This window comes from Phaenicophaeus curvirostris, chromosome Z (genome assembly GCF_032191515.1).
Source record: "Phaenicophaeus curvirostris isolate KB17595 chromosome Z, BPBGC_Pcur_1.0, whole genome shotgun sequence".
NCBI classification, from domain to species: domain Eukaryota; kingdom Metazoa; phylum Chordata; class Aves; order Cuculiformes; family Cuculidae; genus Phaenicophaeus; species Phaenicophaeus curvirostris.
In genome coordinates this window covers 38,712,568-38,965,378 of record NC_091431.1, presented here as the reverse complement: position 1 = coordinate 38,965,378, position 252,811 = coordinate 38,712,568, and the positions used below count along the sequence as shown (strand labels likewise).

The 252,811-nt window shown below is 38.7% G+C and overlaps 1 protein-coding gene across 2 annotated transcripts; it reads right to left on the bottom strand.

Annotated features, from left to right (window-relative positions):
- Positions 1–31,704: 31,704 nt before the first annotated feature.
- On the bottom strand, positions 31,705–172,485 carry RORB (RAR related orphan receptor B). 2 transcript variants are annotated; one of them, XM_069879882.1, is made up of 10 exons: positions 172,470–172,485; positions 69,068–69,153; positions 64,496–64,637; positions 61,040–61,441; positions 43,766–43,887; positions 42,370–42,502; positions 40,334–40,441; positions 39,145–39,255; positions 33,427–33,539; positions 31,705–32,982 (listed from the first exon to the last, which is right to left on the bottom strand). In XM_069879882.1, exons 1-10 carry the CDS (start codon positions 172,474–172,476, stop codon positions 32,827–32,829), a joined length of 1,380 nt encoding a protein of 459 aa, XP_069735983.1. In that variant the 5' UTR covers positions 172,477–172,485; the 3' UTR covers positions 31,705–32,826. The 2 variants fall into 2 exon arrangements, with proteins under 2 accessions (XP_069735983.1, XP_069735982.1); XM_069879881.1 differs by lacking the exon at positions 172,470–172,485 and adding an exon at positions 80,266–80,320.
- Positions 172,486–252,811: the final 80,326 nt, after the last annotated feature.

The following is a 252,811-nucleotide window of genomic DNA, read 5'->3' as shown; positions in this document are numbered from 1 at the left end:
CGCAGCATCTGCATCTGTTTCCATTGATGTCATCTGATTTCAGTAGAAGTTCACAAAACACAAAAATCAATTATGTGCAATATGATTTTTTTCTAGAATAAAGATTGAAATGGAATATCTCTGATACAAATAATTTTGTATTTAGATCACACCTGTCATTAAAGCAATTTTGTACTTTTTTATTGAGTAGAAATACCTAATGTTGAAATGTAAGTTAAACAGAAAACTTCATGCTTGAATAAGAAACAAAATCATACTTTCACCACTGGCGATAATAAACTTTAATGTGTAAGGGGGCTATTTGTTATGATCTCTCATTCATTTGGTATATTTACAAAATGTCTGTGTATGCATAGGAATTAGAAGTTATATGTTTCTGTGTTTTGTATTGTTTATTATATTGATGATATCATTGAAGTAATCACCTACACTATGTCAACTGAGATACCTTCAGTACTTGAGAGAACCTGAAGAGATCCTTTTTGCTTCTTATCTTTTTAAACGTAGTTTTATAAGCATATTTCTGTGGAAACTCCCCACCTTCCTCCCTATTAGATCGTACTATTCATTTTGCAAAAAATGTACTTCCCTTTGACATTTTCTTTGGAAGCAATTCAATGTATGAGAAAGGTTAATTTGTCTATGAAAGAGATGTTTAATTGCACATCTACAGAATGATGGTGGATTTTGGTCCCTTTGCTGGTAAGGTAGTAGTTTTGCATCCAACTGTCTTAAAATTAGGCTTTGCTTACATGCATATACTTTAAAGATAGAACCTTCTCTAAATGATTGCTAAGTGTTAGTATGCCTTTAAATTCAGTTAAGTTAAATGACATGCGTTTGTCTTTAAAGCCAAGGACAATTCGAGTCCAACTCTAATTGTGTTGTTTTCCTCAGTTGTCATAAATTCTGAACAGATAGATACCAGACATGAAAATTAAACACGGACTGGGCCACACCAGGCTAGGCCCGAGTACCTTTTGTTTCTTTTTAAGTTTTGAAGAAATGCACAAGTCATCCTTCAGAAGATCTTTTCTTGAATACCCACCTGTTGCCTCAAGAATGAGTGGCTTCTGCATTCATAGCAATACTTGTGAGAATTCTTATGATATAGAGTTCTGTGTAGATTCATCTCACTCCTTCTTGTTATATACCCATTAAGGTACATACTACCTTCCCGTCAATCAGAGATCCTTGCAAGATACTAATCTATGTTAAAATATAGTTGATAAAAATGTGTTTATATTTTTCCAGTGTGAAGTATTAATGTGGTGAAACAAGAAAATAGGCATCTGAAGATGCAAAAAAAAGAGGCATACTTCTATCCTAGAACTAATTTTTACTTGCATGGAGGCACTAAGTTGAAAACTTCCAGTGACTCTTCTGGTTAGTTAATTTAGCCTTGCCTTTCTTTATGAACAGTATGGGGATGGCTGATTCACATTTCACTAAACCATAAATTTGGGTAAAGATATACCCCCTCAAACTCTGTCATAGTTCTGTAATAAATTATAATGAAAATAATTTGAAAAAGTTTTCCTTTAATTTCTTTTGAGTCCTCAGTGTCTTTCTTATTACAAATTCTTTACATTCTGTACATTCATTGTCTTTTGATGTCTAAATACCTCAGATTGAAGCCCCTGTCCCCTGAATATATATAAAATACCCAGCAGCCTTTAGTAGAAGCAGCAGTAAACCCCGTACTGAAACTGTGGCACATCTTTCCATCATCAGTCTTGGAAGACTGGGGAAGTTCCACTGGACTGGAGGCTGGCTGATGTTGTGCCCATCTATGAGAAGGGTCACAGGGAGGATCCAGGGAACTACAGGCATGTCAGTCTGACCTCAGTGCCAGGGAAAGTCATGGAACAGGTGATCTTGAGTGCTATCATGAAGCACGTGCAAGAGAACCGGGTGATCATGCCCAGTCAACACAGGTTCATGAAAGGCAGATCTTGCCAAACAAACCTAACATCCTATGATAAAATGACTCTGGTACTGGACGAGGGAAAGGCTGTGGATGCAGTCTTCTTGGATTTCAGTAAAGCCTTTGACACAGTTTCTCACAGCATTCTGCTTAGGAAACTGTCAGCCTCTGGACTGGACAGGCAAACGCTCTGCTGAGTGGAAAACTGGTTGGATGGCCGGGCCCAGAGCGTGGTGGGAAATGGCATTAAATCCAGCTGAAGGCCAGTCACAAGTGGTGTCCCCAGGGCTCAGTGCTGGGTCCAGCCCTGTTGAATGTCTATCAATGACCTGGATGAAGGCATTGAGTGCACCCTTAGCAAGTTTGCAGACGATGCTAAGCTGGGTGGAAGTGTTGATCTGCTGGAGGGTAGGGAGGCTCTGCAAAGGGATCTGAACAGGCTGGACCGCTGGGCAGAGACCAATGGGATGAGGTTTAACAAGGCCAAATGCCGCGTCCTGCACTTGTGGCCCAACAACCCTGTGCAGTGCTACAGACTAGGAGAAGTCAGGCTGGAAAGCTGCCTGGAGGAGAGGGACCTGGGGGTGTTGGTTGACAGCCAAGTGAACATGAGCCAGCAGTGTGCTCAGGTGGCCAAGAAGGCCAATAGCATCTTGGCTTGTATCAGAAACGGCGTGACCAGCAGGTCCAGGGAGGTTATTCTCCCTGTGTACTTGGCACTGGTGAGACCGCTCCTTAAATCCTGTGTTCAGTTCTGGGCCCCTCACCACAAGAAGGATGTTGAGGCTCTGGAATGAGTCCAGAGAAGAGCAACCAAGCTGGTGAAGGGGCTGGAGAACAGGCCTTATGAGGAGCAGCTGAGAGAGCTGGGGTTGTTTAGCCTGGAGAAGAGGAGGCTGAGGGGAGACCTTATTGCTTTCTACAACTACCTATAAGGAAGTTGTGGAGAGGAGAGTGCTGGCCTCTTCTCCCAAGTGACAGGGGACAGGACAAGAGGGAATGGGCTTAAGCTCCACCAGGAGAGATTCAGGCTGAACATTAGGAAAAATTTTTTCACGGGAAGTGTCATTGGGAACTGGAACAGGCTACCCAGGGAGGTGGTTGAGTCCCCTTCGCTGGAGGTGTTTAAGGGACGGGTGGACAAAGCACCGAGGGGCATGGTTTAGTATTTGATAGGAATGGTTGGACTCGATGATCCAGTGGGTCTTTTCCAGCCTGGTGATTCTATGATTCTATGATATGGAATGAATTATGTGCAGGAAAGGGTTCTTTCTCTAGCTGCTTGACAGCTACTGTGGAAGAGGAAATCTTGCGTGTCATAGCGTAAGGTTTTCAGATTATTAGTTTCAATGTTTGTTTTTGCTTAAAAGTGCACTCAGGAATTTATTTTGTATTTCTTGTGGGTTCAAGGATAAAAGTCCTGCTTAATTTGCTCAAATAAGTCAGGTAGTAAAGTTCTGGAAAATAAAAAAGTTGAAACCGAAGTATTTATACACTCACATTTTAATATGAGCTTAGAAGAAGCTTATTTAGGAATTTAGTTGAGATTACTTGAAGCAAAATGTGTTTCTGACAGCTACTGCATTGGAGAAGTAGTTTAAATATAAGAAAAATATTCAGAAATTTCAAACCTTGTTCTCAGTAAGGCTTTTTTCCCATTTATTTTATTCATAGTTGTGGTGTATGTGGGGTTAATAATTTATTGTTAGAGCAATAAAGACAGAAGTTATGTCTATGAATTTGTATTTGTTGTGGTTTTGTCAACCTGTTTCATACTGTTTCAAAAGAATAAACACGGGTTTTCAAAATGTTTCTGTTCTTGAGAGGTGTAGAATGAAATAATAGTTTCCAAGTGTTAAGGAAAATAGGTGAAAGAAGCCTACAGAAAATAACACAGGTTTTTTTTTTAATCTCAAGGTAAGAAACAGGTATTAATTCTATATTTATTATGTGGTTTCCAGCTCCTGGTATTTTTTAATGGTGTAGTAGCATTAGTTTCTATTCTTCTAGTCAATATGCGTGCAAAGAATATTTCTACACCTGTCCCGTAAGTAAAAATTTCTTTTTACAGAAGAAGGAAGTACATAATTATGAGATATTTTGTTTATCTGTTAGACTGTAATTTATTATTCAATAATCTTCTGATTTTTTGAGTTGAGATGCTTGCTCTATTCCTAGAAAAATTGATAGTTAGTAATCCAAGTCACTGTTTCAGATTTGAGCAAAATAAACTTCACCACTTCAGTATGACAATATTATTTTTTACTATATTTCTAGATCTTTGATGTACAGCCACTAGTGTAAACAAGAAGCTTATATAAATGAATGGCATACCATTGACTTCATTAGCAAATGTGTCATTTTTTATCAGCTACTTTTTATATCTATTCTCCATTCTTACGATGTTGATGCCAGCCACTTTTTGCTTGAAGAAGTGATCTCAGAAATAAAGAAAAGCCCGTCTTGGTGTGACCTTCACATCACCTGTGATCGTACCAGAATTGTCAGCTCATTTATTCTTGCCAGACCTTTTGCAAGGTCTCTTATTGCTTTTCAGCTTTTCTTTACTGTATTTGTTACATCTTGGTCTATTCTGTAAGACTGATTGATCCCCTAATTAATAGTAACTCTTGCTGTGGAAGAAAAATTTCTCATTAAAACCAAACCAAAGCTGTTTTCCTCTTCACTATTGAAGAGTGTGTGAACACCTGCAATGCTGTGTTTGTGTGCCTACCTGGGACACGAGTAGTCTATTCACAGGGACAGAGCAAATAAACTAGTGTTTTAAAATATCCTGTGAGGAACCTTAGCACAGCATAAAGGCAGAATGGCCATAAAACAGTGAAGAGACAAGAAGCCTAAGATAGATCTCAGATATCTCATATGTATCAGATTAAAAGACTGGGAAGAAAGAGCATAAATTTAGAGATCCCTGTTGCATAACAACTGATCGAGGAGAGCAAGGGAGGTCCAGAGTGGTTTTCAAAGACCCTGTAACAGCAAATGAAAACTAGAGATGACCGCAAATTACATCTGTTCTTCTGACTGGATTTAAGGTTGGTCTGAAGGAATCCTAAGGAATTGTGATCCAGCGTAACTTCAGATGACCTCTTGGCACCAAAGGAGGTGCCAAGGCTGACCTCAGATGATCATTTGGGATAAATAATTGTAATTAAGGTTGATCTCAGATGATTCCCATACAGGTTAATTTGTTCTGAATTTTGACTTCAAATAGCTCATGGAATGAAAACAAGGGCCAGGGTGACCCTGGGCAATTTATTGGGTTTTAAGATTACTTTAAATGACCCCCAGACATCAAATGAGACCAGCATTGATCTCAGATGACCCTCAAACAGATCATTGTATATCATGTTGCCCTCAGGAGATCCCTTTTAGCTAATTTGCTAGCACGCTGACCTTGGGTAAACCTTGCGGCTCCAACAAGGATCAAACAGACCTCAAGTGACCCCCATAAGGAATTGGAACTCATGTTTACCTAAAATGACCTCTGCCATAGCTGTATGGGTTGACTTAGTGAGAGCTGCATCTCAGAATGAACTCAGATGACCTCAGACAGGAAAAATTGACCTCTAATGATGCCTTGGCACCAAATGGAGGCCAAGTTGACCTCAAATGACAAACCAAGCAATTAGATGGATCTCAGGTTTACCTTAAATAACCTCTGGGTTAACCTCTGAACAACGTCCTCAGTGTCCTCACATGAACCCAAACAGGCTCTCTGGCTGACCTCAAATGAGCCATTCTGCTTAAATGGATCTCAAGTTGACCTCAAATGATTGCCCCTCCTCCAAGTGAGGAAACTGTTGACCTTAAAGGACCCCTGTAGAGGTACTAGGATCTCATGTTCACCTCAGATGACACTCAGAGGCTCTAGCTGTATCTGAAGTTGACTTCAAATAACCCCTAAGAAGGAAATAGGGGATGATGACTGACCTCAAGTGATCCCTAAATATCTAAGTGGCTTTCATGTTGATGTCAAATGAACCCAGGTTGCAAAAGCAGACCCATTTGTCCTGAAATGACTTCTAGGCAGCTAAATGGATCTCAAGTTTACTTCAAATGACTCCTAGGCCAGACACATGGAAGTTTCTGATCTCACATGATCTGTGTGTTAACTGGTTGCATCTCAAATTAACCTCAGATGACCTTCATACAAAATATGAGGGCTGTTGAATTGGTACTAAGGTAAGCCTCAGATTACCTTGTAAAATTCACTGGATTTAATTTAGACTTAAAATGACTTGCTAGGCAGGAAAAAAGGGCTGTGATTGTCCTTACATAACTCACTGCATAGATAATTGCGTCTGAGATTGACTTGAGATGACCCTTGTTCAGGCAATGAGAGCTGGTTGACCTTGAATGACCTCTGTGCAGCTAATTGCATCTCACATTGATCTCAGGTGATCTCTGTAGAGCAAATGATGGCCAGAACTGTCCTCAACTCATATAAACATAGATGGGCTCAGTTTGTATCCACTGAGGTTCATCTAGTCCAACTCTCTGTACAAGGTAGTTACAATTGTATCATGCCGCTCATGTATTTTCCCAGGTAAGTTTTGCAAATTATGAGATTTCAAAATTTTTCTTGCCTATCTATTCTTGTATTTGATCACTCCTGCTTTTTGCCTTAAAAAGGTTTACATGTATCTAACTGTAATTTCCTTTGTTTCAGCCTGTTTCCACTTTACTTGTTGTGGGGCTTCTAGAAGACCTCAGCTACATTTTTGGTTGGCTTCACTCTTGTCTGTTAACATGTTTCTTGCTGCTGATAGCTCTGTATGCCAGGCAATGCTGCAGTGATAAGACAGATGTGATTTCAAGCCATGAAGAAGAAGCTGCAGGTCTGGGTCTAGCAGACCTGCAAATGCAGATAAATAGCAAGCTTGAAAGCCTCAGCTCCCAAGAGAAGAGACAGGGAACCACAAAAAGTCCTTTGTTACATCACTCTTTTTCACAGTGATCCAAGCCCAGGTTACAGCTGCGTGGTGCCAGATGCAGTGTAAATACTTCCAGTAGTGAGGGAAAGAGATCACAGAGCCTACTGGTGCACTGAGAAACCTGATACCTCTTTTAAAACAAACACACTCTGCTAACTGCTTTTAGCTTTTTTGTTCACTAAAGTTGTAGAATCATAGATACATTTTTCACTGAAAACATCAGGTTCTTTTCTCCAGAGCTGCTTCTCCTCCGGCCTGTACAACTTCATGGAGTTAGTCCATTCCATGTGCAGGATTTTACATTTGCTTTTAATGCTTCACAATATTTCTGCTGACCCACTTTTTTTCCCAGCCTATCTATGTCTGTCAAATAGCTGATACATCAAATACTTATCTCAATTTGTTGTCCTACATTAACTTGCTAAAAGCACACTGTCCAATCACATTGTTTGTCTATGTGTAATTTTAATTAATTTTTGTTGGACTTCTTAACAATTCTTGATCCCAACATACCTGTTTCCCTAGTGATGTGAGCCGAGACCATGTGGCTGGGCCTGGGACCCGTGGATGAGAGGCAAACTACAGCTATGACTGACTTCCAACCAACTGAATGGCAAAAAAAGGAGAGCTGTTTTGTGCAAAGCACCACAGTGCATCAAACTGAGGACAATAGTTTACTTCTGGCGATGTCTGAGCAACAAAACATACACAGCACGTAAGAAACTCTGACTGATAAATTGACGTAGTATTTGAGCTCTTCCGCGTAGTCTTTCAAAGAGAAGAATAGAAAGAGAGAACTCATGCTGGCCATGATTCCCAGGCTGCACTGAATCTCAGGTAACGATTTCATCCAAAAAAGGCAAGGTCTTTCCATTTTCATGGTCCTTGTTCAAGACAATGTGGTTGTACTTGACTGCAGTAAACTGCTCTGATGCAAACGTGGCAGGTACTGATCTCCATTAAACCCAAACAGGAAACTGTATCTCACAGCAGCTGCTGTTTACTGATAGGTGTATAGAGAACTGTATCTGTATGTTACTTCAGAGAATCAGAGATCAAAGAATTTGTCAGTGTTTGATCTCCACTGATCTTAGCAGAAAACTGAGGTTGCATTTGACCTGAATGTATCTTTAAGCGTGAACATTTTCATTTGCTTAACTTCATTTACTCAATTGTTGACCTCAGATAAGCCCTCAGCAGCGTCTGTAGTAAATAGATTGATTTCTGTTGCATCTGACCACCAACCTGGAACAGCAGTAAATTATGCTAATCTAGTTATAAATTTTGTGCAGGGGGTTTAATGGTATGTCTATATATAAAAACAGGGCAGCAATTGTCCCTATTTGGCCCCTACAGAATTTTTTTTGAATCATTAACATTTGGACATCCTGGTTCAGAGAACTGGGTCAGCAATTGATATTTGATGATCTTTGAGCCTTAAACTAGGGCAGGTGTAGACCTCCAGCTACACGGAACTGGACACAGGTGACTCAGAAGGTGCACTGAGTAAAAGTCTATGGGACTTCATGTTGTTGGTTAGTGACAGTTCATGTCAGATAAACTCAATGTAACTGCTAATTTTCACCAGTATTTCTTGAGTAGCAAATTTGACAGAAATTGAACTTGGTATTTATGACACCTGAGCCCGAATATGGGGCTTAGAGTAGTATGTAATTTCACATTGCCCTCAATAATTAACTGAAGGAGTTCATAACCTCATATGAGACTTTGAATGGGAGAAGTAAATGACCATGTTGCATCCTATGCAGCAAGACAGTGCAGTGACTCAGCTGTAGTCTGCACCCATAGCTAACCTCACTTGACTCCATTATAGGAGGTAGTGGTGGGATGTGTTTTCACTTAATGCCCTCTCTTCTTATACTGGAATTTTGAGATTTAAATTGGACCAAGATGTTGCATGTTAGTGACACCTGAGCAGCAAATAGAAGCTCACAGTTACCTTGGGAGTATGTTGGAACTTTAACTTGGATTTCTGCATCCTATGAGAAATAGTCTCCAAGTGAATTCTTATGAACGTGAATAGGAAGCCAGACCAGAGAGTTTCAATTCCTGAGGTCACCCTTCACCAGCTCTGTGGTGGGCTGCCTGATGAAAGGTACGTGGAATTCCTGTTCTAATCTAGCATTTCACTGTAGCTGCAAACTCAAGATTTCAACTGAAGACTCTCAGTCCTACACTAACCTTTAAAAACATTACCTTTACGCAATTATCTGTAAAAATCAGACTTAATGAAAACTCAGAGCTTTGCTCAGGATTTAAACTTAGACTTCAGCATCCAAGTAAAATGTCTGTCTACCTAGCCATCTAACCCTCTACTGCTGTTTTCCTCTCCCCTAAGACTCCCTTAGATCCATAGCTTTTGACTACTATCTGAACTTTCAAAATACAAGATACTCTTCACTCAGAAGAAAGAATTCCCAGTGACGATGCAATAACACTTAAGCCACTGTATTTTATTCTGTCAGTCCTACAATGTAAGAGTATCAGAATTATGTATGTATTAAAAATCACTCTAACAGTTGGTGTCTAATATAGCCTTCAGAATCCAGATTAAATATTAATGTATTAATATCATATTAGGTTTTCTACCAAGCCAGACATGAAATTGAGGCATGAAATTAACTTAATATTTGAATGATGGAAGCATTTGCTGTCAAGGTCTGCACCTTCTACTTAGAGCATTGAATTGCTTGTCATCAGGCAGATTCCTCAGATGTATATACAAAATGGGTGTTTCTAGTAGGATCTAGTAGGATCACTTCTTGGCCTCCTAATTACACAGTGGGTCTAGCGTGCCATTGGTTATCTTTTATCAGCTGATATTGACCCACCTGGCTTGTGCTGACCTGCAAGATTCTCTGGATTGTTTTGATATCAAGATTAACCAGCGTAATAAAACTGGTCTGATCACTGCATATTCTGCATGAGTGTAAATGGCCTTACAGTAATAGACCTGAGCCACCTGATGCTAGCTGAGAAAATCTCATTCAGTATCAGACAAAGATATAGTCCTTTGCGGCTCCTTCATCATTAGTCTACGGAAACTGCACATTCCTGGTCTAGGAACCAACTAGAAATGATGTTTACAATACAGTCGCAATATACAAAATGATAAAATATTCTCTGTTTCAAAGAACACAAGCTCCAGTTTCATCCTAACTTGTATTTGTTACTTTGCTTTGTATCAGGTATGGAAATGCTTTTCTCTCCTATATTCCACAATGTGTCAAATACTTTCTAGATGTCTTGCTTTGTGTAATATGCTTCCACCTGGAGAGACTGAAAGGTTTCTCCTTCAAGTCCCCTTAGATACTCAAACTCGTGTGTATTATGTAGTTGGCTAATCCATACTCAGGTGTTTAATATTTTCTTTGCTTATTATAAACTTTGAACTGAGGGAACACTAACAATGTTTCCTTGGTGATTGAAGTGTACTCTGATAAAATACAAGCATTTAGTCAGTCTAGATGACTAAGGTCCAAATTGGAAATATGTGCCTCTCCCCAAGTCAGATAATTATCCCTCCACACACACATCATCAACTCCTATAGTTACTTTACTACTACAAGAATACTATAATCATTGGGCATAATCAAATCACTCTAACTGCAAATGCACCTGTGCAGAAAGACCTGCTACTGTGCACTATGTGTACGGCAGTGTGTGAAGGAAGAGTGTGGTAAGGGGTGGGATAGAAGACAGATATTCCCTTGGTGGGCAGAGCTCAGGTGATGGAGTTTGACTGGAAGCATGCCAGCTTGCTCTCTTCATTTAGTGAAATTCTAGCATGGAATAGATATTGATCTAAAATTAATAGACTTTCTGGAAAGCTACGTAGAACTCTGATGTTCAAATTAAATTTCTGTAGACACATCTATATTACTATCCTTTAAGTACATAATAGAACATTATGAAACAAATTGGATAGGCTAAGTATCAGCACAGAATGGATTTACTGTCTTTTTCCTCTGCATGAATTGTACACTAATTGGAAACCTTAGAGATCCCAAGAGAGAAGTCAGACAGCTGGTGGTTTACCCTCTGTGTACCAGCAAGTTTCAGATAATTACTTTCACCTACCTACATTCTTGTTTCCATTTAATTAATGCAACACAATTATTTATGTGAATAAGGATGAAATTGTGCTGTTTGTGGCCTTTAAATGCAACAGTGTTGGTCCAGATCTGTGGCAACACTGAAGGCACTAACACAGGAATAGTTTAAAGTTTTGTATTTTTGTCCCTCAACTGTGGTTGATTGCTAGGAGGAAGAGCTGGAGAACTGTGATCAGGGATGCACAATTTCAATTACAAGACAGCCACTGAAGATTTTGATTTGCTACCACTGACTGCGATTAGGTGGACATCACGCCTTAGTTTCATTAGTGCATGGGAAAATGTCAGAATAAAAGGCTTATTTTTGGATGACTTCATAGTTAATCGGATGCATTTTTCAAGCCTGTCCTAGTCTCAAGTCCTTCAGCCTCCATTAGCAAGCACTGAAATTCAACACTGGTCTCCTTCACATCACCATCAGACTACTAATCTTATTGTGATCTTCATTTTACATGGTTCATACAACCATTCCTCATCTACTCTTCTGTCACACGCTCCTATCTTGGTCTTCTGGAGCATAATTTAACTGAAGGCCTCCTTTTAGCAGTCTTCCCTATACATCACACTCCTTTTACATACTTAAGCAATTGTGACCTCATTCTCAAACTTCTGCCCACATGCTTTCATTTCCTTATCTATCTCTCTACCTCCTTGCCATAGGATTCAGTCCTGGCTCCTATCATTTTTTTTTGTCTGGGCCTACATACTTTTATCCATGAGCTGAAACGTCTATGGCCCTTTTGTGAAGCAAGTTGAAACTTTTTACCACTATGATGACATATTAGCTCTTCTCTCAACAGACTGCTTTTCTAGAAAGCCAGATGAAAGCTTTTGTAGCCAGAAATGGGCCACCATGTTGTACAGGACTGAAAAAAAAGGAATGGCAGTCTTAGCAGGCAGCATGATTTTCTTTATTTCTTCTGAGCCCTCCTTTGAGATTCTTTTCTCAGCTGTTTCACTGGGTTTGCCATCCTCTAGTCAATAACTGCTTTACAACTCTCACTAGAACAACATTATTACTGTCTCCTTGAACAAACAAAATCTGAACTTTCTGTCAGAAGTGGTGGCAGAATAACCCACAGGCTCCTGTGAAACAGAAAATTATTTAATATAGGAAAAAACCTCAAACTCTATTCAGTGTTCCAATTGTGACTAAAATATGAAACAACACAGGTGTGTATCAGTTTGTTAAACATCAAGAATCATGTCAGCAGCCTTCATGGAATCACACATCTCAGTCCATACCGCAGGTAGGTTGGCCTACATGACCTTCTCTGTGTTCAACACCTTAAACCTGAAAAGAACAGCGCATAGTTTCTAGAGCATAAAGGAAATCTTCACTCCCTTGGAAACCTTCTTTAGTTAGTTAAGCCAACACCTTAGTAATACAGAGTAAAGCATCTATACATCACATCTTTTCATGAACTCTCCATGTACTTGTTTGCCATATCTCATTGCTTCTTTCTTTCTTTGTCATCTTTCTTATTCTAGAATTGTTGTAAATAAGACTCAAGGACCCAGCTGGGCTCTTCGTGCATGTAAAGCAGGAGTAATACGTGGTACTGCTTTTTTCCTGTTGAAAACTAGTGAAAACCTGATGTGCTCTTCAACACAGATTGCATTTCAATACTGGGAGAGATAATTCCTACACTTTCTCAGACATCTACGGTAGTATAAAGTGACTACATTGTTTTCTCTCAGTCTCTTTTCTTTGAGAAAAGGCAAACTAAGCAGCTGCCTGTTTGTTGAAATAATACAAAGGGGAAAATCCCCACATTTTTCAAACAGAAACACATACTATTATCTGACAATGACTAACCTTTTAGTTTGCTCTGGATTTACTTTGGCACTAAAACTTTTCATTCTGTTCTTTAGGGCCAGGCATATCATTTTAACAGCAGTTGCACCTAACTTCCCTGTACTGTGCTTATGTGAGGTCTGGCTTGGACTATGAGAAACTTGCATTAATTTTTTCGTAAAGTTTATACCCTGTAGCTTCTTGTTAGCACTGTTTACATAATCAATTATTCCAACAGAATGAATTTGAATTTTTGTTGTTCTTTTCTTATAAATAAGTAGACTCAATGGTGCACACACATACATGGAGAAGAAAAAGAAAATGAAAAAAAAAAACCAACAGAAAAGCTTTGTCACAAATCGGTTTGGAGATTGTCATACTTATTTTTAAGGAATCAGATTATAAATTGCAAGATCTGCACTTGTGTTTTGGAGCATTTACTTTGGGTACACATCCGTTCCTCACAACTTGCTCCACCTACCTCTTTGCGCAGCAAGGGAGTCTGAGGTAGAAGACCTTATGATGTTTACTATCCAATTCAGGAAAAGACAAATATATATAAAACCAAAATAATAAATAATAAGAAACCAAAGTAAATAGGAAAGGGAAAGGAAAATATCTTTTATTTCCAGCTATACAATATTAGGAAGTGCAGCCTTGCAGTTAGTTCCCTCCACCTGAACCCAAAGCATTGTTCTGCAAGCCTGATTTTTCATTCAGGGGCATGCTATGGGAAGTATTCTGAAGCAGAGATATAATTACTGTGAAAACGTGAGGAATCAGGTACTTGTATTTTCAGCTGAATTTGCTGCAGCAAGTCTCAGTATGGGAGTTCAGGGTTTTGGGTTTTTTTTTTTTGGAGCAACTGAAGCTTATTTCTTGGCTAATTAGCTCTGAAATGTTATGCATAATACATAAAACACATAGATCACTTCTAAAGAGCAACAGGTGGTGAGAAAAATATTTTTTACCTTCCAGACCTACATCTCATACAGCTTACCTAAAGTGGGGTATTCAGACAGTAGTTACAGCAAGTTTAGGTGCCCTGAAATGACAGACCTGTAGCTTTAATCTAATCTCAGGTCTCAGATGGACTGAGTTTTTGACAGGCTTCTTGATTTAGATAGCATCTTCAGGGCCTTCTGATTGTCATAGCTTAGCAGCTGCCCCCCACTAATTCTTGGTATTTGGACTTACTACATTCCATTCCTCTCCTTGGAACAGTACAAGTGGCGTTCCCTTCACTCATAGACTGCAAAATGGCTTATAGAGCTGCAGGAAGCCTGTTCTAAATGTTGTCACTCACTTCAATTTTCGAAGCTCAGACTCGTGAAAATGTTTTCTGTGCGTGATGCTCTCTGTACCAGCCTAATGAGTACAGACAGAACTTTGTATGCCCACTTCTTGCTATAAATATCTGCTGTTTATTAGATACTGTGTTCTATTTTGTTTTCTCTATTGAATTTGAAATTGCATGCATTTTACTTCATTACCTAGTGGAAAGTCCAAAAATGCAGACACTAACTGGTTATTTCTGTCAGTATGCCCTCTGCTCAAATGATAAGGCACAAGGAATAACATCTTTTCATCATCTTTTGCTGTTCTAGGCGATAATAAATTGCAACATCCCAGTGAAATAAGGAATCCTTCTCCTCCATCTCAATCCTGAATTCCAGTCCCCACCTAAACGTTCAACTCAGATTAGTAAAAAGGATGGATTAAGGCACTGAGCCCCCATGCTGACTCCATGAATGCTTTTCTTTGAACTTCTCCATTATCTGAACAGCTCTGTTAACCAAATCTATTATCCTTCCCCCTGGTTTTCAAGTTGAGAAAGGAAAAGCAACTTCTTTAATGGCCCACAGATTGATGATTAGCATTTTACATGTCCCTGCTGGTAAGTAAAAGAACTGCTTTGTGGACAGTGAAAATGCCAGAGAGAAGGAAGCAGGAGTCAACTTATATTATTAAGTTGTACTGCTTCATTAATCACCATCTTTCTTTATTGCATTGCTCAAAGCCAAATCCATTCTACTTCTCCAGAATGGGTTAGATCAGAACCAAGTGCTCTTAATGCACCTTTGACATCTGGCCTAGCAGCTGGCTGTCTGCTAATATTGCTCTTAAGAAATGTCAGGAGCCACATTTTCTGTGACCATTCTAGCCCTTCTGATTTAAGCTTCTGTAGAGGGCAATGAATTACCTTAAAGGGGCTCCTCTGGAAAGCCGTAAGTTTTATTCTGGACCCCTGCCAGCCTTACTACTTCATGAGTGTGAACTATCAGACAATTGAACTGATTTGACTTTGCCACTCCTGGAGTTTCATTGCGTTTAACCTTGGAATGTAATGATGGTAATGCCATGCTAAGTGCCTCTCCTGCCAGGGGGAATAGGGTTTTTTGGCTCAAGTAGGGCACCCATTCTTGTTAGCTGAAAACTGCACTGATTTGCAGTGAGAGGGGAAATAGATTGAGCATGATTAATGCCACTGTGAATGCAGCTTATTTTCTTTCAAGGCTTTTGAAGGTGGGAAGCTCCCAGATGTATTTATTTCTTTTTTAATTGTAAGCACATTACTAAACAAGGCTGGGCTTAGCCTTTTTTTTCCCCCTTGAGAAATTCTTTGATGTATACTAAAGACTCAGTAACATTAGTCTAAAAACCTTGTACCATCCTGTTTCTAGGCAGAGAAGTGATGACTTCGTTTGATTATGGGCTATATTAAATATGGTGGCAATTGTTCCTCTTTGATGAAGGTGCTGTGAGGGGAGAGTTTTCATCTCCTTGCAGTGGAAGCTAAAGTAGTAACAGCTGGTCAGTGGAACTTTCCATTCCGTATCAGGGAGGAATATACTGCAGACTCCTCTGCTTTCCAGATGCTATGTTGCTCACTTTCTTTCCTAATCATCTTCTCATATTGTCAGCTGCTTCTGACTCTCTGACTTTGAAAGAAGTTGGGAGATGCAATGAATCCAAAACTCGTCAGAGGTGTAATAGTCTTGACGATAATTTGGCCATTCTCAGACTGAGCACTCTTGACAGAAGCATCAGCTTCCTTCAGAGATGCTGAGGTTAGAAGACGTTGATGTATTAATTTCTGGCCAACAAGAGCCAGAGGCTCATGTCCAACATCGCCCAGGTTATTGAGCAAGAACTTCTGTGCTCATTGGGTCCTCTACAAGGACCCTGTGTGCTCTAGAAGTAGCCTTTCTTGTCATACTGCAATGTAAAAACTCTGACTGATGTTTCCTAGTAAACCTCAGTGTGAGAGATAATGGGGGCTTTGGTTCAAGTATCTGCCTGTAAACCATATGGTGTGGGGACCAGCATGCATTCACTACTGATATTCCCACAATCAATAACACCCAGCAAAGCAGCAGAGTGGATGCTGGTGACCTATGAGACGTTAAATGCCTGCAGCTTTCTTCACTGAAGTTTAAGACCAGAGATATAATTCTTACGTTACATTTAAAGAGGACAATGAAAGACCCTGTGGGACAAACTGTTCCAAAAAGCATGGTCCATCTTAGCCCATCGAGAGAGCAGAGAAAACTGGGGAACATTTCTGAGGGCTGAGTCTTGCCAGGGGGAAAGAGAGAGATGCTGCTCCCTCTGTAAGCTGTATGCAAATCCAGAAGTTGAGTAGCTCTGAGAACACAGTGATGTGTTCTAGTTAGGAGTCCTGTGTGACAGTGGCATGTACTGTGTCACAGAGTTGTAGTAGGTCAATGGGCGGTAGGTGGCTTTTGTTGAGAACAAGGGAGAAACTTCTACAGAAAAGCTACACCTCTCAGACTCCACTCTGCTACACAAATACACAAATAACACCTCTCAAAAACTTACTGCCTCTTAATAAATAGCAGTGCTTGTTGCAGGCCTTTTTATAGTACAAGTGGGATCTCAACTTTGCAATTACTCACCTGTATCTACTCCCCCTTAGCAACTACTCAGATGAGTCTCAAGTCACTCAGAAAAAGACCCTCAGGGCAGTTGGAAATGGGATGGGAGTTTGATGAGGACATGGAAGTTATCTGCTCCTGTTGCAATTAAATTGGCAGAATTCACTGTTTCAAGGAGGTTGCAACTCAGATTGAAGAATCACAGAGAGTTAAACCAGATTCACTGAGAGGGAAAAATGGGGGACTCTTATAAAGTATTTGGACTGCTGTAGTGTCTGAGCTGGAGTGCAGGCTCCATTTCCTTACTAAAATTAATTTTGTTCCATTAGATCAAGAATCCTGTTTGCCATTGACACCTTCACACTGCTCCACTGCTTCACCTCTTCCATATTCTCCTACACTTTACTCACTCTCTATGTCAAACATTTAAAGAAACTTGGTATTTTCATTGCATCCTCTATTTCTCATTAACATATTTCAGCAGAGTAGCTCTCCAAATGACAACTCTGCATGTAGAAATGAGCTCAGTCACACACAGGATTTTACAGGAACACAGGCTGTAATTAGTTTTACACATATTCATTTGGTTAGCATCATGATTACCCAAAAAGAGGACATGAAAAACACAAGGAAGGAAGAAAACTGTTGTAACTTATTTAGGAATGTTGCAGTGGCTTCCAGTTGCATTGATGAGCCAAGCATGGTGCCGAGTTACATGGCACACTCAAAATACTGGGTTCTGAGATCAAAGTGTTAATTCTGGAACTTAATCAGATGTCTTCATGGGGATCTACACATGCTACCTAGTTGTTGTGGCTGCAGCATGTGCATGGAGTTATTCTGCTAGCTGTAATGGAGAGAATGTTTCTTCTGATGTTTTAATTTCAGATGAGTGGTGCTCTACAACCGATCCCTGTCTTTATGGGTCATTAGGGCTACAATTAGAAGTAGGTGACTGAAAATTACTTCATGATGTCATTTAAATTTCATAAGGAGCAGAATTTAACTCAGCTATTTCAAAGTCTTCTGTTTACAGCTCCTCTGCAAGGCTAAAAAACACTGCCACAGAGGCAAAAACACAGACCAACACATTAAATGTGTTGTGTTTGACCTCTGGGCTGGGAATCCCTGCTTACACTAGAGTTCTCAATAACTAAGATCAGTGACTAGAGACCCACATAAGAGATGATATACAGATAAAAAATTTCCTACCTGCTCTGAATGTTTCCTTGGCATAACACCAATCTGCAAGCTCTTTGGCCAAAGGCAGAGGAGAAACAAAATTCAGCAGACAATCTTCATAAGACAGGAGTGTTATTTTCTTCACTCTGTGGGTTTGTGCAGCTACTGTCTGGAGTCTAGACCTCAGTGGGAGTTTTTTTTAGTGTAAACGAACAGAATTTATGCAGAAAATCTAGTGTTTAGTAGTAGCTATAAGCATTTCTATCCCACCATTATTTTATTTTATATGTAAAGATACATAGATTTTGTATGATTTTGCTCATGTAAGTTATGATTTTGTGCCCTCAGATCCTCCACTTTCAAGTAGTGCTGATTTCAGTGTAACGATGGGTTAATACTCCTATAAAAGGACTGCTCTTGAGTGTATAATACATCAATCCTCCCTTCTTTCACTTGCTGTTATTTTTCCGCAGTTTACTTACACGTGTTTTCTAAGGAAATCCTTGTCACCAGTAAATAAAGGATTATTTTAACAACTGTATTTAAAAGTATCAAGATTGTGTAGCTACTTTGTTTACTTAATACTGGAAAACTAGACTTTCTAACAGAATGATACAGGCTGGTCCACTGTGAAGCACTATTGCCTCCACCTCTTTGCTGGAGACAGATGAAACAGGTATTTTAACGTAAGTTGATCTTTCCAACAGAGGACGATGTGTCAGTGACTCTTTATATTGCAATGCTGCTCCATATTGGAAAGAATATTACAGGAGCTCAAACACACATCCAAATACAACACAGCATTGGAAAGAGAATCCCTTTTTAAACAGCCTAAAATGTTACCTGCAAAAGCTTTTAATGCTCCAAACTCAGAAAGAAAAGACGAGCAAGTAGCTCAAAGTGAATCAAGTCTGTAAATTTAAAATAAAAGACTCAGAGTTATTCACTGTGCTTTGATGTAGGCACGTGGTGGACACATTTTTGGTCATATCTGATAATTAATGAGTTGCATACAGCCACTAAATGATTGAAGTTTAAATGGAACTTCAGTTATTGGTCTTCTGTGGTGTTTCTGATTCCTAGTCTCCTTACAGAATACCATAAAAAGACATACTGTTTTCTTTTAAACTTAATGAAAATATGCATCAAGATTTTGTAATTTCTACTACCTTTCAATGCAGTATTCCTCACAGAAAAACTGTGCCCACAGGAGAATTTTTATTTTTTCACTGAAAACACTAGATCTAATACTAATTGCATTTATTTTTCAACTCTTTTGATTGTATAGGCCTTTATTAGCATAGGTCACAAATGCCCTCAAACAGTTTTTGGTGGGTAACACCTCTGCCCAGGGGCTAAAGGTTCAACAACTTCAAAACTACAAAGCATATTTTGATCGTACTCACAGAATGTTTTAAAACTAAAAGAAAACTATAAAAAATCGATATCCTATTTCATATAAAGATTTATGAAGACTATTGTTTTGGCTCAGTGATATGTAAAAGGCATGCTAGCTATGCTTTGCTAGTGTTTGGAGAAGGTGTAAATGGTGCACATTTTAGTAGAACTGGATATCCTTTAGCATGCAGCATTGGAGGTTAGGAGCAATAACTTTAAATCCTGATTTGCAAACAGCCACATTTTCTCAGCATGCTGCTTCAGTGAGATGACAGAATCAAAGGATTTTCCCTTAAGGACAAAAATATTGTTACAGGTCAGACTAACTTGCACAGAATAAGTCATTCTGAGATAATGGAATTATAACTCACCTTGGAGAGACGCAGAGTGAATTTCATTAGTAAAACAGATGGCAGCAAGAAAAGGTAGTCATTGCCAAGACAGTATGGGTTTATTTGATAACATCTGGAAACTTTACAGTAAAGATGTCAGTGTTTATACCCTAAAAGTACTGAGAAATAGAGAAATTCATATACAGATGCTAAATAATCTGCTTGCCTAAAATGACAGCAGCCAATGATCAGAGCCAGCATCCCTCAAATAATGTTTAAACTTCGTGCTGTTCTTATTTTCCAGTAGGACTCTCAATTAGCTATATAATGGTATAACAATTTTGTTTGTGGACAGAATATATTAATTTGTTAAAGCAGCATTTTGCTGGTAAAGCATTCCATAATCCCTGAAGCTGCAAGGATAGATACATTGAGACACTTACTTAAGCACATATAGCTTTAATCCCCTGGGTTACGAGCTTAAAAAGCACACACAAGCTAACACCACTAACTCTTCAGGGACTCCTGAAGTCTTTGACTTCCCCTCTGTTATGAGGCAGGGAAGGTAGAGAAGAAAATGAATAATACGGTGATAAAAGACCTTTAGCAGAGACAGAAATAGGGGAGTGCCCCTGACATGTACTTCCCTCATTTAAATTACCCTGAAGTGCAAGCCATTGCACTTCAGCATTCACTGTAGGCAACTACAATGGCTGAGGAACAATGGGGAGCAACCTTCTATTCCCCTCCACAAGTGCTACAAGTGTCTCCAGAAACATCTAGTTTGAAGCACTGTGCTCAACTATGTTGTAACCTGAAAAAAGAAAATTAAATTTCCTCTTCCTTTTGTAGCAAGAAGATGGTCATGTTGATTAGAGCAGTGTGGTCTTTCAAAGAACATGAAGGTAGGATGAGCTGTCTCCTAACCTCAATTCCCTGCCAGCCCACTTACCTTCCATTTGTATTTCCCACAGTGAGTGTACTGCCTCAAGAAAAAATTGTAATTACTTCTCATTTAGCCCAGCAAATGAGAAATCTACCTTCTAAGCCAACGGGAAATTTTTATTGGTAAGAGAGTGATACGAACATATATTTGCTGCAACTTCATAGTGTTTGGTCATCAGCTGTCACAAGGAAGCAAACGTTATGCTAAACCTTGACTACATCAGTCACTGACTATTTGGAGGAGTGTCGCAAAGCCTATTAACCAGTACCTCAATTATAGTGATGCTGTCTTTGTAACTGAACGCATTGTTGAGTGCCAAATGCAACAAAAACAGGCGAACAGAGAATGCAATTTTCAAGTCTCTCTGATAAAGGCTTTTATTAATTGGAAGAAATTCCCAGCAAGCTCAGCATTTGCTCAAAATTACTACTATTTGTTAGTTGAAATGAAAGCATCTTATACACCAACTTTATTAACACTGGCTGAATCCGCTTATCATGGAAGTAGTCTCTAGAGCTCCATACTGCATTTACTGCTGTGGGCAATCACCACTATTTCTAAATCACTGATGGCACTTAATCTATTTACCTTCATGCATGCAAAATTCTAGGCTTTCATATGAACTTGAAATGACCTGAGGGTGTTGATTGACCCAGCAGTTTGTCCAGGTGGCCAAGAAGGCCAATAGCATCTTGGCTTGTATCAGAAACGGCGTGACCAGCAGGTCCAGGGAGGTTATTCTCCCTGTGTACTTGGCACTGGTGAGACTGCTCCTTGAATACTGTGTTCAGTTCTGGGCTCCTCACCACAAGAAGGATGTTGAGGCTCTGGAATGAGTCCAGAGAAGAGCAACAAAGCTGGTGAAGGGGCTGGAGAACAAGTCTTACGAGGAGCGGCTGAGAGAGCTGGGGTTGTTTAGCCTGGAGAAGAGGAGGCTGAGAGGAGATCTTATTGCTTTCTACTATTACCTGAAAGGAGGTTGCAGGGAGGAGGGATCTGGCCTCTTCTCCCAAGTGACAGGGGACAGGTCAAGAGGGAATGGCCTCAAGCTCTGGCAGGGGAGGTTCATACTGGCTATCAGGAAAAAAATTTCACGGAAAGGGTCATTGGGCACTGGGACAGGCTGCCCAGGGAGGTGGTTGAGTCACCATCCCTGGAGGTAGATGGGTAGACAAGGTGCTCAGGAACATGGTTTAGTGGCAGATAGGAATGGCTGGACTCGATGATTCAAGAGGTCTTTTCCAACCTGGAGATTCTTTCATTCCATGATTCACACCATGTTGATCATTGTGCTGTTTTCCAGGCAGAACCTATGAATGTTTGTTTCTGTCTTTCCAGAAAAGTGGATGCTTGGCTAAAATTTTTTTTACCAGACAGACTAGAAAGATAAGGCCATCTTAAAAATTTGAAACACAACAAACCAGTAAGAAAACATGAACTACCACTGCTTCTGATTTTCTAAGTGAAAAAAAACCCAGATTAATACAAAATGAGTACCTCTGATAGTGTGAAAATAAATATTTAAATTCCAAGAGTGTATTTGCAGGGTTACCTGTTTTACAACATGTAAATACAATACTCCATAGACGTAATATGGCTAGTTAACTGTTCAGCTTTGTGATATCTAAAATAGAAATCTTCATATATGAACTCCTAATTACTAATATTTCAGATGGATGTGAAATCTCCAAGTCAATCTTAAATATCTAAGACTTGAAAATCTAATCATGCCGAGCTGCACTTGCTACACCTCATAACCCAAAATTGTGATGCAAGAAATGTTTAAACATGTAACTGGTTTCAGGTGCATGCATTAATCCTGCTCAAGTCAGGAACACTATAAACATGTGCTTAACAGTTTGCAAAATGAGGCCTTTATATATTGTCTTTTAAAATTTACTCCTGCTTTAAATTTATAGCCCTACAAAAAAAAAGATAATATGTTTGAAAGGTACTATCTTCAGTTTTGACAGCTAGCATTTTCTATTCCATACATCATTATTAATTGTTACTAGACATATACAAACTTGAAAAATATTTGATATATTTATAGTTTATTTCAAACTCATCTTCTTTTAAATGAGATAACCATCTGTTACAATACCGTGCAGTGTGCCTTCATGGAACTGTTTCTTCTGTTCTTTTGCTTTTCTACTAGCTGAGGCTTCCCCCCCCCCAAACAAACAAATAGAATAATCTGCATATTCAAAAGTTGCAGCTCTGATCTAAATTGCAAACCATAGCCACTTTTGGTGCATTGATGGAGAAACATGGTGTACTTAAGACCTGAAAATAAACACAGACTCCTGATGTTAAGGTTTTAGTTATTACTCTTCTCTTTTTGAAATATGCATTCCCTGTCTTTTCCTTACAGATGCAGGTAGTTTGAAGGGAAGGGAAAAAATTTCACACAACAGAATTTATTTTCTTATACTTTTTTTTTTTAATTTTGCATTAAAGAAAGGAACTTCATCAACATTGATTGTCATTTACAGAAAACATTCAAAAATCATGTGAGCATTATTATGAAATGCTAAGAGTATGGAACTAATAAATTACAGGACATAAGAAAAAAATCTATTACATTCTAAAATAATATAGAACCTTTTCATTTGACAGGGATGCTGGTCCTACAAAATTAACAATAAAAAATAAAACCCTCAACAGTCACTTTCTAAATGAATCAGGCTGTATTTTTATTCACATACACATAAATTAGGTCAGTTATATTAAACAAGGGAGAGAGATCAGAAGAAAACTGCAGATGTAAAAATGCTGGATGAATTCCTGGCTCCATGGAAATCAGTGAGAGGTCTTACCACTGGTTTCAATTGAGCCAGATTTTTACCCAGCATACTGTGATTCATTTGTGGTTTTACTTTTTGCTTCTACAAGCCAGTAAAGATACATCATAATTATTATACAATTAAGCTCAAAAAGACCAAACAAACCACTGTTGACTCTATGAGGCATTTGATTTTAAAAAGGAATTTTTATTCGGCTTTTGAGAGTGACTCATTTTGACTGTTATTTGGATTGTATTTGATTGCTTTTTTATCATGCTTCTTGACAGGCAATGCAACTTGTCTGTATTACCAACAGTGGTAAGTCTGCTTACCAAGTAGAAAACACACCCTCAAAATTAAAATCAAATTGATTTACACAATATAGCTACAGCCAAGCATCAAACAGCTCAGGGCTTGGAGATCTGGGTCTTAATATCTCATTTCACTCTCACAAAGTGAACTGGAAATAAGATAAAAACATTAGATATTTGAAAGTGGGAACTATATGAAAAATCAGTTTCTCTCATAATCCTAAAAGCAAGGAAGCTTTTTCAGGGATATTTAAAAAATATTAGAAAGCTTCATTTAAATCTAAATATCTATTTTAATTATGTTTTTCTTTTTTATAAATTGGTAATCATAAAATACTAGCCATTAAAGTCATATTGGAAAAGCATCCAAATACTTTACCTGTTATCCATGCTCTTGCCTTTGTTATAAAGGTGTTGATAAACTGGACATAATTTCTTTTTCTAGTATGATCTTTAAAACATGTATTTGGTGAAGGTAGTTATGGCTTCGGATTATAGCTAATGAGAGATCTAACCTCAAATTTGAATAAGAAATTAAAGGCATACAAAAATATTTAGCTCATTGGAAAGAAAGAAATATTTCTATTAATATAATTCATGCCTGAAGGATTCATAAAAGCCAAATGCTGTAAGGAAACACTATTTGCTTGAGCAACCTTTCTTCAAATTATGTAAGTCAAATGCAGTCTGCAGGTATTAATACAATACTCACAGTACAGACTCACTGGGATCATGTTTCATTGACAGTCCCATGGTTTTTTTTCCTCATTACAAACAGAAGTATACACTAAACATCAATGGCTGTTCAAAAGGCTTTATCTATTACAATCAGTTTCCATAAAAACTGAAGAGTACATTACATTTACAGGAAGCAAGTACATAATTGGCTCTTTGATGTTTTTCCTTTTTAAAAAAAATCATTACAAAGTCTTATGCTTAAACAGAGACATAGAAAAAATCAGTGTATTCACTGTCCCAAGTTATTTACAGCAAAAATTGCAGAGACAGCATACATAGTATCAGACCTTCCACAAGCATATATTAAAAGTAATTACATTTGAAAAAATATTTTATTTGTCTTCTACATTTCTACAATACATACTCAGGTTTCTTTCGCCTGTTTTGTTTGTTTAGTTTTTAAGTAACTTTCTTTAGTGTTAATCAAATGAGGCAGAGAGTGCAGAAGTAAAATATGGGATTTTGTTGCTATTCTGATTCCTAATTTATTTATTCCATCCACTCATTACAACCAAAGTAATTAGTTTAACATGGGAATTATCTCACAGCGATTAGCATAAATCTCAAAATACCCCATGCATTTGATTTAGTTGGGTGTTGATAACAGCTTAGAGTTCAGTTGTGCTTTATTTGTGGCCACAAGTACAATAACAGAGCCGCTCCCTGTAGCCTGCCAGAGGTCACATTGCAATCACGCAAAAGGCAAAGAATATCTCGGCTAGTTCACTTGGTATGCTACTCAGTGGCTTTTTTATGAATAAGTGCACGAATAAATCCCCATCTACTGCACGAGAATGTGTGGTCTACACTCTGTAGGGTTAAATGATTATTAGTATTTCTTACTACTAACAACAAAACACCTTCTTTTTTGCCTGATTCTGACACTGAAGTGACACATTAAAAAAACACAAATGTAGTGCATCTGAATCTGAATCCCCAAAGTCGACAGCCTAATGTAGTTACTTTGACTTATTAAGCTGTGTGTCTAATCAAGACAAGTATAAGTGCTTTTTTTTACACATTTTTTTTTTTTTTTTTAAAATAAGCTGGTTTTATCTGGAACAGTCTTCAAGGTAAAGCCTGTTCTTTCCTGTCCTTTGTGGCTGACCATCTGGCCCTGCTTTCTTTTCAATGCAGTCGCATTTTTGTTGTCCAAATACGGGACCAATGTGATCAGAATATTGAAAAATAGGAGACTTTTTAAAAACTCTATCCAGACAAATATTATATTTAACATACTTTACTGCTGCCAATGTATAGCCATAAACTAGGACCTCGGCCTTTTCTTGAAGCACATACATTTTTCTTAACAGCAGTATCTTTGATCACAAATTAGCAGCTCCACCCAACAAATCCAACAACTATGTAAGAACACTGTGATATCTAAATTAGATGAAGTTTTTTCTTTATGTTATCATACAGAAGACCACATGCAAAGCAAACAATTTCTGCAAGTACAGTTACAAAGAAACATTTATAATTTATTTATTGCTGCTGTATCCAATGATGTCTTCTTTCAACTTTCCCTATGTGCTGCGCTTAAACTGTGAGGATGATGAAATTATGTAAATGTAGTACATTATCTACTGAACTCGCTGTAAGCAGCATCATCCTTGCTGTCTGCAGTAACCACCCAGAAAATATCTATCCTTTCCAAAAGCACTTTGTGCATTGTCTTGTTCTCTCGGCACAAATAAAATGCAAGGATCACTTGAAGGACACCAACATATTGATCATGTCAGGCTGTCTTTTTAGGAGAGTTACTGACTTGTGAGCCACCACTGTAGAAATGTTAGGTCTCTTCACAATGGCTTTTGCCTGTAGATTGCATGCACAAGTGGCTTTTGTAGTAAAGTGATCCACTAAAAACCACTTCTGGGACGGTAAATTACTGAGGTGATGGGCTTGTTGTCACACAGCCTTACTTGCAGGGACAACACATGCAAGGACAATACAGCTAAGTGATGACACAGAGGCTTGGAGGAAGAGCAGAAATGAAACTGCTTCCTTACTCTTGGGTAGAGCCTCCCTTGTGGGCTGCAGGTAAGGATCAGCTTTGAGAAAGAGCAAAGATGAATTATTTATCCCTCCAGGCCTCATTCATTAGGAGCTAGGAGTAAGAGAAAAAGGAAAGAGAGGAAACACCCTCTGGCCAGAATAATATTTCATGGGCTGGTATCATGCTAACAAGAGTTTCAGTCATTTGGACATGGCTTCCAGCAACCTGAAAGACTAAAATTCAAATTGCAATGGGACAGTTGATGAAGAATATAGTTATGAAATCCTTGATACATAGGGATGTTAGCCTTTCCTTTTCATCACTTTAAGTTGCCAACCATCTTCTAGGTGCAGGGAATTCAGAAGACAGAGGGAATCAAAACCTGTATATACTCATTGTGGGAATAGGAGCAATTATCAAGCTGAGGACAGCCTTTTGATTGGAGACCTGGACTTAATTCAATGACTGACAATACAATGCCCTGCAATTTGGCTTCTTGTGTGTGTTCTTGTAATAACAGGTCTATAAAAAACATGTAGTGTAAAGCTAAGGATAAGTAAGTGCATTTCAAAATTCTAGGAAATGGTCATATTTTTCACTAGAACAGTAGAAAATGGGATCATATATGCTTGAGGTGAGAAAAGAACTGATAATACCATGGAGAAACATTGCTACAGAGGACTGGGGGTAGCTCTGATTTAGTGCATTCCTGAGAAGAAAGGGTCGCTTGAGCCACTTTATACTACTTGCTCTTTACAGTAATTTTTCCACGTGGTAGCTTGGCATTACTGTTGCTGCCATACTATCATACATTACATGTCTTTACTTTTCTTCTTTCATGTCTGCAGCAATTCTGAATATGAGCTCACATTGCTGGTACCTAAACTCAGTGCCTTCAAACTGCATTTTCTTTTGTCAGTTATCTAAATTCAGTAATTCATAAAAAGCTCAATTGCATTTTGTTTCCAAAAGGACTTTAGCATCAAGAACTGATAGCTCAGTAGGGCTCCACTGACTGTGAAACAATGGGTGAAGTGAGTCCTGCATCAAGCTGAGGAAACGCTGACAGTGAATTCAGTTCATACCAATGTTACTTGTAATCACTGGCTTAAAGCCTTGTCTGGCTTGCATTCATTTGTGTAGTTCAACCCATGCCCTTCAAAGCCTCTAACATTCTCTTCCTTATTATCACTGTTATATTTATATAGCTATTTTTAGTAATGAAATATCCCTGAGTGGCATACAGTGCAACATCTGCATCAAGCAGTGATTGTCATTTACAAATTGTGAAACGTAAAAAGGAAAGAGGGCTGGGTCTCCAACACATGGGTCCTATTGGATGTCAGAGATAGGAGCTAGTTTCTAGAGTAGAGGCAGAAAGTGCTGGGACAGGCTGGTTAGTGTAAATACATTATTATGTTATTTCCATTGAAAAACAAGCTGTTCTGTCTCAGAATTCCATTTTAAATGTGCTTAGAAATACCATATTTTGACAAAAACTCTTTCCTTTTTCAGTCTGATTTCATTGCCCAGTGCTATATTCCTGAGACATCCAACAGACAATGACTCAAAATATGAACCAACTTCCAAGTTGGACCTTGGCTCTTCTAGAAATAGCACAATCAATGTGGAGCAAGGAGGATGGGGGAAGCTTGAACATCTTTCACATGTGCTTCGTAGCACAGCTTTTGAAGGGGTGAAAAAGACAACAGGGAAAGGATCCACCAGCTGCACAGCTCTAACTGACCAATTACTGAAACTGCTGCAGCCTTGGTTGTGCTACCACAGCCTGGTGGTGGAAGGTTGAGAGGCAGGTGCACAAGAGTAGCTTTGCACTCTCTTTGCGTAAAAGTTGTTATCTTACAAATTTCTGCAAACTATTCCAAAAGGCAATGTACACTCACACAAGCCACCACCATGAAAACAACAAAAAAAGCACCTAATAAAGCTCATCTTCATGGACAAGTTGCATACTTGCTCCACCTGGAGCATCATAAACTGGCAGAGGCAACGAGACAGCATTGGTGTGAAATGGAGCTGAAATGAACTATGGGAAGCATGAAGTAAAAGCATTAAAACACAGGTATGAAAATGATATCTGATTTGTGCTCTGCAAAGCACTAAGGTGACCTCAACATTAAAGGCCTCTAACTTTATGAGGAGTTGAACACCTTCTGTGTGATGCTGAGATGTGTCCATTTCTAGTGGATCTAATTAAAGGTAAGGGAGCCTGACAACTTGCAGAATCAATTCCTAAACACTGCCTATGACAAACCAATCAAAAAATATACACTGCTTTTGGAAACAAGCTGGCTTAACTGAGTGCTTTCTATTACCCTGTTCTTTTCATAGCAACCACTAAAGCAAACTTTCCATTAGAAGGAAAAATGACTCTTGGAATGAATTCTTTATACAAAGAGTTGGCAAGAGTGATATTTACACCAAAACTAAGTCTCTGTGGTAGCGTAACAAAGACCCTACATCTGCTTCCTTGATGCCAAAGGTAATTTAGATCAATGTGTTTGAATTATCTGAGAGCAATGCTTGAAGAAGAAGATTCAACATATACTTTAAGTATCCTTTTGTTAAAGATCCTGGGTTAATCAATCATTAAAAAATGTGTCCCACTTGAAAAGCTTGTCACTAAAAAAATTAATGAACATAATCAATTACTACAGAGAGCAGATGTGACAAATCCTAGTTTTAGAGATTTAATTAAAAGGATTCAAATACTACTGTGGACTAATGAAAGCCAAGAAGAAATAAAGTTCAGCACCAATATTTCTGAAAACCGCACTGTTGGTGGATTACGCAGTTACTCAAATTCATGTTATTTTATTTTTTAAAGTCTATGGATAACTTTAACATATGAAACTGACTGCTAAGAGTTTCAAATTTTGAGTATAAGCATATATCAAAACCAACAACAAAAATGCAGCCTGTAGCATGTGATCATTATTTGTTGTTCTAAACATAGTCAATGAAGGGCAAAAGAGATACTACTTTACCTATGTATCCAATCCCAAATCACAGAAAATTAAATAATATTTATCACCCTTAGTTACTACAAATAAATAATGCGTGAGAATGAATTTTTATTTTCCAAATAAACAACAAGGTTACTCGCTCAAATTCTGTAAAAGTAGTAACAAAAGTAGAGTGAGGTGCTGATAACTGACTTCATGTGAAGATAATAATTGTCTGGCAATACTTGTAATTGATTATGAAGGCTATTGTCTATTAATGGCAACGAAGATTTTGTATACCAGGATCTTAATATTTTTAGGACAAAAGACAAGAAGCCATTTTCATTTGAGGACTGGATTGTACTACCTTTGTAGTCTCTGGTAAGTCATTTAACTTCTTTTCCTTCATTTCTGCACCTTTTAAAAGTTGCAGTAATCCCTACTGATTGAAAAGGTCATGAGGTTGCAGTGATTTAAGAATAGCGCTTTAAGGATTAAAAGCTCTGTGGATAATGATTAAATAATGTCTTTTTCACTGGTGATTTCCATTTGGTTGTCTTGCCTAAGACATAAGTAAAAAATACCAAGGACCGATTAGCTTATTTGAAAAGGAAAAAAACCATTTTCAAGATGCATTCATTATGAAGGACTATTTATAAACATGACAAACCTTTTTACTTAACAGCACTAAGAACAGTAATATTTATCACACATTCTGTACATCTGTGGGTTGGCTAAATATGTTACTTTTGAAACACTGAAAACAAGTTTATAAAGGATTTCAAACAAATGTGTATGAGGTGTTCTTGTGTTGGAAAAGACAAGGAAAACATGAAACCCCTGCTGTTTAAACTGAGGACTTCCAGAGTTCAGTCTGACTTCAGATTTTTCCCAAATTAATTCACATAAGTGGTACACAAACAAGGTTAATTTTTTTTTTATATTATAAAGATTTGGATTTGCATGGGTTTCCCATATAAAAGGGGCTGCTACATATAAGGGAATGCCAGTCTTGGAGTTTAAATGGTATAAGGAAGCATCAGGAGCAATGATTTATTATGATAATTGAAGACATTGCAATGTGATCAGCAGAGATCAGAAAATGTGCAATGAATTTGGAGAAAAAGGGTATTTAGAAACTGTTCTAGAGACTAAGTAATTTTGAATAGTATGTCATCTTTGCAAAAAAATTCTAAGCACAAGTAACTTCGCTGTGTAGGTTTTTTTTTTTTCTTTTTGAAGATGTAAAGGACCTACAGATAAAGACTTACAAGCTGAGTGTTTGTAATTGCTTCTGTATCTGGTCCAGCATTACTAAAAGAAAGCAAAGAACTGTATATGTTGTCTAGACTGAATTTTGCTATGAAAGATGTATATAAACTTGCAACACTGCTGATGGGAGGCAAGGGAAAACTCCACAAAGTACTCGGAATAGCCTGTGCATTATTTGGTCAGGCAGAAAAGGGAACAGAAGATTGAGACCACAATTGTGTGGGTGTTTTGGAAAAGCTGCAGGTATTAAGTTATCATGGCAACAAACCAAGTTTCTGCACCCACCCTGAAGCCCAGTTGTGTCCCTATGGGCTCCTGACACTGCTCTGCCAAGCAGCCTGGCAGGTGGTGGGTGCTTCGGCCTCCCTGCCAGTGTGCTCCTCCTTGCCTTGCCTCGCCTCAGGTTTAATTGATTTCTATGTGATTTGAAATAAAGAAATAAGTCTGCTTGCAATCTTGCCTTCACTTAATTTCTGCTCTACTGCCTGATTCCTCTTAATACTGTTGTAGAGAGTTTTGAGATTCTCTCTGAAAATGCTCACTATGGGTAAAAGTGATGATAAGGACCAAGACATAGCAGAAGCTGAATTTCTCTTCCATAGCTAAAAAGTGTATGTTTTGTACCTCTGGCAGAATCCAAACACATTAATCACGACTGCTAATTAAATTTAATTAATCCACAAGATTAAGTCCGTGGCAGTATTCCATTCTCCTCTCTGTTTGCCTTTGGTTTTGCAAGCAAATACATATAAAGTCAATTCAGAGACAGTCAAAAAGAAAGCCCCAAGCCCTTGCTCCCCACCTGAAGTGCATCTAAATTCAACACTATATATGTATAGAGTTATATACATGCATATATATATATACACACACACGCATTATGCATGTGTATGTAACATACATGTATGCATGTGTGTAATGGAAACCATCAGTCCTATTCAGATGATGGCTATGTCAGAAACAGTGCTAGCTGTATTTGCCTTTGTAACCATGGACATTGCTTGTTTTGACTTCCCTTCTCTTTCCCTCCCTTCCTCCCTCTGCTTCTACTCTTTAGAGCTACATTTTAGGCTTCCTATAGTTTTCACTGAGTTCACTACATGTCTTTCCATTGTGTCTGGCAAAAAACAAACCAAGCCTTGCAATTAATTTTCACAGCAGTATATATATATATATATATATATAATAAAACCATGTGCGGAATTAGGTAGAAGTATGTGTGGGATACCCTACATTTTCACTCCATGTTTCAGATACTTTACTGACATCAGGTCCTACATTGTTCACTTTTATATATGCTCTATCCCTGTAACAGGGAGAAAGTTCTAAAAAACTTGTTCCTCTCTCCACTAAAATAATCCAGACAAGGCTTCTGCACCATTGATACATTCCTAATGTTTCATTTACAGACTGCACACATGCACTACATTACACAAATCTCAGATGTGATCCTGTCATCACACATTGGCAGCTGATAATTTAACTGACTGGCAAAACAAATCTTGATTGCTCAAAGTAAATGTAATACATTACTTGGAGAGTAAGAAATGCATGGCAGCCAGTCTGAGCATCCTTTTAAAGTAGGCATGGGATTTTTAAGCTACAGCATGTATGCATATAATACCTACATATATATATATATAAAAGTATATAGCACATATATATATATGTGTATTCCATACATGCACCATAATTTCCAAGACAGCTACAAATTTCCACATGCATTAAACTATCTAAAAACATAGAAATAGGCAAGTCCAGTAAGTGGAATTTTCTTAAATTATATTTGAACAATAAACAACAAGAGTAATACTGCAAAGTACTGCTCTATTCTCAGGTATATCTACAATAAAATTCTAGGAACAACTGTCTCCCAAAACATCCTCCAATAAAATAAACTTTAAAAAAAAAGGTAACACCCAGTGTCCTATATTTGTATATTCATTGTCAGTTAAAAAAAAAAAAAAAAGGTAAACAAAGAATAGAGAAAAAAGACATCCCCACTCAGAGTTGCATATTTACATTCTTCAAACTGTAGCGGTGAAAAATAATTCTATTAAGTGCAGGACATTCCTAGTGTTGCAGTAGTGACATTTTTAATAAGTTCTTCATGAAAACATTTCTTTTTGTCTTACTAGTGACGCATTCCATGACTATGTGAAAATTCTACTATCCCCTTCACTTGCAGCCAGTTGTTGAGTCTGGATTGAAAAGCTCCTTGTATAGTGGAGGAAACAGTGTGTTCACTATATCTGGGTGAGATTGCTTAAATACCTGTAGTTTCTCTCCGTGCAAGTTGCAAAGTGCAGTAATGGTTGGTATCTTGGCTACTAACTGTGCAACATTAAAATAAAAAGAAAAGGAAGAAGGACAAGGCAGATTTAGTACAAATTACAGTTTCCAAAAATGAACTACATTAACACCTTGATCGAAACAACCCATCCAAGGACCAGACATTGTTCTTATTGTCAGAGGCTAAAAACAACTGTCCTGAAAATTTTAGCCAAGTGCCAAAAATACATCTAATGAGGAACTGCCTCCAGGTGTATTGTTAAAGGTAGTCTTGCTAAGGTACCAATTAAAAAGATTAGTGGATTGAAAAATATATGGAGTAAAAGGAACCATGGATAAGAATAAAACAATTCTTACTTTTCTTATACCTTGCAAGTACACAGTGTGCTGCTTTTAACTTGCATTAATGCAGCAATATATGGAGAAATAGCTACGAAATAGGAGTTGCTATCAAGGATTGTTCAGTTCTTTGTTTTGACAGTTTACCTTTGCCAGCGTCTCATTGTCAAGATGGTTCTTCTGGATCACATGTTGAAGTGCAAAGTAAATCTTTTCCTGAAGCTTCTGGACCTTCCTTGGCTCTATTAACCAGGCTCGATCTGAGAAAATGGAAAGCAAGAATGTACAAATATGGGGCGTGCTCAAAGATGAACACAGTGTCTGATGCTGGCGAGCATTCACAGCAATCATAACTACCATGAGAAAGGACTGCATGATAATTAAGACTGTTTCAGACACAAAGCATCTTAATCCATTAAAGGATCACCTGAAAGTTTAACTAATAGAGAAGAGTGTACAGCAACACAATGTTGCCTCTGCATCTCTTTGTTTAAACAACGATGTTAGAGATAAAGATGGGAGTAGGGATGAAACAAGGCCCAACCATTTTATTATTCTCTGTTGGTATAATCAGTGTTCTTCTAGCTTTTTACCGGATAGGTGAAAAACATATCATGATATCTCAGTGTCTTAATACATAAATAATAAATATGTTGATCAAAACAATTCTTTGAAAATGATAGACTATAATTATTTAAAAATCAAAATAAAATAGATACCATTATTTACTAGCCTAAAATTTTGCTAACAAAAATTACATTGTGAATAAAAAGAAATGGCTTCCTTCAAAAGTATTTCTTTAATAATTCAAAAGAATTATGAGTTGTTGCAATGTCTTGAAGTGCAGATTTCTCATTATTTAAAAATGTTGTCTTTTTAAACAACACAAAATAAAAGATTATCTGGGAGAATAATAGTTACATACAGAATTGTTTGGAAACCTATATGACTTCTTCTGAACTCAAACCCCAAGTGTAGGAGGTCTTCCTTTAAGATCTATATTCTCACAAGTCATAGCTTGTGGAGACAAACACAGAGAAAGAGGAGCAGCAGCCCCCAAGCTAACCCCCAAAGCATTAATACAGCATGTTTACAGCACCATTAAATCTGCTGTTTTCCTATGCTGCAAACTTGTTTCTTTCTCCTTCTCTCCCTCAATCCAGACCAATTCTTGGGTATAGACTTAAGCTTTCAAACAGGAACGAAATCAGAGCATCCATTTTATTACAGGGCGTGAATTTTCATGTACAAATTGAAAAGTGCAGGAAAATCTCCTTAACTTTCACAACTGTTTCACCATTTCCCAGTCACTAAAATAATCCATAAAATAATACAAGTCAAACATTTCAGTGAGAACACATGCTGCACAGGCTGGAACTGAACAGTATTTCATCACAGGAGAATAATTCTGTCAGTTGTCTGTGCAGTGGGGTACATGAAGAGTCCATCACCAGCAGAGTGAAAAGAGACAAAACCAAACCTTTAGCTACTTAACATATGATCAGGAAAATATAATAATCTTTTTATAAAGCTTAGAGAATCCTTCCCCCAGAAAGTAAGCCAGTGGATCCTGTGCCACCAGTGGCCATAGAAACAGAATTCGCTGAAAGCACATGCACCATCTACACAAAAAAGCACACAGTAATTTAAGACTTCATGGGTTAGGTGCCAAATTTTATGTTATTGGAAAAACATATCTTTCAGCAATGTAAAATCAAGGCCTATTGTGGCAGATTGGAACTAAAAATATTTATCATAGAGAGCAATCCTTAAAGATCTATCTAAGAACAAGGATAAAGATTTTTATTTAAGAATAAGCTTAAAAATAGACTGAGGCTGTTGGATGTCAGATTTAATCACTTCTCTGTCATGAAGCATGCTGTATATAACACTAGAGTTCTTAAATTCATGACAAGAGCTAGGTGAAACTATTATAATGGATATTAAGTTCACCTCCCAAAACATAGTTTCTACTACCTGAAAACCACGTGCAAATTTGGCTGAAATTCCCCATGTCCTTCTAGTTATATTTACAAAAGTGCAAGACAAAGTCAAGAGATCAGTGCCTACCCATACAGGACCTAGGTACTAGAGAACCTATGTATTAGAGACCCCATCTGAAGTACTGCATTCATGTCTGGAGTTCTCAGCAGAGGAAAGACATGAACTTATTGGAGCAAGTCCAGAGGAGGTCCACAAAAATGATCAGAGGGATAGAATAACTCCCCTGTAAAGAAGGACTGAGAGAGTTGAGCTTGTTCAGCCTGGCGAAGAGAAGGCTCTGGGGAGACATTATTGTGGCCTTTCAGTCCTTAAAGGGGGCGCATAAGAATGATGGGGATAAAAATTTTAACAGGGCCTGTTGTGACAGGAGAAATTATTTTAAACTTAAACAAGGTATATTTAGACGAGATATAAGTATGAGATTTTTTAAAATAAGGGGCTGAAACACTGGAACTGGTTTTCCAGAGAGGTGGTAGATGGCCCATCCCCGGAAACAATCAAGGTCAGGATGGACAGGGCTCTGAGCAGCCTTGACGATGTCCCTATTCACTGCAGGGGGAAGTTGAACTAGAAGACCTTTAAGGGCCCCTTCCAATCCAAACTATTTTATAGTTCTATGATTCTATGATAAGAAGCAATGGTTCAATTCTGTAGTTTTCCTTTTGGGTTTTGACCTAGTGTAACTTTAAAGAGTGAACAGGCCACTAGGCTAGAGAACAGTGCAGGAAAGAAGACGAGGAACATCTTACAAGATCTGCTTTTGCAATTTCAGAAGAGGCACTGGCACACATATGGCAGTTTAGTGTCTTGCCACCTACCTCTGGCATGTTTGCTCACAGAGATTCTTCTAAAACCTTTACTGGACTCCTTCTACAATGTTTTAACTTTTGAAATCAGAAATCAAGGCAAAGAATCACCTCCAAGCAGAGTGGTTAGGTCCACTCTAAAGTGGAAAATCTAGATTTATGCTCTGAATCAGATGGAAAATGGGTGTGACACTGGGCTTTGCAACCTTAGCAACTGAAATAATTGATGTTTTTAAGTTCTGTTGCTCCTGATAGGACTGCTTTGTTTCCAGCAGACTGGATCAAAGGCCCAAGAATTGCCTTTCAGGATGGTGCCTTCTGTATAGAAGAAACTTGAATGCATTTCTCAGAGGGAATCTCTGTGTACTTATATTGTTGGATGGAAGGACTGGTGCAGGTACTTCTGTGAAGCAGTGATTTATTTTTTGATTTTTACATATGTTACTAAGATGAAACATTTTATTGTGAAGAAATCGGAACATCTAGTGTGGAAGGCAATTATTTATTCCTCTATTGTTCATTTTTGTAAGAAAATAAATAGTAAATATCAATGTCAGTTCAATCTGCACTGGCTTTCTCTGCCTTCCTACTCCCATACTTAGCATACCAGCTGAAATGGGGCTTATCTGCAGAACACAAATTTGAAATCTTTTTAAGGAAGAGAGATTGCCTTCACTTAGGTACATGTTGCTGCAACCCACCATTTCTCTCTTATTGCGTCTTCTATGACAAAAGATACACATGCTTACAGACTTTAGAAATAAGTAGTCAACATGGATCAACTACCTTAATTTATTTTTTTTTTTGTTGTTACTAAAAGATTAGGAGACACTGTATGTTTCCTCTTGCAAGTAAGAAAAAGCTACCTTGGATGTGAAATTGGGACCTGTGGCTTATTGAAATATTTAATCTTGTAGCACCACATTAAATCCTGGACCTTGACTATAGTGAAAAAACCCCTCAGAATTGCCTCTACTAACCTGTGCTACTTAGCAGAAACAAAAACTACTATTCAGGAGACACGCAGCTCTAAATGGCTGTATCAGGACTGATGTATATAAGGGCTGAAATGCATTATTAGAGTTAATATGGTTTTTTTTACAACACATGCCTGTAAAACAGCTGCTCAAAGCCAGTGCTGAGTTGCTAGCTTTTTCAAGTACTTAGTATAGCTGGAAGAAGTAGAAGTGAGTGTGGATACTCAGGGAACTTGAACTGCTAGGAGAATACAAGAGATTTTGGTGCTCCAAAAACTAAAGAGCTGCACGCAGAATTGCAGAGCTGAACCAGAATTTTGATGTCCACCCAATGCCTACCTGCAACTAAGCACATTTCATAAATTACTTGATCCAAAATCCATTAAAATCAATGGGAAAATTTCCATTACGTAGATTGGTTTTGCCCAGGCCTAAGGCACAGGACAATCTGAAATGCTAGAAGCTTTCTGCGATTTTCTGGAATAAGACTGTAAGTTGTTTTCCTTTCCAAGATCATGTGGGAGACAAATATAACTTACACCCCGTTTGGCTAAAAATTCCTAACTGAATTCTCTTTCTTCCTATAGATTAGATGCCCCTCATCTAATCCAAAGTGCTCTGAAGTCAGCTTCAAAATGATCTTATTGTTTCTGTCTGTTCAGCTAACTCCTATTCTTCCTGTTCCTAGCTCTAAGAAAACAAGCTGAGGAGTAAAACAACTCTATCTGTTACAAAAGAGAAATATAGATCCTGCTTACAATGATCCTGCCACCCTCCTTCTGCTTCCTTTGGCTTGCTAACGTGGAGTCAATTGGAAATGCCAAAACCATTTCTGCAGTCTCTGTTAACATCTTACTGATGAACTTCACAGCCCAGACCTCAAACAAATTTCCAGGTTGTCTTCAGTTTTGCACAAAGTCAGTCTGCTGAATAGCCTACTTATGCTAACCAGGAACAGGCACTGGCTGCACATCTCTGTCATACTTGTAGCTTTGTTTTTTAAGATTGAAGGAGAGCTGATGGACAAGGAACCATCAGGACACTGCAAGTCCCCTCCCAGAGGATCCCAGGGCATCTGGGGGACAATCCACAAGCAACTCTCACTCCTGAATGAAGCTGGGACATCTCTGAAGAGGAAATGGTGGCTGTTCGCAAGCTCCTCTCAGGAACACTCTAGCCAAACATCATGTAGAACCACCAGTTCAACTATTTCCACTCCAGGTAGATGACTGCAAGAATTGCTTAAAGGGAAAATAAAAGGAACAGAGTCCTTTCAGTAGGTGTCATTAATGATGACATGTTGACACCATCTGCGTTGGTCTAATTCTGCCTAACATAATCTCCACCACAGATGTGCAAAAGGGCAAAGTGACCTAGAGGAAGCCTTTAGCAGAACAGGCTGGAAAAACAATTAATGGTGGGATTTTTTGCCAAGGCCTTTCAAGAGGTTACTCTTTGTGGGAACTCAAAGTGTACTAGATCCAGCTTTTGAGTCAATTCAATCACAAAACCCTCTTCTTTGTGTTCGGAGAGCCAGCACTCACTGAACGCATGCTTGCCTGTGCACAGTTATGATATACGAATACACAAAAAAAATGAGTTGTCCCTGGAATCACCACCTCTCACCTAGAGCTAAATTCAGAGAGGATGTCATCCAGCTTTTTACTGCTCCTGTTCTTATACACATAGAAAAGGCCCCTCATAGTTAGGAACTGTATAAGCATCCCAGGGTTTTGAAGACTGAGCTCCCTGAGAATGCCAGGAGGAACATGGACCTCCTGAGTTCTATGCTTCTCTGTACGCGGCCTGGAGGAATACCAGCTTCCACTGCTTGTCCACACAATCCTGCTCCATATCTGTTATGCCCACATTTTTGGATCTTTCTCCAGCATGTGTAATTGCTGACAATTTACCAAAAAGAGAGTGAGGTATATTTGACTAATTCAGGTACCCTTCCATTGCTTAATACATTGTTCAATATTGCTTAATATAGCTTAAACAGCTGGCCATGTAAATAGAAACAGAAGTGGACAAGGATGGAAAAAAAAATTATTGTGGTGTTTGGAATGAAAAACTACCTGGGGATATCAGAACAGCAGATGAAAACAAGGCAATCTCCTCCTCAGTAAGCTGTAAGGAACATAAATTCTTTGCAAAGTCAAATGCTTCATTCACCAGATCATCAGAACCTGCAGAACACAGAGGACAAAATCAGTGCTAGAAATTTGTCAGCTCTTTAACCTGCCACAAAAAGTGGATAGTTTTGGTGTCAAAAAAAGTTTTGAGTGAATATCTGTACTTCTAAAACAAGTGTCTTTCATCAACTATTAAAATTCCACCTACCCCCCAAAAATATCACTAAAACACCCACTGAAGGACAAAAAATATTAAGAGTTAGGGGCATGACCTCTACAAAAATTGAAAAGACATCTTAGAAGAGGGTTTCATTTTCCCAGTGGTGAAAGAAATGCTATTTCTAAACAGATATTAAGTCTAAGAGGTATGAAGGATCAGTCTTAACAGTACAAATATTTATGAAAACTTGTGAAAACGTCATAAACACGAAAATAAATCAACTACTGCACATTAATAAATGCTTTAAGCTTGCAAAGTAGTGTTATAATTATCCATATACAAATAAGACAAATGTATACCTACATGATGAACATACACATTTGAAGTAAATATCTCTCTGAGTTTGGTCTTGAACAAATTTCTGATAATGTATCAGTCTTAGAGATGGGCAAAAGCCATCCACTTAGCTATTAATATTTCAGGTGGCACTCAATATCATGTTGAGAAATGAAGTAATTGTTTCAGTACATGAATCTAAATGAGCGTAAGCTTTAAGCAAAACAGTATTTTAGGTTAAGTCATCCATATTTTGAGTAGTTCATCATTTTAGTCCCTTTGTTGCTGGGGCTATAATTGCCTTCCACAGGACACAATTAGTGGGAGTAATCTGATATATCAAGCATAAATGAACTGTGAAGATAAACTGCTTGGTCCTGCCATAAACTCACATTTTCTGAAAACTTCAGACGAAATACCCTCATGTGTTTTTCTCATACAAGAGAAAAACACCTATTACTGCTACCAGCTAGTGGGGCAATCTTTTTTTTCTTTCTCAGTTCCAGCCTAGACATGTGGAGGTTTGGAGATTAAACATTTACTAGAGATTTTCATTGTGGGGCAATATTTTCAGGAAGAAAAGTCTGTCACTATGTGGCGGAATGTAACTGGTTGAAAAGAAGAACACCAACATACCCAAGGCTTTAAACATTTGCATCCCTCCATACTTCCCTTCAAACAGAACAGTATTATTGAGTGGGTTGAAGGCACGGCACATTCTCACCAAAACCACTTCCAAGCAGCCTATCAGAGATGAAAAAGAGCAGAAGTACCACACATTACTGCAAAACATCAGACTAAAAAAAGCTCAGGAAAATATTTAGGTCACTGGTCACTGCATTGGTCACTGGAAACATCAGCAGGAGTAGATGCTCTCTTAAGGCATCTAGATGATATATCTCTGAATGAAACAAATAAATTTCAGTCTACTTTGGTTACAGAAAGGGCTAATTTCTGGTCCAGCCTAACCATCTTTTCTTTAGGTTGATTCCTCCCTCTGCCCACCATCACCCCCCCACCCCACCCCTCCATAGCAGCAAACTGGCAGCCTGGACTTAATCTGAATTTAGACACGAGCAAATATTTTCAAATTGAAATATTTAATTGTGAAAATCTGGCACTTACTGAAACAACTTCTCAGTAACTAAACCTTTTTATACAAAAATAGCAGCTTCATTCAATGCATACATAAATCCACTTTAATTTGGCTGGAAGAGGATAACATTGCAAACTGGTTTTAGAGAGAAAATAATAGTCAAAATATTGTCAAGAACACCCGTAAACTGAGTTTTATTATTCTTTCAGGTTTGGGAATAGCCAAAGGAAGCATTAGGGTTTTTTTTTGGTTTTTTTCCTTTCCTCCTCATCTTTCCCTTTTATTTCCTAACTGCGAAAATGAAGGGAAAATACTTTAAACACCCCTTAACTAAATATAAATCTCCTGTAAGAGGAACTCTAAATCTGAGGATCCTTTTGCAGGCATGTTTTGGAGTGAAAACTCTTGATTTTCTAACTCCTGCTCAGCATTAACAGCAGACCAGAAAATAAAACCTGAATACATGCTGAAGCTAAACACAGTCATCTGACAGTGCAGTCCTGAAGGTGCAGCTGTATTGTTGGATTGGCCAGTCAAATCAAGGAAGTTGCTTAGGGTACACTGGCATCTGCAGAATTTTCAAAATTAGTATGAGCTTTAAAAAAATAGTTCTCATGCTATGACTCCATTTTCCCAGGACGTTGCCTACATGTTCCCAGGGTCTCTGTCTCCCTTCCCTCTGCACCTATGCTCACCACCTCAGTCCAGCCTGCGTCAAGCCACAGCCCTCTAGGTGGAGAATGCTGATTCACATTGGCTTTCAGCCTTCATAAAGACCACTTTCTTGAAATAGGAACCACTTCTTATCCTTTAATGAGACACCTTCCAGCCTTTTACATGTGGAGGGAGCAAGAAACTGATATGACAGGGTGAACGCAGTTAATTACCAGTCATGATTCACTTGGTCATACCATTTTGTTCTCCTGAGTTTGATCGTGTTACTACATCATCACGACAAACCTTGTCGTGATTACTCCACAGGACAGAAATTACTGAGTCCCATGACAAGGAAGTAACCCTTTTCCCCCCTTGTCCTTATGCACACATGTGCACACCTAGGCATGCAGAGAGAGCATGGCCGGAGCACACTGCCATAATCCGCTTTCATTTATTCTGAAACCAACTGGCGCCAGCAGGGATTTTCCCTCCTGTGCACTGGCTGGAGGGTATTTCTGTAGTCTCATTAAAAAGATTAGAGATTACCACAGAGGCAGGCCTCAGAGAGCCTGTGTTCATTTCACTAATGACAAGTAGGGATTTTACAGGGTGGCAGATGACTGATTCGACCAGCTCAATTTGCAGGGTCCTTCCACCACATGTCAGGTTGGAGATTCCAGTTTCTGCAACAGTTGTGTGTGTACGTTTCCTTAACAACCACAACTGACTGTAGACAGAGGGGGTTCAGAAGGCAGTAACATGATTAATGTGGAAAAATACAGAAGGGTTAACATAGCTAATGAAACTGACTGAAATTAGGGCTCCATTAAAATTAAATTGATTTGTAGAACAAGACAGCAAAGCACATGTTTAATGTGCTGGGTGCTAAACCAGTCTCAAGCCTCCAGCATTTACCCACCTGACTTAAGGAGGAGAATTTGGTCGTTCTGGCAGAGTTCCATGAAGCCTGTTATGCGCTTCGCAAACTCCACTACGTACTGGATAGCATGGGTGATCTGAATGGCACATTGCTGCCACAAAGCTTCTCTGGTCTTCCAGGAAAACACACATGGAAAAGCAAAGCAGTGAGCAAGCTGGGTTCAACAGTGCATTAAGTGCTTCAGGTGGCCTTGTAGAAAGGCACACTCCTCAGACTCCACCCTCATCCCCAGGCAGAGCTGGCAGCACCTCTGCTTTTCTGGGTACCAAACAATTTGCATTAGAAGGCTGTTTTCACAAGTTGATTGCCCCAGTGATCTGAACACTGTCACTGCCCCTTCAAAGCAGAAGAATGCATTGTTCAATGTTAAAATGTGATTCTGGCTTTTATGCAAGATCAACAAACAGCAGCACAAACAATGTAAACATCCCAGAGTACTCTTAGGGGAGAAGTAGCCCAGTGCTATTAAGTCATCCACAGAATATTTTTGCTATTTTTAAACTTAAAATAATATACAGTCAAAGTATCATTGCGATCTAAACACTGATTGCCTCAAAATTTTGTCTTCTTGATAGTAGTTTTCCTTGCACACACAAGTGTGCAAAGGTAAACAGATACTCTTGATTTGAATGCCACAGCTCAGCAAGCTGTGTGATGTTTTTATTCGTGCTAGTACTGCACAGCGCCTTGGCTTTTAAAGAACAAGCTGGGGTCACCTCAGTCTCTGGAATTATCAGCTAATGTGCCAACTGAAGTCTGACCGAAGAATCATTGTTAGTGATGCTGGTGCAAGGGCATCTGAAGAGGTGCCAGTAGGAAATAGTCTGAACTTGACCTAGGCACCAGAGAGGTAGAACAAATATGTGGTGTAATTCGATAATTTTTCCACACAGTTTTAAACAGCTTCAGTTTAAAGAGTACTTTCAGTTTGTCATTATATATTGTCTCTAAGTGACAGATACTTGTTATTCACATAAAAAGGGGATGTATTTTTAAAATTATAAGGAAACAAAGTTAGGCTGTCTTATTTTCTTAAATTTCTTACAATAGAGGATCCAACCTTGATTGCATTAAAATCAAGTACATTTCTGCATGATATTTAGAATTGTTATAACAAACAAAGCATGGAAAGCTGGATTCCATAATCAAGCCTAAGCTTTGACAGTAGCAAATATCTCAACATGCTGGAAAGCTGATGCTTCTTTTTATGAAGTGTCACTCCTTTGCTTTCAGCAACCTGCTCCTCAAAGATATGTGAAAGCCAGTTTTGACCTGTTTGAAACTAACTCATCAGCATATGCTTGCTAAACCCATTACTCACTTAACAACTTCAAACAATACAAAGCAGAAGAAAAAGCATATTACAGGATCGTACCTTGCTCTGGTAAACCTTAATTTCTTCATATGTGTGGGTCTGCCACGCCAGCTGATGTAGTTCTTCCATTGTATATTGACATGTCTCCAAATGAGATTTAATGATATTCTGTGCAATTCGATCTGCAAAGAGAAGAATAAAAACCAGCTTGCATGAAACAGCAAACAGGGATTTGCAACAGCAAAATGTTGAAAACATTAAAGTTGCTGGAAAATGCAGATTTTTAAAAAAATATACTTTCTTTTCTGATGCTATCCTTCTGGTTTTTTTTAATCCCTGAATACTACTTTTGCAAAATGTTTCAGTATTTAACCCAAGGCCAAATAATGCTTGATAAATAGTGAATCTGCACAAGAAAGTAACACTGAATCTTGTGGAACTATTCAGACTTTCATTCGGGAACTGTTTTTTGGTATTTTTGTTTGTTTAATTTTTTTTGTTGTTTAAATAAATGTCATTTGGAGATCTGAGTTACCTGATCACTTCTGCGTGCCCCAAGCCTGTACAGCTGCCAAGCCCTTACTGCTCAGTCCTAATATGGACATTTCACAGAACGACAGAATCACAGAATGACCTGAGTTGGAAGGGACCCACAAGGACTCATCAAGTCCAACTCCTGTACCTGTACAGGACAACCCCAAATTTCACACCATATGTCTCAAGTTTACACCATGTGTCTGAGGTACATTATCTTGGAGTGAAAAAAGAGGAAATAGGTGTCTTTGCTTTTTTCGAAAGTTAGTTTTCAGTTGGATTAATATCTGGCTTAGCTAGACAAGCATGAACATGGAGACTGGTGCTAGGAAGGGGTGAAAGCTAGATCTAGCACCCTGGGTTTTAGAAAGAGATAGGGAGGATAGAGCTCATGTGTGGGATTAAGTTACTTTAAAGTTATTCTGAAATTGCAGTCTTAGATACTGCAGCATAACATGGAATGCAGGATGCAAAGTGAAAGGGAAGTATTCAGTGTCACCTTGAGGCCCCACTGAAACTAAGTATAAACTTCTCAGGGAAGTATTTTAAATAGTTTTGGCCTTTAAGCCACTTGAAAAGACTTCCACAAAAACTTCCAGCATGAATTCATTAGCACTAGGAGTTGAAATGTATTGATAAAACATTCCATAGAAATATGACGATTTCTTATTTTGCTGTTTTGAGATCTGTATGTCTAATGAAGTTCAGTGATTCAGTCTGAAGGTATCGCTTAAGCTGAATACTTTTTAAACAATGGCACAAAGTTGAAGTCACAGAACTGAACTGAAGCCCTTGTGGCAGAACTCGTATTTTACAGAAAACGTTGGTCAAAAAAGGAATGGACATTGACAATGCATTAGCCAAACCTAAGCATGTAGGAAGAACTAGGAATGTCATCATTTACTCATTCACATCCTCAACAGCTTTCATACAGTAGGTGGATCTAGTGCTTGGAGTCCTAAAATAAGACTATTTCTTTGGCCAAATGTTGACTGAATTTAAAAACACCAGCAAGAAGGAAAACTGAAAAAGGAATGTAAATGTGCATACGCTCCCTGCAATCAGTGCTACAGGAGTGTTATTTAAAGGAGAAAAGACTGTGCTACTGTCACATGTTAATAAGCTGCGACTCAGTGAAAGAAAACATAAAAAAAAGTTCTGAGTTTTTGTAGAAACAACAAAAACTGCTCACTGCAATCTTTACAGGTACCCCCTCAAAGTCCAACATCATCTTTAGGTTTTCTGATGGAAGAACTGACTTGGCATAAAAATAACTAAATCAGTATTTAAGTAAGTACAGGGATCTATCCATTGTTCTTTTATGGAAGGTTGGATGCAAGCGTAGTCCACGATGGCAAGCTGTTGCATTTTAGAGTAAAAACATTATAGATAAATGGGCTTGTTGGAACAAAGGGTTTATGAATTCTAATAGACTTTTTAATAAGAAAGGTTTATTGGCATTTCTTTAACCAAGAAAGGCAAACAAACTCTGCCTCTTTTTGAAAGGCCAAACTTGTGATATTATTCTCATATCGTTCGATTTGAAGCACATTTTTAACAAAATTACCTTTCTATGAACATGCTTAGGCACAGAAAAACTGACTGCAGGTTTTAACCTGGAAGGATTTAACAGACAGAACTGAGGCAGGGTCAAAGGAACATTTAGGCCTTGTATCTAAAACACCCATGAGAGAAGTATGATTTCAACATGCATTACAATTCTGCAGCCTGAATGGTGAAGGATTTTGCTCTCTGCACCCATTGGATGGTCTTTTTCTCTCTTGCTTTTCCTAGTTCAGCTCTCCTAGCCTCATCATTTGTTACAGAAGCTGGAACTACTTCACACTCTTGACATGAAGAAAATACCCCAAATATTTCAATATTATTGCATAGAGAGATTTTGAAACAGATAGGGTGACCTGCTGCCAATAATCTGAAAATAAGACTTTTCATTTCACTGACCTCATAATATAATTGACATTACTGTGAAGATACTCATCTCCCCTCCTTTTCCTATTATTGATCTATTTACTATAGAACTGAATTGCAGACAAACTCTTCAGGGCTTTGTAGGGATGGTATCCTGTATTTTACCTCCATACATCTCTTTGTTACTTATGTTTAAGTGACCTTAAAACCCATTTAGATGTGCAAAGGCCTAGGGCAATTGCAGTAAGCAGCAGCTGCAACTTCTGACGTTCAAAGAGGAATCAGCTCTTGCACTGCAGTCTAGGTAAGGCTTAGTGTGAGATGGAGAGGGTACAGTGGGTCTCAGGGGAGGAGGGGACTGCTCATTCATCGTAACTGGAAGAGGAGACTGCTTGCTTGCTGTCAACGCTAGAGACCCTGGAAGGAGCTGTATGTAAATATAGCACACGCTGAGCCTGCAGAGCTGACATGATGCAAAAAGCATGAGATTGTCTTGGCTTCTTAAATGGACCAGTAAGAGAAGATCTAGTGCAGGCAGAGCAAAGATCATCACTCTTAAAGAGTTTAAAAAATTGTAGCCTTTTTTTTGACATTTTTATATTTAAGCACCTTTTCACTAATGAAGCTGGAATCAGTACGTGTCTCAGCAAATCCCATGTAGAAGGAAGCTCCTATACAGCTGGGAATAATGTACTGACATTTAATGCAAACCTGTCCCATCACATGGCACAGATATTGTGTTGTACCCGAAATATGATACTTTCCTGTGAAACCTGGCAGCTCTAAAGCTTTACTAGCAACCGAGTCAAAAAAATTAATTCTTTTATTAAAACCATAATGAAAGGAATAATGAGGAAAGAGAGCAAAGAGCTTCATACAGCAGGAGGAGAGCTATAGTCTTGATGCAGAGGCTATGGCCTCAATCCTATGGAGGTACCCTACTGGGGTGATGCTCAACAGCTATGTCTCTCCCATTCTCCAGGCTAGAAGAGTCCACTGCAGTTACTATATGCATCGAGTCTTGACTCTGTTAATTTTGTTTTCAAAAGTCTTAAGCCAGGGACTTCAAGGGTCCCCACACGGGAGCTGCAAGGACTCAACTAGGAATCCCGTTTAGATGGGCTGCAAGGACTATGAAAGACAATTTCAGTTTGCGACCTCAATGTGAATTGCATTTCTACTTGAAATGTTGTTAGCCTCCCTTTTACATTACTTACAGGAAGTTTGCTATGGTTGCTTTATGAAAAGAAAAGCAAAAGAGATGATGCTGGCTACTCAATTGTGAGAATGGAAGTCTGCAACATTGACTTTGTCTGGGAAACCTGGTTCACAGAAAATAACATGTTCCCAGTGTCTGAACTCCAGCATGGACTGTGACATGGTAACATTTACATTAGATAGCTTAGTTTTAAATCTGAAGATTTCTTAATATTGGTGTCTTGAAATGTTTCCTGGAAAGTAGATACTTTTTTTACAAGTACTACGTTTCATTTAAAACAACAATAATAAAAAACAAAGCAAGAAAAAGTATTTTCTTCCAGAGAGATGAGTCAGAAACAACACACTTAATCAAGAAAGAGTCAATTGTTTTAACCAATATGAGGTCTAGAAAAATCAGAAATACTCAAAATTCTTTAGGATTTCACTCATCCTGGAAGGACCACATATTACATTTCTGTTCTGCATATATCTGACTGGTTTTCCATAATGTCCCACTATTCTAGCTGAAAAGACTTGCTAATTTTTAAGTTGACAAGGAAACCAAGATATAGTTGGTTGGCAGAGCCAGAAAACAGAAACCTGAGAGTTCAGGCTGGCTTCTGTGCCCTGCAGCAAGTGAGAATGCTGCTTTTCTTGTCACAGCAGCTCAGGTACTGCTGGTGAGGCCCTGAAAGATGCCAGCTGGATGGGGAGATAAATTAATTGGGATTTTGCCATGCATCAGTGTGAAAAAAAAAGTCAAATGCATAGTAGGAGAGGTCCAGAAGCAGCTGAAAATTGTACCTCAGGAAGCTTAAGCATTTCCTGTCAAAAAGATTCATTCTCATTCCTAGAAAAAATTGCGAGTTTCTTGAAAGAAATACTGTATGCATGTATGTAATCTTAGGGTTTGTGATATGCAACTTGTCAGACAAGATGGCCTCAATGCCTATAACTAGATGAAGCAACAAAAATGTAACAGGAAGATGTACACATACTGTCACACATACAGAAACAAAGGCTATACAACATGCAAAGAGCATGGGAACAGAGTAAGTATTTATGGAACGTGGTCTTGGATTTGTGGCTCAGTGGTCACGGATTAGAATGTTGAGGCCAACATCTGAAAGAGGTCATCTGCAAATATTGATGGGAACTGTCCTGAAGAATAGTGAGGAACCTTACTGGTGCTAACAGAATTAAGTGAAACTATCAGGGAAAAGCAGCATCTGGAGAGTGAGATGTGGAATATAGGGCATAGACAAGACAGGGATGAGAAGGATCAGGAGAGATTAATACTGTTTAGCAAAAGAAATGGTTTTTAATTTTGGCCTGGCCTACCTAAAAGTGCAGAGGGAACAAGAATGACTTGATTCTGTGAGGATGGCCCAGTGGACAGTGAAGTAAGCTGTACCACAATTACAGCAACAAACCCACTTCGTAGACACATCAAAAATTGCTTGTCATTCCCTCTCTATCTCTCATCCACTGTGTTTGGCTGGGTAAGAGGCATCATGAATGTGTATGAGGGGCCAGTCTGCTCTGGCCAATTGGCCAGCAGACACTACATTTTGGGGTGAACATGGGCCTGGGTCACAGCTTCTGCCTTTCTGGAAGTACCTGGATGGTACTGACAGAACGAGTGGACAGACAGCAAGACTGCAAAAGCCCTACTCCATCAGCAAAACAGGCCAAAAGCATATGTTGTAAGGGAAGAGCAATGATGTACAGGCTACAGACCTCTCTTACATAATTTGGACTACTGCTCACAACTTCCAGAACAGCAAATGACCTTTTCTGTTTCCAGTTGCGGATACCCTGCTGGCTCTTCCCCTCCACTTATTTTTCTTTCTTTCCCCCCACCCCCAACTGTATCTTCTTACAGACTTTAGTGGAAACCTCACAAAAGGCACTCTCCAAAGGTTACGATAGCTCAAACATCTATTGCACCAGTGGCTTAGGAACTGCTTAAATCTGAAGTACATACAAAAAACCTGAACATTGCAACCTAGATAATATATATCAGCATAGTACTGACCTGCAGGGGTCTATCATCAGCTGATGAGTCAGTCCTGCCTTTTCCAGACATTTCCTTGTAATATTTTGAGACCTCAATCTGCAATGCTGAGGAAAGACTCCAACTTGGGGTCAAGTACAATGCGAATGGGAATGGGCATAGTAACTCATGGACAAAACATTCATCAGCTGTGAATTTGGCCTGCTAAGTGGAAATTATCCACAGTACTCAGCAGTGTCTGTTTCCTACAGGCTCTTTAGCTCTTTCATTTGTCTCTGTTTTCTCAAGAGAGACTCTAGTTTTTCTCAGCGTTCCCTTGTTTTGCACTGGGAAATGAAGAACTTTGAAGTGTGCCTCCTAAAACACTGATAATCATCCTCAATTAAAATGAATAATGAATTTTTAATTTGCCACTTACCCTTAGGATCCAGTTGAGTAGCTAAGAGCTCATCTCAGCTTATATTCTAAGTTGAGCTCTCGCAGGGATCCACTTTGAATTAATGTGGCAATAACATAGCCTTGCCTGGCTGCTGTAATCATGCATATAAGTTTATAAACTATCAAAACTTCAGCTAGACATTATAAATAAAATCACCACTCTAGGACCCCAAATAATGCCAAACTACTATCAGATCAATGGTCTTCTATACAATAATTTAAGCGTATTATGATAGTAAAATGAAAAGTTTTGTGAACTGTTTTCACTACAAAGATTAGCTTCAGAAATTCTTAGGCAGAAGTAGAGGCAGGGAGAGAGGGAAGAAAGCAAAAGTATGTCTTATGGTTGCTGTCAAATATGAATAATGCTTCCCAATATTTTAAGGGAACTGGCTGAAAGTTTGAACTTTTTTCCACAGAAAAGCAGAAACACTGCTTCCTAAAAGGGGTTGCAAATAGGTGATCCCATTTTTCATCTGTTCCTGGCATTCTCAAAGTCACAATACACAAAACATTTCTCTTTCATAAACTGTTACAGATAGACTAGTAAGTTCCATAATCCCCATTTTTAACATAAATTTTTAGCATAATACAACATGCAGCACAGGAAGAGGGTAAGAAACAGTAAAGCACTTACATGAGTCTGGAAGTTCTTGAATTTAGTTCAGGATTAACCCTTCCTTGTATTCAAGTTATTGAATGTTTACTGTCAGGAACCGATTGTGTATTGGGGCAATGTTATATGTGTGAATTCTATATTTCCACTCTCTCCCTTTGAAATAAATCAGTGTTTCATTTGCCTTTAAAAAAAATGCTAATAAATTACACGAAATGACAAGAAATGAGAATACAATGGAATGAAGTCCTAATCTGGAGGAACCTAGAGGGTGGACCCAGAATTCTATTAAATCCTAGAGGATCTTTATAAATGCTTAAAGGTCTCCACTTAATAATACTTTTCCTGGGTCTCAGCCAATTTAGTAAAAAACCGTATATTTTGTACTAATTAGAAATAATTTAGCTGGCAGCAAAAGCACTAACAAAGGCAATCGCTAGAACTTATGGGACATGGACTCTACAGGCACTGTATGATTATAACAAATATATTGAGATGAGCTGTTTCCTAAATTCTTCCAGTATGGCTTACACAAAGAAATATTTATACTGAAATTAATACTTCACTGAAAAACTAATGCTGTTTCATTTATTACAATGAACCAAACATTGGCTGGAGTGGGTATTGTTCACTATGAAACCTAGAAATATACATGAGACATTTGGAACACTAAGGCTTTTAAACTACTATTGTTAAGAGTTTGCCTTGTCATACTCTACAAAAGGCTGGGAGAGACTAGATGTATGTTTTAGCAATTCTTCACAGTCACAGATATACATTTAGATTTTTATAAAGATTTTAAGCAATCTAGGCATGCAAGTACTTTAAAAAGTGAAGAGAAAACATTCTACAATGGTTCTATTTTCTTGTAGCATGGCAGCTGAGTTGGATCAAAGTGGTATCAATGTATAGTGTCAGAAAGTGAAACAATTTTGTTTATCATAAGCAATGCTAGGGATATCATTGGTCAAGAGAAAATATGCCCATGCAGTCAAATAGGAACAAACGACAGTGCTCCATGCCTTAATATCTTGTTTTAATTATTCTGATTTAGATACAACTTTCATCCCTGCAAGACTACTGCACTACAAAAACTGTGTCTGTTAATCAGTTTCTGCATTTGTCTGAGCTGTATGAGTTGTTGCATCGCATTTTTTCACAAAACACATCCATGTTCTTCTCCTGTGTGTTTTGCTCCAACTTTTTGTCATATCTTTTCACCCTTGTATTAAAGAAATGTCATTGTTCTGTGAAATAAAGTATCAAAACTGAATGGACCGAGGGAAGGACATCATTACCAATAGAGCTGGAAACATCATCACAAGCTGCATAACAAGCAGAATGGCATTATTCTTAAAAATAAGGTGTAAGCAGTGAAAAACATGAAGTGAGGGATGAGATCTGCCAGGCAGACGGCATGCAGCACAAAAAAGTGAACTATAGCCTCAAGAAGTCAATCTTAAGATGTTGCATGTGTACTGGGAAAGAAAAAAAATAACTGTAAACCTAAACTTCTGTTGACTTGCTTGTATTTGAGGGTTAAAGAATGATTGAAAAGTGTTGTCCAGGATGACAAAGAAAAACAGCACGGACCACAAGTTAAGTTCTCAGAAAGCACAAGGTAAGTATGCATATTGTCAGTACTGACTCCCCAGAAACAACATATACAACCATTATGGACTGGGAGCATTGACACTGTGCTAAAGGGGTCACTTCGATAAGGAAGTAAGCAACTTATCACTACTAATTCAAACTACAGAAATTTTTGCAAATAGTACACCACTTCCTTATACTACATTGATTCCTAAATAATCTCTGCCTTACTATATTGATTCTTATCTGTACTGCTATGTCTGCCTCCTTGTGTGTTTTGTGTGAGATGCAACCCTGCAAGACAATGTCCTTCACATGTCCCAGGCCCTCTGTGTTCTGGCATTTGCTCTAGTCTACTGTTTCTGAGGGTTTCTTGCAGAAAGACAGTTACCATTTCTTTTGCTATTGGCATTTGCATATGATAGGAAATTACCCCAACAGCTATTTCTACAAGTGGCAGCAACAGCCTTAGTACTCATTATACCATTTGCTTTACATTGATCTTTTTGTGTGATTTTTAATCTGACAATATTCACAGCACAGTGCTCTTCCTGGAAAGACTGTCGTGATATATGGTAATATATGGGATTTATGATGCAGTATTTTACATATTTTGACTGCTACAAATGGTTTCTTTCTAATTGCTTTTTGGATTCTCAATAGAATGAACATATTTTGTCAAGTTTCATTATGCAAGAAAATATTCACAACTTTTGAGAAAAGGAAGAATTTTATATACTTGTTTTAATGGATTAGAAATATGCCTGCTTTAAAGAACTATGTTATTATGCTTTAGAAATGTAAGCTATAGATAAGGTTGTTTTTAATACTGTTTAAAGCATCTTTTAAAATAATTTGTAAAACAATCTGAAAAGTAAGAAAAACAGAATGAAAGATCACAAAATGTTCCTCATCTTGTTTAAAATATGTCACTGATTTACTAATTTCATTGCTTAATCCAGCTGTTTATATTGTTTAAATTGTCATAACCACACTTAAGATGGGATCTCATTTTCTTGTGTGCTGCATAAAACCACAGTCGGTAGAAATGTTTCATTTCTTGCAAATACGCATCATATGCCAGAAGCAATTTATCTTCACCTCTTTGTGAATTCTTGAATTTTATTCCCACTTGCAACACTTATCCTCATAATAAACAGAAAGTCAATACTTAAAATGGTATTTTCTGCAGCATCTATATTGTGTGGGCTGTAGTGTGATCAAACTCCAGCTAGGAATGCTGCCAATGGTCATCATTGCTAAAATTATTGTGATGTTACTACTTTGCCTACATTCGTCATATGAATTGACTTAATAGAAAGAGAAGTCAAATTGCTTCAAAAAATAGCCAAGAAGCTTTAAAATTTGGAGGAAACCCCAGCCTGAGGTATAGTTTTAGGCTATCTATTGCATTTCAAATAGTTTTAGATTAATCACTCTACTGTGTAAGTCTGATCTAGAGTTAATAAAAAGGTACACTGCACCGTGCTTAAACTGCTGTAATTTTTGTTGAGTGTAGTCAAGCAGAACTGCCAGAACCAACAAAAAACTCACACAAAGTCCACTGCAGTTGCTGTGATTTGAAAACTGCAGGGTGAAAAAGCTGGTGCTTAAATATAGTGTCTTGTAGAAAGTAGTCCTTATTTTCAAAATCAAGAGTTATAACACAAATTCTGCTTTCTGTAAGTTGTCTTAAATCAGTAAGTGCTAAAATATGCAGTTAGTAAAAGATAATGACATCAGTTTTTATGAACATTTGGATCATTTAAACTATTGGGCTGGGCAATATAAACTCCTATGAGCCTTTATGTAAGTCTGTAATGAGGCTGGTTTTGATCTGAATTTACAAATAAAGTGAAATTACTAATTTGGAGACGGGAAAAGATTTAAATAGAAAATTTTAGAAAAGCTGAAAAGTATTACATTTTCCCGAACATTTCTACAAAATTATTTATTGATTGTATTGGTTAAATTTGTTTCTAAATAGACGCTTAAAAAAATCAGTACCTACAACTATAAGAAAACACGCTTCTCTCCAGCACCAGTTCAGCTAGAATACTTCAGCATCATAATGCTCTAACTATTTCTTCTGCTTCTTTGTCTGTTTTTTAACGAAGTTGAATTGTTCTGTAGCAGAACAATACTGTCAAATAAGTTTTAAATCTTACCATTCTCTGTCGTCTTCTTGAGTGTATGAAAAGCAGGAAAAAATAATTAGTTAAAAAATTGCATAAGTTCTATGTTTTGTCACATGAACTGAAATGAGTACAGAACTGAAATATTAATTTATTCTGTCACCATTAAGTAGGTAATGACGGTAAGATACAGTGCCCCTAGGGTAATTGTGCAGAAGTGCTCACGCTGCACATTTTTAATTGCTCACTAGATGGCAACGTTGCTCTGCTGAAATACAGCTGTAAGGTAGACACCTGCCTATCACCTTTGTAGGAGGGATACTAAACTACAGTTGAGAAAAAGAGATAAAGAAACATTGCACAGCTCTGCAGTCATAAACCCATAATTTCTGATTCACTGTGTGATGAGCAATGGCCTTGTAAAGGGAACATCAACACAGACTTTGTTAAAGTCACTTTAGGTATAGGTTTTACTCAGAGAGTTCATTGCATTTAGAGTATGCTGGTTCCTATAGCGTCCCTTTAAATAACACATAACTGACTGGTAGATGTTCATTAAGCTGTCCATTAACACTTGATTTGGCACAGGGAACTAATCCTGGAGATACAGAGGAAGGAGTTAAAAAAAAGCAATAAAAAATGCTTACCACATTTGCGGAAGTGTGATATATTGTATATACGTGTATATATATGCTGATATATATATGTATATATATGCTTACATATTGCATATATATACCTGTATATTGCACATGCAACATACAGTGTTGTGGACATCCATGAACACTATAGGCATGGAGGAATAAACTGAATTCTTGTGAAGTGAATGGGAAGATTCCTACTGAAAGGAGAAAGGTGCAGGACTGGCTTTCAAATACATCCTCAGCAAAGGAGTTGAGATGGTTCCAGGTGAAGATCTCCTCTCAGGGTGGGACCTAAGATCCTGCTTGCATGATACGGCAGCAATGGAAATCTAATAACTTCGCAGCATAGAAGTTGTTCACTGTAGGTCCTGAGATGAATGTACAAACCCAGCTAAAGTAAGGCCTACATATGCACAGGGTGTCATGTTACATGTCATGGCAGTTACTAAGGGGGCTTTTCTTCTACATACCCATCCTCAGCCAGTCTTTAAAACATTTAAACATGTTTTAAAACATACCTTCAAAGACGAATGATGTTGAAGAAGTGCCATGTGTATATAAATAAGCAACACTTTTTCTTCTGAAATTATAGAGGCAGGACTATGAGACACTCATGTACACTCTAAAGGTGCCTTTTTGACTGCCTAAATACACAGTCACAAGGCGCTCTTCGATTTGATCTGCACCGAACCCTTAAACAACAGGTTTTCTCCACAACAACACTTGCTAGTAACCTTTTCTCAAAAACTGAGCAAAATTGGTAATCTCAACTGCAGTCAAGGTATGGAAACCTTTCCATTAACTTTTACAGACCAAGATCTGAGCCATGTATTTTGTGAGGAAAATGCAACGCTCAGCTCAGTGACAGATAATAATATGCACATATATTTAAACAAGATGGTCTTTAATTTGACCAAGTCTAAAAATAAGCCTTTTATACCTGCTAATTTAAAATCTCACTTGAGGGCAAGCATTGCCATCCCTCTATCAGGCTACCAGGGTCAGGAAACTGAGCTCCCACCTCCCTTTAGGATTTTGCATGCACCAGCTGACCTCTGCACCTCTCTCTGTGAGTAAAAAGCTGTTCTGCAAATAACTAAATTCTCTCTTTCAACACCATGAGCAGATTTTGCCCCATGCTTTGAGCTCCCACTGTGGCATAAGAAATTTCTGTCTTCCCAGATAAGCAGATGGCATAGTGGTCAGGAAGAAACAGGACCGTGATGTGGGCTCCCTGGCAGCATACAACTTCAAGCCATGTGTGTCTCCTCTGCTGGCAGCATCACTGGCTGGCAGGAAACATCTGGGTCTTTTCACTCACAGACAGCAAGACAGATAGAGAAAGAGCTTGCTTGACTCCTCCTAGTAACGGATGAAAATACCTCCCTCAAAAGAAAAAGGAGCTGGCCTTGGAAATGCAGCTCATGCCACGCTGAGACTTTGTGCCTGTATGCTTATTACAAAGTTTAGACTGATCCCTTCATGCTTGGAGTTTCTTTTTGTAATGAGAATTGGAATACTGACCAGGGCTGAGCCTAAGGCACAGTTCTGCCTAATAGGGGACTACTTGATTTCATCCAACTCTTCTCCATTGTAAGCTTTGTCAGTTACATAAATTTGGGTTTGTATCTGAAACTGCTCCTTCTAATACTTAGCCCATTCTTCTATAGAAGATACTGCCTACCTTGCTTCTCATAGTGATGAGACAATGTGCAGTTGTACCCTGGACTATTCGACTCATTTGGAGAAATATATTACTACTAAAGACATGTGAAAGAGCCCTACTAACTATAATTTGTCAGCATCTCTATCTCTTAAATGTATTACCTGATACAGTATTTAGAGATACCAGTAAGCATTCATTGCAAGATAAGCTATATATTCTTGCCACACCTTTCTGAAACTATGAGTTGAAACATTTGTCTGTGTAAGAATTTTGGATTTCAAAACCATTATGTTGAACAATTTCCCTTCCCACTATGAAGTCTACTGTAGAGGCTGGTATGTACAGGGAAAAAAGCACTTTCAGATTCAAATTAAAGTACAGAACTGTTAGAGATCAAAGTAGGCCTGACCATTTTGATCCTTTTCCAGAATCAGAAAATTAATGTGAACCAAATAATGTAAATGATGTGTAATAATGTCATATAACATCTTAGAAAATATTACTTTTATAAATGAATGTAACAGACAGAGAAATTAAGTCTTGTTATTGGGATTTTTCAGAGAACCTTACTGTTGGATACCAAGCAGAAAGAAAATACTAAAGTAATTTATGCAATTGCAGCAAGTTGTTTAGTATAGTGCAGCAGGGACCATTGTTAGAACTTGTTTTACAAGCATTTAACATTTTTATTAATAATCTGAAAGAGAGGGTTCACAGCATGCTAATTAAATGCAGAGAATTCTAAATTAAAAGAAGCCACAAAGATGAGGCCTGAGACAATGTCACACGACTGAAAAAAGTAGAAAAACAAGAAAGGGAAAATGAGATTCAGACTTGGAAATATGCAGTCAGAAGTATCTTAACAAAAACTGCCCTACAGAGTAAAGAAGTGAGTGAGAAGCAAGTGAAACGATAGTACTGAAGGAACAAGTGAACTGCATACTGGTTAGCATGTGATGCATAAGCTGCAAAGACTACTTCGATTCTGGGCTGCCTGTGAAGAAGTTGGTCACTTGGAGAACTTACAGCAGCTTCCATGGGCTCAAGTATGGAAGGAGTCTCATGCATTCATTCATGACTTAAAAATTAAGAGGGTTGCACTCAAAACCAGGCAAATGGCAAGACAGGTTGTGGTTAAAAAATACATGTATTTGAAGAGTATAAAGACCAGAAGAAAACTACGACTGGAAATCTACATCTGGTAGAAGACCTTCAGAGAGGAAAAGAACTAATGTGATCTGGGATACTTAAAGCAATGGATAAGTGCGTCACTAGACATTTCTACCAGGCATGAGGATCAATGTAGGGTAGGTTTTCAGCCTCCTATATATTCTCTATGATTTCTGTAATTTCTATTTAATATGAATGCAGTTTACTCCTAAATCTCACTGGAGTAAGATACAGTGATGTGAAATTTGAGCACATTGTAACATGAAATTAATGCAACCCAGTGCTTAGAGTTTTGACTGCAGCTTTACAGATGGTCCAACAACCCACCACAGCATTAGGAGACATGTTCTTTTTGTATTTAAACACAGAAACTATCATTCACTAACCTCAATATTTTACAGTGCATCTCTTCCTTTTTTTTCAGTTACGTCAGCCTATCTATTACACTACATACCTCTCACTAACACATTAACTTATCTGCTGTAGGCACCACAAATGACATATAGCAGTAGTTGGTTAAAATTCTAGCAATTTAGGTGCTCCAGCTCCAGTTTCAAAAGGAAGAGAGGTAAATCCCAGCATCTCAACTTTGCTGTCAATTCAGAGACAAGCCCTTTGCTACATCCTGCTCCCTGTGCTCCGGGATTTTCCCTGCTTTGTGTGCTCTAGAAGGGAAATGATGGCCAGTTGACAGTGAATGAAAGACTGGAAAATGTGGTGTGGGTTTAAGGCTGGTTGACTTACGGCTCAGAGAGAAAAAAATGGGTGAAATTATAAGAATGAGGCATTATTTCTAAGTGATCCAGCAAGAGAGAAAAGTTAAATGATTTTCTAAAGCTCCACTGACTTCAGTGGGATCTTTTTAGCAATGAAGGATATAGTCCTTTGGCCATATTCTCTCTGACTTCTGTAACTGAGCACAAAAGCTAATTCACTGATTATCAGAATTGTCATATTTCTGGTACTCCCTCTGAGCGTCTCTGGGAACATTTCCATTCAGTACAGTGTGCTGCAGGAAATCAGCTTCTATGACTATTTAAATTGTCTCTCAGCTGGTTTGGAGCACTTCAAACCCCTGTTGCAGGGCTGAGGTTTGCAGAAGCCATGTATGAGTAATATTCATATGGCCACAAGAGCTGACAGGGAAGCTGGAGCAGGTTTTCCTCACTTATCCTTTGCACCTCCATGCTGTGTGTGTAGGACTTCACTGCACAGCAGCCCAGGCCAAATGTGACAGTAAAACATGCCTCACTAAACAAAGTGGCCGAAAAGCATGATTTATTACTGTGCAATTCACAACTAAAGCACACAATTTGCTACACAGCTTCCTGCACATAAGCATACATAGGAAGAAAATATACTTCAGATTCTTGTTGCATCTTCATTTTTTTTAATCAGACAGTAACTACTATATGCACCTTTTCTGCAATATATATTGAGTAATTGCCACATCTCCAGGGCTCTCAGCAGGTCTGAGTACACACATAGATTTAGATATCTCTGTCTACATCCATGAGGCAGCAAGGCCAGGCCAGAACTATAGAGGGTTATTTTATGAGGTGACATTAATTAATTTGTTATGCATGCTCTTGAATGCCATTATTTTCTTCTTTCTTTTTAATTAAATTCCATTCACAAAGTGTTACTGTTTGATTATATTCTCAAGCACAACTGACTCAGCATACTTCACTTGTTGAGGTGGGAAATAACTAATTAGGATGCCAATCTTACATGTCATTTCTTTATAATAATAGTACTTTCAGTTGCACTGAAAAGCTACAACTACAGGCATCAGATGAACAGAAGTCTTTCTTATGGAAGAATCACTGTTAGCTGTTGCCTTTCAAAGTGTCTCAACTCTGTGGAAGACTCTCAAGGCTGTGCAAGTGGTCTTCTTGGACTTTAGTAAAGCCTTTGACACAGTTTCTCACAGCATTCTGCTTAGGGAACTGTCAGCCTCTAGCCTGGACAGGTGAACACTCTCCTGGGTGGAAAACTGGTTGGCTGGCCGGGCCCAGAGAGTGGTGGGAAACTGAGTTAACTCCAGCTGGAGACCAGTTACAAGTAGTGTCTCCAGAGCTCAGCGCTGGGTCCAGCCCTGCTCGAAGTCTTTATCAATGACCTGGATGAAGGCATTGAGTGCACTCTCAGCAAGTTTGCAGATGACACTAAGCTGGGTGTCTTGACACTTGACTGGCACCTTGGCTTGTATGAGAAACAGCATGACCAGCAGGTCCAGGGAGGTTATTCTCCCTCTGTACTCAGCACTGGTGAGACTGCAGCTCAAGTACTGTATTCAGTTCTGGGCCCCTCACCACATGAAGGATGTTGAGGCTCTGGAGCGAGTCCAGAGAAGAGCAACAAAGCTGGTGAGGGAGCTGGAGAACAAGTCTCACGAGGAGTGGCTGAGGGAATTGGGGTTGTTTAGCCTTGAGAAAAGGAGGCTGAGGGGAGACCTCATTGCTCTCTACAACTACCTGAAAGGAGGTTGTGGAGAGCAGGGAGCTAGCCTTTTCTCCCAAGTGACAGGGGACAGGTCAAGAGGGAATGGCCTCAAGCTCTACCAGGGGAGGTTCATACTGGCTATCAGAAAAAAAACTTTCCACAGAAAGGGTCATTGGGCACTGGAACAGTCTGCCCAGGGAGGTGGTTGAGTCACCTTTCCTGGAGGTGTTTAAAAGGCAGGTGGATGAGGTGCTAAGGGGCATGGTTTAGTGATTGATAGGAATGATTTGACCTGATGATCCTGTGGGTCTTTTCTGTGAAGAGAGAGGTCTCTTTGGTACTTTTCAAAGAAAAAATCAAGGGACAGGTTCTCCAAGGCATTCAAGCAGAGGAGCAGGGATATATACACAACTACATTTAGAGTTTTTTTCACCTCATGAATTCAGGGAACTTGCTCTGCATGTACTTCCATGCACCAGAAGTAGGGAGCTGGGGTTTTTTTTGACAATAAATACCCTAGAATTAGCTGACATGAGGATTCTGGGTGTTGACAAGAATACGGCTGCCTGGCTGAAGAGATCATTTAACCCTGAAAGTAATGAGCTCATTTGAAACAAGCTTCCTGCTACTAATTATCATTTGGTTCTGATTGATTCATCACCTGCTTTGGTGCTCCTATTTTATAAAACGAATATGAACTGCCAAGCTTAAGAAACTGCATAATTTGCAGATTTTGGTAAGAACAGAACCACCTTAACATTGTGTCAGCTACTGCCAGACTGATTTTCTTTCCTTTGGTCCTTGTATGTGCATAGATACATGTGTGAACATGCAAATATTGTATACTTGTGTATGGAATACCTAAATAATATTTTAATAAACACATTATTGCAATATAGGTTATATATATACACACACTATAGTAGAGGAATAAGAATTTTCCTTACCTATTTCAGTCATGGATATCCCCGGAGCTAATTGCCCATTGTTGAAAGAGCTATAGGTAAACAGGTTTGGTACAGAGGTGAGGTCATAGATAGGTTCCTGCTTTATCTGTTTAATTCCAGTCATGTCTAATCCAGACTGGTCTGGGGAAGGTTGGGCAGAATCTACGTTATAATAACCCTCAGACTTCGGCAGGTCAATGATGTGCCCATTTGAGTAGGTGCTGCCAGTTTCATTATTCAGGCTGCTCAAACCATTGCTGATGCTGTTGCTGTAAACCCTGGCAAGGGCTTCTGCCTCACCGCTCTGCTGCTGCCGTTGTTCCTGCAGTCGCTGCTGGTGCTTCTGCACTTCAGCATACAAGCTATCCCTCTGCTTTTTGGACATTCTTCCAAACTTCACAGCTGAAAAGCAAAGCAAAATGCAAACCATTGTAGTTTTTAATTTTCCTTGATTCCCCTTAACCCCAACACTCTTTTAATATTTACTTTCAGCATGCCTTTTTCTGTGCAAACTTGTCTTTTTCTGTGGTAACAAGAGAGGATGAAAAGCTTTACACTGTATGTGTCTGACAAAGGAAAAAGTACTGTGTGCTTGAATTTACAAAGCAACAATAGTGACTCCTATTTGATAGGAGGGCCTCAGTCAAATAACTCACTTCTGACTGTGACCGCTAAAAAGTCCATGCATCCTTTTAGATCTCTGTGTTCACCAAACAACAACCCAAAGCTGTATGAAATATACAAGTCTGTAGACTCATATCCCATGTGATTTACCAACTTTCCACAAACCTTTAAACAGTCTACTAACAGGATTAATACTCTGCATGAAAACAAGCCCTAAGGCCATATTATTGCATCCTTTCAATGGAATATTATCCTTGCACTCAACAAAAAATAATCTTACAGGTTAGAGTTACAATCTAGAGGAAAATAACAGTTTTGAAGGTAAACAGCAGAAATGAATGTCATCTTTTCCACAGAGGAAAGTCTCAGGGATTTACACGATCAATTTACATAATCTCTATGCACAAATCCACGCATTACTTCTGATGAGAAAGGGAGGAATACATCACAGTGCAAACTACTCTCCTCAGGAACAGGGTTCATTACACTGAGGCTGAAATTTTCCAAAATGACAGGCTGATTGCTATGGAACTAGGAGGAGTAAATCCACAACCTGCATATACAGTGGGTCATAGCCAATTATCTTCCCTCGCCCTTCGAACCCCACCTCCCTGTAAATTCTGGCTGTCAATTGGGATAGATCTTGGGATCGCAGACAGAGTAGTTGTGTGCTCTAAAACAAATCACGGATATATTCAGCAGAATCTATCAAGCAACAGATAAGAGACCATTTCTCTGGAAATACTAATTTGTATGTATCATGAGATATGTTTTCCAATGTTGAGTATTTCCAGTAAAACTGTAATTGCAATCAGTTGAGAATCATAACATTTATTAGCACATTTATTAGTATGTGCTTGGCTTCCATTATTTGCTACCCCATATAGCCTTTGAGAAGAGTCCAAGACTAGACATACGTGGATGAATGTAAAAATCTTCAGTCAGGAGAAGAACATAAAAAGAAAGACCCTAATGTGAAAAGCCAGCACCAGAACACCAAGGAAATGGCAGCCTCTTCAATTTATTTTCACTGTTTCACACTATGAGTTTTTTTTGCTGGATGTCAAACTCAGATTACTTGCAGCCTTTCACACAGGCTACAAGCTACTTCACACGAAGACATCCCCTGGAAACAGTCCTCAGTGCACTGCACATCCTTACGGACAATATACAACGACTGTGTTTTGAAAAATGTGACTGTGTATTTCCTTCAAATTTAGGGCCTCAGTAATAAAAACAAACACCCACTGCTTATTCTCATTATATATTCATTCATTAGATTCTCCAGCTGCTGTCAATTAGCATCCTGACTTTGCATGATAAAAATGAATCTGTTACATGGCACAGGTAAAAATCACATGCGATTTCTCTGCTAAAAAAATCCATATAGCCTGTTTTAAACTTCCAGGAACTCTTAATATCATTAAGTATAAACACTCTTACATAGGCAATAAGAGAAGAAAGCAGTACTGTTGTAAGAATCACTCCCTTTGTCTGTACGCAGTGGTCCCTGAATTATAGGTTGGGAAGACAGTGCTGTCAGTCACATTAAAATGCCTCCGTGATACCTCAAATCATTGCAGGATATTACTTTAAGGAGGAAAGCACATGCTGTTAAATTACTGAAATGTTACTACTTTAATCTCCTCCGTAAAGAATCAGGAGCTATGGCATCAAGTAAGCTGCATGCTAGGATGAAAAAGAGTTCACGGATTAAAGGCTAGATTGCAAGACCCCTCCCAGACTGGTAAGACTGGTGAGCATGTTGTTTCAGTAAGATGTATGACACACTGAGGTAGGAAAAGACCTATTACAGCCCAAGTGTAAAACGAGTTTATAATCTGTGGACAATGTGCAGAAATAGCTCCTTTAGAAACTTCCACCAATGACTGTTGATTTCAAATGGCAGATTTTGTGTAATTTCTTTAAGACAGAAAACTGCTGCCAGGTAATCTAAATTAACATATCCCACCTTCAAAACCAGAACATTTTCTTCTCATGCACTCTGACAATTTAAAACATGTCTACAAGCTGGAAATCCCCTGCACGAGCAGTGGTGGCTGGGGCAGGCTGGCTGTGGGCAGTCCTGCCCCAGCCTCTCACTGCCCGCAGCTCTGGTGTGGTGCATGTTCTCACCTGCCCATCATAGCTTGTCACACCACAGTTTGGAAGGTAGACCAGAGCTCTGCAAGGACAAAAGCACCCTCTTGATGGATGAACTGCAGAGCTTTCCTGTGTCAGAGTGTCCATTTCCGCTGCTGAACTATGAAACATTTCTTCTATAGACCCAGACAGGAACAGAGGCCAATATACAGGTAAAGAAAATGTTTTTTTAGGAAGCAAAATGCTTGGCCAAGTGCTCTGAAAAAAACAAACTGAACCCCCTAACGTTATCAAGGTGCAAATTTCCTCTTAACTGCCTATTTACTGTCACAGACCTTTAGAGATCTCAGGGTAAGGGATGCTTCCTCGTATCAATATTTAATGGTAAAATAAATGTTAATGTTTAATATAAGGGGTTATCTAAACCAGAATATAAATCCACCTCTCTGGAAGTGACCTTTTTATGCTTTTGATCAGAACAACACATTTCACTTCTGACTCTTTGTGTTCCAAACTAATACTGCTCTCCATTTTGTGATTTCCCCACCCTCCTCATGAAAATAGCCTCTTTTGTTAACTGAATGGCAAAGATCCATGTCTCACACTGCGTGCATTACAAAGCAAGGAGCTTTTCCTCTCTTTCCAGAAATCTACAGGGAGTTTAAATAAGTCAGCAGTGAAGAAGAGTTTCAAAGGGTTTAGGCATGAAGCAGGAATCTGACTCCTTACCATCTCGAGACATTCCTAGGGCAAGACATTTCTGCAGTCGGCAGTGTTGGCAACGATTCCTGTTGGTTCTGTCAATTAAACAGTTTCTCTGCCTTGGGCAGGAGTAGGAGGCATTGTTCTGCTGACTCCTCCGAAAGAATCCCTAGAGGGAAGAAAGCAAGAGAGACAAGAGTATTACGATGTGCGTATATATGCACACACAGACAGACAGACCATACAAATGACTACAATAAGTTGTTATTTAGTGCAATGCTACTTATGCCATGGATTTGCAGATATGTTGGCCTTGTATAGTGAAATAAAAGAACATTTACTAATAATGAGAACTGTGTTTTGTTCTGTAATGAGTGTAATTCTGCTTCATTAAAATACAAACAATAATGTTATATGTATATTCTTATTGTGCAATAACCACCATGTATCATCTAACATTTGCTCGTAATAGAGGAAAAGCTTGTCAGTATTTGTAAACAGATGACTTAAAAGTACTTCTTGTGTCTATTTTCTTCCTTTAATGAAAGAGGCTGGTAATAACCAGCACTGGCTATGCATAGCATTAGAAGCTGAAGTCTGCTGTTCAGTTTAACCTGGCACATGTTGATCTGATCTGGAGGGACCACACACTTAAGAAGTGAAAAGTAATTCAAATTCAAGCATCACAAAAGCACTAGGATTTAATGACTGTATCAAATAAAGCCAATGCACAAAGGAGAAAGCAACACCTTTAGACACTACCATGAGAAAGTAATGACATTTTCTGTTTGAATGGAATATAACATTATTTATTTATCTATGTAAAAATTTGCAGTTATTCTTCTCCTAGAAGGTTTTTCTGGCCAGTTGTTGGCTATTCCACTGAAGAACAGAGGACAAGAAGGGAAGAATTAATCCATATCTAAAGCTTACAAGCTCCTAGCTTCTATGAAAAACACTGAGAAGTACTGTTGTGGAAGAAGTGACATGAACTGGCAGAAGTGACAAGAGAAATGAAACAAAGGGGTGACGATTAGAGAGAGAAAGAGAGAAATATTTTATGAAAGACAGGCATTTTATGATATTCTTTTCTCTGCCATAAAATAAAGGGCGGGTGGGACAGCAAGTCCAGAGAGAGAAAAACAAAGAAGAGAAGTTTCTTGGCCACTTTGGCATCTTTACATGCAGGCAGCTGCAGTGTTGTGTGGTGGGAAAGCAGCAGGATGGGATAGTAGGATAGCCCAGCCACTACAGGAAGCCATGAAGAGAACAAGGGCAGAAAGCATCATTAATGCAGTTACACTAGTCACCAGAAGTGATGTGAAAGTGGTTGTGTCTTTCTGGGCTGGTTTGCAAATGACTCTGAATGGAGACAGAAAGCAAGAGCTAACTTTGTTTATCAGGCAAAACCAGTCCTATCTTTGCACAGGCTGACAGACTGTAATACTGAGCATGGGAACTGCAGCAGCTGTGCAGGAATGAGAGCGGGTAAGCAACAGGTGACAGCGTCACATGTCCCAGTTTGTTTGCTACAGGTAGTGCCTGAATTCTCACTCATGTCATGATGAACTCAATGAAGATGGTGTGGGGTGTCAGTAACCAGAGGCAACAAGCATGGTGCCCTACCACGGACACTGTTAGTGCTAGTTCCTGAAGTTAAGCATAAAAAAGAGTCACTTCATCTGGCCCATGCTGGCTTTATCAGTGATTATAGTACATCTAAAAATCAAATTAACTTATATGATTTGTATTTTTGAGAACATGCATGTCCTTTAGGGAAACTTGCAGAAAAAAAAATCTGGTGGAGATGTATCTGTTCCTGGCTCAGAAAAACATTTCCGAAACTCTGAAGGTGAGTTTAATTTAAGGTTAAAATGGGCACTAACTGCAGATATTTCTACTCTAACTACTGAAATTTACAGCCAGTTTCGGTTTTGACATGTGAAGGATTTTCTAGTTTAAAGCAGCTCCTATGCAGATGTGGATTTGGGAGAACAGATTAATTAAACAACATTAACATCCCCAACTATCCAGCATTCGTGCTTTATCCTGTAGTGCTGTTTTTTTCCCATTAAAGTTGATCTCACCTTAAGAGACTTTGTTCCTTCTTTGTACCTCTTACAAAAAAAAAAAAATCAAGAGTTACATAATAAAACTAATCTACTGCAGGTAACTTATTTTTCCGGAAAGACTCTTGTACTCTTTCCCACATATATCTAAATGTTGTCTTACAAGGTACAGATAAACCTTTCACTTAATTTTTAGGGAATCATTATATTGGCTATATTTATTGATATTACTTCCATTTGGGGGAAGGATTTATTTACTGAGGAGTTAAGGACTCAAAAACAGGTTTCCCAATATTCCCAGCACTGAAAACAAGTCTTTCTACATCTTGAACAAGTCACTTTATCCATCACTGACAGTGAGTCTGACAAGGGAAACAGTCACATGAACTACTGCCTAAATCACAACAAAAGAGTAGTAGCTAATTCTTTGCTCTGAGAGTAGGCAGGATTTAAGATAAAAGTCTTCTCAGCAAAAAAAGGAGCCACAGAGACAGATGGGATGGAAAGGAAACCATCTTCAGGCTTCACCCTTTCAGTGACAGTGACACCCTTCCAGTGACAGTGGCAAAGCCATAATTTCTTCAATTAATCCGGTAGGCTATTCAGCATGCGCAGGCATGCATATGAAACAGCAATTGAACATTTATGATGCCTTGTAAGCACTTACAATATTCAACTGCAGTGGTGTAGCTAATGTAGGGACAGATTGTTAAAGGATTTTCTGTCCCACGAAGTTTGTAGCACTGCCACTGGCAACATAATTTTCAGATGCTGTGTCCTGAACTGCTGTGGCTGCCTGGTGCCTGGCTCAATAACCCTGCATGCTTGTGGAGCAGTTCTCACTTCTTCCCTCTTCACATGTTCTCCTTCTTAGTTATTTCAGATTTTTAACTCAGTCAGACTCCAGAGCCAGAAATGATCAGTTATTAGTATGCTGGCTAAGCAAATAGTTATTTAACTGCTGGGCAATGAAGAACAGAGTTGCACTGCTGGAGACAGTGCTTGCCTTAAAAGTAAGCCCTGACAGACGGAGATACCTCCTATTGGACTTGATGAGAAAACTGACATCTTTTTTTCACAACAGGCTCACAAAACAAGATTAGACTAATTGATCTGATACTGCAAAACTTGCACAAAACCAACACGGCCAAAACTGTCATAACTGGAAAAGAACCTCCTTATCTCAATAAGCAGCCTACAGAGAGCTGGGGGCTATCATGTCCTCGAGGCACTCATAAAGGCCAGAATTAACCCTAATTATATCCACAGGAGACTCTACCCCTAAGTGCTCTCTGGCCTCTGAGTACTGAGACAAGACACTATTTTTCTACTTAAAGCATTTTCTCCTAAAGCATTTGTACCAATTTTAAAGTATTAGATATATTAGTCTAATCCTATTTCATGTGCTCATCATAAGAACATGCTTATTTCTAGTCCAGTGTCACAATAAGGCAGTGACACACCGTGGCTTGTTCCATTTACAATTTTTATTGTTTCTGAAGTAAATCTGATCTCTGATAATCTGTTGCTTCTCAATGTGTGGGCATTAGAAGCTTTTCTTTTGGGAATGGGTGCACAGAAATTTTCAGCTGTTTCAGATGTTCTAAAATTTTGTAAAGCATTAGGTGAATATAGACATGTCACTTCACTCTACAAATAAGTGCCCCCTTTCACATGTACCAGTTTGTATGTTTCCACATAGAAGAAATCAGAGATGCTGTCTCTCCATCTTTGCAATTCCATATTTACAATCAAAGCTGAAATACCAAGATGTAGAATGAAATTCTAGTATTCCATCAGTAATTACATAATTCCTTAGATAATAAAATCACTGAGTATTTTTGAAGCTTAAAACTGAAGCCTTTCTTCTCTTGGCTTGGGGTCTGAATTGTGTTTTTTGAACTAATGCCTAGAATAATATGTTAATATAACTAAGCAGTATGGAAGGTGTGTGAGACCCATTGTATCCCATTCCCTCCCTCTCAATCGTTTTTCTTTAACCTCTACTTGCCAGCAACTGCCCTGTTTTAGAGCCTATAAGGAAGTCAAAGGATCCCTTTACACAACTAATAATGTAAGGCATTTTTTCTTTTGGAGATTACAATTTGACCTGTAGAGAACAGAAAGAGGATAAAACAGGACCAAAGTGACACCTGTAATCTTCTAAGATGTTGAATTTAGATACTGCACAACTTTTAATGCTACACAGATTGTACAGGGAACAAGATAAGAAATCCACGACTCAAGCTGATTTAAGGCAGAACAGGTGTGATGCCAGCCTTTGTATCAGCACTTATACTGCACTGGATGCCATTAATTCATGTTTCAAATGAGGAAGTAACTCTGAAGAAGCAAAAAGATGAAAATGAAAAGCAACAAGTAAAATTAGACATGAAACTCATCTATATCAGCAGCAGGCTTTACAGCCTTTGGCACCGCTTGCCTGAAAGCATGTAAGAGTGTATTATTGCACACAGATGACTGAGGCTAATACAGATTCTGATGATTATACTGTATTAAAATCCCATACCTTGCAGCCTTCACATGTGATGACTCCATAGTGTATTCCAGAGGACTTATCACCACAAATTTTGCATGGTATCACTTCAATTTGTGCTGAAAAAGAAATCAAGACAAATATTTTGAGTACATAATTCTATTTAATTTCTTTCTTTCTCAAGTGAAGATCTTCAAAACTAGAGTTAGAGAAAAGATAAGCCCCATGGCAATATAAAACTGCTTTGAACTGTGCTGTGTGTTTCTGAATGCTTTGCCAAATTCTAACTGCTTCACATTATCTAGTTTCTACCATACCCCAGAAAACTCATCAAGATCTCTCATGATTAGAATGGTTTTCCTTCATCAAATCCTTGGATGACAAAGCTGAGAGCTCTTGTAGTACAGCTGCCCTAGGCACAAGGATTACTAACCACTAGTACTTTAACTGGATACATTCAATTCCAAAATGTATTGGGACATAGGGAAACAAGATTATTGTCTAGATGCTTATCCAAATAAAAATGTTGCATTTCAAACCTGTGGCCAAAAAAATTATAAATACTGGAAAAAACATACTTAAAAATTACTGCACACCGTAAGCTAAGCACCAAGCACATTTGTACAGTGGAGTCTTTGGCTCTGTAATGATATAGTCTGTTTTTCTGTCCCATTCTCAGCTATGGTTATCATTTAGCACTCCTTGCAGAAGCCAAGAATTTTCCTAAGAGTTATTTTCCTACCATCACATAGCTAAACAACCAAAACTCAAAACTGTCCCACAGAGACACCACACTTTTCACTGAAAGGTGCATTGCATCTCCTACTCCCCCCAGCCCCCTACTTAGGACTGAGGCTTATCAAGCTACATTCCACTAGGTGAATGCTAGCAGGCTCTCTTCTCTACAAAGGAACTATTCCCTTAGGACACTGTATCCTAAAGGAACGAGGGAAGAGGGACATTCATGGATTTTTAAAGAGACTTTGGTTTTCCACAGTGAGTTCGGTTTCCTGAGATGGTGCTTCTGATCAAGCACATTTTTAGGGAAGCATAGGCAAGCAAACCAGTTTTTAAACTGCACCCAGTCCAGGATGGATAGAAATCACAGAATCATAGAATCACCTGGTTGGAAAAGACCCATGGGATCATCGAGTCCAACCATTCCTATCAATGACTAACCCATGTCCCTCAGCACCTCATCCACCCATCCCTTAAACCCCTCCAGGGAAGGGGACTCAATCCCCTCCCTGGGCAGCCACTGCCAGGGACCAATCATCCTTTCCGGGAAATATTTCATCCTGATGTCCAGCCTGACCCTCCCCTGGTGGAGCTTGAGGCCATTCCCTCTCATCTTGTCCCCTGTCCCTTGGGAGAAGAGCCCAGCTCCCTCCTCTCCACAACCTCCTTTCAGGGCGTTGGAGAGAGCAATGAGGAGATAGCTGTTTACTGTTAATATATTCAGGCTGGAGATAATCCAGGACTAAATCCTTGCCCATCTTTGTACTTAAGAAAGTTGATATCTAGAAATAAAATTTCCTATATCATCCACATTTTTTTAAGTTAGCTTCTCCATTCTGTTTCATTTTCAAGAACTAGGTGCTGGTACTTTCCCTTCATAAGAAACTAATATACATTAGCTGTCCTAATATGACAGTTGCATAAAATACAAGGCAATTCCTTACAGAAAAGTATCTGCAGTTTCTTGGCAATTTTGCCAGGTTGATCCTGCTCTAGTATGCTTTATCCCCACTGAGATAATTAAAAAAATTAAACACACACCTCCAGGTACTGCTATTTGAGAGGCTAGTTTGAGTAATGTATCACAGATCTCTGTTTTAAGAATTATGTAGAGGGAGTAAGGCTCAGCTCTGGGACCACACACTGCTACATGGTGACATACCTCAATGTCAGAAGCAGGATCTGCAGTGGGTATGTGAAAAGATCTTCAGGCAAAGATAAGACAAAGGAAGGAAAAACCCCAAATAATATGAAGGTACTTTTAATGTGACTCGCATACAGTTTGTACAGTGATAGAAACAGAGACAGAAGAATTGTTCCTGTGACCCTTGTTGCATTTAGCATGGTATTAATTACCGTGAGCAATCAATAATTCCATGCATGACTTGCAATTACAAGTACCATGTTTAGTGTATATATCTGTGGATTAAGTCATTGAATGCTAAGGTTGTGATTAATATAAAATAAATAATTTAGACTTGACACTAATCAGTTTAACTCAAACTCTTATTCATAAATAACCCTTCTATAAATTAATAAATACAAGATGTCTAGGAAATTGCTACCATGGCTCCTTAGAGACCTCACAGAAAAGACAGCATCTTTAGGACACAGAAGGCATTTGAAGAAATCTGGAAAAGTAGACCATGCTATTGTCTCCTAGGCATTTCTTTTTGTTCATAAGACATCAGAACACTTTTAAGGATTCATAACAAAAAAGTCATTAATTGTACAGGCCAGATGAAAAAAAGTGACTGTATTCCCAGAAACCTCTTGAATTACTGTAATTAACACCCACTGTACCAGGTTTATTTTGCAGATTTAATGATTGTCAGAGGCTACTACACCTTTTTTACATTGTATCTTTGTTCAGCCACATACAATTTTATGTTCTTCCCTTCTCCTCTTGAACCAAAAAGTAGTTTAGAGACCTTTTAATCTTACTTCTCTTTATAGCTGTTATAAAGTAAACAGCTTCCTTCTGAATTACTTACAAACATAAAATGCATTGATTCAGTACCAGTCCCTAAATATTGAGGCAAAAATGGAATGAATTAATAACACAAGAGGTGCCACAATGATAAATTCAACAGCACAGGAATTGAACTGATTTTCTGCCAATGTAGTAAACGTGAGGAAGGAATAAGAGCAAAATTACTTATCTCCACTTTTAAAGTCCTTCCACTTGCCTTCTTACCCATCAACTTTAGCAATATGAATAAGAATAATGGCCTCTGCCTCTTTCCAAGCAATAACACAAGTCACAACTGTACACATGTCCAATTTTTCAGCAAGCACATTCAGAGACAGATCACTCGATGAAAACCTGTAAAACCACCACCACCTTGATGTCTAACATTTATGTCTGGATACATGCTGCATTGTGATTTCCCCTTGTTGCAAACTGTAACTTTTCTCATCAGCATCACAGGGTAATCCTGTCTCTTTGTGGTATTCATGTCTTATTTTATACTTACATTTAAAGTTCTTTGGGGCTGGGAACTGCCTCTAATTTCATATAGTTCCCTACAAATTAGAAGGCTGCAATGGAAATTTATTAATTCTACATGACTAGTAAAAATAATCCACAGATTCTGGCTTTACCACCTGGAACCAAATTCATTTTCTTAGGACAACAGCAAGACAGGTGGGATGCTATTAAGGAAGCAAATACAAAATCATCTCACACATTTGAAATGAACATCAGGATAAAAATAAATATGCACTTAAAACCATTTTGAAATCAACCATTAGCTATTTTTTCAAATGCTGACCCAAAAGAAATAAAAAAGTACACTGCATTGCTTTTTTCCCCATTTTGTTCCCAACAAAAAATTCAGTCATGGGCACAAAATTCATTATCGTAAAAATAGGGCAATAATCAGGTTTCAAAAATTGTTATATTGGTGAAATTAGGAAAAAATATGGAAGGAGATACACAGGATTTGCTGAATTCCTCTTGAAAGAAAGATAGAAGTGAACAAGGCAGCTAACATGTCCATTGTGTATTTGTGAGGACTGCCACTCACATGCACATGTTGACAAGAAAAAATCAAGGTTTATGTTTTATATAATCTCTGTTTAACATCTGAGGAACTTCACTTGGGAGAGACAGGACTATAATCTCCCAGACCTGTAGCTTTGGTTCCAAGGGGGAAAAAAAGACTCAAGTGTTGAATATTTAGTTCTTGATCAAAAGAGAATACTAAAGCATGCTGGGCATGAACTTTGAAGAGGAAGTCCTCTTTCTAATTTGTTGATCCAAAAGAGATTGCACTTAGAAACATCAAGGCTAATCAAAGAACCAATAGAAGAAAAAGCAGCTCCTTCACCTTCCAAGAATTCTCATCATCCTTAAGCTGGAGTTCTTTGAAAAATGCTGGTAGATTGGCCCAGTTCACTTTCATGTTTGTATCCCTGAGTGATTTCAAATTAAGTATACTCAGCATTTTTATCTAGTTGCCAATTCTGCTGTTTTTCATCCTGACCTCTGTGAGTGAGACAGGCTTTTCCCCTTGCATGTTACCATCAACAGAAGTTCCCACTATAAGGCTGCCAGACAGACCTTGCTAACACCTTTGCCACTGGATTGGGCATTCTGTGGATTCACAGAAAAACTTAAGGTGCTTTGCATTTTCATTAATAATCTGAAAATATACAGCTGAGTTTCCAGCTGAGTTATGTTTCCAGCCTCTGTTGTACCTCATTCAGTGAGAGCTACACAGTTAGCAATATCTCAGCAAGCTAATTAATGCCAGCTTATGCTAATAAAATGTGTCTGTAGATATATTTGCTGTCAGCCATACAAATGAGACAGAGTAGGCAGATAGGATTGAATTGGCCAGAAAAATTTTCATAATATCTTAGCATTTTTGCACCATGATTTGTGCACTTCTGACTGTGAATCTGGACCCAAGACTTTGTTAGAGCTACAAAGATTGTCAGGTCCACTCTGCCCAGAGCCATCTCTGCATTTGCAGTAAGGTGGATGATTCCCAAATATGCCAGTCCTACAGTTCATGTGAAAGACACACAAATTCACTGGAGGCAGAAGTTCTTCTATATCTATATATCTCACTGGGCACATTCAGCAGATTTGATCTGTACATGATCTCTAAAAACTCATCATGTATTTCAATGTTAGTGGTAGTCCCAGAAGTTTGATATTGAGAAATCTAATAGATCATTGCTCAAAATAATAGTGATAGATTGCTGCTAAAAAGATAATTTTCCCCATACATCCATATATCCATACAGTTGTCAGGTCTGATTTCTTTCATGGTCTCATACTCTCAGTGAAAGTTTTTTTTTTTCTGGCCTATAATCAATCTTCCTTGGAAGTTTTTTTTTGTGACACTTTTTTTTATCCCATCCTCTTTTATGGTTTCCAGTGGGGAAAAAAGAAAAATCACTGAATAGTACATCAGCTCTTCTTACAGATCAACTCTGCCCTTTATGGCATAGATGTTCTAAAGACTATTGGAAAAGAATCTTCTAAAATGTCAAGTTTTTTCCATGAAAAAATCTTTGTGTAGTTATGCTGTGCACCCTTGTTGATATTTAAAATTTATTTTTTAAAACAAAACCTAAGATCAAACCTTCGAAATGCTTATTGCAATGTCTGTAGACTGAAGAAAATTTTCAAAACTGCATGCTATATATTACACTTCAGGATTTTGCACATGAAGGAAATATGTTTGTATCTGCACTGTAGGTATATACTTTAGAAGACTTTCTGTATCTGTTTCATGGCCATAATAATGTTTACAGACCATTGTCAAATGCTTTGAAACAGGTGGATGAAGTAATACGAGTTCAAACGATTATGGCTGCTCCGGAGCTAAAGGTAACCTTCATTCCACTCATACTATCTATTCTTTTTGTATCTTATTGTTACATACTTATTTTGGAATCAGCCTGGAAAGAATGATCTGCACAGATAGCTTGTCTTTACATTCAGCAAAAAAGGTGAAAATACTGGAGAAAAATAAGCACAATAGAACAACTATTTCCTATTACAATAAGAACAGAAATAAGAAAAAATGTTTTTGTTCAAATGCTCTTTCTTTCTTTTGCAGACTGTAATTACAATGGATCTAGCAGTGTTATTTAACAATTCATGAGTAGTAAAAAGTTGCTATTCTTGTGATGGTTCAAGGATATATCTGAGCAGAGATTTTCAGACAGATGTTATATCTTTTATTAGACCAAGAAATACATTATTTTAAAAAGAAATGCTTCTGGACTCATAGCTTTCTACCACACCTTAGGTAGGAGCTAAGGACTTTAAGCTTAAAACAGGACAAGGATAATTGCTCAGAGCTGAATTTCATTATGCTTATCAATTAGAAAAACTGCAAGATTTCCAAGGTTGAATGATCGTGGAGCAAAAGTAGTTGTGAGCAACAGAACTACAAGTCCTAGGAGCCATGACGTGATGCTGTGAGATAATTGATATTCACTTATTTTGGATTACAAGTCTTTTTTTCTGCAGAAACCATGATTTTTTTTTTATTTTTTTTTCCCAAGAATGGCAGCCCGACTCTCGATGAAATAGCAAAAGTCTAGGAAAATGCCAGACTCAGAAATTGCTACCTAGCAGCTTGGTTATTACTTTATTTTGGGCAAGACAGAGTGGCTAAAGTGCATAAGAAGCACAAGCCTCTAAGGCCATCCCAGACTTTTCTGTCAATGTCCACAGGCAGGGAAGGCAGGAGAACGGAAGCAGAACAGCCTGTATTCTCTGCAGAATGGTGCTGGCTAACACAGACATTCTCAAGAACAGCTCAATGTCCAGATCCAAAAAGATGAGTATCATGGCCCTTGTGAGAAGCTCCGGCTTGAAGCTTGGTCCCTGAAAGACTGCTCAGAGAGGCCAGAAGGGGTTGAAGGACTGGTAAACACTGACAATTCACCTAGCACTATGTAATCTGTACAGAAGCATTTTCACGCCTCTCAACATGGACTCCTCTACCTTAATCTGTGAAGTCTTTTCCCTAACAGCAGTAAGTCATATGCATGGATATTACGTACATAATTTCAATGGACGGTGCATCAGTAGAATAAGTTACCACACAACAAAAACAAGTTGGCAAAATGAAAATTTGGGCTCCATAGGTGAGTTCAAATCAGAGGTATTTAATTAAATTCTCAAAGCCTTATCCTGGTCTCCATAATGAGCTCAGACACTTGCCTTATTCACAGGGAAAGATTTAAGTGTATAATAAATGCAGAACTATTACTGTATGGTCTCTACTTCCCTCAAAGACTCAGGCAATAGTTCTGCTGATACTATACACTTTCCCTAAAGAGATTATTGTGGTAATCCCAAATATTATACTACCCAAGCTACCTTACATTTGAGCTCATCAGATCCAATATTCTGCAAATAATCTCTAGCAGCTTTAGTTACTGTTTATATAAGCTGGTCAGGTTGGCTACTAGAGCAGTGATGACTATGTTTTCTATGCAATTCTCCACACAATGAATGTGCACTTGCCCAAAAAAATCACAGCCTATACAGAAAATGTGGCACTTGTAAAGTTCTTTCCTATGAGATAGTCACTTAGTATTTACTCTGCCAACCTATTTATCATAATTTGTGCATGTTTCACTTAAATGGTTTACAATATAGCAGGCATTTAGCAGGACAAATTAATTTTCCTCCTTATTTGCCTTTACTCAGAAAGCTACTCAGTGTGCTGCGTTTCTGAATTACTGATTCCTGATAGACAGCAATCCATGGCTATTTTTTTTTTTTCACTTCCGGATAAATAGACTAATGAACTTTGCAAGTGACGAGTCAATTTTGCCCATTGAGAGCCGTCGGAAATTGTCATGTAATTCTCAGCACCTCATTGGGAATTCCTCATGTTAGACACAATAGATTGCTGCTGTACAGTTACAAAGCCTAGGATCACAAAGAGAGATGCTGCAGGAACAGGCTCTGACGATCTTCTGTTTTCAAGGCTGTGGGATCACACATGACCTTATCTTTCCTCAAACCCAGTTAGCGTCACTGCTTGTTGAAGTGCGGTGAAAATAAAACTTACTTAAGCTTGCAGTGAAAGGAAGTTGTAGTGCTTATTCTTAGCTCTGTCTGTGGTAGCCTCCTCCATCTCTTTGCTACTGGACTGCAGCTGTACCACACTCACAATTCTCACACACCCTCCCCTCCTGCCTTGCTTCTCCCCCTCTACCTGCATTGTTTTGTATGAATGATCTCTATACTTCCTATACTTCTAGTAACATTCAAATGCAGAATTTGATGCCATGCAAAATCGTCAAGGGAAATGAGGACTCTTGCACAGAACCAGCTGACAGTCAGCAATTTGAGTGCTCGTGACTCAGTTGCAACAAAACAGAGCTTGAAGCCAGCCTCTGTATAACTGGAGGCTTCAAGTATAATCCTATTTAACTTCTCTTTTACAACTGTTTAACTTCCAAACTGCTTCTCAAGCACTTGCTCTGATAAAGGGAAGAAAGGCAGTGCTAACACTTGGGATGGACTAAGGAAAAAATAGTAAGGTCACGTGTGATCAGTGTTAGTAGTACAATCTTACAGTTCACTGTGAATGATAAAGGATTTAGGTTTGCTCAATCTGTGGATACACTCAAAATAGAGTTACCAGACCTACAAATAATGCAGCTTCAGAGAAACTAAAAACTGGGTTAGAACCTTCTTCTATTGTCCCACCTTTCAAATGCTCATATTTATCAATATTTATAATTCATGCAAAAGTTGCCTGCAAATTATGAAATACTCAAAGAATTTAAAGTGCTTTCTTCTTTTGGAAACATGTAAGACAACAGTAAAGAAACAAGCCATCTAAATATTCACCTCTGAAAATTAGCAAGTTAAACACTGCTACAGATCAATACAAATAAAAATATGATAAAAAAATCACTAAGCAATACTTGGAATGGAAAAGTACTTTGTCTTAAGTAACTGAGTAAATGCTTTGAGTAGTGAGCTCACCATTGAAATAACTAGATATTTATGTTTTATAATCTTCCATTTCTGTGGATTATTTCTGTGGAAATCCGTACCGATTTTTTATTGATGTCTCAACATATTCTACTTTTTATAAATAAAATATTGGAAAAGGAAAGAGGAAAGGCTGAGATCTGAGTAAGTCCAAGCCTAATACACACCCCACATGAATAACTGGTGACATTTTTAAGATTTCATTGGAAAAAAACATGTTTAAAATGCCAGCCTCAGTAGGAACAAAAAAGCACTTAAAAGTCCCGAAATCACCACATATGGTAATATACTTAAAACATCTAATAACTTTGTATCCTGTGTGTACCTTTAAAAACAAATTAGATATTCTTTTGTAACCACTGTTACAGCTACATTAAACATTACTTTTCAGGATACTGCACTGAAAGCTGGCATTTTACTTTTTACAAGTTACGAAAATGTGACTTAAAATGACTTAAACAATGTTAAAGCATACTTAATGGTTACTAATCACTTTTTCAAACAACCACTATCTTCCAACTGTCCTCTCTCCCACATCTACTATGTTGTCGAAAAGATACAGAAAAAAGCTTTCGCATTCAACAAAGATGTGTATCACATGTGTGTTTCATATGGTAAATATTCTGCTGTTGAATTCACAGTTAAAATGAAATAAAATGAAATAAAATGAAATAAAATAAAATAAAATAAAATAAAATAAAATAAAATAAAATAAAATAAAATAAAATAAAATAAAATAAAATAAAATAATGTTTCTTGTACTTCATCAATTAGGCCAATGCCTTATTTCTCAGACTAAAATAATTGATTGCCTATAAAACATCGCTGTTATTAACAAAACATCTGTCTTTATTTGAATACGCACGCCTGCAAGACTGTTTCAACATTTAATTACATTAATTGGCCATGTCCCTGGTTCCTCCCAAACATTACACCTCCAGTATGAATTTTTATAGCTTTTATAATTACTGTAGCAAGAAAATGTCACAACAGTACATTTCTGGAAATTTAGACCAGGGAGTTTTCATTTGCCTAATACTGAAAATTAAGAACAAAAGGTGGCCTAGCACTAACTAGTGAGGAAGTATACACACTGATTCATCTGAACATGTACATTTAATTATGGGAAAGCCAATACACTTTTGGAAGTGTTGCACACAGAATATCAACGACTACAGAGTGGACCATAAACAAAGGTGTGGGAAAGTACAAAGGCTTATTTTGCACATTGATAAGCAAAACTCTTGTCAACATCCCTGTTTCTCACCTGTCTCCCCTCCCCCCAACCCTCAACATTGGTATTTTGTGGAACGTTTCTCATTGCTGGAACCTATGCAAACCTATTTGTCCCTTACAATTAAAAATGCTTAATTACAACTGTTTTCTGACTACCTTATGCAAGACACCTTCATGAAAATTTTAGCCGATTCTATTATTACAGTCATATGTTTTGACTTTGTTTTGATTTTGTCATATTTTGTTTTGGTTCAACAATATTTTGGTGAACCACAGAATTTGATGCAACTTACAAACCCAAAGCATTTTAACATTTAGTAAGCTAAATATATTGTATATTTGCAGTCCTGATAAAGCACTAATTAATGGAGCTTTCAAGGCTAAATGTTTTACAGCTTAAAGCTTCTTACCAAAATAGCTAACTGTCATGCTCAAGGAAAAGTTGAGAGGCAAGAATACATAAACATGGTTTATGTCTTTATTTTTGTTAATGAGTATGATTCACCAGCAAAAGCCTTCTTAAAAATGGGAGCCGCTTTTTTTTTCTTCTTTTTCCTTTTAAGACAGAAAATCATCAAGCTGGCTGCTCAAGGGAAAGAAAGGATGGTGAAATGTGTTTCTGCAAGTACAGATTTCAGTTTTGAACTGCACTAAGTAAGTCAACACTCTCAAGTAGAATTATAGAGTGCAGCAAAAAAAAGAGCATCTGACTTGCATTGCCTGATACTTTATGTAACTGCCATCATAGTCAATGGAATAACTTCCTATCCACTGTCCTGGATTACTTTCCTTGCAATACCTTCCCCTGTACATTAGGCTCCTACAAGACAAAATGACAAGAGATATAGGCAACAACGAATAAATAATAAAAGTAATTTCAGTCTGAAATTACTCTGAAATTCCTCTTATGTTTCCTTCTTAGAGCTTTTTGAATTTGATCATATTTTTTGATCATCACTATGAGTTTTCACTTTTGCACATTTTTATTTAAAATCTTTGCCCCATCTTTTGAAAAGCAATCAAATCAGCTGGAGATATTCTCGGGCTTGCATCTGTTGCTGTCTGAAAAATGTTACACTTCCCAAATGTCTACTTACCAATATAATCTGCCGTCTTTTAACACAGTAGGAAGAATTAATCTTTAGTACAACTCCAAGCGCAGTTGTTGCAAGGCTAGATTTGGTACAGCTTGATTACTGTGTCCCTATTTATTCTTCGTTGGAATACCTCGTATTGTTAAGGAATTGAAGAAGAAAAATATTCAACTCACCAGTTGCATCAGTTTTTATTCTGGGTTGCATATCACACATTTTGTTGTAAATAAGTAAGACTCCTAAGAGCAGAACAGTATTCTGCCTACTACCCTGCTAATTCACAGTTGTACCTGCGTTGTTGCAAAAGTAGAGTCTTAAGAGGCTGCATTAACAAGATTAAATGGAAGAAGTGATACAGGCACAGACTGTTCCATTTCAGTAAGGAAGGGAGGAACTAAGTAATGAAGCATTTTCTTTTGATATGAACTTCATGTAGACATGCATTTCTTATTACAGCCCAATTATTCAAAAATAATACTTATTTTATGGAAATTCTGAAAACATTTCTCAGCTTTCCTCTACAATCAGTTGGTTTTGTTTCAAACATACATAAGAAATGGAGGATTAGAATGGCCGGTGAAATAACATCTATATCCTACCTACCTACATCCCAAGCTAAAAAGTTAATTTGTTTGCAGTGTTTTCAGATCGCATGATGTGATTGAACTGTCCTGTTGGACACCCATTGCATTAAAGGAATACCAGCTGAATCCCTGTTGACCTTAGTTTGTACAGCCAGGGATAATATAGGGGTATACTCTCAGTATGAATCTCTTAACAGAGTTGCTTAGAACCTGGGAGTACTATTTTTTTCTTTCCTATACTCCCACATTGGTGGAATTGCATACTAGTTCACAGGTTATACTTGCAAGGGCATGCAGTGACTGTCACTCACCAGACAGGGTATAGACACACACAAAGCAAGATTCATACCAGCTTTCTGTTAAAAACAATACAAAACTTAGGAAGACAGCACTTTTACAGGACAGCTAATACATTACATACAGTACTTCTTGTTAATTTGCTTTCCCCTTGGGAGTATTTGTGGGTTTTCTGTGCTTGGAAAGATTTCCCCTTACCTTGCTATAATATATTCCCAGGCTTTTTTTTTTTTCTGGAAGAGCTCTGCAAAGTTACTTCATTTCCAAGTAACCTTTCCTGTTAAACCGTTTTCTCATGTCCTAACCTTTCAGAAAAATGTTCTTGTTGGAATAAGAGATGATTCAGATTTTAACAGTTCTGTCCTGCTAACTCTACATATTAATTCCCTTGGAATTTGTGCCAAAGATAAAACAGGGAGGACTTTATTTTCACAATTCAATAAGACCGATACATACAGAAGACTGTTAATCCTACATACTATTGAAAAAATAGGATTTTAAAAATTACCACCATCTGATCCACTTTGCTTTGAAACCTTGTTCTGGTTAGGTACAACAGTTGAGGAATTTTTGAAATAAGAAACTAATGCACAAGGAAATATTATGAGAGAGTTCCAAAGTTTATGAAAATAAGGAGAATTATTGAGGATTAGGAAAAGCACAGAAAACAAACAAATACATGAACTGGGAATATACAGCCTGAAAAAATATTTCTCCAACAATGAGGGAAATATTATTTGAAGTAATAAGAAACAGGATGAGTTAATTACTTATAATAACTCATTTAAATCTACATAAACATTACACAGCTATTTTCTTAATAACTGTTCCTAGAACCAGTCACGTAGGCCACATGTGAAGCTGTGGGATTATAATTTTAAGGTCCTGAACATTTGGCCTGCTGCATTTCAGTTGAATAAAAATTCCCTGGCTTGCTGAAAGAATAAGAATTGCCCTCTTTCTATTATTTCATACATGGAAGTCTTTGATGTTATGGGGCATAATTTTTCTTGACTAGATAAATAATTGGTGTATAATTTTCCTCCTGTTGCAACAGCACTTCATTCTGCTGAAGCACTGACTGCCTAACAAGATTCTTAAGTCTCACTGTTTCATAATATATTACAGTTCTCTATTAGACACACCATTTCCCTCTCAGATAAAAAACACGGATCAAAGACATGGCCAAAAGAAATGAACATTTAAGGGTTTCCCCCCCACCCCCTTTTCTCCCTCTCTGATTCATGTAACTGAAAATTAGTTCTGCATGCATCAGAAAGAAATCAATAGATTGTCGCCAAATATTACAGACTCTCCTGATGCAGGAATTAGTATAAAACTGGCACTGAGCAACGATTCCAGACATGCTGGCTCTCAAATCAAGAATTATCACTTGACTAGCAGCCTAATAAATCACCCTATATGACCTGTTGGGTGTATTCTGCCTTTACAGACATCAGGGCAAGCAGAATTTGGATGCAGAAGTCCTAGGGAATATTTTAGTTTTGTAATGAGAACTGAATTCCAGAAAAAAAAAATGGCAGTATTTAAATTCTTACAAAAATATAACCAGAGGCCATAGTTTTCAATTCTAAGTTAATATTTCTAGAAGTATATCTCACTGAGCATCATCTGAAAAAGCTTATATAGAGGAACAATTAGAAGAGCTGAAGAAATACAAAATGATAGCTCATCTATAGGATAAAGTAAAGCAAATTCTGACAGCCAGGCATTGCTAGCTGCCTTTTGACCAAGAAGCCCTTTTATGAGATGGCTTAATAGCCTGAACCAATGGACAATCTGAATAAAAGCGGTTCTCATGCACTTACCTTTCTTTTTAGCTGTTTCAATGTAAAGGGATCATAGAATATTTTAGGTTGGAAAAGACCTTTAAAGGTCATCTAGTCCAACCCTCCTGCAATAAGCATGAAAAGATCCTACTTGCATGTTCTTGAAAAAACGTTGCCTGTGTTCACTACTGCCTGATGATGTTCGACAGAGAAGGTTTTTTTTAAAATATAATAACTGTTTTTAAGACCAGGAAAGGGAGGAATTTGACTTCAATGAATGTTACGGAATATAGCCTTATTCCTGAATGTCCTGACAATCAGTTCTCACACCATTCTCATTTGCTCAGCAGTTTATAGCATCTTGTAACACAGACAGTTACAGGATTAATTATGGAAATGCAGAATTTAAACAGTTTATCCCAGTAATTTAGAAAAAAAATAAACTATAGAAGTTGTTGCACACAACATTACTATTGCGCTACAATCAAAACAGCCCAAACAAACAACAAAATCCACCTTCCCAACAGACAAAGGTATTCAAATTCAGAAAGCTAATCTATTAGATATTACACTTTTTGGTAGAAGCTACAAGTAGTCAAGCACATGGTCTGCTTGAGCCACCTGTGCACTTCGACAGTTAAGAGTCTTTTAGCTGTTGTAGGAAAAATCTGTTCTACGTGATAGCTCTGGTAAATAATGATTTGGCTAAAACAAGGACAAACTGGCCACTGCTTTAGAGACCAACAACTACGGAGATTACGAAGGAGGCACAATGAGATTCACTTCTATCCATCCACCTTGCTTGTGATAACAGCAGGTACCAGATACATTCACAGACAGGAACGTCTTTTTTCTTGGAGTTCTTGCTGTTTTATCAACAAGCACCCATCTGCCTGGGGAGTAAGAGAAATGAAAAAGTGTGTGTGTGTGTGTGTGTGTGCGCGTGTGTGTGCGCACAGGCAAGACTGCACTAGTTCAGAACCTCATTTGGTCTGGACCGGCGCAAGGCTGCTGTAGTCAGTGCAGATGTTCCAAATTATTTAACTGTGGGTCAGGGCTTCTTCTCATTTATTTGTACATTACACAGCAGTTGAAAAATAAAGAAAAAGAGTGCTATTAAAGAGGCTAAAGGTAACTATATCACTCTTTTCCTGAAGGCTGCATAGGATACCTCCCGCTGGTCTTAACCACCAGAACTACAGGAAATTTAGCAGTAGCTTCTAGGCTGTGGCCCTGCACATGTTCAAAGAAGGTGCTTCTTTTTTTTCATTTTAGGAAGTAGGCATTGTCCTTAGGGAATGTGATGAGATGAACCTTGCTCTCTTTTGCTTTGCGTATTCTTCAACCATGCAAGCTCTGAACCATCTTGCAAATATCCTTTTGGGTGTTGGCCTTCCTCTCTTGTGGATACAAAACAGAAGAAAAGCCTTGCTGCATCCTGAAATCTTGTGATCTCTAAATCTAAGTTTCTGCAGCCCTGGGGACATTTCAGTGTGAATCAAGTTCTATTCCACTTGCAGGCTCAATATACAAAAATGGTGATGCTCCCTCCTGGCTTGAAGAAAAATCAGTACAAATGTATGGAGAATCCAGGTGCTTTAATTACAGATGCTACACATGGGGGAATCACAACAGAAGAATTAGCACAAGAAATTGGTAACAGGGCTTTCTATCAGTTCTTTTGGTGTTCAATTTTTTTTTTCTTTTGGTGAAAAGTAACTCTACTAGACTTGGTGAAGGGGAGCCATGAATGAGAGGCAGAGCATGTTCTAAGGGACTATTAGTCCATTGGGCAGCGTATTTTAAGTTTAAAGACTTCAGAAATTATAAGAGAGGCTGTATCTTTACAAGCAGAAAAGAAGGATCTTTGGAGAACCTTGTAACATAAAGGTGACAGGCTTCCTCTGTTGGTACGACCCCTGATGGCTTTGAAAAACACTCAATGAGTTTTAAGAGCGAAGGACTCTTCAAGAGTGAAAGAATGGTTATACATAGAAAATTTGAAGAAAATCATGAGCGTGTAAGAAGCAGTATCTTTGAACTAAACTGAAAGTGCTGACCTCAGATTTTTATCTGGTCTGTTATTATACTTCCCTGTGGAAACTTGCAGCATCTGGGTGACTCGTTCTGAGTGATTCTTTGTCTCACCACTTCTTGCTTCATCTCCTGAGGAGTGACAGACCTTCCTTGATAAAAGAGTCTTTTCCCTAAAATGGATGCTGCATCTCCTTGGCACAAGTAAAGAGAAATTCACAGCTAAATCCATTCACAAGTGAATCAGGTATGATAGACTTTTACAGGTCAGATGTTCACATGCCACTTTATCAGACTGCTAAACTTTTGCTGTAGGAAACAAAGGATTTTCCAGAACAATTATCACTGTTTTCATGATTTCAAACCGCATGAGTCATATTTTGTGGGTCACATGTCTCATGTGTTAACCTCTTGCTATTGGATTTTAGCAGTGGAAAAAAAAGTTTGTCTTCAGCTACTGCCCGTGGAACCACTTACTATTTCCACAGGCTCATATACTTCTTCTAGTGCGTCTGCAACTATCAGTACCATGATGATCTATCTAACAGTGCTATTCTGGAAGCAGAGTTGCAACCTGTAACAGTAGAGCAATTAGGCATGTTTTGTACCAAAATTCACATTAGGTTGGACATAAACAGAGCACTCTCTTACACCCTACATCCAATATATATAATAACTTGCAGCACATCTGTACAAGGAGCTAACTCACTCTGTGTTCACACTTCCAAAGTTCTGAAGGACTGGACAGTCTCAGTCAACATGCCAACATGCTGTGCTCCAATCTTTGTTGGTTGCCCAATTTATTACTATTTTTACTGTGATTAAAGTAGCCAACAAATGTCCTCTTAATTGGGAGTAATCTTCTGAGAAGCAGGAAAACTTTGACGGCTGCATTCAGGTTGAACGCATTGGTCTATGTTATTCACTTTTTGCTTGATAGTCTGAATATGTATTACAGTTTGACTATTTAAAAGCAGATCTGCCTGCATAGGATAAATATTTACATACACTAAATTTTGGCCAATTACAGAAATGATTTTATTAATACAGAATCACAGAATCGCTAGGTTGGAAAAGACCTATGAGATTGCTGAGTCCAACCATATGTCTTGCAGTGAGGGGCCCAAAACTGACCACAGTATTACAGGCGGAGCCTACCAGTGCTGAGTACAGAGACACAATAACTTACCTGGTCCTGCTGGCCACACTTGTTTCTGATACAAGCCAAGATGCTATTGGCCTTCTTGGCCACCTGAGCACACTGGTGGCTCATGTTCAGACAGCAAATGATGGCTGCATAAAAAGCCTTGTAGTGCTTCCTCCCATGACACAAAGCCTAATTCTTTATTTAAGTGTATAAATCATTGTCCTTCCTTTGCCATCCACTGTCACTCTAAACTGTCAGCTGTTTGCCTGTATCTCTTCTTTCCCCAGTCTGACATACCAGACAGACTTCAGCCTTCCTCAGGATCCTGAGGGGGCTGACGAGTATCATAAAGGAGAAGTCCAGGGTCCTCTCGACTCTTCTTAGAATAAGAAAAAGAAATGCATGAAAACTTCAGAAGGAAGTTGTCAGTTGAACTGCAATATAAACACAGGATGAAGGGAGGGAAAATAAGATTTTTACAATTTTTTGTGGCTTTGCTGCTGAAGATCAATAAACTTGACAAGAATCAAAGGTTGTTTCTTTGTGGGTCTCCTAAGCTTATGAAGCCTCATTCTCTTCTCTAGGTTTTGTGCCTCCACAATAAATTCCAGCTTTCTGAAGGAACATAAGCATTGTCTCCTGAGAACTCAGTTTAATCTGTTAAGGAAAGCTGTGGTTTACACAGGCGTGTGTCTCACAAGCAAAGCTGAAATAAATCTAAGGTGGTATTTTGTTTTTTTTTTCTTTAAGAATGAGTAAATTGGTTTCTACAGTTCTTTATAAACCAAAAGAACCAGTTCCCCAAATATATTTTTGGTAATTACTGAAGTGAAGAGAAGTAGGAAGAGTAGACCCTGTATCTTGAAAATAAAAAAGAAAGCAGGATGATTCAAGCAATTTTGTAATTACAGAGATCATATTGAAATGAAACATTTTCTAAGAGTTTTCTAGAATCTGATGCAAGCCCTAGTCTTCAATATTTAAGCAAAGTATGAACCAAATCCTGTTTATTTTACTCCCATAAACGACTGTGACTGCATTCTACTCCCTATAATGTAGTCCGCTCTAAGCTCTCCGGATTACATTAATTAGCTATAATGTTTAGTTGGAAACTTAGTAAAATGGGACAATTTACCTACCAATGACCACGAACACATTCAGTAAGTTAGTAAGGCCACTGTAACTGTACATAGTCCTCTGTATTTCCACTGTAATGTGAAACAATATCCCCCCCACCCTGCTATGGATTATGTATATCAGCAAACGGTATTTGATTGGCAGCAATGGTGCTTCTGAACTGTGCTTGTATCATGTCCCTACAGTTTGCCAAGCACAAATATTGCTAAGAGTGGGGTGAAATGGCAAACACAGCAGAAATATCTCAGCGGGGATTTTGAACCTCTTGTGAATTTGTGCTACATCCAGCTGGGGAAGAATAGGGATTTTGTTTCTTACATTAAACTCAAACAAGCTTTCACAAACGAGAACACTGGCTGCCACGTGATAAGGTCAGCCACAAAGAAAGCATCACTGCTGGGTTTCTAATCTTGAATCTCATGCTCATTAATAATACACAACAGAACATCAAACCCTCCTAAAACAACAAGCCCAGAACTTTGCTTTAATACCTCTGTCAGCACTTCTCCTTTGCATTCCTTAAGAGGCACATTATGCTTTTGACAAAAAGAATGAGTGCTTTTAAGTCACTCTACTAAAAACTACCACAGGATTCTGTTTCCAAGTGCAGCATGTGAATAACAGATGCAGAGGTCAACAAATTGAAAAACTATGAAAAAACTAATTACTAACTGAGGATCACATCTGTTGCAGGCAGAAGATATGTTACTGAGAGTAAGCAAGAACCACCCAATGTAGTGTGCTACTAGTTTAGCTGTTGTGTTCAATAGGACCTCCAAGCATATGACAAAGCTCGTGACACTGTCCTTGAATGTCACTCAGGAAGACACGAAATATAGTGGAAAGAAACTGCTATCAGTATGACAGTTTCATTCAACACTGGTGACATGAATAAGATATTCATCCGCACTGAGATACATTAGGGCCAGATCAAAAAATCCAAAGAACAGGGACTCCTAAGAATTTGGTGCTCATACATATGTCTTTTGAGATCAGTTTGATACCGAGTGAGATGAGCAAACCTGTATGAGCTGCCTAAACACTTCTACAGGGTACAGACATTGCAGTGATTTGCCACTGGATCTGGCCATTTGTGGACTGGTCACATACAAAAGCTGAAGAAAAGAAAGTATCTTAAATGCCTTGGGTAACCTATTAAGGGAGGTTTTAACTTTGAAAAATTACCTAAATTCCTTCTCAACAGCACCAACCAATAAAATTGTACCAGTGGCCTCAGAATATATGGGAAGTAGTGATTAAGTTGTTCTTATACAATCATAAATACAACAAATGTAAGCGTCTGCTTACAGTGATGGTTTCGCTCCTCTGCCTAAAGTATCTAACTTTTTTTCCCACAAACCCTTAGTATGTATATCTGTAACTTCATTAAGGCTAAACAGAATACAGCTTTGTCATCCTAGCTGTATAAAACAGAGAGGGGCAGGGAGAGGGGGAGGGAAAGGTTCTGGTTTTTTTGGTAAAGCTACAAGGTAAAGAAGAACTTGTTCTCAAGTCCATGCCTAACAGTTAGTAACTGGGATGTGACCACATTTGAAAGAAAATACAATAACCTGTAGGCCTCAAACAACAGTACAGACCAAGAAATGCAAAATGTTCTAGCCACATAAGCTTTTGGAACATTTAGTTAATAAGGCAAATATGGCTGGTATACTAGAAACAATGTGTCAGAACACTTTCACAAGATACACTGAGAGCCCTTAGTAAGAGCTCCTCACCCCTTTCAGCAACTGATAAAGTCTATCAGCATTTATGCAATAAAAGGAAAACAATATCAAATGGATCACAAGTACAGCTTCCTGCCATGCTAGTGAAATAATAGATCCTCGTCAGAAGCCTTTCCCATGGCAAAAGAAACAAGAAAAAGCTTTATGGAGAGAAGAGACCACCAGAAGAACAGTGGTGTTACTGTCATTTTTTACCACTGTTGCAGTGCTCTGTCATAATGTTGGGTGTGCTTTTCTGGCTTCCCTTCCAGGACCTGCCAATGAATTAGAGAAATAAAATACAAACTGTTACCATCCACTTCAGACTAAAAAATCCCCTCAAAATAAAAAAACCCTAGCAATAAAAAATGTATCCATTGTTAGTCAGTTTCATAAAAATAAAAAATGTATGGAAAGGGGATTCTGCTTTCTTGGGCCAATAAATAAAACCGTTCTTCACCAGCACATTTTGATTGTTCTTGGAAACACTAAAATATCTAACCTTTGACGAAGACACTGAAATCATTAGATGAAAATTGGTATCTCCTAGTGAGGTAGGACAGATGATGAAATCTAACAATTCAGTAAGAAAAAAATTAACATTTTTGTTTCTTGTAATTTTTAATTCTGTTACTTATCTGTACATGTCTACTTGTCTAACTGAAAGGGAAAGATTTCCCAAACCCGGTGCTGAGGCTGAGAACATAATTTACTTTAAAAAGTTGTACAAAGGTTATGGCAGAACAACCATATATAGAAAGGCTAAGGGCTAGATACCGTCTATTGTATTCTTAAACACGAAACTACAGTCATATTAAAGATGTCAGAAACGGCATTGCTATTAAAAATGTTTTAATGGTACGGTATACTCAGGTCTGCTTATAATGACCTTTTTATCCATTTTTCTTGTTTCTACAAATGCTCCTTCTGAGGGGGGAAAGTGTGTATCATCTTCCCCTTTGCACAGTTCTCATGCATAATGCAATTACTATGATTTTCTGCACCTCAAAAGTACAGCCATTTCCCATAACTACACAGAAAGGACCCGACAGAAAAGACAGACGAAAAGAAAGAAAATTACCTGAATTCAAATTACTGTACAAGAGACAGACCTTACTAACACAGCTCTTATTACTTTAGATGACAGTGAATAACCACAGATAGCGTTAGTATTTTGAGTTCAGGTGGTTCTACGTTCAATTATTAACCAGCACTACCTCATGCTCCCTTGGACACTAATGACTTCTGAACATGTCACTCAGGAGATCTGAACAACTATATCACTGGTCCCACTAAGAAGTATGTACCTAGGTAAGGGGAAAACAATATGCCAGGAATATATGCTGTAACTGCAGTCCATGTTAACACCTTCTTTATCAGTGCAGTTTTAGCTGTCAGAGCCAAGAAAGCAAAAGAAACATAAAATCCTGCAGTATTTGGAGTTTTTCCTCTTCCTCTTTTAGCCTTTATTTTGAAGAAAATCTGCCATTAAGATATAAATGTTTTGCTTTGCAATAAAATTCTGGAAAAAAAACACTACTAAAAATGTCAGAAAAGTTGTCATATCTGGTAAAAATTACAGACATTAAAAAAGGTAAGAAAAATGATTCAAAGCAGATGTTTTCAATATGTCTACCTGAAACCTTTTATAATAAAGTTCTCTCCCCACATCATCGATCTAAACCTTTAATTGGCAGACAGTAAAGTCTGATGGGAAAATAATGGTCTTTTAATACCTGGGAATGAAAAGCAAATTGAGTTTGCACAGTCTAAGAGGAAAGTAATTACATAATGTCAATCCTGTTTTATACAGCTCAGTCTTTAAACAGAACACAAAAAAAAAGACATGTCTGGGAGAAAATATGAATCTCCTTACTTCAAGTGACTCGTGCTCTTTTCCCAGTAGAAATTACGGCTATTACATATAGAAGCAGGCTCTTTGCTTAAGGATTTCTCAAATGTGGCCACTGCTAGCACTGTTAGTTTGTGACTATTTAAAATGCCCTCCCTCTTGTCAAATCCAAATATCAGTCACTGGCTATGAGAGTGCAAGTTGTCATTGGGCACCTTGCAAAATAATCTCTCAGAAAGAATTTCCAGAATCACAGACAAAAACCTCACAAAAAGCCAAGTTAAAAGACCAACTGAAATCTCAAGAGTATGTACTACGCAACCAAATATTTTCATTGACATAGTATTTAATAATTAGATGAAATGTAAGTAAATCACTAAAAACAAACCCCACAACAGGGAGTTTTTAGATGTTTTATATAGCTTGTGCCTTAGTTCTTCACCGATTCCACTTCCCAGTTTCCTGTGTCTGCTGTGTTTGTACCATGACTTCTCCTTAAGCCACATATATTGCATCAGTGGGATTTTGCCTAACAGATTCAACATCAGAGAAGTCATCTAGAAAAGGGGCAAGAAATTAGAGTAAGCCAGAATGCAATACCAGATGTCAGCTAATTTTTCTAAGCAAGATGGTCCTGTACCATAAATTTTCCAGAAAATATCACCTCTTAGTTGTCCTTTAATTGTCCCAGATGCAAGGACTACTGAAGACCAATCACTCACCTCCGTTATATATAGGAAAGATAAGAAGGACCTGCTTCACAGTACTATACATACTTGAGGGAATTCTGATTATTTGTGAAGGTACGATTTCAGAATCCTTTGTGTAAGAAATGCACCTAAATAAATTCTCAATAGGATAACAGACACTGAGGTTGTAAAGAAGGAATTGAGACAAGCTAGTATGATCCTAATTTTCTTTTATTATAGGCCTCCACTCTTACTCTTCCAGGGTGTACGCAATTAAGCTATGGTATAATGCTGGGTTTCTCAAGATTGTAACATCTGACTACTTGGCTTCCTCCAAAAAAAGGGATTGAGTACATGTTTCTCTAGTTTAGGTCCACTGATCACAGAATTATACAATGGTAAGGGCTTCTGATGATCATCTAATTCAACCCCACTGATAAGGCAGGTTCACCTAGAACAGGTTGTACACAAATGCGTCCAGGAAGGTTTTGGTTCTAGTGCTCTGTCACACTCAAAGCACAGAAGTTTCTCCTCATGTTCAGACAGAATTTCCTGTGTTCCAGTTTGTATCCGTTGCCCCTTGTCCTGTCACTGGATATTACTGAGGGAAAAAACCAAAACAAAACTCTTTGCTTTGTTACTGCCACTTCTGTGCAACTTTGAAACTGAGTGGTAGGTTTTTGCCACAGGGATCATCTGCCTGCCTGTAAACAAACCACTGTAGCAATGACTCATGAGTGTTCACCTGCCCTATATACTAGTCACTCATTGCAAGTATGCTACACTGCACTCTGGGAATTTTCCTGCAATTTTTTTCAGACTATTCAAAAACTTTGACAAATTGCAATTCTTTTCTTGTTCACAGCAGTTAACCCCATTCACAGTTCAGCTCTTGCCACACGGTATTGTTACAGACACAGTCTTGGTAAATATATTTAAATGAAATTTGAAAAATAACAATGCCCTACTGGAAGATGTCAGAATTGCAAGACCATTAGCATCCAACCACTGTGATTTAGCAGTCAAAATGTATGGCAGAGGCTTGTGATGTAGCTCTCTCTGTAACAGAAATCCTTTAGATTCCCAACATAACTTGTTTTCAATTAAAACTATTAATGAAAATTGCATATAAATTGAGCAATAAAGACTTAGATATCAAACGTTGTGAAAGACAGTCTTCACCAATCACCTGAAAAGAGTATCTGTTACACAGACTTAAATGAAGAGTTAACTAGGGATTTTAAAGTAACAATCATCCTACATTTCCTAACTATGTTTCTGTTGATCTTAAGTACCTAAAAGGGTTTCTTTTTCAAAGCTAATGCATTAGTTCAGCCTTTTCTTCATAGCAACTTCAAAACACTGTGAAACAATCAGCTGAATTATTTTTCTAGAACAGAACTATGTGCTATTTAAGTAGCAGTTACTGACATATTCAAGAAAAATATCCTGACTGATAAACAGCTGAAACTGCTATGTAATGACTCAAGGTATTTCAACTCTGTAGCTCTCCAGAGTTTTTTAAGTGTGTTCACATAATATGAAACGTGCATATGTTTCTTCCTATACAGACATTTGGATGGCAGGCAAACAAACACACTAAGAGCTTTCTCATGGCTGGAAAATCAGAATTGTTAAGCTGTGCACAGCTCAAACTGAATGCCCACTTTTTTTTTTTTCCTAGCTATTGATATCTCCTCATCCTATCACAGAATTCTTTGTGCCTTGACTAACTGATACAAAACACACTTAATTCTTAGTAGTTACTATATTAACTTTTTATTTCCAAGGCTGCTTAGTTCCTTGTTACTCAAATGTGCAGATAAAACAACAAATTTCCAAGGCATGACAGAGGGTTTAAAAACCTCTTTGTAATTTTAGGAGCTTCACTTACAAGTTTTCATTTCAGTGAGCACTAGTTAATGAAGCCCTGGCAGTAACATGTAGCTTAGCTGTTTCTGGAAGCTGATTATATTTAAAGCCTCAAGTTTCCTGAATCAGTTTTGAAAATGGCACCCAGAGCCCGAAGATCTTCATCACCTACCTGCTTGAAAATTATGCCTATAAAGACAAACCCTTTCTACTATTATATCTGCATTTGTCTATTTCAAATGGAAGAGAATTGAGATCTAAGCAAACAGTTAGAATGCCTGCAGACATAAAGATAACTTTCCTTGATATATATTCAAAATTATATTATTAGTAATATTAGCATTAGTCTTTTAGGGAAATAAACAAAATTTAATATCCCCTACTCCAGGGTTTTTGTTTACTAGGCATTTGTTTACTATATGGATCCTATTCTGGAATCAGAAAAAAAAATTCCTTAAGAAAAAGATCAAATGTTTTTGGATCTGAACGCAGAATCAGCAAGGAAATAGAGATGCTGACAGTCTCTTTTACCTAACAGATTGGTTAATGATTGTGGCATACTTGCAGAATAAGTATTTCTTGATGCCTAAGGGATTTAGAGGTATATCTCTTTTGTAAATTACTTAATATGCTCTAGCAAAGTCTAAAACGGGCTTTCCATATCACTAAGAAATGAACTACCTAAGTTCTGGAGCTGGAAAATCTTTCTTCTTCCAGGACATGGGAATTTTACTGTTAAAAGATGTTTTGTGTGCCTGCAAACACTTGATGCAGGAGCACAACCATCTGGTTTGAGCAACCAGCATGTCACATCAGGAGAATTCACTTCAGACGGTACAAGTAAAGACTCCATGATGGATCTTACTGACTCTGTCCAGAAGGTCTTTATAAGCCATCTAGTGTGAGTAGAGGAGGAATCATGTGCCACTCCTACTCCCACCCCACAGGTTACAAGAAAGTTGCAATTTGAATTCAGACAGTGCTTCTCAGTTTTCAATGTTTAGCAAAATAACCTTTTTTTGAAAAATGATAGATAAGTTTGGCTATTTTGAGGTTAACAAAGAACTAGCTCATTCAGAGATTTAAGCAAATAACTGTAAGGATACAAACTGCCCGTTGTTATTAAGCAGGGAGTCAGATAAAGCTGAGAAGGCTTTGAGCTATTTTTGACATGAGTATTCAGAAAAAGGTATGAGGGATAAGTTCCAGCCAAGTAGAAAGATGGTAGTTGGTAGATGGAGGACTAATTTTTTTTCTTAGGGATGGTGGTGATGCAAAAGAATAAAGATTTTACTCTAGATCTCTCCTAAGAAAATATCTTAAGAGTATTTTTCCATTTAATCCTTCTGGATTATATTTCCGTCAATCTCCAGATGAAGCCTTGGGTTCAGAAGTTTTTTTAACATGCACTCCATAAACAGAGGCATCTTTGAGTTTTTTGATTTACAGGGAAGCTTATCAGCTGCTGTAGCTCTATGTAAGCTGCATTCATCCTTTGCTGGCCAGGTGTTCATAGCTAAATTGGAAGGTTTAGCACAGCCGGTAGAAACAACCATGAGAAATCCTTCTGTGAGATACGCAGAACAATCTTATTTGTGGCCGCAAATCTATGGTAGCTTACGTGTACAGGTCCTGCCAGAAAGCTAACACTTTATGTCTTTTGCTGCTATTTGTATTTATTTTTCCACAGAAAATGATTTGAGAAAGACAAGAAATTTGTGAAATATTAAGGGGCAGACAAAACACCAGAAACAGTGCAATGTACCAAGACATGTCCCATCCAACTGAATGCAGGACAGAGCCTTATTTAAACTTAGTACTGTCTATATCCATTGAAAGGGCTCTGAAAAACTGCAGATAAAAACCTGCATTAAAAATTCCATCTTTGCTTTTTCAGTACCTTTTTTTTTTAACAGAAGATTTTAGCTTCACTACTAATTGCAGGCATTGAAAACTCAGTGTGGGGCCAAAGAATCAAATAGATTCTTTCTTGTTCTATAAATAAGGGCAGTAAGAGTTTTCTAGAAAAATAACCTTCATTTCTGACTCCACTGTCTCATGGTTAGCCTTCAATGACACACAAGGTGCAAATTCCTTACCTGAGTGGCTATAACTACCTGAAATTTAACAATCAACCCACCGATGCACAAAACCAAGCAGAAGGCAGTTGTCCCTCTCTCAGCTGGTCTGGATCTTACAAGTGCAGTAACAGTATAACAAATAAAAATAAATCCAATTATATCTTCCCCTTTGACTAAAGTTACTATAAAATTTGAATGTACAAATTTCATTCAGAAAGTTTCATTACAGAAGTTCAAATGTAAAAGTATTTTAAACAAACAGAAAAATAAGAGTGAAGAATTTAGTAAAAGAATGCAAAATGAAAACTCAGAACAAAACCAGGCATATCTTAAGACCTTAAAAAGTTTACCTAGCTACATACATATCGAGATAAATTTTCTTGAACCTGTGCTAGTCTGTTTTTATCTACAACAAACCTGGAGATTTTTTTCCCCCCCCTGCATTTGCCTGCTGAGTAAATTAATCTTCTGTGTTACTCTTGATGCAGCTAGAAAATAATTTATATAACCACAATTTTAAAAGTGTAGTTTCCATTTCAGGACCAAGCTGATTTTTTTAAAATGCACTGTATTAAAGTACTGAAACCCTGCTAAACGTCATCAATTATATGTCGACCTTAATACTATGATTAACAGTGTAGAAAACTATTGATGGTTATTGATCACTAGTGGCTGATGTCAGTCATCCAGTGGGCTTTCTGCATTTTTAGTACGTTCTGCTCCCTTGAGGAGGATTCAAGATGTGTTTAAGTTCCCGAATCACACATTAGGTATCAGGCCCAAGCTTAATTTAAGCAATGCAACCCTGTTAAGAGTTTACCCACTATCATTTTGGGCAGTACAACTGAAAACTGTTATTAGCTGATTGGAAATAAATGATTTGCAAGCCTGGACAGTCCTCATGACAGGTCAGTTTTACACCACTGTTTCCTCTTCTCCTGTTTCTAGAGTTTCAGATCCAAAAGCTATTTTAGGGTGCTATTACATATGGGGACATAACACTGGGACAGTTAAGCTTGTGACAATATTAGCACACAACTAACGTGTCAGCATGGATATACACCTCTTCTATTTCCTAATAATTTCTCAAAACCACATTTCTGTGCTTGTGTACTTCAAATAAATGTATCCAAAGTGGCTACTTCTTCAAATGAATTGCTAAGGCATAATACCAGCTTCTGAGTGTCCAAAGTACTTTGGATCCCTAAGTGAATTAAGGCCTTACATCCACATCTACGAACAGTTTATCATTGATTATAGATATAATATAGGCAACTTTAAAGAGGTAATTTAACTAACGTGCACTGTAAGTAACTTATGTAAATGAGGCATATTATGCCTTGCTAGCCTAGCACAGAAGCAATTTCAGCTTCTGATGTACCTTAACTCTTTATCAAGGGGTACACCTCATGTCTCACTGGCAACCCTTAGTGTAAAATTCTCAATTACATAAGCATCAAACTTAACACACAGTAATTAGTGGGTACAGAACTCATGAAAGGAACACAAGCAGTGGCATATACTGTGCATGACCTGGGAATGCATTATTTATTTCTACTTAACTATCCATTTTGCTGACCGAAGATTTATCAGGTCTGTATTACAGGATGAACTGAGAACTGGCAAAGGACAGCTATGTTCATAGCCATAATCTTACATCCAGATGCACCAGAACAAAGTAGTAAATACATTTTTTTCAAACATCTTGAAGTAGATACTTACTGCATTTGGACAATAACTTGCTAACAATATCATTAAAGGATGAGGCAAATTTATCATCAAACATGGCACTGGATGATAAACATAAGCATGCCACGCAAAAAAAAAAAAATACTATGTCTTGTCGAATTAACTTTTTTTTAAAAAGCACAGACTATGATATAAGCTTGGCAGTGAGCAGTGACCAAGAAAAAAAAAAACAGAAGGAAGAGCACTGTGTAAATGTTTCAGCCATTTACATTTCTCTTAGCCAGAACAACAGGGTAAAAGGAAATTGTAATTGTAATTGTAAATAAAAACTGAATTGTGCTGGAGTGGTCTGCTCAGCACTAGGATGCTAAGTATAAATAACCAGCTTTGTCACAAGGAATGAGTGCCCAGTGTTTACTATAAGTTACCTGGCATTGGACCAATATGGGAAATTGACCCTGAGGGAACAAATCCATGGAGACACTTAATTTATCTCAGACACGATTGCATAACTGTGGTTGATGTTACCCTAAGCTAGCAAGAGAAATTTTTAGAAATATATATATAGCTACCAATAGAAAGACAGCTGGCATGAAATCAGTTTGGCTGCAGTTTCATACACCATCAATGCTTTCTGCAGTGTCAGTTGCTTACTTGGTCCTGCATGGCTTACTACAATCCCCACCCTTAAAGACAGAGTATATAAGTAAATTATTTTCCCAATGAACTAGTGACTAATGACAAAACTTGATTTGAAGGGAATATGTACTCAACTTGAGTAAGATGGCACAACAGACCTTGACCAGTAGTGAGTGTGTACAGCCATTTTGTCTTTCCCCCTCCAGTGTTCCAAAGTAGTTGCCTTTGCTTAGCTTTGCTTTTTGTTCAAAAAAATAGCAAAAGAAACAATAGCATTCTTAATGATAAAACCAGAACAAAGGGAAAACAGAACAAAAATCCTACAGAACATTTATACTTAGCAGTAATAGTAACTGCCAAAACATTCATCAATAGAACCTGGCCAAAAGGGAAGTTGATCTGAAGGAGCTAATAGGTGAAAAAAGGTAGCTAATATCATCACTGCATAGAATCAATTCACAGGTTATAAACTGATTGATAGGTTCATGAAAATGGTGAACCAAACATTGGCCTCAGTTTGTTGATATGGTGTTAGGAAAAGGCTTAAGTGAGATACATTAATTTTTCATTTTCCCTATAGCTAGAATAAGGGCAAGAAAATCTCCTTGCTGGTATTTAGGCATTCTGTTTAAAAACTTGAAAAAACCAAGAAGTTCATAGAGGCTGAACAGGAGGAAACATGTAAAATGTTCTTCTATACAATTTTTTATACAGTCTTTTTCAAAGAATCTCTTAAAATTCAGCTCATTTACAGCAGATGCTTCTTCAGCATAAGCCATCTATTGTAAATTGCTTTGCAAATCTATCTCAATAAAATCATCATTTAATTTCATGTGATTTTTGTTTCAAATATAATTTTGAATAAAATATATATTCCATGCAGAAATACCCTTATGAAAAGGAACTTAAAAGAGTCTTTAAAAAATTATGAACTGTAATTTGCACAAGAAAATTATAGAGAAAGTTATTTTAGGTGTTTTTGAAAAACACTTGTGAGGCAACACAGTCACTGGTCACGGCCAGCATGGGTTTCCCCCCGGGAGAGTCCTGCTTAGCTAACTTAATGTCCTTTCTGACAAGGTCACCCATCTAGTTGACTACGGGAAGCCAGTATAAGCGGAGATTTTTTTACTTTAGCAAACTTTTGATACCATTTCTTACAGTATCCTTTTGGACAAAATGTCCAGCACACAGCTAGGCAAGTCCATAATACATGAACAATTGGGCGTGCAGGTGGCTAAGATTCAGGCTCAGAGATGCATACTAAATGTGGTTACATCAGGCTGGTGGCCAGTCACCAGTGGGGTTCCGCAGGGTTAAATTTTAGGGCTAACTATCTTCAGTGATGTGATAAATGATCTAGATGCACAAACTGAATGCACATTAAGTAAGTTTGCTGATAATTCTAAACTAGGAGGAGCTGTGAACTCCCTCAAGGGGAGAGAGGCCTTAAAGAGATTGGGATAGACTGTAGAGCTGTGCAATCACCAATGGTGTTAAATTTAACAAGAGCAAGTGCAGGATTTTCCACCTGGGACATGGTAATTGTGGTTATACATACAAAGAGGAGAACAAGAGGTTAAAGGAAAGGGGTCCAGAGGTTTGGGTTGATATCAAGTTGAATATGAGTCAGCAGTGTGTCCCGGTAGCCAAAAAGGCCAACTGTTTTATGGGGTGCATCAAGTGCAGCACCACCAGCAGGTTGAGGGAGGCAACTGGCCCACTCTACGCTGCGTTAGTGCACTCCCACCTTGAATCCTGTGCAGTTTTGAACACCTCAGTATAAGAAGGGCATCAAACTATTGGAGTGCATCCAGAGGAGAGTGACCCAGATAGTGAAACGTCTCAAGGACAAGGCTTCCAAGGACTGGCTGAGGTCACCTGGCTTGTTGAGCTCAGAGAGAGAAGTCTACAACTTCCTCACAGAGAAGGTGGGGAGCAGTGGAGGGGGATGTCTGATCTCCTCTCTGCTGACCAGCAATAGGACACAAGGCAATGGAATGAACCTGCATCACAAGTTGTTCAGACTGTATGTCAGGAAAAGGATCTTCACTGAGAGGGTGGTCAGTCACTGGAATAGGATCCCCAGGGAAGTGGTCATGGCACCAAGCCTGTGAGAGTTCAGGGAATATCTGGATGATACTCTGAGTCATATGGCTTAGGTCTAGGTAGTCTTGTGAGAGGCACAGAGTTGGACTTGATGATCCCTCCCGATTTGAAATATTCTATGATTCTGTGACTCTGTTTCAATACAATGTTAATGTTTAGCTCTGACAGCCTAAAAACATAGCTAAGACAAGGTTTACTGTTTAATACATTTATAAATGAGAGAAGCAGACAAACTTAAGGTACATACACTCTCCCCCAGACTTCAACATTCAAAGCTTCAGATTTGAAGTCCAGAGTCAAAGCTGTGCTTTTAATTTATTTTATTGTTTAATAGTATTCAAATTACACATATATGTTTAAAAGTATATGCTAAAGAAAATTCTTATTGACTGAGAACAGCATGGCCTGGGAGCACATTAATTTCTCGTGGTACTTATTTACCTCCATGTAAAATCAGACTGGTGACAGAAGTTAAACACAGGACACAAGTGAGCTTGATTGAACAACCTTGTGCATTTTAAAATTTTCTTGGAAGTGCCAGAACTCTAGGGAGTTCATTCACAGCAAATGTGAACAAAATGATAATAACAGTGAGATATATTCTTGACTAGCCTTGTACTTTGACAAATTTAGACAACCTTATATGATTGCATTGATCAAATGGTCTCTGTTAAAGTACAAAGTACTGTGTTCATTAATGTTCAGACTTTGACAATGTGTACACTGTCCCATTGCTGTAGTGACTTTCAAGGTGATCTTTATGAGGTATGTAGCTGCCATTCTCCGGAAAGTTTTAGCAACTGTATGCACATTTAAGAATAAACACAAATCCTAGTCACATCAAGGACTTTTTAAAAGAGTATAATTCTGTCTGTCCTCAGAGACATGTCATAGAAATAAATCAAGTAATTACAAATTTAGTGGACTGATCTGGATAATTCTTCTGTGTCTTGTTTTCACTTCCAGAGTTTCAAGCTGGGAGAAAGGACAGAAAAGTAGGGCCTGAGAGCAGGGTGATGACTCATACAACACCTGCAGTGAGTGCTTACCTGGACTTTCTTAAGGCTGTCCTCTAGCTTTTCTCTGCTGGGCAGAGAAACAGAGCTCTAATTAATGCTTGACCGTAATACAATTAAATACCTATAGGGTCAACTGAAATTTATGTAACACATTCTGTTCTTTGACAATCGTATCAATGTGCTGCAAAAGGATGAGCAATTTACAAACAATTCACTTAATAAAGGTTACATAAAAAAAGACAAGAAAGTAAATTTAATCGTCTAATCACACAAATACTCACACATAAATATATATAAAAATACATATACTTTACAAAAGGTGCTCAGTCTTTTGACTCAATCATATCAAGACACCTCCCTGTGGATAGTAATGATAACCAAGTTTTCTCCTGCACACAGGTGAGAAGCAAGATATTTCTTCAGCCTTTCCTTTTCCAGAAAAGGATACATAACTGATTTTTGGCTTGCTGAACCAGAATATCAGTAAACCCCGTTTCAACCTAACTTATCTTTTTCTTTTTTTTTCCTCTGGAAAAAGTACAAAATGTTTTTTAAGCACCAAAAAGCATTGTTACACCATACTTACTTTTGGAGCTATTTAGGAAACTCCAAAACAGAAATACTTGTTCCAGATGTGGATTGAAATGCTGCCTTTGATTGACAAGGCACTGTCATTACCTCAAGTAAAAATTGGGCTTTCCTTTCTCACATTTGTAAGTATGATTTTTTTTTTAAAAATTTTTCTCTTGATTTACAAGTAATTTTTTTCCTCTGCTCTGCACGGCAGATCTGCCTACTGTGCTTTTCTGTTATGAACTCAGCTCTCAACTATGTTATTCAACCATGGATAAATATCACTCCTATACATTTCAAGTAACATTTTCTCCTCTACATTTTCTGCCAGTGAAAATAATCACTGCTTCTTCACAGGATGTAAATATTTTCTTTGTAACTACAGTGCGAATCTGAAGCTGTTTCTAATCTTTGTGTTAGTGATATTCTGCTTAGCAACCACAAAGATGTTGTTTCCCCAATGCAGTAAATGGTTACTGTCTTCAAGCTGGATAGCAAGGAAGCATCCATTCTAATTGTGTAAATATAAATGTCTACAAGTTGCCTGTATCTTAGCTCATTGTTTTTAAGCAGGGGCTGACAAAGAGATTTGAAGTTTGGTAGAATAATTAAAATATCTTACTAAAGAATTTGAACTGACTGCCTTAGACTGTGCAACAGTGGATACACAAATCACTTGGGAGAGCAAAACATGGTCATCTTGATTGCCTGTATTCCAGCCACCTCAAGGTAAATGCACAGAGGGTGAAGAATCTGTTGTTCTATGCAATGTTAATGGTGAGCTGCATTATCCCCCCCTCTGGCCATAATGGCATGGCAAGTGCTGTAATAGGAAGTAATCTATAGATATACTATTAAGCATGCTTTCCTTTGCTACCTGGCAACTCCTACCATCCTTGATCATCTGCACACAAATCTTAGTAGCATTGGCTACACTTGCAAGTGTTCATATACAAAACTTTTCTGAAGTTCAGATTTTCTCTGCAAAAGCTCTCTAAAAAGTCTTGTGAAGCTCCACGTGCAATCTTTCTTTCAATAATTATTATTCTAAATGCACTTGGTTTAAAAACAAAAGGAGAGAGTTCATGTGTCACTGATGACTTTGTAAATCAAATGAAGTTTTTGATATAAAAAATATAAGCATCAGTTGCATAGCATGACACGCTTTTCACTAAGACAGGTGAAATGCGGCTAGAACTAGGTAAGCAATTCTGCTCAAGCTAAGACTGGGAAGTTAAAAACATAGCCACAACAGCACTGGATGTTAATGAAATGCTTTGCATTTTAACAGTGACAAAAATAATCTGTGGTGTTCTGGAACTGAGCAACAGCAGCGGCAAGCAGAATAGCCTCTTCTACATGTCCTCAGCCTTCACTAGATGACTGCTGTTTTTCAGTTTGTCTATAGGCCTGTGATGAGAAGAGACCTAATGAAAGCTTTCAGCGCATAGTACAAGATTCCAGCTAGGTGGGTATTATTTGTTTTTATTGTTAAAAATACATCACAATGAGTACTGAAAGCACTAAAAGCACTAAAAGATAAAAAAGACTAGTTTTATTTACTTGCTTCTGAAAGGACAAACTATATATCTGAGTAAAGCTGTTATGCTTGTCACAGATAAACAGTTAACTAAAAGTTAAAAGTCGAAGTTATCCAACTAAGTAGTAGAGTACCAGCTGTTGAACATATCCAGACTCTGGTACATATCCAGAAACACACTCTTAGCTTCAATATAATTTGCCCCCGTACTCTACTGGGCCAAACATCCCCCCTAATCAGACACCCAGTTGAAACAAGAGCAACTTTACTACAACCAAACTACAACTGTGATACCTCGAGAAGTGGTCTAAGTGGCTCATAAGGGAAAAAAAAAAAATTCCACTAATTTATATTTTTGGTGTGCTTATTATGTATGTACCAGTAGTAGAGTACCACATTGTTGAAGATCAACATATAAAGCAAAAAGCACAAACCATGACAACTACTCATACATGTACCAGTTAAGAGTATCAGTCTCCATTGATGCAAAAGCCAGCGTTTTTCATTTCCACTTGTATTCACGTACCCTCCCTCACAAAGACTCTATTTGTACATATGAAAGTATATATAGAAACAAATTTATCTGTATATCACTGTGACTGAACCTGGTAGTCAACCAATGGTTATTTCTTAGCATAATTTGTATTCATGCCACCACACAAGCAGAACAAATGAAATTAGGCAGCAGGCCTGATTATTGTTTACATATTAGGTAGACTCCTATAGATTCAATTGATGCATATTAGCCAATTTCTGAGAAGTTGTCATTGAAATCTCACAAAAAGGAGGTTTGTTTCTATTAAATTAAATACAGGGTAAAGGATTGCAGAAAGATCTTCATCTGCCTGACATCTTGCTGACCTCTGGCTCCTCAAGTACACATTTCACTTTCTGAAGAACAGTTTCACGTACAAAACATAGCATCACTTCTTTATTTTACAAATTCTGCAAGTTGCTATCAGATAATACAAATAAAATAAATCCCCAAACAATGAACCTACTTTATTCTGGACTGACCTAGTAATCCAACTCAAGCTAACACTTCAATAAATTAATTGCATTGAGTGCACATCTACATACAACGACCTAAATGAACAAAAGTCATCCAAACAAGAAAAAGACTTAAGAAAAAAACGGAGGTAGGGATAATAATGGTTTAGTCTATTACAAGTTCTTGGTGACATTGGAAGAAGTAAAGAAACAAAACCAATCTGTAATGGAATCCACCCAATATTGCTGCTCAGTTATATTATACAGTGAAAAGATTCAAACCCTGCATTTCAGAAAGAACAGAGGACCATACAAGTCATCTTTGAACAGACTTTACCACATTTTAATTACCTCAATAAAAAGATTCAAGAAAAACTCAGTGACTAAAATACATAAATTTAAGACCAGTTTGAAACACCCAGGGCTTCCTGCCATTCTGGAGAATAAATACAGTCAGACTAACTCTCGTAAGACAGAGCGAACTTCAAGAATTGTACGATTAATATAGTATTCCTGGTAGGTTTTAACAAGTCCCGGAGAAAAAAATGTCACCAAACACTTACTTACCAGAGGGTCCCTCAGTCATGCCTACACTGGTAGACAGATGGGGTCAAGCTGTCCTTCCTCAACACTGAAATTCAGTTTTCTTGTACCTCAAGATGTTGTTTAGCTTGCTCTTTTTCTAGCTGAGGAAGAACAGCCTGAATTTGAAAAGGCTAGTATATCTGAATTGAAGAGGCAAGTTTGCCTAAACATCTCTTTCTTAACAGGGGCAAGTACAGGGAGAAGAAGACTATCTGCATTCATCCCTAGCTCTAGCACCACTTGCAAACTCCTGGCAATTTTTTTTAGCAAAGTTTTCAGCAGTCTGGTGTACCACATTTTTAAGATCCAGAGAAGGCATTGAAACCATTATGTTCTTCTCAATGTCAAGAAAGGAAGTGGATGTACAATATTGTATAAGAGGCAACACCTAAAAATCTCTGTCATTCCAGCATTGATTTTGAATACAGAATAATATAGTCTCTAAAGCATGTGGCTGAACTCGGTCAGTGAGAGGCAAGACCTAATCAGGTCCATCTCACAGGCCTAGCATAATCATCATGCACTAAGGACTTCTTCAGCAGAGCTGCTGTTGTACCTGCCCTCTACAACTGTGGTCAAACCCTATATTGCCTACCTGTTTTTTCAACAGCTCAGTACATTGCTTTAGCTTCAGCTGTCTGGAGAGGGTCTTCTGCCCTACCTTCCTTCCAGATCCCATGCTCTGCTGGCCTCAAGTCTTGCAGACTGTGTGGGGACTGGGAAGCACCCATTTGCTTTGTTGCAGTCTTGCACGGATGTCACCACAAAAAAAACAAAATTCAATTAGCCAGCCTTACCAGTACTAATAAAATAGATCTACTGACCAATAAATTTAAAATGCCACCATAGCTTCCCATTCACAATGTTCTCACACGAAGAGGTTTATGCAGTTTTTCTTCCACACAAGCACAGGTAATACAGCTAACATTAGCAAACTAAAATCCTGAAATATTTAACAGTGGAGCTAGCAATTTAAATTTCCATTTTGGAATATGGCCAAGTCTGAATCAGTGGTTTTCTTTACAGACTGGTCACAATAAAGAAACATTTCAAAAGCATTTTCAGTTAAACAAGAGATCTCACTCTCTCAGATAGCTTCTCTTCTACTACATTATGAAAAAAACCTATTACCTTGAATTTGTTTCACATTAGCTGTCTACTTATTATCAACATTTTAGGTAGGGAGAAACAAAGCAGGGAAATAAGGTTTACTTGGATTGTACTTAAATCATCCTACTGTAGCACAGTTCCATTTTAGTTTTGGATAATGAAAGAAAAATTACTTTATCAATGGTACTTGCATTGCTGCCTACCTATGATCAGGTTAACTAAAGCAACTTAATCCTTCAATACAGGAGGATTTTTCCCAAGGAAAAATGTATTTCTCTTTCTCTTGCTGCTATAAGTGGCTCCAATGTGCTTATCCAACAAGAAACTTCCACCTCTTAACCATGGGTCTGGTTGCTGTCACATCAATGGCTCCACCTTTTTTTGCCTTCTTTCACTGTCGCATCTTTAGACTGACTCAAAGCCTTTTTACTACATTTAAAACATTCTGCAGGATCACCCACTTTGTATTTACCTGCTACTGTTCTAAGCAGAGGGCTAAAACAGTTTCATAATTCATGATTTAATTAAAGCTGTTGTCTGGACTTTTTATCTTCATGAGGTAGTGATGTGGCTATATCTGTAAAGTGAGAGGCAAAGCAGAGATTTAGTTCCTGGCTCTGCCACTTGAATTGTTGTGTCATTTTAAGTGCTAATTATCACATGGATGTGTTTTCTTCCCTCAGGACAACTGTGATGTTTTACTTGTACTGTGACCCCATCATGGATGGAAGGCTTTACTGTATGTAAAGCATAACTCTCAGGTGACATGCAACTTTTCACCAAGTCTAAAGAAGAACCCTGAAGTAATCAGTACATGAAAACAAAATGCAGCACTTATCAATTCCAATGCAACATGATCAAGGATGGTAGGATGTGATGATTCAATTATTTCTAGTACATAAATTTCACATATTTACCCCAAAAAACTCTCAACAGAAGATATTTAAAATAGCATCATATCTTTGAAACATTGTCATAACAGGAAAGCAAACACCCTTTCTCCCAAAACTGTTTTTTTTGCCTGTCATGTGGAGGGGACAGGAAACATCATGTACAAATAAAGGTTAAATCTTAAAAGAATTTGTGACAACAGTAAAAGTTTGATGTTTTAAATAAAACAATAAATAGTAACTATAACCTCTACCCTCTCAGGTCTTATATTGCACTTTTAGAGACAGATTTTGATCTGTTGTGGTAATACAAATTCAATTCAATTCTTTTGGTTTTGATCAAATTACTTCAGGCTCACCAACATAACCGAGACTAGAGACTGATTAAATTATTTGCCCAAAGGCAACCACCAATTTAAAACAGCAGAATGGAAATTAAAGCTTTGGAGGTCCAGACTCCTCTCACATTGGTGTTCAGCAATGGAAAATGCAGAATATCATCTCATTTACTGATAAAGCAAAATACCACATATCTGATTGAATATTTGGATGACATCAAACCACCTCATGGTCTGACAGTGTCATCACTTATTTTACACACAACGAATCTTATTAAGGCAGCAGATTTAAGCTAAAATCAGAAGTATTTTTTCCCTCTCATGTGTATGCACTATCACACAGCTATGAATTACAACACTCAGTAACGTGTTCTCTGTAGAACTCTGCCTTAGTTAATACACAGAATGGACGACATTCATTGGAAAAGCAACCAGTCAATAGCTTGTTTTCTGCTAGCTGTTCAATGTTTTGCCTGGGGTCTTATTTACTACACACACTATTCAACACTGCTTTAAAAACAGAATTCTTAATTTTCTCATAAGCCTTTTTAATATTAGTTGGTATCCAAATGCTTAAAAAATACTAATACACTTACTTTTACAATATCTTAACTAGATATGCATACGCCAATTTTAAAAAGCAGCAGCTGAGGAACAGGGAGATTAAAATAAACGAAACTAACTTTTACAGAAGCTTTCTTAATAAGACGGTTTATCTTCTAAGATGCTGATTTTTCAGCAGTTTATGAAAACAGATCTGATGAAATGTTTCCCAGGAAGGACTTCTTAATTGTAAGACATTTCCTGATGGCCAAGAGCCACAGAAAAGCCAGATGTCAGATAAGAAAAACATTCAGTTCCAGCAAAAGAGGTGACTGTTTTAACTCTCTCATGGATGTCAGACAGGCAGCACAGCAACATCAGCTGGTGACCAAAAATCCCAAGCAACCAGACAGCAAGCAGCTTAGACTTCATCTCACACCTTCAGACATACAGATGGATATCTGCACACAACTATGTACCACTGTGGGAAGACCTTGAACAATTCATGCTGATGCAGAAAAAAGGGAGTTTAACCACCCTGAACTTGAAAGGACAAATGAAAAGGTTCCACTGTCTCTCTTTGATTTAGGCAGCATCATCTTTGAGATGATCCCACCTTTGAGGGCCAAAATTTGAAGCAAATTATTTCAGGAGGGGCCATAGGATCATAATTCCCAGGTCTCAGCTTTAGTCCCTGCTCTGGTCAATGGCAGGGGAAAATCCTACTTGCTCCCAGCCTGCCACAGGTTCAGTATAAACAAAAGCTACTAGGAATGTTGATCAGAAGTGCTGGAGCATCTCTACAGAGTATGCCCAAAACATACTTCCCTTGAAGTTAATCTTTGTTGTAATGAGATATATGGGTCTGAGAATCAGGCATCTCCTATCAAACCATCAGTGTTCCATAGAACATCTCAGGTGGGGAGGGACCCATAAGGATCATCAAGTCCAACTCCATGCTTCTCACAAGACTATCTAAAACTAAACCACATGACTAAGACCATCACCCAGATGTTCCCTGAACTCTCACAGGCTTGGTGCCATGACCACTTCCCTGGGGATCCTGTTCCAGTGACTGACCACCGTGTCAGTGAAGATCTTTTTCCTGACATACAGTCTGAACTTCTTGTGATGCAGGTTCATTCCATTGCCTTGTGTCCTATTGCTGGTCAGCACAGAGAGAAGATCAGACATCCCCCTCCACTGCTCCCCACCTTCTCTGTGAGGAAATTGTAGACTGTGATGAGTTGACCTCTTAGCCTTCTCTCTCTGAGCTCAACAAGCCAGGTGACCTCAGCCAGTCCTTGGAAGCCTTGTCCTTGAGACATTTCACCATCTTGGTCACTCTCCTCTGGATGCACTCCAATAGTTTGATGCCCTTCTTATACTAAGGTGTTCAAATCTGCACACTGTACTCAAGGTGAGATCACACCAGCGCAGGGTAGTCTCCTCCAAAAGACGATGTTGAAGAATTTGCATTTGCTCACCTTTGTCCCTAGGTTTGCGTTAACATGTCTGATGATTTGGAACACTCAGTGTACATCATAGTCCCTGCAAACAAAGTCAGGACATGGTGAACTGCAGCATGGTGGCATGAATGGCTTTGACTTAGAAGAAAATGTCATTGGAGAAGACTGAAATAACTAGTGGATTTGGTTCCAGATTTAATGTGTTATGCATACTTGCTAATATGACAGGAATATGAATGTATGCTCAGAGGCAAACCACGACAGATTTGAAGAGTTTGGTTATACCGTAATACACAATTTAGTTTTGGTCACGGCTTCCGGCTGGACAACATGAAGTACTGTCCTGAAACCTTAATTCTGGAAGTAGCAGAAATATTTAAGTTAAAATTTTCCAGTAACTTTTATTGAGAGGGAGATGATCAGTTTTGGGGAAACACATTAGTCGAAATTATTTAAATTTTACAAAGCTACCACCATTTGAAATTGGGAGTTACATCATATCACAATGTAACAGCGATTTTACACACACGCATTAAAGTGTGTATGTGCAAACCAAAGAGACATGCCACTTCCACTAGGAATTCAAATATTATTAAAATATCACTGTAAATTAATACTGAAATATCGATAGAGACCTATAAGATGGACAGGTTGAATAACGCTTACAGAACTTGCTCAAGAATTCAGTGCTGTCATCAGACCCTAATGGTAAAATTATTACTGCTATTGTTATGCCATAATTTAAATGGGGACCACCTTATTAATATACATGGGATAGATTTTTACATGCTCTTTACTCAAAAATACCTGACTCACACAGACAGGTTTATAAGGTGAACAACAAGTGGAACACAGACAAAAGCAGCCGGGTGTCCAGCAGACCCTGTGGCAAGTGGTGCATGTCTTCCACCTCACATTTGTGGGTGCTGCATGAGGAAAATCACTGTGTTAACTTAACTACTCATTTGACTGAGGACAGCCTTATCAGATGCTGAGTGCTGCAGTCCTGGCCATCACCTGTGTGTGCTCTCTAACTTAAAAGTTCCTAATTCCCAAATCTTCACAGCACATGCCCTCAACGTTCAGGGCTGCCAGTGCTGTGCTGCGTGTGGCGAGTGATGCAGCCTGCCGCAGAACTGATGACACAGGTAGCTATCTGCCACACATTCCTGAGACGTGCAATAGCCACCAGCCCTGCATGAGAGGCAGAGGTGTTAGGGGTGGTAGCTCACAGGGTACAGTTCCTGATGTGATACTCTATTCAGCCATGTTGCCATCTGCTGATGCAGTTACCACTGCTCTCTATGCTCCATGGTGGCTCTATAAATCACTTGAAGAGCACTTGAGGACAAAAAAGCTACTTGTATTTTCTCTCCTGTCAACACCCTCTCCAGCAACACACAACACATTTGTTCGGGGATTCATTAGCAAAGCATTCTTTAACATTAATCTAGGGAGAAAATCCTGCAGTGGTTCCTTAAGCTATTGCTCCATTAACACTGAGAGCAACCAGTCTGCAGGCTGGAGATTGCAAAATGCTTTGTCCTTTCTACTTTGCAAAGCTGTAAAATTCATTAGCAAGCCTTTGCTAATTGAATTTGATTTAGTGTCAACACTGCCACAGTCTCACAGAAGTAGACCAATAAAATCTCAGTCCTGCTTGCTGTGATCATTAAGTCCAGTTGTCTAACAACAAGAGCTCTGCCTTTGTGGTGAAGGTTGTCAGATCAGACTCAGAGGGGCTCTGCGTTTCAGCTGCTACATGAAATAAATAAAAGTGCCAAAGCTGCCATCTAAAATATAAGATTAATGGAGAAATTTATTAGTTCAGGCGACATGCATAAATGCTACTGTTGGCTGTTTTTGGGGCTTCTGTTCTCAGTTATCCTTTTCAAAACACAAACCCCTTTAACCAGCTGAGATTTGAAAGAATGAGTGTGATAGGAAAATGACTGGATTTTTTAAATATAAATTGCCTTTCAAACAAACAGAATTCAAAATATGTAAAGAAGAGGTGCATTCAAAGCATGTCGCCAATAATTATGGATTTTTTATAAACCAAGCTTGCTGATAGAGTTAGGCTAGATTAATTTTTTATTTTTGGCTCTTTGACCAAATAAAAAGATCATAAAGAGCAAAAATATATTTCAATACTCTAATCTGCAGGCTTTTGGTAAATACTACTACTACCACCAAATGAAAACAAACCCCTTAAGAACAAATAATGCTTAGATTTTGAGCATTATTGAACCAAGAAGGAAAATATTCAAAGGTTGAAGGTGCCATTCACAACTGTAAAGAATTACTCACTGGATTAAGTGTCCAAGCTGATTTTCCTCTTTGGCCTATCACCAGGCTAAGGAGACACACTCTTCCTTTTTAAGACCAGGGAGTATTTAATTACTTACACAAAAGAGAGATTCTTCTCTCTCCTCAGGGGAAGGTTTGTGAAGCTCTAGGGTTCATGATACCCCATCACATCTTTTTTTTTCGTTTTTTTACACACAGAAACACACAGGCACAAACCTACCTCTCACCAGAGTCTACCTCAGCAGAGTGTGCTTGGATTTCTGTCACTCAGATCACAGGAAACTGCCATAAATACTGGATAACTGGGGAGCAACAGTCTTGCAAGGGAAACCTTACTGACATTAGTCAACACTGATAATCTGTTTTACATCTCTGAAATCTCACCTGAAAACAAACAAACAAAAAAAGCCCACAAAACAAAACAAAGGAAATACTGAGAACTGATGATCGACAGTTATCCAGTGATCACTTTCTGTTAATCCTTCTTGTTATTTTCTACAACTAAGCTCCCACATTACAGGAGTTCCATCATTAATGCACTATTACACATTGTGGAATTTGTACTATAGAATTTCATCCCACTTCTATTTCTGTCCTCATGGCCACCTGCACTGTTTTCCCTATAGCAGATCCAAACCTTTCTCCATATTAATAAAGCCTCCAAATTTTGTGATGCCAGTACATCCCTAATAATACTCCCACAGTCATTGATAGAAATATTAAATAAAACCAACATAAAAATGATTCGTGAGGAGCTCCACTAGAAAAATGTTTATTTTCAGTCCAGTGCTGCATATCCTTATCAGCAATATATCAGTTGCTTTCTCTTACACTGAATCTAAAAGCCTGAAGTGAAATATAGAAAACTGCATGTTTCAGATTAGCTCAGTTTTTCCCACTCATAACTGCCTTTTGTTTTCTTTTCAAATGCTTAAAATTAATTCAATATGTCCCAAATTATCTCAGGGAAATGTCTGCATTACAAGGGTACATTCTCAGTGCTTACAGAGAGCTTTCCATGAAGACATGAAGGCAGACCTGGCATGACAGCCTTCCCCACAGCTGCAATCTACCACACACATGTGTGTACCAGGCCTTGAGCTGAGCTCTTGATGAGCTCTAACCCAGCAGAGTCCTACGCGGTGTAGACATGCTCTAGGTTTCTTTATGCTACGAAAAGGTAGTGGGGTGATCATATATACTGCAGGCACAAAATTTTTGCAAGCTTCCTTTCTAAAATCACACTGTTCATTGGTGTCACACATGATACATTTTTGAATTCTATATAATGTTCTCTGCCAAATTATGGCCTTTCATTTTCAAAAGCTTTGGTCATAAGAACAGTACTGTAAAATATTGAGAAACATTTTGATAGAGGGCAGTACATTCAAAACACTGCATAGGTGTGTCTGTAAGTACTTACCACTCACCCAACACAATGTATACATACTCCACTTTGCAGTATGATAAAGCAAAACAACACACCTGAGATGTCTGCATGCTTTTCTGTCTTGCAAAACAAAATCAATGCAGTTAGCCCACATTTTCAGTTCTGGGCCCCTCACCACAAGAAGGATGTTGAGGCTCTGGAGTGAGTCCAGAGAAGAGCAACCAAGCTGGTGAAGGGGCTGGAGAACAGGCCTTATGAGGAGCGGCTGAGAGAGCTGGGGTTGTTTAGCCTGGAGAAGAGGAGGCTGAGGGGAGACCTTATTGCTCTCTACAACTACCCGAAAGGAGGTTGTAGAGAGGAGGGTGCTGGCCTCTTCTCCCAAGTGACAGGGGACAAGACAAGAGGGAATGGCCTCAAGCTCCGCCAGGGGAGATTTAGGCTGGACATTAGGAAAAAATTCTTTACAGAAAGGGTCATTGGGCACTGGAACAGGCTGCCCAGAGAGGTGGTTGAGTCACCTTCCACGGAGGTGTTTAAGGCACGGGTGGACGAGGTGCTGAGGGATATGGTTTAGTGTTTGATAGGAACGTTTGGACTCGATGATCCGGTGGGTCTCTTCCAACCTGGTTATTCTGTGATTCTGTGATTTTATTTCATTTGTTGATGCTAAAACATCATTGTGTATCCTATTTACTTCAGAAAAAAAACCACCCAAACATCCTGGGAACTCACTAGTTTTCTTCTGTAGCCTAAGACATGAGCTCTGATGATCTTGAAGTCTGCCCCTTCCAAATAGGCTTTGAATTGAACAGTGAGTACAATGACTTGTCTGTTGGACCATTCACTGTCTGGTCCAGCAGATTCTGAATTTCTTCCCTCCCAGGCTGGAAACGATTCACCTTTGATAAGAGGCAATGCTGTGCTGCTTACAGATTGTTTTCACACAGACTGGCCATTTCCCTCCTCCTTTCATGAAGGCTACTGATCATTAATCTGTGTTTATGAGAACATCCTTCTCTATCAGGGTTTTCATGACAAATTGCTACCTCTTATCCAGGACTGATTTGCAGAGAATAGCAACCAGCTCTCCTTGCTCCCTTATCCCCATGAACCACCCTGAGTCTACAAAAATGTGCCCAATACTATCAAAGGTCAGGATAATGGGATTGATCAATTGCTGACTTCTGTCCCTGTCCTACCCTGTGCTCAGAGGAACTCAACATACTTCTTATTTTTTCAGTCTTTTCCTTATCAAAATCTTTGGGTTGGAGAAGAACTCAGAAACCTGTTTAAGCATTTGCTCCTCAAATTATGTGTGGGCTGCTTCCTCACTTCATTCTGCCACCGTCTAGACTATTCTGTGAAAAAATCTAGTCCTTATGTAAAAGAAACAGGCCAGACGATGTCTCAGTTGTCTAGTATGTATTTTTAAACTCAGCAACTTTGTGTCGTTCCAGTTAGCAACAACCAAATGAAGTATAAAAAGATGGCCATTTTCGAGCTGCTGAAATCCAAAAGCTTACATAAGACATGACTAATTACAAGGAGGAAATCAAACTTCCACAGTACAGTTTTGGTGGCTGAAGTTTTGCATCACTCTCACCATCATCTGGCCAGAGGACCAAACTGCCAGTTGCCTTATTTGTTGCAATGTAGGGACACGAAGAGTTAGGTTAAGACTGACAGAGAAACTTTTGCAGTCAAGGCTACTTTTTCCTCCTTATTTTCATCTGATGATTTCCAAGACTTTAAACCTAATGAGAGGATTTTCTTTGCATTAGAGGATTACAGCTGTTTGTATGGCACTCTATTTTTAAGTATAAAGTACTTACCACATTTCCAGATGAACACGGCCTGCATTTTTCCATTAGAAAATTCTTCCAAGCAATTGTGAAAGAAAATAAATTTCATTTTGTTTCGTTTTTTTTTCTAACAACACATACACTAAAAGGCAGAAAGGACAGATAGCAAGCTAAGTTTTCCCTACTTTCAGAAGAATGAAGGCGATGAGAAGCCCCTAATAGAACTATTTTATTATGCCTCCTCTGGTCTGAAAAGATTTTTCACTATATGGTCACTGCACCAGAACAGCAGAGAACTCGTAAGTAAATAAGCATTTACACCACTATTTTGGTTATTATCTCAATAATACTGGTATTTCAACATGTTGGACAAAAACTCAAGACAAAGTCAGAATTGCAATTATTCACAATGAGCTCATGCTCCTTAAAGCTGCAAAGGACATTTCTGAGATAATCACTCTAAAACTACACACAATCTTAGTAAATGAAACAACAGTTCTTACTGAAGACTAAGTAGTTTCAGGCCTGTGATATACTGGTCACGGTAGTACTGTTCAAAAAATGCTAATGAACTGTACAGTGCAGTCAATAAATGATTCAAGTAACCAAAGGCAGTTTTTTGTATTCAGAGGTAAGGATCAGATAGCACCATGGAATACAGTTAGGCCTAGAATTACTCACCTACTAGTGCAGAAATATCAAATGAACTTCAACATGAAATTTTACATGTTTGCGTACAGAATCACAAATGTTTAATTGCTGTGGTCATTCTTCAAATTTTGCTTGCATCAAATTTGGCACTGTCATAGGGAACTTTACATTAAAAATATTCCTGAAAATGTCCATATTGTGAACTGGTCACAACATAGTTGGCAAGAAGTTACAATTTTGGTCCACTTCAACAAACCCTTCACACAGCTGAGAGCTGTGCTATCTAGCTTGTAGGTTTCAAGGGAGGATACAGTGAAAAGACCCTGGAACAACAGATTGAATTAGAGGAATGCCTGCTCAGATTGAAAAATTCCCCAAAACGTAAATAAAAACATATGGCTTCATCTCTCTAGATCTGGCAAAAGCATTCTGTAAATGTATCTGTTCTAAAGAGGGGAACAGAAAACCAAAAATGCATACAAAATCTTGAAACTGTCAAGTGAACTGACAACTTGACAGAAGAATCTGATCTGAATCATGCTTGGCCAGCTACCTGGCTTCATTTGCTGGAGTTCACTGATTGTAAAGGAATACTGAAAATGTTTCAGATATAGTGGAAAGGTATTTTTCTACTCTGAAAATCTGTGGTATTTCACAGGTTTTCTCATTCTCCAATAGGAAACTTTAAGGATACATTAGAAGTATTCTATGAAAAATGTGTCAGAGAGATATAGCTCAGGACTAAGGTTAAAAAGTTGTAGCAGTGTAGAAATTTTAATTCTTCCCACAAGCGACTAGATGCTTATACTATGGAGAAAGCAGTTCTCAGTTTTCCATTTGCTCAAACTTCCTCTTATAAACACTAAGGAGCTCTTTTGGTGACCAGAACTCAGTTGTGGCGACTCCCAGCTCAATTCCAGTAGTGATACTCAGCCTCTTTCCTTGGGCACTCATAGTTTGGAGATAAGCCCAGGCATATCCAGTACCTAATTAATAATACATCACAGTTATTTCAGCAAATGTCTCTGACTTCTTCAGGCAACAGCATTTCTGTTAATTCCGTAATAAACCAATATGCAGTTCAGTCCTTAAGGAAAGGGTAAGCTATTCACATGTTCTGAAAAAACTCTTTTATTTTGATATTGTGACAATACCAAAATAATTCACTCCCTATCTCTCTACTGATGTTCCAAACAAGCAAAACTGTGGGGCAAACACTCTGCTTATTTTTCAATTTAAATAAGAGAAAAATCAGGCTCTAATTATAAATTTACAATGGTAATGCTCAGTCAGAATTATTTTCCACAGGCCAGAAACAATTATAATGTCATATCAAATAGAATAGTACTTGTCCATTTTAAGGTACTGACTGACTTATTATACCATCTGGATGAATCTGTATCTATCACTATTAGCCATATTATGTCATGGGTATTTACACAATCCTAAAGATGAAGTTTAGAAAATAATGTGCAAGAAACTATGCTGGATATAATTTATTTATTTATCACTAGTTCAGTGAGATTAGCTCATTACTGATTTACAAGGCTGAGCTTTAGCTAAAGCTTCTCACATTTTATGCTCGCATTTTAATATTAAAAGATTATGGCAATTCAAGAAGCAAAGTCTTCCTGTATGTAAGATAATGCAAGTATTAGTGTTTACACTCAGGCAACATATGTATGTATGCATGTATGTATGTGTACTCTTACATATGTATCCCTTGCTGTCTGATCACAAGAGATGGGAATCATTGCAGTGGATGAGAAGAGTAAGGTGCTGGTCTTTGCCTGCACAAGTATACGCTGTACCTGTTGTAAACACCACCGACACCTGCAGTACCTTCCAATAGTTGCCCGTACCAGTGAGGCTTCTCACCATCCATGTGTGTATACCTGTTCACAGATACTTGACCTGGAAAATCTATGCCAAGTAAAACTGCAGACCACAGATTCATTGCTGCTGTACATTAACATTGTACTGATTTTAATGGATCACTAACTTACTCTAGTTGAGAGCCTGACCAAGTTTACTTTTATGATTTCTCATTTGAGAATGACAAGATTTACAACTTTTATTTTAACTTCTTAAACTAGTTACTTGTGAACTCCACTTTATATTCAGGCCAAAAAAACAAGTCTTGGTTTCTCCAAGACAGAAGTATTGAGTTTATAATTGTATGGATATGCCATTCGGCCAGCACATGTATCCAAATATATAATCATCCTGTACAAACATTTATTAGCTTGATGTTCATAGGCTAGATTATTTATTAATACAGTCTCACTCCACTTTGTAGAGCATATCAGCTCTACAAAAATTTTTTTTCTAAATTTCTCTGATGACAGCCTAATCCTTCAAACATTTAATGTAAAGCATCTTCGCAGGTTTCAGTATATGACGGTGAAAGCTTACATGTATAAACATGACATAATCATGTAGCATTTGGGTTTTTTCTGCATTTTTCAGTTATGAATATACAATGTTGAGGCTAATGAATTTAATCATTTAGATTCACAGCATGACTTCCAGAACATGAGAAGCTTAGAAATGGTTGCATTATATTTATTTTTCTTGATGAGAGTTATTTCTATTTTGCATTTTAAAATCCCCAGTACCTCAAATGGCAGAATACTTCTAATCTACTAGATATTTTTTTATCATGAACAGAACATTGAAAGCTAAAGGTTACTTATTATTAAAAGAAATCTGTTCTGTTCTAATTGTTTTTTTTCTGGTGAGAGGAAGTGATAGTTCTGGTTAAAGCCACCTTCATGCTGTCAATTTCCTGTATGACTAGGTAAAATAGGAAATACTATCGCCATCATCACCACATTGACTTTCACTTCTGGAAAATTAATGTAAATAAATGCTGCAGACAAACATAAACATGAAGCAGTTTTAACCTCATTCACTCATCTTTCCCAAAGTGCTGTCCAGTGCTGAATAATATTTAATTCTATAACGTCATACATATTCTGTATCGTCACTGCAGGCTGAATTTTGATATGTGTTTTGGGTGTAGAGATTGGAGGACAAAGGAGGCTATTGACATTTATGAAAAAGGGCTAGTATGTTTTGCTCCTGAAATATTATGGTCTTTTCCAATTTACCACAGATGGTGCAGCTACAGAAACTTTAGCCAAAATAAACATCACTTGTTCAAAACTTCTAACAGAATTTTATTAGAAGACAACTAGTCAGGTGCCCTCTATAAAAAAAAGCCCAAAAGTTTTGCTTTCTGGCGCTTTCCAGTCTTGCTTTTCAGATACAAAATATGGTTCTATTCTGCAAGAAATACCAATGATCTGCAGTTTCCCAGCTTTCAGGATATTTTAAGAGGTAGTCATAGTGTTAGATGACCTAATCCAAATGGAGGAAAGTAAAAAAAACACCCAAAATGAACAACTAACAGATAACTGAAGACATCAGATTTAAGTAGGAGGGACAACTGGTGGCTGATACTGATCTGGCAATCTTAACCATGATAACAGACATTTATAAATGCAACAAGCATGCCACTACAGTTTTAAGAGCTGCTGTACATGATACTTTTTAAATTGTGCATTCTGCAAATTGTAAAAATTGTTCCTGACCTCTAAAAAACTGTGGATGGATCTGATAAGAGTTCAGAGCCTGTTACAAAATGAGACATTTCCTTTGACCATCTTTAATCTTCATACCAGGAATCAATATCAATCTCTGCACTCCTGTAAGCAAAAGTGATTTGGCCACATGCTCCCCTGCGTGTGATTTTAGCAATAACTTTAAAGTTTAAGACTTTCAAGAGTCCTGATTTCATTAAAACTAGTGACTTGAAATACCACGTAATAGCTCAGGTTTGGTTTCAGACCCAATTTTGAAAAAAATATTTTTACCCTCTGTACTGCTAGGAAATCCACAGAAGAATCCAAGCCTTTCAGTGACCTGCAGATTCAAATTCAGAATTACACTGCATCTTTGCCTACTCTTTTTTTTTGTGTTGCCTTATATTTCTTTTTGTCCTTGATCAGAAAATCTGACAGAGTTATAGTTCAGCTAAGTATAAAAACATATAGTGTAGTTCGAATCCTCTATCACAGCACTACTTTAAAATATAATTCCTAACCTTCTAACAACTTAAATTCAGTGAATTTTACATGGCTCTAAACATTTCTAGGATTATACACTTTAATTTCAATTAGAAGACAACTATTTGATTATACAATCACCAGAAAAGGAGTAGAAATTATAAACCTACAGAAATGTTAAATAAGGTAAAATTATCAAGTATTTCATTAAAGATTTTAGAGGATTAGAAACAAGGTGGTAGGCAGAAGGTAAATTCAAGGACATAAGTACTCCTTCTAAAGAAACCAAATAAAAAGCAAGGGGAAAAAAAGCGTTTCTGTTTAAGGAAGATCAAATATTTATGAGTTTCCTAGGCTTATTTCAATTACTACTATCATTATCTTTTAAAAATATTTTTTTCCTGTTTCTTCTTATTTCAAAAGAAATTTGTATCTCCCTGCTTATTTTATACAGAAAGTATTTTGCACGAATTCTAATGATATGTAGAACCCAGTTAGCTCCAACATATTCACTGCACCACCAGGGAAATAGATGAATGAAACAAGATAGCTTGGATTGCTCTAAATTAATGTACATGCATGCGCACACACGTGTACATACATAGGAATGTGGTTTTATTTCCTGTCTTGATCCAGTGATATATTTTACAATGTATAAACTGACAAGACATTTCAGTTTCTGCACGAAAAACTGAAACTGAACATGCATGTTTAGGTTAAGATATTCATTATACCAACATTATCTACATGGTTTCATTTAAAATGACATAACTATTAAAATAATGCTACACTTTTTCTTTTCTTTTTCTGGGCTGCTTGGGCAACATTATATTCAATATTGCAATGCAAACATTTCAGTCCTCTCTGGTGCTCTCAGTCAGAGTTGCATCATTTCTACTGCTTTCTGGAGAAATTGAATGGCCAGGAACATAGGAACATTAAGTTCACTGAGAGAAGACAGCTCACCATCAAGCTTGTAAATCATAATTTCTGTGACACTTAAACCCTTATTTGGAGATGTAATTTTAAGTCTTAACTTAAAAAACATTTAGCGTTAAGATGAGTTAACATTAGTAACGTGAATCTCTAGCTCACAATATAGACCACATTTTTATAATTTTTCTGTGGAAAATTTACTACAATCATCCCAGTTTGAGTCTAATTCCTATCTTTTGTATGACACTCACATAAATAATACGAGTATGCAGGGGAGAGTTGTGTGGTTTTTACAACTTCGAGCACTGTAGAGTGAGTACCTGAAAATTCACTTCAGATGATTAAATAAATGAACCCTAAAATTTGATAAGAATTTAAACATCTCCCAAATGCTGCCTTCTTGTAGTTTCTTTTACACCTGTACATTTCTTTTACACTTTGTAAATTTACACCTGTAATTTCTTTTACACCTCTTCTTATGAGAAATTTATAAAAATAGCTCATATTTTTTCCTAACTACTGACTTGAGCAACATTGATTTCAACTACCCCATAATTTGCTCTTCTGTTTTCACAGCCGATCACCACTATTTTCCCACCATTTTTCCTTTATATTTACGTGTAACACAACCCCCACCAAACCTCTGCTTTGTATAGAAATATATAAATATGCCTAAAATCCACACCATCTGTATTTTCATACCTTTGCAGAATAAACACCTTTTTGGTTTCCTTTTCATTTACTGTTATTTCATCACATCCATTTGCATTTTCTGCGCATCAGAGATCTTTTTTAGGGTGCTAATGGGTTTGTCTTTGATCCTATACCTCCTTGGATACTATCTGCTTTCGAACAGCTTTTTTTAACTTTTCAAAAGAATAAACCACTTTTTTTCATGCATCCTCCTCTTTAAATCCATATTCAGACTATCTGAGTTCAAATGTGTTGTTTTCTGGACTGTGCATTTATCCTAGCTCTCTGCATAACAGACTGGCCTGTGCAGGTTGGATGTTATGGACCTACAGCAACATCAGCAGTTTCTTAACTGTGTGTATTTAAAATTTGCCATGTTACCCACTGTAAGGAGTAAAAAATGCTTCATATGTTTGGTTGCCTGGTTAAGCCTTATCACTCTGCAAAGATATGGAAACCTACCCTGTGCTTCTAGGGAGCTGCTGGCATTAAGACTGAAAAAACTCGGCAAAAATGTTTTCAAACTAATCTATATGAAGCTCCTTAATGACTGCAAAATTCAGTGTAGAATGGGTTAATTCCATGGTTTAAATCTTCAAATATGCTCTGTTCAGAAATCCACGTTGAAATATATAGGCAGAAGATGGCTGACACTTAGTACCAATACAATATGTGATTTTAGTGGAGTCTAGTTAAATCTTGGCAATACAAATACAATAACTGACAGGACTTTAAGCCTTAAATATATACTTTTAAGAAGCATCTAAAGTGTGTGCTCAGCAGTGTTAGCTTCCTGTATGTCTTCTATGGAAACTTCTGGTAGGCTTACAGATATTAATTCCTTCTTTCTTTCTGACACACACAAGCTGCCATGTCAAATCTATATCCAGAAGTAGCTAAACACAGCATTATTAGCTCTTCTTTGCAGCTACTTTTAAAAAATTAATCCAAGTTTTAGCTTGATTATGTGGTGGTATAAAGTTAAACAGTAAAAACTTTCAGGACCAAATACGAATAGTTACTAAACAAAATACTGCCTTCCTGACCACACAGACTTCCAGAATTATGTTTCCAGATATTAGCTCCTGACCTAAAACTTTGCAAGCAATACATGTTCAAAATTTTTGCAGCAGTCATGAAGTAAATAAAAATTTTGATCTATTTATTCGTGTTTTATTTGTTTGGTTTGTTTGCTGTATTTTTTTTTGTTTGTTTGTTTTTAATAATGGGATTTACCTTCTTTTCACACCCTCTCAAGACTAGTTAAGTCCCTCTTGAAACAGCTCTTGAATACTAGTCCCTCTACAGTTGAATAAAGCTTCGTAAATCACAAGGGACAAAGGTCTCTACTGCAATGTACATAAAAAGATTTACAGTCATACGCTGTATTGAGCAGCACTGTTGAATAGAATATAGCATACTGCATTTTCGACAGGCTGAAAGAAAAACACTCTGATTTCAGACTTGTGTAAGGGGCAGACCATGTTATATCTTCAGCACATCATGAAAGCAAGAAGTCAAAGGGATAGGAAAAAGAGGAACTGGGAAAAAAACTAAGGCTCAACCTGGTTTTGGTTTTCCCCTACATAATATGTAATATTCCCAGCTTCAGCTTTTTCCCTATTTGCATGCTCCCCTGGGCAATTATATGGCACTTATTTGCTTTAACATTTGTAGCAATGAGAGGCTACAACAAGATTTTGTGTAACACCATTTTACCCAAACTGTCTGGGGAAGAAGGAAGAAAGTGTCACTCAATGTGTGTTGCCGAAGTACATTTGGATCATCAGAGCAACCAGGTTAGTATTTCAACCACTTTCTGTTTCTCCTGGAACTATCTATTTGCATTAATCCATTCTTTGATGAAAAGGGAACTTATCTTCAAGTTTCAATCAGATAAGTATTCTGTGAAAGGAATAATGGCCTTCCATTTATTTCTTAACAATATTCAAACATGAGTTTCAAAGAAATAAAACCTTGGGTGGCTGCATGAAGTGTCCTCACATTTCCTATGGAGTGCTGGGGAGGAACGATTAAAAAATATGCCACCTAGGTGAAGCTGTGACTACAATCCTGAACGTTCAAGAAAAAGACCAACCACAGAAGGCAAAATAACCCGTCTATATTCATAGAGGAAAAAAGAAAACAAACCCCTCCAGCATATAGTCTTTTTCATGGTACAAGTATAAGCAGTGAGGGTGACGGAAAGAATGTATGGATTATTCTTGAGAAAACACAAGATTTTCAAATGAAATGTCACTGAGTTTCACAGATTTTGCATGAATCTAGCTCTTATTAATGATGTCTAGAATGTAACTGATCTATTACTGTACTATTAAAGTTCCAGAGGGTGAAAAAGGCACTTGGAGGTCTCAGTTTGCCTTCTAAAATGGAGAGATTTGAAAAGTTAATGTCACCTTTTCTGTACTTTGGGCTTTTGTTCATGCTTAATACATGCAAAACCACTATTTCAATAAAGTAGTATAAAATTTAGCTTAGACTGCTTAGGACAGTAGTGGATTTCTAAACTCCAAATAAATCGTCAATTCTTGTTAATAAGTATTTATATTAAAGATGCATCACACTCCAAATCCCAGGTTCAAAATGCTTTAAGCTTTGGCACATGAGTTCACAACCTGAACACAGATTATGACTAGAATACTATGAAAGACCCCTATTCTCTCCCTCAGCTGCTTAATATGAGACATGCCCTCTTGATGCATAACTGAAGGCTATGGTAAGGACTTTTCTCATTACAGGTATACTGACTGGTGTAGATGGAATATCTTTAAAGAGACAGCCATTCACCCAGAAATGAAAAAGTACATGCATGTTTTCACAGTATGTAATTTCGTTTCCTCTGATTATATGAGAGTTTCCTCCCGTAAGACCACATAATGATTAATTGCTAAAAAAGGTCTTAATCTTTTGAAGTCGTATTTCATTGGCTGAATTACATGGAATTGTCTAAAACAGTGAAGTTACGCAAAGACCAACTAAGCTGTACACTTAGTAAAGCAGAATGTCATATACGAACAGAGAATAGAGTCCAGCAAGCCTGATGTCCTCCTTCCATACAGGACAGTCCTTGTTCTTGTTCTTTAGGGAAAAGCGAAAGCCCTCAGAATTTCACATATCTCTGCCCATACAGAGCTAAATAATCAGAATCACAGAATAATTCAGGTTGGAAGGGAGTTCTGGAATTATCTAGTCTTCTAGAAAGAACAGCAACTGAACAATGCTGTCCTGGCTCCAGCAACAGCTAGTTTACATTGAAACAAGAAAATTTTTTAAAACTTTTTATAATGTACATATACTAGCTATAGCTGATATTTCTGGACACAACATGGTCCACCATCAGGTATTACTATCTTAATAAAGGTTTAAGTAGACCTCTTTATATCTACGAATGGCAGGCAGTTTGTCTCAACTGGCATACAGCAGCTCCTGGCATTATATAATATACTTAAACATATCTGTAGATCATTTCATTGTTTGGGCATGACTACCTGAATTTTATTATTTAATCTTGGAAAACATTTCAGCTCCATATGATTCCCAAAGGTCTCAGTCCCCCTACTTGTTCCCTCTATTATTGTTATTTATTGCTGTTACCAAGACAGAAAGTAGCTAAAGACAGGTTCTATCTCATTAAAGGTTATTCAAACTTAATTTAGCAAGCATATGACTGCAGTAGAGTAAAGACAGTGGACCTGATTCCCTCTTACCTTATGCCAGGATAAATTCATTTCCTTAGTGTAGGAAAAGATATTTAGGATACATGCTCAATTTCCTATTTTATGTTTTTAGGAGCACATACATAAATCACACTTGCAGTTGTATCCATTTTCAAATCCATTTCCATCTCGGGTTTCAGTGAAATTACTGAAATTCAAAGCAGAATATAGCCCTTTGTCCTTTATTTTTCATTTCTCTCTCTTCTTTCCCTACTTGTGTGTGTGTGTCGGGGGGGAATTTTTTGAAAAAAGCAATCAGGTTTTTGAGCAAATACAAACCATGCAGCACTTCTAAGCACACCAGTGACTTTTTTTTTTACTTAGAGATTTATATTACCAATTATTCATTGACTTACCCAAATAAAAGGGAACTGAAACTATCCTCTTAAGTGAAGTTTTCTGTTCTCTGAAAAAGCTTACTAAGAAATGGATACTTTAGCAAGGGAGAAAGGACAATAGATGTTGCATGTTGCATGGGAAAGAAACCTTTTATAAACCAATCAATTTACTTTCTGCCTAGCACATATCCAATGACTGTTCCATTGTTTACCTGCAATGATAAAGGGTAGTGATTTTCTTCTTTATAGAATGTTCTCACAGATTTGCACAATGACTTAAAGATCACAGGCAACAGGAACACTGCCTTGTTACCTCAAATTTCACACTGTTAAGACTCAGATCTTGCCCAGGCATCTCCCTGGGTAGTAGCTTTTGTGTATAGTTGCAGACCACTTGCTCAGCTTTTGACAGTTAGACATTGGCAAGAACCCTAGTATGGATTCTAGCATCCGTGCTTTGGCTCAGCTGCCCATGGATGCCAGGCCAAACTGGTGCTTTTCCCCGCACACTGTCTGTGTGGTCATGAGACATAAACACAGCACATGCTAAATTATCTGCCATGGACCACGGAGATCTTGAAAGTGCTGGAGCAATCCTGTGTTTCTCACCCTTTGTACTGCCTTCAGTGCAACTAAGAACGCTGGAATTTCCCCTTTCCTAAAGTAAAGAATAGATGCAGAAGTTGCAAATGTAATCAAAAGAAGCAAAAATGCCAATGAATCAACCACATAACATGAAATGTAAGAACTTAAAATAACTTACAATAACCTTCAGCAATTAAATGTGAAGCAGACAAATTTTTCCCTCCCACTGGTTGAAAGGGCTTTCAGCAACCTGGACACCTAAAGATAAGAATGCTTTAAATGCTTGTTTATCATTTGAAAACTGAAGTTAATTTAAGGAGGTATCACAAGGATTACTTCCATCTTTTGGAAGGAAGGGTTTGGGGACTGAGAAAGTACAATGTTTTTTCCCTTAGTGTTGTGATACAATAGACCAGGATGTACTTTAGACTCAGCTTTGTGATTTTTAATGTTGCTTTTGTTGCACTGTGTTTATTGTGCCATGAAACAGAGTCAGGCATATGGGTATTTTTCATAGTAAGCTACATTATACTAATTCGCAATTGCTTTTCCAACTCTTGCATTGTTGGATGGTTCTAAAAAGGGCAAGTCAAGCTGATCTTGGACAGGGATGCTTACTGAGTAACAGGTAGTTAAGACTAAAATTAAGTTCCTTCTTCCTTCTGTAATTTAAACATTATTTGATGGTACTTTTCCTTAAAAGTAACTGCTCTAGACTTCTGTTAACACCATGATTTGACACTAAATGTAGAACTTAACATGTTCTCTGTTTTTCTTGAAAATTTAGTACTTTGTTCTGCTTGGCAGAAAATGATCCCTTTCACTTCAACAAAGGAAAATGAAAGAATCCATCTACTTTCAAAGATCAGCTAGAGAGTAATTTGCTGGCTCCTAACAAGTTATATTTCACCAGATAGTTTAATTTCTTTTTTCAGATACTATTAATATTATGGAACAGCCAAACACAGTTCATATTTCTGGTTAAGAACAGTGAGCAGTGTCTGGCAAAGGGACTTGTCCTGCTACTAAGAAAGAGAATATCAAAATTACTAGATTGATTCCTCCTCACTTTATATCTTGAGAACTGAAATCAAGTTGAGAACTGAAATCAGGTTAATAAGTCAGTATTCCACTGTAAATATCATCAGCATTGTGGTGCTGGAAATAATATTTGCTTTGATTTTTTTTTTTCTATGGGGAATCCTTAAGAAATGACATTTATTTAATTAAATATATGTTTCAGATTTTTTTTCTGAAAAAAACCCACCAGAGATATCATGATACCTTTGTACGGAATGAGCTATGTGGTCATAGGAGTCCCTGAATTCTCTCATGTGCTGCCTCAACTGTTTTCTGTAAGCACTGGCATGCAGGGAATGTGTCTCCTCAAGAGACAGTTTCTCTAACTTATATGGAGGCTTTTAGAGTCTTATAGTTTCCCCTCACCTTGGACTACCAATAGGGTGTACAATTCCATAAATATCGAGATGCCCTGTAACGCCCATGGAAGCGGGAATTTGTTTACTTACTTCTAACTGCTACTCTCGCCATTGGCTGAACTGAATGTCCCGGAAATTTCCTAAGTTCTATAAAAAATAAGTGACTTTATCATGAGATAAAGTAAAACCAAGATTTTGCAAGTGACACCTTAAAACTGCTATGGTGACAAATCCCAAAAGGCTTCTGATCTAGAAACTCTATCTAAACTTGACTGCCTTCAGCTTTATCCCTTATGAGTTGCTTTGTTTGGCAAATACCGTCTTAGAACCACTGGCGTGTGGAACATTTTGAATATGGCTATTCCACTCCAGAATTTACCGTGCTGCAAAACCACATTACTTCTCATGATAGAAAAATCAGCAATAATAATTTCAGAGATGATGTCCTACTCTTACATCTATTAAAAATATTACTTCATTTCTACTGGGGCGTCAAACCTAGGTATATACCAAAATACACTGATGAACTAGGTATTTCTATCTGTTAGGTTTATTAAAAAACAAAAGCTTTGAGACTTCACCTCTCATGAAAAAAAAATAAGACATTGTAACTGTACACATTGTACTTGTCACACAGGTAGTCCAAATAATAATTATAACTAATGACACTTCAGGACGAGGAAACCAGGGATCCAGAACAACACACTCTACATAATTAATATACTGAATGGCTTCAAAGCTTCCATTATTCTCACACCTGAACTTTGTAACACCAAAGGATTGCCAGGCTTTCATGCCAGTCTCAGTGACCAAGGTCATACTTTGCAACATATTCTTTTATTAGTGATTCTCAATCCATAGACTGCTGCAGAAGACCGGTTACTTTCTGAATTCCTGCATGCTGGCACTTTGGAAAGCAGCAACTACCTCTTCAGAAGATGGGTCTGTTTAACGTCCAACTCAGAGTTTGTGATCTCTACTAACAATAAAACTGTTTTTCAGAATGTGGAAAGAACTCTAGGAAACAAGGTAAGTCCAGCTAATTATATGCCAACTCTAAAAAAAACAAGTAAAAAAATAATCAGATAAGCCCATCAAACAGCAGTTTACTGACTGTGGTCTATAGATTTGTGGTAGAGTGTGAGTCCATGCTCAGCAGCCTTCAGATGATCCAGAGAGGCTATTATTTTATTTTCATTTATATAATTTTAAAGAATTTTATATTAAAAGTTTAATTCTAGGGCTGAATAGTAATCCATAAAAAAATTGAATATGTACTAGGTAAAGTGATCGAAAAATTTTGAGAACGATCATATTAAACATAACATCATTAATAGCACCTACTTGATAGACAGTTCCATGCTGCAAAGCAATGCACAGGATCTTCATTAGACTCACATCATGTAATGGAACACAGAACATTAAGTCTAACATGGAAGTTAAGACGTATAAGCTTTATAACTTTATTTATAAATTTGTCTTTCTATAAATATCCTCTCAGCTTTCTGCCCTGGAAACTGATTTTTTTTTTTTTTTATTTAACCTTTTCACAGGAAACTGTAAAACTGACACAACTATTTTTCCCTGTTATCAGTACTCTGACTATAGTGAGAATAAGTAAATTTCATTTGTGCTGCATAGGTTTTCTTAACAAGAAAAATGCTTGAAAATCCATGTAATTCTTTTGCTTTTTTATTTTAACTGAAGTCTCATATACATATATCAGCTCTATTTCCCCATTTCTGTGGTTAGTAATGGCTTCACTAAACATGCAAACATACAAAATGCACGTGTTCTTCAGCAACTCACTGAAATATCCCATTTCTAAAACACTTGGCTCTCTCTACCTGGAAGCCAGTGTCTTTAATGGATAGGTTTTCCAACATGCCGAATTATTTTAGTAACTCAGATTCCACAGAAAAGTAATGTTGCATATAAAGCTACCTTTAAAATATATTTTAGCCACATCACTTTCTTCTGTGATAATACTTACAATATTTATACTATTCTTTTTATGACCATCTCTCTTTCTCTACCAATTGTGATGTCTGTTTTTTTATCTTAAGGCTAAGGTTTTCAACTTCACTTTTTAAAGGTAACATAGATAATGGGTATTTCTTTAACCAGTCCTGACCTGAGATAATGAAAATAAGTTACAAGGAATGAAATGTGTTGCAGAAAAATAATCTTCAAGGATTTGTTTTCACTACTTCCTTGCTTTGTATGCCCCTCTATGTATTACAAGATAGAAATAAGACTATTATGTTTTGTTGTGAAAGATGATAGTGAGGCGGTGAGGGTGGTAAGAAGTATTGGAATGGGAGACTGCTGGTTTTGTGTAAAAAAATTGGGATGTTTTACCTTGTACTCTACAGTTCCAAATTGCCTATTTTGTGATGCACTGTCACAGTTTATGTGTGCCTGTCTGGTTACAGAGCTTGCTGATCTATATGGAGAGGTGAGAATTTGTCACTGTGCATAAGCAGAGAGATCAGTCAGATATAGTGATAGAACTGTTCTTTGCCTAGATTCGTCTGATGCTATATTAGGGTGTCTCAGCAGCTGCCAAATCCAATTCTGAGCCTAGTTTTTGTGGCTGAAAAAAACCCAGGAAAATAGTAGTGATGTCCTGACACAAAACCACTCATTACCACTGTGTGCTATGCTCTTTCTTCCAGGGCAGCCACAGTGGTTCTGGAGTTACTACATAATCTTTCCCCAGTCAGTGCAGTGCACTCACAACACACAACAGCATAGCACACTGTGATAACAGGTGTTACTACCTAAAAGCATAAACCAGTAGCACAGCACTATAAAGGAGAACCTCTGCTTGCAGGGAGAAGAGGAGAGCCCTCACACAGTGTTTGAAGTAGTATACAGTGGCCTACTTGTTCTTTTATTTTACTTGCCTTAAAACTGCAGAGCCCTTGCTGCAAACAGGTAGACCCTGGGAGGATTAATTCTCAGACAAAACCGCCCTTGTCTAGAAGCCATGTTAGTGCTGAGTTCCACCAGCAATAACATTTTTGGATGACACACTGACTTTTACAGTGCAAGCACTGCTATGGACAAACATCACTCCGTGGACTAAGACGGTTTATGCTTATCCTAGGCTGGAGCTCAGGTAGAGGTGGGATGAGAGCAAATCACAGTCTCTGCTCAAATATCTAGCACTCCAAGCAGAAGCTCATGAGATCTGCAAGCAGAAGAGCCGTTCTTGCCTCTTGAAACCTACTGTCCTCATCTGTGATCCTGTGATACTGGAGACACAGGTGACAGCTCACAGAAGGTCACAAGTAGCATCCACACCAAGTCAAAAAATGAAAACACATAGTTGTGGAAGAATGGATGAACAGTGTAAAGAGGAATGTGCTGGGTGCCTGTACAGTTAAGGCTCTATTCCTGCCTGTGTCCCTCTCAGTTGTTATTTTTTAAACTGAAGAAGTCTCTAGGCAGATAATATCAACTGTATCAAGCACATTTAATTATACTGCTTAAAAGCTGCTTTACTGATGACAGACAGATGATGACTCCATCCAGAATTTTGCATTCCTTCACAATTATCAAAGAAATAGCAGTAGAATTTATTTTCCCACTGACATAATGTACCAGTATGGCTATTAGTTTTCACTTTCACTAATTAAGGTAACTTGTTGGTATGCAGCAGTTTGTAATGATGGGACAAAGAAACAGTGCTGCTCAAAATTTCCAGACCTGATGCAGCATGACCTTGGGCAAGGCACTTAATCACATCATCCACACTGGGAACTGTGTTAAGGCTTCAGGAGCTGATTCAACACAGCTAGGATGCTTCCCCTTGCTCAAATGTCTCTGCTAGTCTTCAGAGGAGAGACTTTGCTGCAATCACACTATACAAAGTTTGCTTGGTGGTTTGTTCCTTAAATGGGAGACCATGAATCAAATCAGTCACTCATCATTGCAGTGTAGCTGAAAAGCAACACAACTCTCTCTTGCCACAGAGTGAAATAACCAGCTGCTTGTTCAGCAATGCCTTCAAACTGTGAGCACTACAGTGTGATGAAAAAGGTATCGTTCACAGGAGTAAATTTATTTATGGTTCCAAAGGAAGTAAAGAAAGCATTGTTTTATAATAGATTGCACAAAATCTAAACCAAACATTAAATAGAGCTCTTCAAGTACTCCAATAAATTCTGAAAGAAAAAATACTGCACATTTTCAATTTACCTGAAAGCAGCAGTAAACTTGTGGAGCAGTCATTATTATGTGCTGTTTGTTGCAGACCTGTTTGTTTGTCAGTGGTGTCTATTTAATCATGCCTGTTATGCTGGATTTTGAAGTTTAGTAAACACTTTACAAATCCACTCATTTTAGACAAGCTTGTTGTTTGTGAAAGCTGAAATGACTGGATTCATCAAGGGCAAACCCCATACACAGTGCAGGCATAATCTTTCCATAGACTGCAGTACAGTGAGGAATCAAGGTGACAGAAAATGAGTGCGCGAAAGAAGACAGTTATCCTATTGCTGCTGTTTCAGTATTTTTCTTACTTTTTCTTTCATATAGAAATGAACACTTGGCATGTAAAAACAGGTGTCACAGAAACTTATTTTTCCTGTATTTCACAACTGACATACTGTGTCACAGTTAACAAAAGCATATTGGATCAACATGCAATCACAGGTCCAGGAAAAAAATGTGTGCATAAATATATACATGCACCCCTTTGGGTGGAATGATGGAACTTTCCAAAACCACTGCACCTGTATGACTGTACAACTAAGGAGAGAACACTATGATCAAATCTATAGCAGTTTTGATTAATAAAAAACTTTAGCTGTTTTGGTTTTAATATTCTAGAATGAATCAATAATAAATTGTTCAAACAAAGAGTAAAAAGGTGGCAGAACATGGCCAAGAGATGACCTGAGATGTATCTACATATATGCCTCTGTATGCATATACCTAGTTACATGAAAGTATATTACATATAGTATTATATATACATGAGTAAGTATATATACAGACACACAAAAAAGCTACAGATGCTTTCAAGTATGCTGTGAACAGCACCTGATGGCAGAATTTCTTTGAAGCTATTATTTACCAGTGATTATACATTAGTAACAGAGAATATTCACAATTCATTATTTAACACTTGCCCAAAATAAACCCAAGTAGATGCAGTATTATCTACTGTAGCAAATACAATTTTTAGACGTATTTAAGGATTGAGAGAGTTGCTCAAGGAAAAGTAGCCTTGACAGAATATGCAGCTTGGAATCTGACTTCAGCACAGTAGATCAGTTTATTTTCAGCTAGAGAGACAACATGTCAGCTCAGCTAAAAAAATCACAGCATTTCTTTACACAGTGCTAGGTTTATAGTAGTTTAAGAGCTGCCAAATACCTCTGAACTCATGAACCCAAACATCAGCTGAGCTGATATTCTCAAGATAGAATAATTTCAATAGAAATATTCCACACAACTAGCTCTATCCAAGTTTATGCCTCAAGGTCTGTGGGTATCAGGGCAGTTGGGGAGTCTCAGACCATTGAAAAAAATTGTTGCTTTTAAAGGTCAAATGGCGTCATAGTTTTCCATGTGAAAACCCTGTCATTTCTAACTTCACTTCTACCATAGCCACAGATAATCACACCGTTTCCTAAGACGTAAAATCAAACCAAAACAGATCCTCCCCCCACCCCCCATTTCAAAATAAGTAACAACTTCACGCACGTTTGAAAAGATTTGCCTTCAAAATCCTTGCAAGACTGGCACCCAAATTAGTGCCCAGCAGGCAAAATAGTACTATGTTGAAATCTTATATTGAAAAGTACTATTACATTGAACATAAATTTTATATATGTGTGTGTATATATATATATAGAGAGAGAGAGAGGGAGGGAGAAACAGAGAGAGACATGGACACTTGGCTTGATTTCCAAATGACCTAGTATCTTCCATTGAAAATGTTTGTTTGCATTAAATAAAATAGTATCTACAGACTAGAAGATTTTGGGCCGACCTTACAGTTGCTTTGTTTTTTAATTTGAAATTAGTAAACCAATCTGCATACTTCTAGAAGTATGTTCTATTTAGCAGATGCTGCTGAGAAAGGAAATTCCTAAAACCACAGAGAAGTTACTGAAAGCAAATAGTGCCAGCCAATGTATAGGTCGGCTGCCTGGCAGTTCAGTTTGACTAGTTGTCATTGGATTGGTAAAATAATTAGTAAAAATGCCAGTGTGCTGCTCGTCAGTTTACAGCTTTGAAGAGGTGTTAGCTCATACTGATAAGACAGCACTGCTCTTTCCCAGTATAGCAAAAGCAAGAGTACAGTATAGCAAAGCCATAAATATTAATATGTATCATCAAGTTTACCACTTAAGAGTGTCACCTTGTGATTAACGGACTGAGAGCCTGTGAGCTGTAAAGTAAAGCTGAGCTGAACCAGACGTGCTTGTAGGCTGAAAGACAATTCCTATTGTACATTTCAGCATATTGGCAACTTAAAAAAACCCAAAACCAACAAAACCTATTAATCATAATATGCAATATTATGAACTGCTCCTAGCATAAGAAGAAACATGCCTGTTCTGCTTCAGGCAGTTCACTACAGAAAATCTTTCAGGCCCAGGCTAAATTTGTGCAGATACTAAAACTGCAGTACCATCTTTGGCAAAAGGCAATATTTGCCCAATTTTGCAGCAGGCACAGTCCTCTTTCCTCCTTGATTGACTCTACAACTGCACTTTGATGTTTGATTGGTGCATGTGTATTCATAAAATCTAATAGTGGTGGCTACTTACATGCACAGGCCGCCTCGAATGTGGAGACACATCCAAACTTTGGGAGATTTGCAGAACTTCGTATGCGTAGCCCTGAATGCATGCCAGCGGGTGAAGAGCTACTTTATATAACACGCTTTATGTAAGACACTCTTTATGAGTCAGAATTCTCACAATATAGCCATTGTGTGTACCAGCACCCTGCAGAGGGTTCGGCATCACGTCTGATCTAATTCATGTTAAGGTTTTGCTCTTTAAATGGTTGAATTTAAAGCCTTCATGGACCATTATGAGAGAGCTTTAGTTCCACTGACTTCACCACTACAAAGTTCTTAATGCCATACAAAATAAAGACTTTGCTGCAACACTGTAATATCCTTTTAATTTGGATTATTTATTAATGAAAAACCTATTCAACATTACTTTGTATTCCTTTTTTAAAAAATATGTATATTCCTTGATGTTTAAGAGTCTTGTTTACTATCAAGCTTTTTATAAAACAAGAGTCACAGTGTGACATCCCTCCTACCTTATTTTCTGAAAAAAGAAAGGTTAAATATTCTCTAAAGAAAGACAATGCGGTAAGAAAGGAAATAACGATGGCATTGAACCAAGGGACCCAACTAGAAAAATTTGCTCTTTTTACTTATGCCATGCTATATTCACTAACCATTATAAAATATATAAATAATTTTTTAGTCTGTGATCTACTACCTGCCCATCGTCTTGTAACACACATTTCAGCATTAACTAGTAACAGCCATATTGTATTCACAACAGCTGATGTAGTAGCTGAAACAATCCAATTATTTACAACAATAATGTTAGTAGCATCTCAGCTGAGGCTTTTTTTTTCTTATACATTCCTCTACCAAATAAGAACTGGAAAATTTGTTTAGTTTATATGAGATTGGAAAATAAGTGAAGAAGCAATATTCCAAAACCTTTTCCCATAGATTTTTCTCCTAAGGTGTATACTGGCTCTTGGCTAATGCAATGCCTCCATTCCAGCAGGAAAAAAAACCAAAATGTGACACCACAAATACTTGTTTTAAAACCGAATTGACAATAATTACTACTATAAGCTCCCATGATGCAGTCTATGGCTTTGCCATGTGTAAGTCTGATTTAGAAGCAAATGTTGGTTTCTGCATTGCAGGCTGCACAATACCTACGTGCAAGCCAGAGGAGAGGGCTAGGATCTGGATTTATACACTCAAGACACATAAGTTTAATGGCTCATCCTCTTCTGTGTAAAAGTAACAGATTTATATAATGACACATGCCTCGTTTTGCTAGCTGTGCATTTGAAACCTGGAGTCCATGCAACAACTTAGAAATAGATAACTCAGTAGTAGCAGTCCAGAAAGGAATAAGATTTTCCTATTTAGGAGCAGAAGTGTCCACACAGTCTGATAAACAAGAAACTCCCTTTATTTGGTTTACCTTTGACAAAATCAACGGGGAGGTTTATGATTTTCCTTTTGATCCTGGAAAAACTTTTTTCATCCTTGGATATTTGGCAAATCTAATTCCATTCCCTGCCTCCTTCTCAGTGGCACCTAATCTAGATACTATTGATGATCATTGGTGTGAACCAGCCGTCTTGCCCTTTTACCAAGTTATTCAGTGTTCCTCTGTACCCAGGCTCCACTGTTTGTGCTGTAAGTGCTATCCTGATAAAAAAGCATTTTATGAACATTTTCACAAAGAATTTACTTTAAATGCAGCTTGAACAGTTGCATGAACTTTGGGGACAGGTCTGTAAATGCAACCACGGACCTCACAGAAAACTCCTGGGTTACCATGGCAAAACAGACTTTTGCTGGATCTCACAAAATTTCCTTAGTTCCATTAACTAGTATGAAATTAAAACCACTAATATATCACTAAAACATCTTGTATCAATGAAATACTATCAGTTTAGCAAAGGCAAGAATTTCGTTTGTATTCAATACAAGGTTATGAAGCCATTTAAGCTTCTAACATAGCCTCAATATAATGATTAATTTTCAGCAGTATGTTTTCGGAAGGATTTCTAAATCTTTCTTCTCTGCCTCTAGCACTTATTGTGTTGTTGTTTTGCTTTCTTTTCTCCTTCTTTCATCAACTTCTATCTTTCAAATCATTCTCATCATATACATTTCCCCATTAATTCCTCACTTGCTACTTTAAGCCTTGCTCTTCCTGAAGGATTTGCTGTCAAAATACTGTCAAGCTACCAAATATGATTCTATGAAAATACTTCTTTTGGACTTCTCTCCCTACTGCACTATGATCCTGGACTTGTTACACTCAAGGTCTGCTTGTATGGGAACACCAAATTATGAGTTTTCGGACCATGAAAGTAAGCATAAAGAGCCATATTTTTAGTGTAATTCCACAAAATGTGCATTAGAATGAAAGAATCAGTGTAGTCTCACTGATCAATAATGTTAGGTGTAATTATACAGCATCATTTTAATTATTACATATTTCCCTGTATAGGCAAGCTATGGTTATATCAAATAATATTGAAATAACTCAGTTACTGTATCTAACTGTAAACTGGCAAGTTTTTGAGCATGGCCATTTTTAAAATATTGGCAAACATACGGTATCACAGTAATATATTCAGTATTGCAAATATTTAATATTGTCATAGTCATTTTGGAAAATGGCCATGTTCTGCATTTTCAAGTAGCTTTTTTATGTGGGTATAACAACTTTACACTCTAGCATTACATGTGTAAAACCCTGTATGTTTGGAGCAGAGTATAATCTTTACTGTGAATTTTTAGTATGCATTGCACATGGTCTATGCATACAACAGCCTGTATTCTACACTACATTTCTGTAGTCATTGACAATAGTTTTAGAGGATAAAATATAATGCTTAAATGGGGCCAGAGAAAAGCAAATTTTCCGTCTCTATTCACCAAGATAAGTTCAGCTACAGAATTAGAGAATCAGATACAGGATAACACCAACCTCAGTAACGTGAAGAATATTACATTTCTGAAATTAGAAATGTTTGAGAAATTATCTGCATACACCCAGTGTACAAGCTTACATCCCTTCTTTTTATTGAGAAGTCAAAATCAAAGGTCATCTTCAGTGGGGAGCATCTAAATAGGAAACAACATCTAAACACATGTAGAGCTGTTAGCAAGGTCACTGGAGGGTTTTGCTGGGTTTTTTGGTTTTTTTCTTCCTTTTGCTTATTAAAATCCATCTGACATCTACTGCCTTAGCAGCTCAACACAACTCAAAAACTGTTTTCAGTTGGAGGAAAAAATACAGATTCAACATAGCTAGCTGATATACACCTAATCTTTCCCACATGCTCAGAAGATGAGATGAATGCTACATATGAAATAGACATTTTACTCATTCATGGATTTGTTCCAGTTACTACACATGACCAGCAAGCTTCCTCTGTGACTTCCAATAGTTCAGTTTTGTACAACATGGCTTTTGTCACATATTGTGCTCTCATTCCCCTTCTACTGTGTCTATGGAGATCCACAAGACTGTCATGCCATGGGATTGGATGCTGAAAGGAGCAAGTCAGGCCCTGTATCCCACCCTTGAGGGTCCAGAAGGCAGAGGGGCTAGATGATGCTCCACACACAAGTTCAAGGCATTTAGTTACAGCTGGCAGAGTTCTAGGTTAAAATTCTTCTGTATAATAAACTACCCACAGGATTTTAAATAATTTTTGTAAAAAATTTAATGTCTGCCTCTCATTCATGATCTGGAGATCTAGAGCAAGATGGCTCGAAATGGATGTGCCAACTCTTATTCTGGGTGGGAGGTCTAAATTCCAGGTTTTACATTCTGGGTATAGCTGACTGGCAGCAGGCCCTTTTGCTTCTTTATTTGCCCCTGCACCTTATAAATCAATCAAAAGAATTAGTTGGGTGGTTCCCTCCGCTCCATAACTGCCAAATTTCCTCTTATATGAACTATGATGCCTGGAGTAAAGTTTAATATGTGTCTCAGAAGAGCTGTTCTTTTATTCAAAGGGAAGTCAAACAATATTTGTTCAATTTTTTAACGATAATCTCATTCAGATAATAAAGTTACCAGAAAAATGCTCTTGGGAATATGTAGGTGTCAGAAATGAGTTACAAACTGGCAATAATAACATACAGCCACATTTTTCAAAAGATCTTTTTAGCATTTCTGGGCCTAACAACCACTGCAGCAGTACCTGCTTTTTAAATCTGCAATTAAGGCCTCACTGTAATGAGAAGGCATGTCTACTTCAAATCTGTATATTCTATTTAGTTCAAAATATCTTTTCAGTGCCAATAAATGAAAACTTTGATTTCTAGCACAACTGAATCAATTTGTGTCTGAAGATACCTTTCTGCACTGAAGAGCCCTCATTTAAAATTAAGAGCAGTAATGAAAACAGAACATTGGCAATTATAAACCCCAAAAGTTCAAGATGTATGTTCTATTTTACAAGGCTTGTGAGGTTAATTATTGTCCTCAGCAGCTGCTTTCTACCCTGTGAGGGTGAAAGCTGTATAGTCAAATTTGCAGAATTCCTGGGAAAACTTGGCAACTGCCAGTTTTCTCTGAAAAATTTGGCGCCTGTATGGACTGTAAAGTTTTCTAAATTCAAGCATGCATACATGTGTCCACTGGATGCACAATTTCCTTGTGGCTATGCTTTGGAAATTAGGAAGTCAGTCTCCTGATCACTTAGAATGAGACTATAAAGCAACATAGATGCTTCTGCAAAATTTATCCTGAACTGTAAAAGACTGAATGTGTATTTATTTGTGCACTAAATAATCTCCATCAAGGTAACAAACAAGATCTGGATCATGACCAGCTTCCTTTCCTACTATTCCCTGCAAGTTTCTCAGACACGCTATTTCAATTGTGTTTACAAAGAGCACGGCACAAAGTTACACACACAGAGTCACTAGGTTGGAAAAGACCCACAGGATCATTGAGTCCAATCATTCCTATCAAACACTAAACCATGCCCCTTAGCACCTCATACACCCATGCCTTAAACACCTCCAGGGAAGGTGACTCAACCACCTCCCTGGGCAGCCTGTTCCAGTGCTCAGTGACCCTTTCCATGAAAAAGTTTTTTCTCATATATCCAGCCTGAACATCCCCTGGCACAGCTTGAGGCCATTCCCTCTCGTTCTTTCCCCTGTCACTTGGGAGACAAGGCCAGCACCCTCCTCTCCACAACCTCCTTATAGGTAGTTGTAGAGAGCAATGAGGTCTCTCCTCAGCCTCCTCTTCTCCAGGCTAAACAACCCCAGCTCTCTCAGCCGCTCCTTGTAAGGCCCATTCTCCAGTTCCTTCACCAGCTTCTCTGGACTCACTCCAGAGCCTCAACATCCTTCTTGTGGTGAGGGGCCCAGAACTGAACACAGTATTCGAGGAGCGGTCTCACCAGTGCCGAGTACAGAGGGAAAATAACCCCCCTGGACCTGCTGGTCACGCCATTTCTGGTACAAGCCAAGATGCCACTGGCCTTCTTGGCCACCTGGGCACACTGCTGGCTCATGTTCAGTCGGCTGTCAATCAACACCCTCAGGTCCTTCTCCTCCAGGCAGCTTTCTAGATAGACTTCTCCTAGTCTGTAGAACTGCTTAGGGTTGTAGCACTGCTCCAAGTGCAGGACCCGGCATTTGGCCTTGTTAAACCTCATGCCATTGGACTCAGCCCAGCGGTCCAGCCTGTTCAGATCCCTTTGCAGAGCCTCCCTACCCTCCAGCAGATCCACGCTTCCACCCAGCTTAAGTGTCATCTGCAAGCTTGCTAAGTGTGCCCTCAGCGCCTTCATCCAGGTCATTGATAAAGACATTGAACAGGGCTGGACCCAGCACTGAGCCCTGGGGAACCCCACTTGTCACTGGCCTCCAGCTGGAGCTAACTCCATTTACAAGTCTGTGCGTCATGATCAGAAAAGCATAGTTTTAAATGATTTATTGTCTTCTGCTGCAAAATCAGTATCTGAACAATCACTGTTGGTTTCAGAAATAGAAGTCTAATATTGCCTCTTCAATCATAATTAACAAATTAAGCAAACAACTGTTCCCAGAATTAAATTTATAGAGCTTAATACTGAAGGGTGCTGACTCACCCCCTCAGTAGCACTAAGCAACCTCATGTTCCACAGTCACAGATCACAGAAACAACTCACACATCCTGTGACTGCACTGAGAGTACATCAGCCTTCATCAATGAAGTCTATGTAAGGACAACCTACTTGTATCAGAAACGGCGTGACCAGCAGGTCCAGGGAGGTTATTCTCCCTCTGTACTCGGCACTGGTGAGACCGCTCCTCGAATACTGTGTTCAGTTCTGGGCCCCTCACCACAAGAAGGATGTTGAGGCTCTGGAACGAGTCCAGAGAAGAGCAACAAAGCTGGTGAGGGGGCTGGAGAACAGGCCTTATGAGGCGCGGCTGAGAGAGCTGGGGTTGTTTAGCCTGGAGAAGAGGAGGCTGAGGGGTGACCTCATTGCTCTCTACAACTACCTGAAAGGAGGTTGTAGAGAGGAGGGTGCTGGCCTCTTCTCCCAAGTGACAGGGGACAGGACAAGAGGGAATGGCCTCAAGCTCCGCCAGGGGAGATTTAGGCTGGACATCAGGAAAAAATTCTTTACAGAAAGGGTCATTGGGCACTGGAACAGGCTGCCCAGGGAGGTGGTTGAGTCACCTTCCCTGGAGGTGTTTAAGGCACGGGTGGACGAGGTGCTGAGGGATATGGTTTAGTGTTTGATAGGAACGGTTGGACTTGGTGATCCGGTGGGTCTCTTCCAACCTGGTTATTCTGTGATTCTGTGATTCTGTAATGTAAATATATTTGCCACTATGGTACAAAACTGGAGCATTGATTGTGCTTGTTACTTGCCACTGGTTTTTTTGTTTGTTTGTTTGTTTTTTTGTATTATTTGTCTCCTTGTAGCTCTGTGAGAAAGTTTTTCATAGTTCTAATGTGGACAGATACCTAAATATTTCAAGAAAATATTTCCAAGAAAAAAAGACGTATTTAACTCCAGTTTATTTATACACCTTTCACACTCAGGTTCCACAGATATTTTATTAAAAAAAAAATTCTAACTTGAGTAAGCTACTAATTTTAAATAAATATGATAGAATATTAATGAATTTTGAATTTATGAGTACTTAGACTAGAAAGCCACTTGACAGAGTACCTTTCCCTGGTTAATAAATAGAAACTGGACAACATATTATATTTTTCAAGGAGAACAATTGCACCAGAAATTTTAAATATGAAATATTTCCAACAAATTGCTTATGGACAATCTAGGGACTTAAGATTATTTATGGAGGAAATTCAAGAATTAAATGTGAATAATTGAAGGAAACCGCAATCTCATTTTGCATACTTGAGAACACAGTGGCAGAAATTGCTTAAAGAAAGTAGTTTGCCTACATTCTGTAAATTTAATTACATACATACACCAAACAAGACAAAATAACCAAACATTTTCCCCACGTGTTAAAGGAGTCTTGTATCACTATTTGCACATACCACATAAATCAGAGAGCTAAAAGAGACAGCTGTTCTCTCTTTTATTGCTTTCCATAAAAGGATTTCAAGCCATTACTGCTTGCTGCCACAGTTTTTGAATTGCAAGCAAACCTTTGTCCTATAATGAAAAATCAATATGCCACCCAGTTTTTGTAATATCTGCCTTTTATTTCACCATGTCTTTAGCAACATACAGTAATACAAAAATTTATTTTGTTTCCTTCAGTATTTTTTCCAACTACGCATTCCAACTATGATGTTTCTGTAATTTTGACATACTGAGCTGATCACTGCCCTCATTTAAAGGTTATACACAAGATTAAAAAAAAATTCGCATGACAAAAATTAGTTTTTTCTAGACTAACTTCTTTAATTGAAAGCATTTTGAGCTTTTCCCTTAACTTACAAAAAAGGAAACCATTGCTTGTTTAAAATTTAAAGGTATTAAATGTATTTAAAATTGCATTATCACTCATAACTACTTAAAAACAACACAGGTGAGCCTTTACAGACTCTAAACTCTCATTGTAATTGTATTATATATTCTAGGTACTAAGTGCATTCACAAAACTTTGAAATTTATGGTTTCAACTTTATAACTTGAGACAAGTAAATTTATGAGTTATCTCTAGTATTGCAGCTACAACAGAAAAGGGAAAATTGCAGCTTCCTCACAGTATGAAGAATATTGCATCAGCTGAGAAGTTAACTTAAATGATTTTACCTACAGAAAAACAATTTTAGGTAAGATTGAGAGGCAACAAGCTTTCTGAATTTCCACATCCTGGACAGAATAGAAAACAATCAATCTCATTTAAAAGCATAGTGTAAGTATAAAGCTTTATTTTGGCACAACCAAATCACTACAACAGGAACCCTTATATACAAGCATATAACATAGTGGTGGACAATATATAAACAAATTTCCAGCCTGAACTTATTCCTCAAAAAACCCCAAACCATTTCTTATGTTAAATACTAAGAGATAAGAAATATAATAGGTATTTGCTTAACTCTCTTGATGATGGTAACACTCATCACAATGCAGATCTCTCTGCCAGAGCCAATACTCCAAAGCTACTAAGATCAGCCAAAAAGACACAGATTTCAATGAAAGTTTTGAGAACTCCCCAAAGGGAGCAAGAATAATTAAGGAAAGCTAAGAGAGATTGACTGTCTATGCAATTAAACTCCAAGTTTTTAGTACTGAAACTGTAACAATTACAACTATACACATTTTGGTTTAAATTATATAAAACAATAATTTTTCAAAAATCAATGTACCATGGGGAAAACACAAATATTTTGATACCTTTCCTACTTGTTTCTCTTTTAAAGTACTAATGGCCTGTAAAAAGGTCTTAGTGCTGTACTGAAGGCAAAAAGAGTGAATGTGCCAAATGTGGAGGGAAAGACTCCAACACACAGCCCTTTTGTGTCTTATGAGCCAAATGTTTTAGACATGTTTCTGGGAAAGCACCAGACAGTTTATTTAGGGCGATACACTAACAGCAAGTAAAGGCAATCAGATACCAGATGACTTTATTGTGTGGTTTGTTTCAGAAATATTACAACAGCTTTCTAATTTGCCAAATTCTTACTGCCACTCTGCTTATTTCAGTAGCAGCTTTTTATCTTTCCTCTCCTTCCCACAACATTCCCTCTTCAATTTGCAATCATTCTTAGTTTGTAGCAGCGTGTAATATGGAGTGGGGGAAACATGGAGGTTGCATCCAATTTCAGCCATTGAAGTTTAAATGGCCCAAGGGGAAAGCTGCTATCTAGCAAAAGAAACTTAAAAAAATACACTGTCACTGATATAACAATGCGCAGATCTTAGCAAGTATTAAGTTAACATCCAAAAGTCCCAGGAGTGCAGCAATTGTTACCCCTACTTTACAAAGGAATAAAGCTAAAAGCAAGGAAAAGAGCATCAGAAAGATCACACTGGTGCCTCTTCTGAACAGACAGCCCATTACCTCCATTTTTGCAAGGAAATTTTGGAGAAGAGGTGGTAATTCAAATAAATACATGAGACAAAATACAGGAAAAGGCTTATGTCTTATCTCTTGATCCTAGTTACCTGATCAGCTCAGAGTTACTAGTCATTCACTCACATGTGACAGGAATCAATTTGCAAAGTGACTATGATTTGATCCAGCAATATTGAGTAACATATTATAAAACATACCACGGAGACTTGTGTACATTGAAAAGTAAGCGGGAAACTGCCTTCTTTAGCGGCAAACTACAAAAAAAGACCGCCTTGCACATAGTGCAATTAAGGTATATAAGCAAATAAAGGAAACTAAAGTAGTGACAAAATATTCATTGAAACAAAACAGGAAAAGAAAGCCTAGAAATAAAAGTAAGGACAAAGAGGGAGAAGAAGGCTGAATAAATTATCAAAATCCTATGGAAAATTTATGGTTTTGATATTTGAAGCTCTTACAAAGGCAACTGAACCTATCATAATGCAAATGCTTCATGGTACTAGAGACAACATGATGCAGGTATTTGATGTAGGGAAACCAGAATTTGGGACATTCCATAAATCTGTAATTCAGTCACAAAGCCTGTGTTTTGACCGCTTTTGTTTGACCGTGTTTGGATTGCTTAGCTAGATTTCCCGAAGAAGAAACTAACATTACAGAGTATCTGTTGAAAAGTAGTAGAAAGCATAGCTATCTAGGGCATGCAGTTTATGGAATTTCTTGTGACTGAATAAGTAAGTGTTGCTAACAGACTTAAAGAGATGCTAGTCTGTCAGATATTGTATCATCTTAGCTATAGAGAGATACACATGAAGCACAGAGTTTCCAACAGGTCCATTCCAAAAGCACCTCTAGGACTAGAGAAGAAGAGTCACGGGTTGCTCATCTACAGAAAAGACCAAAGGAAATAGAGCGTCTAGTGGGACATGTGCCATTAAAGGGTTACACTCAACAAGGCACTTAGTATGGGGTTAAGAACAGACTCATTGTCTGAAGTGATAAGTGACATGTTGAGGAAAGAGAAATTACAGAGTAGAGTTATAGGCTTCAAGTGCACTTTGAAGGAAAACTCGGCATTGGAGGAAAGATGTTGTAGTGGAAGAGTGACGTCCCTGAAAGGGCAGGAGCAACACAAAATACAGGGGCCTAGTTTGCATATATTACCTTAGTGATAATGTGATAATCAGATCAATAGTCTTTAACAATGAAAAGCAGCCGTTTCCTCAAGCAGCACCTAAGTAATAGTAGAGAAGCGATGTCTGAACACAGGCTATGTTGTACATAAAAGAGATTTCACTGGTTCAAGTTTACTTCAAACCTTAAAAAGTACAACATCAGAAACAGCTGGAAATATCCAGGTAGCAGCAGAAAGAGAACCAAGAAGAATGCTGAAAGAAAAGGACCTGAACTAGTGAGGCTCACTGAGACAACATGGTAACGTGGCAGAAACAAAGGTTTCAGGAGATATATTCACACTTAGGCAAGAGAAAACACAAGAAATATACAGGTAATAACTCCATACTAAATACGTCTCTCCTGCATGCAGACATTGTTCAGAATTTTAAAAGAAAAGGAGAAAAAAAAAGGAAATGGAAAATAAATAAATAAGTTAATTGCTAAAAGCCAAGCATTATTTCTTAGAGAAACAAGATTTTTTTTCTTTCAGAAGAAACACCTTCTGTTATCTGTATTGAAGTCAGGTACAAACAGATCAAATGATCAGTTTATCTTTGGAGACCTGTCTTTGTCTTACAGACAGTGGTGGAAAAAGATTGAGTGATTTTACTCTGCCAGCCAGGAGGATCAAGTTTATCCAGTACAAAAGAATAAATTGTTCCATTTTCAATCTAATAGCTTAGGAGAAGCCAAAATAAAACTCCTTGAATTTCTAAGAAACATCTTTATTTTGCACATGGGATGGAGCAGAGGGACAGAAATAACAGATACTTTACAATGAAAATCATCCATACATTCAGTAATTCTTACTCTACTCTGTCCCCCGTGAGATCAAGGGGACTGTTTGAAGAATGATCTGCTACACATGTTGGTCCATAAATTCATGTGCATTAACTTGATTGAGCGATTATGTTCAACACTACCTTGACACTGTGGTAGGACAAGAAGTGACCGCAATAGTGACCGCAATCACAGGCTTGTCGTCCTTCTGCTGAACTGCTGCCCAGAGCTAGACCTGTTGCTGGCGGCAGAATGACCCTCAAAAGACAGTACTATCCAAGGCTACCAATTCTACTGATGAACCATCCCTCTTATTGTAACACCTGTTCTAAGCCTCGACTTTGTGAACTTGTGATCAACATGGATGCACACCCAGTACATAAGTAGGAGCTAAGGTATTTAATCTTGTTACAGAACATGGAAAAAAATGAAAGCAATAAACCACTCCAAATAAAACAAATCATTGTTTTAAAGCATTCTTTAGGAGTTCAATAAACCTTTGATATCTTTGTTTACGGCTTGGCATTTTAAGTTGCTAATTTGGCAGACACCATTATCATTCCACTAAAAGTGAATGATGACTTCTCACTCTGACAGTGTTCTCCTAACCTTTCAATAGACATTCACACAACTCATGCATTCATACAAATTATCAGCTGGGGAAAATTACAACAAATCCAGCATTTTCAGCAAGAGAAGTTGAAAATGAAGACAGTTTTTTAACTGCTGCACAGTATGGCAGCTAAGGGCTATATATAAAGGCATGAAGACACTAGAATATTTGCCTTCAGGAACTCACATAGGTTTCAGAGACCTTATGAGGGGTGGTGTGTATTCTTAGTTTCTCCTCATGACACTGTTCAATTTTGGAGTGTTGGTTAGGAAAAGGGGGAAGTAAGGAGAAAACAAAGAGAGAAAAAAAGAAAGTATAGTTCTTTAGCACTGTCATCAAGTCACTTCAGGAGGAAGCTCTTGCTCCATTTCCTGACTCACTAGCTATTTTTATCCAGTATCAAATTTGTAAAACAGATCCAAGGTTAAAGTATGAAATTTGGATGTTCAGTCTTGCTCTATGTGGCTAACAGATCATGCTTGCCCTCTTTCTGACCCAATCAACCTTTAACAATATTGTAAGTGAGGAGTATTAAGAAGCAAGATGGAAACCCATCTCCACTCCTGTCTTGCTACAAATTGCCCACAGCAATGTCATTGCCATACTCTTCTGAGCTGGGACATGATCACAGTTATCAAAGTCCTGTGGAAGTACTCCTAACTCTGCCATAATGGACGAAAAGACCTAACCACCTCCTGCTACACTTGTTTTCAGTATATACCCTGCTCTGTTAGGTACCATCCTTGTATATTTGTGGATCTGATGCTCAAAAGAGCGCACGCAGAGGAATACTCTCTGCAGTGTAAAGAGAGTAGAGATGGGAGATGCAAACAAAGGCAAGAGAAAATACAAACTTTTAATTTCTGAAGAACCTATACGTAAAAAGCAAATGAGCCTACAAAGATTTAAGTATTCTGCAGCTAAGAAGTGGCTTTTAGAGTCACAGTTGCACAGCTGAGCACCAATCACAGGTACTAAATTGTATTTAAAATGATTTGGTGAATAGTAACTTCTTTCAGCACCAGGAAAATACTAGTGTATTTCCCAGCAAAAACTTATTTTCAAGATTAGTAAGATATTACAGTGAAGTCAGTAATTTCTGGAATATGATTAGCATTTATGGGTGCAATATGAGCCATGTAAACCTACCAGAGAGCTAGGTAACACTGTCTAGAATAGCTACTGAGTAATTTTGCAGGCACATTGTTAGTAGCAAAAACATTAAGAAAAGACTAAAATTCTACCTAGAAACCTGAATTGCATCCATGACCTTTGGAGACTGAGAGGCTTAGACAACACAATTTGACTGTTAAAAGTTACAACTAGTGAAAAGCTGTGACTTTTAAGGGTTACTACTATAGAGGAGGAACAATCCATGCTCAGTGAGAAAAGCTGACATGTGGAGAATGAAGAAAAAAAATAACTGAAAACAGAGAATAATATGGAAAAGTTAGATGAAAGGAAGACACCAGGGGAAGAGTGATACAAGTAAAAGTAGAAGAAAACCAGAACAAATATAAAAATATATAAAAGAGTAACAATAGTAACAACTAAGAAAATCAAAAGGACACACAAGCTAAACAGGTAATTGAAGAAATAACCGACATACTAAGAAAGCAAAATGAAAACTTGGCAATGCAGAATCTATTTTTGACTTTTAAGAAGTTGAAAACACCAGAAAAGGTTATTATTTTTTATTGCCTGTGAATTTTAAGGCAATTGAGGCAACGCAGTCTGTTAGATCAATGTGATGTGGTCTGTACTAGGGCTGGCTGCAGTATGGCATGCTTTGCTCTAGGTGGGCAAGAAAAGAGTTTGGACCTAATTGATCCTTTTGAGTTTTCTCCTACAAGATAAGGCTGGAAAAGCCTTCAAACACCCAAGTTCTTGACTTCTTTGAGTTCAGCAGAAAGTCCTCAGAAGACTAAGGAGAATATACAGTCCCCATTGGATGCAGAAGGAACAACAAACAATGACAGGGGATAAGGAAAAGGCTGGGGTACTTAATGCCTTCTTTGCCTCAGTCTTTAATTGCAAAGAAAGTTGTTCCCTCTGTGTACAAACCCAGGAGCTAGAGGAGCAGAATGAGGCTCCCATGGTCCAAGAGGAGATGGCTGGAGACTTGCTTACCCAGCTAGACACTCACAAGCCTATGGGGCTGGATGGGATCCACCCAAGGGTATTAAGGGAGCTGGCAGATGTGCTGGCCAAACCCCTTTCCATCATCTTCCAACAGTCCTGGAAGACTGGGGAAGTTCCACTGGACTGGAGGCTGGTTGGTGTTGTGCCCATCTACAAGAAGGGTCGCAGGGAGGATCCAGGGAACTACAGGCCTGTCAGTCTGACCTCAGTGCCAGGGAAAGTCATGGAGCAGGTGATCTTGAGTGCTATCATGAAGCACATGCAAGAGAACCAGGTGATCAGGCCCAGTCAACATGGGTTCACAAAATGCAGGTCTTGCCAAACTAACCTGATCGCCTTCTATGACAAAGTGACTCGGCTGCTGGATGAGGGAAAGGCTGTGGATGTATCTTCCTGGACTTCAGCAAAGCCTTTGACACAGTTTCTCACAGCATTCTGCTTTGGAAACTGTCAGCCTCTGGCCTGGACAGGTGCACACTCTCCTGGGTGGAAAACTAGTTGGATGGCCGGGCCCAGAGAGTGGTGGTAAATGGAGTTAATTCCAGCTGGAAGCCAGTTACAAGTGGGGTTGCCCAGGGCTCAGTGCTGGGTCCAGCCCTGTTCGATGTCTTTATCAATGACCTGGATGAAAGCACTGAGGGCACACTTAGCAAGCTTGCAGATGACACTAAGCTGGGTGGAAGCATGGATCTTCTGGAGGGTAGAGAGGCTCTGCAATGGGACCTGAACAGGCTGGACCACTGGGCTGAGTCCAACGGCATGAGGTTTAACAAGGCCAAATGCTGGGTCCTGCACTTGGGGCACAACAACCCTGTGCAGTGCTACAGACTAGGAGAAGTCTGTCCAGAAAGCTGCCTGGAGGAGAAGGACCTGGGGGTGTTGGTTGACAGCCGACTGAACATGAGCCAGCAGTGTGCCCAGGTGGCCAAGAAGGCCAATGGCATCTTGGCTTGTATCAGAAATGGCGTGACCAGCAGGTCCAGGGGGGTCATTCTCCCTCTGTACTCGGCACTGGTGAGACCATTCCTCGAATCCTGTGTTCAGTTCCGAGCCCCTCACCACAAGGAGGATGTTGAGGCTCTGGAGTGAGTCCAGAGAAGAGCAATGAAGCTGGTGAGGGAGCTGGAGAACAGGCCTTACGAGGAACGGCTGAAAGAGCTGCGGTTGTTTAGCCTGGAGAGGAGGAGGCTGAGGGGAGACCTTATTGCTCTGTGCAACTACTTGGAAGGAGGTTGTAGAGAGGAGGGTGCTGGCCTCTTCTCCTAAGTGACAGGGCAAAGAACGAGAGGGAATGGCCTCAAGCTGTGTGCCAGGGGATGTTCAGGCTGGATATATGAGAAAATTTTTCAGGGAAAGCGTCACTGGGCACTGGAACAGGCTGCCCAGGGAGGTGGTTGAGTCACCTTCCATGGAGGTGTTTAAGGCACGGGTGTATGAGGTGCTGAGGGACACGGTTTAGTGTTTGATAGGAATGGTTAGACTCGATGATCCGATGGGTCTTTTCCAACCTGGTAATTCTATTATTCTATGACTTAGAAAAGAGAGTCCAAATGGGGCACAAGCACCTCCTCTCTATCTGCAGGCTATGCCTTCTAAGTATACACATCCATTCCTCTTGACCTTTCCAGGTTAGAAAGGATATCACAAAATCATAAGGTGATTGTAAGTGGTAAGGTTATTAAAATGCTCACTGTTACCAGAGCAGCCCTTTCTTGAATTTGAAACCCTGGAAAGCATTCAGGGTATTTTTCTTGGAGACAGCAGACTTGCAGAATTACCTGTCTCCCTGTTTTTTCTTTGTGTTTTATTTAGCAGGTGAACATAATGTTTGTTTGTGCAGCTCCCTTCCATATGAACCCTAATTTTGCTACTTAAACCTGAGAAATGCTTGACTGATCTTCCGCTCACATGAAGAAAAGCAGAATCTACACTTTGCAGCTACACAAAGGTCAGCACTAGGCTAATACCACTGTGGTTCTGATATACACTGTTTTCATCATTCTCTACTTGGATTTAGTGGGTCAGAATATGCCTGTCCAACAGAGCATATTCTACAAGTGTCCCACGACTATCCTACAAAGCCCCATTCAGCTGGCAAACTTAAAGAATTTAATGTATTAAACAGTGGTATGATGAAAAGACCAAGTAACAAATCATATTTCTAAACTGCAACTGCACCGCATGAGATGGTAAGCTTCCTTTGGGGAAGAAACTATCTTTGCCTTAGGCCATACATGAAAGCACCATTTGTTCAGCCTACCTAAGCCTGTCAAGGAGCAGCCTTCAGACTGCTTAACATAGATACCACTCCATAGTGACATAAACAGAGTGATCCTGAGAAATATCTGTTCCTGGCACAGTCTTTCCTGGACTTTTTCTACACCTAGCTCCTTGCAAAATTAAACACCATTTCCCAGTGATAGTCATTCAGACAGACCTGAGCCATGTCCTGAAATATCTCCCCACAAAATGTCTGAAATCCGGGCAAAGGCAAGCATAACATCCACTTCACACGAGGATTTCCTCCCTCCAAGATCATTACTGTAGGCCAAAAATGAAGCCAGCAGTGTCCATCTGATGCCTTCCGCAGAACAATTGCACTAAAACATGCCTCCATCAGATATTCTATCATTCCTGCTAAGAATATAGCAACTTTTTTTAGCATCACCCTTAGGTTTTGTGAGAAAGAAAAATGGTGGATGGTCTCAAACCCATTCTGGATGGTTTAGGGATAGATATGATACAAAGAATATTTCACAGAGAAGATAAGAAGAGAAAGTGGCTTTGCATGGCATTTTGAAGCCTTGATCCTCTTGGGTACTCTCAGAGGTAGCACGTAAGGGAATTTAACCAACTGGCTAAAAAGATACAGAAAATGATTCCACAAGTGAGTTGTAGCTGCAGCACCTGATCTAAGCATGATCTTGACCTGTTCATCTTTCTCTCTCTTCCTTCCCTCCATCTTTTCCAAACATGCAAGTAGCCAACCCACAAGATTTGATGTGACTGATCCTAATCGCAGGCTGGTCTGTCCTCATACATACTAAGCTTATCACCATCAAGACTGCCTTCCTAGAACAAGAGAGATCTCTAGCCTTCCCTCCTGCTTGCCTGCTTATGTCTTCGGCCTCATAAAAATCCAGGATACAGGTTTCCTCTGCCAAACCAAGGAAACATGATTGAAATTATCTTCAAAGAATTTTGCATGGTTTTATTCCATATGAGCATTTTCCTCAAATTTGAGCAACATAACTTTCAAAACCACTTTCCTAGCATACTTACTCTGGAGATAAGCTAAGCACTAAGTACACAGTCTGGGAAGAGTGCAGTAGTCCTTGGAGGGGGGGAGGGCATCCCATGTATTTTTCATGCAGGCGTAGTGTCTAGAAAGGAAACCCAAATTTTTAAACTGGAGTGAGATGTGTCTATCTTTGATGACAGTAAGAGGTTTCTAAGATCAACAGCTGTGAACACAGAGGTACAGTCAATTTTAGGGTTTTCTTATAGAAAACCGGCCACAGTGGAAGATATTTCTTCTATTGTCAGCTTTTCATGAAAAATTCACCTTGTGGTATTGGTGACTTCAGCCCCATTTCTCAACAACGGAGAATTCAGTCCATTCCTCAATGCACTGAATGTTGTAGCATTACATGGTATCAATGTGGTTCGGTGGCAAACACTGCAAGTGCTACAGCCGGGCACTAGATCGAGGAGGAGGGGTGCTTGACAGAGCAGGGGAAAGCCCAGAAGCCCTGGATGGAGCTTGGCGGGTGGGTCCGATCTGCTGGAAGCCCAGGCTCATACGTGGCACCTGATGCAGGGAGCAGGGGCAATCCAGGAACTGGCTGTGGGAGATTTAATTGGTCTTCAGGGAGCGCCGCAACAACGGCTGCATAAGGTGTAAGCAAGTGGACTACCTTCTCAGCCTGGTGACAGACCAGAAGAAGGGTGCAGAGAGGCTGAGGAGCATCAGGGAGTGCAAGCTAGAGATAGACTGGTGGGATTGCACCCTAAGCGCCAAATCACAAGAAAAGACACAGTCACAGGTAGGACCCCAGGGTCAAAAGGATCTGGCACTTTCCCCTGCTAAGGTTGTAGGCGAGGGCTCAAAAGAAGGTGGTGAGTGGAAGCGTGTCCACTGATGAGGCAAAAAAATCAACCTCCTCCTTGCCCACACCACCTCAGGTGTTGCTCCACAACAGACCTGAGGCTATTGATGTGGAGGACAGACCAGAGGAAAACAAGGAGGAAGAGGCACCCACATCAGAGCAGGGTCAGAGGGCAAAACAGCATAACTGCTGCATTGCCACGACTGCCACAAGGACCAACAGAAGAGTCATAGTTGTAGGAGACTCGCTACTGAAGGGGACAGAGGGTCAGAAATGTCAAGCTGACTCCACTCACAGGAAAGTCTGCCACCTCCCAGGAGCCTGGGTAAGGGATGTGGCCAGGAAAATTCCCAGCCTGGTGAGATCTACAGACCCATTACTACTGCTCCATGTGGGAAGAGATGAAGCAGCAGGAAGAAGCCAAGAAGTAGTCAACTGAAGAAGAGATTTTAGGGCCTTGGGAGAGATAGATAGGGAATCTGGAGCCCAGGTCATTTTTAATTCCCTCCTTCCAGTTATGGGTGGTGACATAGCACAGCTCAGATGGATCCAGTCAATTAATACATGGCTCCATGGCTGGAGTCACCACAATAACTTCGGGGTTTCTGGGGAGGAGGGTCTTTGCCCAGGAGCTTGCAGGGCTTGCAGATAGGGCTTTAAACTAGATATGAAGGGGGAAGGAAACAACAAGCTAGCCGGTAACAAGCAGTGAGAAGACAGGTGTCAGGGGTCAGATGTTAGGGAGGATACTTCTCTAAAAGATATTGTAGGTAATAAAGGGTCCACTGGGAAGATGATGCAACTGGAAGCCCAGCTGAAGTGCCTTTACACTAACGCATGGAAGGTTGGGTAACAAGCAGGAAGAACTGGAAGCTACTGCACTACTAGAGAGCTATGCTCTAGTTGCCATTGTGGAAACATGGTTGCCAAGCCATTTTCCATGATATCTGAAAACTCACGGCAATTGGAAGTCCCTGGTGACTGGAAGAAAGGTAATGTTGTGTCCATTTTTAAAAAGGGTAGAAAAGACGACCCTGAGAACTACTGACCTGTCAGCCTCAACTCTGCGCCTGGGAAGATCATGGAACAGATCCTCCTAGAAGCTATGCTAAGGCACATGGAGGACATGGAGGTGATTAGTGGCAGCCAGCATGGCTTCACCAGGGGAAAATCCTGTATGACCAACTTAGTAGCTTTCTATGATGCTGTGACCACAACAGTGGACACAGGTAAACTGATGGATGTGATCTATCTGGACTTCCGTAAACCCTTTGACACAGCCCCCACAACATCCTCCTTTCTAAACTAGAGAGATATGGATTTGATAGGTGGACAGTACCGTGGATAAGAAACTGGTTGGATGGTTGTATTCAGAAAGTAGTGGTCAATGGCTTAAAGTCCATATAGAATCATAGAATAATCAGGTTGAAAAAGACCCACCGGATCATCGAGTCCAACCATTCCTATCAAACACTAAAGCATGCCCCTCAGCACCTCGTCCACCCTTGCCTTAAACACTTCCAGGGAAGGCGACTCAACCACCTCCCTGGGCAGCCTCTTCCAGTGCCCAATGACCCTGTCTGTGAAAAATTTTTTCCTAATGTCCAGCCTAAACCTCCCCTGGCGGAGCTTGAGGCCATTTCCTCTTGTGCTGTCCCCTGTCACTGGGGAGAAGAGGCCATCACACTCCTCTCTACAACCTCCTTTCAGGTAGTTATAGAGAGCAATGAGGTCTCCCCTCAGCCTCCTCTTCTCCAGGCTAAACAATCCCAGCTCTCTCAGCTATTCCTCATAAGGCTTGTTCTCCAGCCCCTTCACCAGCTTCATTGCTCAAACAACTAGTGGTGTACCTCAGGAGTCTGTACTGGGACCAGTCTTGTTTAATATCTTCATCAATGATATTGACAGCGAGATTGAGTGCATCCTCAGCAAATTTCCAGATTACACCAAGCTGAGTGGTGTAGTTGCCACAGTAGAAGGACAGGATGTCATTCAGAGGGACTTGGACAGGCTGGAGAAGAGGGCCTGTGAGAACCTTATGAGGTTCAACAAGGCCACGTGCAAGGTCCTGCACCTATGTCGGGGCAACTCCATTTTCAGTACATGGTGGGGGATGACGCAATTGAGAGCTGCCTTGCAGAGAAGGACTTGCAGGCGCGGGTCAAGAAGCTCAATATGAGCCAGCAGTTGCATTTGCAGCCCAGAAGGCCATATATATCCTGAGCTCCATCAAAAGTAGCAGGGCCAGCAGGTTGAGGGAAGTGATTCTGCCACTCTGTTCCTCTCTTGTGGGACCTCATCTGGAGTACTGTGTCCAGTTCTGGAATCCTCAACATGAGAAGGATATGGAGCTGTTGGAACAGGTCCAGAGGAGGTCTACAAAGATGATCTGAGAGCTGGAGCACCGCTGCTATGAGGACAGGCTGAGCGAGTTGGGCTTATTCAGCCTGGAGAAGAGAAGTCTCCAAGGAGACCTTATACTGACCCTTCAGTACCTGAAAAGAGCCTACAAGAAAGCTGAAGAGGGACTATTCATAAAGGCTTGCGGTGATAGGATGAGGGGGAATGGCTATAAACTGGAGAAGGGCAGATTTCAACTAGACATTAGGAAGAATTTCTTCACCATGAGAGTGGTGAGATACTGGAATAGGTTGCCCAGGGAAGCTGTGGATGCCCCATCCCTGGAGGTGTTTAAGACCAGGCTGGATGGGGCCTTGGGTAATCTGATCTAGAGAGATGGCCCTGCCCACAGCAGACGGGTTGAAACTAGATGATCTTTAAGGTCCCTTCCAACCCTAACTATTCTATGATTCTATGCCAAGAAGAGATATCTTACCCAAAGCTCTGAGCAGCTTTGGGAAAAACAAAACCAAACAAAACAGAGAACTTTAAGGAGAAACATTTTTTTTAGCATTTGGGGATTTTTTTCCCCAAGGAGATGAGCTGTACTTGGGTTTTATCTGCTTGAATGAGGAGAGACGAAGTACATGGTCCTTGTCAATAACAAGCATTGTTGGTCCTTGTTAAGTGCATCTATTACCCTGGAGTCCCTCTCTTTTGGTTCAGTGTCCTACAGAAAAGCTTTTGCTCCAAATTTCCATCCTCTCCTTTCCACATTTAATCACAGATATTTTCACCTCTTCCCAACATCACTTTGGTGCTACTGAATTATGCTGATCTCCAGCAGTTGATGTGAAGATCACATGGGGTGACCAAGGAGATGCTAGAGGAACCCCCTATTGGATGAATTAATAGCATTTGATGAGACAGGGAAGACACAGTATAAAGTAGATTACGGGGTTTTATATGGAGTTTTGGGTATGAAGAGTTATTAGGATCTTGCTAGAGATGCTTTGAGAACTTGTGAATTAAGTGGCCAGCCTAATGGCACCCTAGAGACCGTCTCCAGCAACTGGAAACACTGGAAAAGTGGAATAAATCTGAGAAGGAAGTTCTGCATTATCTTTTGTGGAAAGATGAATATTAAGACAGTGTTGAGGCATACAAGAAGAAAAATATTTTAAACATTAATTAAATGGTTAAATTATGCCTTTTTTCCTCGCAAACATGATAGGCAAAAAATGAAGTATTTACATTTTGGTGAAGCAAAACAGACATATCTCCAAAAATTCTTCTTCAATCTCTGGTTTAAAGTAATATAGCAAATTAACTTAAATTGTAACAAATTACATCATCCCAAAATCTGACTTTGCCACTACTATTTTTCTAGCCATGACTCAAAACACCAAGACATCGTCCTCAAAACATTTCTTTTTCCTAAATTGTTTGACTTCCCAGATAACTCCTCAACTTACCAAACCAGCCTTTTTAAAAATAGCAAACTAATGGACTGATCTCGAAGAACAGTGCTTGATCTCAGATCTTTTTGATTAAGATGCATTACTTTCATGCTGATCCCAAAATGTTTCTGAAAATTTCTTATGCTTCCTTATTTCGCACAAGAGAACATTAAGACAGGATCTTTTTGAGGGATTCCTAATCAAATCACAGACTAAAAGGAGATCTTCTATTGGTTCATGGTCAGTTGTTTTTCTCCTGAACATAGCACAAAGCAGATGAAATCTGTTCGGAAAATGAAGGAGGCATCACTGCGAACACAAGCTCTCCATACAATCAAATTATACAAGAGAAAACAGAAACAGCTCAATTATTTGCTTCAATATTTTCTAAGATATGCAGCCTGAATTTATTACAGAAAACCTTAAAGAATCAAGCTGTTATGTAGCACAGCTCTTTAAGCCTTTCCTTTCACTACTGGAGCTGACTGGCTGAAGAAACCAGCTCTATGTCCAGACCTTTAATTGAAATCTGCTTCTGAGGTGAATTAAACCGTGCTATTGGCTGGTGTAAACTGGGCTGCCTAGCAACAGCAGCAAGTTTCAGCCAGGCAATATGACATAAAATAGCAATTGCCTCTGTGGGCACAAGTTTGTGCAAGTAAGATATTTACCAGCAAGTGCTAGTCAAAGAAGAAACAGGAAGCCAGTCAAAATCAGATGATAAATAAAGTATAAACATGACTTCCTTAAAAGTATGCCCTTTTAAGTGCGTACTTTTGAGCTAAATCAAATCAACTTTCCATATGTTGTTGACAAGCCTATGTTTTATTTACTCAACAGTATTTGAAGGAAATTTTCAAGTAAAATATGAACCTGCAGGACAACTGCATTAGCCATAAAAGTACAAACAAAACCTGAAGTTAAAACAACTATGTGTGATCCATTTAATCTTGTCTCATTTTAAGAAAAAATATATTTGCCCAGCTTATCCATAACTCTAGATGTCAAAGCAACAGTCATGTGTTGATAACACAACACAACATTACTCCAAAGCAGATACTCCTGCATCTGAATTTATTTCATGTTGTACTTTTAAAATAAAGATACAAGGCACATCTGTAATGTGGCAAAGCAGAGCTTTGATGTCAAGAGTATGGAAATGGGTCCTACTGAATAAGACCCATGGGGTTGCAAAGATCACCTTTGCAAAATTATGTTCTAGAAGAAAACAAAACCATTCCAAACTGTCAAAAAAAGAGAAGTCACTTGAACAACAAAGAAAACATTCCTGAGAATGTTTTTGTCATGTTCACAGAACTAGATCCAATATATTTTTCTAACAGTGTGATTGAATAAAAAACTGTGATTTTCAAAATCAATATTAATTTTTGTTGCATTTCTGCTTGATTTTAATGGCTTTCTACTTCTTATTTAGAAGTAACAAAGCCCTACAACACTCATTTATACTCCTCGTTATCACAGCTGAACAATGAAACAATGTGCATCTCCTAAATTCAGCCCTACTTTAGCAAAAAGTCCAAGTCAGCATTTCTAGGAGAATTTGTTTTAAAGGATTTACAGAAGCAACTCATAAGTAGTAATAATTCATGGTACAAACTCATATCCCTGTTCTGGTCTCTCTTGTTCACTGCCTCTTTCTGAATTTGCTATAAAAGCTAAATTAAGTCTCAGGGGCACTGCGCCACTAGCCCTTTGTGATGGAAGTAAATGTACTCAGGAGGGAGATGTACTTGAAGTAGAGGGTAAAGTGCCTCCCTCCCCTAGTTCTCTCATCTGCAACACAGATTTCTTTACCTCGTTTCACAAAATCACTAACCCTCACTCACACACTTGTGTGTGTCATACCCCGTTCCCGACTCCCAACTCGATCCTTCCCCTCCCCAGCTCCTAATAGACTTTTTTTTTTTTCTCAGAAATGTAGTCAGTTGAATTTACTGAACTGGAATAAAAATCTTTGTTGGTATAATTTGCTAATCTTTCCCAAGATATGCACAATTCTCTCTACAGCCTCTTTCATGGATATATACATTCAAAATAAATAAGCATACTTACTCTTCTCAGCACTGGGACAGCTATTTTAAAAGGATATATTCACAATCCAATCTGCAGCCTTATTATGACCTAGCAACAAGACAGTTTTGCTTTTCCTGTGCTTTCCCATCTACTGTTGCTAATAACGAAGTTCTAATATTACCTCAACTTTAGTTTCATCACCACAGGATTTAAAGTTATAGACACATTTACGACATGCCTCACTATGAGGGGGTCACATCTTTCAGTCACAAAACCCAGCCACACCCTAACTGTACAATATATTTCCTACTCAATTACGAAAATAAAAAATTGAAATATTTTAGAAATTTAAAATATCAAAAATACTCCAAAAACTATAAAATCAGTAAGTTCTGTTCATCTAACAAATTTAGTGAACACCCACATATAAATGTACATTACTCAAAATCTAGCGCTATATATTCACATTGAAAATAGTATTTACCACTTCCATTGGACATGAGAAAATCTTGTTCACACAAATTTAAAAAAGAAGTCAAGATAAAATAACTCTTCTGCTAACAGAAAAATATAGAATAATCTTTCAGAACAAATTATTTAATCCTAGGGTCCCTGCAAAACTTAAGAACAATTCCATTTTTCAGCCCACTTTATCTCTGAAACCTTAGAAGTCTGGAATATGCTTAAATATTTTTGACAGAAAAGCCTTAGTAACCAGAAACATCCTAAGATCACGTATGAGAAAGCCATAACTGAATAGTCTCCCACGTTTGTATTAGATTGCAAATCGATCTGCTGGAGGGTCGGGAGGCTCTGCAAAGGGATCTGAACAGGCTGGACCGCTGGGCAGAGTCCAATGGCATGAGGTTTAACAAGGCCAAATGCTGGGTCCTTCACTTGGGGCACAACAACCCTATGCAGTGCTACAGACTGGGAGAAGTCTGTCTAGAAAGCTGCCTGGAGGAGAGGGACCTGGGGGTGTTGGTTGACAGCCGACTGAACATGAGCCAGCAGTGTGCCCAGGTGGCCAAGAAGGCCAATGGCATCTTGGCTTGTATCAGAAATGGCGTGACCAGCAGGTCCAGGGGGGTCATTCTCCCTCTGTACTCGGCACTGGTGAGACCATTCCTCGAATCCTGTGTTCAGTTCTGGGCCCCTCACCACAAGAAGGATGTTGAGGCTCTGGAGAGAGTACAGAGAAGAGCAACAAAGCTGGTGAAAGGGCTGGAGAACAGGCCTTATGAGGAGCGGCTGAGAGAGCTGGGGTTGTTTAGCCTGGAGAAGAGGAGGCTGAGGGGTGACCTCATTGCTCTCTACAACTACCTGAAAGGACGTTGTAGAGAGGAGGGTGCTGGCCTCTTCTCCCAAGTGACAGGGGACAGGACAAGAGGGAATGGCCTCAAGCTCCGACAGGGGAGGTTTAGGCTAGACGTTAGGAAAAAATTCTTTACAGAAAGGGTCATTGGGCACTGGCAGAGGCTGCCCGGGGAGGTGGTTGAGTCACCTTCCCTGGAGGTGTTTAAGGCACGGGTGGACGAGGTGCTGAGGGATATGGTTTAGTGTTTGGTAGGAACGGTTGGACTCGGTGATCCGGTGGGTCTCTTCCAACCTGGTTATTCTGTGATTCTGTGATATGGTAACACATGGGGTTCTCCTTATTTGATATAAAATTCTAATGCCCTATAATTCCTGCTGTGTTCTTTTTGTGTATGCCTCATCAGTTAATCAGAATTTAGATAAAATTCGTGAACTATGTAAAAGCAGACTGTAATTCAGCATCCAACTGCAAGAAGCAACTTGAGGTATTTTACATATTTGCTACATAATACTATGCTTTATTAAGTCATCAGAAGCAAACTTCTCTACCAAGTGAAACGATTTCAAATTAATGATAGACACAGGTATTGTAAACAGATTAGAAATGAAGGTTCAGCACCAGGTCAACAGTGAAATTAATAGAAAAAATGAAATTGCCACGGCACTTGGTGACCTGTGTGAAATAAGGTAGTGGTCCCACTCCAGTCTTCAACAGACTTGGCTCATAAAAAACGAAACCCAAAACTTGCCACATAGCACTAATGCACATCCCTGTTGGAACTATCAGCAGCAAGGTCAAGCTTATGACAGTCATGGGTATAGGGTCTTTCAAGGTAAATATCAGGGCAGCAAAGTGAAATGGCATGGGAGAGGGACAGCCCTAGCGCCACGGACAGGTTGACTCCCAGAACCTCTGTTAGGTCTGCATCTAACAAGATCGGTCTGACAAGGACTTTTGCACATCAGTCACCTCACACCTGAAACTATTTGCATACAAACCCCCCTGCAGGAACACGTCATAAACCTCTACAGGGTACAGAAAAGTTACCGGCCTGACACCTTTTTCCAAGTAGAGAATACATGACACACGAATAAACTAGATAGGACTTCAGTAAGAGTTTTGCTAATTTAACTGATTTGATAAAACTCCATTGCACAAAAGCTTTATGCATCCTTTCCTTACCATATAAAGATGCTGACTGTGTTTATAATAAAAGGAGAAATATCTCTCACACAGATAGAAACAGACCTGCAGGAGAAGAAAGCAAATAAAGAACAACTTAAATATACTTTCTTTTGCTTGCTTGTACATGGATAGTTGATAAATGCCACTAGAGAAAGCATTAATCGGTGTGCATAACTATGGATTACTTTGGTATGGACAATTACAGACAATTCTTCAATGTGTCTTTCTAATGAAAAGGAGTGGAAGGATCATATTCCAGGTTCACCCTTAACATCTATTTAATGGCCTCCTTCTATTGTGTCTGCCAGTAAAAGTATACTTGTGATAGAAGCAGCTCAAAAAAATCAAGTAACACAAAGGCTATAAGAATAGGGAATGTACCAAGAAGTAATGAGTAAGTGACAACCAGCAGAGGTTGGGATTTAAACTAATACAAGCACAAAAAAATATAAAAGGTAACATGGAACTGCAATAAAACCCAAAACCAATAAATACACATCAGAATGACTGGTTAGCTCTAGGAGCAAAATCTGATATCCAAAAAGGACTGGAAAAGGGCATACTATTTTCTATTTTCCCTCTTCATTAAAAGCTACAAGAACTTATAGATATGTAAGTTTCTATGCTTGGACATGTACCCATCTCCTGCTGGAAATGTATTTTCTTTAAACCCACATAATAAGGGAAGTTTTCAATCATTCTCTGCATAAATGTATCAACATATCACCTAGTCCTTTATGAAATATGAAGCCTATCTATACTTACACTTAAAACATGAAAACTGCTCAGTTACCTTCCTGAACAGTAAGTATAATATTAATGGTTTAGTACTGCTTAAAACACCATAATAGTTGGCCTCTAGGTGGTGATAAGTAGTTTCGAAGAAATAGCCTTACTCCTTAATAAAAAAAAAAATAATTCCTCAACGATTATTATTCTTGTGAGGAAACTAAGAGTTTATCATTTAACTTGTTCTATAGTGAAACATATATCAAAAATGCTATTTTAGAGATTATGAAAAATCACAATAAGCATTTCATAGCATCTGTCTGCCTGAAATTATTTTACCTGATGCTCATTTCTGCCCAAAAGATATTGTAGGTTAACAGTTGATCAAAACCTGATGCATTCGTAAACGTTCTAGTAATAGCATAAAGACTTTCCTCTGAGACACATACCCTCCTCTAGCTCAAGTGATCCTGAGAAAGAATGAAATAGATGTTAACGGATGACAGCTTGGCTCTCTGCCTGTTTGATGCTTAGGGCATACAGAAAACTACAGGGGAGAGATGAGAAAAGCAGAGACTTCGTGCAAATGAACCTCCTATGCTACCAGAGTAGTTCTCCAAAAATGCAGATGTGTTTTTTTTCTTTTTGGTTATGGAGAGTTCTGTGACTGATTCTGTAATAAGCTCTGTGGGGATTCTACAGAAAGAGAAAATAACCAAGGGTACATACTTAAAAATCACTCTGGTCTTGGAGAAAAGGAGAGCATCATAACCATGTTCTTTGTTCATCTTCTGAGCATGGAGAAAAGATCTAAAGGCATTGTTTCTATCTTACAAAAAGATGTTCTGCTGCAATCAGATACGACACTCTCTTTTCACTGCTATACACTTCCAATGTCTCCAAAAGCCTCTTATATGAATTAGGTGAACTCTACATAACAGATAATTAAAAACAAATAAATCCATAGATACAGGCAAATTCTTTTGCCAGGCAAGAGAGAAGGCAGGTGCTGGCAAACAAGCAGTACTAGGGATGCAGAGATTCATCTCTCAAGCACCTCTTCTATCTCCAAGGCTACAGGCATACAAGTGCAATAGAAGTACATGAAGGAGATGTAGTCAAGCCAAGATTTAACGAACTGTTTATTTCTTCCTTACAGCATTTCCCAAAGATAAACCAAAAAGAACAAAAGATAAGAAGAACAAACACCTTTCTGTGATACATGGGCATGTATGGCCTAATGAACCAATTACACATTTTCTAACATGTTCAGTGTCGAGGACTTTTGAGTCTACTGCTTTTTAACAAAAATGACTGAAAAAATGCATGGACAGAATGATGGACAACATAACAGATAGACACACATTCTACACCACACCTCCAACTCTGATTTGATTCAATGCAGAGTTTAAAAAGATCAGGTTTGGATATATTTTGCAAACGATGTTTTAATTTTGCAAATGACTAACTTGGCTGAAGCACAGTGAATGCCAAACTTGTACAGACAGCTTACATAACTCTATATGTGATGTTCCAGCTTGCAGCACTCACAAGTAGCAGAGCTCTGGCTATACACAGTGAAATGAATGGGAGTGGATGTCTAATGTTAGCGTTTAGCTGAATACCAAATAGTTTGAAGCCCCACTACAACAAAACTACATTCAACACCGAGCAACAGAAAGTAGCACAATGAATACATTCATATTATACAGTCATCATTTTCCTTATTTCACTCCAGTTTGGTTTTTTTTTTTTTTTTTCCTATTCCTTCCACTCCTCTCTTTTTCTAACAGTGTGCCCAATGTTGTTAACTCTGCCTGCAATGTGTGGAAATGAGGAAGTCTAGAACTTTGTAGTACAGGACTGTTCATGTCAAAAATCTTCGTCCACTTGCTTTCCCTTTTTATATTCTGTTATTTTCCTTGATATTTCCACCTGCTTCTTCCACATGCATATCTCTTTCAAAACAGTACCTTTTCTATTTATTTTGTTTTTCCAAATTCACCATACTTTTTCCTCCCCATTTTCTCTTGCACCTGCTTAAATTCCCTGTTTAAAAAATATATTTTTCTCCTTCAGTTTTACAATGTAGCTGGAACAATCTTTTTCTCCTAAATTACCTTGAAGTCTGAAAATGGCTTGCTGCAAAAGGTCTTAGCATCTTTTACTGCATGGCACTCCCTTTAAGAGTCCATAACAGATGCTGATTTAGAACATCTCAGCAAACAGTCTTTCACAAAAATAAATACTGGAATTTTGGCAAACTCAAATCAATGATGAGGAAAGCAACTTCTGCACAGGCACCTGATTGAAGACACTGCAAGTTCTCTACCCATTCATCTGCTGGACTCGAAGTGATAGTATTATTTAGCTCTACTGTCTTCTGAAAATCAGTAGATTGTAAACAACCAACAAGCCATATTGTACCATCAGTTTTACAGTAAAATGTTGCAGCCAAGTCTATATGGAATTCTGTTTCAAAATTAAAGATATAACTTGGATCAACCACAGGTCTGCAGACAAATTTCACTCAGTTTATATAACATAGTGTAACATATATTTGCTTGAGATAGTGACACATGTGAACAGTTTCCCCCAAAATCTTTGTGTGATAATTGTTGCTTCTCAAAATGTTAGATACTGCATGCAAAGTTTTTGGAATTTATTTTTTTTAAGACATTAATTGTGAATTAAATTGTGGGTAAATTATGGCAGTTAGCAGATTCATTTCTAGTTTCATATTGCAAAAAATGCCACAACACTAGCAATGCCTTTATTCTCAACCTGTTCAGAATAAAGAATTTACTTTAATAAGCATGCAGAAGTGCTTTGCAAATTGTAGTGAAACATAATGTTGTCATTCTTTAAGCTATGGAACAATTTGTAGTTTGAGTTATTCTCAATGCGTGTTAATCACCGCCTCTATTGATATTGTTGTTTTAATCTTCCTCCTTATTCCTACTTAGTCATTTGAGAGATTAATATAATCAAAATGTTACAAAATTGATTATAGGTAAGAGGAACCTAGTACATATTAACAACTGTGAACCCTCAGCAAAGTGCATCCCATTTAAATAAATCAAAACTGTTTTATCTATGTGTGGCTGTATTTCATACTATTGAATATTTATTATTTTATAAAAAAATATAGATTATTTAGCATATGCAGATTTTTAAATGAGAAAAATTTAGTGAAATTTAGTGAAATTAGTGAAATTTTTATTTTTTCCTTTATAAAGCAATATTAATTTTAAATGCAGATCTCCCATTATTCTAGTTGGAATATCTAATAAAGATTAATGGTTTAGTACTGCTTATATGCTATCTATATTTAATATTCCCATAATTTAATATTTCCATAATAGTAAATATATTAAGCTTCCACACATCATAAAAACAGTTAAACCGTATTTCTTGTATCACATTTCCATGTGTAATGGTACAGAGAGAATGGCTTCTGTCACTAAAAAGAGACCTCTGGGTTGCTGACAGAAAACAGTAATAACTGTACCTTCATAATTTTCACAAATACACTGATAGGCAACAGTGACTGTTTTAATATAAATTCCTAAACAAACTAAAATATTCTCTGCTTAGTCATCACTGGAGCTTTCTCCAAAAGAAAGGTTTATTTTGTTTACAAAGATGAAATCATCAAATGGCACTGTGCCTTGCACTTCTCTAGTGCCATTACTTCTCTGTGCCACTAGACTGTGCTGCATTTGTTCATATTTGTGCTCCCACTGCATCTGAAAATCTAGACTCAGTTCCTGGTCTTTCCCCTTTTTCAGTTCATTCCAATTAAATACAAAGTAGACTTCACTGTACAAATATTGTACAAAATCCTCCAAACAATGCACACTGAAGTAAGCAACGCCTTTCATAGCCAGTGTGCCGCTTCATTCTTCTTGTAGACAGACAAATATGAAAAGAAATAATACAGCACCTGCTTTGCTTAGTCAGGACCTGAAATATAACATTAAGTTCTATTTTTACACCTTATTTAGAGAAGCAAAATCAGTGCTGCACTGCCAAAGTGCACAAGCGAGCAAGGAAAAAAGTCCTAGTAGTATAGTGTCAGGTTTACTGCCACTGCTGTGGCAGGCTCTTAAATTAAAAAGCTAACTGGCAGCAGTTTATCATCACCTACTAAAATCACACATTCTTCAAGAAGGAAAGAGGAAACAACACAAATAAATGTCTCTGAAAAACATTTTAATGAAAATACTGTCCTGAATTTTGTTAAGCTTAGTTTTATACATTTCGCATACAGCAAATTCACTAAGCTGTCCTCCTTCAAAAAAAAGATTCTTACTTCTAATAAATCTTTTGGAAAACTATTTGCTCCACAGTTTTCACTCCACTATCTAAGAAATAAAAACTTGCCATTAACTCCGAGACTGGGTCTATAGTTTCCAAATTCCTTTCAAACAAATGTAGGCATTCAGTGCATAATGCACATTAAATAACCTAACCTCCCCAAATAATTAAACTGCATAAAGCCTAACACACTTGATCTATTGCAGTGGAAATGGTAATTTAGGAGTTGCTCATTTATAAACAGCTGTGCCTTCACTTTTTACACCTGAAGCTTGTTTTGGAACCATAATTTGACCAATAACAACCTGCTCCAAAACATAACATGCCACCCTCTTGATGGCTCATTATTTTGGCAGTAGACTGAACTGCAATTTAACAACTTTTTTTGTCTTCTCTTGATCTAGCTTCCCCCCGCTCCCTCTCACCCCCACGAACAACTTCACTCAAACAAACTCATTATTTGTAAGAGTAAAGGATTGCTTCAGAGAGTGCAAAAATTTGATGCAACAGAAATATATGTCTTGTTTGGTAATGCTTCTCTAAAGGATAAAGTCACTTTTGGCTACCATGGATTAATGAAACAGAAAGAAGAATCTTAAAATAATTTTGGAATCAAACGTGTTCGTTGTGTTCAAGAATCTAAGTGACCATGGATAACTAAAAGGAACCAGTTAACTGTGAGACCACTTCAAGAGCATCTATAAGCAGACAGAATGCTTTAAAAACTGACTATAATAAAGACAAAAATAACTCTTAAAATTATACTGCTTTTTTAGCCATGCTAGTATGTTTATTACCCTGTATAACATTAATTCCTAAATATATTTCAAATATACACATTTTCTTCATTGCTAAAGTCTGATTTTGTCACTATTTACCAGCAACAACCAACATAAGCATAAGAACTAAACAAAGTAATTTATCGATAATTGGCAGAACAACTTCATTTTTTAATACTTTTTACATGTTAACATTAGCTGAGAAAACAAGTAGCATATTTACCAACATCTCCTTCCAGCAACCAGCAAATATGAATCTCCAGCCAAACAACAGCTATATTCCAGTATTTAAGAGTAGTCAGCAGTTAGGATTTGAAATTTCGGTGCAAGATTTTTTTAACACAGCATGTTTCTTATGATGTTGGTTCCCTGTAAGCTTTTATAATTATTCATGTTTCTTACAATCCCAAGTAATTTGGTTTCAAAGGGACGCAGAATAAACAGCCCCAAATTCAATTTGCCTTATTTTGGGGAACAGTCCCACCAAATTTAACTGAACTACTCACATAAACAAGGCCCATGATAATGGGAAAACTCTTTGAGAATTAGTTTGTCTATCAAGCAAACATAATTACTTGATGTTTATTCTTTAATGAGTATGTGGTTTTAAATGTCCATGATCCAGATAAACATATGATTTTTAAAATTTATTGCATTTTTGTACAGCAATAAAAGTACTGATCTTCTTTTAAATGGTGTAGATGCATTTTAAGTGGTAATTTATCAAAATAATTCATCATTAACTGCATAATAACAACATTCATGTCAAACTAAATTATCCCATACACACATAGCACAGGCAGAAACAGCTGTCATTCTGTTTGCATGAATTTCCAGCAGAATGTGTCTGGCAAAGTTAAGCACAAGCATTTCTGATTTATAAAAAAATAGTTCCAAGACAGCAGAAATACAGACAGCCAAAAGTCTCATCAATATGACCACTCAAGTGAGTAAGCGTTGTTCAGCCAAACAAGGACTAGCCCATCACAGCTCTATTCTATTCTCGATCCTGTGCATAAATTCGAGTTTTTAACATGCTCATGAAAGCAGTATTCAAAGCAAACAGGAAAACAGCACAATCCAAAAGGCACCTTCTGTCTGCCTCCCCCAGTGACACTGTGCTGTGTCTTATTCTCAAAACTGTACTGCAGACATTGCCCAGACTGCACATACAATCGGAAGGAACAACAGCATTGAACTTTATAAGCATGAAGCACAAAGAACAACATTCTGACATCTGTAGTTTGTCTATGAAAGTCATGATGGAAAGCCCCAAATGTGCTAAATGCTCAAAGCTGTTAAAATTGCTTGTTAAAGAAACTGATTTTAAATTCAAATGTACCAGGTTTCTTAATTTATGCTCTGGCTGAAGTTGATTTAACAGGTTTATTACTAAGCTTAACAGCAAGCGACAGTGTCTTCAGAGTGTAAAACAACACATAGACGAGGTGCTAAGGGGCATGGTTTAGTGTTTGATAGGAATGGTTGGATTCGATGATCCGGTGGGTCCCTTCCAACCTGGTTATTCTATGATTCTACACAACCACTAAAGCAATACTGTTACTGCATGATTGTGTAGTAGTGTCCAAAACTTTTTTTTAAAATTTTTTTTTTCTTTTTAATAATACCCCTTTTGTCCTATGTAGCTACAACTGGTTATTTACACAACCATTATATTTAGCCCAATTTACCATAAATGCTGCTATAACACCTGTGGTTTCCCTCATTAAGAGCTCAATAGATAGGATCCTGTGTTGTAAGGGCAGCATATGGACTACAAAAGGGCTAGTAAACATAACCTATTATACTGGTGCACTGGTAAAGCTCATTTTTATTCATCTGATGATTAGTTCAATCAATATTTACTCCTCTGCGCGTCTTTTGTCTTCAGCTACAAAGCATACATTCTTAAGCTTCATTCCACAGACCTTGACTTCCGTGAGTTCACTGCATTGCTTGAGAGGAAGGAAAATTATTTTTAGGGAATCTTTCACTTTGATTTTTGATCATGCTATGGCTGATCCTAGTTCCTGAAACTTTAATAACACACAGTACTGTTGAAAGTATACTTCAACCATATACTTCTTGGTAGGCACATACCAATATAATGCATAGGAGTACCCATAAAAGCACCCTAAACACTTTCCACTAGTTAGTATAAGTACATTTTTAAACATGAATTCTGACTTTCAGTTTGCTTAGGACACAACATCTTGATATAGTTTTTAATCATTAAAACACAAATTAAGTGAACTCCACTTACAATCATGACTGTATTGTCAAATGGGTAAATCATACCAAGTTACTAGTTGTCACTCTATTTACAGGAAAATAGCAGATGTCAGACACAAGGGAGAAATTGTTTCCAGCTAATGTGCATGATATTTTCATAGTTTTAAAATGAATTTTTAGGTCACTAGACTTCTATCCATGAAAAACAATTTTCTCATTAAAAAAATGCACAAACCAGAAAAAAAAAAAGGGTAAGAATTCTAAAGATGTTAAACTAGACAGTTTTCTATTGATGAATTTTAATTATGCACTCCTCCTCCTCCTGCCCCCAACACCTAGCACAATACAACAAGTAAAGATAAATGCAAGATACTCTTTGGGAGGTAAATATAGTGCAATTCAAAGTAAAAATATTACAGAAGTATAAATAGGCTCTCATATTTCAGGTCTGATTTTTGTTCATTCTAGAGATGTCCCACTCTACATTAACTATACACACTTTTATTTTTTTATTATGTAACACAACAAAAAAATAGTTTTACTGACTCATTTTCTAAGCATTTACTGACATTTGTTATAATTTGACCTGCAAAGGCCTAACACCACGAATTTGTGTTCCATCACATATCAAGGAGTCTCAATGAAGTCAAGTAACATTATTCAGGCAAGCAGTAGCTGGATGCACCATGCTGTGATAACAAATAGGTTTTGCTGCAGTGGGGTAAGGTCCTAATTCTGCCAAAAATCAGTATTGCATCTCCCTTACCACCTTCATTTTAAATAGTAAACATATTCACTGACATATTTCAGGACAATATAGTCACGTATTCCCAACTTAGTCATATTTTTTCCCTGAAACAAATAAGTTTCCTTTGCCTTAATAAGCACATACAGATTCCCTGCACTGATCTATTAAATTAAGCAGAACTTTCTCAGTTACCCAGACTATTTGCACATGTTACTTGATAAACTCTCTCAGCAACACTGCAGATAGGATTTGTTTGATTCGCTCTTTCATAATTGCTTACAAACACTTCAGTGATACTAGGAAAACAGAATAACTCTGTAACATTATGTAATATGTATCATCCCTTGGTCCTGACATCAACAAAAAGAGAGAAAACAACTACGAACAGCTAGATAGAAACAACTAGGTAGAAAACCCTGCTCAAATACCCTGCTTCAGGGGCTTGTTTCTTTTCTTTAAAAGATAAAAGATGAAGCTTTTCATTAAGATTCCCAACTGAAAGCTTATATATTTCTCAGTAAAAAGGTTACTCTGTATAACGTCACCTTCACAACTCAAGTTAACAGTTATCACAAACTTGGTTTTTGTGTGCGCACAGGCATCATCTGCCCAGAGTAAAATTATGTGATCTGACACTAGGCTTTGCCATTTGGTAATTGCTTTATGTTTGCGTATCAGCTGTATCATATACAGAGCTCACTAACTTGTAACAGCTTTAAACTTCACAAACCAGTTTAACGAAAATTAAATGTCAAGATACAAAAACGTAAGTTTCATTTTCCTTTTAGTTAAGCATCACAATAGTTTTGGTACATTTTCAGTCCTCTTTTTTTCCAAAAATTATACTGACGCGTATACCTTGTATGTTCTTATGGTTGTTGGTAGGAATGTGGCAGGCGGAAAGAAGAAAGTCTGATGACTGCCAATTGCAAATATCAATATTTTATTCCTATGCTTGCCTCTATAAAACACAGATATAAAAGTTGTCAAGTTCAAAAAACTTCCATTCCCGGTACACAGGGAAATACCTGCACCTACCCTGACAATGTGAACACTAAAAGCACAAGTGCTCAACCTCCTGTACCAAAATATTGTTCTGCTATAAGTCAGCATGGTTTTGTGTTCTCAAATGGATTTGAACTAAGATTTGAAGTACAGAGAATTAATATTTTGCTTAGTACATGACCAATGACTATAATATGGTTCACAAACCCAAGCCCTGCACTGAAGCTAACTGTGCTTTCATGGCATGGGATGACTGGCAGTCGCTGTAGCTGCCCAGTGGTTTTGGATGAAGCAGGCAGTGACACAGGCTGGATGTTTTCAAGTCTTTGGATTCTATCTCCAATGCAGCACAGATAAGCAATCACAGCAACCCCTGCACATCCCAGGCATGCTGCAGCTTGGGAGGATCGTAACTGAGCTGTGAAAGTTTAGGGGAAGAGCTCACACGCACAATACAGCTTCCTCCTTCAAACCTAACAATGAATATAACAGTTTAAAACAACTCTACTTTCCCAAGAAGGCTTAGAGCTACCTAAAAGCATTAATTCACAGAAGCTCACAATACAGTTGTGATATACATTTATTTTCTTATTAGTAAGCCACAAATGCAATAGGCAGATGCTGTGGCAGCACACAATGTTCTCATTCATTTCAGAGGGTGTCAAGCCCTCTTCTTGTCTTGACACACACCTTATATAAAGCATCAGTTCGGTAACCTCTTGAACATGAGTTTCGCCAAGGAAGAAAGTTGCCTGCTTACTGCTCTTGTCTTCCCTCCATCAGAGCCCATTTTCCATCCCCCCCAACCCGTAAATTCCATACTGAGCAAGCCGAAACACAATGCAAACACGCACTTGCATTCTAGGGGCTGAGAAGAACCTCTTCACTGGGGGGGAGCTGACAGCACAGCTTAAGGGGCGGGAGAGGCAGCTGCGGGGCAGCAGCACCCCGCGCGTGCCCGCCAGGTGCACCCTCCGACGGCCCGGGACCGCTCGGCCGCCCCGCACCTTGTTTTAAAGGAAAAGGTCAGAGCAGAGGAAAGGCAACTCATTTCGCGCTGGTCAAGGCGGGCTCCTGGGGGCACCACGGGCCGTCCCGAGGCAGAGAAACGTGGACGGCTGCGGCTCGGGTGGACGAACTGCCCGCTAAAGGGGAGATGCGGCTTCTGCCCGGGGACCCTTTGACGGGCGTATTTGGAAAAGCACCCCCCGAGCCACTGAGGGGTTGTGGTTGAGTGGCCGGGGTCGGGGGGTGCAGCAAGAAGGCTGCAACAGGGGCCGCTTTACAGAATTGAGTTTCCTCTCCGTTTCCTGCTGCTCTTACAAAAGACAAACACTGTTTAGCAAGTTCTTGCCCGATGCCCGAAAGCCAAGTGTAAGAACACAGGGAGAAAGTTTTGTTTTTTTTTTTTTCTCGTTTTTCTGCGCAAATGGCAAAACTACAATTCCTTTAAAGAAACCTACACACACGCGTGAATGGTTAGCGCTGTTACCGCACGCCGCTACAACCGCTGACATTCCACAGGCGGAAACCCTCGCCAAAAGTTGTTTCTAGCCTGTGCGTCCGCATTTATTAAAGCAAACTGGAGGTCCAAGAGAGCTGCACGCGATGTCGCTATCAACCCCCACCGCACGCCGCTACTCGTAAGCCCTTCTCTTCTGTCCCTACGGCCTGGGAAAGTCCCCTCGCCCCTTTCACCACGCCGCGGTGCGAGGCAACCAACCAGGGTGAAGAACTGGGCGATAAAGGGGATTGTAGAGGATGGGGGAGCAGAAGAGGTGTGGAACCCCCTTGGACGTCCGGGGTCGGCGGGGGTTGTTCTCGGACTCCGGCCCTGGGACGTGGTGGGGAAAAAAAAGCCGCTTTGCCACGTCTCCCGCACCCCTCCGCGCCCGCTTAGGTGTGCGGCGTGTCAGACACAGCACGCAGCCGCTCTCCAGCCCCAGCAGCAACCTCGGGACAAGCAGTTCGGCACGCCTAGGGGTGTCCCGTCAGCGAGGATGCTCCTTGTCCTCCTGCGGGAGCCCCGCCGGGTGCGGCTGCGAGCCCCGGGGAAGCTCTGACTGCCCTCCATAAACGGGCTGTTTGGGGGCGGCTGGAAGGGCCGGGGTAGAGAACTGCGAGGAGGAGGAGGAGGAGGAGGGGGGACCCGGAGAGCGCAAACCCTTCCCGCCCCTTAGCCATCCTTGGGGAAGCGCCCCACCCCTCCAGCCGACGTGAAAAAAATCCCGAGAACAACTTCTGGGGAGGGCAGGGGGAGCTAGCAGCGACTCGGGACCAAGCGGCGCGGGCCACCTGCCGAGGGCGAGCTTCGCGGCACAGGTGTGTGCCTCGCCCCCTACCGCGGGGCGCACGCCGAGCCCAACCGCCAGCAGCCGCCTCATCAACTTTCTCCCCCGGACCTTCCCCACCCCCCCCCCCCCAGCCCCGTCCGCTTTCCCCAAGAGAGAGGGCCGCTCCCCGGCCCGCTTACCTCGCATGGTTTTGGCTCCCCGTTGTCATGAAGCCGGGAGCCCGCACCGCAAACAAATCCCGTCTCAGCACCCGCGGAGGCCGCCGCAGCTCTGCTCCGCCGGGAAAACCATTCCTGCGAGACGACTCCGCGGGGCGCGGCTCCGCGGGATGCCCCGCGCCCGCCCGCCGCGGAGCCCCTGCGGAGGTCGCCTGGGCTGCGGAGCGGCGGCGGGCAGCTAGCGGCAGAGCAGGGGAGGGGGAAGAGAAGGAGTTACGCTAGAGCAAAACAAGGAAAGCACGCGGAGGAATAAAGGAGGGACGCGCTGCGCGGGAGGCAGAGCATGTGCAGGTTCACATGGCACTCGCGCCCCTCGGCAGCTCCCCGGCGCGGATTCTCACCGCGCGGGCACGGGGACGCGCGGAGCGGCAGTGAGACCCGGGGAGCGAGCGGCAAAGCGGCTTATAAGCGGGGGGGCGGGCGGCGCCGCCGGCGCGGCCCCGCCCGCTGTCAGCGCCGCCGCCAATCGCCGCCCGGCCCCGCCGGCCCCGGCCCCGCTCCCGGCCGCGCGGGGGGCGAGCGGCTCCGCGGGGCTCGGCGACCCGCAACTTTTGGTCCGCTTGGGAGCGCCTGGCCGCTGACGGGTCGCGCCCGGCGGCCGGAGCGGGGTGTGGAGGTGCAGAAATGAGCCCCGCCTGCAGAGCCCGGGAGCCCGCGGAGGAAGGTAGCGAGCGCCCAGCGTCCCCCTGTGCGCCCTTCTGCTTCTCCTGGGGAGGAGAGAGGGTGTCGCTGGGGAGGAAGGTTAGAGCGCTCACCCCGCTGTGATTGTCACCGGGGAACTGCGTTCCCTTCTCGGACAAGAATGGGAAAGTTTGGTGGTGAGTCATTTTCTCATTAAAGAGCGAATCTGGACGTTGAAAGCAGTTTGTTTTCCCTTGTATGAAAACAACTGACGGGTTTATCCCGGGCAGCAGGATTTTTCCTGACTTGTAATCCCCCGCCCCTGAATGATCTGGTATTTTGCCTGTTAATAATAATATATATAGAACAGTTAATTATTTTTTAATAATTATATAACAGTTTGGGTTGGAAGGGACCTTAAAGATCACCTAGTTCCAACCCCCATAATAATGATAATAATAATAGCACCAACAGCAACAATAATACCATCCAAAACCTGCTGGGTCTTCCCAGTGTCTTAGTTTTTCAGCGTTTGCTTTTTGGTTTGGTTTTTTTTTTATATGGTAAATCCTGGAACATAACCACAAGGCATCTCAGTGAGACATCATAGAAAGAAGTCCCTGGTACCAAGGGAATCACAGTTACTAACTCCAAGCCTAAAACAAACAAAAAAGAAAAGCTTTAATATAACTGGAATGTATCCATACAAAAGTATACATTTCGACCTTATAAATCAAAATGGCATATATGTTCAAGAGACATTTTAAGTTTAATGTGGACCTGACAAAGTAATTTATTCTTTTCTACATAAATTATAAGATGAAAGTTCTCTTACGTCTGTTACATAAGACATCATAGGTGTGATCTCTTTTGCTCTGAAAAAGTTCAAGGGTGAGACAAGTGAAGTCTCCACTTGGTGCAAACTGGCAAAGCTTTACTGCTGCGGTTTACAGGAAGCAGCTCTTGTGGTTCTCTTTCAAAGCACATGTTTGAACTGAAACTGAGAAAGACGTGAAAAAGCAGCTCTGCCAAAATTGAAAATCTTCAGGTTTACTTGATAATGGTGAATTTTAACTGAATTCACTGTAATGAAGACAGAATCAGTTAAAAATAATAAAACAATTACGCTGAATTCCTAAGGTATCGTTTGTTTTTTATATTCTTGATCTTTGTATTTATGCAGTTTGTGTACTGCCTGCAGAGTTGTTGATACTCATTTAGGGAATTTTCTTAGGATACCATGCAGAAGCTCTTAACAACTGCTTATTTTTACTCCACTTATATCAGCATACCTTCCAATATCCATTACATGTAATCTGTCATTTGACTTCACAAAACCAGGAATTTACAGTGGCATATTTACTTTATAACTGCGGTTTTAACAGGTGTGCTGGCAGCAGACAAGTCTGTCTCCAGGACTCTTGTGGATTTTTGCATCAGCCATTTCATCAGCCTGTTCATCATGCTCAAAAGTTTGTGAGGTAACTGCAATAAACCAACTCTCACCAGGTTAGAAAGCATGGGGTCTTTATCTCATCTTTCTAAAGGATAGAAGTTCCCTAATGTATAATCTGGAAACCGGGTGAAGAATTAATTACCTCCTGGCTAGTGCTTGTGGATTTAGAAAAACAACTGGGAGAAAAAGCAGAGATCCGATCTCCTTGATATATTCCAACCAGGACACATTGTTTTTTCCTGGATGTCCACCTGGCAGCAGGAACAAAAGCTAGGTGAATTTGAAGAGGAGGCAATGGCTTTTTTTTCATATTCCAAGTCTTGTTGTACTTGTCTATGCTAACATGATTTTTACATTTAATTGTTATAAGGCTGCATCTTAACGCCAGTCAGAACTGTGATCAGTCAATAACAAGCTGTCTGCTTGGTAAGTAGTGCATTCAGAATACCTTACACTATTGCAGTAAGTACTCATGCACCTCTATTTCTAATTGATATGGTGCTTTTGACAATGAAGAAGAAAAAAAAGTCACTATTCTTTCGTAATTTGGTTTTGATTTTCTTTACAAACTTTTTTTTTAATGAAGTCCATAAACCCAAATAATGTGGGCTCTGAATTTAATTTACTTTTGCTGGTATTATATGGAGTGGTGATTTTTATTTATTTATTTATTTTCAGTATTCCTTTTAGATTTCTAGTATATTCATCTGTCTTGGTCTAGTATAGTCTATGCATAATGATGTTCAGGCTAATTTCTTCACTAGCTGGAGCATGTTGTGAAATTTGCAATTTATTCTAATAGTTGAGGTCAAATATTGTCCGTTAAGCACCAGCAATGGTGACAATAAACATATGTGGACTTCAGTGAGCACCAGGCAAATTATAAACACTTTATTCCAAACTGTATGACTGCTTGAAACTGCTATACATTGAGGGAAGTAAGTAGCACACAGGAAAGCCACGTAATCTGAGGTCATAGAGGAATTTATAGTATATTTAAAAGCTGAACGCTTATCTTTAGTATTTAAATAAGCTGGGTGGTACAATTAGGCTTACTGTTCTTGTAAGATCGTAGTTGTCGTAGATTTCAAAGAAGCTTTGATGGGATTTCTCATTTTGAATGGGTACTTCAGAGGAAAGTTTAGAAAAAGCCAGGCATGAAGAGTTAAAATACAGCAAGTAAGTTGTTTTACTTCAAAATGTAAACAAATATTTATAGAAAATAAATCATTGCTGAAGTATTTTCACTACAAACTAAACAATGAGAAATTGCATTTCAGAATACTCACTTGCATTAGCACCTTTCCCAAGGCTCTTTAGATGGCAAATTTTCTAAGACAATATTTAAGGCCACATAATTCTATAATTTTAATAATTTGCAATATAGTCATTAGATCTGTAGCGAGTTATGCCTAATTTAGTTGCTTCATTAAAAATTACTGAATAGAAAATAGTCAAAACAAACGATATCTAGAGGCCTTATTTCATTCCCCTGGATATCAATTACTAATTTCCATTGGCATGAAAGGAAGCCAGATGCATCCCATAGCCAAAATTTATTTCTTAGATTTATTAGGAGAAAGATTGGTCACAGTTTTCTTTGTCTCATCTATATCCAGCAGATATGGTTTCATTGCCATACATTCCTAACTTTATGTAAGTCACGAGAAAGATTTTCTAATTTTTCATTTTATGTCTTCTGCACAGAGTTATTGACAGGAATCTGAACATCTCCTATAGATTTTTTACTTCAGAATCACTTTCTAAATTTTCTCCCCACTTCCTTATGCCTGAAGTCTGAAAACATGCACGTAAACTGTACTGACTTTATCTCCTATAAAACCTTATAACCATTCTGAAGTTTCAAACCATTTCCAATGAACATTATTTAATTCAAGAATTGTCTTTCTTTCCAAGCTAGTAAAACTGTTTTAAAAGCAGCCCTAGAAAATCTTGACACAATCAGAAACAATATTCAGTAATTGAAAATCTTTAATTATGCCAATTTAGTTTTAGGAGCTAAAAATATAATGCATTATGCATGACAGGATAACCAGAAACTTGAAAAAAGCAAAATGAAAACCCATACTTGATTATTTCTTCTGTCTTGGGAGATGAAAAGCAATCCCTAGTTACAAAGAAGGGATCTCAACTCCTGTAAATACTTCATGACATTTAAAAACTGATGTTTTCTATAATACTGTGAATTTATTATGAAATTTGAATAGTTGATATATTTAAAGATTTTTTTTCCTAATAAATGCATTATTTTTTAAGTGTTACTGAAGCCTTATTTTATTCTACGTACTCTTCCCTGCCCAGGTGGCTCAAGTTGAATAGTGGCTTACGCCTGCTTTAAGTACAGTGTCAATTACTGGATCATTGCATAAAATGTCTCACTTAAATTTCTCTTTGAACACGAATAGATACTAGGATAGGATTCCATTTTTCCTCCCCTACCTGTGTTTACCTAAAATGGTTAGCAACTGAAAAGACTGGCTGTAGTAATATAATTGTTGGTCACAGCTGCATTAACCCTAGAACACCACAAACAAAATTGTAGTCTAGATTATAGACAGGGAAAGAGCTAAGTTTGTTGACAGTACCTATGCCCAAATAACCTGCTGTTTGCTCTGGAGAAACTACAGCATATTTGAATGTTGATGAAGTGAGGACACAGCAGTGAAAGGCTTGTCTTCCTGCAGAAAAAAGCTGCCAAGAGGCAATGATCACCTGATATTTGCATCCACATTCTCCTTCCTTTGCAGGGCCAAGCGTTCCTATGCATTTTTGAGGCACCCCAAGAACAAGAACGGGCTTCAGCGAAGACGACAGAAACATAAGATTTCTAAGGAATATGTGGGCAAAATTAAATGGTCTAGGATAGAAGCAGGAGGCAGAAGACCTACCTACAGATCAATGCTTAAAATCCTTCTGCAGGCAGCCGCTGAGGGACCAGGCACTGTAGGTCAGGAACAAGGTAATTCTTTGAGTGTATATTGCTCTCAAATAATTTAAAAAGAAAGGATCTATTATAACCAAAGATTTTACACTTTAAATGGATGCTGGCCTTCCAGCTAAACATTCTTTTTGCCTCATGGAAGCAGTCTGATTTTTTAAATTTTTAATGTGGTTTCACTGGGAAAAATGCAAAACTCTTTTAGAATAGAGATATTTTATTTATCAGGAAATTGATTCATTTTCTGGTGAAATCCCGATTTTCCTGTACACATTTGTGTACTACAGTTTTACATTTTAAAATCAAAGAAGGTCAAAAAGTTTTTTTTAAATGTATTAATTGATTTATTATTTCATTGTACGCAAAACTGTTACTTTGAGTTTAGCATTTTTGAAATGGCCACATTCTGTGGTTTTGAACTGAAAAAAGACATAGTTCTTTCAACTTTTCACTGAGCTGAGAAGTGTTTAGGTTGCTATATTTTGCCCTTCTTGTGGCTTATGAGGTATTTATATCCGGGGTTCTGTTTTAGACTAATCTCCCATGCACATTGAGTCTACCTCTATGCTCTGCAGCTTTAGCTGTAGCTCATAGCAACAGCTACATTTAAGGATACTTAAGGGCTTCTATTCTAAAGCAGCTTTTTACTTTATTCTAACTTTTTTTACATTTGTTCTTTCTTTCTTTCTTGACCAAAGGTATTTATAGAATAGCCTGATGCATAAAGAGTCTTTTCCTTCATGGAATAGGCACCTACTAATGATAATATTCCAGATCTATATACAGAGTAATTTTTTTTCCCCCTGTGTTTGTAAAATATTACTAAAGAAATCGGTAAAAAAAGCCTTGTCAACAGGTGCAAACTATTCACATTGCATGCACTGTATGTTGTTTGAGAAATGTATTCAGTCAATTACCTCCTATTATTATGCTGAAAACTAAAATTGCTTTCAGCGTAGTTATCTTCTGCTTATTTTCAGATAACTGGGAAAAATATGCATAAACATGGTCCAAACAGTAAGGCCAGGGATATTCGAAGTGCCCATTTTCGGCCTAGTTTTTGAAGCAGACAAGAATAGAATCAGGCTTTTGAGAACTGATGTACTAAAAAGCAGATTTTTTTTTTTTTTTTACATAAAGTAGATATTTAAGGAAAATAAGAGAGCCTACAGATTGCTTGCCCCTATTTTTGGCATGATCCATTTACAGGCCAATGCAAAGCAAAAATGATAGTTACATCAGATAACAAAAACAGTCTCCAAGAGCAGAAGGGACTATCCATGCTCCCCTTTCATTAAAAAAAAAAAAAATCTCTTTCTCATACAAAGCTATTAGCACCACTTCAACTCATGCAGTTAATTTTTCTTTTCAATTCATAGTCCAATCCCAAGAGGGGAAAAATGTCCTCAGCTCAGCGCCTCATATGAAGTAGGCAGACTTATCAAGTCTTGATCTCAGAAAGCAGAAATGCAAGTGGTTAAGATTAAATGTGGTTATGTGTTTTCTTGAATTGGAATCTGTGTCAGGATGCTTATTTAGCTACAATTCTGATATTAAGAAAATCTTCCCATGTTGGCTGACATAATACAGAAAGGGGCGTTGTTTTGACTATTCCTTTTTGTTTTATACATTTTGAGTAAGTTACATAGGAGATATATATATTGGTATAAGAGACATAAATTAGTTAATAAACATTGCCTGCTTTAATCCCAAAATTATTTTTATTGTACTGATGTAAGATAGGACTGTGGCTGGGTCCAGAAGTCTCCTTCTAGGTTTAGTGATATAAAAGCACTGAACAACTCATATTTGTAGTTCTTATAAGAAATATTTAAAACTAATAAATGCTGATGTAAAATCAAGTTCTTGGGACATATGATAACTTTACTATGTGTCTCTCCAGCATAAAAGCAGGCAACAGTTAAATATTTAAAGATTTCAATTTCTAACTCTCTCAGTACCTGCAGCATAGCTGGCTCATGAGTGGATAAATGCACAGCTTGAACATAACTAACCAAGGCGAAGAAGCTAATATTCCCTTAAATCTCAGGTTTCCAGAAAGTTGCACCTGACAAACTGCAAATGTTCTCTGCTAGTGTCTTCTGCTTAAATCCTAAGAATAGGAAAATGTAAAAGCCCACTAGGACACAGTGTAGCATAAAGATGCCAGAGCTAGCTTTAAATGAATTATTTTGGGTACTGGCAACAGTCAAGCTGTGATAGCACAGAGCTAACTCTGTGCAAGAAGTTTATTCTGCTGCATGGCAAGTTTAGCAGCCTGTCCTGCACTCCACTTGTGAGAGGGCTGGAACACAACATTTTGCATAATAGCCCTCATGCAAAATACGTCGAACAGAGCAGAGGGACGTGGCAAAAAGCTGGGCTAGAGCCACACTGCACCATAACATGCACAAATTATTCTAATGATTTTCGTCCTATTCATGAGACCATTTCACTCTTCGACATATCCCTCCCCCCTTGAAGCTGCTGAAGAGGGCTGCTGCTTTGCTGAGTCGAGGGGTGGAGAGTGGTCACTCCACCACAGCAGCCATATCAAAGCCCACCTGTGCAGCAAGGATGAGTAGGAGAGAATGAGCCATTATGTCTCTGCCACTTGTTTGCCTATCAGGATGACCAAACTGGCCCCTGGTCACCCCTCCCATCCCGCATACCAATGCAAGTATGTGGAGGTACATAATAACTGCGGAACAAAAATAAAGACTCAAAAGTGATCCTCAAAACAAAAGTATTGATAAGATTTGTGAATATCTACATATGTTATACTTGGCTATGAGTTTTCTGATGGAAACATCCTGATCTATGACCCTGGAGTTCTCTGGATCTCTACACGTTGGTGGGAGTTGCACTGCAAACCACTGTCCCTTATCATCGGCGCCACCGGTGCCACCAACAAAGGTAAAGGAGATGGGCTGACTGGTACTCCAGATGTTATCACTCCAGAATGCACTATAAAAGAATGAGAGGAGCAAGCATGATTCAGAGCTCTCTCTCAGCTGGTCTGAGACCCCCCCCACCAACGTCAACAATCCATGAGTGTTTACAGAAACCTCACTCGCAGCAGCTTCGAGGAAGCATCTGAAGACTTTATCACTGAACTCCATACAGGTCATACAGTCCTTCCTGAAACCCTTATAGGATGCTAATATTGGGCTAGACTTAAGCTGATATTCTTGACTTAGAATTGTAACATTATAGGTAGTAAACTAAATGTTTAAATACAGCTCTGGGTCCTACTTTGTCTACCTCGGGGCGTGACAGAGTTTTCTCAGGTGAAATGTGACTGGTCTTAAGGTGCATCCTCTCTTTCATAGGAGGAAAAGAGTCACACAATAGGAAAGAAACAAGGTATTTCTAATGAATCATAGAATCATAGAATGGTTTGAGTTGGAAGGGACTTTAAAGATCATTTAATTCCAACCTCCCCTGCCATGCCAGGGACACCTCTGACTAGACTAGGCTGCCCAAGGCGCCATCCAACATAGCCTTGAACACTTCCAGGGAGGGGGCATCCACAACTTCTGTAGGCATCCTGTTCCAGTGCCTCACCACTCTCACTGTGAAGAAATTCCTGCTTACATCTAGTCAAAATCTGCCCCTTCCCAGTTTATGGCCATTCCCCCAAGTTCTGTTAATACATGCACTAGAAGTCTCTCCCCAGCTTTCTTGTAGGCCCCCTTCAGGTGCTGGATGGTCACTGTAAGGTCTCCTCAGAGCCTTCTCTTCTCCAGGCTGAGCAAACCAAACTCTCTCAGCCTGTCCTCGTACGGGAGGTGCTCCAGCCCTCTGATCATGTTTATAGTCCTCCTCTCGACCTGTTCCAACAGTTCCATATCCTTCCTATGTTGGGTTTCCAGAACTGGACACAATACTCCAGGTGAGGTCTCACAAGAGCGGAATAGAGGAGCAGAAACACCTTCCTTAACCTCCCATGCTTCTTTTGATGCAGTCCAGGATATGGTTGACTAATGAAGGCTACTTCACCATAACGGGATATGTAAGAAAATGAAAAGTCAGTCTTGAAACATCTACAATTATTGCAAGACTTTCAAATGGAATGAAAAGCTTCAAGACTGCTGCTGCCAAGAGGGCACAGCAAATACTGCAAGTGTCACTCTTATCTCTTTGCTTTTAATACTGATGACAAAGAACAAGATCCCAGTCCCTAGGCCCGTGTTGGGTTGCCAGTGCATTGCAGGGAGATAGCTCATATGCCACAACACATTAGCTTTCTTGACAGGTGTGCAAAGGACAGTTGTCCAAAGAGGTATTTGGTCTACTGCTTAAGGAGTGTAAAACCACAATAGTAATTTCAGTTAACAGACAAAAAGTAGAAACAGAAACATTTGGAAAATATTAATGAAGAAACAGCAGGGGGGCAGACTAACAGGACTTCAAATTTCAATACAGTAAAACTAAGAAAGAAAAGACAGGCTTAAACCCTTTTATTCACAAATCAGTGAATATAACCCAAGATTAGAGACTTATGTGGGAACCGAGAAGTACAAAGATAACTGTTATGCTCCCACAACAGAATAAAATGAATATAATGTTTATACTCCTGTTATCTTTCCAAAACTTTGCTGATTTGTAAACATTGCTATTTTAGCTACATAAACTTAAAGAATTACCTTAAGTGGGATAGAAAATCATATTACTCCATGTTCTGTATAATACTTAAGCTTTTGTGTTAAAATGACTTGTTCACAAGAACAATAGGAGCAAATGGGAAGACAAGTACTGACAGGCACAGGAGTACAAAAGCAAAAATAAATAAAACTAAGGAAAAGCTTTACAAGCACTATATAATCCCTTGAAGCCCTACTTGGTACTGTATTACATCATATTTTGCATAACATGTTTTTTTGTAACTCTGCCCAGCGCATTGCAACTACTGTGATGAGACCAGAGAGAGGGAATACAGAGGAGCTAGAAGGCTACATAATGGCTCTTGAAAACCTTTTGCATTTTAGAAGAACTTGCAAATGTTCTGCAGGTACCTTCTACCTTGAGTAGTGATGGTACTCTAACCAGACTCAAAAGCTTGGAATCCATAGAAACAGTGGGTTTTTTGAAGGCTGTTAAGTTTTGGAAAAGACTTTAAAAGTGTAATTCAACTCTTGAAGAAGTCTATAAGGCATTGACATTTTTATCTGTTTGAATCTAAAGGGTGCAATGCTTACCATTGCTGGAAAATAAATATTGCCTTAGACCATTATATGGTGTAGGATGATAACTTCTATATTCCTAGAGGCTTGCTAGAAGGTGCAGCTGCTATGTTATGTGACTTTATACGTGCCAAAATAAATTTTAAAGGCTTTTTATTAGGGAAACAAAAAAGTTTTACGCTAGAAATCTTTCTAGGATATTACTAGGATATATTAATTAATTATTATACATTATAGACATTTTTGGACCATATTTTTGTTTGGGAAGTTGATAGAAAAAAAGTCAATTATAAAGAAATAAAAGAAAACAATGCCACATGCAGCCAAACCACTTCAGAACTGCAGAAAGAAATCAAATTGTTTTAAGAAGTCAAAGCAATAAGGGAACATGATTTATATAAAGGTTGTATCAATTTGTTCCTTGCAAGTTGTAGAAGCCATGATAGATTTACGCACTTTTTTAAAATTAAAAAAAAGTAATTAAAAATATTTTTCCCTGCTTCCTTTATCTTATGAACAGTGCCACTGAAACAGATATGTCATTTAAAGAAGCCACATTTTCCTTTGTGAAATACGCAGTAATAGAACCAAAACTAAACAAGCAAGGAAACCAACCACTCCTTTGTGCATATTCCCTTAGACAGCCACACGGCATGTGAATTTTGGAACAGCTTCTGTTCTGAGTCAGACCTTTAATTCTCAAAAGTACCTGCTTAGGAGGAAGCCAAAGGCCAAATTTCAGTTTCAATCTTAAACTATTTGGTTTCAGAGCAAGATCTGAAGTCAGCACTGTTAAGTGTTGTTTTGTACATGCATATGGCATTCTTGCTCCACTGTCTTCTCATTCTACTAGGTCTTTTGCAACATTTTACAACTATTGATCATACCTTAGTCTTGCCTGCAAAACTGCATCTCTGGCAGTTGATGGCTAACTTATAAGCTTACACTGCTCAAGGATCAATTTTATTTTCCTCCAGCTCTATACAGAATTTGTGTAAACGAGTAGAGGAGCACATAAGTACTGGCAGCAGATACACAATGGTCAGCTCCACCTGTCCCGCACTGCATTATGGCTACAAGCCTTGCTAGCAAGGAATGAACTGGTTATAAACACTCAAAGCGGAATCCTAACTGGAGTTAGCAAAACAAAATTGTTATTTATGGGCAGTCCTGCCACAGTGTTCCTCAGGTGAACATTGGTTTTTGTGCAGCATATGGGTACTTCTGAGTTCTTGCTGATGCTAAACTCAACCAAGAAGTATGAACTAAAAAAAGCTTTCTATCATGTCCTTTTGCCAAGGGAACTACATCCAATTTTGCCTAAATAATGAATTCCTGTGACTGCACTAATGCCCTGAAATAGCTTGGTGTGAAGCCACTGATGACTAGGGAACTCCAGCTACGTCAGAAAGGTGTGACATTTCCTCATCTACACACCCACCACAAACACAGGAACCTTGCCACTGGTTTCCTATAGAATTTTTAATTAGATTCAAGGACTCCTTGCTTATCTTTATAGTTGGGTAGGAGACTGCCTGAAGCTCTGAAAAGCTACCTGTGTTTTTCTGGTACAAGACTTTCTATGATAAGGGTGAACATGTAGGAGATAAAGACTTCTTAGGTACTTGTCTGGTACTTGAAATTCATTGACCATAAAAAGCTGTGTTTCCAGTAAAAACTGCATTTTCTTAATACTGCATTTTCAATTTATCTCTCTGCAACTATAATATAATAACACCATTCTCCATCCCCAATCCTTTCAGTCAAAATACAGTGTTTCAGTTGCATATTTCTGCCAGATATCTCATCGTATATGACCTGAAACATGCAGTTATCTAAATACATAATAAATATTGTGGTGTCTTGTATTTAAGCAGGTGCAGTTTTCTGTATATATGTTGCAGAAATATCCTTTTTAGTGAGTAGGCAGTTTGCAGAGTAAGGTTGTGGTGTCACTAAGAAATACCTTCAAATAGCAGTGGTTATTTGATAAGACGGAATGAGAGGAGAACTATCAGTGTGATATGGTCAAGCTATATAGGCACTAGCAAAGCAGTCGGTTATGTGAAGTATGTAGTAAACCTGTAATGCTACTTGGCAGTATGAGAATCACCAATACAAGAGCAAAGTATCATTTTTGTTACCTTAGTGAGTTCTGAGGCTTTATGCAGTTGTCATCCCAGATTTTCTTCTGATGACGCTTTAAATTAGAGTCTCAGGCAAATAAATATTTGTTCATGAAACTGAGAAATAATCATTAAAAGATAATAGCTTACGAAGAAAAGATGTACAAGACATAAGCTGATCAGTGAAAGAAAATGCAATGTCTAGCAGAAAGATTGTTGTGTAATATCTAGAAATAAGATCTCTATTTACCTTTGTACTTGCAGCTTGTGAAATTGTTGCTTAGGTAATTCTTCTATAATTCTGCAGAAGCCATACATTATATTACCTTGTGTCATCAAAATAAAAATAGCAAACAGAAGAAGTGAGAGGTTGGTGTACCTAATAAGGCTTCTTTTACATATCAAACTGGAATTTAAACGAGGCCATTTACTGGTTATATTGAATTGCATATCCCAAATTAGGAAAAAAAAGAGAGAATGAATATTGAAAACAGAAGCTCTGAAGAATTTTCCAGTTATTATTTTAGCTTAAAATAAAATCTAAAAAAAAAAAAGGAAATAGAAAAGCTGACCCTAGAGATCAACTTTTGAATATAAAATAGATCCTAAAGCCACATGATGTTGCCTCAAGCATTAACAAAAGTTTTAAATCAAAACAACACTAATGAAGATTTTACTGGATCAGCTCCACTTGACTACTTCACAGCTAGTAAAAATAAAGTGCAAGAAATCAAAGTTTTTCACTTCAAAATTTGGAACAAAAGAATGGAAGCAGCATTTGGCAGATGTGATGAAAAAACCTACTGAAAAACATATTTATTAAGTATAAAGCAGGACAGGATTGTTACACTTTCTTACAATGAAATCCATAGGGTTTCCACAGGAACGTGTTTGAATTAAGGCATAATTTTTAGGCTAAACATACAACAATAATTTGAAATTTTGCAGCAGTGAATAATTTAGTGTCGTTTTCTAAAGCTGCCCTATCACTGTTTGCTCATTGTGTTAGAAATCTAAGCTACTGTCTCCAAACAAAAACCACAATGTGTCAACTTTTGGGGTCTTTGTCTTTAAAACTTACCTCCTTTAGTGTTGTCTTGCTTTCTTAGGTGTGACTTGCTGGATATCCTGCTCTACAGCATAGGATATAGACCACACTGCATGAAAAGAAGTCCTGATGATGGTCCTCTCTTGGAGGGATACAGATTTTGCACAGGCAGTTATTTCCATGAGTCTGTGCGGCAAAGAAGGTGCAACAGCTCCAGCAACTGCTCAGTTAGTACATACTAGTTGCAGCAGCTTTTCCAGCCCATATACTGCTCTTAGCAAATACAACCACAGCCAAGCACGCAGAGCCAAGTTATGTTCTTAGCTGCATTGATACAGTTCTGAGTGGATGATGGCTTGTTTTGTTCATTCATAATTAATACTTGTGTTAATGTGTTTAGATTTGAAAATAACACTTATTCAAGCAACCTCCCACTCATATAATATTACTATTCCCACTGAAATTGATGAAAGGTTTAATTAAATGAAGACTTCAGGATTTTGTAAACATTCAGTTGGAGTATAATTCACTGCCAAATTCAAACTTGTTTGCCACTGCTGTAAAAGGCAACTCTGCTGAGTTTAATGGAACTGTGCCTCATTTCAAACTGCATCAAAGTTTCATTTAAACCAAAAGATTCTACATGCTTGAAAAAGTAATTTGTAATAATAAGGATTTAACCAGGCTGTGCAGAAGGTGCTGGTTTGTATTTCCTTTTACCCTAGCACAAATTTGGGAGAATCGGCTCTTACTCTCATATATATTTGATGCAAGACAGCTAAGAAACGTGCTGAGCTTTTTTCCTGTTTTGCTTTCCACATCTGAAAGTAAAAAGTGTAAGCAATACTTCTGTACTCTCAGTAAATAAATATTTCACCTTAACTGTGTTCTGAAGTCTGTATATGTGTTTATGAAGTGCCATTTTAGTATTTAAGCAATAGATTTTTTTTTTAAAAAATCCATCTTTATTAAAAAGCTATGTTTTTTGACTTAATGGCGTAGAGTGAAGCCAAAGGCAGATAATACTCTAGCAAACTGACTGTTAACTTCATTAATGCCTGATTTCTTCAGGATTATTGCTATTATAAACTCAATTCAGTGGTTTAGAACAGAAAATATACCGTTGCTGTTGCTGACCCACTCCTCCTCCTTAAAGGAGCTATGACATAATTCAAGGCACATTTAGGAAAACAGTTATTTTTATTTTAGTCTTTTTATCTTTCATCTTGACTGCCTTGGACATATGCTATTTTTAGTAAAAATACAAAATTCATAAACAAATAGTGTATAATTTAGCTAAAAATATAAAGATTTAAATTAGGCAGAGAGGGTGTGAAGAAAGAAAATGAGTATACTCAACCTTCATGTATGGATAAAACTGAAGCCAATTAAAATTAATTTCAAACCTACCCAGGTGTATTCTGTCTGTGTCTGTTAGGAACTTTTCTCTCCATGCATTTCTTTAACCACTGTTACAAGAGATATGCAGTCAAATGGAAATTAATGTAAACTTCATGCAAATGATTCATACTGCTTCTGTATTACATTATTTTACTGAAGCAATGCAAAGGATCTCAATGCTAGCACAATGCTTAAAAAAACAGCAGTAGGTTTTGAGTAAAGAGCTTTGCATTCATCTGGCATCCGAGGAGTTCAAACAGAAAACATGCCAGCAATATAGACCAATGCATTATCACCCCCTCCCTCTTGCTGCATAACTGTGCTTCATAATATGCCATAACATTGGCAAGCACAGCTCAGAGATTTTTAAGAGCACAGGGAAGCCCATGAATAATGGTTGAATCAGGAAAGTGATAATTAAATGAGACAACTGAATGCCAGTGGAGTCCCCAGTGGAAAATACTCTTCAGTGAATACCATCTCCACCTTTCATTTTCCTGTTTTTAGCAATCCATTACTAAAGATACTTTTCAAACCAACATTTTAAAGTAAATATTGAAGTTCCCATAATGGTGTGTGGCATTTTCATATGTAACCCCTATTTTAAAATGCAAGGTATTTATCGTGTTACAAAGTGAGAGAGAGGAAAAAAGCTTTCATTTGTGACTCAATGAGATAAGGTATTTTGCTTTTTTGTTTTAAAGAAATAGTTGACACTGTAAAATTTATGCTAAATTCTAAGTATCCTGGCTTAAATATTTGCATCATGTTTCTCCTTGTAGAGAAGGTATAGTTATTTACATCCCAACTCCGGTTCCGCCTACTCTGTGGCCATGGAGTAAACATGGCTAACTAAATGTCTACTCTTCAACTGCCAGTCTGGAGGAAGATATCTCTAAGCTTTTTATACAATAAGCATCTCTACTAACCTCTCTCCTGTCACAGCACCACATTGCTTCTGAACTTGTAATGCAAGGAGAGGTTTCTATGTTCTTTGCACAATATTCAAACTGCAGTGAGACTCAGAGCCAGAAGCTGCAAGCTGGGGACCTAGTTCTTTTTTGTTGTTGTTTTTCTTGCCAAATAAATGCTCCTCCTACAGTACAAGAGTCAACCTCTCATAAAGGAAAAGGTAAATGAGTCTTATGATGGAATAAAAATTCCGCGATTTCTCTTAAGGCACTAAAAATTGAAGTGACTCCAATGGCTTGAGATTCATGTGGATGTGACAGTGAAATGTCACTGTGACTGTTACACAACAAGTTTTGTGGCTTATGTATGTATGTAACATACATACATTCATTCATTCATTCATTCATTCATTCATTCATTCATTCATTTTAATTTGAAATAAAATCTCATTCCTCTTTTATCGCCTGACTCCTCATTCTTTAAAAAATAACAGCCCAAACTTACTTACAATATTTCTCAATGTTGCTTTTCAAAGAAACTCAGAACATTTTTTGAATTGGTAGTTCTATAAATCTAGCTTGATAGCTTTGCATTTGAGGTTGACAGGATATTTTTAACATCTGAAATGTGTGAACTAAAGGATCTGGTAAAAATTGACTTAGGGTAGCTTGTTTATGTGAAACATCATACAGACTATTAACATTTAACATATATTTATGTAATTTTTAGAAAAAATGTCTTATTTCTTCAGAAAAAAATATGCTGGAAAACGTAAGAGTTCTTACACTAAAAAGCACAAAAGCTCAAAATCTTTTTCACACCTATATCACAAGGTTACAGACAGATTTCTCTCATTTTTAGAGGGAGGTTGTACAAGCCTATCAGTCTGATTTATTCACAGACCACTGTAGTGTTCATACAGCCATAATCTACTGTAACTGATGTTCTATGTAGGGTATGTATAAAGGAATAAACTGCCCTTAACTCACACAAGAAAAATGACTAATATAAAATTTAATATTAATTTCCAATAAAGTATTTTCCTACCTATAGTTACTCCCTCTCTTGCTTCTTTAGGTGGCTCTGATAACTTGGCTGAGTCCAGAGAAGAGCAAAGAAGCTGGTGAGGGGGCTGGAGAACAGGCCTTATGAGGAATGGCTGAGAGAGCTGGGGTTGTTTAGCCTGGAGAAGAGGAGGCTGAGGGGAGACCTCATTGCTCTCTCCAACTATCTGGAAGGAGGTGGTAGAAAGGAGGGTGCTGGCCTCTTCTCCCAAGTGTTACGGGACAGGACGAGAGGGAATGGCCTCAGGCTGCACCCAGGGAGGTTTACGCTGGACATTAGGAAAAAATTTTCATGGAAAGGGTCATTGGGCACTGGAAGATGCTGCCCAGGGAGGTGATTGAGTCACCTTCCCTGTAGGTTTTTAAGGGATGGATGGACGAGGTGCTGAGGGGCATGGTTTAATGTTTGATAGGAATGGTTGGACTTGATGATCCAGTGGGTCTTTTTCAACTTGGTGATTCTATGATTCTATGATACTATGATTTAACATCTAATGGGTGCACACAGATATTGTGGGACTTTCTTAGCTGATCTGGTGCCATTTTATGCTGTGCAATTACAGTCTTTTTCTACCAGAGGGAATGAACCTTGTAGGCTAGGACACCCTTCTGAAAGTTGAAAAACTCTGAATCGTGTCCCTTTGAAGCCTAACAGGATGATGTAGAGTATTGATTTAAATGCTTACTTTCCAGTTTACCATGCAGGACCTCAAGCAGGGTGGTGGAACAGGAACTGAAAGTCCTTCCTCAGGTTGGTACAAAGCCTACAAAAATGTAGGCTTCAATTAAGTCTTTTATACTAGCTTGATGTTTTCTTGCTAAATAGAGGTGAAATAATTTATTTCAAAATGAACTGGATTTATTTTTATATAATTTTATTGATTTTTCAGTTTTTTTGGGGGAAAGGATGAGAATTGTTGGGAAACAGTGAATCTAAGGTTTTTTTTTCACAGATTTTAGCTATTAAACCAAAGTAGCAACAGAAAATAAGGTTTAGTCTATGAAGACAGACTCAAGCTGTGTTTCATGTTTTTGCAGAGATTGCCTATGACATTGGCATTGTGGATAGACCTAGAGATGAGGTTATGCAGAATGATGTTGCCAGTTACATGTTAGATATGATTCTAGTTATTCCTGCATGACTCCAGAATAGTAATAAATTAGCACAGAAAGCTCCTTGTATCTCCCTCTGCTACTCTATACACAGAAAGATCAGAAAAATATCTTGAAATGCCATGAAAATGAGAACTTAAGCATTCCAGTCTTGCTAAAAGTAATAGATGTTAACAACCAAATACAATCCTTTGCTTTCTGAAAAAATAACAAGGTGCCTTTGATGGCACAGATTACAAAAATGAATTCCAGTCTGGTGTTTGTAATCTCCAGAGAGAATTTGTTTGGTGAGTTAAGATTATCATTATCCTCTTGAAAAGGCTAGATTATTGCCCACAGCTGGTCCCAGACTCAGGTAAAAAAATGTTTGCTTTAGTTTGGAATGTCAATGAGGAAGGAAAAAATTACGTGAATGAAAGCAAACACCAAAAGTGGGTAAGCAAAGACACAAGGCTTCACCTTAATCAGCATTACTGTCATATGTTTTGTTTAACAATCTATTTTAAATAGAAAAAAGAGTACATCTTATTGCATACACCCATGTGAAAATGAAAGTTGCAATGCTGAAAATTTCACATTTACACTTTGATAGAAATTTTCTTGAACATAATTCTCTAAAAATGATTTTTAATTAAAAAATGTAACCTTAAAAGCTCCTTTCTCATTGTGAAGTACATCTTTAAAACTATATGTTAGGGTATTGGTTTTATTTAGATCATGTTTTAAAAATTCTACTGTATCATTGCTAATACTGAGAGACAGACTAACTCAGGTAATGTAATCTAGTGAATTAATAAGGTTTTAAAAAACAGGAACCTTTGAATTGTTACTTTTTCTTTGACAGAACCTTTCAGGTTAGCTTGAGGCATCTTTCTAAAACTGTTCCAGTATTCATAGCTATAGAAAAGACATGATAATATTTAAGTTATTCACAAGTTCATTAGAATAGAAGATAATTTCTGTTGGGAAAGGTATTTCTAGTTGAGAAACATCAAAGGGCTGATTCTGCAGTCTTGGCTTGCACTGAAACAGTGGCAAAGAGGTACGTTAATCCAGAAAAAATGCCTGGATTTCCAGTAAAAAGGTCAATTATGCCCCTTTGCCTCCCTTGCATGATGTGTTGTTGCAGATGCACAACAAGATAGATCAGGGTGACCTCTCCAACTATCAACCAGCATTGCAAAAACAGTGGGACAAATGAGGCAGCCCTTTTCAGGAGCAGAGCTGACTCTGGAGAAGGTGGCTGTGCAACTACAGCCTGAGCATGACTAAGGATGTTCTTTGATGTGAACCACCTCTCCATAGGTGAAGGCCTGAGAAAAAAACAACCTGGGGAGGACAGTAAAATGTCCTCTTACCTTCCTCTCTCCCTTCCTCCCAATCATTTACGTACTTGGCTAGTACCTCCTAGAATGACACTAGACAGAGACAAATGAAACAAACATTTAAATTATTTTACATATTTGTCTTTTTATTCTTCCTCCTCCTTGTTGCCATTCCTTTCTTCAGTTTATTCTTTTAAACAGGAAACCAGGAAGAACTAGAAAGGTGAATAATCAGCTGGAGGAGAAAAACAAAATTAGGGTTGAACGGTTTAGTGAAGAAGTGATATTTCTGGCTATTTGTGAAAGCACAAACTGACATATTCTCTTAAGTAATTGTCTCTTTCTTTTAAAAATATGTATTATAAATATGTACATTAATTTTTTTCCTGTATAATTTGTTCATGAGTGTGGTTTAGAAATATTTGGAACCCAAGATCAATAAAACTACAGCTGGTTAAGCTAACCATTGCTATTAATGACTTAATTTTCTCTGCTTGCAAGTAGTTCATTATTTAGGGAATGGGTTCCTTCCTTGATTATTCATAATTTTACATAATCATATTTCTAACAGAAAGAATGAATAAGTTCCCAGATATATTATCTTGTGTCTGATTTAGTTTTTGTTACTTGTATTCTTCAGTTGCCTTTGAATAAATTTAATAAGAGGGCAACATTTTCCTACTTTCAGATACAAAGAGGTCTCAGTTAGAAAAAGGTAGAATTTTATGGCGTTTTCAACCTATTTTGTTTAATTGAACCACTTGCTCCACAATCACTGAAAATAAACAAATTCCTGCAATCCTTCAGGAGTCATGTTAAAGTGAAGTTACAGCTATGACCAAGTAAGAGCATTTGTTTTTCACTTAAGAGAAAAGATTACTGTCAAAGTTATAGCCAGCATCATACAGGTTTGTTAAAGCCATGAAGCTTTCTATATGAGCATTACTTTATATTTAGCTATAATAGGTACTCACCTAAATTAGTTCAGATACTACTAAGGCCAAAATACTCAATTTTAAGTGTTAAATTGTACAGATTAAATCTCTGAGAATTTTAACTGCCTATGGAATAAGTATTCACAACTGCCAAGGGTTGACTTTTGCCATCTTCATATGAATTCATCTAATTAATCTTGTTTGTTGAAGTTATGATCCTTTCATAAATCAAAGCTTGTACACAGCTAAGTAAATGTTTGGTGAAGTTTAGTAATTAAAATCTCCACAGCTTGCCCCGTTATGATGTGGCTTGGGCCTACTATCAATCTTGGCTATACTTCCAACCTGCTGCCTCCAGAGAAGATACTCCGTTAATGCTCTTTTCTAATTTATGAGACCTATGTTAATCCACACAATTAGGATCCCAGAGTCATCATATGACAAACCACATAGATATCTTTTTTGTCCTGGAGCAGGCTGCAGACTTCCTTATTTAGGTATTTAATTCCTGGTGGAGGGAAAATAGTTAAAATAAAATTAATATTTAAATTGTAACCCTTACTTGTACCAATAAAGGTATGAGGATCCTCAATTATACATTTAAAGCTCTAAAAATCAATAAAATAATGACTTCTTCACTTTCTACAACAGTCCACAGCCCTGTGAAAATCTGCGGTCTGGTAAGCATGGGGCACACCACATTCCTACTGCAGCATTGTGACCCTGTGTGATTGTCAGCATGGTTCTCCAGAGAGCATCACAGCAAAGTAGGAAGCTGTGTTAAAGACAGAGAGCAATGGAAAGAACTATGTTTACATCAGCTAACACTGATAAATTGAAGAGAACTACTAAATTCAATATTTCCATTAATCAAAATAGCCTTTGACTTCAGTTTTGAGAGCTAAATGTAAATGAAGTATTTAAAAAAATAGAATGGAAGGGAATACTATAAATGTCCTTAAACATCTTAGAAACCTCCAACAACTAGCTAAGGTATGATAAGCAAAAATAATATTTATAGTTCAAGAACCTACACGGGGAGCTTGAGTTAAGTACCTTAATTCCTCATAGCAAATGCGAGTGTTTATGTGCTTCTAAATGCTGTTCCAAGAGACGCATCTAAAATCATCTGAGATGGCCTGTGAGGCAGATACCAACTTTTATTTCAAGCTTTCTTGAATTCCAGTGCAATGTTTTAATTTTTTTATTACATTGAAAAATTGTTCAGGGAAGATCTGTAGGTATGTAGAAACACATCAGTTTTAGTGTTGGTGTGTCAACTTTTATTTGCGTTACATAACTCACGACTGGAGTAGAAAAGTACTTGTTTCAGAGACATGAACGTATGCACCTCAGCTGTAAAGAACACAATACATTGGGGCTAAGAAAGAGTGTTAAGTATGGGCTTGGGTGATGATTCTCTTCTTATTATTTAGTTTCCGTAAATGATAAAAAGATGACAGAATAACACCATCTAATACTCCCATTATTATGAATTTCAGAGATCTTTCTTTCTTTCTTTCTTTCTGATATTTAGGACCATTTTCAGCTTCCGAGCATACAAGTGCAATGAATGGGACTTTGGTCTAACTTAAAAATAACAAGTATGGTCTTTACTTAGTGACTAAGCACAAAACATTTTTTCCCCAAATACTGGATTTTTCAAAGTTGTTAGTCCAGCTCATGAAACATAGGTCCATTGAAACTGTTCTAGAAACTTGAGTAGAGGATCTTAGTTAATGCTCCAGTAATGACTTTGCGTACATATGGCGTTAGAGAGTCATACTCATAATGCCTCAATTAAGGAATCTGTTTTAAGTATATACTTTCAGGGGTAAAATTCTTTAAGGGAAATTATTTTGCAAACTTTGATAAAAAATGTCAATCATTTGTGGAATGAAGGTAGAGATTTTTTTTTAAGTAGTGCTTTGCTTTCTCCCCTCCGCTCCAAAAACACTGGTTGTGTAATAGACTACACAATTTCAGTAGGCCTTAAGGTTCTTTTCTCTTTGTGGACCATGTCCCTGTCTCCCACTGTTTTTATCACAATGAATGAAAAGTTGCAAGCACTTCCCTGAGACCTGGAACTAAGAGCTATATCTTACTGTTATGATCCCCTAACTTCCCTTATTTGGGTTGTGACATTTACAGGCTTGTTTCCTTTCATGAGTTCATTTGGCTTGTAAGAAGGTATGAATTCCAGCTAAAATGTAATTGAGTTGAGATTTCAAAAAGTCTTTTTTTCCCCCCACTTCTATGCAAAAAAGGTGCAAACTTGCCCTGTTGACCTTTTCCTCGGTTGGTCCACATACTCTCCTTTGCCTTGCCCATCTATCAACTTTATTCATCACCACTTCAGAGAACTATCTGTCAAACCATATTGATACTGACAGTGGATTTAAACATTTTTGTGGTTGGAAATATACCCTCATTCCAAGTGCTTGCTAGGCTCAGAGAAGATTCTAAAATGTTTGCAGTTAAATGAAATGTACGTGCAGCAAAGAGGGATGGTCTTTAAAGTATCTCATTTTGTTGTTGTCAGAGATGAAGTAATTTGAGATAAAATGATTTACGCTATCCAATAATTAACTTCCTAAGCACTACCAGAGTTACACTGAAATTACATAAGGCACATGCTATGCCTTTTATAAAGCTAGAGAGGCAAACAGGAGAGAAATTACACTTTCAAGGCTGAATCCTACCCCTTACAAGCACTTATGCTTAGTGTGAGAAGAAATATGGCCCCGAGACTTTATCTTTTCATTTAGAAGGATTACCTGAAATTCTTAAATTGTTTGTGAATATATAACATAAAAGCTCAAATATAACTTGTTTTGGCTTTGCATACGAGAGCAATAGCTTTAAAGGGAGATGCCCAGATCTGACTAAAAGTACAGGATGTACATTTATATACAGATTGGGAGATCTGAATACTAGACTTCCAGATTAGTCGCGGTGATGTCCCTGATTTATGCAGACTATTTGATTCATGATAGGTTTTTTTGTTATATGTCTGGATTTCTTGACCTTGTGTCTGTGAAGACTATTTGCAGTTTTGATAGAATCAGAATTTACCTAGATTCATTGCAGTCTCTCCTTTCTAACCATTGTTAAAGCATATTGTATCTGTGCCATGATACACAGATGATAAACTGCTGTGTATTGGCTTTCTGTCCTTCAGTTCCCAAGTGACCCCTCTCTTCTGAGGGATATGCTAATGTTGAAGTATTTATTGATCTTAAGGGTTGATTTTCTTTTTAAGAGGAGAGGCAAAATCATGATGCTTCGTCCATAAAGGAAGCGACTACAAGAGGTCTTCAAGTCTTTCAAGTCTCTGACAGATCTTGTTAAGTATAGGAAAATGAGGGTATGTGGTCAGATCTAGTGAAGCATGTGTCACAAAATGCCATCATTCATATGTGAATACATGGCCTTCACTTCGTCTATTCTGATTCGGTCTAAGTTCACTGCAGATGTTAACCTGGAAACTGTGGAATATCAAAAGGAGTATGTTTTGGTATACCCACTCTTCTTGGAAGACAAGCATGGGATAATTTAGTCTCACTGCTATTGTTATGTGAGGTTACTGCTTGTCATGATGTTGACTTTGAAGGAGATGCTGCATATCCCAGTTAGGTAACTGTCTAAGTTTATTCAGCAAATTGCTTTCTAATAGAAAATAAAACTTCATAAACATGAAAGGCTTCCCTGTGAATGTTGAGCAGTTGCCAAATCTGCAGGGAAAGAACATTTTACTTCCTTGCAAGCTAGGAAGCTGCTCTGAGTTTCTACTAAGCACTGTTAATTTTCTCAGCAGACTGGATGGTACATGTGCCTGAGAAACACCTGTATTATCCAGGAAAGTGTTAGTAATCCATAGTGTAGTGAGATGAAACCTTCACTGATTCAAAAAACTCATGTAGGGAAAGAGGCTCAAAAGAACGCCATTGTTAATTATGTAAAAGATAGAGATTATCAGAGTTTCCAATTATGTTCATCTGTGTCCATTCCATTTGTTTCCCATGTTAGTATTTCAAGAATAAATTAATTTCACCATGCTCAATGAAATGCAGGACTTCCTTGTTTGGAACTTAGGGGCCTGTGTGGAAGAAATGACTGCTTTCTGGTGGCCCTGTTTAGAGAGGAAAATTCCTGATTAAACAGGATGATTGTGCTGAGAACTGTATCACAACTGGGAATACTTAAGCACAGTAGGCACATCTCATAGTTTCATTTACAGTAACTTATTTAACAAGGGCTCATAGAAGTAAGCCATGAAAAACTCAATTTAATCTTTCCTCACTTTTAAGGCTGTTTTGATAAAAAATCACTGGTTTTCACCCCCTTTTGTTCATTTGGAAAATAATACAATGTTTGAGTCATGGAAAGCAAAGCAATATTTATTTGGTAAAAAGCTGTTTCTATTGGGTTTTTGTTTGAAAGACAATTTTCAGGAGTTATTTTCCTAAGATTATATTTAAATTTCCTTTTTAAAAGCTATGCTTCAGAAGAAATCATCTCGCCTGTAATCCTTTAATGTCTTAGACAGAGAGGTATTATTCATATATTGTATTTGTAACAAAGTCTGTTGCTATTCTTTTTCCTCTGTTTCTTTGTTTCATGCATGTTTTACCAAGCCCACTTCCATGAACCATTGCATTTAGTAATCATATTTACTTTACTTTTTTTTCCAAACATTTTTTTTCTTATCCTTTCTCTGGAAGGTTGCTATGAGATCTTCTGTGAGCCTTCTCTTCTCCCGGCTGAACAAGCCCAACTCTCTCAGCCTGTCCTCATGTGGGAGGGGCCCCAGCCTCTGATCATCTTTGTAGCCCTCCTCTCGACCCATTCCAACAGCTCTGTATCCTTATGCTGAGGTTTCCAGAACTGGACACAGTTCTCCAGATGAGGTCTCACAAGAGAGGAATAAAGGGGCAGAATCACTTTCCTCGACTTGTTGACCATACCTCTTTTGATGCAGCCCAGGATATGGTTGGCTTTCTGGACTGTGAGCACACACTGCTAGCTCATGTCGAGCCTCTCATCAACCAGCACCGCCAAGTCCTTCTCTGCAGAGCCACTCTCTAATCACGTCATCCCCATTCATGTACCCAAAATACAGGGTTTTCCCCTGGTGAAGCTATGCTGGCTGCCATTATTGGCCTCCATGTCCTCCTAGCATAGCTTCTAGGAGGATCTGTTCCATGATCTTCCCAGGCACAGAGGTGAGGCTGACAGGTCGGTAGTTCTCAGGGTCATCTTTTCTGCCATTTTCAAATACGGTTACCCTTCTTCCAGTCACCAGGGACTTATCCCGATTGCCATAACATTTCAAATGTCAAGGAGAGTGACTTGGCAACCGTATCTGCCAGTTCCCTCAGGACTCTGGGATGCATCTCATCAGGTCCCACAGACTTGAGGACAAAGCTGAGGTACTCAGTGCCTTCTTTTCTTCAGTCTTGAATAGTAAGGAAAGTCAGAGGAGCAGAACAAAGCTCCCATGATCCATGAGGAAGTGGTTAGAGACTTGCTTAGCCAATTAGACAATTAACAATAAAAGGAGGACAAGGGAGAATATACAGTCCCTATTGGATGCAGAAGGAACAACAGTGACAGGGTATAAAGAAAAGGCTGAGGTACTTAATGCCTTCTTTGCCTCAGTCTTTCATTGTAAAGAAAGTTGTTCTCTCTGTGCACAAACCCAGGAGTTAGAGGAGCAGAATGAGGCTCCCATGATCCAAGAGGAGGTGGTTAGAGACTTGCTTGTCCAGCCAGACACTCACAAGTCTATGGGGCCAGATGGGATGCACCCAAAAGTACTGAAGGAACTGGCGGATGTGCTTGCCAAACCCCTTTCCAGCATCTTCCAACAGTCCTGGCTGACTGGGGAAGTTCCATTGGACTGGGGGCTGGCTGATGTTGTGCCCATCTACAGGAAGGGTCACAGGGAAGATCCAGGGAACTACAGGCCTGTCAGTCTGAACTCAGTGCCAGGGAAAGTCATGGAACAAGTAATCCTGAGTGCTATCACACAGCACATGCAAGAGAATCGGGTGATCAGGCCCAGTCAACATGGGTTCACAAAAGGCAGGTCTTGTCAGACTAACCTGATCGCCTTCTATGACAAGGTAACCCACTTACTGGATGAGGGAAAGGCTGTGGATGTGGTCTTCTTGGACTTCAGTAAAGCCTTTGACACAGTTTCTCACAGATTCCTGCTTTGGAAGCTGTCAGCCTCTGGCCTGGACAAGCGCACACTCTCCTGGGTGGAAAACTGGTTGGATGGCTGGGCCCAGAGAGTGGTGGTAAATGGAGTTAACTGCAGCTGGAGGCCAGTTACAAGTGGGGTTGCCCAGGGCTCAGTGCTGGGTCCAGCCCTGTTCAATGTCTTTATCAATGACCAGGATGAAGGCACTGAGGGCACCCTAAGTAAGTTTGCAGATGATACTAAGCAGGGTGGAAGTGTTGATCTGCTGGAGGGTAGGGAGGCTCTGCAAAGGGATCTGAACAGGCTGGACCACTGGGCTGAGTCCAATGGCATGAGGTTTAACAAGGCCAAATGCCGGGTCCTGCACTTGGGGCACAAAAACCCTGTGCAGTGCTACAGACTAGGAGAAGTCTGGCTGGAAAGCTGCCTGGAGGAAAAGGACCTGGGGTTGTTGTGATTTACAGCCAACTGAACATGAGCCAGCAGTGTGCCCAGGTGGCCAAGAAGGCCAATGGCATCTTGGCTTGTATCAGAAATGGCATGGCCAGCAGGTCCAGGGAGGTTATTCCCCTTCTGTACTTGGCACTGGTGAGATCGCTACTTGAATAGCGTGTTCAGTTCTGGGCCCCTCACCACAAGAAGCATATTGAGGCTCTGGAGCGCATCCAGAGAAGAGCAATGACGGTGGTGAGGGGATGGAGAACAAGTCTTACGAGGAGTGGCTGAGGGAATTGGGGTTGTTTAGCCTTGAGAAGAGGAGGCTGAGGGGAGACGATATTGCTCTTTACAGCTACCTGAAAGGAAGTTGTAGAGAGGAGGGTGCTGGCCTCTTCTCCCAGGTGACAGGGGACAGGAAGAGAGGGAATGGCCTCAGGTTCCACCAGGGGATGTTCAGGCTTGACATCAGGAAAAATCTTTCATGGAAAGGGTCGTTGGACACTGGAACAGGCTGCCCAGGGAGGTAGTTGAGTCACCTTCCCTGGAAGTGTTTAAAAGACAGGTGGATGAGGTGCTGAGGGGCATGGTTTAGTGTTTGATAGGAATGGTTAGATTCAATGATTTGGTGGGTCTCTTCCAACCTGGTTATTCTATGAACCTGATTCTATGATTCTAATCAATGATTAGGTGTTTAAGGGGCAGGTGGATGAGGTGCTGGGGGGCATGATTTAGTGTTTGATAGGAATGGTTGAACTTGATGATCCTGTGAGTGTTTTCCAACGTAGTGATTCAGTGGTTCTGTGATTCTGTGATTTTGTGATTCTGTGATTCTGTGACATATATATTCAGGTTCCTCACGTGGTCACGAACCTGATCTTCCTCTACAGTGCATGGCGGTTTACCCTGCTGGTCACCATCTTGCTGTCGCATGACTAAGGAGGGGAGAAGAGAGGTGTTATCAGTAAAGACTGAGGCAAAAAAGTTGTGAAGCACCTCAGTCTTCTCCTCGTCTGTTGATACAAGGTCACCATTCCCAACCATCAGTGGGGGTACATTCTCTTTGACCTTCTTCTTTTGATTGACATACCTGTAGAAGCCCTTCTTGTTAGTGTTCACTTCCCTTGCCAAGTTCAGTTCCAGCTGTGGCTTGGCCTTTCTGACTTCCTCCCTACACATCCAGGCAGCATCCCTATGCATTTCCCTGATTCCCCATCCCTGCTTGCACTGCCTGTGCAGTTCCCTTGTCTTCTTTAGTTTAACCAGCAGGTCTCAACTCAGCCGTGCCGATCTCTTCCCCTCCCTGACTGATTTTCTACATTTGGGGACTGAGCAATCTTGTGCTTTATGGAAGGCATCCTTGAATATTTTCCAGCTCTGTTCCCTTGTATCAGAGGACTACGTCCCAGGGGATTCTACTGAGTAATACTTTGAAGAGTTGGAAGTCTGCTTTCCTGAAATTTAGTGTCCTGACTATACTCCTCACCTGTCCCATATCCTTCTGGACCTTGAACTCCACCAGTGCATGATCACTGCAGCTCAGCCTGCCTCCGATTCTAGTATCACTGATGAGTTCACTTGTACTAGTGACCATCAGGTCCAGTATTGCATCTCCTTGGGTGGGGGTCTGTGTCAGCTGGACAAAGATGTTATCCTCAATGCACTCCAGGAGTTTCCTGGATTGCCTGCAGCTTGCCGTGATGCTTTTCCAGCATATGCTGGGGTGGTTGAAGTCACCGAGTAGGATGAAAGCTTGCAAGCGTCAAGCCTCCTGTAGCTGGAGGAAGAAGACTTCATTGTTTGGTTCTTCTTGATCAGGTGGCCTGTAGTATACACCAACCACAAGGTTCCCGTTGGTTCTTCTGTCCTGAATTTTGACCCACTAGCTCTCATCCTGTTCATGGCTGCTCTTCAACGACAGCTCTGTAGAGCAGAGAATGTGAGGACTGAACTCACTGTCACCACTATGCAGGGAAAAAGAATCCAAAAGACCAGGAGATTTTTAGCACCATAAATGCTGTGTCTCAGGCCTGAGAGAAGAGGGGCTGATACAGAGATAGTGGTCTTCTAACAGGAATATTTTTTTGCACTGGCCTAACAAAATTATTGTTGTCATGGTCAGTATTTCAGTACATTTACATAAAGCGAGTGTGGCAGTACTGATGCAAACACATGTTGGACATTGGAAGGGAGATGGTAACCTCCCACTAGACAAAACTCCAGAACAAAGAGAGAGAATTCTGAAGAATTGTCTCTTCCAGTCTTTCTGGGATACTGCAAGCGAGCACTGTAACATGGCAGAAATTATGGGTGTGACTAATACAAGGTGACAGCTCTGTTCAGATCTCTCTGCCCTCTTTAGTGAGACCATTTTAATGAAATGTTTGTTTACTCTTTAAAAGCTGAACTCAGTTTGCAGGGAGTGCCTATTTTGTGTTTGTCTGAGTCTGGTTTGGAAGAGCTAGATATTATAAGTGACTAACAAACCATAACATTGGTGAGTTGGTCTCATATGGGAACCACAATAGCTCACAAAATAACAACCACCTCTTCACTACAGGCAGCAGATTCTTGCCTTCAGGGTAGTCATAGCTATAGGAATTCCCAGTGGAATGAACACAGGAAAGGATCAAGAAAGATGCTTTAACAGGGGTTATTTGAGCACATTGGTGGATGAGCTGTTTTCAGCAATTACTATAGCAAATTGACATGATATTGCCACCGTTGCCTGTGAAAACTATAGCTGTGCAAAATGCTTGTGGCAAGTAACAATAAATGACTGTAAAAAAAAGTGAGATTTTAAGACAACAACAGCAGTAATAACAGTGATAAGTAACTGCATATAGCAAATATATTTTTCTTATCTTTCAACTCGAAAAAAGAGAAGTATTTACACATAGGAAAAGCACATTTCACCACTGGCGTACTAGAAATCGAAGTGGATTTTATTCCTTTTTTAAAGAATTCTTTTTCCTCCCCTCCCCCACCCCTGTTTTTTCCAAGACAAATCAAGTGCATAATATGTGTGAAACCATGCTCAGATCTGCCTATAAACCCATAGGCTCATAAATCAAGGGTCCCAAGTAAAAGTAACATAATTACAAGACAATATAATATTCTGCTAAATTTTCAGTGTACCAAGAGCTAATACTAATGAGCACAGATCAAGTTCTGCTACTTGCATTAAGAAATAGACAAATAGTTTAAAATACATCAAGGGCTCTAGCCTTAATAAAAACAGGTGCTAAGACACTGTGACATTAATTTAATCATTGATTAGAATCATAGAATCAGGTTCATAGAATAACCAGGTTGGAAGAGACCCACCAAATCATTGAATCTAACCATTCCTATCAAACACTAAACCATGCCCCTCAGCACCTCATCCACCTGTCTTTTAAACACTTCCAGGGAAGGTGACTCAACTACCTCCCTGGGCAGCCTGTTCCAGTGTCCAACGACCCTTTCCATGAAAGATTTTTCCTGATGTCAAGCCTGAACATCCCCTGGTGGAACCTGAGGCCATTCCCTCTCTTCCTGTCCCCTGTCACCTGGGAGAAGAGGCCAGCACCCTCCTCTCTACAACTTCCTTTCAGGTAGCTGTAAAGAGCAATATCGTCTCCCCTCAGCCTCCTCTTCTCAAGGCTAAACAACCCCAATTCCCTCAGCCACTCCTCGTAAGACTTGTTCTCCATCCCTTCACCACCGTCATTGCTCTTCTCTGGATGCGCTCCAGAGCCTCAACATGCTTCTTGTGGTGAGGGGCCCAGAACTGAACACGCTATTCAAGTAGCGATCTCACCAGTGCCAAGTACAGAGGGAGAATAACCAGGTCATGCTGTTTCTGATACATTTATGGCTGTTGCTATTTGTTGAGGTAACTGGAAATGAATATGTCTCTTATTTTATTGGATTACTAAGACCTAGCAAACTAATAAGAGTATTACACAGAATTTACGATGAGATATTATAGACATTTTATTAAGTATTTTGCCTGAGTTACACATTTTGTCGCTCACAGTCCATTATTATTGATTGTATCACTTTCATTATATAAGTAACTATGAACTATGAAGATGAGGAAGATTATTTTGTTAATATTTTCTATATTAGTTAAAAAGATGGTTGGTCTGCTCACCAGTAGCATGAATTATTTTCAAAGAATGTCTTGTGAAGTGGGCTCCAATATTGGCATTTACTTCAATGTTCATATAATTTTATCCTTTGCGCCCTGGTCCATGATTTTTCTCCTATTTTCTTCCTCTCTGAGAAACCCATTTTTTTTGTTAAGGCTTTTACACAGTCCCTTCTAACAGATCTTCTTTGCAAGGCTTCTTATGTTGAAATACACCAAATATACAAGTAGAGATTTATAGATTATGCACGGATGACACTTTTTAAAGAAAATCTCTCTATTCTCTTCAGCATGCACATCACAAAAGCTTACGGACAGATAGTCACACCTTAGATTTTATCATAGAGCAGATGAAAAAGATATTTTTTTTCTTGTTTCAGGCTTCTTTCTTCTTTTCTGTGTTTCTGAATAAAAATTTTTGTGGAAAGCAGAATATTTATGATCATGCTATTTCCCACTTACCCCTTTCATGGTGTTTTGTAGCAGTTTTACTAACAACAGCAACATCCTCATAACATTCTAGCTCAAAAAAATGTACCAATACTTTGATGGCAACTTTTTTTGTATTTCACTATGAAAGTTAATGGAAGTTTTGTATACAAAACCTGAATTTCACTCAGATAGTGAAATTCTTTGTCAGCTGAAGATAACAGCAGAATTCATATTGGAGTAAATAAGTTTTGAATTTAGGTTACACTGTTTTCCTATTTTGAGAGATATTCTAATACATTTTCATGAATACTTAAAATATAAGGGTGATTTTGAGCCCAGAAATTCCTAACAGACAGAGAAATAAAAGAAATTTCTGTTCCATTTTCACCTTGTTTGGCAATTTCATTACTGCTGTCTCAACATAGAAGGCTGTACTATATTTTCCAATAGAGCAGGCAGCATAGATACTGGACAGCAAATATGCAGTCCTGCACTGTATGCTTAATGTTATGTTAAGTACTTCATATTAAACAGGTACAATTGATAGACTATGGCTGCTGAATTTCATCATTACTGTGTGAGTTATTTAAGTTCCATCCTATAATTGAAAAATAGCACCAGTGGCCTCCAGATTTATGTATTTACTATAGAGAACCATATAAAAATAAAATATTCTGGGTTATCAATTCAATGAAGAAGACATGCTTATGAAAAGAGCACTAGTAACTCAGTCAGCAGATGGAAGTTTTAACCATGGAAGTTTTTCAAGCTGAATGTAAATACGATACCTCCCCCTCCCTGAAATTTCCTATTAAATTCTAAATAGTTTTTTTATTATTTAAGAATTCTTTGTGATAGGAATAAATTTATGGTCTTGTTCACATTCCATTCCATAACTTTCAACATTAACACCTTCTGCTGGATTCATGTGATGATTTTCCACAGGTTGAGATTTTTAAAATAGTCTGGATAAACACAATTTTATTTTCTTGTTCTTAAAAAACTTGTAAAGGTATTTGCAGACTTTATCTTCTTTCACTTAGTTAAATTAAGCATAAAATAAAGTTGCTACATTTAATCACCCGCCATAATACTATTCAGCAAGAAAAAGCAAAATTATCTTCATCAGCAGAATCTTTGTCCATTGTATCCAGCCCTAACTTCCTGTCCAAAGTCAGTTTTTGAAACACCTCTAGAAATCACCTTTTTACCCAAGAAAGAGAGGAAGTAAATTTTGAAATTACTAATCCCTCTAGGGAACAATTGTATATCACACAACCAAAGTAATTGCCCCCACTGACAACAGCAGAGCAAGAAGGTAAAACAAGAAAGTGGGAAATGTCTAGGGCTATATTATGCCTTGTGTATAGAATTTGATTTTGTACTTTAAAACCTCCCCTGCAATATCCCTGCTTTGTTTGTGTAGCAGTAAGAGGTATGGGTTTTGAAAAACTGTGATCCTGGAGTGAAAAAAAACAACTGATCCAGAGCAGGTGTAAGTTAGAGGCAGTTCATAGACTCTTTAGGTAATGAAGACCGTAAATTCCCTAAACAGGTCATTGTACCAGCCTGAGATCACAGTATATCTCTAAGCTTTGGAAGCATTCCTGAATGTCAGAAAGTGATTAAACTATGTAATCTTAATGCTGACCACTTTTATATAGCATTGAGATTTAGTTCTCCAGGACTTAACTGCAAAATTCTTGCCTGATAGGGACAGTGTTTAGGAGACAGATGTGATAGGAAATATTTGTCTATATCACATGTATACTTTTGGGTTTGTTTCACAGACATCACAGGAATTAGTCTGGGTTTTGATCAGTTTAAATGACAGCTGGGCATCCTCTTAAACCACTGTGCTGTTTAAGGTTGTAAAGGGACTAGCTTTATGATGTGGGTTTAAGTGGTGAATAGACCGATATCTCTGAAGTCAGGAAAGAAAATAAGAAATGCCAAGTCAGAATCTACTTGGAGCTTGTCTGCTGATATCACTATCTGTATGACAGCCAGATCTGGTAATTCACCATTCTTTAAAAACTTGAATTCATAAGCATCAGCTATCAAGAGCAGTACCTTTAAAAACTAAACTACAACACTGAAAAAAAATTATTCTGAATACACAGATACAAGAAGGAATAGAATATAATATGAGCCAGTGACCATTTTTGAAAATATTATCCACCAAATTTTGAGTGCGTATTCCTACACTTATTCTCTTTAAGGGAAGAAGTCTTTTAAAATATAACTTTATTTTTAATAAACCACTAGATAGACTTATAAAGCTAATTCTTTTGCTTACATGAGTAAGGATGCTGTTAAAATCACTGGCACAAATTCTTAACTGGCTTGGATTAGTGTAACTCTGCAGGATTAAGTTGGGACACACCTCATAAATGTAGCTAGCAAGTGAAGAATTAGACCAGTTCTGTTATTCTGAAATTTATGTGAATCTCCTTTTCTGCATAAGCCACATTCCAAATTCAGACTCCAATTTTGCAGAAGATTGATAGAGTTATGTCTGGTTTTGCCAGGTTCTTTAGGAAGCCTTACATATTCCACACACACTATGCCAGATTTATTTGCTGTGTATTGTCAGTGAGTAGACTGAAATACAACAAGAAGGAAATATAGTTCATTTTGATTTTATATGCAAAATTTTAATTAAATTAAAGTATGGCACATTCAGTTCTCACATAGACCTGAATAAACATGAAAGAACTCCAGTGACTTTGATAATGGAAACAAGAAAGAAGCTTCTATTGTCACTTTTTTGTATTGTACAATACTCGTATAACACCAGATACTATCTGAAAAATTATCTGATATGGTGTATACAACTAGATTTCTTTTGAACAATCTATATTAAACTGCATTGCACAAGAATTCTGCTGTATGTTTTCAGTACATTAAAATAAATTACACATAAATTGAAGAAACACCATGCTAAAAGAAGTTACTGATGAAAAGAAAAAAGAGGAGAACAAGGAGAAGAAAAAGCAAAATGAAATAGATGTGTGAAGTTAAGAGAAGATAAAAAGAACACAGCTGTATAAGTGAGCCATACTTAAGTAACAGTTTATAATATGTAGCTTTCATTCTAAACAATGGCTTTTTTCAGCACTTTTTTTTCGATGAATGGACTGGAAATATCACACCTAAGTCAATTAAGAGCAAGATGTCCCTTTACTTTGTTCAACCTGAATCAAAGTTCCTAACGAAGTATAAATGTATTGTATAGCAAATACAGAGGTCAGTGAGAAAGGCATAAAGTCTTTTCACCAGAGAAAAATGACAATTTAAAGCTCAAGCTCTTTAAAGGCTCTAAGGGGGGAAAAAAATGGTATTCTGCTAAAGGTAAGACAGAAAGAAAACCCCAACACCCTCCCTCTCATTATTCATCACAATTAAATAGGGAGATACAGGGTCTTGACTGGCTACAACATATTCTCTGTTTTGTTTTGGCTTTGGAAAAGCTAGTTAATCAGAGTTTTTATTTTTCAGTTTCAAAAACCTATGAGCTCTCATTGGCCATATGAATCTATGATGAAATAGGACCAAAAATCTGATTTAAACCCACACTTAAAGATAGCACTGTTTAGGCTAATGCGCGGATATTCAATCTTATATCTGAATTTCCTTGGCCTAAATCAATACAAGCCACTTTGTAATCTCAGTTCCTGATGCTGTAAGTGAAAATTTTTGGGTTTGTAAGGCAATGAAAGAAAAAGATGTAAAATATTGAAGACTAAAGTGCAAATAAGAGACTGTTTGAGGAAGGAAGTGGTGCTTTTCAGTCTTTCTACTTTACCTCGCTATTACTAGAGACCAGATCGTGGGCTAGATCACTACAGCTCTTCTTACATTCTGCTCTTGCACCCAAAACAATCACTGTCAGTATCTTGGAGATTCTCTGACATCTGTATCACCTTTCAGATGTGTTGGATGTTCGAAGATGATGGATACTTCCCATAAACTGGAAATATTTTTCATCAGTGTTTTTGGCACATGTTCCTCCACAAATAAATATAATAATGTAGAGAAAGATCTTTCCTCTCTACACCTTCTCCAGGTACTAGGAACACACTAATAATCTGCACCTGGAATACCTGGAGATGGGATGAAGTAATAAAACTCACTGAGTGCTTTGGTCTTTTGCCTGCCAACTGATTTCTGCAGCAGCTACTTGGAAGGAAGGGTTAGAGTTCAGGTATTTAGCCATTGCTACCTTCTCTGAAAGGTTCATTCAAAATGGCAGAAAGAGTAGTGACTCTCAGAGATAATCTCTCCTTTCTGTTATATTCTAGCTTCAAATATGAAGGGAAAGAACTTTGTTTCTGTGTGCGCTTATATTCTTTTGGATTCTAATAGGAATTGCCGATTCATGGAAAAGAATAACCAGCTCCTCGTTTCTAAAGTAGAGGATTTTTTATTCACTTTACATCTCTGGACTAGGGCTTCAGAGCCTGAAAGAGTATTTACAGAAGTCATTCTTAAAAATCCGGCATTTTATCTCAAGATAAAATAAAACACAGATACTTCAGTACTTGAAACGAACTGTGAACTTTCCTCCAGTTGCTATATAGCATACGAGTAATGGACATAATCTATTTATTCAAGGTAGTTGTCAATTAGCCCAAACACTTTATATCAGATACACAGGTACTGCATATTAGCTTTAGTGTAAATTGCATAGACCAGCTACTCACATCTTGTCTATTGACTTTAACTTAGCCAATTCACCAACAGGTTGGTCCATAAGAACTTCGTTAAGCAGAAAAGCTTGTTTAAATGATCTGCAAGTCCAAAATATCTTCCTGGAAACATTTTGGTCTTAATTTCATTTGAATATATAAATATATTTCTGTGTATGTGAACTGGTATTTACAGAGGAATGCAATGCAATTTTAATAATGTCTTTATTTAACAATTATCTGTTATTTTAAGTTCTGAGACTATGAACTCTTCAACCCACCTATAGGACTACAGCCTAGGGAAGTGCTCTAGGTCTCTGTCAAAATGGTGGGCATACACTGCAGAGGTAACTCATTATTTCTACAGAGAAAGCCCATGAGATGTCCAACACATCCACCCAGATGGAACTGGTAAGGAAGGAGACTTCGTTACAGGTGGTATGTTGCAGCGAGTGCCCAGATCCTTTTCTTGGTGAAAAGGTAAGTCCCTGCACAGTGTATGCACAGGTCAGTCATCTACTGAGTCAGGTGGCTGAGCTGTAGGAAACTGTTAAATAGCTATGTAGTATTAGATGGGTCAAGATAGATAGGTGATTTCAGAACTATGTTCCTGTAGTAGACACCACTGAGAATGAGGCACCTTGGAACCTGGTGACCCACAAAAGCAGGACTTCACTTCAGTGTTCACCCTCCGCCATCATGATCAAAACCAGATATGAATTTTTAACAGCCACTGACACCAAACAGCAAGGTCCACAAAGGGAAACTGTGTCAGCAGCCCACAGTGGATACTGAAAAAATAAACACATAAACCTCCCCTCCCAAAAAAAAACCCAACAAAACAGCCTAGTGCTTGTAGTGGATAAATCTTTGCTAAAGGGCACTGAGACACCCTTCTGCTGACCTGTCACGGAGACACAAATGCGTACTGCCTTCTGGAAGCTAGAATCTGAAATGTTGCTGAGAGGGTTCCACAACCTGTCAAGAGCAAAGACTACAATCCACTGTTACACTGTCATGTGGGCATGAATGACACAGCAAGCCTGAACCTGGGGATAATCAAGGAAGGCTGTGAAGCCCTGGGGGAGTAAATGAAAACCATTGATGCCCAAGTTATCTTTTCCTTCACTGGAGAGAAGGAGGTAGGCAGAAATAGACTTATAATGCATATTAACTGGCTACATGGCTGATACCATCCTGAGGGTTTTGTCTCTTATGACAATGGAACATTCTTTGATATCTATAACCTGTTAGGAAGGGATGGAATCCATCTGTCTAGAAAAGACAATGGAATCTTTGGCAGCAGGTGGGCCAGCTTAGTGACGCAGGCTTTAAACTGAAAGACTAGAGGGGTTGTGGTCCAAAATGGCAACGCTCATGCCATTCACATCCAATGGGGAATAAGCCAGGCCAACCAGAGCAGCAGCAAATGTTCTTTAGTGCCTCTCATGGCAAGAACCGAGGAGCAAACTACCTCAAGGACATGGCTATGCTGGATCTTTTTGCACCCCTCCAGGAAAGCCTGCATGCCAAATAAATGCCTGTCCATCGATATACACATCATGGGGAGTAAACATGAAGAATTAGAGATCTGTGTGCAGTTGCAGGGCTATGATCATAATGCAATTACAGACATGGTGAGATAGCTCTCACGACTGGAATGCTGTCATGGATAGCTACACACCTTTTAGAAAAGACAGAGCAGGAAGGTGAAGTTATGGAGCTCCTTTTTATGTGAGGGAGCATCTGGAACATACCAGATATGGTTGAACGAAGATTGAGTCAAGACCTTGTAAGAAAGAAAACGGGGGCAGGCTAATGTGGATGATTGTTGTGGGTCTTTACTACAGACCACCTGATCACAAAGAGGAAGTTGACAAGGCCTTCTAAAAAACAGCTAGAAGTACCCTCATGATCACAGGCCTTGGTTCCCACGAGGGACTTCAAGACCCTGCAGTTTTCAATTTGCTGGAAAGACAACACAGCTAGGTATACATAGTTCAAGAGATTTCCTGCAGAGTCTAGATGATGACTTTCTGACACAAATGGTGGAGAAGCCAACAAGAAGTGTGCTGCTGGACCTTGTACTAACAAAGAAAGAAGGTCTGTTCAGGGATGTGACAGTTGGGGGCAGACTTGGCTGTAATGACCCTGAGATGATGGAGTTCACAGTACTATACAGAAGAAACAGAGCAATAAGCACTATTACAACCCTGGACTTCAGGGGAGCTAACTTTAGCCTACTTTTAATGACCGACTTGGAGGAAACCCATGGGTTAGGACTTTAGAGGGCTGGTCAATATTCAAGAACTTGTTCATGCAAGCTCAAGACTGATGTACCCCTAGAAGTAAGCAATCAAGCAAAGGAGGAGGAAACCTGCATGGATGAGCACAGAAGTTCTGGAAAAACTCCAATGGTAGAAAGAAGTTTACAGAATTTGAAAAAGGGGCATAGCTGCTTGGAAGGAATATAGGTATGCTGTCAGAGTACACAGGGATGAAACAAGGAAGGCTAAGGCCCACTTGGAATTAAATCTGGCAAGTAGCATCAAGGCCAACAAGAAGAGCTTCTTCAAATTCATCAGTAGAAAAAGGAAGACTAAGGAAAACACAGGCCCTCTGCTGAATGAGGTGGGTGCTCTGGTGACACAGGATACAGAGAAGCAGAACTAACTGAATGCCTTCCCATTTCAGCCTTTACTGCTAAGGCTGCCTGGAACAGGCTGACCAGAGAGATTGTGGAATCTCCTCTGGAGATATTCTAAACCTGTCTGAACACATTCCTGCACAAATCATTCTAGATGACCTCCAGAGGTCCTTTCCAACCCTTACTATTCTGTGAATTATTCTTTTACTGTAATTGTGGCATTACTTATCCATTAGAGTCAACATCTTCATTTCAGAGTTCTGCTTTTGAGTCATTTCCTCTCAGATAAACCTCTACAAATAATGGACTTTTTGGCTTAGTGCCCAACCATTTTTTTTTAATTTTGGCAATTAAAATACATATTATTCTTGTGAGAGTAAAATAAAACACATTACAGAATGAAAGGGAGGATATATCCACTACCTCTATCACCACCTAACACCCTAGATGTTAACTCTGCAGCCCTAGTATGGACAGACTACTAGTCCTAGTATGCACTCAATTAAAGGGTGGTGCATGACAGGGAATATGGTTGGTGCGGATGTCTTGAGTCCTGTAGTCTGATTTCATTCTTTCTGGAGTGCTTTGTTTGCCCTGAGGATTTTTTTTTTTTTTAAAGGCCCAGGATGGTATTTGAGACAGCAGTATGGGCCACAAGGGTATGTTTCTGTCCACTGTTGTAAGCAAGTGGCATTTACCCTGGCATGTTTGTGGCAGTGTGATATAAGTCAGTCTGCCACGCCTCCCTGTATATATATACATAAGCTATCTTCCTTTATGTCAGAAAGCCAAGCTTTTTCTGCTTGGCTTTCTTGATTATGGCACATTTGGCATTCAGCGGATAACCTGTGCAATGATTCATTTGATTATGTCTACCCCGTGATCAGAGTGTTGCATCCCTTCCTAGATGTCCTGATGTGTCTTGAACCTCCTGAGCAATGAATAAAACATTGGTGTATTATCAACAGTGTTTTGACCATCAGTCTAAAACACAGTACTATACAGACTGCTTAATTACAAAGAAAATTAACTCCATCCCAGATATACTCAATAAAACAAAAATGATATGTTAAGATAAGCTGTTGTTTATTTCTCATGACTAGCTACTCAGTTGAAGCCAAAAACACTGAACTGCAGAGAAAAACATTCTCCAGAGGGACTCAAGTTAGGGATTATATTCAAACTATAGGACAAACTAACTTTCCTGTAACAAGACTACAGCAGCAGTAGGTTTGCTGCTCTTGATCTTCCTGACATTATTTTCCTGACATTATTTTTGTTTCCTGACATTATTTTTGTGGTCTCAAATTTTCTGTGGTGTTTTTTAGTCACTGTAGATTAGCCTAACTTATATCATAAAGCTCCTGAAGAAATAAATATGCCTTTCAACAGTTCTATGCAATTTTTGCCCCCTAAGTCATTCCAGGCCTGATAGGTCTGTTGTAGTATGACTGGTCTGAAAGGAACGTCTCAGGATGAAGTTCCCATGCAGAGAGAGAGGTTGTGAGCAGGTAAGTGGGATACCAGAAGGTGAGAGTCCAAAGGAAAAGCCAGAGAAGACTGACCACCTTCAGGCCCTGCCATCATAAGGGAAGAATTATATTTTGAGCGTGACTCCCTGAAAATCCTGTGGCTTCAAACCTCGCTGCCTTTCCTTTAGCCAGTGAACACTGCATTACTACACACAGGAATTCAGCATGGAATTACAATGACCATGTGTGCCGAGTGCAGATCCAAGTGCCTCCTAAAGGCAAGGTAAACATGGCCTGCAGATATATCATTAAAAAAAAAAAAAAAGAAAGAAAGAGAAATTTATTCACACATTTTGCAAATGGAGCATTTTGTTTGTCTCACGTCCATCACACCAAGTAAGCACTGATTTGTCTGTACTCAGCAACCTTGCACATCAGTACATAAGCTATGCATGTTTATTCTTTATGTCTTTAATTTCAAGCACCTGCTGGTTAGTTTTCAAAGGTGGCTAACAGGAATGAAATTAAGACAGCAGAATATTTAATACAGTTTTCAATTTCGTTCAGCTTTCCAGTTGCTGATGGAGCTGCCAGATACAAATACAGCCTCTTAGAATGGCTAATTATATTAAAAAAAATTAAGAATTAGATTTTGGAGAAATTACTTGGAAAAGAATGTCAAAAGAAAAATGGAAATGTTTATCCTGTAAATTGATATCGAGTTCACTTAACTTAAAATTAATTGTAAATTCATTAATAGGTTTAAGTCATTGATATAAGATCTTACTTGATAAATATGAGTGTAAAAACAGAGTCCTTGAAAAACAGGAGGAGAATTAGTCTCTACTGGTAAAAGAAAATTTTTAAAAGATGTCTTCTCATGTTGTTTTTTTTTTTCCTGAGGGTAATAAAGAAGGGGCTACTCGAAAAGCAGACATTCTTACTCTGTTTTTTTTTTTATAATTGCTCATGAATGATTTTTCCTCTTTAATGAAAAAAACAGTCTATTTTCTTCTTAACTACTCATTCCACATTGCCTCTACACATTTATTCTACAAATCTGAGTAATTTCTATAGCTTAAAAAGAAAAATTGAAGTGTCCTCTATTTCCTTTAATAACTTCACAAATATTAACTTTATCAGCATTTCTACATTACACCAAAATATCCAAAGACAAAATTAAAAACTTCTGTGTATTAAACCCAAATCCTTCCTCATTCAATGGCATTGGCATTTAATGGTGTTTCTATCATGAAACATCAAATGATTTTGTTGTTTTTTTAATAGTCAGGGTATGAACAGTGCATCTTCTATACTCATATAATATCTAACCATTTGGTGTGCTACAGGAATATGTTTAGACAAAAATCATTAACAATGTGTGAACACAGGCAGCTCAGAGCTGTAGCCAGAGGCACAGGATGATGCAATGGCAGATAAATCCCTTCTCTCTACCTCTTACCATTTACCACTGTAGACTCACTAGACAAGTGAAGAAGTCAGAGAAACCCAAGGAATAATATATGACCTAACCTAACAAGAGCTGTGGAAACTTCTTATTGACCCTGCACCTCGGTTGCAATTCTGATCTTATCAGCCGACAACGAGACCAATCCTCAAAATGTTTCTAAAGTTGAAATTTACTCCCATGAAGAAATTAAGCTTAAATCATTAAGTCTTTGTGGAAGAATATGGGTTCGCACTTGTCTCATATTCTGTAAATAGACGCTTCCACTTCCTTCTGCAACTTTAAATTATTATTATTAGCTATTATTAATATTAATAATAGAAAGAGCGAATCGCCATTTCCTTTGAAGTCTTAGACTTACAAAGTCCTAATAGTGGTAGCCACACAACACATTCTTCCTAAACACATTCTGGGATTTTTACCTTCGTTGGCTTGGAGTCCTAGCTCCAAAATTTTGAGTTTATTAAGTTGTCTAATATATAACAGGCATAGTTTCCTCCTGGAACCTTCTTCTTTGAGCAGTAAGTTTCAACAACTATTAGCTAATGGATTGAGAAATCTATATAATTAAATGTGAAAAGACAAATGTGAATGAGCAGTAGTCCTAAAAGCGGGAAACAGAGAGAATTTATTTATCTTGTATTGATGCTGAAATACTATTTTGAATACCCTTTGCAAAAGGAAAAAAAAGTTTTCCTTTTATTGTATGCTTTTTATTAAGAAATAAATATTACTATAGCTGAAATAAAGATTTAATGGTGTTTTTATCTGAATACAAGTTAGAAGTGCTATAACTGTGAAAAAATTATCAGTTTCCAATATCTCATATCTTTTCAGCAGAAAAGACTCTGAGTTTATGGTAGGAAACAGCATCATGAATAATTCATCATTGTTGGTGTTATTTTATTCATTATTTAATAGTCCTTGAGGTGTTTCCAGGACTGAATCTACTGAAAATATCAACTGTATCCCTGTAAGTCCACGTATCATTCTATATCACATTGACTCAGAAAATTCATATATCCATTTCTATCTCTATTACATAAAATGTGCACAAAATTTCCACTTGTCTGGAAAAATTCCTGTATAAAATTCCTCCTTTGAGTATCAAAGTAGCTTTGAAAAATACCAACCAATCTGTTCCATATTGCCCATGCACTCAAGAATATGCTGTCATATTTGTTTATGCATATGTGTATTTGTGTGTATGTGCACCTGTGTGTAAACAGTTCATTACTATTATTTTGCACATGTATTATTGTTAAATTGTTTCTCCTTCCTGTTTGAAGACTACTCCTGCTGTGTTTTCTTCTATTGCAGATGACTATGATTAAAGAAAACACGGTAAAACCTTTTCACTGGATAAGAAGATTTGACATGACTCTTTTACATATGGTCAAAATAAATAGAATCCTTGCCATAAAATGTCATTCGTTTAACTTTCCTGATTAGAAAAAGTTGTGGTGACATAATCTGTCTACATGGCAGCCCCATGTACTGAGACTGAGCAGCTCATTATGATTGAGGAACTGCCTAGACATTACCATTAGGAATTTACATGTTTTTAGAGAATTTCTGGGGTCTATCCACGAAAATTACACAGGAAACATCCTAGGAACATATTTCTCTCAGATTCATGTTACTTTTCTTTTCCATAAAATCAAATGACGTGACCAGTACTCCATCATGTGTGATGAATCCGTCACTCTTGTAAAAAGGACAGACTACTGAGAGCAAAAAGGCACATGTATGAATATTCTGCTGATAAGAGGTTCAACTGCATGCACTGGGCTTAGATAGGGGAACAAAATTTTGCAGCTAAGATATCTTCTTTGCAGAGATGGGACTGTATTCAGTTCTTTCACCAAGGATCTGAACAAAGGAATGTCTTTGCATGACAGAGGAAATCCATCAGCTGGGAACAGATTGTATATAGCAGATGAAAGAACAGATAAACTCAACATAGTGACTATGAACAATAACCCAATGCAGTTTGTGATGGTTAATACTGCTATGTAAAAAAGAAGACGAAAAAGTAAAAAAAGAAGACAAAAGTGTAAAAAAAGAAGAAAAAAAAGAAAAACACAAATGAGAGGGGAAAAACAACACACACTAACAAAATAAATAGTTTTTAAGTTGTTTGGTATGTCAAATAAAAGTATTTCCATCTGAAGCTACATGGAAACTACAGTTTTTGAAATACCGTGGCAAATATCACAAAATTTGTTTGACTGCATACTCCACAGGCTTCAGAAGAGCTGATTTATTCCAGCCATCAACATCCTCCATTGCTTGTCTTTAAAGTTTTCTTCCCCAAACCATCTTCAAACGGCAGACTTCAAGAGAGTTCAAAATCAAATACAGTTCCCCAGCACTGCCTGATGTGAACTTAATTCCCCTAGCACTCTTAGTATGTGCTATAAGTCAAAGCTAAAAATTGTAATCATTAATTACAAAAAAAAGGTATTTAATTTCATGTAATGCACATTTACTTAATCTACTTTTTGATCTCGATTCTCTGTGTGCCTCATTTCATAATGCAATAGCAGCGTGAATATTCTTCTAAGGGAAAAATTAATTCTGCCTTACTAAAACAAAATGGAGACAGGTACCTACTTAAAGGTAAGATTCCCATGTAGCTGATTTTCATTTGATTTGGTTGTTTTCACTTTGGACTTGACAATGGTTGGAACACAGAAATACAGGCAATGGGAGAGAAGTGGGCTAACACAAATCTTGTCACCCTCCGGAGGACAGATCTGAAATTCAATTGCTTTCCTGCCAGAGGCCAATAAACCTACATATAATAATTGCAGCAGGCATCTTGCATTTACAGCTGGAAGGAGACAAGACGCTGCCTCTATTTCTCCATCCTAACCAAGTTTAGGACAAAATGATCCAGTTTCAAGCTTGTTTTAAACTAACCCCTCTCATTTTACATTAACATAGACATAGAGCCCACTCAGCTAATGTGAACGTGACTTTGTTGTCAGTATTGCAACTTCTGTGCACTCAGAGCACCAGAGCACCCACCACATTCATTGTTTCTTATGTGATTTTGTGGCAGGGGTTGTAAGTGACAATTTCAGGAAAATCAGTCCTACTTGTTGAATCCCTTAAATTACACTGCAAACTTAATTGTTTAATATTTAGAGACAAAAAGATGTATTTCAGTTCTAAATGAAGAAGTATTTCTGACCACAGTGAAACTTACTACTTAGAGTCATAGTCACAATATTGTTGCTTTCAATATCTTGCAGCTTGTATTATTTAAATTTGAATCACTATCTTTTGTAATTTTGTGTTTTTTCTTCCTGTTTTTGTTCCATTGATACCATGCTGGGAAACATTTTGTTGTATTCTCTTTCACCACCCACATCCAGCCATAAAATAACTTCATTCTCTACAACTCTGCTTCATTGAGTGACAAAATCAACAATCAGAGCTATTAGTCAACATTCAGAATACTTTCCTTACCCTTTTGTAAATACATCTTTGCTTAAGTTCTTTTACAGGCTGAAGAATGAAGAAAGATGTTTCAAGAATTCTGAATATTCACAGAAAATTACTATGTTTACATGTAAAGTATCTGAACAAACATTCCCCAGAAGATGATTTGTAATCAAAAGGTTTATGATTGTGAAATGGAGAAAATGTAATTTTTTTCATGAAAGTTCAAATCAGGGTACTATAAGAAGACTTGAAGTTCAGCATTTATTTAAGCACTTCTTCAAATTCATGCCTCATTTCATGCCTTTTTTATTCCAAAGTTTTAATTTGACTGATGACATTCTTTTCTGTCTGACTGCCAAAAAAACCCATCCCTAAACTGAACAGTACAGACTTTCCAAGAACCTGTATCTTTTATCTTGTTTATGTCAGGAATTTTTCTTAAATATTAACATCCCTTCAAACGAGGTTGCTGCATTACGCTTACATAAAAAATACTTGTTGTTGTTATCCATTCCTTAATCTTCAGTTGCAGGGTTAGTTCTCATTTCCTTGGCACGTTTTTGCTTTTATTTGATTACGGGTCTATCACCAGCCATCATCTCATTTTAGACTGCTGGTAAAATGCTCTTTCCACAGTTTCATACTATCCCATTGACAACACTTTATTCCACAGAATATCACTGTTTTTCATTGCTTGAAATTTCTTGTTTTCTCTTATCTGAAAATCTGCACTATATGTAAATGAGTTAAAATAAAGATACATGTCCAGTTTCAAAGAATTTAATGTCAAGGAGGAAACCCACATTTAATTGGAAGAGATAATTCTAAATAAAAGGAAAACCATATGAGAAGGATCTTATTTTTCATTACTAAAAATTTCTGGAGTTATCCATGTTGGTTTCAGCCCCCTACAAGACAGCCTTTGTTAGCCAAAGCACTTAAATGGAGTCTATGACAGTCTTTGTAACATAACCTCCCTTTCTGGAATTTTTTGAACCAAATCTGGAATCAATCTCACACCAACTTCTGTTTGCACAATACTATGTATCATCATAAACACAAATATGACATATATTCTCATCTTTCAGCAAGAGTCTAATGAACTAGGAACTTATTGCAAATAGCTCCTATAAAGGGAATATGAAGATGAAATAAGATACATCAATGACATACATTGACCTGTCTTAAATGAACTCAGACAGACATAATTTTTATATGAGCAGTGGTCAATACATTTCTTATTATGTTAAAGATGCATTAATCCTATCATGAAACTGCAATGATAAGAGCATTAGCAATGAGCTGTTGTGCCATTTGATAAAGGTATTAATTTTTATAATATCCATACAACAGTTCTCATTATGTAGTAAGACATATTTTTCTTCAAGATAACCAAAATAAAATTTTAAAATCAAGAAAACATGGGTTGGAGTATTAATTTGTTTGTCATCAATACACATTTCTTTGAATCTTCTGTAAGTAACCACTTTGCTTATCATGTTAGCAATATGCATTTCCATATAAATATAAGTTCCATAACTGTAAATACTCTTGGATTTAAGTGCTGAGTTTTCTAATGATATTATAATATTTTTATTTCATATTTTGAAGGGAGGAGAAGTGGAGAGACACCACCTTTGGAGACAAAAATGAGCAACAGTACAACCTTCAACACAACTCTGCAATCACAGAATTAGAATCATAGAATCATAGAATCATAGAATCACCAGGTTGGAAGAGACCCACCGGATCATCGAGTCCAACCATTCCTATCAAACACTAAACCATGCCCCTTAGCACCTTGTCCACCCTTGCCTTAAACACCTCCAGGGAAGGTGACTCAACCACCTCCCTGGGTAGCCTGTTCCAGTGCCCAATGACCCTTTCCATGAAAAATTTTTTCCTGATATCCAGACTAAATCTCCCCTGGTGGAGCTTGAGGTCCCTCTTGTCCTGTCCCCTGTCACCTGGGAGAAGAGGCCATCACCCTCCTCTCTACAACTTCCTTTCAGGCAGTTATAGAGAGCAATGAGGTCTCCCCTCAGCCCCCCTTTCACTAGGCTAAACAACCCCAGCTCTCTCAGCCGCTCCTCATAAGACCTGCTCTCCAGCCCCCTCACCAGCTTCGTTGCTCTTCTCTGGACTAGCTCTAGAGTCTCAACATCCTTCTTGTGGTGAGGGGCCCAGAACTGAACACAGGATTCGAGGAATGGTCTCACCAGTGCCGAGTACAGAAGGAGAATAACCTCCCTGGACCTGCTGGTCACGCTGTTTCTGATACAAGCCAAGATGCCATTGGCCTTCTTGGCCACCTGGGCACACTGCTGGCTCATGTTCAGTCGGCTGTCAACCAACACCCCCAGGTCCCTCTCCTCCAGGCAGCTTTCTAGACAGACTTCTCCTAGTCTGTAGCACTGCACAGGGTTGTTGTGCCCCAAGTGCAGGACCCGGCATTTGGCCTTGTTAAACCTCATGCCATTGGACTCAGCCCAGTGGTCCAGCCTGTTCAAATGCCTTTGCAGAGCCTCCCTACCCTCCAGCAGGTCTACGCTTCCATCTAGCTTAGTATCATCTGCAAACTTGCTAAGAATGCCCTCAATGCCCTCATCCAGGTCATTGATAAAGACACTGAACAGTGCTGGACCCAGCACTGAGCCCTAGGGGACCCCACTTGTAACTGGCCTCCAGCTGGAGTTAACTCCATTTACCACCACTCTCTGGGCCCAGCCATCCCACCAGTTTTCCACCCAGGAGAGTGTGCACCTGTCCAGGCCAGAGGCTGACAGTTTCCAAAGCAAGAATCTGTGAGAAACTGTGTCAAAGGCTTTACTGAAGTCCAGGAAGACCACATCCACAACCTTTCCCTCACCCAGTAGCCGAGTCATGTTGTCATAGAAGTCAATCAGGTTTGTTTGGCAAGACCTGCCTTTTGTGAACCCATGTTGACTGGGCCTGATCACGCGGTTCTCTTGCATGTGCTTCATGATAGCACTCAAGATCACCTGTTCCATGACTTTCCCTGGCACTGAGGTCAGAGTGACAGGCCTGTAGTTTCCTGAGTCCTCCCTGCGACCCCTCTTGCAGATGGGCACAACATCAGCCAGCCTCCAGTCCAGTGGAACTTCCCCAGTCTTCCAGGACTATTGGAAGATGATGGAAAGGGGTTTAGGTGTTAGGTGTGATCTTCCAACAGTTATACTACTTAAAATCTATCATTGCTTTCAGTCTGATATAATTCCGAATGTCAACGAGAAGACGGTTGACTTGTCAACTTAAGTTCTGGACTATGTGTTTCAAGCTCTCTTGAATTTACAGGCTTCAGTTCTTATCAAATTGTCATCAGAAGTAACTATACAGAAAAATGCCAATAATACATGTTTCCCCTGTCTTGGTGACACCCCTTAGCCTAACATGGTATAAAGGCAGGGTTCTGCCACTTCACAGACAACAAAGACAATATTGGTCCTGCCATCCCTTAGGACTACTGCAGCAGGCAGAATAAGGCATTAAGTGAAATATCAGACTTATGATTGAGGACTTTTGCAACTATTTTTTTTGCAATTATTCTCAGAAATAAAACTGAAAATAGAAAAAGCCAAGAAAAAAGCCAAAAATGCATTCCTTTGAGACATATCTGGTAACTTATAAAAATATAGAACCTATCTGTGAATTGTGATCCATACAAGTAGTGGAATTAAAGAAGTTCTGAGTTTTGAAGTGCTACAGAGCAGTTCTTAATTTTTAAAAGTTTTCTTTTTTATCTCCAGTTCTCAGACAAGAAACTCTTAGCATTTCTTACAGCTTTTTTTTGAGCCTTGAAAGTTTTGAGGGGCATAAGATTTTAATTGCTGAGAGCCAACAATAACTTGAGGGAAAACCAAGATTTAGTCTACAAAAGTGAATTTTATACTAATGTTGTTACTAAGTGAGATTACTTAAGATGAGACTCTGCAAGATTTTCAAGGTAAAAAGTAATCCTCTTACAGTTTAAGTATGCTATTGAAGGTCTTTGCTTCTGATGTATAACAAAGAAGGTAAAACATTACTGTGCTCCCTTCCATGGCTCCCTCATATGTCTTTGGTCACATAGTCAATAGTTTTAGGAAGAAAACCTCAAACAAACAAACAAACAAACCCTTTCTCAACAACAGGAAGGATGTTGAGGCTCTGGTGCATGTCCAGAGCAGAGCAGGAGAACAGGCCTTATGAGGAACGGCTGAGAGAGCTGGGGTTGTTTAGCCTGGAGAAAGGGAGGCTGAGGGAAGACCTCACTGCTCTCTACAACTACCTAAAAGGAAGTTGGGGAGAGAAGGGTTCTGGCCTCTTCTCCCAAGTGACAGAGGACAGGACAAGAGGAAATGGCCTCAAGCTCCACCAGGGGAGGTGCAGGCTGAACATTAGGAAAAAAATTTTCACGGAAATGGTCATTGGGCACTGGAACAGGCTGCCCAGGGAGGTGGTTGATTCTCCTTCCCTGGAGGTGTTTAAGGGACGGGTGGACGAGGCACTGAGGGACATGGTTTAGTGATTGATAGGAATGGTCGGACTCGATGATCTGATGGGCCTTTTCCAACCTGGTGATCCTATGATTCTATGACATCCCCAAGTCCTTTTCTGCTGATCTGATTTCCAGACTTTCATCCCCAAACTTGTAGCATGGGGTTGTTCTGGATGAAGTACAAATTCCAACACAACCTTGTCGAACCTGATATATTTGGCCTCAGCCGATCTATCTAGCCTTTCCATATTCCCCTGTTGTGCTCTCCTTCCCTGAAGCAAATGAACATTCTTGCTCATTTCCATGTCTGTAAATTTACTGAGGGAGAACTTGATCCCCTCATCCAGAACTGGCAATTTTCTTATCTTTTCTTTCACTTCATTGGAGGTACAGGAGACATCCTTCAGAGAAATGACCTAGAATGCCCAGGTTAGTCCCCTGCTTTGAAACATCCCGGGAAGAAATAATTCTCTGCATGAAAGCTTGGTCTAAAGTTATTAACATCTCTGTAAAAAACGCAGACTTCATAAAATTACCTTATGACAGCTAACATTTTGGTTTTTGTGTTTGTTTGTGTGCTACAATCCTTTCCAAAAAAATCCCCCCACTTTTTATTGATGACATATGCAGTAGGTGCTGTATTTGCAGATGTGAGACATCATTGTTGTCTTCTATACATTTGTTAAAAATGTTCTCAGTTGTAAAACATTTTAATGTGGTAGCATTATAGGCTCACCTGGAATATGCAGACATGATGAAGCATTGTACAAAAGTAAACACGATTCTATTTGTTGATACGTAATTGTCCATGAAGTAACAGAAAAGTTTCATTCTGATTATAGTATTTTATATTATTTAATGTTTCATGGTGCTCAAATATGTTCAATATCCAAGGCAATACATTCAGTTTGGTCTCCAATATCGTACAAGTTGCACAACTGATATTTGGGGTGGGAGGGTTAGAGAGGTTGTTTTGCCCTTTGATAAGTAATACAGACAGCACTTCAGCCAGAGCTTTGTACTTATCTCGTACCTGCATGGATAAGATCCAATTACAGAATGCAAAGATTGTCATTTGCTTAAGAGTTTGGTATTAATTGATATTTTTCTTAATGATTAAATAAGTGGTTGACATACAAACTAATCAAATATACAGCCTCACTTCAAAGCAACAAGATGCTTGCTTTGCCTGAAAGCCAGATGGACGGTTGTTCATTTCTTTGCAACAAACTTCATATGCAACCAAAAAGCAGGGGGGAGAATCAGTTGCAGCTTCCTTAGCAACAAAGAGTCTTAATATTTATCAATCAAATCTAGGACTTGATTTAACATGTGTAGATGAGGAAGAACTCTGGCGGCCGCAGTAAATGAACAAATTCAAGGACTCATTGGTTCTTATTTACTTGAGTTACTTTAACACACGACCTAATTGTGAAGGAAATAGCCAAGTACTATGGAATAAGGAGCTGAAGCACATCACATCCTACTCTTACCTATACGTCTCTTGTCTGTTTCTAAAATTGTTGGCATTATTGAGAACGCAGATGTACCTGAATTGCCATCTTCAGTTGCTGTAAGCACCACATATAGTGGCTCTTAACTTTGGTGAAGTTCTCCCTTTGTTGTACTAGTGATTTAAGCTACCAGTGCCAGCAGCAAAACAGGCCAAAGTCAAGTGCGATGGCCAGCTCAGTTGTCTGAGCTTGCTTAGCTGAATCAAATGGCAAATGTGTGAGTCTCTCGGTGGCTTAGGAGTAGAGGGAGCAGGGAGACCTCTGATTTCTTCATATTTTCCTGAAAACAATGTCAGGGATCTGATACTGCTTTGAACACACAATATGCCCCATTCCTGTCATGCTTCTGTCACTTCTAATTTTAGTGGGATTTGTTGGAGGTCACATTAAGAGCCCTTACACATAATCTTTCATGAGAAGCTGTCCGAGTAGAGTCAGTCAGACACTCAGGGGAGCAGTGTACAGAAGGATGAACACAGCACAGCCTGGTACTGTGTAAGTAAGTAACAGGGCATATCACTTACACCAACAGGTATGGGGACATGCGGGAACCACTGGTAGCTTGGGAGAATGCAAGAAATCAGCTGCAATTCAGAAAAGTGAATTCCTATCTAAAGAATAGAGCTGAACTCTCTCTGTGTTTTCAGCACTTCTCCACACCAGCTTTTGGTCTTGTTTTGCTTTTCCAGTATAGAGAAATCTAGATGCTTGGAAATGTATGCTACAATGCAGAAAATCCTGAAGTTATTGCTAATAAAACCAGACACAAACAAACAAAAATGCAAACACCAAAACTAAAAATCCTGAAGTCACTGATAAAAGGAAAACAAAGAAAACACAGTACACTTCTGCTTCATCAAACTACACAGCTAGAGCCACAAAGTAGCATGACAGAAAAAAACCAGCTGCTTTTTTAGTTAAAGCCTTATAAATGGTTTACTAGAGATCAAATACACGTACGGATAAATCACAATACTATTACAAATATACTATCATTCTCTATTCTCTGCATTCTATACAGTAGAGATTACATAGTCACAACATCACAACATCAACAAATTACTGTCAGACTCTAGAAATGGTCCTTGATACTGTCAGGACTGACTTTATCAAGGTGTTTGCGTTAGGCAAAAAAGGAATCAGAGAAATGTTTGGGAAAATGGCATGAAACAAGACCACACGTGACACAACTGATGTTGACAGAAAATTTACTTCTTGCGGTTTCCAATAGAAACACAGAAAAGCCCTAAAGGATACTTTTTTAAATGTTGTGGAAATTATTTCAGTTAAGAAAAAAAAAGAAAGTGAGACTCATTACCTGACCACAAACTGTCATTTGTATCTTCTACAGTGAGATCAATATCTACTTCATGTAACCTTTGGAGAGCAGCCAAAGAACTTGATCTGAGTGTAAGGCGGTGAGCTTCTGACTTGAGTGTAAGTTGCTTTCATTGGTAAGATTTCTGTTGCCACTGAATGCACTCTGGGGCATTAAAGCAAACTTTCTGCTTTTTGATGTATAGAGTAAGATGCACTGATCACTGATCAGCTATTAAGTGCATATTAAATTAAAATTTAGCTTCTTAAACACTCATTTCATTTTTCATCATATTTTTAGAGAAAACCACAAAACATACTCAAACCAGTTCACTTACTTACTTAATGATGAGGAGATTGTAAAACTCTAACGAGTTTTAGACACAATTAAACTCTCCTCTTTCCTCCTGTCCTTTCCCCTTCTCCCAAGAAACCAACTCCCATTCTCCAACTTCCTCATTTTTGAGCTGCATATCTGCAGAGACAGATTTAGTCATGAGACTATAAAGAATTTTCTTGCTTGTTTGCTCTAATTAACAAAGGAATATTGGGGAGTAGTACAGAAAATCCATGGTTATCCTTACTGAAATTATTTTCACTTGAGGACCCCTCGACGGGCAGCGACGGGAGCTCTGTATGTGGGCTCAGGAGCCTACATGCCTCTCTGGCCCTGTTTTTAATCCATGTTGATTAATACATTATAAGGTCTTTGTTGATTAATGCATTATAAGGTGTTGTGGCCCTTTCGTCCCTGGAAAATTAACTGGTGTGTTGTGACGTGTCCGTTTATGACTATAAAATGAGACGCCCGGCTGTCTCTTTCTTCAATACGTTTTTCTGTGACTGTTGTTAACCCTTCTTTGCCCATATGGTTGGACTCGATGATCCTGTGGGTCTTTTCCAACCTAGCGATTCAGTGATTCAGTGATTCAGTGAATGCAAGTAAAATCTAAATTAATATTTCCTAGATCAAAACATACAGGAAGAAAAGAGAGCAGCAAATCTCTACTTTGCTTCTACAAAAAGAAGATAGAAATATGAATTGTGAAGCAATCCTCTTGCTATACAATAATCCACCTAGTTATTGAAGAACACCAGAATTGTTCCTCATTTGATTGGGGCATTGCCTTGCAAAGGAAAAATACCATTGAGGGAACGCTGATTGTCACTTAAAATAAGATGTTCTGTTCTGAAGCTGAATAAAAAAATTGCAGTGCTCGCGCTGAACAGTTAGCGAATTTGGACATTACCTACATTCCTTTCTGCAGTGTTAAAGCCGGAAGCAAAGTAGGATCCAAACCCAATACATCCTGGGTAGCTCTTAGACTACTGGACCACTGGAGGAAATCTGAAAGCCACTTTCGAAAGACTGGAAGCTGAATGGTGGGACAAATTTGTGTAAGGGACAGGATGCTTATGACATCTTTGTATAGAAGTCCTGAGATGTCATGCTTACTGACAAGAGGTACTTTTCACGAGCTTCAACTATGCAGTTTTACACTGAACAAGACGACTCAATGACTTCCTTTATTTAGGATAATCTGAAAACTAAATTGGATATCAGTAATCCTCTTTATTAGAAGTTTTTTGTGGCTTTGTCAGTCTGTCCTTCCTACAAGATGACTTCGGTCTTTTCCCATGCCTGACCCATAGCTCCCAATCAGCTACACTTTATTTTTAAGGAGAGAAGGTCTTTTCCTGGACATGGCCAAAAACTTATGCAAAGTATGAGTAGCAGCTAGGTTTTAAAGGTCTTTTCTGTATAAAAAAATTAGAAAGACCATGCTTACAGAGTTGCTAAGAAATATATTACTGTTTTATACTCCCTAAAATGTGACACCCTTGCCTGTGGTGCCAATACCTTGTATTTACACTGATGGAGATCAACTGGCCTGTTCTCTTTAGGTAAAGCACCACAAAAGTCAAGATGCAAAGCATATTAATCCTATTCATATCTTATAACACTGAGCCATTAAATTACGTATTCTCACAAAACTCCTTTTCAGATAATTACATTTTGCTACCCACATTTCCCACCTAGTTTCAGCTGAGTATTGTGTACTTCCTCATTTCCTGTTCCAAATTTTTTGCACCTAGGCCTATCATACTAACAAGGGAGTAAGGTGGGACGGAAGATTGCGTTTTCCCTGCACAGTGTGTCTAGGATGACTGTGAAGATGAATGGAATATTTTATCTTAATAAATCTATGCATATTTCATATTTTAAAAGTCTTTCTTATAAGGATTTCTTCAGGCTACGTATAAATTTCCCTTCACAGGCTTTTATAGCAAGTTTTTCTATGGACCCATCACTCTCCACTCCAGTCCTTTCACAGTTTCTTTTTGCCACTGGCTGCACTTAACAAGTTCAAGCTCCATTTTAAGCCAATCCAATGTGACTTAACAAACTAGTCGGCAACGAGGCATGCAAAGACAATAGTTGCTGCTCAACCTGTCTAGATAGTGTGTATTTCTTCCCCATTCTATATTTAACCTTGAGAACCAAGCTGGTACGAATAACCAAAAAGGCCATTGCCTTCCTGCCAAGGTCTCTCTCATTACTTGCCTGCTGTCATCATATGCCAACATGTCAGATTTGCTTAGGTGCTTGTTTCAAGGAACCTTTCACTTTCGTTTGGCAAATACCAAAATTTTGCTCTCTTGCAAAGTTACTTTGATAATCCTCAAAACGCACCTCCTTCATTTCCCCGTTTTAGTCAGATATAGATCATAACCTATGCTTCCTCCCCACAGAAGCTTTCTAGCACAGGAAAACAAATCCAAAAGCCTCAAGTGTCCTGTATGAATCTTATCTGACCATCAACTACTAGCATTAATTCTGTGCTCTGTAATAAATCAATACTGCATCGTGACTTGACTGAAATGCACTATATTTGCCTGTCCTGTCAATTATATATTCCTTTTGGTGCTTGAAGCCAGACACCAATCACAAACAATAGGGTTACTCTACTGTTGTTGTTAAGTCACCCAAGGCAGATATTTCTGTAAAAACTTTCAATTTATCTATGTTCATTAGCACAGATGAAAAAACAGTAACAGTACCATCTTGCTGAATTTTAAAGGGATACAAACACAGCATTTTTGTAACAGCTCCATGTTTTTGATTTGCTCTCCAGCACACATAATATATTTCAGCCTTTAATGGTATTATGTTATGCTTGTGTTTCAATCTGTTTTCTTTTAAACAAGGCATATTTTAAAAGTGATTTGCTTTCATGTTGCAGTAGGGCTGATAAAACTGCAAGGTCACCTGTTAGTCCTTGCTGGGGCACAGAAAATAATTAAGAACTACAGGATTGTGAGAATTATGACAGGAAGGAAAAATGAATGCAGTGAACATCACCTGTACAACAAACTAGCAATATTCACCACAAGGTTACTGCACAATTTGATGCTGTAGGTTAGATTCTGCTTATCTCTAGATGTTGGAAGCATCAAATATGTAAATACATTTCTTTGAAGAACATTAGCAAATTAATTTGTTCTTCTGCTGGTCACAGATTTTTTACATTGATAGAGCACAAAGTTTTGCATAGGAGTTAAATTGAAAAAACACAAACACATATTAGTACTTTCAGATGGGTAAATGTTTTTTAAACTCAATTTTAGTTAATTGAGAACAATTAAGGAGACATAAAGATCTCAGTTCTTTTTTTCTAGAATCATCGTTATTATTACATTTTTATCTGTGCATCTGTGCATCACTACACTATTAAGTACTAACTTGCTCTTATTAAAGGAATTTACAAGTCTCTTACATGTAGCTGGAAAGTTATTTCTGTCACTTTGCATGGCAGACTTGTTTAAATGGGTAACAGCTCCAGAATTTTTCAGTGCTCTGGGCAAACCTTCACATCTTCCCTGCAGCATATGAAAAACAGGGAATTAAGGGTTTTCTGTAATATTGCCCTTCATACAAAATCCCAGTTCATTTAATCCTGCATTGTATCCTTATCTTAGTTTTGTTTTTATCTCTTGTCTTGGCACAGTCCAAGCACGCTATTGGAGGAACTCATGGTTGCACAGAAAAGAAGAGGCACAATTAGAAGTCCATGAGAAAAATAAGGGCTGAAGTATAATGAGTCGTATAGAAAAGAACTTACACAGCTCCTGCTAAAGCCTCCCATAGATTCTTGTAGCTTTGAACTAGTCTTCACAAACTGCATAAAACCCCAAATATTTATGCCAGCCCTTCAGCTTTTGGAGTACGTGTTCAAAAGGGAAATCATAAATTCTTCTTAAACATGTTCAAACCCCTTGGTTTACTTTTTTATTAATGCAACTTGTGGTAGGCTCACCACTGCTTAACGGTTGAAAAAAAAGAATTCCATTTTAAAATTAGTCAGAGATAATTTATTTTCCCTTCAAACAAAAAAACCCAACAAAACCCAAATTCATGATCAAGGTAACAATTTCATCTGATACAAAGGAAAAATAATTTATTGGGCAGGTCTTTGTGGGAAATAAATACAGGCAAACCTGCAACCTAAAACCTGCTTAACACTGTAATCCTCAGGGAAAGATACACTTAGATGTGTCTTTTAATGCAAACTTTGCTTCGAAGAGAAAGCATGCTTTACCCAGTCAAACCCCTGCAACATCTGTCACTATTGCTAGCAACTGATCTCTTAATCACAAGCTATTTGTTTCAGGATGGCTACAGGATTTAAAGTGACATGAATCTTCTCAAAAGTCCTGTTGCAATACCACTGCGTGCAGAACAAACAAATCCTGCCCTCCTCCTCTCCGCCTCGCGGCCCCCCCTCCCCTCCCCCCTCCCCCCCCTCGCCCCAAATGCAGCAAACAGGCACAAGAAAACTAGGTTAAACCTTATAACTAATAGCACACCACACCAAGAGGGGTTGGTGACAGAGTGGTTTCTGCTACTCTGTCTCTGTAGGAGTTCTGGCATCTTTTGATATCTTTGTTTTCCAGAATAGATTTACTGTGCTGTTGGGATTACTTTCTCTTTCCTTCCTTTTTAATGCAGTTTGTCTCAAGGCTTGAGCTCCAGATGTTTTATTATTGTCATTCTCGGATTGCTGGCACCTGCTTTCTGCCCACGGTTGTAAAGCTGTGCATTTCTGGCCTCTTGATTCCCTTTGTTTGGTGACTGGATAATCAGCTGCTTGGCAGGGGTTGCTGTAGGCATGTGGCAAGGGTGCTGCTGTGTGGGGATCAGCAGTTTTGGAAGCCCTGTTTTGTCAGCAACACCTGGCAGTCCTCATTCACTTCAGCAATGTGCTAGGATCCCACAGGCATCTTCAAAGATGAAATGAAAGAGCTTAGTTGTGGTCCTAGCTGCCAAACCTTGCCTGCAACCCAGGTCTCACTGCTCCGCTTCTCCAGTCCTTTGTCAGTAGAGGCTGGAGTCCTAACTCCTCAGCTCTCCTTAGCTAAAATCTTTCAGTTTCCCAGTTTGGAGTCTGGCTGTTATATCCCACTACCCCTAGATTTTCTGTGTGGTTACAGAAGTTATGCTCAGGCACAACATGCCTCACACTGTGAAGTATTGCAGGGCCACCAGCACTGCAGTTATTGAAAGATGGATGACTGGCCCTATGTTGTGCTTCTAATCAGGGGCAGCAAGAGGAACATGTATCCAGAAGATCTCTGCCTCTTCTGCTGGCTACCAGAAGCATTAGAGGTCACTTCCAATGAAAAGTAGGTTCTTTTTCTCTTTTGAAATGCATAGGAAGTTCCATTTTCCAAAGAAGCTACCACAGATCTCATCAACACTATAAAGGTACAGAGAATTAGGATGAAAAGAATTGCTGTCATTTTCCCAGATGTGTAGAACAAATGCAGTTAAACCCAACACTGATACAGCTAGCATTAATTAACACTGGCAGAAATTATACTTGCTTTGACAAAATAATAACAATAATAAAATGTCTTGCATTAAATAGAAGTCTTCTACCACTGTGGAATATTGTACTTTTTACATATACAGGAAGTTAGGCTTTGCTGGTTCTTTTTCTTATTTAACCAAAAGTTTTAAATTGTGTATTACTCAAATGCAGAGAAAAAATATGACAGAAAGCATTTCCCCATCAAAAAATTCCATTTAATTAAAAAAAAACCACATTAAGCGCTATTCTGGGAACAGACTTGTTGCTACAAAAATGAGATTGTGAGAATAAAAATGAACATTTTTCCTTGTTTTCTTGAAAAATGTCTAAAACATATCAGAAGTAAAAATTTTGATTTTATGACTATTAATAATTGTCATTGACTGCTACACTTAAATACTTGAATATGAAGTTGATAGTGTTTCCACATGAGAACACAATTGTAAGGGAAAAAATATATCCTTTTTTTCTAGATTATTTTTGTGTGAAATATACAGTCCTTCCCAGACAAATTCTAGGCATTAAAGAGCGGACATTTGGAGGAGGAAGATGGGAAGGAGTAGCTAGACCTTTTATTATATATGGTGTTATACATAATATAATGTTAGATATCTTGGTTCTAGGAACCTTGTAGAGCAGGGATGACCTCATATTTCTTATCTGCCGATGATCCACCATTCAGGATTTAACGTTTGTATATGTTATTTTTAGTCAGTAGTCTCTGTGCAACAGAATCACAGAATCACTAGGTTGGAAAAGACCCACAGGATCATTGATCCCAACCATTCCTATCAATCACTAAACCATGCCCCTCAGCACCTTGTCTATCCGTCTTTTAAAGACCTCCAGGGATTGTGACTCAAAAGCCTCCCTGGGCAGCCTGTTCCAGTGCCCAATGACCCTTTCCGTGAAAATTTTTTTTCTGATGTCCAGCCTAAATCTCCCCTGGTGGAGCTTGAGGCCATTCCCTCTTGTCCTGTCACTTGGGAGAAGAGGCCAGCACCCTCCTCTCTACAACCCCCTTTCAGGTAGTTGTAGAGAGCAATAAGGTCTCCCCTCAGCCTCCTCTTCTCCAGGCTAAACAACCCCAGCTCTCTCAGCCGTTCCTCGTAAGGCCTGTTCTCCAGCCCCTTCACCAGCTTCATTGCTGTTTTCTGGACTAGCTCCAGAGTCTCAACATCCTTCTTGTGGTGAGGGGCCCAGAAATGAACACAGTATTCGAGGAGCGGTCTCACCAGTGCTGAGTACAGAGGAAGAATAACCTCCCTGGACCTGCTGGCCATGCCATTTCTGATACAAGCCAAGATGCCATTGGCCTTCTTGGCCACCTGGGCACACTGCTGGCTCATGTTCAGTCAGCTGTCAACCAACACGCCCAGGTCCCTCTCCTCCAGGCAGCTTTCTAGACAGACTTCTCCTAGTCTGTAGCACTGCACAGGGTTGTTGTGCCCCAAGTGCAGGACCCGGCATTTGGCCTTGTTAAACCTCATCCCATTGGACTCAGCCCAGTGGTCCAGCCTGTTCAGATTCCTTTGCAGAGCCTCCCTACCCTCCAGCAGATCCATGCTTCCACCCAGTTTAGTGTCATCTGCAAACTTGCTAAGAGTGCCCTCAATGCCTTCATCCAGGTCATTGATAAAGACACTGAACAGTGCTGGACCCAGCACTGAGCCCTAGGGAACCCCACTTGTAACTGGCCTCCAGCTGGAGTTAACTCCATTTCCCACCACTCTCTGGGCCCGGCCATCCAACTAGTTTTCCACCCAGGAGAGTGTGTGCCTGTCCAGGCCAGAGGCTGACAGTTCCCGAAGCAGAATGCTGTGAGAAACTGTGTCAAAGGATTTACTGAAGTCCAAGAAGACTGCATCTACAGCATTTCTCTCATCCAGTAGGCGGCTCACTTTGTCATAGAAAGCAATCAGATTAGTAAAGTACAAGCACTGTCTTATTTGTTCTTCGAGTTCATTGTCTTCCATGTGTTCACGAGCATTTAGAATTATGAGGAATGCTTTTTCCGCAACTTTTTTCTGTTAATAAACCACATGATTTAATTCAGTATAAACCTGGAAAGTATTTTCTAGTTTAACCATTTGTTGTTTGCATCAAAGATGCTAGGCTGGAAAGTTCAATAAAGACCACCTGAGAGCCTATTTCTCCATGGCATACTTTAGTCAACATACTTGACATGAAAAAGGGAAGGAGCTATTAGCAGAGAGTCTGAGACCTTTTGAGGACTGAAACGTGCTCTTCCTGATGATCCAAGATTAACTGAATCTGATCATTCCTTGTGGTTTTGTTTCATTTTTTTTAACAGATATGTTCCCACAAAACACTAGGGGTGAAAATGAAACCTTTTGTTTCTCATTGCCAGAGTTGGGTTATCTGGGTTCTTTTTGATATTTTGATGTTTTAAAAGTTGGTACTTTTTGTTCTTTTGTCTACAGATGCATTGTAAGTTACGATTCCCTTTGTGTAGAAAATTTTCTTGTTTATCTAAATCCAAATAAATAAATAACTGGCAAGTAATAACACGAATATTTATATTTCCATGGGATTCAAAAACATGCCTGTAAAGGGTTCCTTTGCAGAACTATAGTGGAGGACTTCCAGAAAAGTAGCAACATTCTGAAAAAAGTTTCATGAAAAAAACCACAAGCCAAAAAAATGACACCTCCCATCTAAATCATACATTAATACTGCAATATTTATCTTTCTTTTTGGGGGCAACTAAGAAAACAGACCACTCTCAGCCCCTGTTGGTAAGGACCTATTACTGCACACAACTGAAGCCACTGCTTAAACAGCTCCATAGTATTATTTCAGGCTATTTGGCATCCCAACTCTGTTCATGAACTACAGTGAGCGAAGGATTTTTCCAGCTGATATGGTCTGACCTTTAAGTATAACTGGAAATGATAATGAGTCCAACAGTGTTTGTTCAGTTGCAAGAGGGCGACCAAAGGAGATACCAAACTCTTGCAATGAGTCTCATAAAAAGTATGCTTCTGGTTCCCTAGCAAGCAGTAAGAATTATGGAGAGGAAGGAGAAAAATTCCAAGTAAAATCCCTCCTGGTTTTCAGCTGCTTATTTTTCCTGGCAGAAATACTTGGCATATATATATTACAACTGCTTCTTATAGTTTAGCATGTATTTTCATATAGTCAAATAAGAAAAAGGAGAAACACAACAGACAAGGTACTTGGAGGCAAATGTGAAAGAGATCATTAGGAAAGAATAGTAGGAGGTACATGTAGTGCCATTTTTTCCAGAAAATTTGTTTTCTACTTAGGCCTATGTAGAATGCATTATAAATTATACATGCATTAGTGCATCTTTCATATAAACTTACAGTATCAACTTCCTGTTTGTCATTACAAATGGTTTTGTTCTTCCCAGAGACCTCTGAGGACAGTTGTGAGGGTCACAGCTGATTCTACAGAATCAAACAGTATGCCTTTTTCCCAAATGACATCTAAAACAGAGCAAGATTGGGAGTCTGCTTCTGCTTACATCTGAATCAATGCTAAGTCTGAGTATTAGCATGCAGACACTAGGCTTGTGATCACATGGGACATCCATGACAACTGAAGAAGCAAGCCCATTTGCTCTCTCCCAATCCTGCACACCAGCCACCAAACCCCTCTTTGCTACAAATTTTTATTTCTTGCAGAGAAGATAGTACAAGAGCTTCACTAGATCCATGACAAAAATTTACACAGCTGTATTTTCCTGCTGGTTTGTTTATTTATTTAGCTGGTGGAACGGAACAAGATGATAAATGAGTGAGCAACTCTAGGCAGAAGAATTGTAAATCTACAAAAGTACAGGCTGTGCTACAGAAGGGCTGTTAAATGTTTGCAGTCAGACAAAATAAATGTATATGAGAGGACACCGATATGCTGAACTTGATGGGTTGAGAAAATTTAATACATTAGATCCAATGGATTTATCAAAATGTATTCCAGAATAATATGTAAGGGAGCAATCACAGCTCTCACAACTACATGAGTTTTCTGGAGTGCCTGAAATGTTATCTTCTTATTTATTCATATCTCCATTCTTTTTCCTCTACTTTGAGGGTTAATTTTGAGTTATTTTTTCATTTTTGAAGAAATTGTTTCCTGTCTTATGATAACTGATTCAAAGAGTTTTGTTACTGGACATTTTCTGATGCCATGCTCTTTGCTCTATGTATACCAGAGGATGAGTTTGTAAAACTTGCCTTTTCCCTTAGCTAAATAAAGCATATTTTTTCCTCCAATAATTCCCTACTTAAATCTAAATCAAATCTGTTTTGACCTGCTTATTGTACAGTTCACTAAGTTATATGTTGATTGCAGATCAATACTTCCCTATGTCATGTTCCTTCTCAAAAGGGTAACTCAAGCTCTTCTGTGTAAAAAATTGTAACTGAACTCTTACTTACAGTTCTTTTATTAGTCTTGTTTAATTACAATCTTTGAAGGCACTGAAGTTTTACTAAAAATGCCGAGAGCAAACAAAGCACTAAATTTAAATTATCATATCTTTGTGGAAAACACAGATTCCAGATCTTGTTCTTGAACCCTTCTTTTTCAGAGCATTCAGCAGTTCCGGGCAAATAAAGATGGTAAGGTTCAGTTCCACACTATCTACATATGCAGTTGTTGTTTGTTTCACTTGAATTAGGAGTGTCTGTTTTATATGGTATCACATATAAGCAAAGGATGGATCAATTGACTGAAATACTGATTTGCTACTGTATTCTCAATTACACACCTTGTGGGATGTTACAAACTCTTTTAGATACTGTATAGCATCTCAATGACATTTGAAGTCCTGTTCCATGTTAAACATAAGAAAAAAAGGTGGTGCTTCCTCCCTCTCTTACTTTTCAGTTTTTCAAAAATTTTGATCAGTTTAAAAAGTGTGTAAAGAATTACAGTGGGAAGTGTAAACTTGAAAAAAGATTTACAGCTAATAGAAAGCATATCCAGAGTTCAGCTGATGGACGTTCTGAGATTTTTGTCCTATTGCTATGCACTGTTCTAGTATGTATTTTGAGTTATATTCTAGATTCAACAGGTCCTAGGAGGTGACAGTGACAAAACACTAGAACAACTCTCTCTTGAAAGGTCCTGGTACACCTGTTGAAAGTAATTTTGATAAAAAGTTGCGATAATCAAGTTCAAAGGTCATAAGGATATAGACTGCTATAGGCAGAGAGTACCAGTCAGGCTAGCTAGCATTATTACAAGTTAGTGAGTAATTTAGCCAAAAAGCTAAGTGAGATTGAAGGAGAGGAAGATTTCTAGGAGTCTCAGTGTTTCATTTTGACATTTTCAAAACGAAATGTTTTGACTTTCTGTTTTAAAATGGATTTTCAGAGATTTACCTAATTTAAAAAGTAAAAAAAAATGTACGTGCAAAAACCCTCTTGAAGCTATAAATGAACCAACAATCAGTTATTAGTAGCTCTAACTTGAATAGGTAGAGAAGCCTCAAGGAAGATATTGCTGATATTTTATTGCTTTAGTACAGATAAATCTATTAATGCATCAGCTTAGAGTCACTGAAAAGATTTCATACAATTTTATAGAAATGCTCATTTAAGTAACTTGTATAAGTGAAAATTACTAATATCACACCTTTCCAAACAGTTCATATCTGATAAACCAAAAGGCAATATGCTGGCTTGTAAAGCTTATATTTTCTCAAAACGAGATTTGTTCTTGATGCTCAATGTGATGTTTTACTCCTTTATAAAGTGACTACTCAAATGCAGCAGCTAAGCTGTTAGTGACTCAGGTTCAAATGAGGTAAGTCTGAGCACTTTTACCCTGTCAAGAACCTGTTTCATATTTTAATTGACAACATTCACATCTTTGAGCTTTTCATTTAGACTTTGATAAAATCTGCTCACAAAGGCAGATGGCAGGCTGTTATTTTTAATTCACAAGCAAAGTTAAATATATGCCATATGTTATAGAACTTTTCAGGCACAGCCTTTTGAATGCTATCACAATAATCTTATAAAATTACATAAAAGGGAAATCTGTCAGAGAACAACACCAGTGCATGTTACTTTTTTAAAAAAGGGAAGTGACAATGGCCAAACTTCCTACTTGGTAAAATATAATTACCCAGACCATTCAATAGTCTTTAAAACATCAATATAAGTGTAGAAAGGAAATATCTATGGGATTCTCTTATCTGCTGTTGTGCATCTAGAAAAGATTCCCTGCATGAACTACATGCTCTAACTTAAATATTTCCTGGTAAAAAAAAAAAGCTTGTGATATTCTGCACTATTGCGTGTAGGGAGCTCTGTGTGTAGATTAGTAACAATAATGACACAAATGGGCCAAAATCAAAATGTTTCATTGGACTTTAATATTATGTATATTTTCTAAGGACAACATTTGAATCAAATTCAATCAAGTTGCAGCTCCCCTAGAACTGAGTCAGTGAAAGCTGTAACAGCAACTGCAAAGCAACTCTAGAAAATTGTTTGCTTTTCCAAGTATTTATAGGTAATGGATGAGGTCCATAGTCTACCGTACCAAAAAAAGGTTGATAAGGACATACCAGGCTTCAGAAATGAGTGGAAAACCCATCTTTGAAAAAACTGAATCCAACGTGTTGCTTTATGGCAGGTGGGCTTCTGGTCTGTGAGTGTTCTAAGGCAGCTCAAAGAGATGCACGATATGGGGAGTATAACAAAGGCCATTTTAATTAATTGTGATACAGGGATAGAGATGGCTTTTGGTGGGGGGAGGGCTGGGGGGGGTGAAGGGGTCACACAGCATAAAAGCCCTGCTGGTCAAAGCTAGGGAGGAGAAGGTTGTCTTATGAATGTTTCTGCACATGAACAAAGGATGTAGTATGAGAAATCTTGTGACTAGTTGTGGCTGAAGGCCTCCCTGGAGACTCCACAACCACCATTGAAAAGGGAAAACATTCAGCAGCTCTTGTGCCCCTGTGATCAGGCTGGACAATCATGGTGAGAGTGCCAATTGGGCTGTCACAAGCAAATATTTTTTATTAGGCCTTCTGGTTTGCATGGGTACATTGCTCTGGTCCTGGATTTATTTAGCTGCTGAACACTGCCTGCAGCCACTTGAACTGGGGCGTTAAAGTGACAGTATAAATGTATGTGCAGAATACAAGAACACTTCTATATAGTGCAGAGATGGATGAATTATTCATTATGAATTATTCATAATACATAATTTGACATTTTTTCCTGAATAAATTTTCTTTTTTTTTTTAATTATTCAGCAATATGATCAAATAGATGCTGAACTTTTTATTAGCAACCATTAGAACTTGTTCACAGGTTCTTGGTTTCTTTTTTCATTGTTCATCTTAACATACTCACTGCCAGCTGATTAATCCATCCAGTTCTGGAATTCTTGAATATCTTAAGCTGCTGAATACAGCAGACTAATGACATCCAGCACTGTTATGGAGATCTTTAGAGTGCATAACACTGATTTTTTTTAGGAGGTTTTTTTTTTTTTTTTATTTGCAGACAGTGTTCACTGTTGTACAGGACTAAATAGATTCAGAGAGATTCATTTGATTGTAATAGGTTCCTAGACCTTACAGTAACATTATGCTTTAGCAGTTTTGGTATTGTCATTGAGACAACTACTAAATGCTGTGTTACAATAGCTTCCAAAGTACTTGTTGCCATTCACATTTGTTCAATGAAATTAAACTGGGTCTAACTTTCAGGTAAATCCATGATGAGTTAATTTAGGTCAGTAAAGATGTATGACTGTATGAGCTAAATAAGAAAGAAATTAATTCAGAAACAGAACCCATGTCTTCCATGGCGCTCAAGTGTGAACAAGTGAGTGAACAAGAACAGATTCAGAATCGCCGTTTGTGTAGGCTCTCTTTCTGATGACAAAGCTCTGAATTGAATAACTACTACCTCTAATACACATAGGCTTGCAATGAGCTATGCAGTGGCTGGAGACAAGAAATTGCATATAAAATTCTACCCAAGTAATATATATCTTTCTATTAGCACTCTGTTTAATATACACCTTTAATATATATATAAAACTGCTGCTGGAACGCCAAAAATTTTGAGGCTTATCAGCACAAAACCAAAAAGGCTAAAAATGTCACAATAGGGAGCTCCAGTCAATGAACTTCAGATCTTGTGGCAGCTTTAGACATTTGCTAAAAGCACTGGTCACAGTTGAACTCCCCTGGATGCTGTGGGCTAATTCCCATCCTTGCAAGCTGAGTGGTTGGATGAATATAATAAGACTGAAAAAAAAATACAAACTTTCCTTAAACTTTCCTTGCTCAGTTTCCATGGAAATGAAAGTGGAAAGACTGCTGGCAGTCAGTAGCTGAGTGTGAGAACTCTCGCTTGCAGATGTCAGTTCCTGACTCTTCACTGAAAACTGCAAGTGTTGATTTAAAAAATCAGCTGCAAATGATGTCTTCAAAACTTTGCGACTCTTAAAAAAAAAAGTTGAAGTTGATAAACTAGTTTTGGAATAAGAGATTTTAAAATGTAAAATCCCTACATTTCCACCACCTGGCTGCTGAGACATGTTCCTTTTACAAGCAAAAGGAGTAGTGACTACATTTTCAGTCTGGAAATTACTGGATTTCTCCTTGGTCAAAAGTTTTAGTTGATTACTTTGCAGAGTATGCTGAAAGGCTTACCTATTTGAAGAGGGCACAGGGTTGCTTGCTTATCTGGTAAAATACATGTGGATTCTGTTTAGATTTGGATTGCCAAGATTTACATAAATTTGAACACAAAAGGGAAAATTAAGTGACCTAATTTTAAGTCAATAAATTACTATTGTGCATATAATATCTTTCAAATGAAGATTACTGATATGTTTGTAAAAAAGACTGAGAAGCTTTTGCTCCGTTTCACTGGAATCACACAGTTTGAACCCAAGTTTCTGGTCATTAAAGTGAACTCCTTATTATAATAAAGATTTCTTCCTTCTTCATATTACAAAGAAAACAGTGGAAAGACTTGTACCGGTTATATCCAGTGCACATTCTCTATATCCTACTACAACTCTCATCAATGCATTTATTCTACTGTGTATTTTAATAGGCAATTTACGGTTCTTAAACACTTAAGAATGGAGTAATACGTATAAGGCATTTTTCCTAAGATTACAGTCTTGAAGATAGGTATTTTTTATGGTATATAGTAATTATCATAGTAATGCATAATTTTCTCAGGATTGACTATCTGCCAGTCGCCTAATTCAGGAGCAAACAACATCATTAAGAGTTGAGGCAAATATGCAGCCTGTCTGGCTTATTTAATACACTGAAGCCTTGAGACCCCTTTTTCCTTTTTCCCGTACTCATTAATTCAGTGTACACGGCTGCTGCAGCAGGCGGAGTATTTTATCTTCTCATGTCATTAATCACTTGTGGTTTACTGAGGAAACTCTATTAATACTTGGTCAGGAGATAGAGACAGTATGATCTATAACATCACAAGCATCGCCAGCTGTGGCACTAATGGTCTGTAATGTAACCAAGATTTAGGTAACTCAGTATAGTGTGAGGCACCTGTAAGGCAATCAGTATCCCTTATGCAGTGAACAAGATTACTGCTTAAACCATGTGAACATAAGAGAACAGAAGACAGTGTCATGATAAATTTTCTGTTTGGGTGGTAAATATGATTGTAGATTTTGACTTTGCTGTTTCTTGTAAGCTTATGTGCTCAGAAGCACTAGAAATGAGAATAAAACCACTGCAGCAGGAGAGAGGAAATTTTCTAAGACACTCTGACTGAACAAGAATGATTTGAGGGCACACAGGACAGCACATTATTTTTGCTGGGGTTTTTTTGTTTGTTATTTTTGGGGTTTTTTTACAGAAGAGTTGTGGAACATGCATTAAAAAGGTATTTTGCCAGTTCTGAGTGTACAGCGAGAGGGATGAAGCTTCTAAGTGATCTGTCTAGTCAGGAGTGGTAGTTTCAGTCAGGTACCTAGCCTGTGCTCAAAAAGCAGTTTTCAAGAATAGGTCAGAGTTCTCTTTCATCTCTTGTTCACCATACACTGCCTCACTAATTGCCAGGAGCTCTCTACTCACCTCTTGCTATAGGCATATGCTTGTTCTCGTCCTTCCCACTTGTTATGATTTCTAGTCCTTTCCCTCAAAACACAGTCTTGTCCATGATGCATGTGCTAACATGAATCAAAGTATTTGTTCCTGCTAGGATTCACAGAGACAGTGGCAACTAGCAGTAGTGGGCCACATGGTCTTTTCCAGCTGTCTGCCCTCAGTGGATAGATGAACTGTATCTTTGTCCACTGTAAGAACAGTCACTGTAAGAGATTTAGTTCTTTGTTTTCTTTCCTGAGGCTTATTCATACTTTTGAAACAAAGGATTTCCAACTAAAATTCCTTTTTTCTTTTTTCTTTCACCAGAATGTCTTCAAAGTTGTTTGTAGTTCTTTCTCAATGTCTTTGTGTCCCTCCTCTGGACTATCTGTAACAAATCTATGTCCTTCCTGTGCTGAGGACTTCAGAACTGAATGAAATACCTCAGGTGAGGTCTCATAAGAGCCAAGTAGAGGGACAGAATTTCCTCCCTCAACTTGCTGAACTTTTCCTGCTTTCTCCAAATCAGGTCCATGTAATACTTCAGACAATTCAAACTTATCAAACTTTTGGAAGAAGCCTTGCTCCATTTTATTAAGGGATGAATTTAAAAGACCGCTTTATTGACTATCCATGTCCTATATCTGCAGATCTTCTTCAGTTAAGCACTCTATAACAATCCTTCCACTGCAGTGCATGTTCATGATCAAATGTCCCATTAAGAACTTCTTTAGGCAGGCAAGATCGAAACTATAACTACTGAGCCAATGCACCCAACCAGAGTTCATACTAACCTTCCCCCAGGAAGTGAAGAACTTTTCTTGTCATTTGCATACAGCTGCGAAGTGTCATATGGTTCAGCTGGAACTGAAATTCTCTCTACCAGCTCTTCACAACATTTGAATTACTAATTCCAAATTACAAATGACAACAGTCAGTTAGACCACTCTACTAACTGTAGGAATGTAATAGAAATTGAGAAAGAAACAAGAAATGTCCCAAGATTTCCAGTGAATATTCCATGACACACTGTATGTGATAGACCACTAATCACTCTTGATTCTGTGATAAATTTGAATGCTAATCCTTTCTGAATAGGGATTAAGCTTTAGCATGTAGAGGAGGGATTCATTAGAATTCATCTCATCAAGACACAGCTTGAACAGTGCTGCACAGCCCTTTGCACCTCAGACCTTTCTGTGCTGACAACCAATTGCAAACTAGCAGAATTACCAGTGAGTGGCTAAAATCAACAAACCTTGACCTATGAATGCCTGTATTTTCTCAGTCAGAAAACTGATGATTTGGTGTGTTGTCATCTGGAGAGGACTATTTTTAGGCAAAACACTTTCTGGGTTTTTAATAGGCAAACCATCACATAACCCTGCAATGATGACAATAAGTAAAGGGAAAGCAGCAATGATCATGTTGACAGAGTACGAGCATGAACATTGTGGGGCCCCATCTTTTGATTTGTGTATCACTGGTCACAGACTCATGACAGTTAAATTACTTCATTGATTCAGCACAAATCTGAAAGGCTTCACTGGGATGCCCTTTCTCAGGAAACATACACACTCTGGAATAATTTTGTCCTCCTCCAAATGATAGTCATGTAAAGGCATAAAATGATGCATAATGCAAAACATAATGTGTGCTTAAAAGCAGTTTTTGTTTCTTTAGCTACTGGGTAGAATTAATGAGTGTTTTGACCATCAAATTAGAAAGGCAAAACCTCCAAACTTTTAGGAATCCCTCTCCATTTCCACTAAATTGGCATGTCATTGATGAACACATGGAGCTTGTTGATCACATAAACTGAAGATGTGGAATAGTCCATGATGTATCCTTCTGTTACAGCGTGAAATGTCCATAGACACTCTGAACTAAAGTGCTTTGTTTACAGCAAATTGTGCATGGCTTTGCAGCAATATAGTTCTGCATCTTCTGCAAGTGGAGTACAGCCATGCTTAAGGATGACACCCTCTCACAAATTACTCCACTTCTGACCATGTCTGACAGTATCCCAGCAACACAGTACATGGAGAACCATGGACTTTTCATGCAGTACAAAGATAACTTTGAGGCAGCTCATTAATCACAAGTTTTAACTTTGTAAGGAGCACTTCACAGTCCCAGTCTTCTTCATTATGAGCAGCAGAAGTTTTAGCTAATTATTTGGAAATGTGTGCAAAAAGCCATCAAAAGATTCAGGTGCAGAAATCTAATATTCTGTGACACCAGCTGTTGTTGTCCATTTTTGTGGGGACTGCAAGCTTCAAAATCAATGCACTGATATCACTGATCCTACAGCAGAGTTGTTTCATCTGGAACATCAGATATTGACCCATTTGGGTTTTGTGCTTACCTTTGACATCTGCAAGAGAACTTCAGCCCGCAAGCAGTTTTTGAAAGAGGGAAAACCTTTGTATAATATGCATACATATGCAAAATAAAAATCCACATCACTGGAAAGTTGATTACAAATGCTGGTACTGAGCACAGTGATGGGGTTGATGACAAAATAAATGGTATTGCTAGATAGTAACTCTCATAATTTTAATTAGATTCCTGTGAATACCTCACGCTTTTGCACGTAGTGCAATGATATATACTAACGTAACTCTATTAACTACAATGGTGCAATGTTGATGTGAGCAACCTGAAGTTATTTGGCTGAATTAGCACCACTTTATCATTGCACTCCACTAATAACCCAGGCAAGGATCTTATGGCCAAAGTTGTTCACAGAGGCAATGAACTGTATGTATGCTATGATTGAGAGCAATATGCATGTTCTTAATGCAGAGTATTTGAAGAAAGTAACCAAATCTGAAAACCATAGTTATTCAGCACACATACAAAGCCAGTACCATACAACTTTCAGATTTCTTACTAGAGGTAAGAGAAATTAACTGTAAACCTTGTCAACAAATAATGAAGCTAGGAAATAATGATAAGAATTATTCAGTACAAGGTTTGAAATAAAAAAAAAAAAATGATTACTCTCAAAAAAAATTAATATTAGATAGAATCCCACATCACTGAAAGGAAGTATTCATTTACCACTAATGTCTAATTTAGGATTATTACCAAAGAAATTTTTGTACTCCGTTGATGATGATATTAATACCAAAGATAATTTTCTATATGGATCCATATATTTAGCTAAATATTTAGGTGAATGTAGCAGTTCGGATTTTTCATTCAATTATTATTTATTTTTCCCCTTCCTCTAGTGGCTATTTTCATCTTCTATTCTTCCATCTTCTGACTTGTGCTAGAAAGGTACATTCTCTTTGGGACTGGTTAGGCAGAATGTTGCAAGATGAAAAGTAGAGAAATGTCAAAATTTTGACAAAAATTACTGACAAAAGTTTGTGTGAGGAAACCTGGACTTCATGCATCCTGAGAGATCTGTGGGTAGTTGAGCATGGAAAAATGTTCTAGACTCAGTGTCCTTGCAAGACAGCCTGTTTCAACTAATAGTATCCACACACCAGGATGCTATATTCCATTTTTAAGAGAGTTCAGCCACGTATATTCTTATGGTGTAATTTCTGCTCCAGAGCATTGAAGACTTTTTCTCACAAACTACCAAAATTAAAAATGTAGAAGCTCCTTAACCTGAGAAAACATCTTTCAAAGCAAGATATTAAATGAAACATTGCTTTAACATGAAAAATCTACCTCGGATAACTTGCAAGATTTTACTTATTGCATTAGAATTACCCTTCAGTTTAGGGTATTTATGCTAACCCATTCATTTAATAGAAAAAAGCTGCTACAAAACAGTGCAGGTGCTCTTAAAAGTTATTTGTTCTGTACAATGTTATGGCACATTTTTTGCCTTGCAGATGCAGTAACAATTAATATCCACCTGAGAGCATGAGGAAGAAAGTCCTAAAAAGCTGTGTGAGGTGGTATGTACAGAAGAAAGGGGTTGCTCTGTCTTAGTAGTGAAGTTTGATCATGAATTAACTTGCCTAATATTGGCACAAGTAAGTTCTGAGCTCAGACCTTATGGTCAATTCAAAATGTGGCTAATTGCAAAAGAGACAAGAACAGGAATTTCTCCTGTGGTAATCTCTAGCTTTCTCTTGCTATCAGAGATGGAAGTTAAAAAAAGTCCTGCTCATTGTATTATCATCCTTCTGGGTTTTTTTGCTGTCATTATATAGTTCTACCAGTGTCTTTCAGAAAGCACACATATAAAGTCTTGTGTAATGTGTTTTACTTAAATCCTTGAAAGCTGTAATTTGTTAGACTACATTGAAAATACATTTTACAACATAGGAAAATACTCAATATATGGATAGTATCTAGGAGGGTCAAATGTGAAATACTTGTGAAGAGTGAATTATAAACAGGGACTCTTCTTATTTTCAGAAAAGACTGATTGCAAAGAAGAGTCATATGGCCATCCCTGATGGAACATACTTCAAGGTGTACGTGATGAATATACTTATGTAAGGTATAAAAAAGAATTTGGATTATCATATTGAAGAAAATTCTGTAAGATAGTTTGCCTTTCTCTGTGCTCACACAGGATGACAGTATAGACTCGAGAATGCTGCCAGTTCAATATTAAATGGTTGGGTTTTTTTTTTTTAAATCACATTTGCTTCTGGAAGATTTATCACTTGAGAAATATATATCTTCACTCAGATTAAGTACAAACTATTAACTGTTGGAAAAAAGTACAGGAACTCCATCTTTAAAATTGGGCTAAGAAAGTTTGTAGATAGAGAGGGACGTGCTTTGTGCCAGTCTCACATTTTCAAATACAAGAGGAAAGCATGCTTCCATATACAGTGAAAGCAGGACATGTTTAAACCAAAATAAAATAAAATAAAATCTCAGTTTGAAGATAGTCATTAGAGGCTTGGCAGATAAGCCAGGAGCACTGAATGAAGCTGGGATTTGGGGGAAAAAAGATAACATGTGATCATGTAATTAAGGCTCATACACAAGGGATGATTAGGACTGATCATGCCACTGTAATTCTGGTACTTCTTAACTTCTCTTTGCTTTACTTTACAGTCCTAGTTTTCCTGTCATGCAGTTGTGCTGTAATTAATAAATATGGTTAATGAGTCCAAGGCTGGAATCCTTTCCTTAGCAGCTGTAAAAAGAGCTCTCAGCCTGACTTTCTATTTGCCACCTAACATTATTCTTTGTACTAAACCATTGTGCTACTTAAGTAGTAAAACCTGACTCTGCATAGATAAGAGTTTGCTTTTACTTTTGATATCTACACCATTCAGTGTAATTTCTACAGTACTGCTAGAGAACCATAAGGGAACAATTTGTGTTTGGAGATTACTCAGTTTGTCTCAAAGAAACACTGGAAAACTCCTCTTTAGACTGATGGGTGGAAAGTATTTGCACACTGTGGTACTGTTCAATGTGCAAGAATTTCCCAAACCTATAGAGCCCCTATTTCATTAGCTTCATTGAAGTTTTGACACATTTCTATTTAAGATTCTTCTGCAGCTTAAGAAGACAATAAGGAAAGAAGTTTCTTGCTATGTGTATGCCTTGTATTTGCCACTCTATGGCTGTCTAACACAGATTCATAGAATCACAGAATGGTTAAGGGACCCTAAAGATCATATAATTCCACCCCCCCGCCATGGGCAGGGCCACCTCACACTAGACCAGGCTGTTCAAGCCCCATTCAACCCGGCCTTGAACACTTCCAGGGATGGGGCATCCACAACTTCCCTGGGTAAACTAGTCACATGTCTCACCACCCTCCTGGTGAATAATTTCCTACTATCTACTATAGTAGATACTATCTACTATCCTAATTTCCTACTATCTAATCTAAATCCTCACCCTTCCAATTTAAAGCCATTCCCCCTTGACCTATCACTACATACCCTTGTAAACAGCCCCTCCCCAGCTTTCTTGTAGGCCCACTTTCGGTACTGGAAGGCTGCTATAAGGTCTTCCTGCAGCCTTCTGTTCTCCATGCTAACAACCCCAACTCTCTCAGCCTGTGCTCATAGCACAAGTGTTCCAGCTCTCTGATCATCTTTGTCACCCTCCTCTGGACCTGTTCCAACAGTACCATAGTCTTCTTTGTTTAGGGATTCCAGAACTGGACACAATACTCCAGGTGGTGTCTCATTGATCTCCATCTGCACATTGAGGTCTTGAACACTACTCTCTGAATGCGACCAACCAACCAATTCCTTATCCTCCAAACAGTCCACCCACAAAATCCATATCTCCAATTTAAAGAGAAGATTGTAGGTGGGGTGAGGGCAGGAAGGGGTTGAGGGAAAACACTGTCAAAGGCTTTGCAGAAGTCCAGATAGATTGTATCCATTGATTTTCCCATGTCCACTGATATAGTTGGTCCATCACAGAAAGCCACTGGGTTGGTCAGGCAGGACTTACCCTTGGTGAGGCCATGCTAGCTGTTTCAAATTACCTCCCTGTCCTCTGTGTGCTTTAGAATAGCTTCTAGGAGGATCTATTCCATGATATTGCCAGAGCGGGCGAAGCCCAGTTACCCTGGAGGGAACCCAGTGGGTGGTTCAGACTCCCAGAAGCCCAGGCTTGTACGTGGCAGTGGGCAGTCCCTGAAGTGACTGTGGGAGATTTAAATGGTCTTCAGGGAGCACCGCAAACAGGGGTGCTGCGAACAGGGGTGGGCTTACCAGAGGGGTGGGCTTGAAGAGTTTGCAAGAACAGTTCGCAAAGGCAGGGTGCGCAGGGAGGGCACAGTGTCCATGCTCAAGAGGTAAGCTTGGTCAATGAAAGGGAACCCAGCCATGGTGTCCACCCAGCGAGTGGCTGCATCATCTGCACCTGCCAGAAGGGATGTGTCAGTCCAGACTGAGTTCCTGAGAAAGCACACAGCCGTCCAGGTCTCGGGCTGCATGGAGTGTCACCAGTTTGCGTTGGAAACAGAAAGCAGCTGGGGCAATGGCTGCATAAGGTGAAACCAGGTAGACTACCTCTTCACCCTGCTGTCAGACCTGAAAGAGGAAGCAGAGAGGGTGAGGAGCTAGAGATAGGCTGGTGGAACCACACCTGGAGCTCCAGGGCACAAGAGAAGACTCAGCCACAGTTAAGACCCCAGGATCAAAGGGATTTGTTATCTTCGCCCTGTAATGTTGTAGGCAAAGGCTCAAAAGAAGGTAGTGAGTGGAAGTGTGTGCACTGACAGGGCAGAAAACCAACCCCCTCCTTGCCCACACCACCTCAAGTGTCACTCCACAACAGATTTGAGGGTTTCAATGTGGAGGATGGACTGGAGGAAAACAAGGAGGGAGATGTACCCACATCAGAACAGGGTCAGAGACCAAAATGGTGTACATGCTATATTGCCACAACTGCCACAGGGAATTATAGGAGAGTCATAGCTGTAGGAGACTCGGTATTGAAGGGAACAGAGGGTCCAATATGTTGAGCAGACCCCACTTACAGGGAAGTCTGCTGCCTCCTAGGAGCCCAGGTAAGGGATGTGGCCAGAAAACTTCCCAACCAGATGAGATCTACCGACTATTTCCTGTTACTGTTGCTCCATGTGGGAGGGAAAGAAGCAGCAGTACAAAGCCCAAAGGGGATTGAAAGAGATTTTAGGGCCTTGGGACAGATACTGAGGGAATCTGGGGCCCAGGTGATTTTTCCTTCCCTCCTTCCAGTTATGGGTGGTGACATAGAACAGCTCAGATGGATCCAGTCAATTAATACATGGCTCCGTGGCTGGAGTCACCACAATAACTTTGGATTTTTGATAATAGGATGTCCTACATGGCACCAGGATTACAGGTATTGGATGGGAGCCACTTTTTTTCAGGAGGGTAGGAGGGTCTCTGCCCAGGAGCTTGCAGGGCTTGTAGATAGGGCTTTAAACTAGATGTGAAGGGGGAGGAGGATAACATCAAGCTAGTCTGTAAAAAGCACTTGGAGGTGTCAGGGGTCAGGTGTTAGGGAGGATACTTCTCTAAAACACCTTATAGGTAATAAAGGGTCCACTAGGAAGGTGATCATAGAATCATAGAATAACCAGGTTGGAAGAGACCCACTGGATCATCGAGTCCAACCATTCCTATCAAACACTAAACCATGCCCCTCAGCACCTCGTCCACCCATGCCTTAAACACCTCCAGGGAAGGTGACTCAACCACCTCCCTGGGCAGCCTGTTCCAGTGCCCAATGACCCTTTCTGTGAAAAACTTTTTCCTAATGTCCAGCCTAAACCTCCCCTGGCGGAGCTTGAGGCCATTCCCTCTTGTCCTGTCCCCTGTCACTTGGGAGAAGAGGCCACCACCCTCCCTTCTACAATCTCCTTTCAGGTAGTTATAGAGAGCAATGAGGCCTCCCCTCAGCCTCCCTTTCTCTAGGCTAAACAACCCCAGCTCTCTCAGCCGTTCCTCATAAGGCCTGTTCTCCAGCCCCTTCACCAGTTTTGTTGCTCTTCTCTGGACTCGCTCCAGAGCCTCAACATCCTTCTAGTGGTGAGGGGCCCAGAACTGAACACACTATTCAAGGAACAGTCTCACCAGTACCAAGTACAGAGGGAGAATAACCTCCCTGGACCTGCTGGTCACGCTGTTTCTGATCCAAGCCAAGATGCCATTGGCCTTATTGGCCACCTGGGCACACTGCTGGCTCATGTTCAGTTGGCTGTCAACCAACACCCCCAGGTCCCTCTCCTCCAGGCAGCTTTCTAGACAGACTTCTCCTAGTCTGTAGCAACATGTGCCCCAAGTGCAGGACCCGGCATTTGGCCTTGTTAAACCTCATGCCATTGGACTCAGCCCAGCAGTCCATCCGGTTCAGATCCCTTTGCAGAGCCTCCCTACCCTCCAGCAGATCAACACTTCCACCCAGCTTAGTATCATCTGCAAACTTGCTAAGGGTTCCCTCAATGCCTTCATCCAGGTCATTGATAAAGACATTAAACAGGGCTGGACCCAGCACTGAGCCCTGGGCAACACCACTTGTAACTGGCCTCCAGCTGGAGTTAACTCCATTTACCACCACTCTCTGGGCCTGGCCATCCAACTAGTTTTCCACCCAGGAGAGTGTGCACCTGTCCAGGCCAGAGGCTGACAGTTCCCGAAGCAGAATGCTGTGAGAAACTGTGTCAAAGGCTTTACTGAAGTCCGGGAAGACCACATCCACAGCCTTTCCCTCATCCAGCAGCCGAGTCACTTTGTCATAGAAGGCGATCAGGTTAGTTTGGCAAGACCTGCATTTTGTGAACCCATGTTGACTGGGCCTGATCACCTGGTTCTCTTGCATGTGCTTCATGATAGCACTCAAGATCACCTGTTCCATGACTTTCCCTGGCACTGAGGTCAGACTGACAGGCCTGTAGTTCCCTGGATCCTCCCTGCGACCCTTCTTGTAGATGGGCACAACATCAGGCAGCCTCCAGTCCAGTGGAACTTCCCCAGTCTTCCAGGACTGTTGGAAGATGATGGAAAGGGGTTTGGCCAGCATATCTGCCAGCTCCTTCAATACCCTTGGATGAATCCCATCCGGCCCCACAGACTTGTGGGTGTATAGTCGGGCTAGCAAGGCTCTGACGACCTCCACTTGGATCATGGGAGCCTCATTCTGCTCCTCTAGCTCCTAGGTTTATACACAGAGGGAACAACTTTCTTTACAATGAAAGACTGAGGCAAAGAAGGCATTAAGTACCTCATCCCCTGTCACTGTTCCTTCTGCATCCAATAGGGACTGTATGGTCTCCCTAGTCCTCCACTTATTATTTATATGTTTATAGAAAGATTTTTTGTTATCTTTCACAGACTTTGCCAATCTGATTTCTAGTTGAGCCTTAGCCCTTCTGATTTTTTCTCTACACAATCTCATTTCCCTCCTGCAGTCCACCCAAGAGGCCCGTCCCCTCTTCTAAAGCCCATAAACGTTTCTCTTCTTCTTGATATCACTCAAGATCTCTCTGTTCAACTAAGCTGTTTTTTTCCCCTGCCGGCTTTTTTTTCTGGAGCATGGGGATGGCTTTCTCCTGAGCTGCTAGGATTTCCTTTTTGAAGAGCTCCCAGCCCTCATGGGCTCCCCTGCCCTTAAGTACTGTCTCCCAGGAGACTTTGCCAACCAGCCTTCTGAAGAGTTCAAAGTCTGCCCTCTGGAAATTTAATGCTACTGTCCTGCTAACTACCCTCTTCACTTCACCTAGAACAGAAAACCCTATCATCTCATGATCACTTTGTCCTAGCCGTCCACCTACTGCCACATCCCCCACAAGGCCTTCTCTGTTCACAAACAGCAGGTCCAGGAGGGCACCTTCCCTTGTCGGCTCACTCACCAGCTGTGCAAAGAAGTTGTCTTCCACGCACTCCGGGAACCTCCTAGACTGCTTCCTTTCTGCTCTATTGTACTTCCAGCAGACATCAGGAAGATTGAAGTCTCCCACAAGAACAAGAGGCATTGATCTAGAGATTAACTCCAGCTGTTTATAGAAGAGCTCATCAGCTGCTTCTCCTTGGCTGGGTGGTCTGTAACAGACTCCCATCACAAAATATACCTTCTGGTGGGCTCCTCTGATTTTAATCCACAGGCACTCAATCTCCTCATCACACAATCCATCTCAATGGTGTCCAAGTCCTCCCTTACAAACAGGACTACCCCGCCTCCTTCTCACTCTTCCTATCCCGCCTGAAGAGTTTGTACCCCACCATAGCTGCACTCCAGTTATATGAGTCATCCCACCACGTTTCTGTGATGGCAACACCATCATAGGCTCCTTGCCCTATGACAGCTTCCAGCTCTTCCTTCTTATTCCCCATGCTGTGTGCATTGGTGTAAATGCACTTCAGCTGAGCTGCCGATCCTTCAGCCCTCTTAGAGGGAACAGAGTTCATTCCCAATTGCCTGGTAAGTGGAGTAGCTAGCTCCAGAGTGCCTGCATCTCCCTTAGCACCCTGAGGTGTGTTCTCCCCCACTTTCTGTGTGGTGAGGTACTGGTGGTCCTCACCAGCACACCCTCTCCGAACCACCAGTGCCCTATGTCCAGGCTTGTTCCTGTCTAGCCTGGGCTCAACCCCCTCCCCTTCACATCTAGTTTAAAGCTCGATTTATGAGCTTAGCTAGGTTTTTAGCAAGGGCTTTAGCCCCCCTAGGAGACACACGTGTCCCATCCTTAGCAACAAAGCCTGGGGGTGCCTGAGCCACCCCATGATCAAAGAAGCCAAAGCCCCTTTCCTCACACCAGGCTCAGAGCCAGGCACTAATCAAATTCTTCTTCCTGACTTCCAGCTCCTCTCTATTTAGCCTTGGGATGGAGCAGAATACTATTTGTGCCCCAGAGCCCTCCATCATTTTCCCAATGGCCTTGAAGTCTTTCTTGATGGCTTTGGCCTTTCTGTTTACTAGATCATCATTACCAGTTTGGACTACTGTCAGAGGATAGTAGTTTGTCTCGTGGACCAGGGAAGGAAGTTTTCTAGCTACCTCCTTCACTGATGCCCCCGGTAGCAGCAGACCTCTCTGTGGAGTGGGTCTGGTCTGCAAATGGGTCCCTCCATTCCTTTTAGGGGGGAGTCCCCTACAACAATCACCCTCCTCTTCCTCTTAATGGAGGATGTTTTTATCTTTTTCTGAGGATGGTGCAGCCTAGGCAAGGATTGTAGGCTGTGGGAGCCATCATCCTCATCCTCAGGGTTGGGTTCCACCTGCAGCACCTGGTACTTGTTCACCAGGGGGATCTGGGGTTTTGCTCTCTGGTTGAGAGAAGCAGGTTTCCTTTGTCTGGCAGGAAATTGCTCCCACTCCCCATCTCTTGTAACCCCAACCTTGCAGTTTGCAGGTGGATGGTGTTTGGACACACGAGCTCCAGCAGGCTGCTGAGTTAGTGAGAGGGCACTGCTCCACTGGTCTATCTCCCTCTCACACTCCCTGATGGTCCTCAGCCTCTTTACCTCCTCCCT

What these genes read in the sequence shown, in the direction of transcription:
- RORB (XM_069879881.1), bottom strand. Translation starts at nt 80,305, where the DNA reads ATGTGTGATATGCAACCCAGAATAAAAACTGATGCAACTG. An exon ending in CCTAGGAATGTCTCGAGATG is followed by an intron (nt 61,442 to 64,495) that starts GTAAGGAGTCAG and finishes TTTGCTTTTCAG; the next exon opens with CTGTGAAGTTTGGAAGAATG. An exon ending in GATATCCATGACTGAAATAG is followed by an intron (nt 43,888 to 61,039) that starts GTAAGGAAAATT and finishes TTCTCTTTGCAG; the next exon opens with ATCGAATTGCACAGAATATC.